Below are 288,358 nucleotides of genomic sequence, written 5' to 3'. Positions count from 1 at the left end.
TGGTAGTGTGGCGACCAGAATTGAACACTATACTCCAAGTGTGGCCTAACTAAGGTTCTATACAGCTGCAACATGACTTGCTAATTCTTATACTCAATGCCCCGGCCAATGAAGGCAAGCATGCCGTATGCCTTCTTGACTACCTTCTCCATCTGTGTTGCCCCTTTCAGTGACCTGTGGAACTGTACACCAAGATCTCTCTGACTGTCAATACTCTTGAGGGTTCTACCATTCACTGTATATTCCCTCCCTGCATTAGACCTTCCAAAATGCATTACCTCACATTTGTCCGGAATAACCATCATCTGCCATCTCTCCGCCCAAGTCTCCAAACAATCTAAATCCTGCTGTATCCTCTGACAGTCCTCATCGCTATCCGCAATTCCACCAACCTTTGTGTCATCTGCAAACTTACTAATCAGACCAGGTACATTTTCCTCCAAATCATTTATATATACTACAAACAGCAAAGGTCCCAGCACTGATCCCTGTGGAACACCACTGGTCCCAGCCCTCCAATTAGAAAAGCATCCTTCCATTGCTACTCTCTGCCTTCTATGACCTAGCCAGTTCTGTATCCACCTTGCCAGCTCACCCCTGATCCCGTGTGACTTCACCTTTTGTACTAGTCTACCATGAGGGACCTTGTCAAAGGCCTTACGAAAGTCCATATAGACAACATCCACTGCCCTACCTGCATCAATCATCTGAGTGACCTCCTCGAAAAACTCTATCAAGTTAGTGAGACACGACCTCCCCTTCACAAAACCATGCTGCCTCTCACTAATACGTCCATTTGCTTCCAAATGGGAGTAGATCCTGTCTCGAAGAATTCTCTCCAGTAATTTCCCTACCATTGAAGTAAGGCTCACCGGCCTGTAGTTCCCTGCATTATCCTTGCTACCCTTCTTAAACAGAGGAACAACATTGGCTATTCTCCAGTCCTCCGGGACATCACCTGAAGACAGCGAATATCAAAATATTTCTGTCAAGGCCTCAGCAATTTCCTCTCCAGCCTCCTTCAGTATTCTGGGGTAGATCCCATCAGGCCCTGGGGACTTATCTACCTTAATATTTTTTAAGACACCCAACACCAAGTCTTTTTGGATCTCAATGTGACCCAGGCTATCTACACACCATTATCCAGACTCAACATCTACCAATTCCTTCTCTTTGGTGAATACTGATGCAAAGTATTCATTTAGTACCTCGCCCATTTCCTCTGGCTCCACACATAGATTCCCTTGCCTATCCTTCAGTGGACCAACCCTTTCCCTGCCAACCCTCTTGCTTTTTATGTACGTGTAAAAAGCCTTGGGATTTTCCTTAACCCTATTTGCCAATGACTTTTCGTGACCCCTTCTAGCCCTCCTGACTCCTTGTTTAAGTTCCTTCCTACTTTCCTTATATTCCACACAGGCTTCGTCTGTTCCCAGCCTTTTAGCCCTAACAAATGCCTCCTTTTTCTTTTTGACAAGGCCTACAATATCTCTTGTTATCCAAGGTTCCTGAAAATTGCTGTATTTATCCTTCTTCCTCACAGGAACATGCCGGTCCTGAATTCCTTTCAACTGACACTTGAAAGCCTCCCACATGTCAGATGTTGATTTGCCCTCAAACATCCGCCCCCAATCTATGTTCTTCAGTTCCCGCCTAATATTGTTATAATTAGCCTTCCCCCAATTTTGCACATTCATCCTAGGACCAGGGTGGCACACCATTCATCACCCGGGTTAACGCTGTTCACTTGCATCGGCTGGTGGGCCCTGCTTGGGGACATCCAGTTCCTGTCAATGACCGCGACGCAGAAGGCTTCCCGGTCGTCGGTATCACCGGTCTGTACATCATCAGGGTATGACATTTAGGGCAGCACGGTAGCATTGTGGATAGCACAATTGCTTCACAGCTCCAGGGTCCCAGGTTCGATTCCGGCTTGGGTCACAGTCTGTGCGGAGTCTGCACATCCTCCCCGTGTGTGCGTGGGTTTCCTCCGGGTGCTCCGGTTTCCTCCCACAGTCCAAAGATGTGCAGGTTAGGTGGATTGGCCATGATAAATTGCCCTTCGTGTCCAAAATTGCCCTTAGTGTTGGGTGGGGTTACTGGGTTATGGGGATAGGGTGGAGGTGTTGACCTTGGGTAGGGTGCTCTTTCCAAGAGCCGGTGCAGACTCGATGGGCTGAATGGCCTCCTTCTGCACTGTAAATTCTATGACTCGGTGTATGGAGGCTGAATGGCCCGCACGTCCCTGCGAGGCTGGCGGAATTGGGGAGCGTTGCTCGACAGCATGCAGCGTAGTGGCCCATCTTGCCACAGCGGAGGCATTGTCGATTCTTTGCTGGACATTGACGCTTTAAATGTGCGGATCCACAGTTGCCGCACGTCGTGACGTCATGGCGTTCATTGCGCCATCGCGCATGCGCAGTTCGGTCCTGTGTAGAGCGCGCCTGCGCGTCGCGTCCCTCTGCGTCAACGTCTCTTTTGGTGCGTACAAGCACGGGAGGCCACGGAAAGCACGCGAAATGGCCGCCCTCGTCCGGGCCGCGGGCCGTGAGGAACTCAATCAGCTGGACCCGCTCGGCCTCGTACGACCCCGATTCGGCCGCCTGGAATTGGGAGTACCGGCTGGTCGTGTTTTCATGGAGGACGCAGGCTTCGATGGTGGTGGCTAAGGTGAGGCTCTTAATTTTGAGGAGCTGCTGGCGTAGGGTGCCCGGGGTGACCCCAAAAACTATCTGGTCCCGAATCATGGAATCGGAGGTGGCCTCATAACCGCAGGACTGCGCAAGGATACGGAGGTGTGTTAGGAAAGATTGAAAAGGCTCATCCTTACCCTGCAGGCGCTGCTGGAAGAGGTACCTCTCGAAGCTCTCGTTCACCTCGACGCTGAAGTGCTGCTCGAGTTTAAGAAGGACCGTCTTGTATTTCGTCTTGTCCTCACCGTCCGCGAACACCAGGGAGTTGTTGATGTTGCCCTGCCGTGGAGAGGAGGAGGGCAATTTTTCTGGTGTCTGAAGCATTCTCTCTTCTAGGAAGAACTGGAAGCGCTGTTGAAACAGCTTCCAGTTGACGCCGAGGTTTCCAGCGATTTGGAGTGGCCGCGGCGGGCTGAAGGTGTCCATGGCGCAGGATGGCAGATTCCTGAAGATGTGTAGGTAGGTCTCACAGTTGCTGGGTTCTAATCCTGGTACTATGTCGTGTTGGATGTTCTGCTATACAGACGAACCAACACGGTTGCAGATGGTACAACTTACTACTATCAATAACAACATCTGTAAACTTATGACTGTGGTTCGTTCTTTACCCTTTAACCTGTGGACCCAGCCCTTACACTATCTTAGAGAGGCACTCAGCACATGGTGTATGTCTGAGTGGCTTGCTGTGAGCTCTGTGCCCTGAGCTGTCTCCTGCTGGAATGAGCGGGAACTGTGGTGTTCCCCGTTTTATAGTGCGTGTGCTCTTGCTTGTGATGTTGCATGTGTGTTGATTGGTCCGTTGATCTGTCCATCAGTGTGTATGTGTGTTTGCACCATGATGTTTATCTGAATATCATGACAATTTGCTTCTTCGTGACTCGTTTAAATACTTCAAATAATGTGTTAACGTTTGCTTTGCAGGTTTCCAAATTAACTGCGATCGTTTTGCATATTAAAATTAATATCTACACAGCCATTGTTCAGTGAAGCCATTTCAGATTCATGTCCATTCAAAATAAAACTTTGCTCTCTTTGCAGCATTGGGAAAAAGGGAGCTTCCTGTCTAAATGTCCTGGGGGTAGGAAGTGGTTCAGGTAGGTCCTGCAGTGTCCATTTTTCTGTATCTAATGGTATGTCTATTGTATTCATGAGGCATGTATTTATCACCACTTATACAGGGTATTTAATCAAGTATCGATTGTCTCTGATAAATGAAAAGGATCAAGTAATGAATGTCAATAGATCACCTTTCATTCATTCAGCAGCAACCACAAGGATAATGCACACTGGGTTGCTTGAAGGGACAGAAACCCCAAGACCAGACAGTTGATTTCCGAATGGACATACAATTGCATTGCGGCTCCCAGAAATAGTCGTGGTGGTCGTGGTGATGTTGCCCACCTTCTACATCTGGCTGGTGGGAGGGGAGGCTCTCTGACCATGAAATTCTGCCCTGGATTTCCATTGTGTAGCAAAACAGAAATACTCGACAATCTCACCAGATCTGACAGCATCTGTGGAGAGAGAACAGAGCTAATGGCCGGGATTCTCCGAAACCGCGGTCAAGTGTTGCCGCCGGCATAAACACCGGAGTGTTTCACGCCGGCGTCAAGAGGCCTCTTTGGCCCAGTGATTCCGTGGCCAACAGGGGGCCAGCATGGCGCCGGAGTGCTCCACGCTACTCCAGCTGCCGATACGCAGCCCTGCCTGCTGGTCGTGGGTCCACATGCGTGGCGGCTGCTTCCGCGCTGGCCCTGCGCAACATGGCGGATCCACACAGCGGGCCGGTGCAGAATAAGGTAGGCCCTCCCCAGATCGCGCACGCCCACCGATCGGTGACCCCTGATCGCAGGCCTAGCAGCCGTGGAGGCCCCCCCCCAGAGACAGACCCCCCTACCCCCAGCAGGACGGCCACCGCAGCCGCGACGCCGAGCTCCCGCCGGGTGGAACCATATGTGAACCATGCCGGCGTGAACTCAGCCTGTCGACTGCGGAGAATCCCCATGGAGACCTCTTTTAATGGCCTCTGACCGGCGGCGCGTCAAACGCACGCGCGCGACTGGAGCCGATTCTCCGGTTGCCGGAGGTCGCGTCCCGGTGTCGGACCCGATCGCGGGTCTGACACCCCATTCTCCGCCCCTGCCCCGAGCGCGATTTCGGCGTGGAGGCTTGGAGAATCGCGGTCAATGTTTCCAGTCTAGCTGACTCTTTTTCAACACTAGTACACCATTGTGTAGTGTTGTTACAAGGGAATAAGCAGAAATGTACAAATGGAGCATAGGTTAAAGATTGTACTGGAAGAACTAGCATTGCCTAACCATTCATTTCAGACTCAAGGCTAACATATGATAATGGCCAGTCCTCTGTCAAAGGCAGGGTAATTATATAAGTTTATTGATGACACAAAACTTGGTGGGAATGTGAATGGTGAGGAGGATGTTGAGAGGCGCCAAAGTGCTGTGGACAAGTTGAGTGAGTGACTAAATAAGTGACAGATGCAATTAAATGTGGAGAAATGTTAAATTATCCACTTTGGATGGGGAAGCAGAATGACAGAGTATAATTTAAACAAACATAGAGTGCAGAAGGAGGCCATTCGGCCCATTGAGTATGCACCAACCCACTAAAGCCCTCTCTTCCACCCTATCCCCGTAACCCAATAACCCCTCCTAACCTTTTTGGTCACTAAGGGCAATTTATCAAGGCCAATCCACCTTACCTGCACGTCTTTGGACTGTGGGAGGAAACAGGAGCACCCGGAGGAAACCCACGCAGACACGGGGAGAATGGGCAGACTCCGCACAGATAGTGACCCAGCGGGGAATCGAACCTGGGATCCTGGCGCTGTGAAGCCACAGTGCTATCCACTTGTGCTACCATGCTGCTCAAAGATAGATTGGAAATGTTCACATATAAAGGGACCCAGCTGTCCTAGAACACCAGTCACTGAAAACAGCAAGCAGTTACGAAAGTGAATGGAACATCGTGGGCCGAAGGGCCTGTTCTGTGCTGTATTTTCTATGTTCTATGTTCAATGTATGTTGGCCTTCAGTGCAAGAGAACTTGAGTACAGGAGCAAGGATGTCTTATTGCAGCTGTACAGGGCCTTGGTGAGACCACACCTGGAGTTTTGGGTGCAGATTTGGTCACCTTGGGCTGGATTCTCCGTTTTTGGGACTATGACCCCACGCCGTCGGGAAAACTGTGGTCTTTTATGCCAGGAAAACTGGCATCAAAAGGCCACAGATTCCCTGGTTTGCTGGGGGCTAGCAGGAAGCCGTTGTACAGTTCGCAGCTCTAGCTGCCAACACGGCCCCCCGCACTTCTGGGTCAGCGGCCGCGCATGCGCACGGCAGCGGCCTTCAGCGGCAGCGCTGTGCTCCATGACTGATAGTGACCGCATCAGCCGCTCGCACACCCCGACCTCCCACACACATTGCCCCCAGCCCCAAATGAAGCCCCCACTGCCCGCCAATCGGCCCTCCCCCAACTGTGGCGGCACCGGACTGAGTCCGCAATGGATGGGGGGACCATGTGAGAACCACGCTGTTGGGAATTCGGCCGGTCGGGGACGGAGCATCGCGGTGCGGTCTTCAGGCAATGGCCTGAGGCGGTGGATACTGGCGCAGCGTATGCCATGAGTCAGGGGGGGCGGAGAATTGTGAAACCAGCATCGGTCCCGATTTCTTGCGCCAACACAGATTCTCCGCCCCGACGCTGAGAATCCAGCCCCTTATCCAAAAAAAAGACATACTTTCTGTGGAGACATTACATCTTCACCACACTGATTCTTGTGATGGCAGGATTATTGGATTGGATTGGATGGGATTTGTTTATTGTCACGTGTACCGAGGTACAGTGAAAAGTATTTTTCTGCGAGCAGCTCAACAGATCATTAAATACATGGGAAGAAAAGGGAATAAAAGAAAATACATAATAGGGCAACACAACATATACAATGTATAAGGAGAGATTTGGATCAACTGGGTCTGTATTCACTGGAATTTAGAATAATGTGAGAAGATTTAATTCACAAGTATAAAATCCTGACAGGGCTGGACAGACTGGATGCAGGGATGTTTATTCATCGGGTTGTGGGGGGGTCTAGAACAAGGGCTTGCAGTCTCAGGAGATGGAGTAGGCTATTTAGGACTGTGATGAGGAGAAATTTCTTCGCTCAAAAGTGTGATGAACATGTGGAATTCTCTACCACAGAAATCACAAGGAAGGCAAAGGATGGCAGGAAAACATGAGAAGACATGGACACGCTCCCCTTGTCCCCACTCTCCCCCACCAGACCTCAGGCCCCATGTTTCTCTGACTCTTCTCGGAGCACATGCTGTGGTGATGTGCATCAATGTAAATACATGTAGGCTAGCTAGACACTAGGGGAGCACCAGAGACATCACACACACACACTCAACCAATAGATCAGTTAGATAGGACACGACCAATGGACATTCACGATACACACAGAGGTGACACGACCACAGGAGGGCATTACACCAACCCATATATAAAGGACACCACACACATGATCTGCCTCTTTCCAGTGGAGACAGTCAGTGAGTAGAGACACAGGGTTGATTCAATATTACACCCACCATGTGGATTGCAGCAACTGGTTAGTCAGTCTGGGTAACTATAGTAGGATTAGCAGTAGTGTCGAACCTGAGTAATAGAAGTGTAAATAGTTTAATAAACGTGTTGAAGTTATCTCCACGTCTGAACGTTTCCTTTGTCAAGTGCACCACAAGGAAGCCGCTTATGTTACACCTAGAACATAACAAATCATGGTACCAGGACTGAACTGTTTCAATCCATGCAGCCATACCTCAGCATACAATGACAACCAACAACGATACCCAGGCAAGATGTTCGAGACCCTGGTTCCGCAGCAGCTCCAGTGCCACGGCGATCTCCGTGAAAACTGGCAGGTATTCCGGCAAATGTTTGAAATCTTCCTGGTAGCGGCCGACCTGGAAGACATGGCCGATGCTGAAAAGACAGAGCTTCTGCTCACCATCGCCGGTGACAGAGCAGAAGAAATCTTAAAAAAATTCAACTTCTCCAAAGGGCAAAACAGGAGCGACTTCCAGGCAGTCCTGGACAAATTCGGCAAATACTGCGAGGAAAACACACTCCAACCAGCAAGAAAAGGTAAGAGAAGTGCCAGTACTCATCACGAGGCCGAGATCCCGGAGCAGAGAACAATTTTGATCGGCGGTCGTCTTTCTAAAGGGATGCACTTGCGCAGTTGCGAGAAGCCGCGCATACGCATTCACGAAAACGGCCCCCGGTACAGGAACAGCGATTTGCACATGCGCAAACGCTTCCTACGTATGATGTCACATGCGTCATGACGGCAGATGCCCCGGACCACGCCCATTTAAAGGGGAAACGTCCCAAATCAAAGAAAAAATATTTAAAGCCGTAAAATAACCTTCCTTCACCTGGAATGACAGCACAATGCCTCAAATTGAACCAGGAAATGAAATTAACCTCCGAAGAACCCTGCACGAAGAAACCCCCACATATGCCCAAACTGATGATTGCGACCTTGAATACTTCGAAACCGACCTTTACATTTTCTCTGGACCTCGCGAGCCCAATGCCAGCTCCGAAGAAAACAGTGATGATATGGTCCTAGAAGACAACGACTCAGACAAACCTTTCACCTTGGGAGGCTACCCCAGTACCAAATCCGATCCGCAACTAGACGTGTTGCACATTGACGACCCAGATAACGAGTTCTTCGGATTTGAGGATCTTCAGCGAAGCAGATATGACATCCCGACTCCTGAGTGCAGGATTATGCTGCGGCCTGAAACCAAGAGACAGAGAGCGGGTCAAGCCCACAGAGAGCGGCCTACTGCCACACAGAGCGTGGTCCACGCACCGCTCAGGGTTCCCGACTCTATGAAAGAAGACATGCAAGACTCCACACCGCAGTCCTTGCATGAACAAGAAGTGACTCTAGTGTCACAAGCCTCCACAGCGAGCTCGTGGACAGACTCCACAATTGCAGAAACGCAAGACTCCAGAGCACAGTCCTTGCACGAACAAGAAGTGACTCCAGTTTCACAAGCCTCCACAGCGAGCTCGTGGACAGACTCAACGATAGAAGAAACGCAAAAATCCAGAGCGCAATCCTTGCACACACAAGACGTGACTCCAGTGTCACAAGCCTCCGCAGCGAGCTCGTGGACAGCCTCCACGATAGAAGCAACGCAAGACTCCGACGCGCAATCCTTGCAGGAACAGGACCATGAGGGTCTAGGAACCTCCTCTGACCAACTAGCAGCAGACGATGCAAGTCTGCCATGCTCAAGTACACAGCAAGAAGACTTTGACAGTCTACCATGCTCCAGTGCACAGCAGGACGCCATGACGGTCTATCAAGCTACAGTGAAGAACAAAGCGACGATGACAGTCCAAGCCCAAATGAAGGACAACAGCAAGACAATGACAGTCCACCCACATTGTTTGCCCCACCAGATGAAGACTCTGACAAGTTACCCAACCCAAATGAACAACAAGCAGCTACTGAGGATCTACCCACGGTATGAGACGAGTGACGACAGTATCCCACTTCCCATGCAAGATGTGCAAAGTGACAGACCTCAGCTAGTGTGTACAGAGGCACTCGACGATCACTGTGAGACCACTGGTGACTCCGGTGACACCACGATACTTCCACCCTCATTCGCTCAAACCTCTCCACAAGTCAATGCATTCCTGCATGTTCCGACTCCAGACGTGCAGCTTCAAGAAATCTCAGCTGACTCCAGTGAACCTGCTAACACTCCGGACGGGGAGCATCAACAAACCAACACTGACTCAGTTAAAACAGACCAGACTTCAGATGGGGAGCAACCAAACGCCGACTCTGATTCACGTAAGCCGGACTTTACTCCAGACAGTGAGTGCCGCAACCTCAGTGATGGCACACTCAGGGTGGCAGCAGATGCCACTACGACAGGAGATGGATCACTTAACAATTACACTGGGTCAGTGATAACAAGCAGAGGCTACAGTCCAAGGGGAATACATCAATACTCACCACAGCTATATCCACACATTTTTTCCACACCAGCTGTGCAGCCAATGACAGCTCATGCTGGACAAACCCAGTATTCAGGAATGCAGCAGCCAGCAGTCTATGCAGCATATTCTCAAACAGGCCAGCACTACAGATTGCCCACTAATGGAATCAAGACCGAAGGAGGACTACCGCAAGCACAATCTGCACTACAGACTGGATGCCTTAGTTATACCCCAGGATTTGCTGCACCCCAGCCTGGCCAGACGGCATATTCCTATCAGATGCAAGGTTCTAGTTTCATACCATCACCAAGTATATATGCGAGCAGCAATTCTGTTTCCAATTCGACAAGCTTCAACGGTTCTCAGCAGGATCACTCTTCCTGCACAGCATGTGGCCAGAACCAGTACGTACAGTCTTATCCAACTTCAACATATGGCACATCCATGACCTCGAATGAAACTGTTGACGGTACCTCTTCAATGTCAACGACTTATCAGCTACAAGATGCCATCCAACAGCACCATCACAAACATCAAAACAGAAAGGGACTCCAAATCAGACAGCAAAGTGATTTGACCACTTCTTGGTTCCTGTGGCACAGGGACATTGATGGTGTTCATAACCAAGAGAGACATTTGACTATGATGATTGATGGTTTTTGGACTCACACAAATGATTTGGACTTATTGTTTAATCACTGTTCCCATGACTTGTATATACCTTAACCTATCGACCTGTTTTTTGTTCAATTTTCTTAAAGTGTACAGAAAATATGTAACATATAAAAAAGGGGGGATGTGGTGATGTGTATCAATGTAAATACATGTAGGCTAGCTAGACACTAGAGGAGAACCAGAGACATCACACACACACACTCAACCAATAGATCAGTTAGATAGGACACGACCAATGGACATTCACGATACACACAGAGGTGACACGACCACAGGAGGGCATTACACCAACCCATATATAAAGGACACCACACACATGATCTGCCTCTTTCCAGTGGAGACAGTCAGTGAGTAGAGACACTGGGTTGATTCAATATTACACCCACCACGTGGATTGCAGCAACTGGTTAGTCAGTCTGGGTAGCTATGGTAGGATTAGCAGTAGTGCCGAACCCGAGTAATAGAAGTGTAAATAATTTAATAAACGTGTTGAAGTTATCTCCACGTCTGAACCTTCCTTTGTCAAGTGCACCACAAGGAAGCCGCTTATGTTACACCTAGAACATAACAAATCACATGCTAGAGGTGTTGAAGGACCGAATGGAAGTTCCCAGTGGATCTGAGGAAGAGTGAGAGTTTGTGCAGCAGCAGATGTGTGGGCCCACACATCTGGATGCAGTTCTGTAAGAGGTTTAATGATCCACTAAAAGCAACAAAGGTGATAACACTTTTAAATTTCTATCATCATTACCCGACTTCCCTAGAGTTCTCCTGCTCAGCACTCCTCAGGACAACAAACCTTGAGGCTTCATTCTCTCAAGACACCTCCTCGTATCCTCAAATTCATCCTTCATGGTCATCCTCCACAAATGTTTTCATTCCACCCTCTCTACACATCTCACTTCTCACATTCATATCTCTCTGGCTTCCCTCCTTGCAGGACAAGAGAGTTCACAACTCCATTGAGAGGCAGATCCCGGGTTGGTGCTGAGGCTGTTGCAGCAATGACTGCTGAGGAGGACCAGACTCTGGTCATCAGGGTGGCATTGTCCGTGGGCATAAGCAATGACGAGATGTTGGTAACTCACTGAACTGGTTCTAGAATTAGATATCGGCACCCATAACACCCACGATGGCTGAGCGGATCATCAACTCAAATGTCACGATATTGACCAAGGAGCATTTGAACCCTTTCCCATGTCAGCAATAAATTGTATTTTTTATTTCAGAACGAACTGGGCTTCTGATGTTTCATTGTCACGTGAACACCCTCCACCAGTGCAGATACACACATATCTCGGTGGGTCCTGCATTTGAGACATGCCAAGGGCAATTTTGAGACCGCACTAGCTACTAGGTTCCTTTTCCAATCAACTCTGGCCAGCTCCTCCCTCATGTCTTTGTAGTTACCCTTTTTTAATTGTAATACTGTTACATCTGATTGCAGCTTCATATTGTTGTTACACAAATCCCTGTAGCTCCAACGGGTGGAATCACTGTTCACTGGGCTTTGGTTTGGATCTTGTGTTTGCAACAAAGATGTTGGAAATGTACTCACATTGGAAGGTGAGTTCCTTTATTTACCATGATGTTGTTGGGGATTTCCTGCTACCTACCCTGCAACTCGTGAAGTTTCAATCTTACACTTGCCTAGTTCTCAAAAAGCATGTGTGACCAATGGTGATCCTGCGTGTGGGACATAGGCCCATTGAATTGTATAGTAATCTACTTGCTTGTCAAGAAAAGACTGGAATTGAGTCAACCATCTGTAGATTTAATATTGCCATGTTCCAGGGACCGTTGATGGAATTGGACCATCATCACAATTTTGCCATCTCAAATCTATCGTTTAATAACGTTGAATATATTTTATTCTAAATAACTGATGCGCTGTGTTGTTTTATGAATTTGCTAATACAACTTGAAATAAAACAAAAATAAATTATACTTTCTTCAAATTCTTATTTAACATAATTATTTTTAAATGTGTTCCACTTGATATTTCAAAATAAAATGACTAACTTTTATGCTTTGTATTGAAGCTTGTGTGATAAAGTATCAATCTGTTCTCTCTTGAATGTTTAAAATTAATTAAATCTTACTTGAGACTGAGTGTAAAAGGCAAGACATAGAGATTGCACAGCATTGCAGAAACAATTAATTAGCTCACTAATTAAGAATTGGATAATTAAATGTTGGCTATAAATGATTAAACTTACTGCTGAATGCTTCCTAATATAAACAGCAGATGAACTGTATCTCAACAGCATCAGCTTGTTAATTCACTCCAGTTCCATGTAGAATGATTCAAGAGGACAAATTAAATTTGGACAAGGTTTTAGAAGCTGTTGTGCAATGTTTTTCTGGAAAAGTGCAGACTGTAAATCATCAACGTCAAATTCAAGAAATACAGATGGAATTATGTTTGACTGCAGCAAAGAAATGTTGCAGATTTGTCCATCAGTTCCCATGTTCAAGAACTTCACTATAAATTTGAGAAAGATTGACCTGTTCAAAAAAGCAAAAGGATTTTGTTCAGATGTCAAATCACATAGGAACACACATGATATAAGTCACAGAAATGGACCAACTAGTCCATGCTGGGGTTTATATCCCACTCGATTATCTCTTAATCTAAATCCAATATGATGTCACTCTATTCCTTTCTCCCTCATGTCCATGTCTTGCCTTACATTTATGTATCCATGTTTTTCACATTATCACTTCCTATGGTAGCAAGTTTCACATTCTCACCACGCCTTGGGTAAAAATATACCTTTTGAATTCCTAATCTCTTTGTCTGCTCTTTTGATGTGCTCTCCGCTACTGTCTACATACTTTATGTACCTCTTTCCTAACCCTTCTGTCTTTATTTAGGCATAGTGGCCTAGACAATCTATGTTTATTTCTCTTACCTGCTTTGGTTTATTTCCCATTTCTGAGCCTAACAGTGAATCTTCCCTTAGTAATAACATTTCGAGTGGAATAAGCCTCTTCTTCACAATCTTTCCTTGTTGGGCTTTTTACATTTTGGGTTAGAAAGGAAACCTGATCACATTGCAGGAAAGACATTCGCTTATCATTTTTGCTATTATTATCGACCTATTAATATAGCAGTAGTTTTAAACCACCTATTATTCTATCTCAGACGTGTGATCTTATTTCAATGTATTCATTTTATTTTGTTCCCAAATAGTAGACTTGAGTTCTATTCACACAATTGACAGAAAATAAAATTAGTTAGCAATGCTGTTGGAAAAATAACATTGTTTGCAGTTCAGTAGAAATTGATTTGAAAGGTAAAGGAAAATTGAAATGATAAGTAAACAATTTAAAGGAAGTCATGAAATCCCAATAGTTTTAATGAAGTTAAATTATTTCATTTGTAGATTTTCTGCAATGAATTCATGGACAGAAGCATTCAGAAATGTTCTGTGTTCCCATTCAGGTCAAGTTGACTTTGAAATGCTTGGTAAAATTCAATCCCAACATCCAGGCCTTTATATTCACAATGAAGTAGTGGAGCTGAATCCACAACAAATCTCCAAATACAAAGGTAATGTTTTAAATTTAAGTATTCATGTACGGAAATATAGGAAACTATAATTTATAGGATCTTAACCTGTCGAACTACGCCAAGTTTGGGGGAAACTTAGTTGATGAATCAAGTCCTGGCGCAATACGACAAGTTGTAAGATTTGTACTATTTGTAGACTGTGTTAAGTTGTTTGATTCCTTGTATTATTCGACTGTGTAAAGTTGAAGGAATTTATATCATCTCTGCTATTCGGTTATCAGTAGCACTTTGCGAATACTGGAACTCAGCAGAAATTTGCAGTATAAACTCCTCAGGTGCCAAAAAGAATTGTTTTATTTGTAGTCGCTTGATTACAATTTGAAAGTCATTTAAAAGGCAATTCGTAGACAATTCGAAGCTTTCAGAGAATTACAGACATTATCTTTCTTTGCTTAGGCAGACAGCTCGAAAGTAACTTTTTAAAGGTCAAAGTCTGGCAATGAAACATGAAGAGAGAGAGAAAGCTAATCTTCAGCTAAACTCAAACTCAAAGTCAAAAGTGGACTAACATCACTGGCACAGACTGTTAAACTGACAACCCCCAAAAGACAGAAACTAAAATCTAAAACGAAACCAAACCTAAAATGGAGACTAGAATCAAAGGCAAAAACTGACTAAACTAACAGAAAGACAACACAGCACAACACACCCCCAAAGACAATAAAAACACAGACAACACACGAAAAACTAAACACTAAAACAAAACTTACAAAGACAATACTCACAAAGACATGAATTCTTTTTAGGTGAAAGTGGTATCTTTGATCTGTTTCTGGTCATGGATCATGTGTGGATATGGCTTAATTATTCTATTGGCTGATCACAAACCCATGTAAAGATGGCTGGTATCCATTTTCAGCAAAAGACTTCACATCAAAGAGATGTAAGTGCATTCCAAGCTCTAAATGCATTCCACTAACTCAAGTGTGTGATTTCACTGCACTTACCTCTCTTTGAAGTGGTCAATGTTTACAAACATTAGGGTTTCACCACTTAGCCACTGTAGCATGAAGGGATATGGATGGATAAAAGCTGCAAATGGTTTGTACAAGCTATTAATCACAGACAAACACTCGAAAGCTATGAATGGTTTGCAGCTAATGGATCAGTGGGAACAAGATGCAGGCTTGTTCTGGGGCCTGTTGTGGTCGCACACCCTAGTTTAGGACCTTCTTCTTGGTTTGGAACTTTCTGCCCGTCCCCTTCCCGTGTCCTGCTCCTTGAGATATCACCTTTGGTATGATGTTCCTCTTCGTGGTCACCTGACCTACTTTTTTGCACGTTTTCACTTTTCTTCTTGTTTTTCCCTTCTGAGCAGGCGCAGGGCTGGCTTCCCGATCTGAAGATGATAATAATAATAATCTTTATTATTGTCACAAGTAGGCTTACATTAACACTGCAATGAAGTTACTGTGAAAATCCCCTTATCGCTACATTCCGGCACCTGTTCGGGTACACGGGAGAATTTAGAATGTCCTAATTACCTAACAGCACGTCTTTCAGGACTTGTGGGAGGAAACCGGAGCACCCGGAGGAAACCCAAGCAGACACGGAGAGAACTTGCAGACTCTGCACAGACTGTGACCAAACCCTAAATTGAACCTGGGATCCTGGCGCTGTGAAGCCATAGTGCTAACCTCTATGCTACCGTGCTGCCCACGCTGAAGATGTAAAATAAAGAAATCTCCGTTAGAAAGAACGTTTTTTTAAAAATTGGGATCGTTAAGATCCGAAACTGGACCCCAACATCTGTTGAGATACTGGGCAAGAACCCCAAACACTTCAAACATTTTTTTAGAATTGTGAGGAAAGGATATTTCGCTCCTGGAGTGATTCCACTGACCAATAGGTATCTTTTATAACAAAATAAAGTTTATTTTCAACACAGTATTAAACACATTAACATCACAGAAAATAGCTTTTCAATTAACAGTTAAATATTTCTTCAAATAAAAGGTAACCCTTTTAACAACTGTTTATCCCTTCTCTATCTCCAACCCTCCACCTTAGCATCTGTATCAGTTATGGGACAACTTTTTCCACAGGCTCGACATCTGACTGGGACCCAGCTGTGTCCTGGGATGCAGCAGACCTCTCTGCCGTTTCACCTGGATGTTCCTGCCTCCTCCTGATGTGCATTAGCAACTGTGTGGTGCTCCCCAGATTGTGCTCAGGAAAATTATCCACTGATGTTGCCCGCCGAGGTGTATGCCTCTGTGCTGGTGGAAGGTGCGAGTGAGAAGTGTAACACCTCGCTGGTGGTTTCCTCGCAGCTCTCCTCTTAGGTGCTCTCTTGGCTGGCGGGTGGCGGGGTACGAATCCGGATGGCCCGCCCTCATCAGACGGTGATCCTGTGAGACAATGGACAGGTGGTCAGTGAGAGGGAAGGGTAATTTTGTCTGACATGAACAACCCACTTGAGACAGGGCATCTGGGTGAAGGGGCAGTGAATCTTCACCTCTCTGGCGCAGGTCAACTTCGCTGCCAGTGACTGCTCCCTCCTTGGGCAACCCTGCGAATTCCAGAACCCGACCCTTGTAGGGGATGAGAACTCAAATCTCTGGATTCTGCCCTGCCAGTACTGGCCCTTTCCTGTTTATTATGGGCTATCTTCTCCTGCAGGGACCAAGAGAGGGCATTGTGAACTGCATGCTGGATGGGTCAGGGAGAGTAATAGCAGGTGGTCAGGGGGGTTTCTAGCATGTGTGGGCACCGCACCTGGACATGAAGGCGTTATGTTAGTGGGTGCCAGGGAGCTCTGAGGATCAAACCTTCAGGCAGTGGATTGGGAGGGGGTCTTTTGGAAATTGGGGGTTGGCGTGTGGAACCAATGCCAGGAGAGAGGTGGTAATGTATCTTTGCAGCTCATTGGAGGTTGTTTGTCTTATTCCTACATTGGAAGGTGATTCTCCTTGTCATGCTGCCCACACTGACAGCTGCTGGTGCCTCCCAGGTGGCATTGCTTTCGCTGCTGCTTGTCCTCCAACCCTCTCGGACACATGTCCAGAGTGACTCTCCTACCTGCAGGGGGCTTGCAGGACCCCGGAGTGCTCCTCACTGCTCTGGCTGCGGGCACGGGCCCTGCCCTTCTGGTCGGGAGTCCGCGCATGCGCACGGTGGTGGCCTGCAGTGGCCGCCCCATGCGACATGGTGGACACACACCACGGACCATGATGAACAAAGTAGGTCCCCCCAGGATTGCGCATGCCCGTGGATCGGTGCTGCCCGATTGATTGCCTGGTCGTCTGTGAAGACGCCCCCCCCCCCCCCCCACCCCCACCCCCACCCCAAACCAGAGCGGCCACGGACTGAGTTGGAGAATCCAGCCCGGGATGCCTCCACAGACTCTTTAAAAATAAATTTAGAGTACCCAATTCATTTTTCCAATTAAGTGGCAATTTAGCGTGGCCAATCCACCTAACCTGTACATCTTTGGGGTGTGGGGGTGAAACACACCCGAACACGGGGAGAATGTGCAAACTCCACACGGACAGTGGCCCAGAGCCGGGATCGAACCTGAGACCTTGGCGCCATGAGGCAGCAGTGCTAACCACTGCACCCCCGTACTGCCCAAACTCCTCCACAGAATTGAGACGTCTTGTGAAGTCCGCATCCCCAAAGCGAGAAGCAGAGCTATGTGCTGCCGTGCTTGTATATTGACTGGAAGTGAGTGATGAGGAAGCATTTAAAAGCAGCTCCCTCTTTCCCTCTTGTTAGTGGTTGGCAGCTGAGTAATGGGTTGGGTGAATCAGACGGCAAGCGAGCCAGGTATGTCGAGATTCATGTGGAGGCTCATTTTTGGCACTAAGTGCAGTTGAATATGGGTTGCAATATTGCCAATTTGGCTGTTGCGAATCACTCCACCAAATGCTCCCAAAACCGGACTTTGACATTTTTCCATTGAATCGCACCCTTGATCTCAATTTTCCTGGGCTAACTCTAACATATCAATGTTCTCCATTAAAACCAGAAGGAAATGAAATGTGTGTCTATATATGAGATCCAGGAAACCGGACACAATAATATAACAAACAAACATTTATCAGTTAATTGACAATATACATTTCTGCTCTATCTCCCTGTGTTCCAGAGCTTGTGAAAGAAAAGGGTCAGGGTCTCAACATTTCCTTTGCTTGGAATCAGATGAGCTTGGAAGAATATGTAAAGCAAAACAAGGAGAGAAAGGAAAGCAAAAAGTTTGATTTCATTCACATGATTGAGGTAACTGCAGTTATGGTGAACTTTACAACCCGTAGATGGAGTAGACATTTACTGTCAGTGAGGGCTGAATGTGAAACCAATTCTAGCCAAATGTCAATTTGACCATGGGCACAATTCAGCTGCCTCGTCACGCCCGACTTAGTGTCGGGACGAGGCCGCTGAATTTTGCATGATTCGCGACGCTCGAAACGTGTTACGGGATTGAACAGGATCTCACGAGATATCACGATCTGGATCGCGCTCTCTCTGGTCGAGATCCAGACCTGAATATTTAAATGAGCGTTATTGCTCATTCAAAAACCCAGACGTTGGATTTACCTGACGCCCGGGACTCACTGGCCGTGTCTGTGAGGTCTTGCCAGGGAGCTGTTTGGTTTCTGGTCCACACAAACGTGGATCGGGCATAACGGCACATGGGGGAGTCTCCCAGTTCTTGGGGGTCCCCGGATGGTCAGGGACAGGGCAGGATGGCACCCTGGCATTTTTTAAACTAAGTGCTCCTGGATACGGGCCATGATCTTGCCATCTTGGCACTACCAGGCTTCCAGGTGGCACTGCCCATGTGTCAGGTTAGCACTGCCAGGGTATGGGCCTGGGGGTGCCTTGCAAAGTAGAGGGGGGTAATTGACGGTACCCTGGGCCTCCCCGCACAGTTGGACGGGGTCTCAAAAATGGTGGTGGGGGTGGGGGGGGGGGGTTGTGGGGGGGGAGGGGGGGAGAGAGAGAGAGAGAGAGAGAGAGAGACCTGAAAGGGGAGGGGGCGGAGAAGGTTGGGGCTGCCAACTAAAATGGTGCCTTGATTTGCAAGGAGCTTTTGCTCGGCAGCAGATAAACCCTCTAAGTGGGACCTCGGCAGCATTGATGTACAAAGAGTGATTGAATCGGTTAGGATTGTATTCACTGGTGTTCAGAAGATCTGAGAGAAACCTATGAAATTCTAACAGGACTGGACAGGGTAGATGCAGGAAGGATGTTCCTGATGGTGAGAGTGTCCAGAACCAGGGGTCACAGTCTGAGGATACCGGGTAGACCATTTAGGACAGAGATGAGGAGAAATTTATTCACATAGAGAATAGTGAGCCTGTGCAATTCATTCCCACAGGCAGTAGTTGAGTCCAAAACATTGTCTGAGGGGCGACCTGATATTGAGGTGTACAAGGTGATGAGGGACGTGGACAGGATAGATAGGGAACAGCAGTTCACCTCAGCTGGTTATGAGGGGACACAAGTTCAAGGTGAGGGTGGGAGGGTGGCGACGATCTGGAACGCACTGCTTGGGAGTGTGGTAGAGGCGGGTTGCCTCACATTCTTTCTAAAGTACCTGGATGAGCACTTGGCACGTCTTAAAATGTGAGTTTATGGGCCAAATTCTGGCAAATGGGATTAGGATTGGCAGATCAGGTGCCTTTCATGCCGCAGTGCATGAAGTGCCGAAGGGCCTTTTCTGCACTGTATTTCCCTGTGAATCCTTAAATTGTATGGTTTCAAGAAGCAGTTAGATATAGCACTTAGGGCGAAGGGGATCATGGGGAAAAGCGGGGTTAGGTTATTGAGTTGGATGATTAGCCTTGATCATAATGAATGGCAGAGCAGGCTCGAAGGACCGAATGGCTTCTCCTGCTCCTATTTCTTCTCTGTTTCTAAGAAATCGGTGATGATTCCTGTTCTTGGCAACAGCTGACTCTTTCAGGAAATTATCTGTTTATGAAAGATCACCGATTCACACAACCTTATCAGAAGAGGCCACCAATACAAAGGTGGTGAGAGAATTAGCTTTCACCATGATGGCATTTACACATAATCAGTGCCATTTATAGTTGATGTCAGATGAAAAATGCCCTTTTAGTTGTGGTGAATGGCAACCCCAATGGGCAGTAACCCAACAAACCTCAATGCCTTCAGATGAAAGAGGAGAAACTGAGACTCTGCTATTTACTAATGCTTTACCAATTAACAAATTGCTCTTCTTTTGTATTCCAACTCCCACAATATCATGTGCATTTGATGGTTCTAGAATATTTCAAAAACCTCTGAGAGGCACAGGTTGATTTGAACTATGGTTTGTATTAATATTTCATGTTTGATTTGATTCTTGTGGAATCAAATTTCTTCATTACAGAAGGTATCTTTCTTACTTTTAACATGAAATGTGAAATAATGCTGGGTGTAAAATGGAAAGTAATGGGATTGGGGACCATCCACCACACCTCTAGTTCTATTTATTTTCCTTAGGTTCTCTTGGGACCAGTCTGCATTGCCGCTGCTGTTTTAACCCACCACATGTAAAAGAGAGTGGGCGCGCAGGAATTGCTGAAACATCCCATTTCACTTCCTACATAGCTCCTAAAAACAATGGTGCAGATGTTCAGTTTTGCTGTAAAGACATACAGTATTGCAGTATTGATGGCCTCAGTGCCCAATCAATGCAATGATTTCAGCTCTGAAGTCATACGGACCCGAAAAGTTAACACTGATTCTCTTGCTACAGATGCTGCCAGACCTGTTGAATTTATCCAGCATTTTCTGTTTTTATTTCCGATTTCCAGCATCTGCAGCATTTTGCTTTTTATCATATTGACTTCAGATTGTACTTGGTAACTCTACCCAATATGCTCTTTATAAAGGAGACAGGGAAGCTCACCCCAGGACTCCGAGATTGCCAGAAATTTGAAAGCCCACAGAATTCCAAAACAATCTCGCTGGATATTCTTGGCCCGATTTTGATGTGTGCTGCTGAAGCATTCCCACTGGAGTCGTGCGTCTGTTCTGCATATTAGTATGATTGCTATACTTAGCATTACTGTCATTGTGATTGGTGACTGGGTCACTGCACTCAAGCTTAGGTTCTGCTCCATTACTCTTTCGCCAGTGTAGAATCTCTCCGGAATATTTGGGTTAGAATATTGTTCTGGCACCCTGGTCTAGTGCACGGTCAATTCCAGCCCCACGTGCCCTGAAGTCACAGCACAAGTGAATTCATAGAATCAGAGAATTTACAGTGCAGAAGGAGGCCATTTGGCCCATCGAGTCTGCACCAGCCCTTGGAAAGAGCACCCTACTTACCTCCACCCTATCCCCATAATACATTGACCCCACCTAACCTTTTGAACACCGAGGGACAATTAAGCCAATAATTCTTAGAAAAATACCCAAAGCTTTTGGCCCTTGGCTGCCCAGTAATTACAGTCACCGGGGGTGGGATTCTCTCAGCCCGCGCCGGTTGGGAGAATCCCTGCTCCCACCATGTTTTTGTGCGACGCCGGTCTGACGCCATTCCGCAGTTCTCCCAACAGGCCCAAACGCCGCGGTCGTGATCGGCGCCAAGCAGCCCGGAGAATTGGCGGAGGGGCTCCGTTTAGCAATTCTCCGGGGCCACACGATCCGGAAGCAGGAGGTGAGGGGGTTGGCGTGGCGGGACCTCCGTGTGGCGGGATGGATACGGGCATGACTGGGGGGCAAGGGGGTGAAGGCGGGAGGGCCTCCAGGTTCGGGGGGGGTGCATGGGGAGGACAGCCCTGCCGGCTGGGAACGGGCCGCTCAGGCTGCAGTGCCGCCCGACCGACAGGCGCAGGAGGAGGAGGACAACGACGGGGGTGAGGCACAGGATGAGGATACCGATGTGGATGGGGGGGGTGGAGGAGGAGGTGGAGGAGGAGGTGACACGGCGCCGGAGGCGGCTGATGGGGCCTCGTGTCTATCGGCGCCGCATGTCCTTCGAGGACCTGCCGGACAGGGCATGCAGGAGGAGACTCCGGATGAGCCGGGAGACCGTCGCCCATATCTGCCACCTGATGGCACACCTGGCACCGCGTGCAACCGGGGGAGGACATGCTATCCCAATGGCCATCAAGGTTATGGTGGCCTGAACTTCTACGCAACGGGGTCGTTCCAGTCGCCGAGCGGAGACCTGACCGGCTTCTCCCAGACATCGGTACACCTGTGCATCCGTGCAGTGACTGACGCCCTGTATGACATCGCGGCCCACTACATCCAGTTCCCCGTGGACCGGGCCCACCAGAATGCCCGGGCAGCGGGATTCGCAGCCGTGGCCATGAAACCCATGGTCCAAGGGGCGATCGATGGGGTGCACCTCGCCATGCGGCCACCAGCGGAGAACGGGGCCGTGTTCATGAACAGGAAGGGGACCTACTCCATGAACATTCAGGTGGTCTGCGACCACCAGATGACGATCCTGCACGTCTGTGCATGGTATCCGGGCAGTGTACATAATGCTTTTATCCTGGCACAATCGTTCATCCCCGCCATGTTCGTGGAACTCCCACCCCTCCCCCCGGCTGCGGGCCTGGTTGCTGGGCGACAGGGGTTACCAGTTGCAGTCATGGCTGATGACGCCTATACGAAGGCCACAGACCGACACGGAGACCCGCTACAATGAGGCCCATGCAACAACCAGGGGCGTGATCGAGTGGTGCTTTGGGCTGCTGAAGATGTGCTTCAGGTGCCTGGACTGCATGGAGGGCCCCTCCAGTACCCGTCGGAGCGGGTCGGCCGCATCGTTGTGGTCTGCTGCGTCCTCCATAATATAGCCCAGCAGAAGGGCGATGTGCTGGAGGAGGAGGAGGTTGAGGGGGCAGAGGGGGAGCCCGGGAAGGGCACGGCTCTCCAGATGAGGAGGATGGGCGGGGGGAATCGCCGGAACATGGGGGCTGGATATGGAAGGGAGGTTGCATGATGCCACCGGCTTGACCAGTGAGCACAGGAGGCGTTGATCACTGCACGTTTCACCAACTAGGTGGTAGGGGCTCGCTGACCCCACTGTACGGCACCTCACTACCCTGCACCCCCACCTCCCACAACACCCATGAGGTGCCCCATCCAAACCACCCACCACCCTTACCTCCCACACGACCTCATGCACCACACCCCTCCATACCACATCCACCTGCGGCACAACGGGCTGTGCTCACACGGTTGCTTGTGGAAGCGGGTGTGCTCGATGCGATGGAGGATGATGACAACCGGCTCTGCGATGAGTTGTGAGCTCGCAATCTGATGTCTGACTCATGGCCACGTTTACGCCTTCCACCTGGGTGGTCACTGTCTGCGTGCTCGACACTCCATCGCATGGCCCTGTCGAATCGCTGGGGGCGGGGTGGCGTGGATGTCTGAGGGGGGGTGCACACTGCACCCACCGGGGCTCAAGTTCGCTAACCCCTCGACCACAGTGACACTCAGTCCCCTACCCGACCTCGCAGGCATCGGGCATATCACAGAGGCAGCTTGCATTGGTGTAACAGTGAGTTTAATTAGAAAGGTAACATACACGTGCCCTAGCCCCTATAACTAAACCGTGCCCTGCACCCGTGCCAACTTACTAGGTGTCTAGCTTCCTGGCCTTACGGGCCCTACCACTACGTCTCTGTGCTTCCTCAGATGGTGCGGCAGGAGTGGAGGCGGACTGCTGGGACTTGGCTCCCCGTTGGTGCTCCTTTCCTGGGGCGGCCCGGCCTGGATGGACCAGGCTGCTCCTCGGGCGTCCTGGATGGCATGGTGCCACCCTGTTCTGGCCGCTGCCCACCAGATGCACCAGGGACGGAACGGGGGGAGTCCGAGGTGCTGCAATGTTCCGGGACCTCCCCTGCAGGGGTCACCGACACAGGTCACAGCCCCTCCTCTTCCCTCGGGGTGTCCGGTGGCCCCCGGGCCTCTCTATGGGATGGTGATGCGAGTGGAGACAAGCCCCGAGGCACCACCGACACCTGCATTGCCAGTCCTGGAGGCCTACTGTGGTATCGACCAGGGTCCTTACTGTCATGATATACACCAGTATATCACGGTGCAGATACACACATACTGATGGACACACAGCAAGACCAATCAACACACACAACACTGCAGCCAATCACCAGTTAGAGCACACTCACTATAAAGACAGGGGGCATCAGAGTTCCCGCTCATTCGGGATGCAGCCTCCTACAAGGACAGAGCTAACAGCTGACAGCACAGGTCCTCACCATGTGCTGACTGCATAGACTGTTTCGGACAGGCATAGGTCTTTAGTTTTATCTAACATCGTGTTAACCCACGGTGAAAGTATGTTCAACAGTTTCTAACTTAATAAAATAGTGTTGCACTGTTTTAATTGTTGGTGGCCTGTATGTGTTCCACGGATCCAGAACACCCAACACATCATGATACCAGGAGTTGAGGGATATTAGAACTTCTTAGACCTACCTGCAAGTGATCTGCCTTCCACCAGCAACAGTCATCCTGCAAAATGTCTGGGACCCTGCCGCCTGCCGCCGCCGCTCCGCATCACCGGTAACCTGGGGGCCAACTGGAAGATAGTCAAACAACTCTTCCAGCTCTACCTGGAAGCCACAGACCGGGAAGATGCCTCAGACACCAAGAAGATCGCTCTCTTCCTATCCACGGCCGGGGAACATGCCATCCACATTTTAAATTCTCTCACCTTTGCTGATGATGAAGATAAATCAAAATTCAAGACGGTCCTCCTCAAGTTTGACACTCACAGCAACATAGAGGTGAATGAAAGTTTTGAGCGCTATGTATTCCAACAGCGTTTACAGGGTAAGGATGAACTTTCCAGTCCTTTCTCACCCACCTCCGCATCCTTGCACAGTCCTGTAATTATGGGCCCACCTCAAGCTCCATAATACGCGACCAGATCGTTTTCGGTGTTCAGTCGGAACCCCTACGCCAGCAGCTCCTCAAGGTACAGCAGCTCACCCTAGCGACCGTTATCGAGACCTGTGTGCTACACGAACACGCCACTAGTCGGTATTCCCACATCCAAGCGGCTGAAAGGCACGGCAAGGTCCCCACGAGGCAGAACGGGTCCAAGCAATCGAGCAACTCCAGGGCCTCAGCCTGGATGATGGCAGCCATTTTGCGCGCTTTTCGCGGACTCCCGTGCTTGTGCGCACCGAACGAGGGGACGGCGACGTCGACAAACGTACTGCGCAGGCGCGGACTACGTACGGCCGCACCGTGCATGCGCGGTGGCACTGCGAACGTACTGACGCTACAATGTGCGGCAACTGTGGCTCCGCCCACTTAAAGCGGCAATGCCCCGCCAAATCCCGACAATGCCTGAGATGTGGCAAACTTGGCCACTATGCTGCTTTATGCAGGTCAGCTCAGCCTGCCAACTCTTGGCACTCCAGCCAGCCCTGCAGGAATGTCCGGGCCATTCAACCCACGGTCACCGAGTCCGATGCGGACCTACTACCCGATATTGACACCGAGGACCCGAAAGCACCTTTTCGAATCGGTATCGTTACAAAAAACAGGGTGTCGCCGAAGCAAAGAATCCAGCCTCTATCGGTATACAGCATCGATCCAGACGATGAGTGGTGTGCCACCCTTACGGTCAACCAGTCCCAAATACTATTCCGCCTGGACACTGGTGCCTCCGCCAATCTCATTGAGCGGTCTGACCTCCAAAGCCTTCGTGTCAAACCAGCCATCCTCCCATCAGCCTGCCAGATATTAGATTATAATGGCAATGCCATTGCTGCCAGCGGCTCATGTCAGCTCGAAGTGACGCACAAGTCACGCAAAGCCATCCTTCCCTTTGAAATCGTGGGCTCCTCGAAAGCCTCCCTGCTTGGCATGCAGGCATGCAAGCTGTTGAACCTAGTTTAGAGAGTTCACTCTCTCTCTCCTGCTGACGCGTCTGCCTTTCAGGACACCGACTCCAGGGCGCAACTCGACACCATTATCAACCAGTACCGCAAAATCTTCGAGGGCATGGGCACGCTCCCGTACACCTACAAGATTTTATTAAAACCGAATGCCACTCCTGTGGTGCACGCACCTCGCAGGTTCTCAGCACCCCTTGAGGACCGCCTCAAGCAGCAGCTGCAGGACCTCCAGAACCAAGGAGTGATTTCCAAAGTCACGGAACCGACTGACTGGGTCAGTTCCATAGTATGTGTAAAAAAGCCTTCCGGCGAATTGAGAATTTGCATTGATCGCAAGAATCTAAATCACAATATCATGAGGGAGCATTATCCAATTCCCAAGCGCGAAGAGCTCACATGTGAGATGGCTCGCGCCAAGCTCTTCACCAAACTCTACGCCTCAAAAGGATTCTGGCAAATCCAGCTCGATAAATCCAGCAGGAAGCTTTGCACATTTAATACCCCCTTTGGCAGGTATTGTTACAACAGGATGCCGTTCGGGATCATATCTGCATCAGACATGTTCCATAGGATTATGGAACAAATGATGGAAGGCATTGAAGGTGTTCGTGTCTATGTCGATGACATAATCGTTTGGTCCACCACCCTGCAGGAGCATGATAGTCGCCTCCAGCGCGTATTTAGACGTATACATGAGCATGGCCTCTGCCTCAACAGGGCCAAATGTTCTTTTGGTCAGACGGAACTCAAGTTCCTCGGGGACCACATCTCCCAATTGGGTGTGCAGCCGGATGCGGACAAGGTAGCTGCCATCACAGCTATGAAAACACCAGAGGACAAGAAGGCAGTCCTCCGATTTCTGGGCATGGTCAATTTTTTAGGGAAATTTATCACTAACCACGCCTCTCATACCATGGCTCTCAGGAACCTGGTCAGGAAGACGACAGACTTCCAATGGCTCCCTGCCCACGAGCGCGAATGGAGAGAACTCAAAGCAAAACTGACCACGGCCCCGGTCTTAGCTTTCTTTGATCCAGCAAAGGAGACCAACATTTCGACCGATGCCAGTCAATCCGGCATTGGGGCAGTGCTCCTTCAATGTGATGAGGCCTCATCATGGGCCCCCGTTGCATATGCGTCACGTGCAATGGCCCCCACGGAGCAGCGCTACATGCAGATAGAAAATGAGTGCCTGGGCCTTCTGACCGGTGTGGTTAAGTTTCACGATTATGTCTACGGACTTCCTCAATTCACCTTCGAGACTGACCATTGCCCGCTGGTCAATATAATAGAGAAAGACTTGAACGATATGACGCCTTGCCTTCAGCGTATTCTTCTCAAGCTCTGACGATATGACTTCCAGCTGGTATACACCCTAGGCAAAGACCTCATCATTGCTGATGCTCTCTCCAGGGCAGTCAACACTCCATGTGACCCAGCGGGATTTGTCTGCCAGGTTGACGGCTATGTGGCATTTGCGGCCTCCAATCTACCTGCCACGGATGAACGCCTCGTCCAAATTCGCCGTGAGATGGTGGCTGACCCCTTGCTACAGCGTGTCATGTGCCACCTAACGGACGGGTGGCTCAAGGGCCAATGCCTTCAGTTCTATAATATCAGAGATGATCCGGTGGTAGTAGACGGGGTTCTTCTAAAACTGGACCGCATTGTCATCCCGCATAACATGCGCCAACTTGTCCTAGAACAACTACACGAGGGCCACCTTGGCGTGGAAAAGTGCCGCCGACGGGCCCGTGAGGCAGTGTACTGGCCCGGCATTAATGAGGACATAGCCAACACAGTGCTCAACTGCCCCACTTGTCAGCGCTTCCAGCCGGCCCAACCACGTGAGACCCTGCAGCCCCATGAGTTGGTCACGTCACCATGGACCAAGGTGGGCATCAACCTGTTCCACGTGCTAGGTAGAGACTATGTCCTGATCGTGGACTACTTTTTGAATTACCCGGAGGTGATACGGTTGCACGACATCACCTTGTCTGCTGCCATTCGTGCATGTAAAGAAACCTTTGCTCGACACGGCATCCCGCTCACGGTAATGTCGGACAATGGCCCCTGCTTCGCCAGCCAAGAGTGGTCCAACTTTGCCAGGTGGTACAATTTTGCCCATGTGACATCCAGTCCCCTGTACCCCCAATCCAACGGCAAAGCGGAGAAGGGAGTACAAAGAGTCAAACGGCTCCGACGCAAGGTTGCCGAAGCTGGGTCCGATTTCCACCTTGCCTTGCTGGCCTATCGCTCCGCCCCGCTGTCCACTGGCCTGTCGCCAGCCCAGTTACTCATGGGTCGTACCCTGAGGATGACGGTGCCGTCCATCCAATTCCCAGACCTCAACCCCGTCCTGGTACTTCGCCGGATGCAGCTGTCTCATGCACAGCACAAGGCGGCTCATGACTCCTGTGCAGCTGATCTCCCTGCTCTGGCTCCAGATGACAACGTCCGCATCCATCTTCCAGATGGGGGCTGGTCTGCGACCGCTGTTGTTCTTCGGCAGGTGGCCCCCCCACTCATTCCTGGTTCGTCTGCCGGATGGCTCTATTCTGCACCGCAATTGACACGCCCTTCATCTCGTTCCACGCTCACCATGTGATCCTCCACTGTCGCCTCGCCCTCCTGCTGACCCTGCCCCGGACTATGCAGAGCTCCCTGTCACTCTGCCTCCCCCTGACTCTGACGCAGTCCAGCCCGCTCCTGAACCGGAGGCTCTCGACCCACCCTTGAGGCGGTCAACCAGAATTCGTCGCCCACCTCAGAGACTTAATTTATGAACTTTGCGGACTTATAGACTCTCTGAATTGTTTTGTTGCTTTGTTTGATCGTTTCCCTGGTTTGTATATAGTGTTGATCTCGTTACTCTTGTTGTATACTGCTTCTCTGCACCAGGCACCTTCCCATGTAAATAGCTTAGTTCTCATGTACGTCATCCTGTAAATATGTCTTCGCACCCCACACGTAGTTAGGAACATTCTCACCATACATTATTTATTGCCACACACATACATTCTTTTATAAAAGGGGGGATGTCATGGTATACACCAGTGTATCATGGTGCAGACACACACACACTGATGGACACACAGCAAGACCAATCAACACACACAACACCGCAGCCAATCACCAGTTAGAGCACATTCACGATAAAGACAGGGGGCATCAGAGTTCCCGCTCATTCGGGATGCAGCCTCCTACAAGGACAGAGCTTATAGCTTACAGCACAGGTCCTCACCATGTGCTGAGTGCATAGACTGGTTCGCACAGGCATAGGTCTTTAGTTTAATCTAACATCGTGTTAACCCACAGTGAAAGTATGTTCAACAGTTTCTAATTTAATAAAATAGTGTTGCACTGGTTTAAGTGTTGGTGGCCTGTATGTGTTCCATGGATCCAGAACACCCAACACATCACTTGCGTCAGCAGCGATGGAGCTCAAGGAATGGGCCACCCCTGTCTGGGACTGCGCCACTGCCCTCTGGGCTTGTGCGACGCCATCCAGCATCTGGGCAAGGCCGCCGATGCTCCCAGCGATGGCCTGCTGAGACTGGGCCAATGTCCTGCTGAGACTGAGCCATGGCCTGCTGAGACTCGGCCAGACTGCGGAGCGCACCTGCAATGTCCAGCTGGCTCTGGCACATGCTGCCTGTGAGAGGGCAGCCCTGTCCTGGGCCACAGATAATGCATGCACCTGTGCGGTGTCGGCCTTGGAGGCAGCCATGACCGGCACCACTCCCTGCTCCGGGACACGGATGGACTCCTCCACCTGTGTCTTCAGCTTCTGGAAGCCGGCCGTCATCCCGTTGTCTAGTCCCTGGGTGTCTAACTGCATCAGGTGTATGGGTGGGTCTGGTAGGTCCAGGAACCCGGGAACCATTTGGGCAGGAGCTGGTTGCTGGGGCTGGGCTGCCCTCCGACCGTCCGGCCCCCCCGGCTGCTCCTACGTCCACCTGCTGTACCAGTGCAGCTGTGTGGTGCGCACCAGTGAGTGTCCCAGAAGCCTCATCACTAAAGTGCCCAACCGAGGGGATAGTCTCTGCGATGGTGGAGGGTGCAGCAGACAGCAGTGCTGAGAAGTCAAGGTCGTCGTCAGAGCAAAGGTCCGGGGTCTCCTGCATCGACCCCTGGCCCGATGGGCCCTGAGTCGCCCCTGTCTGCGTGTCACTGTCCGTTCTGTCAGTCCTCTGGGTTGCCGTCCTCTGTGTGTCGGTCCTCTATGTGTCAGTGTCCTGGGTGTCAGTGTCCTCTGTGTGTCAGTGTCCTGGGTGTCAATGTCCTCTGTGTGTCAGTGTCCTTGGTGTCGTGTGCATCTGGGTCCTGGGTGTCCGTGTCCTGGCTTTCGGCGTCCTGGGTGTCCGTCCTCTGTGTCTCTGTCTCGTGAGTCTCCGTGTCAGTGGACGGGCTTCCATGGCATCTGGCCTGCCCATCATTGCCTGCGTCCCTGGGGGCTACTGGACCTGGCACAGGGCGTGGAACGGCAGACGGGTCGGGGCCACCAGCGGCTGGTCCTGTAAGATGTAAGGCAGCACGTATCATTATGCAGGCGGCCAGCGGGGAGGGGGCTGAAGTGGGCATTGGGTGACAGGGGTGCAGTGGACATGGGGTGACGGGGGTGCAGTGGGCATGGGGTGACTGCGTGCAGTGGGAAAGGGGTGACGGGGGTGCAGTGGGCATGGGGTGACGGGGATGCAGTGGACATGGGGTGAGGGGGTGCAGTGGGTAAGGGGTGACGGGGGTGCAGTGGGCATGGGGTGATGGGGGTGCAGTAGGCATGGGGAGAGGGGGTGCAGTGGGGCATGGGGGGTGGGGGGGGAGTCAGGCGGGGGGGTCTCAGTTGCTGGTTCGCCTCTGACCTGATACCTGATAGCTGGCAACATCCCTGTCCTCTGCTCCGCCTGCGAAGCCCAATGCCCTCTTCTCAAGGACGGTGAGTGGGTGCAGTATGGGTGGGCCCCCTCCGGATCGCTCCCGCTCCCTGTGGTTGTGGACAGTCGTCTCCTGGGCGGGGGGGGGGGGGGGGGCACACAAACATCAGTGTTAGGCGGTCCGACGCAGGCAACGCAGATGTTGGGTATATGATGGCATGGCAGCATAGGGCACCCAGCCAAAGCACCTGGCGTGGGTCGGTGCAGCATATGTGCATCAGGTAGGGAGTTGCGCCATCCCCCTGGGAGGTGGGGGGGGTGGTATTTCACCTGTGTGGGTGGTATGCGGCGGTGGGTGCCAGGGACACGTCACTGTGTACTCACCCTGCCTGCCCTCGTAAGGTCGTGCATCTTCTTCCGGCACTGGTCGCCGGTACGTGGGGTGTGCCCCACGGCGCTGACGGCATTGCCCACCTCCCTCCACAAACGCCAGACGGTGCTCCGCGAGAGGTGGTGTCCACGTCTGGGGCACAGGATCACCCTCCTCTCCTCGACCGTGTCCAGCAGCGTGTCCAGGTCGTGGTCCCTGAACCTCAGTGCAGCACGGTGGGCAGCGGCCATCTTGCGGTCTAGGGACTCTGCGCTGCTCGTGCACCTTTAGCAACGTGGGCCAGCGTCATTGACACATCGCGCCTATTCGGTGCCGGTCAGGGGCCACTCCCACCCTGCTTCTCGCTGCGCCCGTCCTAGCCCCTTTTGCTGGTTAGAATTTCTACTGACAGCGGCCCGTTCACGCCGCCGTAAAACTCTCTGGGTTTCACGACGGCATCAACACTTAGCCGCTGGATCGGAGAATCTCGCTCCAGGTGTGTAAATGTAAACACGATTACTGTTTATTTATATCAAGGACTGTCATGAAATATGCAGTAAATACAACTGGGTAACAACAAGCTAATACCAACTACCCACTTTAGCTGCCCCACCCTCTACCCACACACACAGGAAGGACCCTTACAGTATTGTCCCAGCAATTCCCATCTTGACCGAAGGCTGGACTATCAGAGTACTGTCACCTTTTTCCAGTGAAAGGGAACAGGCCTGAAAGGAAACACTGGAGAAGAAAGCTACAAATCTTCATCCTTTTCAGGAGATTTGGGACTTGGTGTGTGATTCCGCATGGGATTTGTTGCCTTGGATGTAAGATCTGGATCCAAATGCTACAAAGAACACAGCGTACTCTCTGCTGAGGCCTCACAAGGATATTTTTAATGTAATTCTCATGGCATGAAAAACTCACCCAGATGTAGATGTTTGGGAGAAGAGCAATTTTTTCCACATTTTCAATAATAGGACAGTGACAAAACACGGAAAGCAGCGTGCAATCCTGGGTGGAAGTGCTTCTGCCACATCTTACCATACTCCAATCAGAAGTCTGCAAGAGTTTCCCCTTGGTCCCAAACAGAATTTAAAGGCCATTGTCTCTCGACACTGAGGGCGGAATCACAATTAATTTTGAGATTATGGATGCAGATGATATGAGAATATGTTTACATTTTTTGGGTCTAGGTGTTGTATTTTGTGGAAAGTATTCATGATACCATCAAGTACTTTCACAGTCTTCTGGAAACGAATGGGAAGCTGTTAATAATCCACACTGCAGGTATGTAATTCTCCAGTGTTTCTGAAATTCTAGCACTCATGGTATCTGTGCAAACTGAAATTCTGTACTTGTTACGCTGGGTTAATGCGTGGTTAATTCCTGCCTGACATGCCCCGGAATCACAACGTAAGTGAATTAATAATAATAATAATCTTTATTAATGTCACAAGTAGGCTTACATCAACACTGCAATGAAGTTACTGTGAAAATGAACAAATAATTCTTATCAAAATTCCCAAAGTCTTTGGCCCTTGACTGACCAATAATTATAGTCACCATTTGTAAGTTGAAACACAATTCCTGCTTATTTGTACCAAGGACTGTCATGAAATAAATGTAACTAGATAACAACAAGCTAATACCTAACTCCCCCTTTAACTGTCTCGCTCTCTACCCACACCATGGTAGCACAAGTGGCTAGCACTGTGGCTTCGCAGCACCAGGGTCCCAGGCTCGATTCCTCGCTGGGTCACTGTCTGTGCGGAATCGGCCTGCACGTTCTCCCCGTGTCTGCGTGGGTTTCCTCCGGGTCCTCTGGTTTCCTCCCACAGTCCAAAGACGTGCAGGTTAGGTGGATTGGCCATGATAAATTGCCCTTCGTGTCCAGAAGGGGGTTAGGAGGGTTTATTGGGTTGCGGGGATAGGGTGGAAGTGAGGGCTTAAGTCAGTGCAGACTCGATGGGCCGAATGGCCTCCTTCTGCACTGTATGTTCTATGTTCACATACATCCACACAAGACAGACAAAACACACAGGGGCGGAAAGGGGCAAAAAATAATAAGGATGAAGGTCAAAAGTTTAGCTTTTGCTTCAAATGGTGGGTCTTTAGCATGCTTTTCTCAGCACTCTGGCTGATCAGCATCTCTGGTTTACAGCTGGTAATGGCCTTCCTTGCAGAGTCATTCATTCAGGTCCCCACAGGTTAGAATACATGATGCTTACAGAGAGAAGACTTTCTAGAGAAAAGATTTATTTCTGATCAAACTGGGCCTTCAGCTTGAGGTTCACATTCAGACCTATATCTTTTCTGGACAGGCGCTTTATTCAACATCAAACCTTGCTTTCAGCTCATGGTTTGACTTCAGGCTTTTGCAGTCTCAAGTGAATAACACCTAGAATTGGTGGAAAAAGAGTCAGTCCTCACAGTGGACTTCTGTAATCATTGAGAATCATTTAGGGCAGCACGGTAGCACAGTGGTTAGCACAGTTGCTTCACAGCTCCTGGGTCCCAGGTTCGATTCCTGACTTGGGTCACTGTCTGTGCGGAGTCTGCACGTTCTCACCGTGTCTGCGTGGGTTTCCTCTGGGTGCTCCGGTTTCTTCCCACAGCCCAAAGATGTGCAGGTTAGGTAGATTGGCCATGATAAATTGCCCTTAGTGTCCAAAAGGTTAGCTGGGGTTACTGGGTTATGGGGATAGGGTGGAGGTGTGGGCTTAAGCAGGACACTCTTTCCAAGAGCCGGTGCAGACTCGATGGGCCGGATGGCCTCCTTCTGCACTGTAAATTCTATGAAACTCATAGAATTTCTACAATGCAGAAATAGGACATTTAGTTAGATCTTTTCTGGAGAGAGTAAGTTAGATCACTCCATCTAGTCTGCAGAATCAAAAATGAAACCTAAATGGAATCTCGCTACTTTGAAAACATTCCAGTGGAATCGGATCAATCATCGCATGTTACCAGTCAGAGCACAGCCTTTTGGACCAATTCATCGGCTACCAGCCAAATCAACCCAGCCAGTCTCTGCCATTGGTGCAGGTCAGTCGACAGCTCAAGTTTGAACCAGCACAGAGATCTCTCCTGCTGCTGAAATCCTCTGCTCAAATTAAAGGCTCAGGCCACTTCCCTTAAAGACACGTGTCCATTAATCATCCATGAAACAACAATGCAATGGAAAAATTAAAAGAAAGGGCAAATAAGGAAATAAACATGAAGGACCCTTACACAGTGAACATGATGAACACATTTATTATATTTATAATTTATCTTCCTCCTGATGTTTCGTTCTATGAAGCCTGTTACTTGAAATGAATGAAAATCACTTATTGTCACAAGTAGGCTTCAATTAAGTTACTGTGAAAAGCCCCTAGTCGCCACATTCCGGCACCGGTTCGGGGAGGCTGGTACGGGAATCGAACCGTGCTGCTAGCCTGCCTTAAAAGCCAGTGATTTAGCCCAGTGTGCTAAACCAGCCCCTGTGTGAAACCATTGCAACTCTTGGAGCATCTCCTGGAACAAAGTAAATAATTTAATTGTATCTAATGAATTAACACGATCAGGGTTTCCCAAACGTTTCCAATCACAGAACATTTTTGACCTCCCAAGAGTACAAAGAACAAACAAAGAACAATACAGCACAGGAACAGGCCCTTCGGACCTCCAAACCTGTACCGGTCATGATACCACCCTTGGCTAAAACCCTCAGCACTTCCTTGTGCCGTGTCCCTCTATACCCATCCTATCCATGTATTTGTCAAGATGCCTTTTGAACGCCGTTAATGTATCTGCTTACACAACCTCCCCTGGCAACGCTTTCCAGGCACACTCTGTGTAAAAAACACCTGCCTCATACATCTCCTCTAAACTTTGCTCCACAGACCTTAAACCAATGCCCCCTGGTGACTGATCCATTCACCCTGGGAAAGAGTGCCTGCCATCCACTCTATTCATGCCCCTCATAATCTGTAGACCTCTGTTAGGTCACCCCTCAACCTCTGTCATTCTAATTGATTGATTGATTGATTGACTTACTGTCACATGTACTGAAGTCCAGTGAAAAGTGTTTTTCTGCGGCCAAGGGAATGTAGACAGTACGTACATAGTAGACAAAAAGAATAATCAACAGAGAACATTGACAAACAGTACATCGACAAATAGTGATTGTTTACAGTACGGAACAAGGGCCAAACAAAGCAAATACATGAGCAAGAGCAGCATAGGGTGTCGTGAATAGTGTTCTTACAGGGAACAGATCAGTCCGAGGGAGAGTCGTTGAGGAGTCTTGTAGCTGTGGGGAAGAAGCTGTTCCACACCCTCTCTCATCCCTCACCATCTCCTCCCCTCCTCTTCCCTCACCTCTCATATCCCGCCACTCTTGCTCCCTCCCCACACCCTCACCCCTTCCCCCCCCTCTTCCCCCTCCACTCCCCCATACATCCCAAGCCCCTCACTCCCTGATTGGAAGAACAGGGTGTTCAACCGCTGCGATTCTCCAATCCCCCACTGAAAGCCTCAGTGCACTATCCACTCACTGCCAATGTGAGGATGTAAAACACTGATTTGCATCCATTTCCATTTGATTAACCGGCACAAGTCCCTATCCACCCGTCTTAGAACATAGAACATAGAACGATACAGCGCAGTACAGGCCCTTCGGCCCACGATCTTGCACCAAAACAAATGCCATCTAACCTACACTATGCCATTAACATCCATATGCTTATCCAATAAACTTTTAAATGCCCTCAATGTTGGCGAGTTCACTACTGTTGCAGGTAGGGCATTCCACGGCCTCACCACTCTTTGCGTAAAGAACCTACCTCTGACCTCTGTCCTATATCTATTACCCCTCAGTTTAAAGCTATGTCCCCTCGTGCCAGCCATTTCCATCCGCGGGAGAAGGCTCTCACTGTCCACCCTATCTAACCCCCTGATCATTTTGTATGCCTCTATTAAGTCTCCTCTTAACCTTCTTCTCTCCAACGAAAACAACCTCAAGTCCATCAGCCTTTCCTCATAAGATTTTCCCTCCATACCAGGCAACATCCTTGTAAATCTCCTCTGCACCCGCTCCAAAGCCTCCACGTCCTTCCTATAATGCGGTGACCAGAACTGTACGCAATACTCCAAATGCGGCCGTACCAGAGTTTTGTACAGCTGCAACATGACCTCCTGACTCCGGAGCTCAATCCCTCTACCGATAAAGGCCAACACTCCATAGGCCTTCTTCACAACCCTATCAACCTGGATGGCAACTTTCTGGGATCTATGTACATGGACACCTAGATCCCTCTGCTCATCCACACTTCCAAGAACTTTACCATTAGCCAAATATTCCGCATTCCTGTTATTCCTTCTAAAGTGAATCACCTCACACTTCTCTACATTAAACTCCATTTGCCACCTCTCAGCCCAGCTCTGCAGCTTATCTATATCCCTCTGTAACCTGCTACATCCTTCCACACTGTCGACAACACCACTGACTTTAGTGTCGTCTGCAAATTTACTCACCCACCCTTCTGCGCCTTCCTCTAGGTCATGGATAAAAATGACAAACAGCAACGGCCCCAGAACAGATCCTTGTGGTACGCCACTTGTAACTGAACTCCATTCTGAACATTTCCCATCAACCACCACCCTCTGTCTTCTTTCAGCTAGCCAATTTCTGATCCACATCTCTAAATCACCCTCAATCCCCAGCCTCCATATTTTCTGCAATAGCCTACCGTGGGGAACCTTATCAAACGCTTTACTGAAATCCATATACACCACATCAACTGCTCTTCCCTCGTCTACCTGTTCAGTCACCTTCTCAAAGAACTCAATAAGGTTTGTGAGGCATGACCTACACTTCACAAAGCCATGCTGACTATCCCTGATCATATTATTCCTATCTAGATGATTATAAATCTTGTCTCTTATAATCCACTCCAAGACTTTACCCACTACAGACGTGAGGCTCACCGGTCTATAGTTGCCGGGGTTGTCTCTGCTCCCCTTTTTGAACAAAGGGACCACATTTGCTATCCTCCGGCCTCTGGCACTATTCCTGTAGCCAATGATGACATAAAAATCAAAGCCAAAGGTCCAGCAATCTCTTCCCTGGCCTCCCAGAGAATCCTAGGATAAATCCCATCAGGCCCCGGGGACTTATCTATTTTCAGCCTGTCCAGAATTGCCAAAACCTCTTCTCTACGTACCTCAATGCCATCTATTCTAATAGCCTGGGTCTCAGCATTCTCCTCCACAACATTATCTTTTTCCTGAGTGAATACTGACGAAAAATATTTATTTAGTATCTCGCCTATCTCTTCAGACTCCACACACAACTTCCCATCCCTGTCCTTGACTGGTCCTACTCTTACCCTAGTCATTCGCTTATTCCTGACATACCTACAGAAAGCTTTTGGGTTTTCCTTGATCCTACCTGCCAAATACTTCTCATGTCCCCTCCTTGCTCGTCTTAGCTCTCTCTTTAGATCCTTCCTCGCTACCTTGTAACTATCCATCGCCCCAACTGAAACTTCACACCTCATCTTCACATAGGCCTCCTTCTTCCTCTTAACAAGAGATTCCACTTCTTTGGTAAACCACGGTTCCCTCGCTCGACGCCTTCCTCCCTGTCTGACCGGTACGTACTTATCAAGAACACGCAGTAGCTGATCCTTGAACAAGCTCCACTTATCCAGTGTGCCCAACACTTGCAGCCTACTTCTCCAACCTATCCCCCCCAAGTCACGTCTAACGGCATCATAATTGCCCTTCCCCCAGCTATAACTCTTGCCCTGTGGTGTATACTTATCCCTTTCCATCACTCATGTAAACATCACCGAATTGTGGTCACTGTCCCCAAAGTGCGCTCCTACCTCCAAATCCAACACCTGGCCTGGTTCATTGCCCAAAACCAAATCCAACGTAGCCTCGCCTCTTGTTGGCCTGTCAACATATTGTGTCAGGAAACCCTCCTGCACACACTGTACAAAAAAATGACCCATCTAATGTACTCAAACTATATCTTTTCCAGTCAATATTTGGAAAGTTAAAGTCTCCCATAATAACTACCCTGTTACTTTCACTCTTATCCAGGATCATCCTCGCCATCCTTTCCTCTACATCCCTAGAACTATTTGGAGGCCTATAGAAAACTCCCAACAGGGTGACCTCTCCTTTCCTGTTTCTAACCTCAGCCCATACTACCTCGGAAGATGAGTCCCCATCTAGCATCCTCTCCGCCACCGTAATACTGCTCTTGACTAGCAGCGCCACACCTCCCCCTCTTTTGCCTCCTTCTCTGAGCTTACTAAAGCACCTAAACCCCGGAACCTGCAACATCCATTCCTGTCCCTGCTCTATCCATGTCTCCGAAATGGCCACAACATCGAAGTCCCAGGTACCAACCCATGCTGCCAGTTCCCCTACCTTATTTCGTATACTCCTGGCATTGAAGTATCCACACTTCAAACCACCTACCTGAACACTGGCCCCCTCCTGCGACGTCAAATCTGTGCTCCTGGCCTCTATACTCTCATTCTCCCGTACCCTAAAACTACAATCCAGGTTCCCATGCCCCTGCTGCATTAGTTTAAACCCCCCCAAAGAGCACTAACAAATCTCCCCCCCAGGATATTTGTGCCCCTCAGGTTCAGATGTAGACCATCCTGTCTGTAGAGGTCCCACCTTCCCCAGAAAGAGCCCTAGTTATCCAGAAATCTGAATCCCTCCCGCCTGCACCATCCCTGTAGCCACGTGCTTAATTGCTCTCTCTCCCTATTCCTCATCTCATTATCACGTGGCACGGGCAACAACCCAGAGATAACAACTCTCTTTGTTCTAGTTCTGAGCTTCCATCGTAGCTCCCTGAAAGCCTGCCTGACATCCTTGTCCCCTTTCCTACCTATGTCGTTAGTGCCAATGTGGACCACGACTTGGGGCTGCTCCCCCTCCCCCTTAAGGACCCGGAAAACACGATCCGAGACATCACGTACCCTTGCACCTGGGAGGCAACATACCAAATGTGAGTCTCTCACGCTCCCACAAAATCTCCTATCTGTGCCCCTGACTATCGAGTCCCCAATTACTAATGCTCTGCTCCTCTCCCCCCTTCCCTTCTGAGCAACAGGGACAGACTCCATGCCAGAGGCCCGTACCCCATGGCTTACCCCTGATAAGTCATCCCCTCCACTAGTATCCAAAGCGGTATACTTGTTTCTCAGGGGAATGACCGCAGGGGATCCCTGCACTGACTGCTTTTTCCCAGCCCCTCTTACAGTTACCCATCTATCTCCAATCTTTGGTGTAACTAATTCCCTGAAGCTGCTATCTATGACCCCCTCTGCCTCCCGAATGATCCGAAGTTCTTCCAACTCCAGCTCCAGTTCCCTAACTCGGTCTTGGAGGAGCTGGAGATGGCAGCACTTCCTGCAGGTAAAATCAGCAGGGACACTAACGGCATCCCTCACCTCAAACATCCTGCAGGAGGAACATTGCACTCCCTTCCCTGCCATCCCTCTAACTTTCAACCAAGATCTGGCTAACAACTAAATTTAAAAAAAAAAATAATAATAATAATACAATATGGTACTTACCTCACACCAATGGGTTTTATTATTAGGTTAGAGGAGGAGGGCGGGTGGGAGACACTACACGTGTAGTGTCTCGGGTTTCCTCTCCACTAGAATTTATTGGTGAGGGACTTCCCAGAAGTCCGCGGGTCGAACCTCCTGTTCCCGCCTTAAAAATAAAATACAACAGCAAAGAGGAACAGAAACGGGACTAGGTAAGTGTTTACTTAAATACTCACCCACCAGCAGCCCCCGCACTCCGCTCCCGCTGAAACTCCAAGAGATGGTCCTGCAAGGTAAGTTATTTTAAACTTCAATACTCACCCACCAGCAGCCCCTGCACTCCACTCCCGCTGAAACTCCAAGTGATTGCCCCTGCAAGGTAAGTTATTTTAAACCTAAATACTCACCTACCGGCAACCCCTGCACGCCGCTTCCCAGAAGTCCGCGGGTCGAACTTCCTGTTCCCTCCTTAAAAAATAATTTAAAAAAAAAATACAACAGCAAAGAGGAACAGAAACGGGACCAGGTAAGTGTTTACTTAAATACTCACCCACCAGCAGCCCCCGCACTCCGCTCCCGCTGAAACTCCAAGAGATGCTCCTGCAAGGTAAGTTATTTTAAACTTCAATACTCACCCACCAGCAGCCCCCGCACTCCACTCCCGCTGAAACTCCAAGTGATTGCCGGATTGCCACTGTCTTGTGGGAAACCCTCCTCGTGGGCTTTGGTGAAAATTTGCCCAAGCTTGGCTCAGATGTGGTGGAACGCAAGGTGGGCCAGCGGGTCAGTATATATCTGAGATGTCCCCAAAGTCCATCAGAAGGTCTCCTCACCCAAAACGCTAAATTTCACCCCCACCACTGACAAATAGGGGCATCCTTCTCCCCACCACAGGAATAATGGGTCACCCTCACCCTCACGCATGCATGAGAGTGGCTCGACCCCTCCAAACCCCCCTATCAGACCCCTATTAGACTCCTCCATCACGGACCCCTTACCGGAATCTCCCATTTGACAGCCCCATCGCAGATCTCCATTTGAGACCACCATCAGGCTCCCCATCAGACCCTGAGTTAGAGACCCCCATTAGAAACCCCCAATAGATACCTCTAGCAGTGACCCCCTCTCAGAAATGCCCATCAGAGATGTCCATCAGAGACCCACATACACCTCTGTCTGAAAGCTAAAGAGCTTTCACTTACCCTTTCCTAACATCTGCTGCCTCAGCCAAATGTGTTTAGCTGTTATAAGTGTCAGAGAATTCTTCAAAAGCCAAATACACTGCAAAGGGCTTCAAATCGCTTGACAGCCTTTGAAAGGCAAATCTTCCATCTTCACACGGCAATACATTGTGCCAGCCTGTGATTCACAGTTTTATTGGTCCAGACACAGATGGTTCAGAGGTTTGTTTACTTATCTTTCCATTCATGTTTGAATGCATCTCTATTACCCTGCTTTGATGCGACCCACAAGATTTATAACCACTCTTGCTATTAGTAACAGCTCCTCACCACATCAAAAGGAGGCCGGTACAGTCGCACAGTGGTTAGCATTGTTGCTTCACAGTGCCTGGGACCCGGGTTCGATTCCCGGCTTGGGTCACTGTCTGTGCAGAGTCTGCACGTTCTCCCTGTGTCTGCGTGGGTTTCCTCCGGGTGCTCCGGTTTCCATGTCCCGAAAGACGTGCTGTTAGGTGAATTGGACATTCTGAATTCTCACTCTGTGTATCCGAACAGGTGCCGGAATGTGATGACGAGGGACTTTTCACAGTAACTTCATTGCAGTGTTAATGTCAGCCTACTTGTGATGATAATAAAGATTATTTTATTTTTATTATTTCAAATGCTTTAATTTCCTCTTTTTCTCAGCAGAGTGTCTGCTGTGGGGGCAGGCGGGGGGGAGTGGTGCTGACTTGTTATTTCTATAATGGGGGGTGGGAGGTGGAGAATGCCCCTACTTGTCAGTTGAGGGGGGTTGGAGGGCCGCCGCCAGTCATTGGTATCGGGCTGCCATTACAACGGAACTGGCAAGCTCTCTCCCATGCATAAATTAGCATGGTCAAGGGGAGAGACTTGTGTTCTGTGCCCTGCTCCTAGCATTAGCGGTGATCAGTAGCGGTTCTCCACTGGCGGGAACATTTAGGCTCCAGAACGGAGAATCCAAGCCCTGATCTCTAATCAACCAGGTAGTGAGTTCAGTTGGTGGAGCTTCTACTACTTACTTCCCATGACCTTGCAACCTTCTTGTGAAGTCAGACATAATGCCAAGAAGGTCTGACTCAGACTTCCCCACCTGCGTGCAGGAATGAACAGGATAAAGTTGAGCATGGGGAGAAAAAGGTGATGGTTTGAATAGCTTATTTTCTCTGCTACAACTTCCTATGATTCTGCAATATTTGAGATTGGAAAAACAAAACAGCTGTGCCCTCCTTTTTAACTCAAAAGGAAAATCTAAATCAATGATATTCAAACAAACACCACTTGGCTAAAACTCTCCTAATGTATTATAACCATTATGCACTTAAGCTCTTCAGCTAACATGCGATACATTCGCTACACCAGGGGGTCTTTTCCAAAAAACATTTATAGTTTGTAAAATACTATCAAGGCATGAAGAAATAATTTACAGAGAAAAGCAATATTTTCATTAAGTAAGTATTTTTGACAAACATTGTTCAAATTTTATTAACAGATGACAGTGGATTTCATTCACTTTGGGAGAAAGTTATATCTCGGCTTCCAAACAATCATCTTTTTTCTGAAATCTACAAGACGCTTGAGGAAATGAGGATGAAGTATCAGATCTATAAACTTTCCTCTGACATGGATATCACAGAGTGTTTCATTGAAAGGAATGAAAATGGGGAGCGTTTGTTGGATTTCCTCACACAAATAGTGCATTTCAGTAAAACTGCCCCAGCAGATCTGAAGGATGAAGTTCTTCATTACCTACGCCAACTTCAGTGTTCAAGAGAGGAAAATGGGAAAATTATTTTCAACAATAATTTGCATGCAGTAATAGTTGAATGTTGATCTGATTTCTTTCAGTCAATCATTGAGCAAGTAACTTCACTGAAAGTTTTTTTAATGAACCTTGCTCCAGATTTATTGGTGTTAAGATCAAACAATTTTGCTTTGAATAACTCCGCTAAATTACTCGCAAATTCAGTAAATAATCCTTCATAAGGTTAAAAATTAAATTTCATGTATGGAGCACTGGAGCTTTTAAAAAAATATCACATTGGCATAAATCCTCTGGTCCCACTCTCCGTGGGAATTGTTGCGAGCGTGATGGATAATTTGACATTTGTTTGCTCTCATTTTACTTCTGGAATTTACACTTTATTACCAGTTTGATTTTAAGGTAGAGGTTAAATTACTCAGTGATACTTCTGATGAAAGCATCAATAATTGAAACAGGCACGGGGCACTTTGTGTAGGTTTTTTAAGTTGGTCGAGAATAAATTTGCTGGCAATCAAAATCTAGTTGTATCTAAGCTTGGAATGCACTTACTCTCTATGGAGAAAGAGAAGGGTGACAGGATTTGTGTTGCCGTTGTCCATGTACTCCATTGTTTGTGTGATCAACATACACTGAGTTAAAGCATCTTTTTGTTCTCCTGAGTAGGTGAAACAAGGGATATTGTAGAGGGGTTGAAAGAATGGGAAAGTCATCGACCAATTTCTAACATTCTGGCACATGTTGCTTGGTTGTTGTTTGTTTTAATAAGCAACTAAAGGGCTTAAGTAAACCATATAACCCTACTTACAGAATCATTGGGAGAGACTGAAGATGTCATAGAGCCATAGAGTCACAGCACGGAAACAAGCCCTATGGTCAATCATATCCACACCTGCCATCAAGCACCTATTAACTCTCGTCCCATTTACCAGCACTTGGCCCAGAGATTTGTATGCTGTGGCATTTCAAATGCTCTTCTAAATACTTCTTAAATGTTGTGAGGGTTCATGCCTCTAACACCCTTTCAGGCAGTGAGTTCCAGATTCTCACCGCCCTCTACGCGAAAAGGTTTTTCTTCACATCTCCTGTCAATCTCCTTAAATCTATTCCCCCTGGTTAGTGACCTCCCCACTATGGGGAAAAGTTCCTTCCTATCAATCTGATCTATGCCTCTCACAATTTTATATACCTCAATCAGGTCCACCCTCAGCCTTCTCTGTTCCAAGGAGAACAACCCCAGCTTATCCAGACTCTCTTTCAACTTCCCCTATATTGACTGGGGCTATATTGACCTAGATAACAAAGACACCGATGTCAGACTCTTATTTATCGACTACAGCTCAGCCCAGCAACATCCTCTAGTATAATTACTTCCTTCCTATGGTGTGGCAACCCGAACTGCACACTTAGAGCTTGGATTGGTACTTGGAACTATGATGTAGTTGCCATGACAGACACTTGGTTGAGGGAGGGACAGGATTGGCTGCTAAACATTCCAGGATTTAGATGTTTCAGGTGGGATAGAGGGGGATGTAAAAGGGGTGGGGGAGTTGCACTACTGGTGAGGGAGAATATTACAGCTGTACTGGTGGGTGATTTCAAATTCCCCTAAATTGACTGGGGCTAGATAACAAAGACACCTATGTCAGACTCTTATTTATCGACTACAGCTCAGCCTTTAACACCACCATTCCTACGAAACTTATCTCCAAACTCCGTGGGCTTGGCCACGGCTCCTCCCTCTGCGACTGGATCCTGAACTTTCTAACCCACAGACTACAATCAGTAAAGATAGGCAACAACACCTCCTCCATGATCATCCTCAACACCGGTGCCCCACAAGGCTGTCTCCTCAGCCACCTACTATACTCCTTATACACCAATGACTGTGTGGCCAAATTCCCCTCCAACTCAATTTTCAAATTTGCTGGTGGCACAGAGTACAGGAATGAGATAGAGAATTTGGTGAACTGGTGCGACGACAATAATCTCTCCCTCAATGTCAACAAAAAAAAGGAGATTGTCATCGACTTCAGGAAGCGCAGTGGAGAACATGCCCCTGTCTACATCAATGGGAACGAAGTAGAAAGGGTCGAGAGCTTCAAGTTTTTAGTGTCCAGATCACCAACAACAGTCTGTTCTGGTCCCCCCATGCCAACACTATAGTTAAGAAAGCCCACCAAAGACTCTAATTTCTCAGAAGACTAAGGAAATTTGGCATGTCAGCTATGATCCTCACCAGCTTCGACAGATGCACTATAGAAAGCATTCTTTCTGGTTGTATCACAGCTTGGAATGGAGCCTGCTCTGCCCAAGACCGCAGGAAACTACAAAAGGTTGCGAATGTAGCCCAGTCCATCACGCAAACCAGCCTCCCATCCATTGACTCTATCTATAATTCCCGCTGCCTCAGAAAGGCAGCCAGCATAATTAAGGACCCCACGCACCCCGGACATACTCTCTTACACCTTCTTCCGTCAGGAAAAAGATACCAAAGTTTGAGGTCACATACCAACCGACTCAAGAACAGGGGCGAAATTCTCCTACCCGCCCCGCCACATTTCTGCGCCGACCGGCCGGCGGGAGTCTCCGTAACACCGGCCAGTCAATGGGGTTTCCCATTGTGGGGCACCCCCACGCCGTCGGGAAACCCCCGGGTGCCGGCAGAACGGAGACTCCCGCCGGCGGAGAATGACGCCCCAGCTTCTTCCCTACTTCCATCAGACTTTTGAATGGACCTACCTCGTATTAAGTTAATCTTTTCTCTACACCTTGCTATAACTGTAACATTATATTCTGCAGTCTCACCTTCCTTCCCTATGTACGGTATGCATTGTTTGTATAGCATTCAACAAACAATATTTTTCACTGTATACTAATACATGTGACAATAATAAATCAAATCAACTCATTCCATGCTAGGGACTAGGATTGGGCAGAGGTTGTAAGGAACCTTCAGGGGGGTTTCTTGAAACAATATGTAGATAGTCTAACTGGGGAAGGGGCTGTACTGGATCTGGTATTGGGGAATGAGCCCGGCCAGGTGGTTGAAATTTCAGTAGGAAAGCATTTTGGGAACAGTGACCATAATTCAATAAGTTTTAAGGTACTTACAGAGATTATAACAATATTCGTCAGGAACTGAAGAACCTAGATTGGGGTCGGATGTTTCAGGGTAAATCAATATCTGGCATGTGGGAGGCTTTCAAATGTCAGTTGATAGGAATTCAGGACCAGCATGTTCCTGTGAGAAAGAAGGATAAGTATGGCTAGTTTTGGGAACCTTGGATAACGAGGGATATGTATTAGCAAGAGGCAGCAGTATTAGCGAGGGGCAGCACGGTTTTGTGAAGGGGATGTCGTGTCTCACTAACTTGATCGAGCTTTTCGAAGAGGTCACAAAGATGATTGTTGCAAGTAGGGCAGTGGATGTTGTCTATATGGATTTCAGTAAGGCCTTTGACAAGGTCCGTCATGGCAGACTGGTACAAAAGGTGAAGTCACACGGGATCGGGGTGAGCTGGCAAGATGGATACAGAACTGGCTCAGACATAGAAGGCAGAGAGTAGCAATGGAAGGGTGCTTTTCTAATTGCAGTGCTGTGACTAGTGGTGTTCTGCAGGGATCAGTGCTGGGACCTTTGCTGTTTGTAGTATATATAAATGATTTGGAGGAAAATGTAACTGGTCTGATTAGTAAGTTTGCAGACGACACAAAGATTGGTGGAATTGCGGATAGCGATGAGGACTATCAGAGGATACGCAGGATTTAGATTGTTTGGAGACTTGGGTGGAGAGATGGCAGATGGAGTTTAATCCGGACAAATGTGAGGTCATGCATTTGGGAAGGTCTAATGCAGAGAGGGAATACACAGTGAATGGTAGAACCCTCAAGAGTATTGAAAGTCAGAGAGATCTAGGTGTACAGGTCCACGTCACTGAAAGGTGCAACACAGGTGGAGAAGGTAGTCACGAAGGCATATGGCATGCTTGCCTTCATTGGCCGGGGCATTGAGTCTAAGAATTGGCAAGTCATGTTGCAGCTGTAAAGTACCTTAGTTAGGCCACACTTGGAGTATTCAATTCTCGACGCCGCACTACCAGAAGGATGTTGAGGCTTTAGAGAGGGTGCAGAAGAAATTTACCAGGATGTTATATGGTATGGAGGGCATTAGCTATGAGGAGTGGTTGAATAAACTCGGTTTGTTCTCACTGGAATGACGGAGGTTGAGGGGTGACCTGATAGAGGTCTACAAAATTATGAGGGGCATAGACAGAGTGGATAGTCAGAGGCATTTTTCCAGGGTAGAGGGGTCAATTACGAGGAGGCATAGGTTTAAGGTGAGAGGGGCAAGATTTAGAGGAGATTTACGAGGCAGGTTTTTTACACAGAGGGTAGTGGGTGCCTGGAACGCGCTGCTGGAGGAGGTGGTGGAAGCAGGGATGACAGTGACATTTAAGGGGCATCTTGACAAATACATGAATAGGATGGGAGTGGAGGGATACGGACGCAGGAAGTGTAGAAGATTTTAGTTTAGACGGGCAGCATGGTCGGCGTAGGCTTGGAGGGCCAAAGGGCCTGTTCCTGTGCTGTACTTTTCTTTGTTCTTTGTTCTTTGATATTGTAAGTCCAGTCCAAAAGAAAAAGGAAGCATTTGTATGGGCTAGAATGCTGGGAACAGATGAAGTCCATGAGGAATATAAGGGAAGTAGGAAGGAACCTAAGCAAGGAATCAGGAGGGCTAAAAGAGGTCACAAAAAGTCAAAGGCAAACAGGATTGAGCAAAATCGAAGGCTTTCACACATATAGAAAGAACAAGAGGGCAGCCAGAGAAAGGGTTGGTCCACTTAAAGACAGGGGAGAGAATCTATGCGTGGAACCAGATGAAATTGGTAAGATACTGAATGAATACTTTTCGTCAGTATTCACCAAAGAGAAGGACTTGGTGGATGAAGCGTCTGGGGAAGGGTGTGCAGGTAGTCTGGGTCACATTGAAATCAAAAAGGAGGAGGTGTTGGGCATCTTGAAAAATATTGAAGTAGATAGGTTCCCAGGGCCTGATGGGATCTCCCCCAGAATGCTGAGGGAGGCAAGGGAGAAAATTGCTGAGACGTTGACAGAAATCTTTATATCCTCACTGGCTACAGGTCAGGTCGCAGAAGACTGGAGAATAGCTCATGTTGTTCGTTTGTTCAAGAAGAGTAGCAAGATTAATCTAGGAAATTACAGGCAGGTGAGACTTACGTCAGTGGCAGGGAAATTATTGGAGAGGGTTCTTCGAGATAGGATTTACTCCCATTTGGAAGCAAAATGATGTATTAACGAGAGACAGCATGGTTTTGTGAAAGGGAGGTTGTGTCTCACTAACTTGATCGAGTTTTTCAAGAGAGTAACAAAGGTGATTAACGAAGGAAAGGCAGTGGATGTTGTCTACATGGACTTCAGTAAGGCCTTGGACAAGGTCCCTCATGGCAGACTGGTACAGAAGGTGAAGTCACATGGCACCTGAGGTGAGCTGGCAAAATGGATATCGACCTGCCTCAGTCATAGAAAATAGAGGGTAGCAGTGGAAGGATGCTTTTCTGAACAGCGGGCTATGACTAGTGGTGTTCCGCAGTGCTGGGACTTTTGCAGTTTGTAGTATATATAAATTATTTGGAACAAAATGAATCTGGTCCGCTTAGCAAGTTTGCGGATGACACAAAGGTTGGTGAAATTATTATTGGTGGGATTATTATTTAAACGGTTAGATGTTAAAACATGCTGCTGTGCAGAGGGACCTGGGTGTGCTGGTGCACGAGTCGCAAAAAGTTGGTGTGCAGGTGCAACAGGTGATTAAGAAGGCTAATCGAGTTTTGTCTTTCATTGCTAGATGGATGGAGTTCAAGACTAGTGAGGTTATGCTGCAATTGTATAGGGTGTTGGTGAGGCCGCATCTGGAGTATTGTGTTCAGTTTAGGTCTCCTTTCCTGAGAAAGGACATATTGGCACTGGAGAGAGTGCAGAGGAGATTCACTAGGTTGATCCCAGAGTTGAGGGGATCAGATTATGATGAGAGGTTGAGTAGACTGGGACTGTACTCATTGGAGTTTAGAAGGATGCGGAGGGATCTTATTGATACATATAAAATTATGAAGGGGATAGATGCGGGCAGGTTGTTTCCACTCGTCGGGGAAAGCAGAACTAGGGGGCATAGCCTCAAAATAAGGGGAGGTAGATTTAGGATGGAGTGTAGGAGGAACTTCTTCACCCAAAGGATTGTGAATCTCTGGAATTCCTTGCCCAGTGAAGCAGTTGAGGCTCCTTCTTTAAACGTTTTTAAGAAAAGGATAGATGCCTTCCTAAAGAATAAAGGGATTTGGGGTTATGGTGTACGGGCCGGAGAGTGGAGCTGAGTCCACAAAGATCAGCAATGATCTCATTAAATGGCGGAGCAGGCGCGAGGGGCCAGATGGCCTACTCCTGTCCCTAGTTCTTATGTTAATTGCGAATAATGATGAGGACTGTCGGAGGTTCCATAGGATATAAATCGGTTTGAGACTTGTGCGGAGAGATGGAAGATGGAGTTTAATCTGAACAAATGTGAGGTGATGCATTTTGGAAGGTTGAATACAGGTGAGAAATATACAGTAAACGGCAGAACCCTTGAGTGTATTGACAGGCAGAGGGACCTGGGTGTACAGGTCCACAGGTCACTGAAAGTGGCAACGCAGGTGGAGAAGGTAGCTAAGAAGGCATGTGACATACTTGCCCTCACGGCCGGAGAATTGAGTATAAAAATTGGCAAGTCATGCTGCAGCTGTATAGAACCTTGGTTAGGCCACACTTGGAATATAGTGTTCAATTCTTGTCGCCACGCTACCAGAAGGATGTGGAGGCTTTGAAGAGGATACAGAAGAAGTTTACCAAATTTTGCCTGGTATGGAGGGCATTAGCTGTGAAGAGCATTGGATAAACCTGGTTTGCTCTCACTGGAACGACGGAGGTTCAGAAGTCTACAAAATTATGAATCCCGCCCTGCTGCTCCGACGCCGGCTGCCTTCCCCCCAATCTAACACCTTCACCTGAGGACCACTCTTGTCCTTTTCCATAAGCAGCTTAAAACTTACAGAATTATAATCACTGTTCCCGAAATGATCTCCAACTGAAACTTTGAACATCCTGGTCGGGCTCATTTCCCAGTACCAGGTCGAATATACCCTGTATTATTCCTTGTGTCTGAATAAAGCTCATTGTCTTACAGTTGAAGTAGATGCTTTATTGTGAGTTTGTTCTCTCTCCAGCACTTATACTCTATGTTACATCTGAGCTGCCTGTCTGTGTCCTGCTCACTAGCTGCCGTTCCTGTGAAGAGTGCCTCTTGACTTCCTGCCTGTCTATTATATACATCACTGGTGCTCCCTCTAGTGGTTACTTAGTTGTAGTTTATTTACATTAACCCCTTGTGTATCTACAATGCTGCATATCACTACATCTCCCCTTTTTTCTTTTCACATATTTTCTGTACTTTGTTTCAGAAAATTGTGCAAAACAGTTAGATAAATGATGATATGTACAAGTTGTGATGATATTAATGATTATACAAAACCAATTAATATTTATAAGTCTAATCTTAATGAAAACATTTTTGAGTTCAAATTTATTTGGTTGAACTTTTTTTTTCTGTTGTTGACGTGGTGATGTTGATATTGTAATTTCTTTGTGAATGTTGTCAGTGTTCTTGTGTTTAAATAACCAACAAGTCATCACGAGGTGTTCGAATGGTCGAACCACTGATGTTGACTGACGTGAACTTTTCTGTGCTTGTGAAGTTCAGGCAATGTTGTGCCTTTTGAGGTTTAAATTTTTGGTTTTGTGCCTTTAAGAGCCTTGTTTGTGATTTTCGGGCATTTCCCATTTAAGTGGGCGTGCAATTTTCAATCGTGAGTTCCAGCATTAAACCTTTCTGTTTTGATAATTATTGTTTGAGTTTCGCATCACTCATCCCCTGTGCATTGAATGCATTGAATGCCTTAAAGCAGCATTGTTACTGGTGTTACAGTGATCTTCAAATTTTTTGAGTATTACTTCTAATTTGGTGTTGTCCTCACCTTTCAAGTAATTAAAGAAGTTATAGATTGCTCTAGCTTCATGTCCTGCTAGTAGCAGTGCTATTTTAGTTTCTTCTGAGGCCCTGCTCAAATCATTAGCTACGATATATAATTTGAACGTTTCTTTAAATATTTTCCATCAGCCGCGGTGGAGTTCCAATGTGTTTCATCAACTCAGCGAAGTATCCCCACGTCGAATGTCCGGTATGAGTTTTCTTCCGTTTTCGATCTTTCTTTGTCTGCATCTTGTGTAATCTTCTAGTAAGCGTTTTGAAGTCTCCTGGCACCATGTATTATTTCTTGTGTCTGAATAAAGCTCATAGTCTTACAGTTGAAGTAGATGCTTTATTGTGTGAGTTTGTTCTCTCTCCAGCACTTATACTATATGTTATATCTGAGCTGGCTGCCTGTGTCCTGCTCACTAGCTGCCATTCCTTTGAAGAGTTCCCCTTGACTTCCTGTTTGTCTAATATATACATCTCTGGTGCTCCCTCTAGTAGTTACTTAGTTGTAGTGTATTTACATTAACCCCTTGTTGTATACAGTGTTGCATGTCACTACATGCCCCTTCCCGAGTTGGGCTACTCATACATTGTCTCGAGAAACCCTCCTGGATGCTCCTTACAAATTCTGCTCCATCCATGCCTCTAGCAGTGTGTCCCTGTCAATATAGGGGAAGTTAAAATCACCTACCATAACAACCCTATTGTTTATGAATCTTTCCAAGATCTGTCTGCATACCTGCTCCTCTATCTCCCCCTGGCTGTTAGGGGGTATGTAGTAAACCCCCAATATTGTGACAGCACCCTTCCTATTCCTGAGCTCTACCCAGATTGCCTTGCTGCCTGAACCCTCCAAGGTGTCCTCCCTCAGCACAGCTGTGATATTCTCCTGAATCAATAATGCAGCTCCCCCACCCCTTTGCATCCCCCTCTATCCTGCCTGAAGCATCTAAATCCTGGAATGTTTGGTTGCCAATCCTGTCCCTCTTCCAACCAAGTTTCTGTAATAGCAACAACACCATAATTCCACGTACTAATCCAAGCTCTAAGTTCATCTGTCTTACCTGAAATGCCCCTCACATTGAAACAAATGCACTTCAGCCCACCAGCCCTGCTGCGTTGACCAACCACTCCCTGCCTGCTCTTCCTCTTAATCTTACTGGCCTTAGTCTGTAGCTCTCCCTCAGTTATTTCTCCCACTGACCTACTGGTCTGGGTCCCACCCCCCTGCCATACTAGGCAGCTCAATCTGTTTCTCTGCCTTCCACTTTTCTCCTTACTAGCTTTTGTTCCGATCCCCTCTTTACTACCCTTTGACTTCCTGCATTGGTTCCCACCCCCCCTGCCACGTTAGTTTAAATCCTCCTAACAGCGCAAGCAAACAACCCTCCTAGGACATCAGTTCCAGACCTGCCCAGGTGTAGACTGTCCAATTTGTAATGGTCCCACCTCTTCCAGAACTGGTTCCAATGTCCCAAAAATCTGAATCCCTCCCTCTTGCACCATCTCCCAAGCCAAACATTCATCCTGTCTATCCTGTTACTCCTACTCTGGCTAGCCAAAGTCCAGGGGGCCATTGATGGCACACATGTTCCTGTGCGAGCATTGGGACATCATTATTAACAGAAAGGGGTTCCACATCCCGCATGTAAAAATTGAGAGCGACCACCGCCTGAGAATGCTGCATTTGCATGCCCACTACTCTGCAAGTGTTCATGGCAGGTACATCCTGGGAGACCCTTGTATCTTTGAGGACCACCCCAGGGTGACTGTGGCTGTGGATAGGGGTGGAGGACACCAGAAGGATCCAGCCCATCACCAGCAGCTCTTGCAAGACACAAGTCAAGATGCATGATTAGACCGCAGGCTGGTTGGGGTGGTGTGAGGGTTGTGTGGTGCAGGGTGAGGGTGGTGTGGGCTGGTGTCAGGGTGGTGTGGTGGTGAGGGTGGCGTAGGGGCAATTGTGGTGTGGGGGTGAGGATGGTGTTGGAAGGGTTGACACACGTGTCACAGGGGACTGCAACTATGCGGCATCTCACTTTCTCGCCCAAAGCCGATCACCACCCCAGCAACTTCACTTTCCTCGGGTCCACCAACCACATCCAGGGCCTGCTGCTCTGCCACGGTGAGAGGCCGCAGGTCTGGCGGTCCCCCTTCAATTTTCTCCCGCTCCTGGCAGTTATGGGCAGCATTGTCCTGGGAGGGGTGTGGTGGGGACAGAAACGCAAATGTTTGACTATCCGACGCATGCAGCCCAGGTGGTGGGTAGCTGGTGGGTTCAGTGGCGGGTCACCCGGCCATAGCGGCTGGTATGGGTGCGGCATGTGGTGCACAGTTAGGGGTCTATCACTCTCCTGGTGGGCGGGCGGTAGGGTAATGGGTATGTGAGTGTAGCGCACATGACCCCTAATGCATACTGCCACAGTGAGACAGGGGTTTGTGTCAGGGGCACAGTGCTGTCTACTCACCCTGCCGCCCTGAGGAGGTTGTTTAGTTTCTTCCAGCACTGCAGGCCGGTCCGCATGGTGTTGGTGATGGTGCTGACGGCCACTGCCACTGTGCCCAGGCACTGCGAACGACGGTGGCTGGTAGCCACCTTCCCCGGCCGGGGTACATGGTCACCCGTCTCTACATGGCGTCCAAGAAGGTCTCGAGCTCGGCATCCGTAAATCTTGGGGCTGCTCTCCTTGCTGCCAACAGTTGCCTGGGTTGAGTGTGTGTGGGGAGTGAAGTGTGTATATGCGGCTGCAGTTTGCCAGCTTCCTGAGTGTCAATCGGGAACCCGACGAATCTGGCACCATTTCTCATTGGAATCGATTAGCCCTTTACCCTGTCGCTGAATCAGTCCAGTTGCGGCGTCGGTTTTGCTGTCAAGGAACTTTATGAATCCTGCCGCGGTATCAACACTTATGGCGGGATTCTCTGATTGCTGACGCTGAAATCGCATTCGGCGATTGGGTGAAGAATCCCTTTTGATGTTGAAATCGGGGACGGTGCCTGTTTTTGCATGCTCTGCCTCCTCCAAAACGGCATCATCGGTGATTACGCCGCATGCAGTTGGGATGGCCTCAGGACGTCACATAAAGGCCCTCCCCGATGCCCCGCCCCCGATGGGCCGACCTCCTGACAGCGGGGATCACTTGTGGTCTGAGGACATTGCCTGAGGCCCACCCCGAATCTCCGCCCCTGACCGGCCGAGTTCCCGACGGCGTCAGTCGTGTGTGGTCTCATCCGTTGGGAACACGTAGTGTGGCGGCTGCGGACTCAGTCCAGCGCTGTCAGAGTCGGGGGAGGGACAATCCGCGACCAGGGGAGGACTTCATCAAGGGCTGGGGACACTGTGGGGCAGTGGTCTGGGGGGCGCGAGCCAACTGAAGGGAGGGACTATTTCGTGGGCCGGGTCCGCAAGTGGCCGGCGCCATGTAGCATGGCACGACTGCTGCAGGCCGCTGCCGTGCACATGCGTGGCCACGGACCCACCAATCTTCCGGACCATATTGGCAGCTAGAGCTGGATGTTCTTCACTGCCGGCATGCTAGCCCCCAGCAAAACGGGAAATCGGTAGCCAATTTACGACATTTTTCCTGCCGTAAAACAGCACTGTTCCCACACCGGTGTTGGGACATAGCCCCAGAATCAGAGAATCCAGCCCATAATCTTACAAAAGGTAATAAAATATCTCCCTCCCAGCTATCAACACAATTCGAGCCCCTTTATTTGGAATTCAGTAAAACTATCATAAGAATGTACAACTTACAATCAACTGTAGCAGCCGTTGCTACAATGGGCCATTTGTGCCTCTGTGCTGACAAAATATGATATAGAGAAGGAATGTGGATGTGGTGCTGCTGTTTTTAAATTTGGTGTTGTAAATAAGTTCTTTATGTAGAAGCAGCAGAATGAGTGTAGTGTAGAATGTTTGGTTAGTAACCAACTGTCTTATATGAATTTAAGTTAAAATATTTTATATGAATCTAATTTTTAAAATGAAATAGCCATTAGTAGTGAATTGATTTAATGAATGTATGTAATAATGAATTAGGTGAGATTATGCAATGACTTTAGGACAGAGCAGAGTAGGAGCTTTACTGACCGAAGGGTGACCAAAACCAACAAGACAGACATGGGATCAATACTGTGATCCACCACACTTCACGTTCAGGATCAAGAGGACGGAATGTAGCCATCTAAAATGGGCACCTGCAAAGGACCATGGAAATTGTGGTCAACTTGGGGCACAGACAAGTACACAGCCTCTGTGTATTGTGCAAAGAAGCCAGACCTGACAGAAAGTTGCACCTATTAAAGTTTAAGCACCATTTCCCCAGGACAATAAAACTCGAATAAAGAGACGGCAACAGTAGCAGACGAACTGGCGCCCCTTCCCCTTATTTTGAAAGGCATACGTGCCTGGGACAATAACAGCTAGGACCAGCCCAGCCATCGAGGTATCCGCCCCCTAATTGGCCAGAATCAATGAGGGTGATTGAAACCCTATCGATCCATTGGATCTGGAGTTAGGACCACCCCAAAGGGCGCAGAAACCCAGGGGAATAAGAAGAACTACAAACCGAGAGATCGGCCTCTTTTGGACCGGCCTCTGTGCGACCAAGTGCAGCATATCAATCAGCCAAGTTCAAGGACCCGTGATCGCTACCTGAAGGACGAGCCCAGCCGAGACAAACCTGACGACTTCCAACCGACCCACGTGGACACAGATAAAAGCCTTATCTCCCACACAGAGCCGGTCACCCCGAACTTATGTAAAGGTCATCGTAGTTATTAGGTATAGTTTAGTGCATAGCCGCGTGTATCATTGCATACAGAGATAAGTCTTGTGTTTATTAATAAACTTTCTTTTGAACTAATATACTGGTTGTGTGGGCATTTGGTCAATATAAGAAACAGCTTGTGGTTCACATAGAAATAAAGAAGTCAACACTACCGTGATAAAAAAGATGCAACAGCTTCAAAGAAGAACAAAGAAAATTTACAGCGCAGGAACAGGCCCTTCGGCCCTCCAAGCCTGCGCCGATCCAGATCCTCTATTTAAAACTATTTTCTAAGGATCTGTATCCCTCTGCTCCCTGCCCATTCATGTATCTGTCTAGATACATCTTAAATGACGCTATCGTGCCCGCCTCTACCACCTCCGCCGGTAATGCATTCCAGGCACCTACCAACCTCTGCGTAAAGAACTTTCCACGCATATCTCCCTTAAACTTTTCCCCTCTCACCTTGAACTCGTGAATCCTAGTAATTGAGTCGCCCACTCTGGGAAAAAGCTTCTTGCTATCCACCCTGTCTATACCTCTCATGATTTTGTAGACCTGAATGAGGTCCCCTCTCAACCTCCGTCTTTCTAATGAAAATAATCCTAATCTACTCAACCTCTCTTCACAGCTAGCGCCTTCCATACCAGGCAACATCCTGGTGAACCTCCTCTGCAACATCTCCAAAGCATCCACATCCTTTTGGTAATGTGCCGACCAGAACTGTACGCAGTATTCCAAATGTGACCGAACCAAAGTCCTACACAACTGTAACATGACCTGCCAACTCTTGTACTCAATACGCCTTCCGATGAAGGAAAGCATGCCGTATGCCTTCTTGACCACTCTATCGACCTGCGCAGCCACCTTCAGGGTACAATGGACCTGAACACCCAGATCTCTCTGTACATCAATTTTTCCCAGGGCTTTTTCATTTACTGTATAGTTCGCTCTTGAATTGGATCTTCCAAAATGCATCACCACGCATTTGCCCGGATTGAACTCCATCTGCCATTTCTCTGCCCAACTCTCCAATCTATCTATATTCTGCTGTATTCTCTGACAGTCCCCTTCACTATCTGCTGCTCCACCAATCTTAGTGTCATCTGCAAACCTGCTAATCAGACCACCTATACCTTCCTCCAGATCATTTATGTATATCACAAACAACAGTGTTCCCAGCACGGATCCCTGTGGAACACCACTGGTCACAGTTCTCCATTTTGAGAAACTCCCTTCCACTACTACTCTCTGCCTCCTGTTGCCCAGCCAGTTCTTTATCCATCTAGCTAGTACACCCTGGACCCCATGAGACTTCACTTTCTCCATCAGCCTACCATGGGGAACCTTATCAAATGCCTTACTGAAGTCCATGTATATGACATTTACAGCCCTTCCCTCATCAATCAACTTTGTCACTTCCTCAAAGAATTCTATTAAATTGGTAAGACATCATGACCTTCCCTGCACAAAACCATGTTGCCTGTCACTGATAAGCCCATTTTCTTCCAAATGGGAATAGATCCTATCCCTCAGTATCTTCTCCAGAAGCTTCCCTACCACTGATGTCAGGCTCACCGGTCTATAATTATCTGAATTATCCCTGCTACCCTTCTGAAACAAGGGGGCAACATTAGCAATTCTCCAGTCCTCCGGTACCTCACCCGTGTTCAAGGATGCTGCAAAGATATCTGTTAAGGCCCCAGCTATTTCCATTCTCACTTCCCTCAGTAACCTGGGATAGATCCAATCCGGATCTGGGGACTTGTCCATCTTAATGCCTTTTAGAATACCCAACACATCCTCCCTCCTTATGCCGACTTGACCTAGAGTAATCAAACATCTATCCCTAACCTCAACATTTGTCATGCCCCTCTCCTCGGTGAATACCGATGCAAAGTACTCGTGAAGAATCTCACCCATTTTCTCTGACTCCACGTATAACTTTCCTCCTTTGTCCTTGAGTGGGCCAACCCTTTCTCTAGTTACCCTCTTGCTCCTTATATATGAATAAAAGGCTTTGGGATTTTCGTTAACCCTGTTTGCTGAAGATATTTCATGACCCCTTTTAGCCCTCTTAATTCCTTGTTTCAGATTGGTCCTGCATTCCCGATATTCTTCCAAAGCTTTGTCTGTCTTCAGTCGCCTCAACCTTATGTATGCTTCCTTTTTCCTCTTAGCTAGTCTCACAATTTCACCCGTCATCCATGGTTCCCTAATCTTGCCATTTCTATCCCTCATTTTCACAGGGACATGTCTGTCCTGCACTCTAATCAACCTCTCTTTAAAAGCCTCCCACATATCAAATGTGGATTTACCTTCAAACAGCTGCTCCCAATCCACATTCCCCAGTTCCTGCCGAATTTTGGTATAGTTGTCCTTCCCCCAATTTTGCACTCTTCCTTTAGGACCACTCTTGTCTTTGCCCATGAGAATTCTAAAACTTATGGAATTGTGATCACTATTCCCAAAGTAATACTTGACTGAAACTTCAACCACCTGATCGGGCTCATTTCCCAACACCAGGTCCAGTATGGCCCCTTCCCGAGTTGGACTATTTACATACTGCTCTAGAAAACCCTCCCGGATGCTCCTTACAAATTCTGCTCCATCTAGACCTCTGACACTAAGTGTATCCCAGTCAATGTTGGGAAAATTAAAATCTCCTACCACCACCCAGTTGCCCGGTTCTGTTTACCGCATTGTCTATTATTGAACGAACTCTTGAAAGACGTAGCGACTTGTTACGGTTAATGTGACCTTATTCTCCATGTATATTTGTAAATAGACTTAAAATTCCATATTTTGTTTATTTGTTATGTTCTACCTGATCTTTCCATAATCTGTTTACATATTTGTACCTCTATCTCACGCTCACTGTTGGGAGGTCTGTAGTACAGCCCCAACATTGTTACCGCACCCTTCCTATTGCTGAGCTCTGCCCATATCGCCTCACTGCTCGAGTCCTCCATAGTGCCCTTCTTCAGCACAGCTATGATATCCTCTCTGACCAGTAATGCAACTCCTCCACCCCTTTTACCTCCCTCTCTATCCCGCCTGAAGCATCGATATCCTGGGATATTTAGTTGCCAATCATGCCCTTCCCTCAACGAAGTCTCAGTAATAGCAATAACATCATACTCCCAGGTACTAATCAAAGCCCTAAGTTCATCTGTCTTACCTACTACACTTCTTGCATTAAAACAAATGCACCTCAGACCACCAGTTCCTTTGCGTTCATCATCTGCTCCCTGCCTACTCTTCCCCTTAGTCACGCTGACTTCATGATCTAGTTCCTTACAGGCTTTAGTTTCTACCTCCTTACTGTCCACTAACCTCCTCCTTTGCTTCGTGATGACCAGAAACATCACTATGACAAACATTCAACTGATCTGGACGTGCTATCTCCAGCAGACACCGTCAGAATCAAAATAACTGATGGCAGTTGGTCTGCTCCAGCTGTCATTATTCGAAAAGCCATACCCAGATCCTACGTGGTAAAAACAGTTGATGGCACCATCGTTGCAGAAATCGAAGGGCACTTCAGAAAATTACATGCCCACGACCAATCTCCCCTTCACTGCGTTTGCTGAAGCGATACCTCAACACACCACAACCCATAATTCCACTAGTCGTGATTCACACACAACTATCAAGCCACTGACGTCTCCACCACCACCTCTCAGAAGGTCATTGAGAACGAGACGGCGACCTCAAAGACTGGACTAAGGAACATTTTCTTTCTCATGTCTGCTGTGTATATAAGTCATACATATCATATTCTTACCTTTAGTATTGTCAACCAACTTTTCTTATTGCCACACAAGAGATGTAAAAGAAAGGGGGAGATTTAATGATATATAGACAGACATGTAACTAAGGGGTTAATCAGAACACCCAGCTATGGCAGAACCACGAGAGGGCATTACACGACCACTATAAAACCATAACTCACACAAGCTCTCGCTCTCACTCCCAGTAGAGGCTGGCGGAAGAACACCAGTGGAGCAGAGATCTCAGTCAAGGCACCACATGTGGCTTAGATACAGTTTATACAGCTAGTCAAGTTTACTGTGTTGCTAGAGTTAGATCAGCAGAGCGTCAAACCCATTTATTAGTTTTGTCATTGCTAAATTAATACTTTCAAATTACTTCGAGGACTGGAGTATTTTTCAACATCGTCTACAGTTAGTAGCTACTTATGTTACTCAAATAAGATAACATAACACGTCAAACTTTCCCAAGTCTTTAAAACCAGGATTTTTAAAACCATTACTGCAGCAGTCACATACAGACTGATGCAGTCACCTGATGCAGACTTTTAACCCTTACTGTATCCAATACATATAATATAATGGAGTGGATTCTCTGATTCTCAGGCTATGTCCTGACGCCGGCGTGGGAACGATGGCCTTTTACGACCGAAAATTCAGCGCAATGCGACCACCGATCCTTCATTTAGCTGGGCGTCAGCAGGAAGGCAGCGTAGAGCACCCGGCTCTAGCTGCCAATATAGCCTGGAGAATTGCCTGGTCCGTGGCCGCGCATGAACGCGACGACTGCCTGCAGCGACCGGGCCGTGCAACATGGCACTGGCCGCGTGCACACCCGGACCAGCCCCCAACCAGCCTCCAGCCCCTGCCAAAATCCCCCCTGCCCACGGATGAGCTCTCCTCCGACTGTGGCAGCGCTGGACTGAGTCCGCAGCTACCACGCCGAGTTCCTGACAGTTAATACCATGAGAGACCCACGCCGTCAGGAACTCGGTTGGTCAGGGGCGGAGGCATCGGGGGGAGAGGCTCAGGCAGCGTCCAGAGGCCGTCAATATATCGCGCGGCCTACTTGGAGAGTGCAACCCTTTTGGAGATGGCGGAGCATCACAAAAGCGCCCCCCCCCCCCGATTTCGTTAGAAACGGGGATTCTCCGGCCAATCATCGAACACGATTCCGGCGTCGCCAACCGGAGAATTCCGTCCATTATATCTGAAATTTATGCATTCATCACACTTCCGTCACATTTCCCTGAGTTTATGAATTAGTATTTATGCTGACCTGTTGCAAGCTGCAACACCATTGCCTGCCTCGGAAACAACCAACATTCCTGTTGGTGTTGCTGAGGTTCCCGAGATTCAAGCCCTGTGACTTGGGGCAGGCTGCTGCCCGAAACAGGTTGGTAACCCTGGCAGATGCCACTTATTTATCTGTCTCCCAGAATGTTGAGAATGACGTCCTGCTGTCTGCTCATGTTTACCTGCTTTTCCACCGAATGTTGGGCCTTCAGCTTGATCGACAGAATCCTGTTCTAAAAGCAAAACACTGTGGATGCTGCAAATCTGAAACATAAACACAAAATGCTGGCTAAACTCAGCCGGTCTGGCAGCATCTGTGGAGAGAGGAAAACACAGTTAACGCATCCAGTCCATGACGCTTCCACAGCAGTTCTATAGCAAGACCCAATACATTTAATGTTGTCCAACCAGATCTGAGAGGAGGTGGCTAAACCAGTTGTCTGCTTTTCAACTAATTTCCTTTCAAGTCTCCATCCCTTCGGTTTAAGGAAGTGGAAATGAATCACAGAATCATAAACAAGTTGAGACACAGAAAGAGACCATTCAGCTCATCATGTGTTGAATAGAGAGAAGCACCAGGGAGAGAGAGTATTATTGTATCATTTGGGACAAAGGCATCAAAAGTGGATGTGCGGGCATGGTTAAGCACATCAGTACCTTCAGAAATGTTGAGGTGGAAGGATGACAAAAGTTTTGACAGTTGGGATTTTGAAAGTAGTTGTAAATGAATGAGGAAATACCCTTGGCTGGATTCTTCCTTTCTGAGAGGAAGTGCTGATGCCGGCGTGGAAACAGTGGTGTTTTATGACGGGAGAAACGTCGAAACAGGTGCACCGATTCAGCAACTCTAATTGGGATGGCACCATCGCCACGTGGAACACAACCGGTTTCATGCGAAACGGCGCAGGATTTGCCGGGTCCACACACCCCATCCGAGCCAACAAGATGGCTGCAAGGAGAGGAGCACCACGGTTCAGGGACGCTGAGCTGAACACCCTCCTGGACGTCGTGGAGGAGAGAAGGATGACCCTATACCCCGGCCCGGGAGGAAGGTCACCAGGCACCGCCGTTCGCCTTGTCTGGGCGCAGGTGGCAGAGGCGGTCAGCACCATGGGCAATGTCGCCCGGACTGGTCAGCAATGCCGGGAGAGACAACACAACTTCCTCAGGGCAGCCAGGGTGAGTCGTCTACTCCGTTCCCCTGGCACTACCCACGCCCGCCCACACACCCGTTACTCAGCCCCCACACACCCCCAAGGGAACAACTGACCCCTCACCCCGCTCCACATGCCAGCCCCCATGCCAGCCGCAATGGCTGGGTGCCCTGGCTGCTGATGCCATCATGTACCCAATCCCTGTGCTGCATGCGCCGGACTGTCTAACACTGTCGTTGTTTGTGTTTCCGCTGCCATCCCGCCCAGGAGAAGGCCGCGCACAATCGCTGGGAGCAGGAGATGACCGGAAGGGGTCCACCATACTTACGGCCCCTCACCTTGCCCGAGCAGAGGGCACTGGACGTGGTCTTCGACCCGGAGGAAAGGGAAGTCATCGAGGTTAAGGTCGGCGGCCGGCGAGCTAGTGAGACCCTGCTTAGTTGAGGATCCCCATGACGCATCCTTAAGGCGAAGCATGGTGGATCACACACTCGGACCAATACCTGCCCTGCATCCCCAGTCACCTGTCCGTCAGGTAAGACCCAAACTCTACATGCACAACTCCTTAATACAGACCACACGAATAACAAAGACAAATATAAATATACATTCCATAACGGACATAATACGGTCAGGAAAATAGAAGTGTCCATCCTGTAAGATACAATTGGCAGTCTAATGCAGAGGTGGGACAATATCAAAAACCTGACACAGAAGTGAAGGAATACTGTCCGGTACAAACTACAGAACATACAGACGGTAGTGCAGATCAATACAAACAGGCTGGCCTTAAGAATTTACAGTTCCACAAAGGTCATATACAAGACAACCTGGATACTGAGTGCAAAACAGGTATGAGTCCCCAGCGATCACTGGTTTGGCTTTATTAAAGGGGCCCGTGCAGTAAACATGGATCCCATGTCCTGCTGATCTGTGATCTCTGCTGTCCACCTACTGAATTGGACCGTGAGGATTATGGGTAGATCAAGGTAATCAGGATCAGCATGATAGCCAGGTGGGAGCGGAGTCGAACAATGTGGTGTCACCGAAGGTCAGAGCCCCTATCCCAGGAATCATCCTACCAAGTTCTGGCTGTGCCTTCTGCATCTGTCAGGTGACATCTTGGGCCTGCTGTCTCCGGGCGTCCTGGGGGACCAAGCATAGTTTCTGTTATTATCGCACGCCTAATGTCTGCATTCATTCTATCATACTGTCACCATCCGTGACACCCCCTCCACGCTCCCTTTTTGCAGTTCATCTAAACATGTTCAAACCCAACACAGCCTTCTCTTGGCTGAGGCGTGGAGTGGTTTGAACTTGTATTCGACCACCCCCCTTCTTAACGCAACCATATACTGGTTGAGGTTTAGCTTAACCAGCCGAACTCTAGGGTGGCCAGCTGTATACAGTTTCGGCCCAGGGGCACAGAGGTCTGCCCTGAGGAGGGGCGGGGGCGAATTGTAGGGCAGCCCGACTCCTTCACAGCAGCAAGCACCATAGGGTTGCTAAATGTAAATCGCATGTGGTCTCGGTCCAAAGAGACCTCTGTAGAAGAGTGAAGAAGAGGATGAGATGTGACCTGAGTAACTAAATACATTTTTGTCCCACATCCAAACGGTGGGGTGTGGGGCAAAAGTTCTGGTCTGAGACCTGCCCAAATGTTTAGTACTGTAAGTAGCCATTCCAGACAGTGGAGATCGGAGGGAAGGAGGAGTTAGTGGTGAGAGAAGTGCGTATGGTCTGCGGCGGGCGAGGAGTTGTGGGGTACATGGGTAGGGTGGGGGAAATGCCGTTACTCCACTACCCAAGCGTTTTGAATGGTTCCGTGGGTCCCTGGGTAGAGCGGGGGAAATGCCCTGACTCCACTACCCGATTGTGTTGAAGAACAGGACGAGTGTGTATTCCTAGGAAGGGGATACTTCCTAGATCTGAATAGACCGGTGGGTTAGAACCGCCAAGTACGCAATGGCAATATGTTAAGTGTCCAAGGACTAGTGACAGGCCCTTTACTTTGTGTAATTGATGCACGATCAATTACACAAAGATGAGAGTTGAATGCAACTGAGGCTTTATTACACTAAGATGTGCGGCCTCCTACAGCAGCTGGTGAAATGGCTGCTGTATGGGGAGCACACATATTTATACACTGCCTACTGGGCGGAGCCAGCAGGCAGGGAACTACCCCCCGTACATGTAGTATAGGGCCTTACCACAAATCACCAAATATATACATCAGTGGTGACTACCACATTCACCCCCTGTTAAAATTGAGTCCGGTGGGGGTGGTGGAGAACTATATACAAGTACATGTTTTAACTACAGAGAAAAAATGGAGTCCCGATCAAGTTACAGGTTCAGTCAGTCCGGAGCCTTGATCTGCCATTGGGAGCACCACAGTGGTGGCGGCGATTCCGGTGTTGGTTGGGTCCTCGGTGACTCCGGGAGCATGCCGAAATTCTTGTCATGGGCAGAGGGTGGACGGACTGTCCTGGGGCGGGGACTGCGGTGGGTGGGCTGGGGAAGGGAGGGTGGTGCTGGGTCGGAGGGGTGTGTGTGTGTGGAACCAGGTCCCTGAGGGAGACAGTATCTTGGCGGCCATCGGGGTACGCTACGTAGGCGTACTGCTGTTTGGCGTGGAGTAGCTGTACCCTTTCAACCAACGGGTCCACCTTGTGGACTCATACGTGCTAACGGAGGAGTATGGGTCCTAGAGCTGCAAGCCAAGTCGGGAGCGACACCCCGGAGGTGGACTTCCTGGGGAAGGCAAAGAGACATTCATGGGGTGTGTCATTCGTCGCTGTGCATTGGAGCGACCGAATGGAGTGCAGTGCGTCAGGGAGGACCTCCTGCCAGCGGGCTGCCAGGGGATTTCTGGACCGTAGGGCCAGCTGGCCGGCCATCCAGACCGTCCCATTCTCCCTCTCCACCTGCCCGTTTCCCCGGGGGTTATAGCTGGTCGTCCTGCTCGAAGCAATACCCTTGTTGAGCAGGAACTGACGCAGTTCATCGCTCATGAATGAGGATCCCCTGTCGCTGTGGACGTAGGCGGGGAAGCCGAACAGAGCAAAGATGGTTTTGAGGGCTTTGATGACGGTGGCAGACGTCATATCAGGGCATGCGATGGCGAAGGGGAATCTGGAATACTCATCGACTACACTGAGGAAGTACGTGTTACGGTTGGTGGAGGGAAGGGGCCCTTTGAAATCCACGCTGAGGCGTTCAAAGGGGCGGGAGGCCATCACCAAGCGCGCGCGGTACGGCTGGTAGAAGTGCACTTTGCACTCCGCACAGACCTGGCAGTCTCTGGTGATTGTCCGCACTTCCTCGACGGAGTAGGGCAGATTGCGGGCCTTGATGAAGTGGTACAAACGTGTGACTCCCGGGTGAAAAAGGTTGTCGTGCAGAGTCCGGAGTCGGTCCACCTGTGAGCTGGCACATGTACCTCGGGATAGGGCACGGGGGGGCTCATTGAACTTACCGGGGCGATACAAAATCTCGTAGTTGTAGGTGGAGAGCTCGATCCTCCACCTCAAGATTTTATCGTTTTTGATCTTGCCCCGCTGTGTGTTGTTAAACATGAAAGCTACTGACCGTTGGTCATGGAGGAGAGTGAATCTCCTGCCGGCCAGGTATTGCCTCCCATGCCGCACAGCTTCAACGATGGCTTGGGCCTCTTTTTCGACGGAGGAGTGCCGAATTCCGGAGGCATGAAGGGTTCGTGAAAAGAATGCCACGGGCCTGCCTGCCTGGTTGAGGGTGGCGGCCAGAGCGACGTCTGATGCATCGCTCTCGACTTGGAAGGGGAGCATCTCATCGACGTGCATCGCGTGTAGTGTTGGGTGTTCTGATGTACAGATGAACCAACACGGTTGTATTTGGTACAACGCTGTTTTATTTCAACTTGTTATTTACAGTTCTGTCTTGATACTCTGCACGTGGTGACTCCCTGTGTGTGATGTTAATCGGGTCCTGTTCTTGTCCTGGTCTCCAGATCTACTGGCCACCAGGTGTCGTGTTTCTTCTCTTATACTGTCTCTGTCCTTGTCTGTGATTGGTTGTCGTGTTGTGTGTGCTGATTTGTCTGTTGGTGTGTCCATCATGATGTGTGTGTTTGAATATCATGACATCGCGGACTTGGCGATGTCGGCCTTAATACGGTTGAAGGCCTGGTGAGCCTCGGCTGTTAGGGGAAAAAGAGTGGATTGGATGAGTGGGCGGGCCTTGTCTGCATAATTTGGGACCCACTGGGCGTAGTAAGAAAAGAACCCCAGGCTACGTTTGAGGGCCTTGGGGCAGTGGGGGAGGGGGAGTTCCATAAGGGGGTGCATGCGGTCGGGATCGGGCCCCAGAATTCCGTTCTGGACCACATAAGCGAGGATGGTGAAGCGGTTCGTGCTGAACACACACTTCTCCTTGTTGTAAGTGAGGTTGAGGAGAGTGGCGGTGCGGAGAAATTTGGCACGGTTGGTGTCAAGGTCCTGCTAAACGTGGCCACAGGTGGTGACATTGTCAAGGTATGGGGAAGTGGCCCGCAGCCCGTACCGGTCTACCATTCGGTCCATTTCCCGTTGGAAAACCGAGATCCCGTTGGTGACGCCGAAAGGAACCCTGAGAAAGTGGTAAAGGCGGCCATCTGCCTCAAAGGCAGAGTATGGGCGGTCCGACTTACGGATGGGGAGCTGGTGGTAGGTGGATTTAAAGTCGATAGTTGAGAAGACCCGGTACTGTGCAATCTGATTGATCTTATCAGATATGCGTGGGAGGGGGTACGCGTCGAGCTGCGTGTACCTATTGATGGTCTGGCTGTAGTCCATGACCATTCTGTGTTTCTCCCCAGTTTTAACTACTACCACTTGGGCTCTCCAGGGGCTGTTGCTGGCCTCGATCATGCCTTCCCGAAGCAGTCGCTAGACTTCGGACCTGATGAAGGTCCTGTCCTGGGAGTTGTACCGTCTGCTCCTGGTGGCGACGGGTTTGCAATCTGGGGTTAAGTTTGCAAATAGGGAAGGTAGGTCGACCTTTAGGGTCGCGTGGCCGCACACAGTAAGGGGTGGTAGAGGCACGCCAAATTTCAATGTTAGGCTCTGGAGGTTGCTCTTGAAGTCCAGGCCGAGTAGTAAGGCAGCGCAGAGGTTGGGGAGGACGTAGAGGCGGAAGCCGGTAAACTTCACGCCCTGGACAGTGAGAGTGGCTATGCAGTACCCCCAGATCGCCACGGCGTGGGACCCGGAGGCCAGGGAGATTCTCTGATTGGCGGGGTGTACCGCAAGGGAGCAGCACCTTTCCGTATTGGGATGAATGAAGCTCTCGGTGCTCCCGGAGTCCAGCAGGCAGGAGATCTCGTGCCCATCGATTTTCACGTTTGTAGAGGCGGTTGCTAGGTTGCGTGGGCGAGACTGGTCAATCGTGACCGAGGCGAGACGCGGCTGATCGTCGATGGTGGCAGACGATGGGGTGCCCGTGGGTCCTGGGTCCTGGTAAGATGGTGGCGCCCACGGGTCGCACGTGCCGTGGGGGAGACAAGATGGCGGCGCTTGATGTTCCTGGGGAGGACAAGATGGCGGCGCCCACGGGCCGCAGGTGGTGGGGGTTGAACAAGATGGTAGCGCCCACGGGCCGCACGTGGTCCAAGGAGGGGAAGATGGTGTCGCCCACTGGCCGTGCGTGGTCCAAGGAGGGGAAGATGGCGGCGCCCACTAGCCGTACGGGGGGGGTCGGAACAATATCGGCGACTGAACGTGCCTGGCACACTGCCGCGAAGTGCCCATTCCTTTGCAGGCCTTGCAAAGGGCTCTCCGGGCCGGGCAGCGTTGTCGGGGGTGTTTTGGCTGCCCACAGAAGTAACATTTGGGGCCCCCGGGGTTGGTTGGCTGCCGTGCAAAGGCATGGGGTAGGCTGAGTGGGGTCCACGATGGGGCGGCCGTCTGCGGAGTCCACGATGCGTAGGAGGGGTGGGCCGCACGGCCGGGGGTGTAGGCCTGGATGTTGCACGAGGCGACCGTCAGCGAGCTTTTTGGTTGCCGCGAGGTCGAGCGTGGCCCCTTCTAAAAGGCGTTGGCGGATGTAATCTGACCCTCTCCCCGTAACAAAAGCATCCCTCATAAGCAAGTTTGAGTGTTCCGTGGCCGTGACGGCCTGACAGTTACAGTCTCTGGCTAGGGGAATTAGAGCACGCCAGAAGTCTTCTACTGACTCACCAGGGAGTTGACTGCGCGTGGAGAGGACATTAGGTGATGTATGGTAGGACCTGTACTACAGGTACGGCGGTAGTCCCTGCCCAGTAGGTGGAGTATAAGTATGTGTGTCCTCGGTGCAGCAGCCATTTTTGCCAGCTGCTGTGGGTGGCCACACATCTTAGAGCAATAAAGCCTCAGTTGTATTCAACTCTCATCTTTGTCCAATTGATCGTGCATCAATTTATTGCTCTAAGATTTTCAGAAAATGGACCTGCTTATCAAGCCGGATCGCCTGCAGCTTGATCCGCAATCAAGCGACGCCATAAAGGACTTTCAGCACTGGCTAGGATGTTACGAGGCGTACATCAGGTCTGCACCAGACCCTGTTCCGGATGCTCAGAAAATACAGATACTGTACTCGAGGTTGAGCTCCAACGTTATTCCGCTGATCCAGGACACGCCGATCTACGACAAAGTCATGACGCTACTTAAAGAAAATTGCGGCCATCGGACGAACACGCTCTTCACCAGACACATACTCGCCACTCGCTCTCAGCTCCCTGGTTAGTCCATAGAAGACTTCTGGCGGGCCCTAATCCCACTAGTCCGGGATTGTGACTGTCAGGCCGTTGCGGCCACTGAACATTCTAACCTCCTTATGCGGGACGCTTTTGTTACGGGGATTGGGTCGGAACTCATACACCAGCGACTTTTAGAAGGGGCCACGCTCGATCTCGCAGAGACAAAAAAGCTAGCGCTCTCTATGACAGCCACCTCGCGCAATATTCAGGCCTTTGCCCCCAGACGCGCGGCCCACCTCTCCTACGCCCCCATCTTCCCCTCCGCGCAACACGTGCGGACAATGGGCACCGCCATTTTGTTCAATCCCCGCCATGTGCGGCCCATGGGCACCGCCATTTTGTCCTCCCCAAGATCGTCAGGTGCCGCCATCTTGTCTCCCCCACGGCACATGGGCACCGCCAGCGTTCCAGGACCCGTGCCCCCATCATCCGACACCAGCGACGACCAACCACGACTTGCCTCAGTGACTATCGACCAGTCTCGTCCGCACAACCTGGCCACCGCATCGACCAGCGTTAAAATCGACGGACACAGGGCAGCACGGTGGAGCAGTGGGTTAGCACTGCGGCTTCACGGCGCCGAGGTCCCAGGTTCGATCCCGGCTCTGGGTCACTGTCTGTGTGGAGTTTGCACATTCTCCTCATGTTTGAGTGGGTTTCGCCCCCACAATCCAAAAGATGTGCAAGCTAGGTGGATTGGCCACACTAAATTGCCCCTAAATTGGAAGAAAATAAATATGAATTGGGTACTCAAAAAATTTTTTTTTTTAATTATTTTTTAAAAATCGACGGACACGTGAGCTGTTGCCTGCTGGACTCCGGGAGCACCAAAAGCTTCATCCACCCGGATATGGTAAGGCGCAGCTCCCTCGCAATACACCCCGCTAATCAACGAATCTCCCTGGCCTCCGGATCCCATTCCGTGGCGATCCAGGGGTACTGTGTGGTCACACTCACGGTCCAGGGCGTAGAATTTAGCGGTTTCCGCCTCTACGCCCTCCCTAACCTCTGTGCTGTCAAAGAACAAAGAACAAAGTACAGCACAGGAACAGGCCCTTCGACCCTCCAAGTCCATGCCGACCATGCTGCCCGACTAAACTACAATCGTCAACACTCCCTGGGTCCGTATCCCTCTATTCCCATCCTATTCATGTATTTGTCAAGATGTCCCTTAAATGTCACCATCGTCCCTGCTTCCACCACCACCTCCGGCAGCGAGTTCCAGGCACCCACTACCCTCTGTGTAAAAAACGTGCCTCGTATATCTACTCATAACCTTGCTCCTCGCACTTTAAACCCCCTAGTAATTGACCCCTCTACACTGGGGAAAGATCTCTGACTATCCACTGTCTATGCCCCTCATAATTTTGTAGACCTCTATCAGGTCGCCCCTCAACCTTCGTCGTTCCAGTGAGAACAAACCGAGTTTATTCAACCGCTCCTCATAGCTAATGCCCTCCATACCAGGCAACATCCTGGTAAATCTCTTCTGCACCCTCTCTAAAGCCTCCACATCCTTCTGGTAGTGTGGCGACCAGAATTGAACACTATACTCCAAGTGTGGCCTAACTAAGGTTCTATACAGCTGCAACATGACTTGCCAATTCTTATACTCAAATTCTTATGCCCTACTACTCAGCCTGGACTTCCAGTGTAACCTCCAGAGCCTAACCCTGAAATTCGACGGGCCCTTACCACCCCTCACTGTGTGTGGCCTCGCGACCCTAAAGGTCGATCCACCATCCCTCTTCGCAAATCTAACCCCGGATTGCAAACCCGTCGCCACCAGGAGCAGATGGTACAGCACCCAGGAAAGGACCTTTATCAGGTCCGAGGTCCAGCGGCTGCTTCGGGAAGGCATCATTGAGGCCAGCAACAGCCCCTGGAGAGCCCAAGTGGTAGTAGTTAAAACTGGGGGGAAACACAGAATGGTCGTGGACTACAGCCAGGCCATCAATCGGTACACGCAGCTCGACGCGTACCCCCTCCCACGCATATCTGATATGGTCAATCAGATTGCACAGTACCGGGTCTTCTCAACGGTAGACCTCAAATCCGCCTACCACCAGCTCCCCATCCGTAATGCGGACCGTCCATACACTGCCTTTGAGGCAGACGGCCGCCTCTATCACTTCCTCAGGCGTCACCAACGGGGTCTCGGTCTTCCAAAGGGAGATGGGCTGAATGGTCAACCGGTACGGTTTGTGGGCCACCTTCCCATACCTAGACAATGTCACCATCTGCGGCCACGATCAGCAGGACCGTGATGCCAACCTTGCCAAATTTCTCCACGCCACCACTCACCTAAACCTCACCTACAACAAGAAGTGCATGTTCCGCACGAACCGCTTAGCCATCCTCAGCTATGTGGTCCAGAACGGAGTTCTGGGGCCCGATCCCGACTGCATGCGCCCCCTCATGGAGCACCCCCTCCCCCATTGCCCCAAAGCCCTCAAACGCTGCCTTGGGTCCCAAACTATGCGGTCAAGGCCCGCCCACTCATACAGTCCACCCATTTTCCCCTGACGGCCGAGGCTCAACAGGCCTTCGCCCGTATCAGAGCTGATATCGCCAGGGCCGCGATGCACGCAGTAGACGAGATACATACCTTTCAAGTGGAGAGCGACGCATCAGACGTCTCCCTAGCCGCCACCCTCAATCAGGCAGGCAGGCCCGTGGCATTATTTTCCCGCATCCTTCAGGCCTCAGAAATTCGGCACTCATCCATCGAAAAAGAGGCCCAAGCTATCGTTGAAGCTGTGTGGCATTGGAGGCATTACCTGGCTGGCAGGAGATTCACTCTCCTCATTGGAGAAAATACGTGTGACCAACAGTCGGTCGCCTTCATGTTCAATAACACACAGCGGGGCAAGATCAAGAATGATAAGGTCTTGAGGTGGAGGATCGAGCTCTCCACCTACAATTACGAGATTTTGTATCGCCCCGGCAAGCTGAACGAGCCCCCAGACGCCCTATCCTGAGGTACAAGGGCCAGCGCACAGGTAGACCGACTCCGGGCCCGGCACGACATCCTTTGTCACCCGGGTGTCACACGGTTGTACCATTTCATAAAGGCCCGCAATCTGCCCTACGCCATCGAGGAAGTACGGACAATCACCAGGGACTGCCAGGTCTGTGCGGAGTGCAAACCGCACTTCTACCAGCCAGACGTGCGCGCCTGGTGAAGGCCACCCGCCCCTTTGAACGCCTCAGCGTGGATTTCAAAGGGCCCCTCCCCTCCACCGACTGTCACACGTATTTTCTCAGTGTGGTCGATGAGTACTCCAGATTCCCCTTCGCCATCCCATGCCCCGACATGACATCTGCCACCATCATCAAAGCCCTCAACACAATCTTCGCTCTGTTCGGTTTCCCCGCCTACATCCACAGTGACAGGGGATCCTCATTCATGAGTGATGAGCTGCGTCAGTTCCTTCTCAGCAGGGGTATCACCTCCAGCAGGACGACCAGCTATAACCCCCGGGGAAACGGACAGGTAGAGAGGGAGAACGGGACAGTCTGGAGGGCCGTCCAATTGGCCCTACGGTCCAGGAACCTCCCGGCCTCCCACTGACAGGAGGTCCTCCCTGATGCACTACACTCCATTCGGTTACTACTGTGCACTGCCACTAACAACACACCCCATGAACGTCTCTTTGCCTTCCCCAGGAAGTCCACATCTGGGGTGTCGCCCCCGGCTGCTCGGCCTACCCATCCCCTAGCCCTGGCAGGCCCTGGCAGCCCCCTCTCCCCCGCTGCAGCCAGCACGGCCGGTGTCCGGGCCGGCAGCCCACAGTCACTCCATGCCATTTTTTACCGCCGCTCTCTCGCTCAGCAGTCAGGATGCCAGGTTCACAATTTGTGAGAGCACCAGTGAACCGCACTGTCGGGAACTTGGCCCATCAGAGGCGGTGAATCGTGGAGGCCCCGCAGCATCGGATGTCAAGCCCGCTAATGATATGCCTACTGTGCTTTCAGCCTGCGCAGCGAGTGCTGCATTTATGCCATTTTCAGGGTGCCGGAGCATCTCGATTTGGTGTCAAACTGGCGTCTACCACAATTTCTGCGTCGGAAGCTATTCTCCACCCAATCGTGTTTCCTGATTTTGGCATCAGCTAATGGAGAATCCAGCCCTCTATTTCCAGGTGTCGTTACAGAAGAAGATAGATTTGGAACCTTGAACCATGATGTGGTGGACAATGTGACAAAGGACAAAGAAGTAATCATGGGTAGCCTTCCCTGCAATTGATGAAATGAGAGTAGTGCTATCGTCCACCAAGTGGTAATTTCTGTGCAAACTTAATCTCAAAGGCAAACTTGACAAGCTATCACAACTCTTTTTTTTGAGAAGATGTGTGCATTGAAGTCAGAAGCCAAAGATTCAAGTATCACTTTGAAATTGTTTAAATATTAAATTAAAACATTTATTAACAAAATAAATAAAAACATAACCACACAAATTACATTTACACAGTTAGTTAGTCTGACAGAAAATACATCAAAAAGATTTCTACTTGGTTAGACTCATAATTTAACATCCATTTAAGCAACAGTCTCACAAAAATCAAATAATATTACCTCAAGGCATCCACTGTTGCTGTCGAGAAGAGATGTCCCAGGGCTTCTCCACTGCTACTCTGCTGCGGAAAATACCAAAAACATTAAAACAAAACCCTACTTTCTGGAAAAAAAAGGACATTTATCTGGGTTGTCTGAAAATTGTTTCACTTTGCTTCATTTCACAACTCTCTCCCATCACAGAACACCCCTCACTCCCCATGAGGTCTGACATGGTCACCCAAAAACATCTACCAATCAGTCTTTAAGTATATTATTCTCTTTCACATTGTCCTATTTCTGAAATTCACCTTTCCTAGAAAATAAAAATCTTTTATATTCTCCTTATGGTCATCACTTTTGCATAAAATAATATTTTATAATATTACCTTATTTATTTATGATCTTTTCAATGTTGTAAACCCCTTTTTATTTCCCTTTCACATTTAACAACTGAACAAAGCAAGCCTTCTTTATCTCACAAGTCAAATTGTGACCCAAATATTAATTCCACATAAAACATCCAACTTGCTCCTATACACTTCAAATGCCTGCCTTTCACACCCAATAATACCGTTTTATTCACCGTAGCAAGGCAATATGAGATTCAAGTTCAAGGGGTGGACTTGAATATAGTTTGGGGAGTTTAGATGGAGGGAAAGATTAAGAGGGGCAATGAAAGACCATGATGCATTGAGGTTACAGGAGGCTATGGCCGAGGAATAGAATTGAGCAGAGCGTACAGGAGGGAGTTAATATTTTATGAGTGCAGATCCGACTGGAATGTTTCAAAGTTTCACAATCCAAGTCAAAGTCAAGTTCCAAACCTTTTAACCAAAAATTTCCTTTTGTTCATCAACAGGATTCCTGAGATGGAGGCACTTGTAAACTTTCTCTTTTCAGACTTTGGTCTGTAACTAAAGACGTTTGAAGTCTTCCTAGAACGCTCCACTGAACATCAGTGCACAAAAAAGTTAATTGATGAAAATCTGCCAGATTTTGTAGCCAGGTAAGGCATGTTTTGGTACAAGTTCAGACCTGAGGAATCTGAGATGACCCTGAGCTACATAATCTCTTACTTATTCAGTGGAATGTTTTGTTTTGAAACTTACAGATTGTTTTCCTTTATTTTCACATGGGTAAGCCATCGTTGCTAACATTCTTGTTTGAATTAGAACATGGCGCCAGATTCTCCATTTCAGAGACTAAGGGCAGGATTCTCTGTTTTCCGACGGCGACCCCATGAAACGCGATTGGGCGGAGAATAGCCTCCGACGCCCAACGCAGGAGGCGCCAGTTTGACACCAAATCGAGATGCTCCAGCACCCGAAAAATGTAGTAAATACGTCATAAAAGTACAGTCGGCATATCATTAACTGGCCTGACACTCTGGGCTGGAATCTCCGATTTTCAGACTAAGTGCTGATGCCGGCGTGGGAACAGTGGTGTTTTACGACAGAAGAAAACGGGGCAACACGTGTACCGATTCAGCAACTCCAAATGGGCTAGCACTGTCGCCACGTGGAACGCAACTGGTTCCAAGCAAAATGGCGGTGGTTTCGGCGGTCCATGATTGCTGCATATGAGACTCATACCCCGCAGCCGCACTTCACGATCCTTCCCCCCACACACACCATCCCAGTCAAGATGGTTGCAAGGAGAGCAGCGCCTGTTCAGGAGACCCTCCTGCGCGCCATAGAGGCGAGGCGGATGACCCTGTACCCCGGCCCGAGAGGAAGGCCACCAGGTGCCATCGTTCGCCGTGCCTGTGCGCAGGTGGCAGAGGCGGTCAGCATACGTGGGCAACGTCGTCCGGACTGGCCAGCAGTGGCAGGAGCGACTGCACGACCTCCTCAGGACAGCCAGAGTGATTCGGCTGCTCCGTGCCCCTGGCACTCACCCTGCCCATCCACACACCTGTAACCCTACCCCAACCTCCCAGAAGAAGTCCGCACACAACCGCTGGGAGCGGGAGATGACCGGAGGGGGACCACCTGACCTGTCGCCCCTCGCCATGCCCGAACAGAGGGCACTGGACTTGGTTGGCGGCCCGGAGGAAAGCGAGGTGGAGGTCGGGAGCGGGCGAGCAAGTGCGACCCCCTGCTTAGTTGCAAACCCTCATGACACATGTGTGCCCCCCCCAAACCCCACACCCTAACCCCCCCACCGCAACCCCCCCCACAGCCCATACCCTCCCGACCCCTGCTGTACCTTCTAAACCACAGTGTGTGACTATAACCCGTATACAGTGGACAAATTACCATAAGTTGCTCAATATGGTCATAGTTCATTACACGCACACTCAGTCAACACACACATACAAGTTGCACTCCAGGAATGACCCTAACTTCACGTCCAGTAAACTGGCAAGTACCGAGCACATGTGGCCTCATCTGGAATCTGTCGTCTGGCAGTGCTGGAGGTCTGTCGCTGGTCGTCTGTGTCCCCGTCTCTGGTCCCTCTGTGAATTGCGCGGATGTCCCTCTCCTTGGCTGGTGATAGTATCACCGCGGTTGCCATCGGTGGTCGAGAGAACAAATGGCAGAGCAGATTCAAGGGTCCGAATGGGCGCTCCTGCGTTCAACCGCCATGCCCCGAGGCACCATCTGGCCTGCAGCCTTTGAACATTTGCAAGCTGCAGTCCATCCGTGTCCATGTGGTGCCCAATGTCTTTGCGGGCGGCCATTTCAGAAGTCCACAGATCCCCCTCCTGATCCTTAAGGCGAAGCGTGGTGAATCACACACTCGGACCAACACATGCCCTGCATCCCCAGGCACCTGTCCGTCAGGTAAGAACTTAACTCTACATGCTCAACTCCCTAATACAGAATACAAATAACAAAGACAAATATAAACAGGCATTCCATAACGGACCTAATACGGTCAGGAAAATAGAAGTGTCCATCCTGTAAGATACAATTGGCAGTGTAATGCAGAGGTGGGACAATATCGAAAACCTGATACAGAAGTGAAGGAATACTGTCCGGTACAAACTGCAGAACATACAGACGGTAGTGCAGATCAATACAAACAGGCTGGCCTTAAGAATTTACAGTTCAATAAAGGTCATACACAAGACACCCTGAATACTCAGTGCAAAATAAGTATCAGTCCCTGGGGATCGTTGGTCTGGCTGGATTAAAGGGGCCCGTGAGAAAAAATGAGTCCCATGTCCTGGCGCTCCATGATCTCTGCTGTCCACCTACGGAATTGGACCTTGAGGATGAGTTACATCAAGGTAAACAGGATCAGTATGACAGCCAGGTGGGAGCGGAATCGAACAGTGGGTTGTCAACATAGAACATACAGTGCAGAAAGAGGCCATTCGGCCCATTGAGTCTGCACCAACCCACTTAAGCTCTCACTTCCACTCTATCCCCGAAACCCATAACCCTTCCGAACCTTTTTGGACACTAAGGGCACTTTATCATGGCCAATCCACCTAACCTGCACATCTTTGGACTGTGGGAGGAAACCGGAGCACCCGGAAGAAACCCACGCAGACACGGGAGAACCTGCAGACTCCGCACAGACAGCGACCCAGCGGGGAATTAAACCTGGGACCCTGCCGCTGTGAAGCCACAGTGCTATCCACTTGTGCTACCATGCTGCCCGACGCTGAAGATCCCAGGAATCATCCCAACAAGTTCTGGCCTGCGTTCTGCATCTCGGGTGACATCCTGGGCTTGCTGTCCCCGGGCGTCCTGGAGGGACCAAGTATAGTTTCTGTTATTATTGCACGCCTAATGTCTGCGTTCATTCTATCATACTGTCTCCATCCGTGATCCCCCCGCCCTTTCCACATTTCATCTCAACATGTTTGAACCCAACACAGCCTTCTCTTGGCTGAGGTTTGGAGTGAATCATAGAATCGTAGAATTTACAGTGCAGAAGGAGGCCATTCGGCCCATCGAGTCTGCACCAGCTCTTGGAAAGAGCACCCTACCCAAGGTCAACACCTCCACCCGATCCCCATAATCCAGTAACCCCACCCAACACTAAGGGCAATTTTGGACACTAAGGGCAATTTAGCATGGCCAATCCACCTAACCTGCACATCTTTGGACGATGGGAGGAAACCGGAGCACCCGGAGGAAACCCACGCACACACGGGGAGAACGTGCAGACTCCGCACAGACAGTGACCCAAGCCGGGAATTGAACCTGGGACCCTGGAGCTGTGAAGCAATTGTGCTAACCACAATGCTACCGTGCTGCCCACTGGTCGAGGCTTGTATTCGACCACCCCATTCTTAACGCAACCATATACTGGTTGAGGTCTGGCTTATCCAGCTGAACTCCAGGGCGGCCAGCTGCATACAGTTTTGGCCAGGAGCACCGAGGTCTGACCTGAGTGGGGGGGGGGATTGTAGGGCAGCCCGATTCCCTCACAGCAACAATCACCATTGGGTTGCAAGCGTAAATAGCATGTGGGGTGGGTCCATACCTGAGTCACTGACATTTTACATCCTGCAACCAGATGGTGGGGTGTGGGGCAACGGTTTTGCTCTGAGGCCTGCCCAAGTGTTTGGTACTGTAAGTAGACATTCCAGATAGTGGGGTTCGGAGGGAAGGAGGGGTTAGTGGTGAGAGAGGTGCGTATGGGCCGTGGCGGGTGGAGAATGTGTGGGGTACCCAGGTAAGGTGGGGAAATGCCCTGCCTCCACTACCCGACTGTGTTGAAGAACAAGCTGGATGTGTATTTCGAGGAAGCGGCTACTTCCTCGGTGTGAACAGACCAATAGGTAAGAACCGCCAGGAACGGGTTGGTGATACATTGGGTGTCCAAGGACAGATGACAGGATGATGGTGTGTGATTGGTGAGGGACCACCCCCAAATCTGGGGAAGGGTCCACGCGGACAGCGACATGTTTTGTACGGGACCGGAAATCGCCATTCAGGATCTGTCCTAGGGAATCGTTTGTGCGTTGGGACTGAGCTAGGTTGGCTGCGTAAGTCTGGGAGACGTCAATCGCATTCATCGGCTCACCTCCGAGTGGCTGCCAAAAATGTCCGTTATGGGCACTGGCCCTGGCTAAGGCATCGGCCTTGCAGTTGCTGGGTGGCATGTGCGGGGATGGCTCTTCACCTCAATGATGCTGTAGTTGCGGTCAGTGGCTACTTATAGTTCGGTGGATGATTCCCGTGCGCTTCGCTCACGTCCTCCCACCAAGTGTGCCCTACCGCCCCGGGGCCTGTCTCGGTGCCTGATAAAGTCTGACCACATGTGCCAACCTCTCCCTTTGATATATCCCCGTACTATCCTCTCCTATATGGGACACCTCTCAGCTCCTGTCTTCCATGCCTTCCTGTTGTCTGAGCTGGTATATTGACATTAAGGAACACGGGGGTAGAGGGTCGATTGGACAGTGGGTACGGCTTGTGGCTATGTTCCTGTCCTCATCACTCAGAAGCTGTGTGCAAATCTGCCAGGTTGACTCTATCCTCTTGTAGCCATCTGGGATGGCCACTTCTAGAATATAAAATGGATGTTTGCAAAGATTACAGGGAACTACAGACAATGCTAAGAAAACAAGCAGGCACAGAGCCTGTATGTGTATTGGGACCGCAGCTCCCAGACGAGACTGAAACTGTAGGTCCATGAGCATATTGATGGCCCATCTCCGGGAACAAAGGGGAGATACTCAAGTAACCGATCTGGCTCCAGACCTCACGGCGCCAGTTCCCCAAACCGAAAGCACAAACAAAGCCAGGACAACGGCTACCTCGGACACGCACAGCCATCAGGGCACCCACCCCTTTATTGGTCAAGATCAATACGAGTGATCAAGATACGGCCCAATTGATTGGGGCCAAGTTCAAGGCCCGCCCAAAAGCGCGCGAAGCCCTTTCAGGTATAAGAAGAAGGCCCCAGGAGAGAATAGCTCTCTTGGAATCGGCTCTCAAAGTGGAGAGACCCTTCCACCAGCTACACCAGAAGCAAGTAAGTCCAAGGTCAGCACTCGCTACCAGACGGACGACCTTAGCTGTTCTCTTGTACCACTTCGACCCCAGCAGCCCCAGATCCGAACAACGGCCATTGTTCCTCTGACTGAGTGGGCAACCGAAGCTAAGTATAGGCGTTAGCGTTAGAGATAGTTTAGTTTGTAGTATTTTGTGCATGAGTAGATATTGCTGTGTATGTAAATAAATAGTATTGACTTTGAACTAGCTAACTGGTGTATCGGCTCTTTGATCAGTATTCGGGTTTGAACCTTGTGGCGGTATCGAAAGATACCTGGCGACTCTAAAGCAAACATAATTAGGATTAAGGAAGGCGACCATATTGACCGCCATATTTAGAACCAAATAAAGAGAGCAACATTGACTGGCGACATCTGACGGAACTTGACCTAGAAGTGGCCTAGTCACTCCGAGAGAACCCAAATTTGAATTGGAATCCAATTGGAAACAGAAAAACCACAAGTGTAAGAACAATACTGATCAAACCTCCAAGATTCGGAAGTGTGTTATTGCATGCTTACTAACAGGGATATAAGGTAAACCTGAGAGATTTTGTTGCGTAAAACTGTCAGGAGTTTTGTCGGCCGGAAATTAGCGTAAGCCGTACCCGTGTTTACATCACCACTTTATCACCCCCTGTTCCAAATTCAGTAAAGACCACAGAGATAGAGAGAGAAATGGCAATGAAGGCAATGGAACGCCTTGTGAATCCCCAAGAATTCGAGGTCACAGCGACCAGTAGAGTAGGGCAGTGTCCCGTATGGGAAGAAGAGATCAGAAAATATCTCAAAGGGAAAGGATGGCCCCTTTGGAGTGAATTCTGTGCCAATGGTGAAACAGGTCCCGGAAGTATAGGGCATACTTGGTGGGAGAGCTTTGGGAAAGCTCGCAAGCCGATGGCAATCGTGTCCTGCTTGGCACAATTACGAGGCACAGAGGAGGTTGTGAGGACGCTCCATAGAGAGATTGAGGAGAGAGACAAGAATAGTGAAGGAGATGTGAGTGGATATAAGAGAGAGAACAGGGAACTGAGAGAGCAGTTAGCGGCGAGGGACAAGGAGGTGGCTGATGCCAAGCGGGCACACCAAACTTGCCTCGTTCATTTGAGTAGCTTTCAGTCCCAATATGACAAAGCCTACCAAGATACACAACGCGTGGTGTTGGTGAGACAGGAAACAGAACAACAGGTTGAGCAGTTGCAGAAACAGTGCAACGACGTAAAAGCAGCCCTACGAGCACTCCACACTTCCACAACAGAACAAAGGCAGAGCTCGGTGGATCACGCAAAGTGCCGGAAGCAAATTGCAGAATTGCAATCTCTGCTTTCTGTTCAGAATGGGTTTCAGAGCACATTTGGACCACGGTTAGACCAAGAAAATGGCCCCGATTGGCAGGAGTTAAATGAGACTGCCCACAAATATCAGGACAGACCCCAGAAATGAAAAGCACCCCAACCCCCGACTGCACAAGCAGAACAGACCCCCATGAACCCTGTAACCACACAGCGCAGGGCCACAACAGAAGGAGACCCAGGTTTCCTATACACCACCCCATTACCCGTCACTCAATTATGGGATGCGTGTGATAAGATTACACCGTTCCTACCCACATCGGACCCCCACCAGTTCTTTGCAAGGGTAAAACAGCAGGCGACTATGTATGCCCCGGATGAAAAGGCGCAAGTGAAGCTCACAGCTTTGAGCCTCGACCCTTCAGTCGTAGCAGCCCTTCCCGACCCACAGAATGTAGGAGGAGGCGCACTCCAAGAAATGCAGACAGCGATCCTAGATGCGATCGGCTATAACAAAGTAGACCCCGTGGAAGGCCTTAACAAGTGTAGGCAAATGAAGAAAGAGCACCCCACAGCATTTGCAGGACACTTGTGGATACATTTTACTGCAGTATTCGCAGCGTTAGCCCGCGCCCACTTGTCCCCAGATAATATGGCCAAATGTACTTGCAGCCTAGTCTCTCATGCAACAGAGGCAGGACAGAGAGCTTGCGCAAATTACGACCCCTCAGACGAGGCCCACAACGAGAAATGGGTTTTGAAGAGATTGACCTGCACTTGGGAGCAGTCCATCCAAGGCAAAACAGCATTTGTTAAAGCAGAGGAAGAGCAGGCAGACATGCATCCAGTTAGGACGCACCAAAACCCCGCATGGGTAAATGAGGGCAGGAACAGCCCACAGCAACCCAAATCCCAAGAGTGTTATAATTGCGGCCAATTAGGAGACTGCGCACGTGAATGTCAAGCCCCCCCAGAAACAGCAGAGAAACCAACTGCCAGGCACCCTAAATAAGAATAGGGCAAAGCCAATTCACAGTATTACCTCCTGTGCGGACAACACAGATATGAACGGCACCGACTGATGGTGTTCGGGCTCCCCAACTTGGGTCTGCGACACCCTTTGGGACAAGTCCGGTAGACCGGTAGATCAGTAGTGGCAGGCATAGTCTGGGGACACCCCGCCGAATTCCTTTGGGACACAGGAGGGTCCCGCACCACGCTCAATTCCTCCACGACGTTTCAGCGAGACACGTGGCCCACGACAGACACCATTACACTCAGCGGTTTTCCAGGGCATTTACAGCAGGGACACATCACAGCCCCTGTAGCAATCCAGATAGGGAACATTAAAACAAAACACCCCGTAGTTCTGGTCGATCTACCCCAGACAGCTGAACACATTTTAGGCATTGATTTTATGAGCTCCCACGACCTCTCATTTGATACAGTCAATAACTGTGTGTGGAGAATGGCAAAGGCCGCACGAGCCCCCGCCCGATCACGGTTGGAGAGTATGAAAATAGGATCAGCGCAGTAGGAGACTTCTGGTTCGATCCTAGAGCCATTAGTCAGGACAAACAAGTTAGGGCAGTCCTGCAGCAACACAAAGCAGCATTTGCACAGCACAAGCATGACTGTGGCAAGATCGCGGGCTTGGTGAATATTACAGGTCCCGACCCCAGACCCCAAAAGCAGTACGGTTTTCCCCAAGAAGCAGAGGGAGAAACCTCAAAAGTGATACAGAGTTTACTTGATCAAGGCGTACTCCGATCAGTAGCCTCCACGAATAATGCACCAATTTGGCCAGTCAGGAAACCCGATGGATCATGGCGACTGACCATTAATTACCGGGAACTGAACAAAGTAACCCCAGTAGCAGCCCCCACCACAGCCCGGGTCCCGAGACCATGCTCAAACAGGTACTACAGTCAAAAAGAAATTCGGTTTTGGACATTAGCAACGGCTTTTGGTCCATTCCATTGGATAAAGCGTGCCAATATAAATTCGCATTCACATTCCAGGGACAGCAATATACGTGGACGTGCCTTTCACAAGGCTTCCACAACTCCCCCTCCATTTTCCACCGACAGCTGGCAAATGGATTAGCAAAATTTTCCCAACCCGATTGTTTGGTCCAATATGTAGATGATCTGCTACTACAGACGGACACAAAGGGAGAGCACATTTCGCTTCTCGCCAAACTTTTAGGACTCCTACAACAAATTGGCTGTAAAGTAAACCCAGAAGGCCCAGATTTTGAAGGAAAAAGTGATTTACTTAGGTACAGTAATCACGCATGGCAAACGCGAGATCCAGCAGAAAATAATCGACTCGATCGTCAAATTACCCCTGCCCCATAATGTCTCAGCCCTCCGGTCATTTCTAGGACTGGTTGGCTACTGCAGAAACCATATTGACGGTTTCGCCACAAAAACAGCTCCTATCCGAACTTCTCAAGAAGCAGACACCTTGGGAATGGCTTCCACAGCACACGGATGCCACGGATGCATTAAAAAGAGCCCTCAGCACAGTACCCGCATTACAGGTCCCAGATCCACTTTCCCCGTACGCAATTGAGGTTGCAACTACCGACCAAACCCTTTCGGCTGTGCTCCTCCAAGAACGAAATGATCGATTAGGCCCCGTGGCATATGCCTCATGCGTATTAGATCCAGTTGAGCAAGGATTTTCTGCCTGCGAAAGGCACCTGCTCGCAGTTTTTTGGGCAGTACACTACTTCGCCTACATTACAGGACTCAACCCCATCACCATTCTCACTGAACACACCCCAACACAGCTCCTACTTGATGGTAGACTTAAGGATGGCACAGCCAGCCAGATCCGCGCAGCCCATTGGACCCTTCTTTTACAGGGATGGGACATCACAGTTAAGAGAACCAAGACCCACGCTTTCCTAGCCGATAATTTACAATATGCAGGCACCCCACATGAGTGTGAAATCATCTCCACTAAGCATAATACAGGACCCTTTGTACCAAAGTCAGCTCCCCAAAACCATGTATACACCCCAGAGACCCCAGCCCACAGACACGTGTGCACCCCTTAGAATCTATGTGGATGGCTCCTCCACAGTTCTAAACGGGAAAAGAATTACTGGTTGCGGTATTTATTTAGAGGACGCACAGGGACGCGCCCTAGAAGAGATTTCGTAAAAATTGCCAGGACATTTAGGCTCGCAGGCAGCAGAACTGGCAGCCATAGCTTATATTGTAGATCACCCCAACTCTTTTCCGACCCCAGCCGACATATATTCTGACAGTCTATATGTCTGCAACAGTTTAACCGAATTCCTACCCCTGTGGGAAATTAGAGGATTTGTTTCCGCAGACGGAAAGCCCCTACCCTCAGCCCCATTACTCCAACATATTCTGAAAATGGCCAAAGATAGAAAATGTGGAATCATCAAAGTTCGTAGTCATCATCGTTCCCCCCCCCCCCCCCCCCCTGGTAACGTTAAAGCAGACGCCCGAGCAAAGGCAGGTTCCAGACATGGTCACTTTTGGAACCCCCCCGAAAGTGCCCCAGTACACACGGTTCAGGTCTCACAACCAACATTCAAGATTTGGCAAAGGTTCAAAAGGAAGATGAGAAGCTCAGGGAAGTTTTAAAAGGCAACTTCCCAGCCCCTTATGATAAGTTTAAACACGTGTTTACCACACATGACGGTGTGATTTTAAAAGATGGCATTTATGTAGTCCACAGCCAGGACCGGAATCAAATTATTTGTCAGTTCCATCACAACCATGGACACCAGGGCATTGAACCCTCTCTTGCCCACCTCAGACCTCTCTGCTGGTGGCCTGATTTAAAAGCCAATGTCACACATTACATCGAAAATTGCTTAATCTGTGCCCAGAACAATCCGGACAGATATATAAGACAAGCTCAGCTTAGTCACACCCGCTCCATTAATGCCCCCTGGACAAATTTGCAAATCGACTAGATGGGACCCCTACCCCCCTGCAGAAACGGTTTTAAGTATGTGTTGATGGTCATCGACACCTTCACAAAATGGGTGGAAGCTTTTCCATCCAGAACAAACACTGCCAAAGCAACAGCTAAAATCCTCACTCAGCACATCTTTACAAGATGGGGACTCCCACGCAGTATAGAGACCGATCAAGGCTCCCATTTTACAGGACGAGTGATGAAAAACGTCCTTATAATTTTTGGCATAAAAAAAGTTCCATATTGCATACCACCCCCAATCGAGCGGCATAGTAGAAAGAATGAACAGAACTTTAAAAGTGACCCTCAGAAAAATGGTGCAACAACACAACAGCACCTGGGACACAGTTCCCCCATTTGCATTAATGTTTATTCGAAACACAGTATCCACGTCCACAGGATACACCCCCCACACCCTCATGACCGGACGCCCCATGAAAGGGACAGAATATTTATTAGGACTGGATTTAGCCAGCCCCGCAGTCACCGCCCTCACGCCTGAGAAAGCAGTACAACAGGTTATTGAAAATGTGAAAGCAGCCCAGCTTGCAGCAGCCGTTAGGCTTGGAACCCGCAAGAAACAAAGCAAAGTTTGCTTTGATAAAACAGTACACGCCACCGAGTTTGTAGTAGGGCAGCAAGTTATGCTATCCCTATACAACCTCAGTTCATTCGTTTCCGAAAAAATTTTCCGGACCGGACTCCATTTCTGATAAAGTCAGCCCCTCTGCATACAAAATCACCCATGCGAATGGTAAGTCTGCGTGCTTCCACATAAACCAGCTTAAGGCTTATGGCTTGCAGGACAACCATTCACGCCACATCTTGCTTGCAGCAGCAGATGAGCACGCCCCCCCCCCCCCCCCCACGAACGACATATTCCTACCCTCCCCCAACCTGTCCAGCCCGTCCTCAGACACGACTATCACTCCACCCCTGGCACGACTCCGCCTCTCCCTTTCCCCAACCGACAGCGGCAGCGATAGCGATAGCGATAACCCCAGCACACCACGCTACGATTACACCACTGCACCAGGCCCCACTCCCAGCGATTCCGAACATGATTCCAGTGACCCCTTCGAGATAACGTACATTAAAGCACTGACCCAGACCCACCACCCAACGATTATGGATTAGCCCCTAGCAGCTCCAACCTCGATACAAAACTCTGGCACCGAGTCAATTCGTTCAGGCTCATCCGGAATGATGAGATGGACCCCAATTCGCCCCAAGCAGCTTTAGCATGACTACTCCAATCAAGAGTATGGCAACCGGGAGAAGATGATGACTGAGAGTCTGACTCCCACCACACGAACCCCTTTGCAACTCTGTTCGCTTTAGAGCAATGAGGTATCCAGATGATGGTAAAAAGGAACCAATGAAGAGTTACGGTGTCCTTTCTGATGGAACCTGCACCATGTTTGTAATGTAAGTTTGTTATTGTGAATGTTAAATGTTGTTGGTCCACTTAAAGTTTTTCATGGCCCCACGCCACCACTCTTTTAATGCCCACTGGATGTTAATGGAACAAGTTTGTCCACAGACAAGCAATCATAACTGCTCTTCTGTTTTGAAGGTAGAAGTTAGCAATAAAGGCAACCCCCACGATGACCACAAATTATTGCCGGTCGCTCAGGCAGTGTAGAAACGGCACTGGTCCCCGCCCTGCCTGAGGACCCCCCTCTGGTCAGCAACGCTCGAGCAGAGCACATACGGCACTGATCACTGTCCTACCCGGGGATTCCACCCATTCTTACCTGTACGCACCCCATTTTGGCACTTTTAGTTCGAAACTCTTTTGTTTGTTTATGGCAACCCTTAGGTTGCTTCCAGATGCTATTTACATCCTCAAACACTGGGATGGTAGATCGCACAGGCTACAAGACGGCTCGCACTGTGTCAGTATTTTTCTCGGATGTCTTGTCCCAAATATTTCATTTAAAAAAAGAAAAAAATGAGGGAGTCACAGATGGTGAACAATTATAACGGGTAATTGGCAATAATAGGACAGACAGACAGACATAAGAGATCTTATACAAGATAATAGCAGAAATTATGCTTGTGTCCATAGAACTCCAGAACCACGGAAGCCTCAAGAGGAAGACAGAAAGAAGAAAAGATGAAGACAACCATCATGCGCGACAGTCGGATCTTAGCGGGATCGCTCCAGTTGCGCGTGGACGCTACCCCCCTGACCCCTACCACACAGGCCGTGAATGTTTCCCACCCCTGCCATACACTGTACCCTGAGATAGTTACCGATACACCAACCTGGTGTGACAAGTTAATAAATTGGTATTCCCTGTCCTACGTTGTGGAAGCACTGCTAGTAATTGCGATACTCTGCAGTGTTGTTCAAACCCTTAGACTCAGGAAATGGTGGAGGAAAGCCTCTTGTACCCCGGTATACACCTTCAGATCCCCTATTTCCGGACTTCAACAAACCCTCCAACCACTTTAAGTGAATTAAAGTACATCCGTTTTTTTTGTGTGTGTTTATTTCGCTATAATAAAGAAATGTAAAACTCTGTGCTTGACTGCCAAGCCAGAGAGACCTGTGTTGCTGCTATTGTACAGTTTAAAATGTTGTAAATTATTTTGATAGATTGAGGATAGTTTAGTTAAGGACAGTTAGAGGTTCCAGTTTTATTATTTTGTAATGCATGCCTGAATGTCACAGCACCTCATAGAATTTTATAATGCTGTATGTACATAAAATAATTTAGGTAAAAGTTTCAATTCATAGGACAAAGCAGTGTAGTGCCTGTCAGTGCTTATGGGTGCCTGACTTAGGAGGAGAATGAAGAAGATGCAGTAATTTGATCCTTCACGCTTCGCGTTGAGGATCACAAGGAGGGTGTGTAGCCATCTGGGATAGCCACTTCCAGAATACAAAATGGATGTTTGCAAAGATTGCAGGGAACTATAGACAATGCTAAGAAAACAAGCAGGCACAGAGCCTGTACGTGTATTGGGACCGCAGCTCCCAGACGAGACTGAAACTGTAGGCCCGTTAGCATATTGATGGCCCATCTCCGGGAACAAAGGGGAGATACTCAAGTAACCGATCTGGCTCCAGACCTCGCGGCGCCAGTTCCCCAAACCGAAAGCACAAACAAAGCCAGGACAACGGCCACCATAGGACACGCCCAGCCTACAGGGCACCCACCCCTTTATTGGTCAAGATCAATACGAGTGATCAAGATATGGGCCAATTGATTGGGGCCAAGTTCAAGGCCCGCCCAAAAGCACGCAAAGCCCTTTCAGGTATAAGAAGAAGGCCCCAGGAGAGAATAGCTCTCTTGGAATTGGCTCTCAAAGCGGAGAGACCCTTCCACCAGTTACACCAGAAGCAAGCACGGTAGCATTGTGGATAGCACAATTGCTTCACAGCTCCAGGGTCCCAGGTTCGATTCCGGCTTGGGTCACTGTCTGTGCGGAGTCTGCACATCCTCCCCGTGTATGCGTGGGTTTCCTCCGGGTGCTCCGGTTTCCTCCCACAGTCCAAAGATGTGCAAGTTAGGTGGATTGGCCATGATAAATTGCCCTTAGTGTCCAAAATTGCCCTTAGTATTGGGTGGGGTTACTGGGTTATGGGGACAGGGTGGAGGTGTTGACCTTGGGTAGGGAGCGCTTTCCAAGAGCTGGTGCAGACTCGATGGGCCGAATGGCCTCCTTCTGCACTGTAAATTCTATGATAAGTAAGTCCAAGGTCAATGCTCGCTACCAGACGGACGACCTTAGCTGTTCTCTTGTACCACTTCGACCCCAGCAGCCCCAGACCCGAACAACGGCCATTGTTCCTCTGACTGAGTGGGCACCCGAAGCTAAGTATAGGCGTTAACGTTAGAGATAGTTTAATTTGTAGTATTTTGTGCATGAGTAGATATTGCTGTGTATGTAAATAAATAATATTGACTTTGAACTAACTAACTGGTGTATCGGCTCTTTGATCAGTATTCGGGTTTGAACCTTCTGGCGGTATCGAAAGATACCTGGTGACTCTAAAGCAAACGTAATTAGGATTAAGGAAGGCGACCATATTGAGCGCCATATTTAGAACCAAATAAAGAGAGCAACACTCTCTTGTTAGATATGCATGCAGTTAGTACACACTTCCGAAATTCAGTGATTTGTCCAATATGGAGTTCACTCCTGTAGTTTATGTTTGATCTGTGAATAATTCTCAAGAATAGGGCCCTTTATATTCCCTTCGATGAACTTGGGATACTGGCCATTACGTGGGTCAGTTGCCTATCTAAACCGGGCCCAGGTGGAATCTGCAAGATTGTCCTGAGGCATCTTTCGGTGCAACAATTGTAACTCCAAGCTGAATAGCACCAGGGTCGTCAGATTTCTGTACCTTCTGAACCACAGTGTATCTCCAACCCGTATGTGATGGACAAATGACCACACAAACAAGCTGCATGCAATAACACTGGTTCAATACACACACAGAGTTAATATTAGTCAATCACATACACGTACAGCTTGGACTCCAATCTAACACACATGAAAGACCAACTTAATATCCAGACTGGCATGTGCAGAGTAGATATGGCCTCACCCGTAATCCATCACCTGGCAGTGTTGGATGTCTGTCGCTGGTTGGCTGTGTCCCCGGCTCTGGTCCATCTGTGGATGGTGTGGATGGTGCCCTCCTTGTCTGGTGCAGGTATCACCATTGCTGCCGTCGGTGGTCGGTTGAGCGGGTGGTGGACTGTACAGCATCTTTTATGCCTTGCAGGTTTCCTGTGCTTTTGGGCAGTCCCATGTGGCTGTCCAATAGATTGATCAGGCCTCGATCACGCTGATCGATCTCAACCAATTGGTGGTGGACACCTCGATGGTGGCGCGGGTCCCAGTTGGCCATGGCCATTAGTATCCGAGGCATGTAGGCCTTCCCAAATAAGGAAATCGACGGCACCAAGTCTGCCACATATTGTTACTTTCTACTTGGGGCCCATTGTCCCGGGATGGCCTTTAAAGTAAAAAACTCACCACTATTCTTAGAATTCCCCCTATACCAAAAAAGGGTCAAGATATTCTAAATGGTGAACAGGGATTCTCACTCTCTGACTCCTATGTAGACTTAGATGGGTGCTGTTCGGGTCAAACTAGTGTTTCAAGTTATCCCCCGGCATAACCCATATCTTCATAGAAGACTTTTGTCTACTTACCATTTAGTAGCATCGATGCTGGGTCCCGCATTGCTAAGTAAGTAAAGTAGGCTTTGTAATAACCACTTTAAGTGATTTTATTATTATTTATTCTTCTAAAAGATAAAATCACTGTCTTTACAGAAAAGTAAAAAGATCTTTCTTCTGAATTCTCCTGGTTGGCTGATCAGACCTTCCTGGGCCTCCTTGACAATCTCTCTTCTTTAGCTGTAGGTTTTCTCCCGGTTGTTTTGTGGTTCTGCTCGGTTTTCGTGTTCAGTCCTTCCCATGACCGAGATCACTCCGCAAGCTGAGAGTGAGAGTGAGTGCCTGGCTGAGAGCGATTCAGGATATATATCACCCTTCTAACAGCCTTGCTGATTACATGACATTATTTTAAAGTATTGTCTTCTGCTTCTTAACGCAATACTTTTTTGTCCATTTGATTCTACATCTAGTTTCTGTAATGTCTAACATGAGAATGCCTTCATGTTAACCTTGACCTTAGTTTGTCAGATCACTGGCAGGGAGGCTTCCTGCTAATTATTCTGTGGCATTCCAGCCTTTCACTCCCTTATCTTTTTTAAGCATTGTATTTTCTTGTATTCCTAAAAGTTTCAAGTTATATTCTTCCCTTTTTACAATTTTACAAAAAGGTGTTGACTGCTTTTTTGAAAAGAAGCAGTTAGCTGCGGTGAATTTTCCTGCATTAAAATCAACTGGTCTCTCCAGATTTCCACTTTTAACTGGTGTCATTAAGTTTCTATCATTCACAATTAAATTTTATTTCAAGTAATTCAAACTTAAGATTCTGGCAATTCCAATCAATTGCTTGCTGAACTAATTAACTTCTATTAAAGGGTAGAAAACTCATTCCCTTTATGTAACTTAAAACTTAATTCTATAAAAAATTCTCCGACTTGAACTAAAGGTATCAGGTTACAGCATGAGCTGCTTTGTTATCTCAAGGCCTGTGTGATAATGGCTGTCTGCATTCTAAAGAACCTTTGTCTGCAGTTAACCCTTCGAGGGCCTTCTGCTAAATCATTTTTTAGCATTTCATTACATTTACGTTTATAGGATCATTTCTGTTACTTTGCTTTTTCTCATGGTCCTTGAGTTTTATCATCAGACTTTCATGTTTCAAATGACATCTTTCACCTTTTTCTTAACACCCCCTCTTGGCATTTGAAACATAACCTAAATCCTCTTTAATTCTTTTACCCCTCCTAATCATTTCTTACTCTCTTATATCCCAGATCTGTATTGTCCATATTTTTATGTCCTGTTTAAAAATGATGTGCAAATTAATCCATTGCTCGTACCAGTGTCGACAGACATTTTATCCTTAATTCAATCACCGTGAACCATAGTGGCAGTTGTTCAGAAAGGTAACATAATAGCTATTTCCGCGTGTTCTACCACCTCCAAAACATTTGACCTCCTTGGGGTGGCAGCACCGTAGACGCTTCCTCGTGTCCCTTAGAAACATTACGCCACCCAGTCCATCAGAAACCAAAAAGGTCTTTTGTCTATCACTGGCAGTCTTGTGTCCCATTCTTTCTCCATCCAAATTGCTTTCCATTTTTCATTAGTATCGTGAATCACTATATCATGTACCACCCACTACTTCCCTTGCCTCATTACTTTAAAAGGTTCTATCGATCCTGCTTCTGGCCCTAACTTTCTCTCATTGACTTCTAACATTATTCTGAACCCTGTACGTCTGACACCCTTCGGACTACATGAGATGATAACTTTTTGCCATGTTTCCTTCAGATCCCTTTCTTCTGTTAACAATTCCCTTATAATATGAAGCGTATATTTGCCATGAAAACATTTGCTACATAACAAATCGAGAGTGGTTACAACACCGCCTCTATTACATATGCAGGTACATTTAATACATTCATCATTACGGGGTACAACGCAATCAAGTCCTCTCTTCATACTTCGAACCATCACCATGTCCTTTTCCAGACATATCTCGAATTCCCCCTGTTTTCAAATACAAAGCCAACAAAAAATAAGTCTCATCCTAACATATTGTTCATCTCTTAATTGCACGAGTAGCTCGCGTGTTATATCTTTAAACATTCTTAGCAATCATCACAATTTTAACAACAGTCAAAAATAATACAATAGTGACACACTCCTTTGTGGCTCTACTCGAGTGCTTTACAAAACTCCGCACTTGTTTAAAAAATATGCAAAATATCCATGGCGTGTTACATCATTGTTATTCGTGACATTGCGACCAGGTAAATTATTAACACACGCACTAAACTAACTATCAACATTATACTTTTATTTATTCATTGTTTACTCCCCTTTATTAAAATATTTACACAGTTTAGAAATATCCTTACCCCTTGTAATTACCAATCAATTTTTGGACCGTCGCACGCACCCTCATCAACATTCATACTGAAATTATCTGGCTGGTCCACATTATACTTGCCAACTGTCTGAAGCCTTATCCGACCCTGTCGGATTTTGTTTTGCTGCAATTGTCTAGAAACTTATCAACTTTTATTCACAGACCGCATGCTGTATTTATCATGACTTATAGCCTAACATCATTCAATTCTATTCAGACCCCAACCCAATTGCTTTCTGCATACTCATTTGTCATACCTTTTGATTAAGTTTAAATCAAACCTCCTCCATTGCCCCAATAATCTATATGGATCCAGCATTCCTCCCTAATCAATAAGACACCTCCCCAAGCCAAACTACTCTAGCTCCCTCTCGTTAGTAAGCAATAAACATAGTGATACTTTCCACCTTTCTCCCTGTCTACTATGTCACAGTCTTTAATAACATACATGACATTTCTTCCTTAACAGCAATTACAGCTCTTCAATGCAATATTGTTAGCTGCATTGGGTATAATATAAAAAGTTGGTTATAAAAAGAAAGTTTTGATACAAAGTTCCCGCTGTGCCATCAAGCTTCTATTGCTAAATTATTTATTTATTATTTTTATTTTTATTTATTTATTTTTTAAGCTATTTTCATCAAGCATGTGTGGGTTCCTCGTCAGTCGCCGCTATCCGCCGAGACCCTTAATAAATCCACTGTGTAGCATGTGTCCCGTGGAGACTGCAGATCATCCATCTGCTGACATCAAGGACACATGTCCAGTGATGTGTGACCGGATATTTCACTGCTAGGTGATCATTTGATATTTCGGTTTATCTCTAACCCGTAAAGTTTTCCTTCAGGCTTTGTCATTTAATTCTCTTAGATATGTAGCCAGTTTTATCTTTTTTATTTCTTTCTGCCGAGCGACTTTTTTGCAACATTTGCAACATAAGTTTTGACATAATTTTAAAATTCCCAATTTCCACAGCAATGCTGCGATAATTACTCCTCCTGCTATTGATACAAGCAAGTACCAATTGTTCAGAATCCAGACTAACATAGTCCAAAACCATTTTAATTGACTTGCTATAATTTTAATTGCTGTTTTAACTGTTTCCTTAATTTTTAAACCGACATCTACCAAATCGTTTCCCAAATTGCTCCAGCTGGGGTAGTATGGGAGGTGTTCTATCCCAGATACGCAAGTGTTAATTGTTTTATTTGGGCTTGTCCTATTCCAAGTTCCTCCCTTACACCATTTTTCTTCCTTGAAATCTTTCCATCGTTCCATTAACATTTAGTTGTCATCTACCTGACACACTATTCCTGACCCTAAGGCTCCATCCAAATACCAAGTGGCTATCCCATCTTCCTTTTTGCTCGACCCATATCTGGTTGTTAATTGTTTCATCAGATTTGGCCCTGTTTCAGGGTGTTTTTTTTTAAACATACTGGTTTTGTCTGACTACTGTCTTTCATCCTTATCATATCTCCCAATCTACATCGTTCAAATTCAATCTAAGAACAAAGAACAAGAACAAAGAAATGTACAGCACAGGAACAGGCCCTTGGGCCCTCCACGTCCGTGCCGACCATGCTGCCTGACTAAACTACAATCTTCTACACTTCCTGGGTCCGTATCCCTCTATTCCCATCCTATTCATGTATTTGTTAAGATGCCCCTTACATGTCACGATCGTCCTGGTTCCACCACCTCCTCCGGTAGTGAGTTCCAGGCACCCACTACCCTCTGAGTAAAATACTTGCCTCGTACATCTACTCGAAACCTTGCCCCTCTCACCTTAAAGCTATGCCCCCTAGTAATTGACCCCTCTACCCTGGGGAAAAGCCTCTGACTATCCACTCTGTCTATGCCCCTCATAATTTTGTAGACCTCTATCAGGTCGCCCCTCAACCTCCGTCGTTCCAGTGAGAACAAACCGAGTTTTTTCAACCGCTCCTCATAGCTAATGCCCTCCATACCAGGCAACATTCTGGTAAATCTCTTCTGCACCCTCTCTAAAGCCTCCACATCCTTCTGGTAGTATGGCAAACAGAATTGAACACTATACTACAAGTGTGGCCCAACTAAGGTTCGAATCAGCTGCAACATGTCTTGCGAATTCTTATACTCAATGCCCCGGCCAATGAAGGCAAGCATGCCGTATGCCTTCTTGACTACCTTCTCCACCTGTGTTGCCCCTTTCAGTGACCTGTGGACCTGTACTCCTCGATCTCTCTGACTTTCAATACTCTTGAGGGTTCTACCATTCACTGTATAATCCCTACCTGCATTAGACCTTCCAAAATGCATCACCTCACATTTGTCCGGATTAAACTCCGTCTGCCATCTCTCCGCCCAAGTCTCCAAACAATCTAAATCCTGCTGTATCCTCTGACAGTCCTCATCGCTATCCGCAGTTCCACTAACCTTTGTGTCGTCTGCAAACTTACTAATCAGACCAGTTACATTTTCCTCCAAATCATTTATATATACTACAAACAGCAAAGGTCCCAGCACTGATCCCTGCGGAACACCACTGTTCACAGCCCTCCAATTAGAAAAGCATCCTTCCATTGCTACTCTCTGCCTTCTATGACCTAGCCAGTTCTGTATCCACCTTGCCAGCTCACCCCTGATCCTGTGTGACGTCACCTTCTGTACTAGTCTACCATGAGGGACCTTGTCAAAGGCCTTACTGAAGTCCATATAGACAACATTCACTGCCCTACCTGCAGCAATCATCTTTGTGACCTCCTCGAAAAACTCTATCAAGTTAGTGAGACACGACCTCCCCTTCACAAAATCATGCTGCCTCTCACTAATACGTCCATTTGCTTCCAAATGGGAGTAGATCCTGTCTCGAAGAATTCTCTCCAGTAATTTCCCTACCACTGAAGTAAGGCTCACCGGCCTGTAGTTCCCTGGATTATCCTTGCTACCCTTCTTAAACAGAGGAACAACATTAGCTATTCTCCAGTCCTCCGGGACATCCCCTGAAGACAGTGAGGAGCCAAAGATTTCTGTCAAGGCCTCAGCAATTTCCTCTCCAGCCTCCTTCAGTATTCTGGGGTAGATCCCATCAGGCCCTGTGGACTTATCTACCTTAATATTTTTTAAGACGCCCGACACCTCGTCTTTTTGGATCTCAATGTGACCCAGGCTATCTACACACCCTTCTCCAGACTCAACATCTACCAATTCCTTCTCTTTGGTGATTACTGATGCAAAGTATTCATTTAGTACCTCGCCCATTTCCTCTGGCTCCACACATAGATTCCCTTGCCTATCCTTCAGTGGGCCAACCCTTTCCCTGGCTACCCTCTTGCTTTTTATGTACGTGTAAAAAGCCTTGGGATTTTCCGTAACCCTATTTGCCAATGACCTTTTGTGACCCCTTCTAGCCCTCCTGAGTCCATACTTAAGTTCCTTCCTACTTTCCTTATATTCCACACTGGCTTCGTCTGTTCCCAGCCTTTTAGCCCTGACAAATACCTCCTTTTTCTTTTTGACGAGGCCTACAATATCTCTCGTTATCCAAGGTTCCCGAAAATTGCCGTATTTATCCTACTTCCTCACAGGAACGTGCCGTTCCTGAATTCCTTTCAACTGACACTTGAAAGCCTCCCACATGTCAGATGTTGATTTGACCTCAAACATCTGCCCCCAATCTAGGTTCTTCAGTTCCCGCCTAATATAGTTGTAATTAGCCTTCCCCCAATATAGCACATTCACCCTAGGACCACTCTTATCCTTGTCCACCAGCACTTTAAAACTTACTGAATTGTGGTCACTGTTCCCGAAATGCTCCCCTACTGAAACTTCTACCACCTGGCTGGGCTCATTCCCCAATACCAGGTCCAGTACCACCCCTTCCCTAGTTGGACTGTCTACATATTGTTTTAAGAAGCCCTCCTGGATCCTCCTTACAAACTCTGCCCCGTCTAAGCCCCTGGCACTAAGTGAGTCCCAGTCAATATTGGGGAAGTTGAAGTCTCCCATCACCACAACCCTGTTGTTTTTACTCTTTTCCAAAATCTGTCTACCTATCTGCTCCTCTATCTCCCGCTGGCTGTTGGGAGGCCTGTAGTAAACCCCCAACATTGTGACTGCACCCTTCTTATTCCTAATCTCTACCCATATAGCCTCACTGCCCTCTGAGGTGTCCTCCCGTAGTACAGCAGTGATATCCTCCCTAACCAGTAGCGCAACTCCGTCACCCCTTTTACATACCCCTCTATCCCACCTGAAACATCTAAATCCTGGAACGTTTAGCTGCCAATCCTGCCCTTCCCTCAACCAGGTCTCTGTAATGGCAACAACATCATAGTTCCAAGTACTAATCCAAGCACTAAGTTCATCTGCCTTACCCGTAATACTTCTTGCATTAAAACATATGCACTTCAGGCCACCAGACCCGCTGTGTTCAGCAATTTCTCCCTGTCTGCTCTGCCTCAGAGCCACACTGTCCCTATTCCCAATTCTCCCTCAATGCTCTCATCTTCTGCCCCATTGCTCCCGTGCCCACCCCCCTGCCATACTAGTTTAAACCCCCCCGTGTGACACTAACAAACATCGCGGTCAGGATATTTATGCCTCTCCAGTTTAGATGCAACCCGTCCTTCTTATATAGGCCACACCTGCCCCGGAAGAGCTCCCAGTGGTCCAGATAACGGAAACCCTCCCTCCTACACCAGCTGTTTAGCCACGTGTTTAGCTGCTCTATCTTCCTATTTCTAGCCTCACTGGCATGTGGCACAGGGAGTATTCCCGAGATTACAACCATAGAGGTGCTGTCTTTTAACTTTCTGCCTAGCTCCCTGAACTCCTGCTGCAGGACCTCATGCCCCTTCCTGCCTATGTCGTTAGTACCAATATGTACAATGACCTCTGCCTGTTTGCCCTCCCCCTTCAGGATGCCCTCTACCCATTCGGAGACATCCTGGACCCTGGCACCAGGGAGGCAACATACCATCCTGGAGCCTCTTTCACGTCCACAGAAGTGCCTATCTGTGCCCCTGACTATAGAGTCCTCTATTACTATTGCTCTTCTGCGCTTTGATCCTCCCTTCTGAACATCAGAGCCAGCCCTGGTGTCACTGCTCTGGCTGCTGCTGTTTTCCCCTGATAGGCTATCCCCCCCCCGACAGTATCCAAAGGTATACCTGTTCGAGAGGGGGACAACCACAGGGGATTCCTGCACTGACTGTCTGCCCTTTCTGGTGGTCACCCATTTCTCTGCCTGCACCTTGGGTGTGACCACATTTATATAACTGCTATCTATGACACTTTCCGTCACCTGCATGCTCCTAAGTGCATCCAATTGCTGCTCCAACCGAACCATGTGGTCTGTGAGGAGCTCAGTTGGGTGCACTTTCTGCAGATGAAGCCATCCGGGATGCTGGAAGCTTCCCGGACCTGCCACATCTCACAGTCAGAGCACTGCACCCCTCTAACTGACATTGCGTCAATTAATTCGTAAATTAAAGTTAAAAGTTTTTTTTTAAATTTAAAAAGTTACTGTTAACTATCTGTTTCCTAGCACTAGATTTCTACTATAAATGTGAAAGCTAAATATAGTACTCTCCGATCTCTGGCTTAGATACCCCTCTAAATTATAATTAAGTAATTATGTTTAATTAGTTACCAATGCCTAATTTTTAAAATTTAGTGTAGATTCCCAACCAGCCACTCAGGTCACAGCTTTTCTGTGATGTCACTTCAGGCCTCAGGTGACTGCCAGATAACTGCCTCTCAGCAATTAGGGTGGGGGCAGCTTCAGCCAATCAGACACTAATCTACACTGCACTTTTAACTGAAAAACAACAGAATTAGATTTATCACTTATCTTTCCTGGTTACCTCCTGCACCAAATTACCAAGTTTCAAATTCTCACTCTGTCTGTGTCTCACTCGCTCAGGCTGTGTCTCTTTGACCTGCGCAATGCTTACTGAGTGCGCTTTCTGTCTGTCTTTCATACAGACTTTAGGATGACTTACACTACTTAAACTTCAAAGAGAAGAATACAATGTGTACCTTTGTGCCCCTAAACAGGCCTCAGGTGACGGCCAGATAACTGCCTCTCAGCAATTAGGGTGGGGGCAGCTTCAGCCAATCAGACACTAATCTACACTGCACTTTTAACTGAAAAACAACAGAATTAGATTTATCACTTTTCCTCGTTACCTCACTGCACTGAATTACCAAGTTTCAAATTCTCACTCTGTCTGTGTCTCAATCACTCAGGCTGTGTCTCTTTGACCTGCGCAACCTTCTTAGGTCCCCTCCATTTACTGAATCTTCCGACAAATTTATCTCCTTTTTTGGTTTTTACCCAAGGGATTGGAACAACAGCCCTATGTCCTGTGTCCACTACCCTTGATGCAATTTTAATTTCTCTGTTCCAGTGGCATCTCCCTCTTGATAGACTCCCTCTTAATGGTGTCGCTATTTTTCATGAATTTTTGATAAAGAAATCACCAAACCATTTTGCTAATATCAATGTATATTCAGGTGTCCATGTTGTTGGTTTTTCTAATATTTTATTCAGTTCTCCTTCAGTAAATCCAATAAATGTATAGGCTTTGCCTATACTTCCTTCATAGGCCTCAAGTTGACTAAATCCTCCTGCTACTCTTTGTCTCACTAGATACCTTTCCATTCTTCCTTCGTGTAACTGCTCAGTACAGTTGTATCTTCTTTCAGAAGCATCGCAAGTCGTTGCTCTTTCTGAGAGACTACCAGCGACACATTGTTCTTTACATGGACCTAATATCCATTCCCCTTCAGCATCTTCTGAGTGGGTGACCAAACCCTTCCATCCGTTAGTAACATTGTCTACCATGCCATAATTCCATTATTTTTCTCATCATGCCTTTTTCTATCTCCTTAACATTATCCATGTCCACGTTCCATCCTTCACTATAAAATATTCCTAATTTACTTACTTTTAGTTCCCCTCCTCTCATACCAATAATTCCTTCTATACTCGCTGTTTGCCCGGAAGTTTTTTGCTCCCAATCTATAGCTAACCCCCATTCCTCTCTATAATGTACCCATGGAAAGGAAGTGTTCAGTGCTCTTTTTACTTTGATCTTATCCTCTGGTCTGATTACCAGCCACACCGGTCCTCTTGTTAACATGGGAGTACAGGCGGTGCCATGTAATCCATTCCTCCACTTTAAATCTGTCCACCAGGTTTTCATCTGGTTATCTGAATTTTTATTATTATTATTATTGTTATTGTTATTATTAGGATTAGGACTATCCAAGCCAATGTGTGTTGTGACTTCCTCTTCGCTTATTGCTTCATCACATGTCCCTCTATCTATTAACGTTACATTCCTGGTTATAGTGACTTTGTTCCGGCCTTCTAATCTGTCCATTATTTCCTTCACCCAAATCTGCTCTGCACCTGTCTTTACTTTAGTTAACTCAATACTTCCTTCATTCACACATACATCACGAATGTGAGACTAGTTTTTAATTCACATAAAGTTCCTTTTATTGGTCGTTTCTGGCATTTCTTCCATCTATTTTGTTTCATTCTCCTACTTGACATTTTGTTTTGTAACATATTTCCTTTCTTAACTTACCCTTTCTCAGGGTCCCATTGAGTATCATTAGTTTTCCCCGAATACTGTCTAAAAATCTTTAATCTGTCTGATAGGTTTAGTATGTATCCCAGGCTGCTTGTAAGCGCTCCCCACATTCTACTGAACATGTTGTTACTGACACTGTTGCTTGATTCTAACATACTGCTGTTGAGCCCTATCTCTTGGATGTCTTGGAAATTAATGACTTTTTCCATTATATTTAAACATTTGTTTATTCTTATTTTTATATGATTGAATCTGGTGTCTATTTTTCCATACCCCATTACTTCGCTTGATTTTACTATGGTGATTAGCCATACTAATATCCCCAAACTAATTATTGTAACCCCCATTAATATTGTTGCCTCCCCATTTTAACCAATCAAGCCTGCTCCTAATCCTAGCTTGTTCCATTCCTTCTTCAAGCTTGATCTTTATTTTTCTCTTGGGTGTAGTCCTCTTTCTTCGTCCAAACAAATGAATCTGTATTATTTCTTCCATCTGCAAAATCAAACGAACAGGTCAAGGTTGGAGAGGGCTCTATTCTTTAATTTGTATCTTTCTATTCTTGTTTGGATATTCCAGAAGTGCCCTCTCCAGGACTTCCGGACTTCCTTTGCCCCCATTTCTTTCTTTATTCTTTTTTAACTGGTTTGTATTTCTGCTCATTTATTTACATCATACAATTAAGACATGTTAAGCCTCCTCCTTCTATCATTGCACCCCTGAGTGAGATTCAAAGAATCTCAAACTCTGCCTCTTTTGCTTTCTCAGTGGTCCAATCAGGCTGGAACTTACCCTGATACATTTTGGGTATTGCTACTGCTTTTCCTTCAATTTCTTTATTTCTGATTACGACAGGATTTTTATGAAAGGTAAGTTCTGAACATGACATTTTTACTTTATCATCTGTCCTATCTATGCTGCTGACAGGTTTCAATTCACTGACATCCCACTCTACTTCATCACATAACACTAGTAAGTGCAATAATCCCCTGACACTCATAACATAGAACATAGAACGATACAGCGCAGTACAGGCCCTTCGGCCCACGATGTTGCACCGAAACAAAAGCCATCTAACCTACACTATGCCATTATCATCCATATGTTTATCCAATAAACTTTTAAATGCCCTCAATGTTGGCGAGTTCACTACTGTTGCAGGTAGGGCATTCCACGGCCTCACTACTCTTTGCGTAAAGAACCTACCTCTGACCTCTGTCCTATATCTATTACCCCTCAGTTCAAAGCTATGTCCCCTCGTGCCAACCATTTCCATCAGCAGGAGAAGGCTCTCACTGTCCACCCTATCTAACCCCCTGATCATTTTGTATGCCTCTATTAAGTCTTCTCTTAACCTTCTTCTCTCAAACGAAAACAACCTCAAGTCCATCAGCCTTTCCTCATAAGATTTTCCCTCCATACCAGGCAAAATCCTGGTGAATCTCCTCTGCACCCGCTCCAAAGCCTCCACGTCCTTCCTATAATGCGGTGACCAGAACTGTACGCAATACACCAAATGCGGCCATACCAGAGTTTTGTACAGCTGCAACATGACCTCCTGACTCCGGAACTCAATCCCTCTACCAATAAAGGCCAACACTCCATAGGCCTTCTTCACAACCCTATCAACCTGGATGGCAACTTTCAGGGATCTATCTACATGGACACCTAGATCCCTCTGCTCATCCACACTTCCAAGAACTTTACCATTAGCCAAATATTCCGCATTCCTGTTATTCCTTCTAAAGTGAATCACCTCACACTTCTCTACATTAAACTCCATTTGCCACCTCTCAGCCCAGCTCTGCAGCTTATCTATGCCCCTCTGTAACCTGCTACATCCTTCCACACTGTCGACAACACCACTGACTTTAGTGTCATCTGCAAATTTACTCACCCACCCTTCTGCGCCTTCCTCTAGGTCATGGATAAAAATGACAAACAGCAACGGCCCCAGAACAGATCCTTGTGGTACGCCACTTGTAACTGAACTCCATTCTGAACATTTCCCATCAACCACCACCCTCTGTCTTCTTTCAGCTAGCCAATTTCTGATCCACATCTCTAAATCACCCTCAATCCCCAGCCTCCGTATTTTCTGCAATAGCCTACCATGGGGAACCTTATCAAACGCTTTGCTAAAATCCATATACACCACATCAACTGCTCTACCCTCGTCTACCTGTTCAGTCGCCTTCTCAAAGAACTCGATAAGGTTTGTGAGGCATGACCTACCCTTCACAAAGCCATGCTGACTATCCCTGATCATATTATTCCTATCTAGATGATTATAAATCTTGTCTCTTATAATCCCCTCCAAGACTTTACCCACTACAGACATGAGGCTCACCGGTCTATAGTTGCCGGGGTTGTCTCTGCTCCCCTTTTTGAACAAAGGGATCACATTTGCTATCCTCCAGTCCTCTGGCACTATTCCTGTAGCCAATGATGACATAAAAATCAAAGCCAAAGGTCCAGCAATCTCTTCCCTGGCCTCCCAGAGAATCCTAGGATAAATCCCATCAGGTCCCGGGGACTTATCTATTTTCAGCCTGTCCAGAATTGCCAACACCTCTTCCCTACATACCTCCATGCCATCTATTCTAATAGCCTGGGTCTCAGCATTCTCCTCCACAACATTATATTTTTCCTGAGTGAATACTGATGAAAAATATTCATTTAGTATCTCGCCTATCTCTTCAGACTCCACACACAACTTCCCATCCCTGTCCTTGACTGGTCCTACTCTTTCCCTAGTCATTCGCTTATTCCTGACATACCTATAGAAAGCATTTGGGTTTTCCTTGATCCTACCTGCCAAATACTTCTCATGTCCCCTCCTTGCTCGTCTTAGCTCTCTCTTTAGATCCTTCCTCGCTACCTTGTAACTATCCATCGCCCCAACTGAAACTTCACACCTCATCTTCACATAGGCCTCCTTCTTCCTCTTAACAAGAGATTCCACTTCTTTGGTAAACCACGGTTCCCTCGCTCTACGCCTTCCTCCCTCCCTGACCGGTACATACTTATCAAGAACACGCAGTAGCTGATCCTTGAACAAGCTCCACTTATCCAGTGTGCCCAACACTTGCATCCTACTTCTCCACCTTATCCCCCCCAAGTCACGTCTAATGGCATCATAATTGCCCTTCCCCCAGCTATAACTCTTGCCCTGCGGTGTATACTTATCCCTTTCCATCATTAACGTAAACGTCACCGAATTGTGGTCACTGTCCCCAAAGTGCTCTCCTACCTCCAAATCCAACACCTGGCCTGGTTCATTACCCAAAACCAAATCCAACGTGGCCTCGCCTCTTGTTGGCCTGTCAACATATTGTGTCAGGAAACCCTCCTGCACACACTGTACAAAAAACGACCCATCTAATGTACTTGAACTATATCCTTTCCAGTCAATATTTGGAAAGTTAAAGTCTCCCATAATAACTATCCTGTTACTTTTGCTCTTATCCAGGATCATCCTCGCCATCCTTTCCTCTACATCCCTAGAACTATTTGGAGGCCTATAGAAAACTCCCAACAGGGTGACCTCTCCTTTCCTGTTTCTAACCTCAGCCCATACTACCTCGGAAGATGAGTCCCCATCTAGCATCCTCTCCGCCACCGTAATACTGCTCTTGACTAGCAGCGCCACACCTCCCCCTCTTTTGCCTCCTTCTCTGAGCTTACTAAAACACCTAAACCCCGGAACCTGCAACATCCATTCCTGTCCCTGCTCTATCCATGTTTCCGAAATGGCCACAACATCGAAGTCCCAGGTACCAACCCATGCTGCCAGTTCCCCTACCTTATTTCGTATACTCCTGGCATTGAAGTAGACACACTTCAAACCACCTACCTGTACACTGGCCCCCTCCTGCGACGTCAAATCTGTGCTCCTGACCTCTATACTCTCATTCTCCCTTACCTAAAACTACAATCTAGGTTCCCATGCCCCTGCTGCATTAGTTTAAACCCCCCCAAAGAGCACTAACAAATCTCCCCCCCAGGATATTTGTGCCCCTCAGGTTCAGATGTAGACCATCCTGTCTGTAGAGGTCCCACCTTCCCCAGAAAGAGCCCCAGTTATCCAGAAATCTGAATCCCTCCCGCCTGCACCATCCCTGTAGCCACGTGTTTAATTGCTCTTTCTCCCTATTCCTCATCTCACTATCACGTGGCACGGGGAACAACCCAGAGATAACAACTCTGTTTGTTCTAGTTCTGAGCTTCCATCCTAGCTCCCTGAAAGCCTGCCTGACATCCTTGTCCCCTTTCCTACCTATGTCGTTAGTGCCAATGTGGACCACGACTTGGGGCTGCTCCCCCTCCCCTTAAGGACCCGGAAAACACGATCCGAGACATCACGTACCCTTGCAGCTGGGAGGTAACATACCAAACGTGAGTCTCTCACGCTACCACAAAATCTCCTATCTGTGCCCCTGACTATCGAGTCCCCAATTACTAATGCTCTGCTCCTCTCCCCCCTTCCCTTCTGAGCAACAGGGACAGACTCCGTGCCAGAGGCCCGTACCCCATGGCTTACCCCTGGTAAGTCGTCCCCCCCACAAGTATCCAAAGCGGTATACTTGTTTCTCAGGGGAACGACCGCAGGGGATCCCTGCACTGACTGCTTCTTCCCAGTCCCTCTTACAGTTACCCATCTATCTCCAATCTTTGGTGTAACTAATTCCCTGAAGCTGCTATCTATGACCCCCTCTGCCTCCCGAATGATCCGAAGTTCTTCCAACTCCAGCTCCAGTTCCCTAACTCGGTCTTGGAGGAGCTGGAGATGGCAGCACTTCCTGCAAGTAAAATCAGCAGGGACACTAACGGCATCCCTCACCTCAAACATCCTGCATAACCAAACATTCCTTTCCCTCTAAAGCCTCTCCATCGTCCAAGGTTTTTAATTTAGCCACAGAACCCCCTTCCCTTTCTCCAGGTCTATTTTGATTCATATATTTTCCAAATCCATATCCCGGGTCAATCATTAATTTAGTACAACATTCCTTTTTCCCTTGTCCGAGCGGTTTGGGGGTATGATCTATCCTGTGGCATGGCATCATTGCGGTGATGCAGTCTCTAAACACTGTTTGGCTAATTTTACGACCCCGGGTCATCCCAACATCGTTTAAACTATATTCTCCCTCACTAATTGGGACTATAAGTTTGTCACTTCTCCAGAATCCTGCACATCCTTTCACAATTATCTTGTTGTCAGCTAGGTTTTCTCTGCAGTCATTACAGTTTGTCATTATCATACCATCCCATACACAATTACATCTCCCAGGGTCAAAATCTATCTTGTGGTCACAAAGTTGAATCATTATTGTTGCCTGATATTTCACAAAACAATCGTGACAAAACTGAATTTCCCAAATTTCCCTGGGAACCGCAGCATTTCCCCATCGTTGTCGTTTTAAATGCAGTATCAAATCGCCTGAATACTCTGTATCTGCCATTCTCCTGGGCTTCATATGACTACTCCCTGTCCAAACTACTGGGCTACAAAACGTGCCACATCCCTGACAAGATGTTTCATTATGTGCACAATGAATCATTCTTCCATGGAGCAGGCAGAGAGGGGAGCGATTTTTTGGTAGGAAAGCTGAAGGTAAGCTGAATTTTTGTTTTTAACTAACTTTATTCGGAGTTGTTTTTCTTTCAGAGCAGCAGGAAACCGGAAGTCGGCCATGGGGAGTTCTGGGAAGGTTTGTAGTTTTCTTTAAAAGGCACTCACCTCCGAGGTTCAGACCTCATTCTTCCAGCGGAGCAGGCAGAGAGGAGAGCGATTTATTGGTAAGGAGAGCTGAAGGTAAGCTGAAGTTTTGTTTTTAACTTACTTTTTTCGGAGTTGATTTTGTTTCAGAGCAGCAAGAAACCGGAGGTAGGCCGTGAGGAGTTCTGGGAAGGTGTGTAGTTTTCTTTAAAAGGCATGTATGTGGTAGTCACCACTGTTGTATATATCACATATGAGATTTCATACGGTAAGGCTCCTGTACTACAGGTACGGGGGTAGATCCCTGCCTGCTGGCTCCACCCAGTAGGAAAAGTATAAATGTGTGTGCTCACCGAGCTGCAGCCATTTTGTCAGCAGCTGCTGGAGGCTACACATCTCTGCATAATAAAGCCTCGATTACATTCTACTCTTGTCTCGTCGTAATTGATAGCGCAAACTCACAAACGCGTCGACGACGGTAAAGGTTGATGGGCACAAGACATCATGCCTTCTTGACTCCGGGAGCACAGAGAGCTTCATCCACACCGATACGGTAAGGCGCTGCTTCCTCGCGGTACACCCCATTAATCAGAAAATCTCCCTGGCCTCCGGATCCCATTCCGTGGAGATCCGGGGGTACTGAAAATGAAATGAAATGAAATGAAAATCGCTTATTGTCACAAGTAGGCTTCAATGAAGTTACTATGAAAATCCCCTAGTCCCCACATTCCGGTGCCTGTTCGGGGAGGCTGGTAGGGGAATTGAACCGTGCTGCTGGCCTGCCTTGGTCTGCTTTCAAAGCCAGCGATATAGCCCTGTGCTAAATAGCGTGCACCACCACCCTCGCCATTCAGGGCATAGAGTTCAGCGACTTCCAGCTCTACGTCCTCCCCAACCTCTGCACTGCCTTGCTACTCGGCCTGGACTTCCAGTGCAACCTCCAAAGTCTAACTCTGAAACCAACGGTCGGTTGCCTTCATGTCAATAACACACAGCGGGGCAAGATCAAAAATGATAAAATCTTGAGGTGGAGGATCGAGGTCTCCACCTACAATTACGAGATTTTGTATCGCCCCGGTAAGCTCAACAACCCCCCCAATGCCCTATCCCGAGGTATATGTGCCAGCGCACAAGTGGACCGACTCTGGGCCCTACACGACGCTCTCTGTCAACAGGTGTCACCCGGTTCTTTCACTTCATAAAGGTCCGCAAACTGCCCTACTCCATTGAGGAGGTCAGGGCTATCACCAGAGACTGCCAGGTCTGCGCGGAGTGCAAACCGCACTTCTACCAGCCAGACCGCACGCATCTAGTGAAGGCCTCCCATCCCTTCGAACGCCTCAGCGTGGATTTCAAAGGGCCCCTCCCGTCCACCGACCGCAACACGTACTTCCTTAACGTGGTCGATGAATACTCCAGATTCCCCTTCGCCGTCCCATGCCCCGATATGACGTCTGCCACAGTCATCAAAGCACTCAACACCATCTTCGCCCTGTTCAGTTTCCCCGCCTACATCCACAGCGGCCGGTGATCCTCCTTTATGAGTGATGAGCTGCGTCAGTACCTGCTCAGCAAGGGCATTGCCTCGAGCAGGACGACCAGCTACAACCCGCGGGGAAACAGGCAGGTGGAGCGGGAGAATGGGACGGTCTGGAAGGCTGTCCAGCTGGCCCTACAGTCCAAAACTCTCCCGGTCTCCTGCTGGCAGGAGGTCCTCCCCGACACCCTTCACTCCATCCGATCGCTACTTTGCACTGCGACTAATGCAACCTCCCATGAATGTCTCCTTACCTTCCCCATATAGTCCACCTCTGGGGTTTCGCTCCCAATGTGGCTGGCAGCTCCAGGACCCATTCTCCTCCGCAAGCACGTGTGGCTCCACAAGGCGGTCCTGTTGGTCGAGAGGACGGCCGCCAAGACACAGTCTCCCTCTGGGACCTGGCACCAGATGGTTCCACTCCCCCCCCCCCCCCTCTGCCCCGGCGCCACCCTTCCTCCCCCCAGCGCGCCTCACCACAGCCTGCGCTCCAGGATGATCCGTCCTCCCCTTGGTCCCACCCGAGGATGAAGATAAGGTCCGCACGCTACCGGAGTCTCCGGCAGTGAGCCGACGCCTACATCGCCACCGGGACTGCAGTGCTCACAACGGAGGATCAAGGCACCCGATTGGCTGAATTTTCTGAACTTTCCCAAAATGTTAACCTTAAAATGCATGTAAATAGTTTTTCCACCACCCCCGCTGGACTCTTTTTTAACAGGGGGTGAATGTGGTAGTCACCACTGTTGTATATATCACATACGAGATATAATACTGTAAGGCTCCTATACTACAGGTACGATATAGATCCCTGCCTGCTGGCTCCGCCCAGTGGGCGGAGTATAAATATGTGTGCTCATCGAGCTGCAGCCATTTCGGCAGCAGCTGCAGGAGGCTACACAGCTCTGCTTAATAAAGCCTCGATTACATTCTACTCTTGTCTCGTCGTAATTGATAGTGCATCAAGGCACTCGCCTCTGAGGTTCAGACCTCATTCTTCCAGCAGAGCAGGCAGAGAGGGGAGCGATTTTTTGGTAGAGAGAGCTGAAGGTAAGCTGAATTTTTAACTTAAAGTGATAAACCACTGTATTGCATTGTGTTGCGTTGTTACATGCCTGGACTTGTCCTGGCTAGCTCCGCCTGTGCTCCTCCCCTCGGGCTCATGTATAAAGGTGGCTAGTCTCTGCCTCCAACCCAGTTCGGGTCCAGAGGCAGGAGGCTTGCTGTTTCGTGTATTAAAGCCTCAGTTACGTTCATCACTCGTCGTGTGTATATTGATGGTGTATCAATTTAATACACTAAACTTCTAAGATGAACTCATCACTCAAGCCTGATCGCCTGCAGCTGGACCCACAGGCAGCAGACGCCACAGAAACGTTCAAGCACTGGCTAAGCTGCTTCGAAGCGTACCTCGGATCATTCACCAAAGACTTCACAGACCTCCAGAAGAAGCAGATCCTCCACGCATGGGTGAGCCCGCAAGTCATTCTTCTCATCAGGGACGCCCCCTCGTATACGGAGGCAATAAGGCTGCTGAAGGGACAATATGTGAAGTCCATTAACGAGGTGTATGCTCGGCACCTCCTTGCCACAAGACGACAACGCCCTGGGGAATCACTCGCAGAATTCCTGCATGATTTGCGTGTACTCTGCCGGAACTGTGATTGCCGGGCGATATGGGCTACCCAGCACGCGGAGCTGCTGAACAGGGACGCTTATGTCGCAGGCATGAAATCAAACTATATCCGCCAGCGATTGCTAGAAGGGGGTACACTCTGCCTCCCAGAGACAGTGCAACTCTCCAACCCGCTGGAGGTGGGCTCCCAGAACATGGAGGCCTGTACCTCCGACCGCGCGGCACCCTCGTGCACCTCGTGGGCGCAGCCATCATCCGATCCGGGTGCGACACAAGCCTGCGCCGCGCAGCGGCACGCCAATGCCGGAGGCCCGAGGTGCTACTTTTGCGGCCAGGGTAATCGCCCCAGACAACGCTGCCCTGCACGGAACGCAACTTGCAATGGGTGTGGGAGGAAGGGCCACTTTGCAAAAGCCTGCCAGGCCCGATCTCCGCTTAAGAACTCTAGGCCCAGCAGCACTGCCTGCTGCCTGTCAGGGCCGCCCCCAGCTGTAGCGCCACCCGCAATGTGCGACCCATGGGCGCCGCCATCTTCATTTTCGGCCGCCACGTGCTACCCATGAGGGCCGCCATCTTTAACGCATCCTCACCCGCCACGTGCAACCCATGGGGGCCGCCAACTTGGACGCCATCGCCGATGCCTCCCACCATGCGCAACTCATGGGGTCCGCCATCTTTGGACCACTCCGCAGCCTCCCGGGAGCTACTGTATGCTGGCCGCCGCTACCTCCGACAGGCCTACCAACCGCCTTCCGAAGCTCGCCTCCATCACGCGCGCACCACCTCACGAAGTCCACGATGACCATCGGGATGAACGGGCACGAGACGGCCTGCCTTTTCGACTCCGGGAGCACAGACAGCTTCATTCACCCAGATACGGTAAGGCGCTCCTCCCTCCCAATCTTACCCGTGACCCAGAAAATCTCCCTGGCTTCCAGATCCCATGCAGTAGAAATCCGGGGGTACTGTGCCGCGACCCTTACGGTACAAGGCGTAGAGTACGCTAACTTCAAACTCTTCGTCCTTCCCCATCTCAGCGCTGCCCCAGTCAGACCATCAACCGGTACACGCAGCTCGATGCGTACCCCCTCCCCGCATATCTGACATGGTCAACCAGATTGCGCAGTATCGAGTCTTCTCCACAGTTGACTTGAAGTCCCGTACCACCAGCCCGGAGGACCACCAATACACTGCCTTCGAGGCAGATGGCCGCTTCTACCACTTCCTCAGGGTCCCCTTCGGTGTCACCAATGGGGTCTCGGTCTTCCAAAGAGAAATGGACCGAATGGTTGACCAGTACGGGCTGCGGGCCGCGTTCCCGTACTTAGACAATGTTACCATCTGCGGCCATGACCAGCAGGACAATGACGAGAACCTCCGGCACTTCCTAAACACTGCTAAACTCCTGAACATCACCTCTCATAAAGAAAAATGCGTTTTCCGCACAACCCGCCTAGCCATCCTCGGCTACATCGTGGAACATGGAGTCCTAGGGCTGAACCCGGCCGCATGCGACCCCTCCTGGAACTCCCCCTCCCCCACTGCCCCAATGCCCTGAAGAGATGCCTGGGGTTCTTCTTGTACTGTGCCCAGTGGGTCCCCAATTATGCGGACAAGGCCCGTCCACTTAGCAAATCCATCATTTCTCCCCTGACGGCTGAGGCCCGACTGGCCTTCAATCGCATCAAGGCAGATATTGCCAAAGCCACGATGCACGCAGTGGACGAGTCCATCCCATTCCAGGTAGAGTGCGATGCGTCGGACTTTGCCCTGGCCGCTACCCTCAACCAGGGGGCAGGCCCGTGGCTTTCTTCTCCCGTACCCGCCATGCCTCTGAAATTCAGCACTCCTCCGTCGAAAAGGAGGCCCAAGCGATCGTAGAAGCTGTGCGACATTGGAGGCATTACCTGGCCGGCAGGCGATTCACTCTCCTCACTGACCAACAGTCGGTTGCCTTCATGTTCAATAACACACAGCGGAGCAAGATCAAGAATGACAAGATTCTGGGGTGGAGGATCGAGCTCTCCACCTACAACTACATATCTTGTACCGACCGGGGAAACTCAATGAGCTCCCAGATGCTCTATCCCGCGGTACATGTGCCAGCGCACAAGTAGACCGACTCCGGGCCCTCCACAATGACCTCTGTCACCCGGGGGTCACCCGTTTTTTTCACTTCATCAAGGCTCGCAACCTGCCTTACTCCATCGAGGAGGTCAGGACCGTGACCAGGGACTGCCAGGTCTGCGCGGAGTGCAAGCCACACTTCTATCGGCCAGACAGAGTACACCTGGTAAAGGCCTCTCGCCCCTTTGAGCATCTCAGCAAGGATTTCAAAGGGCCCCTCCCCTCCACTGACAGTAACGTGTACTTCCTCAACATTGTTGACGAGTGCTCTAGATTCCCCTTCGCCATCCCGTGCCCTGAAATGACCTCTGCCACCGTCATCAAGGCCCTGCACAGTCTTTTCACTCTGTTTGGGTTCCCCGCCTACATCCATAGAGATCGGGAATCCTCCTTTATGAACGACGAGTTGCATCAGTTCCTGCTCAGCAAGAGCATCGCCTTCAGCAGGACGACCAGCTACAACCCTCGGGGAAACGGACAGGTGGAGAGGGAGAATGCGACGGTCTGGAAGGCCGTCCTCCTGGCCCTATGGTCTAGAAGTCTCCCAGTCTACCGTTGGCAGGAGGTCCTCTCTAACGCGCTCCACTCCATCTGGTCGCTCCTGTGCACAGCCACCAACGAGACTCCTCACGAACGCATGTTTACTTTCCCCAGGAAATCCACCTCCGGGGTCTCGCTCCCATCCTGGCTGACAGTCCCAGGGCCCGTCCTCCTCCGGAAGCATGCGAGGAGCTAGAAATCCGACTCCCTCGTCGAGAAGGTCCTGCTCCTCCATGCAAATCCACAATATGCCTACGTGACACATCATGACAGCCGACAGGACTCAGTCTCCCTTTGGGGTTTGGCACCTGCAGGTTCCCCAGCGACCATCACCAGCACCCCCGACCCTACACCGTCTTTCCCCCACCCCTGCCCACCTACCTCACGAACTAGCTCCCGCAGGCCCACCGGCGACAATCACCACCACCTCCGTCCATATACCGCCACCCCTTCACCGACTCAATAAGTGGGTGAAGAAGAGGACAACATGCTCCCAGGCGCGCTGGTCTTGGCACCAGTGCCCACACCACAGCCGGGACTGAGGCAATCATGGCAGAAGGTCAAGGCCCCCGACAGACTTGACCTTTAAGACCACTTGACCCGGCCGGACTCTTTTTTTGAAAAACAGGGGCTGAATGTGGTAAACCACTGTATTGCATTGTGTTGTGTTGTGTGTGTGGTACAGGCCTGGGCCTATCCCGGCTGGCTCTGCCTGTGGCTCCTCCCCTCGGGCTCATGTATAAAGGTGGCTTGTTTCCGCCTCTGACCTAGTTCGGGTCAGAGGCCAGGAGGCTTGCTGTTTAGTGTATTAAAGCCTCAGTTACGTTAATAACTCATCGTGTATTTATTGATGGCATATCACTTTCTTTTTTCGGAGTTGTTTTTCTTTCAGAGCAGCAGCAAACCAGAAGTCGGCTGTGGGGAGTTCTGGGAAGGTGTGTAGTTTTCTTTAAAAGACACTCACCTCCGAGGTTCAGACCTCATTCTTCCAGCGGAGCAGGCAGAGAGCGGAGCGATTTTTTTTTTTTTTGGTAAGGAGAGCTGAAGGTAAGCTGAATTTTTGTTTTTAACCTTACTTTTTTCGGAGTTGTTTTTTTTTCAGAGCAGCAGGAAACCGGAAGTCGGCCGTCGAGAGTTCTGGGAAGGTTTGTAGTACCTTTAAATAAGTTGGGCGGTTCCTAAACCCGAGACACTACACTTGTAGTGTGCCCCACCCTTCCACCTCCTCTAACCTAAGGGGTTGAGTGAATATCAGAGAAGCTCTTTCTTTCTTTCTTTTTCTTGTTTTAACCGCAGGTTATCTAGATGGGAAGGCAGGACAATGTTCCTCCTGCAGAATGTTTGAGGTGAGGGACACCGTCAGTGTCCCTGTTGATTTCATCTGTGGGAAGTGCACCCATCTCCAGCTCCTCAAAAACCGCGTTAGGGAACTGGAGCTGAAGCTGGATGAACTTCGGATCATTCGGGAGGCAGAGGGGGCCATAGATAGAAGCTTCAGGAATGTAATTATTCCGAAGAATGAAGATAGATGGGTGATGGTGAGAGGGGCTGGGATGAAGCAGTCAGTACAGGGATACCCTGAGGTCATTCCTCTTAGTAACAAGTATACAGATTTGGATACTGGTGGGGTGAGGGGTGGGGGTGGGGGGGGGGGGGGGGGACTTACCAGGGGTAAGCCATGGGGTACAGGTCTTTGGCACAGAGTCTGTCCCTGTTGCTCAGAAATGAAGGGGGGAGAGGAGTACAGCATTAGTCATTGGGGACTCCATAGTTAGGAGGACAGATAGGAGATTCTGTGAGAACGACAGAGACTCGCGGTTGGTGTGATGCCTCCCAGGTGCCAGGGTCCGTGATGTCTCGGATCGTTTTTTCGGGATCCTTAAGGGGGAGGGGGAGCAGCCCCAAGTCGTGGTCCACATAGGCACCAACGACATAGGTCGGAAAAGGGATGGGGATGTAATGCAGGTATTCACGGAGCTAGGGTGGAATCTAAGAGCTACAACAAACAGAATTATTATCTCTGGGTTGTTACCAATGCCACGTGCTAGCGAGACGAGGAAAGGGAGAGGGAGCAGTTGAACACATGGCTACAGGAATGGTGCAGGAGGGGGGATTCAAATACCTGGATAATTGGAGCTCATTCTGGTGTAGGTGGGACCTCTACAAACGGGATGGTCTACACCTAAACCAGAGAGGCACCAATATGCTGGGGGGGAAATTTGCTAATGCTCTTCGGGAGGGTTTAAACTAATTCTGCATGGGGTTGGGAACCTGAATTGTAGCTCCAGTATCCAGGAGGTTGAGAATAGTGAGGTCATGGAGTAAGGTTTCAAGTTCGCAGGAGTGTACCGGCAGGCAGGAAGGTGGTTTAAAGTGTGTCTACTTCAACGCCAGGAGCATCTGGAATAAGGTGGGTTGTTGCATGTTCCAGGGTTTTGGTGGTTCAGTAAGCTCAGGGAAGATGGTAAAAGAGGGGGAGGGGTGGCATTGTTAGTCAAGGACAGGATTACGGTGGCAGAAAGGACGTTTGATGAGGACCCGTCTACTGAGGTAATATCGGCTGAGGTTAGAAACAGGAAAGGAGAGGTCACCCTGTTGGGAGCTTTCTATGGGCCTCCGAAAAGTTCCAGAGATGTAGAGGAAAGGATTGCAAAGATGATTCTTGATAGGAGCGAAAGTAACAGGGTAGTTGTTATTAACTTTCCAAATATTGACTGGAAACGCTATAGTTCGAGCACTTTAGATGGGTCAGTTTTTGTCCAATGTGTGCAGGAGGGTTTCCTGACACAGTATGTAGGTAGGCCAACAAGAGGCGAGGCCATATTGGATTTGGTACTGGGTAATGAACCAGGCCAGGTGTTAGATTTGGAGGTAGGTGAGCACTTTGATGATAGTGACCACAATTCGGTTACGTTTACTTTAGCGATGGAAAGGGATAGGTATAAACCGCAGGGCAAGAGTTATAGCTGTGGGAAAGGCAATTATGATGCGATTAGGCAAGACTTAGGATGCATAGGAAGGGGAAGGAAATTGCAGGGGATGGGCACAATTGAAATGTGGAGCTTGTTCAAGGAACAGCTACTGTGTGTCCTTGATAAGTGTGTACCTGTCAGGCAGGGAGGAAGTGGTCGAGCGAGGGAACCGTGGTTTACTCAAGTAGTTGAATCACTTGTCAAGAGGAAGAAGGAGGCTTATGTAAAGATGAGACGTGAAGGTTCAGTTAGGGCGCTTGAGAGTTACAAGTTAGCCAGGAAGGACCTAAAGAGAGAGCTAAGAAGAGCCAGGAGGGGACATGAGAAGTCTTTGTAGGTGGGATAAAGGAAATCCTAAAGCTTTCTATAGGTATGCCAGGAATAAAAGAATGACTAGGGTAAGAGTAGAGCTAGTCAAGGACAGTAGTGGGAAGTTGTGTGTGGAGTCCGAGGAGATAGGAGAGGTGCTAAATGAATATTTTTCGTCAGTATTCACACAGGAAAAAGACAATGTTGTCGAGGAAAACACTGAGATACAGGCTACTAGACGAGACGGTATTGAAGTTCATAAGGAGGAGATGTTAGCAATTCTGGAAAGTGTGAAAGTAAATAAGCCACCTGGGCCAGATGGGATTTATCCAAGGATTCGCTGAGAAGCTAGGGAGGAGATTGCAGAGCCTTTGGCTTTGATCTTTATGTCGTCATTGTCTACAGGAATAGTGCCAGAAGACTGGAGGATAGCAAATGTTGTCCCCTTGTTCAAGAAGGGGAGTAGAGACAACCCCGATAACTATAGACCAGTGAGCCTTACTTCTGTTGTGGGCAAAGTTTTGGAAAGGATTATAAGAGATAGGATTTCTAATCATCCAGAAAGGAATAATTTGATTAGGGAGAGTCAACACGGTTTTGTGAAGGGTAGGTCGTGCTTCACAAACCTTATTGAGTTCTTTCAGAAGGTGACCAAACAGGTGGACGAGGGTAAAGCAGTTGATGTGGTGTATATGATTTCAGTAAAGCTTTTGATAAGGTTCCCCACGATAGGCTATTGCAGAAAATACAAAGGCATGGGATTGAGGGTGGTTTAGCCGTTTGAATCAGAAATTGGCTGGCTGTAAGAAGACAGAGGGTGGTGGTTGATGGGAAATGTTCAGCCTGGAGTTCAGTTACTAGTGGTGTACCACATGAATCTGTTTTGGGGCCACTGCTGTTTGTCATTTTTATAAATGACCTGGAGGAGGGCGTAGAAGGATGGGTGAGTAAATTTGCAGATGACACTAATGTCAGTGGAGTTGTGGACAGTACGGAAGGATGTTGCAAGTTACAGAGGGAAATAGATAAGCTGCAGAGCTGCCTGAGAGGTGGCCAATTGAGTTTAATGCAGAAAAGTGTGAGGTGATTCATTTTGGAATGAGTAACAGGAATGCAGAGTACTGGGCTAATGGTATGATTCTTGGTAGTGTGGATGAGCAGAGAGATCTCGGTGTCCATGTACATAGATCCCTGAACGTTGCCACCCAGGTTGATAGGGTTGTTAAGAAGGCGTACGGTGTGTTAGCTTTTATTGGTAGAGGGATTGAGTTTCGGAGCCATGAGGTCATGTTGCAACTGTACAAAACTCTGGTGCGGCCGCATTTGGAGTATTGCGTGCAGTTCTGGTCGCCGCATTATAGGAAGGATGTGGAAGCATTGGAGAGGGTGCAGAGGAGATTTACCAGGATGTTGCCTGGTGTGGAGGGAAGATCTTGTGTGGAAAGGCTGATGGACTTGAGGCTGTTTTCGTTAGAGAGAAGAATGTTCAGAGGTGACTTGTTAGAGGATCAGAGGATTAGATAGGGTGGACAGTGAGAGCCTTTTCCCTCGGATGGTGATGGCTAGCACGAGGGGACATAGCTTTAAATTGAGGGGAGATGGATATAGGACAGATGTCAGAGGTAGGTTCTTTACTCAGAGAGTAGTAAGAGCGTGGAATGCCCTGCCTGCAACAGTAGTGGACTCGTCAACATTAAGGGCATTTAAATAGTCATTGGATAAACATATGGATAATAATGGAATAGTGTAGATGGGCTTTAGATTGGTTTCACAGGTCAGCGCAACATCGAGGGCCTATGGGCCTGTACTGCGCTGTAATGTTCTATGTTCTATTTTAAACTGAGGTTCATTAATAACAGCCTTTGATCTATCATCCTATATTCTCAATTCCTTACTGATTATATTTCTTCGTTTGCTGCCGATAGGTTGCCTATGGATTTTAATATTCCCTCTGTTATTATTTAATTGGGTCAGATGTTTTAGTTCTGATACAATTTTTTTTGCTCCAGAAGCGATGCTTCTCTAATTCAACTGTACGTTCACCCAAATCTTGAACAATTGTGTCTTTACCTTTTGCAGCTTCACTGATTACTTTGCCTGTGGTTTTAGTTGGTAATTTCCCCCAAACCTTCTCTGTGTTATCAATTGTTTTTAATATCCAAATCTTTCCTGCTTCTAATTTTATTAAATCTTTCTTGCCATCAGATTCCTATTTCCTGATGCTGCAAGTAATTCTCCTAATCTAACTTCTGGTCTAACATCTTTATTCCCTAATGCTCCTTCTACAATGTATTTAACATTCTAAACATCATCTTTCTTGCTAGTGACAGCTTGTGAGTCATCGGGCACTAGGACCCCGGTGGAGCTATGCTGTGTCAATTTCAACGTGTTAGTTTCAAAGTAATTTCCTGCACCATTTCCGACTGCTCGCAAGTCAAACTTCTTTTTCTGTTTATGCTAAGACCAATTTAGTTCTGAACATACTAATTTACTACCTCATAATACTGATCACATTTCTACCTGTCGTTTATAACTTCTAATTGATGTGAAACATGTTTTTTTTTTAAATACAAAATTTTAAAAACTAGAAACACCAAAGGAAATTCACAAATCCTTATCAAACACACATACACTCATTCATCCACTGAAATCTCCACTCAAATGAAAGGAATTCAAAGCATTATATTTTCATTCATCCCAACAAACTGAACAATAGAAGTTTGAATTTGCAAAGTAAACTCAATATACTCAACTCAAATGGACAGTGGTCTCCATTCTTAAGTCTCCTAACCTAACTTCTATGGCCTGTGCTGACCGAAATTCGAGCAGCTGCTTGTTTCTGTTTGTCTCCTCTCACAATTAGTGGTATAGCTTGATTTTCATTTGCAAATTTACATAGTAGCTTAAGGATCCCGACTGGATCTCTTTGGTGCAGGACTTTAGGTACTTTAACAAAAGTTGAGACTCCTCCGTTCTGATAAGTTTCTCTTATCCAGGAGTTTTTCGCCTCTTTTAATCTTTTCCACTCTCGTCTCATTGTATCATTTCTCTCGGCTGTATTCCAGGGCAAGAGGATTACTCTAATTGCCATTTTTGGGATTTCTAACTTTATGTTCCTGGTTGTTCCTTTCAGGTGCACTCTGAAATTAAGGATAAGTACCCTTTCTGGGCCCCATCCAAGGGTACTGAGGCACTATCTTCCTGTTTTAGTTAAGGGTCGATTGGCTATTGGTCTCTAAAGGTTTCTAGGCGTCCCCATTTCTCTAGGCTTTCCCTCACAATCTGCCTCACTCTAAGGATGATTTATTTTTTGGCCTCCTTTTACCAAGACTTTTAGTGCTGTCACCAAGATGTCTTGCAAACTTTTACTCAGGGTCAGTATTTTCTAGTCGACTGATTTTCCCACCCAACCTGAGTTTCATGTCCCCCCCGATCCCAGAATATCCTTCCAAAAGTCAATCCCACATGACTTTCCGAACTAAACTCGGCAAGTAAAGTAGGCTTTGTAATAACCACTGTTTCAGGTTAAAACTTTAAGTTATTTTATTATTTTTTCTTTTAAAAGATAAAATCACTGTCTTTACAGAAAAGTAAAACGATCTTTCTTCTGAATTCTCCTGGTTGGCTCATCAGACCTTCCTGGGCCTCCTTGACAATCTCTTCTTTATCTGTTGATTTTCTCCCGGTTGTTTTGTGGTTCTGCTCGGTTTTTGTATTCAGTCCTTCCCATGACCGAGATCACTCCGCAAGCTGAGAGTGAGAGTGAGTGCCTGGCTGAGAGCGATTCAGGATATATATCACCCTTCTAACAGCCTTGCTGATTACATGACATTGTTTTAAAGTATTGTCTTCTGCTCCTTAACGCAATACTCAACTGGTCTCTCCAGATTTCCACTTTTAACTGGTGTCATTAAGTTTCCATCATTCACAAATAAATTGTAGTTCAAGTAATTCAAACTTAAGATTCTGGCAATTCCAATCAATTGCCTGCTAAATTAATTAACTTCTATTAAAGGGTAGAAAACTCATTCCCTTTTGTGGTGGTATGTATTAGGGGTCATGTGGGACTGTGAAGCCGTGATGCTATTGGCTGACAGATCCCGGGTCCTGGTTGGCTGCCGACTCCTGGCTCCGCCCTGAAGGCGGAGTATAAGAACCCGAGCTTCTCCCCGCAGCTTCATTCTGTTGCTGAGCTGCTGGGGACAAGTCTCGCTTAATAAAGCCTGAATTGACTTCATCACTTCTCGTCGCTCTCGTAAGTCATTGTGCGCTACACCTTTATGTAACTTAAAACTTAACTTTTATAAAAATGTCTCCGACTTGAACTAAAGATATCAGGTTACAGTATGATCTGCTTCGTTAGCTCAAGGCCTGTGTGATAATGGCTGTCTGCATCCCAAAGAACCTTTGTCTGCAGTTAACCCTTCGAGGGCCTTCTGCTAAATCATTTTTTAGCATTTCATTACATTTACGTTTGTAGGATCTTTTCTGTTAATTTGCTTTTTCTCATGTTCTTTGGGTTTTATCATCAGACCTTCATGTTTCAAATGACATCTTTCGCATTTTTCCTAACACATTTCAATGGCCTTTTCCCTGTGTCAGTTTCTGCAAGGTCCGGGCTGCAGCCCTTGTATATTTGCAAGCTGCAGCCTGTCTCTGTGCTGACCAATTTCCCATCGATCTGTGCGGGTGGCCATTTTGGATGCCCACACCCCTCATCCTCACCCCTCACCCCCCTCATCCTTAGCACCATCACCCCCTCACCCCCGGCCTGTTATCCGCCTGTGCCCCCGGTCATGGCACCCGTCCCTGCTGCCATGGGCACTATTGGCTGGCACTGCCCTCACTGGGAGCAGCTTTTGGTGTGGCCCTGGATGGTCCCCAGGTGGATGGCTGCCAGTCGAGCGGGGTGTTCGGTGCCGAGGGGGGGGGGGGGGATGCTGTTGGGGGGGGGGGGTGCAGGGATGGGCACACCCATACGGCAGGTGCCACTGTGTAGAACCAAGTGCCGGGGCAGGTCGTCAGCAAGATGGCGGTCGGTGCCTTCTCATTGCCCCGGTCGTCCCATGGGGTGGCATCCCAGTTGCTTGGCCCGCCCTCCCCTTCTCCCCTACCCCGGCCCTGGCTGCCACCCCACCGCAGCCAGCATGGCCGATATCCGAGCCGGCCACCCACAGTCACTCCATACCATTTTCTACCACCGCTCTCTCGCTCAGCATTCAGGAAGCCAGTTTCACAAATTTGTGAGAGCACAAGTGAACCACACCGTCGGGAACTCGGCCCATCGGAGGCGGTGAATCGTGGAGACCGCTGCATTTACACCATTTTCAGGGTGTTAGAGCATCTCGATTTGGCATCAAACCGACGCCTACCGCGATTTCCATGTCGGAAGCTATTCTCTGCCCAATCGCATTTCCCGATTTTGGCATCAGATAATCTAGCCCCTTATTTCCAGGTGTCGACACAGAACAAGGTAGATTTGTAATGATTTGGAACCTGGAACCATGATGTGGTGGACAATGAGACAAAGAAGTAATCATGGATGGCCTTCCCTGCAATTGATGAAATGGGAATAGTGCTGTCGTCCGCTAGGTGGTAATTTCTGTGCAAACTAAATCTCAAAGGGAAACTTGGCAAGCTATCACAACAATTTTTTATTCATATTGTATTTTGAGAAGATATGTGCATTGAAGGTCATGTGTCAAAGATTCAAGTATTACTTTGAAATTGTTTAAATATTAAATTAAAACATTTATTAACAAAATAAATGAAAACATAACCACACAAGATTACATTTACACAGTTAAAGTTAGTCTCACAGAAAATACCTCAAAAAGATTTCTACTTGATTGGACTCATAATTTAACATCCATTTAAGCAACAGTCTCACATAAATCGAATAATATTACCACAAAGCATCCACTGTTGCTGTCGGGAAGAAATGCCCAGGGCATCTCTACCTCTACTCTGCTGCGGAAAATACCCAAAACATTAAAACAAAACCCTACTTTCTGAAAAAAAAAGACATTTATCTGGGTTGTCTGAAAATTGCTTCACTTTGCTTCATTTCACAACTCTCTCCCATCACAGAACACCCCGCACCCCCCATGAGTTCTGACATGGTCACCCAAAAACATCTACCAATCAGTCTTTAAATATATTATTCTCTTTCACATTTTCCTATTTCTGAAATATACCTTTCCTAGAAAATAAAAATCTTTTATATTCTCCTTATGGCCATCACTTTTGCATAAAATAATATTTTATAATATTACCGTATTTATTTATGATCTTTTCCCCGTTATAAACCCCTTTTTATTTCCCTTTCACATTTAACAACTGAACAAAGCAAGCCTTCTTTATCTCACAAGTCAAAATTTGAACCAAATGTTAATTCTATATAAAACATCCAACTTGGCCCTATTCACTTCAAATGCCTGCCTTTCACACCCAATAATACCGTTTTATTCACCGTAGCAAGGCAATATGAGATTCAAGTTCAAGGGGTGGACATGAATATAGTTTGGGGAGTTTGGATGGAGGGAAAGACTAAGAGGGGCAATGAAAGACCACGATGCATTGAGGTTACAGGAGGCTATGGCCGAGGAATAGAATTGAGCAGAACATACAGGAGGGAGTTAATATTTTATGAGTGCAGATCCGACTGGAATGTTTCAAAGTTCCACAATCCAAGTCAAGGTCAAGTTCCAAACCTGCTCTTATACATATAAAAGCTCAGGGTGAATCAAAACTTTCCTTTTGTTGAACAACAGAAATCTGAGATGGAGGCACCTGTAAACCTCCTCTTCTCAGACTTTGGTCTGTATCTAAAGACGCTTGAAGTCTTCCTAGAACACTCCACTGAACATCAGTGCACAAAAAAGTTCATTGACGAGAACCTGCCAGATTTTGTAGCCAGGTAAGGCATGTTTTGGTACAAGTTCAGACCTGAGGAATCTGAGATGATCCTGAGCTACATAATCTCTTACTTATTCAGTGGAATGTTTTGTTTAGAAATTTACAGATTGTTTTCCATTATTTTCACATGGGTAAGCCATCGTTGCTAACATTCTTGTTTGAATTAGAACATGGGGCCAGATTCTCCATTTCAGAGACGAAGGGCAGGATTCTCTGTTTTCCGACGGCGACCCCATGAAATGCGATTGGGCGGAGAATAGCCTCCGATGCCCAACGCAGGAGGCGCCGGTTTGACACCAAATCAAGATGCTCCGGCACCCAAAAAATGGTGTAAATGCATCGCTCGCCGCGCAGGGTTAAAGTACAGTAGGCATATCATTAGCGGGCCTGACACCCTGGCCTGGATTCTCTGATTTTGAGACTAAGTACCGATGCCAGCGTGGGAACAGTGGTGTTTTACGAGAGGAAAAACGAGGCAACAGGTGTACCGATTCAGCAATCCAAATGGGCTCGCACCGTCGCCACGTGGAACGCAACTGGTTCCAAGCAAACCGGCGGCGGATTAGGCGGGTCCGTGATTGCCGCACATGAGGCTCATATGCCGCAGCCGCACGTCACGATCCTTCCCCCCCCCCCCCACACACCATCCCAGTCAAGATGGTTACAAGGAGAGCCGCATCTGTTCAGGGACACTGAGCTGGAGTCTCTCTTGGATGCCATGGAGGCGAGGCGGATGACTCGGTACCACGGCCCGGGAGGAAGGCCATCAGGCGCCGGTATTCACTGTGTCTGTGCGCAGGTGGCATGGGCGGTCAACGCCATGGGCAACGTCGTCCAGACTGGCCAGTAGTGCCAGGAGAGACTGCACGACCTCCTCATGGCAGCCAGAGCGATTTGGTTGCTCCATGGCCCTGGCACCATCCCCGCCTGTTCACACACCCGTAACCCTACGCCCCCCCCCGCCCCCCGCCCCCCGCCCCCAAGGAGAAAGCCATGCACAACTGTCAGGAGATGACGAGATGACCGGATGGGGACCACCAGCCCTGCGCTCCTCACCATGCCTGAGCAAAAGGCACTGGACATGATCGGCGGCCCGAAAGAAAGGGAGGTCACCGAGGTGGAGTTCGGGAGCGGGCGAACAAGTGAGACCCCCTGCTTAGTTGCGGAGCCCCATGACACATGAGTGCCCCCCCCAAACACCCCAAAGCAATCCCCCACAGCCGACACCCCCCGACCCCTGCTGTACCTTCTAAACCACAGTGTGTGTCTGTAACCCGTATACAGTGGACAAATAACCACACGTTGTTCAATATGGTCATAGTTTATTACACGCACACTCAGTCAACACACACATACAAGTTGCACTCCAGGAATGACCCTAACTTCAGGTCCAGTAAACTGGCAAGTACCGAGCACATGTGGCCTCATCTGGAATCTGTCGTCTGGCAGTGCTGGAGGTCTGTCGCTGGTCGTCTGTGTCCCCGGCTCTGGTCCCTCTGTGAATTGCGCGGATGTCCCTCTCTTTGGCTGGTGACGGTATCACCACGGTTGCCATCGGTGGTCGAGAGAACAAGTTGCACTCTAAACTAACACACAGGAACGACCCTAACTTCACGTCCGGTAAACTGGCAAGTACAGACCACATGTGGCTTCATCTGGAATCTGTCGTCTGGCAGTGCTGGAGGTCTGTCGCTGGTCGACTGTGTCCTCGAGTCTGGACCCTCTGTGGATTGCGTGGATGTCCCTCTCCTTGGCTGGTGACGGTATTGTGGTGATGTGCATCAATGTAAATACATGTAGGCTAGCTAGACACTAGAGGGAGAACCAGAAACATCACACACACACACTCGACCAATAGATCAGTTAGATAGGACATGACCAATGGACATTCATCATACACACAGAGGTGACACGACCACAAGAGGGCATTGCACCAACCCATATATAAAGGACACCACACACATGATCTGCCTCTTTCCAGTGGAGACAGTCAGTGAGTAGAGACACAGGGTTGATTCAATATTACACCCACCACGCAGATTGCAGCAACTGGTTAGTCAGTCTGGGTAGCTATAGTAGGATTAGCAGTAGTATCGAACCCGAGTAATAGAAGTGTAAATAGTTTAATAAACGTGTTGAAGTTATCTCCACGTCTGAACCTTCCTTTGTCAAGTGCACCACAAGGAAGCCGCTTATGTTACACCTACAACATAACAAATCATGGTACCAGGACTGAACTGTTTCAATCCATACAGCCATATCTCAGTGTACAGCAACAACCAGCAACGATACCCAGGCAAGATGTTCGAGATCCGGGTTCCGCAGTGGCTCCAGTGCCACGGCGATCTCCGCGAAAACTGGCGGACATTCCGGCAGATGTTTGAAATCTTCCTGGTAGCGGCCGACCTGGAAGACATGGCCGATGCTGAAAAGACAGAGCTTCTGCTCACCATCGCCGGTGACAGAGCAGAAGAAATCTTTTAAAAATTCAAGTTCTCCAAAGGGCAAAACAGGAGTGACTGCCAGGCAGTCCAGGTATCACCATTGTTGCCATCAGTAATCAAGAGAACAAATGCAGAGCAGACTCTAGGGTCCAAATGACACTCTCCTGCGTTCAACCGCCATGTCCCGAGGCACCATCTGCCTGCAGCCTTTGAATATTTGCAAATTGCAGTCCGCCCGTGTCCATGTGGTGCCCAATGTCTTTGCGGGCGGCCATTTTCAGAAGTCCACAGATCCCCCACCTGATCCTTAAGGCGAAGCTTGGTGAATCACACACTCGGAGCAATACATGCCCTGTATCCCCAGTCACCTGCCCGTCAGGTAAGACCCAAACTCTACATGCTCAACTCCCCCACCACACAATCTGTAACTCATGTTCTGGCATATCCCCCATCCTACCATTGCCACCAAGCCAGGGGTCAATGAAGAGTTCAGGGGCGCATGCCAGGAGCAGCACCAGGCTTGCCTAAAAATGACGTGTCAATCTGGTGAAGCTCCCACACAAGATTACTTGTGTGCCAAACAGCAAAAGCAGTAAGTGATGAGAGCTAATCAGGCCCACAACCAATGGATTGGATCTAAGCTCTACAGCCCTGCCACATCTAGCCATGAGTAGTGGTGGACAATTAAACAACTCACTGGCGGAGGAGGCTCCGCAAATATCCTCATCCTCAATGATGATGGAACCCAAAACACCAGTACAAAAGACTTGTGCTCCAGGACTTGCTGTACCCCGAACCAAGTTTTTCCAGTGCAGCTACAACACTGGCATCAGTGCAAAAGACAAGGTTGAGGCATTTGCTACAATCTCCAGCCAGAAGTGCCGAGTGGATGATCCATCTCGGTCTCCTCTGGAGGTCCCCAGCATCACAGCTGCCTGTCTTCAGCTAATACAATTCACTCCACATGGTATCAAGAAAGGGCTGAAGGTACTGGATACTGCAAAGGCAATGTGCCCTGACAATATTCTGGTAATAGGACTGAAGACTTGTGCTCCAAAACATGCTGTGCCCCTAACCAAGCTGTTCCAGTACAGCTACAGCACTAGCATCCACCGAGCAATGCATATAATTGCCCAGGTATGCCCTGCACGCCAAAAGCAGGTCAAATCCAACCTGGCAAATTATCACCCCATCAGTTTAGTCTTGATCGTCAGTAAATTGATAGAAGAAGTCATCAACAGTGCTAACAGGTAGGACTTGCTTAGCAATAACCTTCTCAGTGATTCTCTGTTTGGGTTTAATTTAGCATTAAAGGGGGTGGCACGGTGGCATAGTGGTTAGCAACAATTGTTTCACAGCTCTAGGGTCCCAGGTTCGATTCCCGGCTTGGGTCACTGTCTGTGCGGAGTCTAAACGTTCTCCCCGTGTCTGCGTGGGTTTTCTCCGGGTGCTCCGTTTTCCGCCCGCGGTCCAGGGATGTCCAGGTTGGGTGGATTGGCCATGTTAAATTGCCCTTAGTGTCCAAAAAGGTTAGATTAGGTTACTGGGTTACGGAATAGAGTGGAGGAGTGGGGTAGGTAGGGTGCCCTTTCCAAGGGCTGGTGCAGACTCGATGGGCCGAATGGCCTCCTTCTGCACTGTAATTTCTATGATTCTATGATTCTAATACAGAATACACGAATAAATAAACATGCATTCCATAATGGACCTAATACGGTCAGAGAAATGGAGTGCCTGTACTGTAAGATGCAATTGGCAGTCCAATGTAGAGGTGGGACAATATCGATAACTTGATACAAAAGTGAAGGAATACTGTCCGGTACAAACTGCAGAACATACAGACGGTAGTGCAGATCAATATAAATAGGCTGGCCTTAAGATTTTACAGTTCTACAAAGGTCATATACAAGACAACCTGGATGCTGAGTGCAAAACAAGCATCATTTGTCTGGCTGACTAAAAAGGGGCCCGTGCAGTAAACATGGGTCCCATGTCCTGGCACTCCATGATCTCTGCTGGCCACCTACGGAATTGGACCGGGAGGATTATGGGTAGAACAAGGTAAACAGGATCAGCATGACAGCCAGGTGGGAGCGGAGATCCCACCAAGTTCTGGCTGTGCCTTCTGCATCTGTCAGGTGACATCCTGGGCTTGCTGTCTGCGGGCACCCTGGGGACCAAGCATAGTTTCTGTTCTAACCGCACGCCTAATGACTGCGTTCATTCTATCATACTGTCACCATCCGTGACCCCCCTGCCTTTTCCACATTTCATCTAAACATCTTCGAAACCAACACAGCCTTCTCTTGGCTGAGGCGTGGAGTGGTGGGAACCTGTATTCGATCACCCCCTTCTTAACGCAAACGTATACTGGTTGAGGTCTGGCTTAACCAGCCGAACTTCAGGGCAGCCAGCTGTATACAGTTTCGGCCCAGGGGCACAGAGGTCTGGCCTGAGGAGGGGCGGGAGGGCGAATTGTAGGGCAGCCCGATTCCCTCACATCAGCATCACCATAGGGTTACTCAGTGTAAATAACATGTGGGGTCAGTCCAAAGGGACCTCTGAAGAAGGGGATGAGTTGTGTCCGGAATGACTGAATACATTTTTCGTCCCACAACCAAATGGTGGGGTGTGGGGCAACGCTTCTGCTCTGAGACCTGCCCAAGTGTTTGGTACTGTAAGTAGACATTCCAGATAGTGGGGATTGGAGGGAAGGAGGGGTTAGTGGTGAGAGTGGTGCGTATGGGCTGCGGCGGGTGAAGAATGTGTGGGTAGAACGGGGGAAATTCCCTGACACCACTACCCGAGTGTATTGAGGAACAGGCTGAGCGTGTACTCCTAGGAAGGGGCTACTTCCTAGGTCTGGATAGACTGGTGGGTTAGAACCGCCAGGAACGGGTTGGCGATATGTTGGTTATCCAAGGACAGATGACAGGACGAGGGTGTATGGTTGGTGAGGGACGACCCCCTATTCTGTAGAAGGTGGGGTAATCCCCATACACAGCGATGGTGAAGATCGGAGTCTGTTTGGGGGGGTGGGGGGGTGAGAAGATTGTCAGGGAGTGAATATAACAATTGCTGTGAGTAGTGGGGGTCGACCATGGAGTTATGTGGCAGGCACATACTGTAGTATGGGTTGGTCTGTTATCCGTGGGGGCGTGCAGTGATCTGTATATCTGCTGGTATATGGAGGGTTAACAACTGTATCATACTGCTAGACAACCACTAGATGGCAGCACCAGATCCATGTATATAAATTGAACTGAGAGGATCTTCCCGCCTCTTCTTATCAGGAGTGACTAAATAGCAGGGTTTTAGAGAGATATCTTAGTTGGCGCGTGTCGTTAAACATTATTTATACTTCTTCCGATTTAATTTATCATCAGTTATATTTGTAGAAGAGTGAACAAACTCATTAATATTTATATTCGGTATTCATTAAATGCTATTTGCTTAATTTAAAGACTGATCGTTTCATTGAACTACAACCATCAGACCATTCTGGGAGTAAGCAAAAGAGTAACGTTGTATTACAATCACGTAATATAACAGGGGAAAGACGGCTCAGTGTGAGCGCTGATGATCTGATGATGAAGGTGCTCTCAGAGTCTGATCAGTGAAAGGTGAGGGACTGTTCGAATTGCAAATAGCATGCAGGGAGGAGAGGAAGGGATGGGGAGATGAGGGTGAAACAATGCATAAACAAAGACGAGGTGCATGAGTGGAGCAGATGATGGGGCAGGTTCCATCAGAAATCGTGTACCATGTTTATAGGGGGGCGTCCAGTTGGGAGACGCCGAGTCAAGTTGGCTGGGACCCTCTGGCTGGGTCCGGGTACAGGCGCCCCTGCCTCTCCACGAGGCCGTCCAGGAGTGTCTCTATGTCGTGGTCCATGAACCGGGGTGCTGCTCGGCATGGCGCCATCTAGCTCTGTCAGCGGTCTCTGTGCTCGCATTGCCTTATGTGCGCCACGGCGTCGCGTCAATTGTGTGGTGCCGCATCTCTGACACTACTCTGCGTCCGCGCAACCGTGCCCCACGCTTCCCGTCACGTCCGTACTAGCCCCCGTGTGGACCGGAGAATGTGGCACTGAAACGGCCGTTGACGCCGGTGTGCAACACTCCCGTTTTGACGCTGGCGTTAACACTTAGCCTATGTATGGGAGAATCGCGCCCCATAATCCTCAAGCCACACGGGGAAAACAATTTACCATAGAATTTACCATAGAATTTACAGAGCAGAAGGAGGCCATTCAGCCCATCGAGTCTGCACCGGCTCTTGGAAAGAGCACCCTACCCAAGGTCAACACCGCCACCCTATCCCCATAACCCAGTAACCCCACCCAACACTAAGGGCAATTTTGGACACTAAGGGCAATTTATCATGGCCAATCCACCTCACCCGCACATCTTTGGACTGTGGGAGGAAACCGGAGCACCCGGAGGAAACCCACGCACACACGGGGAGGATGTGCAGACTCCGCACAGACAGTGACCCAAGCCAGAATCAAACCTGGGACCCTGGAGCTGTGAAGCAATTGTGCTATCCACAAGGCTACTGTACTGCCCCACGGTATTGGGTGCCCCAATTGCCCCAATTAAGCCAGCCCCGTGTGTTCCGTATAGGTTATTACAGTATTGAATGGTGGAGCGGCTCGAGGGACTGAATTACCTGTTCCTGGTCCTAGTTCTTGGGCTGGATTCTCCATCCCGCCGTGGCAAATTTCTGTTTCACGGCGGGATGCTCCGTTACGCCGGCTGGTCAATGGGGTTCCCCATTGTGGTGCAGCCCCACGCCGTCGGGAAACCACGGGGCTGCCGGCAAAATGGAGTATCCCGCCCGCGGAGAATCCAACCCTTTATGTTCCTGTTCTAACCCTGCATGGGACTCATCCAGCTGGGGATGATTGTTCCCTGGTACTGATTGGGTTATGAGTTTACCAGCATTAGGATAACAGGTCAGCTGCTGTAACAACTGACAGAAAGGAGTGAGGATACTGAGATGTGTAACTGGGTCCTGTATGAATACTGCTGTTATGCTGAATAAACGTCTTTCTTATGAACTATTCGGACTCCAAAAATTACCATTAATTTCATAAGGGCAATGAGAGGGAATGCTGACAGTTTCACCATCATCAGGACAGTGTAGATGCAGGAAGGATGTTCCCGATGGTGGGTGTGGCCAGAACCAGGGGTCACAGTCTGAGGATACCGGGTAACCCATTTAGGACAGAGATGAGGAAAAATGTCTTCACTCAGGGAGTGATCAGCCTGTGGAATTCTTTTTTTAATATAAATTTAGAGTACCCAATTCATTTTTTCCAATTAAGGGGCAATTTAGCATTGCCAATCCACCTAGCCTGCACATCTTTGGATTGTGGGGGTGCGCATCCCACTCAACATGGGGAGAATGTGCAAACTCCACACGGACAGTACGGACCCAGAGCCAGGATCGAACCTGGGACCTCGGCACCGTGAGGCAGCAGTGCTAACCTCTGTGCCACCGTGCTTACCAGCCTGTGGAATTCTTTATCACAGGAAGTAGTTGAGTCCATTGTATGGTTTCATGAAGTAGTTAGATATAGCACTTATAGCAAAGGGGATCAAAGGATATGGGGGAAAGCGGGATTCGGCTATTGAGTTGGATGATCAGCCATGATCATAATGAATGGCGGAATGGGCTTGAAGGGCCGAATGGCCTTCTGCTGCTCCTATTTTTTCTATGTTTCTATCAGCATTACTGTGAATTTCAGGTCACTTACTTATTCAATATTAGTTCAAACAATTTGATTGATTGATTGATTGATTGATTTGATTTATTGTCACATGTACTGAGATACAGTTAAAAGTATTGTTCTGCGTACCATCCAGAGTGTTCCGTACATGAAAAAACATAGGACATATGATAAATACACACACAATGTAAATACATAGACACAGACATCGGGTGAAGCATACAGAGTGTAGTACTACTCAGTAGAGAAGATGCGGGGGGAAATCAGTTCAGCCTTCAAAAGGGTAATTCAGAAGTCTGATAACACTGGGGAAGAAGCTGCGTTTGAATCCGTTAGTGCTTGTTCTCTGACTTTTGTATCTCCTGCCCGCTGAAAGAAGTTGGAAGAGAGAATAAGCCGTGTGGGAGGGGTCTTTTCATTTTGCTGCCCGCTTTCCCAAGGCAGTGGGGGGTGTAGACAGAGTCAATGGTTGGGAGGTGGATTTGCGTGATGATTCTAGTTTCTTTGCGGAGGTCGTACCTGGATTTATTGTATAGGTCAGGGTCGTTCATCTTGAATGCCTCAGACCTGGCCTTCAGTAGGGAGTGAATCTCCTGATTAAACCATGCTTTCCATTGGGGAACATATACTGCCTTCTTTGGCACACAGTCATCCATGCACTTGCTGACGATGGTGACATACTCGTTTAAGGTTGGCCACTGAGCTCTTGAATATGGACCTGTCTACTGACTCCAAGCAGTCGTGTAGGAGCTCTTCTGTTGCCTCAGACCAGCATTGCATGACCTTCTTAACTGGATTCTCCTGCTTAAATTTCTGCTTGTTTGCCGGGAGAAGGAGCATCTTATGGTCCGATTTTCTGAAGTGCAGTCGGAGGATGGATCGGTAGGGGTCCTTGATGTTTCTGTAGCAGTGGTCAAGGATGTTGGCGCCCTTGGTGGGACAGGAAATGTGTTGTTGGAATTTTGGTACCCTCTTGAGGTTGGCTTGGTTGAAGTCCTCGGCCACAATGAACAAGGCCTCCAGGTGTTCTGTTTCATTGTTATTTTTAGCGGTGTAAAACGGCTTCTTCACTTTCGCCTGGATTGGGATGTGGACGACCGTGATGATGGCAGAAGTGAACTTCCTTGGAAGGTAGTACGGACGGCATTTCACAGTCAGATATTCCAGATCTGAGAAACAGTAGTTTGCCAGGGTCGCCACGTCCGAACACCAGGAGAAGTTGATGAGGAGGCAAACCACTCCCCCACCCTTCGCTTTGCCCGATGATGCCGGACGGCCCGTCCGGTGTATTTAGAAGCCGTCAGGCTGTATGGCCCAGTCAGATGAGGCAGGAGTGAGCCATGTCTCTGTGAAACAGAGCACACAGCAGTCTCTAACTTCCCTCTGAGAGGTAAGTCTAGCGTTAAGCTCATCCAGCTTAACGATCGCTTGGAAATTTTCCAGGAGTACGCTGAGGAGAGGAAACATGACACCACGTTGCTTTAGTCTCATCTGCAGACCACCTTGTTTCCTTCGCATCCTCGGCTGGCGGTTGCTTCTGGATGGTCCCGGGATCCGGTGGGAGAAATCTGACCTGTGGAAGGTGAGTGGTTGCGTCTGGCGGCGTCCCAGGTGGTGGTTGCGATTTTGGGGTCACGTCTGGTGGGGTCCTGGGCGCTGGTTGTGATTTTGGGGTCGCGGGGGGGGGTGGGCGGGATCATGTTCGCGATCCGGTCGGGACCCAGGGTTCCGCGAGGATGAATCTGCCTTTCGGCACATTCGGGTCCTCGCGTGGGGTCTCTGCCGTGTTCGGCGATAAATTTTACTTTGCAGGTTTACAAATTAACTGCTATCGTTTTGCAGCTTATATTAAGATTTACACAGCCGTTGTTCAGTGAACCCTTTTGTTACAAATGTAATTTCAGATTGATTCATATCCTTTCAAAATAAAAGCTTTCGTTTTTTTTGCAGTATTGGGGAAAAGGGAGCTTTCTGTCTAAATGTCCTGGGAGTAGGAAGTGGTTCAGGTAGGTCCTGCCGTGTCCATTGTTCTGTAACTAATGGTGTATCTGTTGTATTTTATCATCCTACACAGGCTATTCAATCAAATCTCGATTTTCTTTGACATGTGAAAAAAAGGGTCAAGCATTAAATGTTGATGCCGATAATTTTTACATTAGAAAATACAAGAATAATGCACACTGTGTAACTTGAAAGCCCGGGAACAGACAATTAATTGTCAAATGGGCATGCAATTGCATGGAGGCTCCCAGAAATAGCCTTGGAGATGCTGCCCCCAGCATTCTGGATATTGGGAGGGGCCATCGCAGTGGCCATGAAATTCAGCCCTGGATTACCACAATGTGGAATAGAATAGAATAGAATAGAGCTTTACTGTCTATGCTAAAGTGTCATTGACTTTATCTCCAGAAAACATAAAATCAAACAATCATTTGTTAAAAACAGTGAATATGTCCTGTATTAGTGCATATATAACATACACCCATACCATGCAAACACAAATATTACACCCTGCCATGAAAGCACTTACTGCAATTCGGGGCTGGTTTAGCACAGGGCTAAATCGCTGGCTTTTGAAGCAGACCAAGGCAGGCCAGCAGCACGATTCAATTCCTGTAGCAGCCTCCCCAAACAGGCACCGGAATGTGGCGACTAGGGGCTTTTCACAGTAACTTCATTTTACTTGTGACAATAAGCAATTTTCATTTTCATTTCATTTCAATTAAAATTAATAAAATTTGCATTATTTTGTTTTGTAAACTCATGTCACTGGGAACAAAAGCCTCTTGAACAGATATTTCCTGGCAATACGCATTTTAAAGCATTGGGCCGAATGGAGTCTTTCAAATAATAATAATAATTTAATAATAATAATAATCGCTTATTGTCACAAATAGGCGTCAATGAAGTTACTGTGAAAAGCCCATTTTATAAAAATGGTATCATTATAAGGGAATAAGCAGAAAACACAAAAAGGGATAGGATAAAGATTATATTGGGAAAACTAACATTGTCTAACCATTAATTTAAGACTCAAATCAAACGTGTGATAATGACCTGGCCTCTGTCAAAGACATGGGCTGGATTCTTTGCATGGGACACTAAAGGGTGAATTCTCTGTCCCGGGAAGCCTGAAGCGCATTTCCCGATGGGACAGAGAATTTAAAAATCAGTATCGGCACTTGGCGCCGATCCAATCACGATGCTCCGACCACCCGCTGGCGGTGGGATAGAGGTTCACGCTCACGGCCCAACGGGAGGATGTAGATCCACTTAGCAAGCCTTCCATGATTATCTGGTCCCCTGTGCTGGGGCTCACATGGGTGGGGAATACAACACGTCTCACCAAGCATGAGCCTGATGTGGTGGTCCTCACAGTGGACCCTAAAGGGATTTACCCCCAAAGTCCAAGTGAGGGCCACCCTCCTCCCCCGACAATGTTCTCCGCTGGCATGATTCTCCATTATGCCGGCGCCCGGGAGTTTCCAGCGGCGTGGGGCTGCCCCACAGTGGGAAACCCCATTGACTGGCTGGCGTAATGGAGAATCCCGCCGGCCGGTCGGGGCAGAAATGTGGCACAGTGGAGCGGAGAATCCCACCCCACGTCTTTCGGGACTTGTGGGAGGAAACCGGAGCCCCCGGAGAAAACCCACGCAGACACAGAGAAAACGCGCTGACTCCGCACAGACAGTGGCCAAGACAGTCGGAGGGGGGAGGTGGTTCTGTGGTAGATATCTTTTGTCAGGGGGTACCTGTGGAGGGTCCCTCTGGTTAGGGGGGTCTCTGTAGGGACACCATTTAATGAGGGGATCTCTGTAGGTGCCCTTCAACTGCTCGGCCAAAGACTAAGAAACTACAGAGAGCTGTGAACACAGCCCAGTCCATCACACGAACCCACCTCCCATCCATTGACTCTGTTTACATCTCCTGCTGTCTTGGGAAAGCAGGCAACATAATCAAAGACCCCTCCCACCCAGCTTATTCACTGTTCCAACTTCTTCCATTGGGCAGGAGATGCAAGATTCTGAGACCACTGACTAGCAGTTTCAAAAATAGCTTCTTCCTCGCTGTTGTCAGACTCCTGAATAACCCTCGTACGGACCGATCTGATCTCTTCACACATCTTCTTTACTGAGTAATACTACGCTCCTGTATGCTTCACCTAATGCCTATATCTATGTATTTACATTATGCATTTATGTGTGGCCTATTTTTTTTCATGTATGGAACGATCTACCTGGACTGTACATAGAATAATAGTACTTTTCACTGTACCTCGGTACACGTGACAATAAAACAAATCCAATCTAGTTATGGGGTCTCTTTGGGGTGTCCTTTAGTTAGGGCATCTCTGTGGGTGGGGGCTCCTTTCCTTAGTGGTCCCTGGGGGTGTCTCCCTATTAAGCGGGTCCGGGGAGGCGGGTCCCCACATTAAGGGGATCCTGGGGTGAGTCTCCCTATTAAGGAGGTCGCTGGTGGTGTCCCCTATTAAGGGGGTCTCTTTGGCGATTCTCCCATTTTGGGGATTCTCCCATTTTGGGGATTTGGGTGGGGGTACATGGAAGGGGTCCAGTAAAGGAGGCAGATAATGCATTGTGATGGGGAGGATGACTCTCGACTAGACTTCGGGGGCAGCTGATGATTATGGTGGCCTGCTGTGTTCTCCACAACATCGCGCTTGAGAGGTGATGCGCTGGAGGCGGAGGCTGAACGCCAGGCCTCATCAAACGAGGAGGATACGGTAGATTCAAGGATGGTCAGGACCTGGGGCCCGGCCAGACACAGGAGACCACACAATGTGTGCGCCAGGGTGTGGTAATACCAGGTATTGCGGTACCAGAGAGAGGAATGACCATTGGCTAGACCGCGGGGTCTACCATTGGGCAATGTACATAGCCCCGCCCTGAGAGGCGGGTATAAGAACCAATGCCGTCCCAGCAGCCTTCACTTCTGTAACTCCGCTGCTGGGTACAGTTCTGCTGAATCGATATGACTCCACGTGGACTCAAGAGTATTGATTGTGTATCAATTTAATCAGATAAGTACTTTGAAGGATGGATCTCCGCATCAAGCCGGCGTGCCTTCAGCTCAGCCCTCACGCAGAAAACTCTGCCGTGATTTTTAAGCATTGGCTGGCATGCTTCCAGAGCTACCTCGATACGGCTGCCGACACCCCCACGGAAAGGCAGAAAATACATCTCCTACGCTCGCGGGTCAGCCCGGCGATCTACCGCCTGATCGAAGGGGCGGCGAACTATGATAAAGCCATGGAACTGCTGGAAGGACACTACATTCGTCCACTTAATCAGGTCTACGCCCGTCACCTGCTGGCAACAAGACGGCAGAGCCCAGATGAGACGCTAGTGGATTTCCACCGGGCACTGATCGTGCTGGGCCAAAACTGCGGCTGCCCAGCGGTGTCGGAGAACGAGCACTCCGAACTTTTAATTTGAGACGCTTTCGTGGCAGGTATGATCTCCCCCGACATTCGCCGAAGACTACTCGAAATGGACACGCTGGGAGTCACCGAGGCACGGGCCCTGGCAGGGTCCATGGACGTGGCGTACAAAAACGCCCTTGCGTACGCCCCCGCACGCACCGCGCCCCCCTGGGCTGCATGGCACCCCGCCGCGGCAGCCCCCCAGACTTGCCTGCTTAACCCCCAGACTTACCCGCTAACTCTGCAGGCCTGCGCGGCAAGGTGCCCCGCTACCGCCGCCGGCCAACGCTGCTTCTTCTGCGGCCAGGCGAATCACCCGCACGCGCGCTGCCCGGCCCGCACCGCCACCTGCAAAGGGTGCGGCAAGAAAGGACACTATGCTGCAGTCTGCCTCGCCCGCGCGGTGAACGCGGTATCCAATGACTACCCTCACCCGTTCTTCCAGCCGCCCACTGTGCAACCACAGCCGTTCTTCCAAGTCCCGACCGTCCCAGGCCCACCGCCATACTCCCTTTTCCCAGCCCCGCCGGCCCAACACGCACCGCAGCCTTTGCCCCGCCAAGCAGCGTCGCAGCCGCGGCCATCCTTCCCCCCGGTAACCATGCTGGAGGAGTGCGTGCAGCCATTTTGCCCCTCGCCGGTCCAATCGTCGGGGTCTCCGTCCCCGAACTCCATGGGCGATCCCTGGCCGGCGCCATCTTGGATGGGGCCTCAAGCCCCCAGCACGGCTGGCTACGCGCTGCCCGACCAAAACCCTTTGTTGCAGCTGGCCTCCGCCTCGCGGGAGCAGAGTGTGCCGCCATTTTGTCCCTCCCCACCGCCACCTTCGGAGTCCCCGGACTCCATGTGCGATCCATGGACGGCGCCATCTTGGATGGGGCCTCAAGCACCAACACGGCTGATGATGCGCTGCCCGATCTTCACTCCATGCTGCAGCTGGCCTCCATTACCCTGGACCAGAGTCGGCCCCGAACGCTAGCAAAGGCCACCACGATGATCGCCATCAACGGCCATGTGACATCATGCCTCATCGACTCCTGGAGCACGGAGAGCTTCGTCCACCCCGACACGGTAAGGCGCTGTTCTCTGGTCACCTATCCCACCCAACAAAGGATCTCCCTGGCCTTCGGGTCACACGCGGTGCAGATAAAAGGGTTCTGCCTCACGAACCTCACCATCCAAGGCAGGGAATTCCGCAATTTCCGCCTATACGTGCTGCCGCACCTCTGCGCAGCCACCCTTCTGGGACTGGATTTCCAGTGCCACCTACAAAGCCTTACTTTAAAATTCGGCGGCCCTATACCCCCCCTTACTGTTTGCGGTCTCGCGACCCTTAAGGTCGACCCGCCTTCCCTGTTTGCGAACCTCACCCCGGATTGCAAACCCGTCGCCACCAGGAGCAGATGGTACAGCGCCCAGGACCGGACCTTCATCAGGTCCGAGGTCCAAAGGCTGCTGAAGGAAGGGGTCATCAAAGCGAGCAACAGCCCCTGGAGGGCTCAAGTAGTGGTGGTAAAGACCGGGGAGAAGCATAGGATGGTCATCGACCAAGCCAGACCATCAACCGGTTTACGCAACTGGACGCGTACCCTCTCCCCCGTATTGCCAACCTGGTAAACAGGATTGCGCAATACAAGGTCTTCTCCACGGTGGATCTCAAGTCTGCCTACCCCCAGCTACCCCTCCGTAATAGCGACCGCCAGTACACAGATTCGAAGCAGATGGGCGGCTCTACCACTTTTTAAGGGTTCCCTTCGGTGTCACAAACGGGGTCTCGGTCTTCCAGCGTGAGATGGACCGAATGGTTGACTGGTACGGCTTACACGCAACGTTCCCGTATCTTGACAACGTCACCATCTGCGGCCATGACCAGCAGGACCACGACACCAACCTCCGTAAATTTCTCCAGACCGCGCACCTCCTGAATCTGACCTACAATAAGGAGACGTGTGTGTTTAGCACCGACCGTCTAGCCACCCTAGGTTACGTAGTGCGAAATGGAGTCATAGGCCCCGACCCCGAACGCATGCGCCCCCTCATGGAGTTCCCCCTCCCTCACTGCCCCAAGGCCCTAAAGCGCTGCCTCGGCTTCTTTAGCTACTATGCACAATGGGTCCCTAATTACGCCGACAAGGCTCGACCCCTAATCCAATCCACAACCTTCCCCCTGTCGACGGAGGCCCGCCATGCCTTCTGCCGCATCAAAGCGGACATCGCAAAAGCAACGATGCGCGCCATCGACGAGTCCCTCCCCTTCCAGGTCGAGAGCGACGTGCCTGACGTAGCTTTGGCCGCCACCCTCAACCAAGTGGGCAGGCCCGTGGCTTTCTTCTCCCGCACTCTCCATGCCTCCGAAATTCGCCACTCCTCGGTCGAAAAGGAGGCCCAGGCCATATTGGAAGCTGTGCGGCACTGGAGGCATTACCTGGCCGGCAGGAGATTCACTCTCCTCACGGACCAACGGTCGGTGGCCTTCATGTTCGATAATGCACAGCGGGGCAAGATTAAGAACGACAAGATCTTGTGGTGGAGGATCGAACTCTCCATCTTCAATTACGAGATCTTGTATGTCCCGGGAAGCTGAACGAGCCTCCTGATGTCCTATCCCGCGGCACTTGTGCCACCGCACAAGTAGACCGCCTCCGAGCCCTCCACGAGGACCTCTGCCACCCGGGAGTCACCCGGTTCTTCCATTTTGTTAAGTCCCGGAACCTGCCTTACTCCATCGAGGAGGTCAGGACAGTCACCAGGGACTGCCGAATCTGCGCGGAGTGCAAACTGCACTTCTACCGGCCAGAGAGGGCGCACCTGATAAAGGCTTCCCGTCCCTTTGAATGCCTCAGCATGGACTTCAAAGGCCCCCTCCCCTCCACCGACCGCAACACGTATTTCCTGAACGTGATTGATGAGTACTCCCGGTTCCCATTCGCCATCCCCTGCCCGGACATGACCACAACCACCGTCATCAAGGCCCTCCAAACTATTTTTACACTGTTCGGTTTTCCCGCATACATCCACAGTGATAGGGGGTCCTCCTTTATGAGCGACGAGCTGCGCCAGTCCCTGCTTAGCAAAGGCATCGCCTCGAGCAGGACGACCAGCTATAACCCCCGGGGAAACGGCCAGGTAGAGAGGGAGAACGGAACGGTCTGGAAGACCGTCCTGCTGGCCCTTCGGTCCAGGAATCTCCCAGTCTCCCGCTGGCAAGAAGTCCTCCCAGTGGCCCTTCACTCCATTCGGTCACTGCTATGTACTACCACGAACCAGACACCTCATGAATGTCTCCTTGTTTTCCCCAGGAAATCCTCCTCGGGGACCTCGCTCCCAACCTGGCTAGCAACACCCGGAACCGTCCTGCTGCGGAAACATGCGAGGGGGCACAAGTCGGACCTGCTGGTCGAAAGGGTCCACCTGCTGCATGCCAACCCCCAGTATGCCTACGTAGCGTTCCCCGATGGACGCCAAGATACAGTCTCCCTCCGGGACCTGGCACCCGCCGGAGCCCCACGCGCGCCCGAGCCACTGCCCCCCCCCCCCACCATACCTGACCGGAGGGTCAGTATTGCCGCCAGAACCCCGACCCAGAGCCGAGCAGGCACCGACGCCCCCTACAGGCACCCCTTCCTTCTGCCCATTTTCCGACCTTACAGCGCCGCCTGGGGGTGACGAAACTGCCTGGGAGAAAGACACCACGTTCCCGGAGTCACTACCGCCGGGGCCCTCACCAGGATCGCCGCCGAAACTTATACGCTCCAGTAGGACGACCAGGCCGCCCGATGATCCGATTGCAGCACCATGAAGAAAATTAACAACGCAAGAACTTTCTCCGCAACCCTCGATAGCATGGTACCTGCAATACCTGGTCCTACCATAAAGGGCGACAGTAATACTGGCCATCACCCCGCTGGCTCTTTTTAACAGGGGGTGAATGTGGTAATACCAGGTATTGCGGTACCAGAGAGGGGAATGACCATTGGCTAGACCGCGGAGTCTACCATTGGGCAATGTACATAGCCCCGCCTTGAGAGGCGGGGCATAAGAACCAATGCCGTCCCAGCAGCCTTCACTTCTGTATCTTCGCTGCTGGGTATAGTTCTATCTGATTAAAGCTGAATCGATATGACTCCACGTGGACTCAAGAGTATTGATTGTGTATCACAGGGCCGACGTGCACAGGATGCCCTGACCGCCTCCAGATTCACCGCCTCGGGGCCTGACCAGCGGCACAGGCATCCTGTCCCATGTCCAAACCACCCCCCCCCCCGCCGACCATCCCCTCCCATGAGCACCCTCCCTGGGCAACCCCTCCCCTTTCAACCCCCTCCATGGTTCATACCTGCCTCACTGTGGGGTGCGGGTCCTGGGTGTGCAGTAACAGCGGTTCGGGTCCATGGGATGGAGGGTGATGACAAACTGTTCTGCGATGCGCTCTGAAGCTCCGCATCATCTGACAACATCTGACTCCTGCCCATGGTAGCACTTTCCCACATCCACATGGGTTATCCATGCATTCAATCTGGCCATTCCATCCCACGGTCCCACCAAACCCTTACGTTGCGGAGGTGCGGATGGTGGGGGGGGGGAGGAGTCACTATTAGGTGAAGAGGGTTTGGGGTGGGACACTGGAATGTGAGCACCGGCTCAATTGGGGTCCTTGGGCGTGTCCACCAGCAACGTCTGCCCATCTCACCCCTGTCCTCTGCCTCTGCCACTGCTAACACAGAGTGACTCAGGCCTTGGACATCCTGACCCATGGCTGATACCTTTGGCCCTAAGGCTTCCACTACGGACACCACCCGTGCGGTGTTGGCCTGGATGACATGCATGGTTGGCTCCGCCTTTTGCCCCTGTAGGCGTTTGGACTTCTCCAACTCACCTGCAGGCACAGGTGGTTGCTGACAATCCCTCGTGCAGTCCCTGGCTCTTTGACTGCATTTCTACTATCGATGGGACCGCCCTTTCCAGAAGCCCGAAACCTGTCCAGATGGAAGCTAGTCCCTGAGGTTGGGCCGCTCTACGACCATCCGCCTCCTCGGGGGTTCCTACCTCCACCTGATGTACCGCAGCACATGTGTTGTTCGTACAGGAGCCGCCTTCACTATAATCCCCAACTGAGGTGAGTGTCTCTGGGATGTTGGGGGTGTTAGAGACAGCTGTGATGGAAAGTCAGTGTTGCCCCCAGGCTGGTGCGCCGTGGTGTCTCGGGCTCACCATTTAAGTGCTCCTGTCGCTGTCCGTATCCTCTTCCTCGCTGCTGTTCACCGGTGGGGGCTAGCAGCTGCGCAGTGTAAAGCCCCCGGCTTTACCTGCGGATCCGGCCTGCCAAAAGCCACCCCCCTGTAACCTGCCTCACCACCCCTGGACCGTCCCCCCAGCCCCCGCCTAAATCCCCCCCTGCCAGCGGAATAGTTCCCCCTCCTGACTGTGGCGGCGCTGGACCGAGTCCGCAGCCGCCACGCGAGGTCCCCGAACGATGTAAGCACACCTGTCCCACACCGTGGGGGACTCGCCCCATCGGGATGGAATATCGGGGGAGGGTATCAGGTGACGTCCTGAGGCCAATCTTACGGCGTGTGGTGTACTCCCGAGTACACCATTTTTGTGGGGGAGGAGCATCGCAAAGATGGGGCTGCTTCCGATTCTGGCGTAAACCTGGATTCTCCAGCGAATTGCCGAACTCGATTCCGGCGTCGGCGAACTCGGCGCTTTTCACAGTAACTTAATTTGAAGCCTGCTTGTGACAATAAGCGATTTTCATTTCATTTCATTTTCACAATCCATTTGGATCAGGGGCTTTGTCTTTTTTACGTTTGATTAAACTACTCAATTTTTATTTTCTTTTAATGCTTTTATATTGTAAATCCACTTATCTCGTTAAACGCATCCACCTGTTCTGTGTCCCTGTTAAATAACAAAGGAAAATAATTATTTCATGTTCCTGCCATCCCTGTTATTATTTGTGATATTACATCGTCTACCTCCAAATGATACTATTTCCATTCTAATTGAATGTGCCTTTCAAATATTTTACGATTTGTTTTATGTTGTTTGATAATTTTATTTCATACTGCCTCTTTGTCTTCTCTCCTAATCTCTTTGTACATTCCTCTGCTGTCCACACACTTACCATATGCCCCTTTCTCAACCCTCAACTGTTCCCTTATGTCTTTCTTCATGCATGGAAGTCCCCTAGAGTTTAGATGTTCTTTATTTCTAATTCAATACACTTTTACCTGCACTTTGTTGAACACCATTTTAAATATTTCCCATTTGTTCTACATCATTTGGCAATGATGTTGCCGGTTATTTTCCCAAAATCTATTCTCAGCTGCTAAAGATCAGCTTTTCGGCAACCTCATAACCTGGTTTTCATCATACTTAGAAATGTCTCTAGGCAGAAACGTGGCCCCGGGTCACTGTCCGTGCGGAGTTTGCACATTCACCTCGTGTCTGCGTGGGTCTCACACCCACAACCCAACAACATGCAAAGTAGGTGGATTGGCCACGTTAAATTGCCCCTTATTTTGAATTTAAAAAATATATATATTTTTTAAAAAAATTTCTTCTGGTCACTTTTTCACTTTTGCCTCGATGTTGTCCTACTCTTAATTTTCTTACCTGATTTTGTTCATTTCCCAGCTCTTAGTCCAAGGGTTTTTTCACAGTAACTTCATTACAGTGTTAATGTAAGCCTACTTGTGGCAATAAAGATTATTAATTAATTAATTGGGGGAATCCTCCCTTAATAATGTTTCAAATGAAATATGGTTCTTCTTCAGAATTGTTCCTTGTGCAGATTTTGCAACCGAGTTAGAAAGAAGCCCTATACACATGCATGAGCTCCATTCTCTGATAACTCTAGATACCTCTATTGTCCAATTAACATGGGGGTAATTTTAATCCCCCATGATTATTATTCTGCCTTATATGTGTGACCTTATTTCAATGTATTCATCATACTTCTTCATGTGGAAACGAATAATAGACTTGTGTTCTAATCACATAATTGAATGAAAATAAAATGTCGCATTACATTCATCCCCCACCATCTGCCCTGGGCTTGCGAAATCCTGCCAACTGTCCTGGCTTGAGACAATTCACACCTCTTTAACCTGGGGTTACCCCTATCTCTGGATCTGTAAAGACTTAATTACCTGCAAATGCTCGCATTCAAAGCATTGTCCTGCATCTTTGACTTTGTCTATATGTATGTTTCTGGAACATACCTCTTCATTCACCTGAGGAATGAGCAGCGCTCCGAAAGCTAGTGTTTGAAACAAACCTGTTGGGCTTTAACTTGGTGCTGTAAGACTTCTTACTGTGCTTACCCCAGTCCAACGCCAACATCTCCACATCAAAATAAAATTAGTCAGTAATGCTGTTGGAAAAATAGAATTGTTTGAAACTTAGTGGAAATTGATTTGAAAGGTCAAGCAAAATTGAATACACAATTTAAAAGCAGAAATGAAATCCGAACAGCTTTAATGAAGCTAAATTCTTGCAATCATAGATTTGCTGCGGCTAAGTCATGGAAAGAAGCATTAAGAATTGTTCTGCTTTTTCATTCAGGTGAAATGGACTTTGAAATTCTCAGCAAAATTCAATCCCAGCATCCAGGCCTTCCTATTCATAATGAAGTGGTGGAGCTTCTTCCTCAACAAATCTCAAAATACAAAGGTATTGTTTTCAACTTAAATATTCATGTACACCACTTGATTTCAGGTGAAAGCAGAATCTTTGATCTGTTTCTGGTGATGATCACGTGTGGACAAGGCATCATTATTTTTCTGATTGATCACAAAACCACTAAAGGTGGCTGATAACCATTTTCATGATTATCTTATTATTATTAGTGGGAGCTTGTTGGTTTAGATAAGATTTTATGTTCAGTGGTCTGAGAAATACAGCAAATTGTGTGGTGATATGCATGTGCACAGCAATGTATATAGTTATCTATTAGTGTATATAGTTATCGATACGACCTCTGACCAGCAGGTGGCAACAGGGATCCCCGATGTTACTCCAGAGATTGGACATTTGGTAGTAAGTCGTACTGGAGGACAGTCGCATTAGAAGTAGCTCCAGGAGAATGCACTTATTCTTTTCCGTTTGTAATATGGTTTGTTATTTATCTTTCCACGTGTTCATTTTGTTAATAAGCTATCTTACTAATCAAAGAACTAGATGTTCTTTGTGCATCTTTACCATGGCCACACACAGAACATATCAGATTAGGAGAGAACAATGTTGTGTGAGGAGCATTAAAACTCAGCTGAAAATGAAGGATCAAAATTCGTTCAGGCCCTGTTTCTGAGATAAACCTTGGTACAAAGTGGAGATTTCTGTGGCTACCTTAAGGAGGGAAGGAATTTTGTAATGGAAAGTCATGTCCGAGCAGTTTCCAATGTTTCCTGATTCAGGCAGCCCCTAGAAACAGGCTTGCAGATTGCTTCCGGTGGTGGTGATGTGCTGAACAGTTGCACGAAAGGTGGCTCTCACCTAGAAACTACAACTTCGGACCTTTTAACTTGAAAATCAGCCACAAAGCCAGCAAAAACCCCAGGCCCTTAACCAACTACCACACGAGGAAATGTCCTCAAATCACCAGGGAAGCCGAAAAGACAGCAAATGTAGCAAGAGCCAAGAGAGGAAAGCCCCAACCGCAGTCACGAGGAGTGAAGCGGAGCAGGGCATGACCGATCAAGGGTGAGTGCCGACACAGATGCCAGCCCATCCACCGATAGGACAGTGGATGAAGCTCCGAATGCAAGAGCTCCTGAAACATAAGTACACCATTAAGGAGGACCTCATGATAACCATGAAGGTGGCCAGAGTGATTACGTTGGACCCTTTCAAAGAGGCATTGGAGAGGACAGAACGGTGATTGGAGGCCCAAGAGATGATGGTCCTGGAACTGGAAAAAGCAGCTACCAACTAGAGTGCCTCATTTGGAACAGAAGTGGCAAGGTTGGTGGCAGCCCATGGAGTGCCCAAGCAGAAGGTAGAAGACCAAAAGAACATGTCTCGTCACCAGAATCTCAGGATTGTCGGGCTAGCAGAGGACACGGAGGGCAGAAGCGCAACAACGTACAAAGCATGGATGCTGCCAAAGCTTGTGTGCGGGGGGGGAGGAGAAACTTCCCCAAGCCCCCAGAAATAGACATTGCCCATAGGTCACTTACCAAAGGCCAAAAACAAGAGAACCACTGAGGGAGATCCTCGCTAAGCTCCACAGATTCCAGGATGAGGAGAGAATCCTGAACTAAGTGCTGACGCCGGGACTGAATAGGTGGACTCCTACGGAGGGTGACCAAACCCCTACCCTAAACCACATGCCAGCACCCATACATTGGCCGGGTGCACTGGCCACGGAGGTCACCAGCTACCCACCCCCTGTGCTGCATGCGTCCAACTGTCTAACACTGTGTTTTCTCTCCCTCTCTCCTCCCAGAAGAAGGTGGCCCACAACAGCTAGGAGAGGGCAAAGACTGCGAGGGGACCGCCAGACCTGCCCCCTGCCCCCCATCACAGTAGAATCTGATTGGTGGGCCCAGAGAGAGGCAGTCACCAAGGGGGAGGTCGGCATTGGGAGAACAAGTAAGACCCCGCTGAATTGCGGTTGCCCATGGCATGTGTGTCATCAAGGTGGGTGGGCAGCCCGACCCCAGGGAATGGCGGCCGGCCTTCTAGATATGAGGTCCCATGCAGTCGCAGAGTCCAGGGGTGTCGGCAACCATCCAGCACCTACAGGTGCAGTTGGATGAGTGCAACCGCCTACACCGCACATGGAGGCGAATGTTTCGGACACAGGTCAGGATGTCCAAGATCCAGGGCACTCTGTGTGTGCGGTGGTCAAGGCCCAGGACAGGGCTGCCCAATCACATGCAGCCATGTGTCAGGGCCACCTAGACATTTCAGTGGCATTCCAGAGTGTAGCCCAGTCACAGAGTGGGCCATGGCTGAGGACAGCGGCAGCATTTCCCAGGCTGACATGGCACGAACCCAGAGGGAGGTGGTGCATTCACTGGCTGATGTAGCACAGTCCCAGAGAGAGGTGGTCTGCTCCCTGTGCTTCATGGCTGCGAGTATCGAGACCCTCCTCAAGACCAGAGCAGGCCTGCAGAACTGGCAGTGCCAGACGGTGGGCGAGCCCCAAGGGTCAACTCTGCTAGCACCACCGTTCCTTAGAGTAGCCCGGGGGCGATCGGGCACCCTGAGGGAGGAGGAGGTGATGGGGTCCATGTTGGTAACTCTTTCAGTGAAGGTGCCGGAACACCACAGCGCTTCGGACTCCCCCTTCCTGTCCCTTGCACATCTGATGGGCAGTGGGCAGAACAGGTTGGCACCACTGCAGCCAGGCCCATCCAGACCCTGTCACCCCAGAAGATGACCGCCAAAGGGACCCAGGTCACAGGGCGGGAATTGCAGCAGGCCGCCTCCAATCCTGATGTACTGCCTGGGGATCCACCTATGTGTAAAGTTAGGGCCCGTAAGGTCAGAAATGAAGACACCAGTTAAGTTGGCGCGGGTGCAGCACACAGTAGGGCACAAACCTGAACATAAATGTTCACAACTGCACAATAAACACATGTTCACAATGTTTCATCCTGCCTCGGTGCTCTGTCAGAAGGCTTTGCGCTGGGAGAGGGGGGGGGAAGATGGGTGGACATTGGGGGTGGGCAAGGGCCAGGGACCCCAGTTTTGCAAACGATCACCGCTCTGGTGCCACACTCCTATCCCAGCCCACCCATCCCTCCCAACCGTCCCCACCGCTACCACCCCAGAGGTTTGCTGGGACCATATGATGAAATGACAAGCTTGCATGCAGGGATCACCCTGGTGAATGGGTGGCAGGAGTCAGATGTTGTCAAATAATGCAGAGCTGCTGAGCTGATCCCAGAATGGGTTGTATGAGAAACGGTTGAGGACTCTGGGTCTGTACTCATTGGAGTTTAGAAGGATGAGAGGGGATCTTATTGAAACTTACAGGATACTGCGAGGCCTGGATGGAGTGGTCGTGGAGAGGATGTTTCCATTTGTAGGAAAAACTGGAACCAGAGGACACAATCTCAGACTAAAGGGATGATCCTTTAAAACAGAGGTGAGGAGGAATTTCTTCAGCCACAGGGTGGTGAATCTGTGGAACTCTTTGCCGCAGAAGGCTGTGGAGGCCAAATCACTGAGTGTCTTTAAGAGAGAGATAGATAGGTTCTTGATTACTAAGGGATTCAGGGGGTAGGGGAGATGGCAGGAGAATTGGGATGAGAAAAGTATCAGCCATGATTGAATGGCGGAATGGAATTGATGGGCCGAGTGGCCTAATTCTGCTCCTATGTTTTATGGTCTTATGGTCATCATCCTCCATCCCCTGGTTCAGACCTGCTGTTACTGCCAACCCAGGGTCCACACAAATAATAATGCAGGTAGGAATCATGAAGGGGGTTGCGAGGAGGAGGGGAGGGCATTCAGCGAGGGTATACACGGGGAGTTGACTGGGGGGGGAATGGGATAGGTTGTCCATGCCGTCGGCCAGGCTCCCTGGAGGTTATTAGAGCATTCCATGCTCGTCGGCCCTGGTGCACACGTTGTATGGACTCCTGTGCCTGGAGGACCCCATTTCCTGCCCATCCTGGCCTTGTTCCGCAACATCCTTGTCAGACGAGGCGTGGCATTCATCCTCCTCCTCCAGTGTTTGCTGCACACTGTTATGGGGGACGCAGCAGGCCACCACGATGTGGCAGATGGTCCTAGCGCTATACTAGAGGGCTTCTCCCAAGTGGTCCAGGCACCTGAACCACATCTTCAGGATGCTGAAGCACAGCTCAATCATGCCCCAAGTCACGGCATGGGCGTCATTGTATACGGTCTCTGCGTCAGTTTGTGGCCTTGGATTGGTGTCATCAGCCACGGCCACAGCAGATAACCCATGTTGCCCAGTAGCCAACCCCTCCCCCGGGGGTACACCTCAAAGAGGTCAGGAGCTGTTGCATGTTCCAGGATGGAAGCACCGTGCACACTGCCCGGGTATCAGGTGCAGACGTGCACGATGTGCATCTCATGGTCGCACACAAGTTGCACGTTCATCAAGTGAAACTCCTTTTGGTTAGTGAAGACCGGCCTGTCATGCGCTGGTGCTCGTAGGGGGACATGTATCCCGACGATCACCCTCTGGACCTGGGGTATCTCGGCAATGATGCCTAATCCCGCTGCGTGGGCATCCTGGTGGACTTGGTTCATATTGAATTTGATGTATTGTGCCAGCTGGGCATATAGGTCGTCCGTCACCGAGGTCTGTGATAGTCCGGATATGTCTTCACTCGGCGCCTGGAAGGACCCTGTGGCATACAAGTTCAGGGCAACCATCACCTTGATGGTCACCAGGAGTGGGTGTCCTTCCCCATACCCCCACGGTGCCAGGTGCACCATGATCTGGCAGACAAATCACACTGTCCTCCTGCTCAGCCGGACTCTTCGACGGCATGCCCTGTCTGGCAGATCCTTGAATGACAGGCGCTGTCGGTACACCCGATGCCTCATGCGGCGCCTCCGTTGCATCTCCCTCTCCTCGGCCTGTTGGGTGGCCAACTCCCCATTCTCGCCAGTTGCCTCCTGCTGACGCCATTGTCAATGCACTGGAGCATGGCATTCTGGAGGGCGCCCGGCACATGCCACGATTTTGATTTCACAGCCGATTCTCTGCCCAATCTCCTTTCCTGATTTTGGCGACGGCCAATGGAGAATCAGCCAGAAGAAGCAGACAAATTCATCCAGAAAAACAGATTAGGAGTACAGCAGTGATTGATCCATACTACTACTACTAATAATAATCTTTATTAGTGTCATAAGTAAGCTTACATTAACACTGCAATGAAGTAAGTGTGAAAATCCCCTAGTCGCCACACTCTGGCACCTGTTCGGGTATGCTGAGGGAGAATTCTGAATGTCCAAATTCTCTAACAGCATGTCTTTCAGGACTTGTGGGAGGAAACCGGAGCACCCGGAGGAAACCCACGCAGACACGGTAGAACGTGCAGACTCCGCACAGACAGTGGCCCAAACCAAGCATCGAACCTGGGACCCTGACGCTGTGAAGCAACAGTGCTAACCACTGTGCTACCGTGCCGCAAAACGCCAATACAGACCACGAACAACATGTTCTTTTCTCTCCAGATGTTCTTTTTCTGTTTATTTTTCCCTTTTTTTTGTTATTTATCTCTTGCCCCTTTGTCGCGGACAGAGAGATACACCGAGCTGAGAAGGGGAGGGCGGGGAGAGTGAAACGGATGAAGGGTGAAAGGGGATGCTCCCCAGGGGCAGTCGCCATGCTACCGTACTGGTGAATATGCTGGTACATGGAAGTAAGAGGGGAGGGAGTGCCGCAGCTCCTGAAAGTGCCTGGCAGAAGGGTGCGATAGAACAAATAGCCAGGGGAGAGAGGGGCAAGGGGGGATGAGGCAAAGGGGGGAACATACAGAGAGGCACTGGGTGGGGGGGATAGTAAGGGAGGGTGGGTCTGGAGTGGAGGGGGGGAATAGGTGGGGGGAGGGGTGGGATTGTAGAATGCTGGTTACAACAGGTCGCACATGGAGGCGCCTGGAACAAAGAAGGCAACAGCGGCCATCTGTAATGGCCCCCAAACAAAGGGAAATCCCGGAGTGCATGGGCACATCCAGCAGGTGAGCATGGGTGACCCCACAAGGTGGGAGGGAAGCAAATGCCCGCCATTAGGATAATCACCTGGAACGTCAATGGCTTGGTGAAAAGATCCAGAGTCTTCGCCCATCTGAAAAGCCTGAGGGTTGACATAGTCTTTGTCCAAGAGACACATCTGAGGGAGAAGGACCGACTGAGGGTATGAAAAGGATTGATTGGACAGAACTACCATGCGTGCTACAAGGCAAGGGCTAGAGAGGTGGGCATACTGTTTAATAAAAGGACGGTCTTTATGGCGATGACTATGCAGACAGGTGATGGTATGTCATGGTCAATGGAGTCCTGAAAGAGCACCGGTGGTGCTTGTGAATGTGGATGCCCCAAACTGGGACGACATCGATTTTTTCAAAAAATCCATGGTGACATCCCTGACCTAGACACCCACCAACTCAACATGCGGGGTTGGATTTCAATTGTGTACAGGACCCACTGACGGACAAATCCATCTCCAAATCGAGGGAGCAATCAGCTATGGCAAGGGTACTAAAAGCCTTTGTGAAGCAGATGGGATGGGGGGTGGGGGGGGGGGGGGTGGACCATGGTCGTTTACACACCCGAGGGAGGAGTTCTCCTACTTCTCCCAAGTCCACAAGGGATATTCCTTGTTAGAGGTGAAAATATTCACACGAAGGCCTGAGTAGAAGTTTAAAAAATAGTTCATTATGTCAGAATTCTGGGAGACAAGGGGCGAGGCGGGGGGTCCCGGCGGGATGGAGTGGCGTGAACCACTCCGGCGTCGGGCCGCCCCAAAGGTGCGGATTTCTCCGTACCTTTAGTGGCCAAGCCCTCACCTTTAGGGGCTAGGCCCGCGCCGGAGTGGTTGCCGTCCCGCCGGCTGGCGTGGTAGGCCTTTGGCGGCACGCCAGCCGGGGCCGAAGGGACTCCACCAGCCGGCGGAAATCTGCGCATGCGCGGGAGCGTCAGCGGCTGCTGACATCATCCCCGCGCATGCGCAGGGGGGCTATGGCCGACACAGATGGGAAAGAGTACCCACACGGCACAGACCCGCCCGCGGATCGGTGGGCCCCGATCGCAGGCCAGGCCACCGTGGGGGCACCCACCGGGGCCAGATCGCTCCGTGGCCCCCACCCCCCCCAGGACCCCAGAGCCCACTCGCGCCGCCTGGTCCCGCCTGTAAGGGAGGTGGTTTAATTCACGCTGGCAGGATCGGCATTACAGCAGCGGGACTTTGGCCCATCGCGGGCCGGAGAATCGGCGGGGGGGCCCACCGACCAGCGCGGTGCGATTCCCCGCCCCCGCCAAATCTCTGGTGCATTCGAATTCGGCGGCCGGCGGGGGCAGGATTCATGCCGTCCCCCCGGCGAATCTCCGACCCGGCGGGGGGTCGGAGAATCCCGCCCAAGGTCTGAGGCTCCACAGCCTTTGACAGCACCTTTTCTCACTTGAATTAATACACTAATACACTCTCACACAGGTTAATATGCAGATTCAAGGGACGGAATTAGTTGTATCCTCATTTACATACAATTAATCAACTATATTCGCGTCACACTTACTACATGCAGTCAATCAATTTTCCTAGCATCTCAGTTATCACATATATGGTTAAAGTGGGTGTTGTCTTAACCGCCCCTAACTTCATACAATCGTCATTCAAAACTAACATAATGATGTGTCCTGTCTACAGCTGTAGTCATTGAGCTTTATCAAGGATACATTGCATGTCTTGTTCTGTGAAGCTGTTATCAGCGGCTGTTAGGGTGCTCCCTATACTTACCCACGGTTGGGTCTTATGAGACAATTTACAGGGAATGTGGCTTGTTCAGCCATTTTGTGTCTTTAACATCACAAACTAGCTAACAGCCATTTTGTGTCTTTTCTGATATTAACAGCATTGTGTATACACTATCTATTCCTACAAATTGCCTCTTCTATACAGGCATCCAAGCCAATGAGTACCTTTTGTTTCATCAGAACTATTCAAAAGTAATATAGGAGCACAAATGTAGTTACAGGGCCACCTATAATTTATATCATAGTCCAGTATCACAAAATACTCTCCAACATTCCTGTACTGACTTTGTTGATGGTAAATCGGTACTTCCAGGGGTAGTAGGAGTGGAATACACCACAATAGTAATCTCTGACCATGCTTCACACCATGTGGATGTGAGATTAGAAATGGACTGGGTCCACGCCCCCGCATGGAGGCTGGACACAGCCTTCCTTGCTAACAAGGCATTCTGCAATAGAATATCACAAGCCATTGACGGATATGTTTACTGCCACCAGAATGGGGAGGTCTCACCTTTCTCATACTGAGGGGCATTGAAAGTGGTGAGAAGGGGGGAAATAATAGTCTATAGGGCACACAGGGACAGAAAGGTGAGGGTGGACAGGCAAGAGTTGGTTGACTCCATGTTGGAGGTGGAGTGGCAGTACCCCACGTCCCCGACTGTGGAAGTACGGGAGAGGAAAAAAATTACAAATGGAATTTGACCTACTCTCCACTGGGAAAGTGGTACACCAGCTCCGCCAGTCCCAGAGGACCTTCTATGAACATGGAGCCAAGGCTGGATGCCTGCTACGTCACCAGCTGAAGAAGTGGCCAGCCACGGGGGAAATAGTGCAGATGAAAAATAAGAACGCAGAACTCACCTGTCTGCATCCTACACCCCACACTACACCAAACCCCAACATCTGTATTTTCCTCTTTGGCCAGGTGCCTTGCACACTCATGCCACCAGCTACAGACCCCCTGTAGAACCCGCCACCATGTCCTTTATGTGACCCCCCAGGACAAGGTGGCCCAGAAGCGGCTGAAAACCGGTAGGGGCAGACCAGACCTCAGGGTGCAAACTGTCCAAAACGCTGAGGAGGAGGTGCGAAGGAGGAAACCTTCGTACATATGTACCGTCGGAGTCTGGTCTTCGAGGAGCTGCCGGACAGCATGTGCCGTCGTTGACTTCGGCTAACCAGTGAGATTGTACGCACACCTGGCACCACAGGGGTTCGGAGGGGGACACCCACTCCTCGTGGCTGTCACGGTGCATGTGGTCCTGTACTTTTATGCCTCTGGGTCTTTCTGGGGGCCGAGCGGGGATCTGTCTGGGATCTCGCAGGTATCTGCACACAGGTGCAACCGCGCTGTCACGGATACTGTGTAGAACCTTCAGTCTGGACCAGGCACAACATTGTGCCTGGGCATCAGGATGTGCCGCCATCGCCAGTATGCCCCAAGTCCAGGGGGTGATTGGTGGCACACATCCCCCTATGAGCACCCACTCTTGACTATATGCATTGTTATGCACTGACCCCTAATTATCACATATGTGCTACACCCACAGCAAGCTAAGTGTCCAATGCCCGAATACTCCTTCTGGATGTCACCCCAGACAGCACATCATACGTAGAATCAGCCTGCTGCGTCTCTTGCTCTCTGACGTGAGCTGCCCCTCGTTCCCCCTTAGCAGCCACGGTGCAGGCCTCTCTTGTAAATACTTTCACCAATTCAAGGCTGCGTGCCTTCCACAAAGGAGAGACGGAGCGTAGCAGAATGGTGGAGCATACTGTGTTCAACCTGCCAATGATATTTAAATCCATGCAAATAACAGCGTTGGGTGCAAGCCTCGATTTTTCAATTTTGCATGATTCTCCGCCTGATCACGACTCGGGCTTCTGGCATCACAAAGCAGAGAATCCTGCCCAGGATGTATAAATAATGTGGCTACAAAAGCGCTTCATATGCTGGGAATTCTGCAAAAAATTACTCACCTCGACAAACTCTGTCCATGGTCGACAAGCTGCAAGTCAGGAGTGTGATTGAACACTCATCAAATGTTTGGATGAGCATAGCTCCAACAGTATTCATGAAGCTCAACACCAACAAGGACAAAGCAACCCAGTTACTTGGTCCCATCAACCACTTTCAACATACACTCAGTGCAGCTCTGATGCACAGTGGTAGTATTGTGTACCATATACAAGATGGACTGCAGAAACCCACCAAGCCTCCTTCAGCAGCACCTTCCTAACCTGCAACATCTACTAGCTGGAAAGGCAAGGAGAGCAGATGAGTAGGAACATCACCACCTGCGATTTCCCCTCTAAGCATCACACCATCCTGCTTTGGAATCACATTGCCATTCCTTCCCAGTGGCAGGATCAAAATCCTAGATTTCCCTTTGTAACGGCATTGTAGGAGCGCCTGCGCCAGGGTGACTGTTATGGTTCAGGAAGGCACCTCGGAACTCACTTCTGAAAGACAGATAGGGATAGTAAACAAATCCTACCCTTGCCCATGGCACCAACTTCCCATGAAAATATAAGGAAATGTCTCTGGTAATATTTTGGTTTACTTAAAATCTATTTATGAAATTAATGATGATTTCCAGCACTTGTTGCGAGATTTACTGATTAATGTTTACCAGATAACAAAATAATTAATGATTTTCAACAGAAAGTGTAACACATGGAAGTGCAATAAATTGATTCAGTGCTTAAATAAATGTGAATTCAGTTAACTCCGTCATACCTAAACCAGAAGATAATGAAATATGTGGCTATATTTGAGTTCCACAAAACTGGACGTTATGATATAAACAATAAATGTTGGGTGGGATTCTCCATTGGCCGACGCTGGAATCGCGAAAGGTGATTGGTCGATGCTGGAATCGGGAAAGGTGATTGGCCGACGCTGGAATTGGGAAAGGTGATTGGTCGACGTTGGAATCGGGAAAGGTGATTGGCCGACGCTGGAATCGGGAAAGGGGATTGGGGGAGAATGACGTGTGAGGTGAAAATCGTTGCCCGTGCCGGGTGCACGCCAGAATGCCATGCTCCGGTGCCTCGACAGCAGCATCAATGTGTTCCACTCCGCACGTTCGGTAAAGGCCATTGGCACATCATTAGCCGGCCTGGCCAGGTATTCCCTGGGGCCTCTTCGATGCTCCGCCTCTAACAGGAGGAATTACCGATGGGGAGTTTCACTTGTGGTTTCAAAAACCAGGAGACAGGCGCCGTGACTGCTGAGGGAGAGAAAGGGGGTACGCCACAGTGTGCTGAGCGTTGGGCCGCTGGCTGAGGGGCTTCTGCCAGGGCCGGGGTGGATGAGCACGGAACACCATTGCTGTATCCTGCAAGGCAGCCATGTGGCGGCGCATAACGCTGACTGCCCACTGTGAACACGGGTCATATGGGTGTCCCCCCAGGCCACCCCTCAAGGTATCCTCTGGCTCCTGCCAACCCATCAATGGGATGGGTGTGCTCATGCACAACCAGGGCCACCATGTTGGCTGGGATAGGTGTGTGGGGAGTGGAGTGCTAATATGCAGCTGCAGCTTGCCAGCCTCTCGCGTGCCAATCCCGACCCCAGCAAATCTGACACCATTTTTTATTGGAATCGCTCATGTTACAAGTGGCGCCAGTGCTAGCCCATTTACAGTTCTGGAATTGCTCCGGGACCGGTGCCAATTTTTCTGTCATAGAAGTCCACCAATTCAGACCCGGCCTCAACATTTAGGGCGGGATTCTCCGTTTCCCGACGCCAAAATCATATTCGGCGATCGGGCGGAGAATCCCTTTTGACGCCGAAATCGGGTACGGCGCCTGTTTTCGGATGCCCCGCCCCCTCCAAACGACATCATTGGTGAGTACGCCACACGGTCTCAGGACGGCCTCAGGGTGTCACCTGAAGGCACTCCCCCGATGCTCCACCCCCGCTGGGCCGACTTCCCGACGGCGTGGGACAAGTGTTCTCTGAGTTTTCCTCAACCTCGCGTGGCAGTTGCGGACTGGGTCCAGTGCCGCCACAGTCAGGAGTGTGAGGGGGGTGGGGGGGAGGCAGCTGTTCTGCTGGCAGGTGGAGCTTCAGCAGGGTCTGGGGGACTGGTGGGGGTTGATCCGGGGGTGATGAGGGGGGTTACAGGGAGCCGTTTTTGGGAGGCGCCCGGCGGCATGTTGTACGGCGTGGCTGCCGTAGGCCGCCGCCATCCACATGTGCCGCCACGGACTCGGCAATTCTGTGTCTGCATTGGCAGGTAAAGCCGGGGGCTTTGCGTAGCGTGGCTGCTAGCCGATGCCGGGCGGAGCATCGATGCAAGGGCGTCGCCGACCTTTTGGTCGTAAGACTAGATGGATCCTGCGGACATAGCCGCAGAATCAGAGAATCCAGCCCCTACTCTCTGAAACGGAGAATCATGCCTGTAGTTTCCAATCACTAAATTGACAAAGTAAATTTATCCTAATTCTCCCTCTGTTTCAGATCTTGTAAAAGAAAAGGGTCAAGGACTTAACATTTCCTTCACTTGGAACCAGTTGAGCTCAGAAGAATATGTAAAGCAAAACAAGGAGAGAAAGGAAAGCAAAAAGTTTGATTTCATTCACATGATCCAGGTAACTGCAGTTATGGTGAACCTTACAACTATTAGATAGGAGACATATTCAATCTATCAGTAAGCATGGAATGTGAACCCAATTCTAGCCAACTGTCATTTAGTATCAACTTACTGACAGCTGTAGGTACCATCGTCATTTTTGACATTTTTATATACGTCCTATATTCCTTCCAACTTATTTTTAGGTGCCCTTGACACCTCTGGTAGCAAATGGGTACATAGATAGATCATTGCTAGACTTCAGACAATGCCCATGAACTTCTGTTGTGTTGGAAATAACTACAACTCTTTTATATAAGTTTAGTCCAGTTAAAAGGTTAATAAGAAATTGCCCCACCCTGATAGCTGAGTGGCTGTTGTCAATCTCCTGAAGCCTGATTTGAAATGAAAGGAAATGAAATGAAAATTGCTTATTGTCACAAGTAGGCTTCAAATGAAGTTACTGTGAAAAGCCCCTAGTCGCCACATTCCGGCGCCTGTTCGGGGAGGCTGGTACGGGAAGTGAAGAGTGACGAGATTTGGAGTGAAGAGGTGTTAATTGCAGACTTTTGAAGTTTAACTGGTGTGTGAATCACCTGAGACACCTCAGCCCATCTCAGCTCTATCTAAGAAAAGAGCTCCAAAGCACAATCACAGAGATTTTCGGACTCACAGTGGGAGAGACCACATCCAAAGTGAGTACACAGCCAGAGTGAGTGTGGGCATCGGGAATTTGGAGCAGAGTGGGAATTCGGTGCGGAGCAGGAAGAGGTGCTTTTTTCTTTTTTCTTTTCCTTGCACCTTTTAAAATCTTCGGAGAGTAGACATTACATTGCTGTCGTGTTTCCCTCCTTCCCTCCTCCTCAAATCAAAAAGAGATACAGAGAGGCTGTTAGATAATCAGGTGTGGCTTTGGAACAGCAGAGCTGATTTCTGGTGGCGGAGATGTGCTGAGAGGGCACAGGAAATGTGGCTCTCTCTGTGTAAATTTGGAATTTGGTACATTTAGCCTGAAAATAGGCCACTAAGCGAGCAAAATCTCACCCCCCACCCCACCCCACCCTCCTCCAAGATCATCATAGATGGACAGAGATGTCCTCAAAACATCCAAGGCGCCGAAGAGACGGTAAAACTAGCAGAAGGGAGGAGAGGAAAGCCAGGGCGGCGGACACGCAGAGCGCGGTAGAGCTGGACATAGCTGACCGAGCCGGGTTGCTGACACTCACTTCAGACTACCCGCCAATAAGTCAGTGGATGGAGTTCCAAACGCATGACCTCCTGAAGCACATGGACGCAATCAAGCTGGAAATGATGGCGAGAGTAAAAGCGGCAGTTGCAGATGCCCTGGTCCCTTCAAGGAGTCACTAGAAAAGATGGAGTGGTGATTGGTGGCACAGGAAGAGACGGTACGGGAGCTCGAAACGGCGGCAACCGACCAGGGGGGACCGAAATCGCCTCATTAGAAGCAGAGGTGGCAAGGTTGATGGGAACACTCAAGGGAAAAGTGGAGGACCTGGCAAACTGATTGTGCCGCCAGAACCTCTGCATTGTAAGCCTGCCGGAGGGCATCGAGGGCAGAAACTCCACGGAGTACGTGGCTTAGATGATGGGCAAGCTGGTCGGGAGGGGGAGAGGGAGGGGGGGGGGGCCTCCCCAAGTCCCCTGAAATTGACGGGGCGGACAGGTCACCCTGGGCCGAGGCCAGAAACGGGAGCAACCTCAGGCCATCATTGCCAAGCTACACGGCTTCCAACGTAGTGAGCAGATCCTGAACTGGGTAAGACACTGCGGTCCTGCAACTGAGAAGGGCACGCGATCTGCATGGTGATGCGTAGGCATAGACTAGGAAAACAACAGCAACAACAATGAGAACAAACTTTCATGAAAAATCGCGTGGCATAAAATTGGTTTCAAACCAATGCAAAGCCCAGGAAGGAAGGAGAGAGAGCAAAAAGGTGCAGAAACGAGAAAGGGAAGAGGGGGGTGGGGAGGAAAGCATTGGGCAGGGTGAGGTGAAGAGTACTCCCGGAAAGGGGGGTGGGGTACGGCTCCACACTAGCGAACAGTCTAGCACAGGGAAGAATGGAGCGGGGGGTGGGGCGGGGCGGGGGGTTGGGGGGGGGGGGGGGAACGGCACAACTCGAAACAGGGAGGGAGTGCCTGGCTGAAGGGGGGGGGGGTGTAAAACCCTAGGCCGGGTGGAAGAATTGGGGGAACAGGAGGGAAGAGGATGGGGGGAGACCCACAGGGGCATGGGAAAGGGGAGACAAGAGGGGAAGACAGGCCCAGGGGGGAATCTGAAGTTGGGGGCAGGGGGTTAGGGGGGAACAGAACGTTGGTTACAGCAGGTCGTACATGGCGACAGCAGGAACAAGGGCATTGAAAATGGCCATCTTGGATGGCCCCCAAACAAAGGGAATCCCTGGAGTGCATTGGAGAAAAGAACTGCAAATCATAGAATCATAAAGTTACAGCACAGAAGGAGGACATTTGGCCCATCTTGTCCATTCCAGCCCGAGGACACCCAGGTGCCCTTTCTAATCCCACCTTCCTGCACCCGGTCCATAGCCCAGTAGCTTAGAGCCCTTAAGGTGCAGATCCAGGTACGTTTTAAAAGAGTTTAGGGTCTCTGCCTCCACCACCATCTCGGGCAGAGAATTCCAGACTCGCACTACCCTCTGGTAAAAAGGTTCTTCCTCATGTCCCCTTTTCATCTTCTGCCATTTATCTTGAATCTATGGCCTCTAGATCTAGAATTCTCCATCAAGGGACACAATTTTATCCTATGCATCCTATCTCTTCTCCTCATAATTTTGTCCACCTCAATTGTTGACACTCCTGTCCTTGGAAGACTGACTGGCTGGAATGTGGCCGGTGGCACAGAAATGATGCTGCGGTTTCGATTTGCAGCATTTTACATTGATACATAGAAGATAGGAGGAGGAGGAGACCTTTTGGCCCTTCGAGCCTGCTCCGCCATTTATCACAATCATGGCTGAGAATCCAACTCAATAGCCTAATTTGATTTCTCCCCATAGCCTTTGATCTCATTCGCCCCAAGTGCTATATCCAGCCGCCTCTTGAATATATTCGATGTTTTAGCATCAATTACTTCTTGTGGTAATGAATTCCACAGACTCACCACTCTTTGGGTGAAGAAATGTCTCCTCATCTCTGTCTGAAATGGTTTACCCTGAATTCTCAGGCTGTGACACCTGGTGCACTCGCTTCACTCCTTCGAGAGTAAGAACATTCATCCTCAGAAAAGGAGACCAAAACTGCACACAATATTCTAGGTGTGGCCTCACCAAGGCCCTGTGTAATTGCAACAACACATCCCTGTTTCTGTACTCGAAATCTTTCACAGTGAAAGCCAACATACCATTAGCCTTCTTTACCGCCTGCTGCACCTCCATGCTTACCTTCAGCGAATGGTGCACAAGGACACCCAGGTCCTGCTGCATCCTCCCCTCGCCCAATTTACAACCATTCAGGCAGTAATCTGCCATCCTGTTTTTGCTTCCAAAGTGAATAACCTCACTCTTATCCAAATTACACTGCATCTGCTATTGATTTGCCCACTCACCCAACCTGTCCAGATCCTGCTATCTGACCTCTGCATCCTCGTCACAGTTCACCTTCCCACCCAGCTTGGGAAACTTTGAGATGTTACCATTTTGTTCTCTCATCCAAATCATTAATATGTATTGTGAATAGCTGAGGTCCCAGCACCGATCCTCACTAGTTACTGCACACCAATTTGAAAAGGACCCATTAATCGCTACTCTTTGTTTCCTCTCTGCCAATCAATTTTCTATTTGTCTCAATACACTTCCCCCAATTCCATGAGCTTTAACCTTGCACAATAATCTCTTATGCGGGACTTTGTTAAACGCCTTCTGAAAGTCCAAATATACCACATCGACTGGCTCCCCTTGTCAACTGTATTGGTCACCTCTTCAAAGAAGTCCAACTGGTTTGTCAAGCATGATTTACCCCTTCATAAATCCATGCTGACTCTGACTGATCCTGCCACTGCTTTCTAAATGTTCCGCTATAAAGTCCTTGATAATAGTTTCAAGAATTTTCCCCATTACCAATGTTAGGCTTACTGGTCTATAATTCCCTGTTTTCTCTCTATCTCCCTTTTTGAATATTGGAGCGAGATTAGCTACCCTCCAATCTGCAGGGACAGTTCCAGAGTCAATAGAATCCCGGAAGATGACCACCAATGCATCCATTATTTACAAAGCCGCCTCCTTAAGCACTCTGGATACAGATTATCAGGCCTTGGGGCCACCTTCAATCCCATCAATTTTCCCAGCATCATTTCTCTACTAATACTGATCTCCCTCAGTTCTTCCCAATCACTAAACCTTTCATTCTCCAACATTTCCGGTATCTGATTTGTGTCCTCCTTTGTGAAGACAGAACCAAAGTATGTATTCAATTACTCAGCCATTTTTTTGTCCCTTATTATGCATTCACCTGTTTCTGTCTGTAGGGGGCCTACATTTGTCTTTACCGATCTCTTTCTCTTCACATATCTATAGAAACCCGTAGTGTCAGTCTTTATGTTCCCTGCAAGCTTACTTTCATATTGTATTTTCCCCTTCTTAATCAATCCCTCGGTCCTTCTTTGCTGAATTTTAAACTGCTCTCAATCCTCAGACCTATTATTTTTCTTGGCCAATCTGTATGCTTTTTCCTTGGATCAGATACTAATTCTAATTTCTTTTGTAAGCCATGGATTGGCCCTCTTACCAATTTTGCTTTTGTGCCAGACAGGAATGAACAGTTGCTGCAGTTTCCCCATGTGTTCCTTGAATGTTTGCCATTGCCTATCCACTGTCATCCCTTTAAGTAACTCTCCCCAATCTATCAAGGCCAACTTACGCCTCATATCTTCATAGTTTCCTTCATTAAGATTCAGCACCCTAGTCTTCGAATCAACTACTTCACTCTCCACCTTGATAAAATTCTATCATATTATGGTGCTGATCCTCAAGGGGTCTTGCACAGCTAGATTGGCAATGATTCCCTTCTCATTACACAGTACCCAGCCTAAGATGGCCTGCTCTCTATCTGTTTCCTCCACATTTTGATCAAGAAAACCATCCCGTGTACACTCCAAGAATTTGTCCAATCTTTGTGAAGATTAAAATCACCCATGATCACCGATATTCCCTTATTACATGCATCTCTAATGTTGTGTTTAATGCCATTCCCAACATCACCACTGCAGTTTGGGATCTTTATATGACACCCACTGATGTTTTTTGCCCCTTGGTATTTCTCAAATCCACCCATACAGATTCCACATTATCAGACCTAATATCCTTTCTCAGTATGGTGTTAATTTCCTTTTTAACCAGCAGTCCCACACCACCACCTTTTCTTTTATGTCTGTATTTCCGAAATACTAAATATTCTGGGACATTCAGTTCCAGTCCCTGGTCACCTTGCAGCCATGTCTCCGTAATCCCAATTATATCGTACCCATTTATATCTATCTGCGCTATTAGTTCATCCACTTTATTGCAAATGCCCTGTGCATTAAGGCACCGAGTCTTTATGTTTGTCTTTTTCACATTTTTGTCTTGCTCCCAATATTCTTCTCTTTTGCCCTGTTTGAATTTTGCAGAATGATTCCATTTGCCACATTTCTTGCATCATTTGCAACATGCCAAACATGCTGTTCTGTTCTGAGGGTGATGAAGCCACCGCAGTTGACGCAGGGCCTTTCCAGTACTGTGAAAACCTTTGGTTCCCACCTAATATCTTTACTGCCATTTTCAGACTGTTCGTTCAGCATGCAGATGCAAATGGCTACCTGTATGGTTAAACCTTTCTCTCGCAGCAGTTGCTTGCAGACAAGAGTGCTATGTACTCCACATTCTATTGGATCCCGGGCTAACTCATCGGTAAGGTTAAATACACATTTCTTTTCTAAGATTTTTAAGTTTGTCTTATAGGGTTGTATTGATTCATCTGCTCTTTGGTTTGTTGAGTAAAATGCATGCCTTTCAAGCACTATATCCTTCACTGGAAGGCAAATGTTTTCAAACTGTTTTAGGATTATTTTGGGGTCCTCTTACTCCTCCTCCAATTGAAAACAAACAATTGGAACTTTTCAACTGCCTCGGGGCCCCCTAGGGTGAGTAAGGTTTAACCTTTTACCTTTTTTGATTTGTCAGACAACCCGACATCGCAATAAATACGCCACTCATTTTCAAACTTTGCTCAACTGCCCACAGTGTTTTCATAGGCCATGAGCAGTTTTATGTGCAAAGTCCTTGTGCCCATACTGCCAACTCCTGACACCATTTACAAGTGCTGGTGTCGAAGGACTTGTAACAAACAATACTTTATTTACCACAGCTACTCCACGTTTGTGCTCTGCCCGCACTCCAGGGAGAACCCCCACGCTCCTGTCACATGACCCATTTAGTAGCCACATCATCATATGAACACTCGGGTCTACAAAGGCCATTAACTTGAGATACTCTAAGAGGTACATCATAATTTATTTTGAGATAAGGATGTTGATGATTTGAGAATATGTGTGTATTTCTCATAATGTTTTTTTCTTGTCTAGATGTTGTATTACGTGGAAAGTATTCATGACACCATCAAGTACTTCCATAGCCTTCTGGAAACGAATGGCAAGATGTTAATAATCTATAATCCAGGTACATAAGAACATAAGAACTAGGAGTAGGAGTTGGAAATCCAGGCCCTAGAGCCTGCTTCGCCATTCAATACAATTATGACTGATCTTTTCTCGGCCTCATTTCCACCTTCCTGCCCATTCTCCATAACCCCTCACCCCGCTACTAATGAAAAATATATCAATCTTCTGCGTAAATGTGTTTAGTATTCCGGCGTCCATTGCCCTCTGGGGTAGAAAATTCTACAGACTCACGACCTTTTGAGTGAAGTAACCCTCTGTTGGTCTTTAGAGGTTTCCCAATCCTCCAGCCTGCCTCTTACCTTTGCAATATGGTAGGTCTTAGATTTTGCCTTTCTGTTATCTTCAACCTCCTTGCACAGCCATAGATGCATTTTTCCCTCTTACAATCTTTTTTTCTCTCCAGAATATATTTTAGTTGGGAGGAATTGAATACCTCCTGAAACATATTCCACTGTTCAACTGTCCTACTTTTCTTCCCAGTCTACTCGGGACAAATCTGTCCTCAGGCCTATGTACCTTGGTTTAACCCCAGAACACTGGTGTGGGATTCAAGTTTATGGACTTGAAACTGAATTTGAAATTCAAGCAGGCAATGATCTCTCTTCCCTAAAGGATCCTCTACGACAAGATCATTAATTAATCTCACCTCATTACACATACTAAATCCAAAACAGCCTTCTCCCTGTTTATTGTTCCAAGAAACAATCTCTAATACACTCTCTGAAATCTCCCGTGAGGCTACATTTGCGAATTTGATTAATCCAATCTATATACAAATCCTATGTGATTGTCCAGTGTTTCTGACATTCTAGCATGCAGGATGTTCTTAGAAGCTGAAATTCTGCATGGAAAATGATAACAAAAAATGTATTATCCTTAACATCTTCCTCCTGATGTTTCGTTCTATACATCTTGTTGTTACTTGTGTAAGAAGATTGCAACTCTTGAAGCAGCTTTTGGAACAAAGTAAATAATTATATTGGATCAAATAAATTGCCTAGATATCTCAAAATGGAAGCTAGCTGTTTTTTTGATTATTCATTTACGGGATGTGGGTGTTGTCATGATATTCAGGTAAACATCATAGCACATACATACATACATACTGATGGACAGATCAACGGACCAATCAACACACACAACACGACAGCCGATCACAGGCAAGAGCATACACAGTACAAAACAGGGAACACAACACTTCCTGGGGACTCTAGCAGAAGACGGCTCAGGGCACAGAGCTCATTACAAGCCACTCAGACATCCACCATGTGCTGAGTGCCACTACAAGATAGAATTAGGAATAGGTCCACAGAATCAAGGGTCATGATCGAACCTCAGTAAACAGTTTACCAGTGTAAATAGATGTTTGAAATAGAACTGTGTTGTACCATTCGCAACCATGTTGGTTCGTCTGTGTAGCAGAATACCCAACACTTCATAGTACCAGGAGTGACTTTGGTACCTACCCACAAATCCTCCGGAATCTGCCATCCTGCGCCATGGACACCGTCAACACACCGCAGCCGCTGCAAGTCGCTGGAAATCTCGGCGTTAATTGGAAGCTGTTCAAACAGCGCTTCCAGCTCTTTCTGGAAGCCAACGAAAAGGAAAGAGCCTCGGACACCAGAAAGATCGCCATCCTCCTCACCACGGCAGATCAACACGCCATCCATGTCTACAACTCCCTGGTGTTCGCGGAAGGCGAGTACAAGACCAAATACAAGACGGTCCTTCTCAAGCTCGACCAACACTTCAGCATCGAGGTCAATGAGAGCTTCGAGAGGTGTCTCTTCCAGCAGCGCCTGCAGGGTAAGGATGAGCCCTTTCAGTCACTCCGTACTCATCTCCGTATCCTCGCGCAGTCCTGCAGTTGTGACACCACCTCCGATTCCATGATTCGGGACCAGATCGTTTTTGGGGTCACCTCGGGCACCCTACGCCAGCAGCTCTTAAAAATAAAAGGCCTCACCTTAGCCTCTGCAATCGAAGCCTGTGTCCATCACGAAAACGTGATTAGCCGCTATACCCAATTTCAGGTGGCCGAATCGGCGCGGCAGGGATCCTACGCGGCCGGATCGGCGAGGCAGGCGCCCTACAAGGCCGAACTGGTCCAGGCGATCGAGTTCCTCCCGGCAAGCGGCCCGGACGAGGGCGGCCATTTTGCGCGCTTTTCGAGGCCTCCCGCGCTTGTGCGCGCCAAAAACTATGACAACACTGAGGGACGTGATGCGCAGGCACGCTCGACGCAAGACCGAACTGCGCATGCGCAGTGGCGCAACGAACGCCATGACGTCACGACATGCGGCAACTGTGGAGCCGCACATTTAAAGCGGCAGTGTCCCGCAAGAACCCAACAATGCCTCTGCTGTGGCAAGGTGGCTCACTACGCTGCTTGCTGTCGAGCAGCTCAACCGGTAAATGTTCCCCAACTCCGACAACCTCGCAGGGACGTGCGGACCATTCAGCCTCCTTATTACGAGTCGTGCCCAGATGATGTCCAGACCAGTGACACAGATGACCGGGACGCCTTCCGTGTTGCGGTCATTGATGGGAGCCGAATGTCTCCAGCCAGGACCCACCAGCAGGTGCAAGTGAACACGATCAATCCGGGTGATGAATGGTGTGCCACCCTAACGGTCAACCCGAATTCGTCGCCCACCTACTAGATTGGACTTATGAGACTGCTTGTACATTGAACTCATAATACCACTGTGTTAATATGTTTCTGTTCTTATCGTTGCAGGAATTTGTTTTGTCATTCAACATTTCCCCGTTCTTTGTTTATGGTACAACCTCGTTGTTATGTCGCACCGACATCGCCCCTTGTATATAGTTTAAGAACAAAGAACAAAGAAATGTACAGAACATAGACATAGAACATACAGTGCAGAAGGAGGCCACTCGGCCCATCGAGTCTGCACCGACCCACATTAATCCCTCACTTCCACCTTATCCCTGCAACCCAATAACCCCTCCCAACCCTTATGGACACTACGGGTAATTTAGCATGGCCAATCCACCTAACCTGCACGTCTTTGGACTGTGGGAGGAAACCGGAGCACCCGGAGGAAACCCACGCGGACACGGGGAGAACGTGCAAACTCCGCACAGACAGTGACCCAGCGGGGAATCGAACCTGGGACCCTGGCGCTGTGAAGCCACAGTGCTAATCACTTGTGCTACCGTGCTGCCCCGAGGAACAGGAACAGGCCCTACGGCCCTCCAAGCCCGTGCCGACCATGCTGCCCGACTAAACTACAATCTTCTACACTTCCTGGGTCCGTATCCTTCTATTCCCATCCTATTCATATATTTGTCAAGATGCCCCTTAAATGTCCCTATCGTCCCTGCTTCCACTACCTCCTCCGGTAGCGAGTTCCAGGCACCCACTACCCTCTGCGTAAAAAACTTGCCTCGTACATCTACTCTATACCTTGCCCCTCTCACCTTAAACCTATGCCCCCTAGTAATTGACCCCTCTACCCTGGGGAAAAGCCTCTGACTATCCACTCTGTCTATGCCCCTCATAATTTTATATACCTCTATCAGGTCTCCCCTCAACCTCCTTCGTTCCAGTGAGAACAAACCGAGTTTATTCAATCGCTCCTCATAGCTAATGCCCTCCATACCAGGCAACATTCTGGTAAATCTCTTCTGCACCCTCTCTAAAGCCTCCATATCCTTCTGGTAGTGTGGCGACCAGAATTGAACACTATACTCCAAGTGTGGCCTAACTAAGGTTCTATACAGCTGCACATGACTTGCCAATTCTTATACTCAATGCCCCGGCCAATGAAGGCAAGCATGCCGTATGCCTTCTTGACTACCTTCTCCACCTGTGTTGCCCCTTTCAATGACCTGTGGACCTGTACTCCTAGATCTCTTTGACTTTCAATACTCTTGAGGGTTCTACCATTCACTGTATATTCCCTACCTGCATTAGACCTTCCAAAATGCATTACCTCACATTTGTCCGGATGAAACTCCATCTGCCATCTCTCCGCCCAAGTCTCCAGACAATCTAAATCCTGCTGTATCCTCCGACAGTCCTCATCGCTATCCGCAATTCCACCAACCTTTGTGTCGTCTGCAAACTCACTAATCAGACCAGTTACATTTTCCTCCAAATCATTTATATATACTACAAAGAGCAAAGGTCCCAGCACTGATCCCTGTGGAACACCACTGGTCTCAGCCCTCCAATTAGAAAAGCATCCCTCCATTGCTACTCTCTGCCTTCTATGGCCTAGCCAGTTCTGTATCCACCTTGCCAGCTCACCCCTGATCCCGTGTGACTTCACCTTTTGTACTAGTCTACCATGAGGGACCTTGTCAAAGGCCTTACTGAAGTCCATATAGACAACATCTACTGCCCTACCTGCATCAATCATCTTAGTGACCTCCTCGAAAAACTCTATCAAGTTAGTGAGACACGACCTCCCCTTCACAAAGCCGTGCTGCCTCTCACTAATATGTCCATTTGCTTCCAAATGGGAGTAGATCCTGTCTCGAAGAATTCTCTCCAGTAATTTCCCTACCACTGAAGTAAGGCTCACCGGCCTGTAGTTCCCGGGATTATCCGGGATTTAGCCCCATGTACATGCTGTAAATATTGCACACACACACACATTTAGCTACACTCAGTGCGCATCTCTATTTATGACCACGTAGACACAGGTTCTTGTAAAAAAGGGGGGTGTCATGATATTCAGGTAAACATCATAGCACATACATACATACATACATACATACTGATGGACAGATCAACGGACCAATCAACACATGCAACACGACAGCCAATCACAGGCAAGAGCACACACAATACAAAACAGGGAACACAATACTTCCTGGGGATTCGAGCAGGAGACGGCTCAGGGCACAGAGCTCATTACAAGCTACTCAGATATCCACCATGTGCTGAGTGCCACTACAAGATAGAATTAGGAATAGGTCCACAGAATCAAGGGTCATGATCGAACCTCGGTAAACAGTTTACCAGTGTAAATAGATGTTTGAAATAAAACTGCGTTGTACCATTCGCAACCGTGTTGGTTCATCTGTGTAGCAGAGTACCCAACACTTCATAGTACCAGGAGTGACTTTGGTACCTACCCACAAATCCTCCGGAATCTGCCATCCTGCACCATGGACACCGTCAACACACCGCAGCCGCTGCAAGTCGCTGCAAATCTCGGCGTTAATTGGAAGCTGTTCAAACAGCGCTTCCAGCTCTTTCTGGAAGCCAACGAAAAGGAAAGAGCCTCGGACACCAGAAAGATCGCCATCCTCCTCACCACGGCAGGTCAACACGCCATCCATGTCTACAACTCCCTGATGTTTGCGGAAGGCGAGGACAAGACCAAATACAAGACGGTCCTTCTCAAGCTCGACCAACACTTCAACGTCGAGGTCAACGAGAGATTCGAGAGGTATCTCTTCCATTAACGCCTGCAAGGTAAGGATGGGCACTTTCAGTCATTCTTTACGCATCTCCGCATCCTCGCGCAGTCCTGCGGTTACGATACCACCTCCGATTCCATGATTTGGGACCAGATCGTTTTTGGGGTCACCTCGGGCACCCTACGCCAGCAGCTCTTAAAAATAAAAAGCCTCGCCTTAGCCTCCACAATCGAAGCCTGTGTCCTGCACGAAAACGCGACTAGCCGCTATACCCAATTTCAGGTGGCCGAAACGGCGCGGCAGGGGTCCTACGCGGCTGGATCGGCGAGGCAGGCGCCCTACGAGGCCGAACTGGTCCAGGCGATCGAGTTCCTCCCGGCCCGCGGCCCGGGGGAGGGCAGCTTTTTGTGCGGTATTCGAGGCCTCCCATGCTTGTGCGCTCCAAAAACTACGGCAACACTGAGGGACGTGATTCGCAGGCGCGCTCGACGCAAGACTGAACTGCGCATGCGCAGTGGCGCAACGAACGCCATGACGTCACGACATGCGGCAACTGTGGAGCCGCACATTTAAAGCGGCAGTGTCCCGTAGGAACCCGATAATGCCTCCGCTGTGGCAAGGTGGGTCACTACGCTGCTTGCTGTCGAGCAGCTCAACCTGTCAATGTTCCCCAACTCCGACAACCTCGCAGGGACGTGCGGACCATTCAGCCTCCTTATTACGAGTTGTGCCCAGACGATATCCAGACCAGTGACACAGGCGACCAGGACACCTTCCGTTTTGTGGTCATTGATGGGAACCGAATGTCTCCAGCCAGGACCCATCAGCCGGTGCAAGTTAACATGATCAATCCAGGTGATGAATGGTGTGCCACCCTAACGGTCAACCCAAATTCGTCGCCCACCTACTAGACTGGACTTATGAGACTGCTTGTACATTGAACTCATACTACCACTGTGTTAATATGTTTCTGTTCTTATCGTTACAGGAATTAGTTTTGTCGTTCAACATTTCCCCGTTCTTTGTTTATGGTACCAGCTCGTTGTTATGTCGCACCCGACATCGCCCCTTGTATATAGTTTAGCCCCATGTGCATGCTGTAAATATTGCACACACACACATTTAGCTACACTCAGTACACATCTCTTATGACCACGTAGGCACATGTTCTTGTAAAAAAGGGGGGATGTCATGATATTCAGGTAAACAACATAGCACATACATACATACATACATACTGATGGACAGATCAACGGACCAATCATCACACACAACACGACAGCCAATCACAAGCAAGAGCATACACAGTACAAAACAGGAAACACGACACTTCCTGAGCACTCGAGCAGAAGACGGCTCAGGGTACAGAGCTCATTACAAGCCACTCAGACATCCACCATGTGCTGAGTGCCACTACAAGATAGAATTAGGAATAGGTCCACAGAATCAAGGGTCATGATCGAACCTCAGTAAACAGTTTACCAGTGTAAATAGATGTTTGAAATAGAACTGTGTTGTACCATTCGCAACCGTGTTGGTTCATCTGTGTAGCAGAGTACCCAACACTTCAGATGTCACTGGTTAGGCCAGCATTTATTGCCCATTTCTAGTTGCCCTTCAATAGGTGGTGGTGAGTTGCCTTCTTGAACCGCTGCAGTCCTTGAGGTACAGGAAGACCCTCTGGACTGTTAGGGAGGGAGTTCCACGCTGTTGCCCCAGTGAGAGTGAAGGAGAGGCAATATATTTCCAAATCAGGGTGGTGAGTGACTGGGAGGGGAACGTCCCGATGGTAGGGTTCCCAGATATCTGCTGCTCTTGTCCTACTAGATGGTAGTGGTCATGGGTTTGGAAGGTGTTGTCTGAGGAACCTTGGTGAGTTACTGCAGTGCATCTTGTAGATGGTACACATGGCTGCCACTGATTGTCGGTGGTGGAGTGTTTGAATATGTGTGGAAGGGGGAGCAATCAAGCTAGGTGCTTTGTTCTGAATGGTGTCGAGCTTCTTGAGTGTTGTTGGAGCTGCACTCATCCAGGCAAGTGGAGAGTATTCCATTTCACTCCTGACTTGTGCCTTGTAGATGGAGGACAGGCTTTGGGGGGGGTCAGGAGGTGAGTTACTCGCCGTAGGATTCTTAGCCTTTGACTTGCCCTAGTAGCCACAGTATTAATGTGGCTAGTCCATTTAAGTTTCTAATCAATGATAACCCCCCAAGATGTTGATTGTGGGGGATTCAGCAATGGTAATGCCATTGAATGTAAAGGGGCGGTGGTTAGATCCACTTTTGTAGGAGATGGTCATTGCCTGCCACTTGTGTGGCGCGAATGTAACTCGCCATTTGTTAACCCAAGCCTAGATATTATCCAGGTCTTGCTGCACTTGGACATGGACTGCTTTATTATCTGAGGAGACACAAATGGTGCTGAAGATTGTGCAGTCATCCGCAAACATCCCCACTTCTGACCTTATGATGGAAGGCAAGTTATTGATGAAGCAGCTGAAGATGGTTGGGCCTAGGACACTACCCTGAGGGACTCCTGCAGTGATGTACTGGTGTTAAGAAGATTGATCGTCAACCACCACAACCATCTTCCTTTGTGCCAGGTATGACACCAACCAGTGGAGAGTTTTCCCCCTGATTCCCATTAACTCCCATTTAGCTAGGGATCCTTGATGCTATACTCGGTCAAATGCTGCCTTGATTCAAGGGCAGTCACTCTCATCTTACCTCTGGAATTCAACTCTTGTGTTCATGTTTGAACCAAGGCTATAATGAGGTCAGGAGCTGAGTGACCCTGGCGGAACCCAAACTGAGTGCCCATGAGCAGGTTATTTCTCAGAACGTGCCGCTTGAGAGCACTGTTGATGACTCCTTCCATCACTTTGCTGATGATGGAGAGTAGACTGATTGGACGGTAATTGGCTGGGTTGGATTTGTACTGTTCCTTGTGTACAGGACACACCTGGGCAATTTTCCACATTGCCGGGTAGATGCCAGTGTTGGAGCTGTACTGGAACAGCTTGGCTAGGGGTGCAGCAAGTTCTGGAGCACAAGTCTTCAGTACTATTGCCGGGATATTGTCAGTACCCATAGTTGTTGCAGTATCCAGTGCCTTCAGCCATTTCTTGATATATAAAGGACAAAAAGAACAAAGAAATGTACAGCACAGGAACAGGCCCTTCGGCCCTCCAAGCCCTTGCCGATATAATGTGGAGTGAATCGTATTGGTTGAAGACTGACATCTGTGATGCTGGGGACCTCTGGAGGAGACCGAGATGGATCATCCACTCGGCACTTCTGGCTGAAGATTGTTGTGAATGCCTCGGCCTTGTCTTTTTCACAAATGTGCTGGGCTCTGCCATCATTGAGGATGGGGATATTTGTGTTTAATTGTCCACCACCATTCACGACTGGATGCAGCAGGACTACAGAGCTTAGATCTGATGCATTTGTTGTAGATTCGTTTAGCTCTGTCTATTACTTGTTGCTTATGCTGAGTGGCACATGAGTAGAACATAGAACATAGAACATAGAACAATACAGCGCAGTACAGGCCCTTCGGCCCACGATGTTGCACCGAAACAAAAGCCATCTAACCTACACTATGCCATTATCATCCATATGTTTATCCAATAAACTTTTAAATGCCCTCAATGTTGGCGAGTTCACTACTGTAGCAGGTAGGGCATTCCACGGCCTCACCACTCTTTGCGTAAAGAACCTACCTCTGACCTCTGTCCTCTATCTATTACCCCTCAGTTTAAAGTTATGTCCCCTCGTGCCAGCCATATCCATCCGCGGGAGAAGGCTCTCACTGTCCACCCTATCCAACCCCCTGATCATTTTGTATGCCTCTATTAAGTCTCCTCTTAACCTTCTTCTCTCCAACGAAAACAACCTCAAGTCCATCAGCCTTTCCTCATAAGATTTTCCCTCCATACCAGGCAACATCCTGGTAAATCTCCTCTGCACCCGCTCCAAAGCCTCCACGTCCTTCCTATAATGCGGTGACCAGAACTGTACGCAATACTCCAAATGCGGCCGTACCAGAGTTCTGTACAGCTGCAACATGACCTCCCGACTCCGGAACTCAATCCCTCTACCAATAAAGGCCAACACTCCATAGGTCTTCTTCACAACCCTATCAACCTGGGTGGCAACTTTCAGGGATCTATGTACATGGACACCTAGATCCCTCTGCTCATCCACACTTTCAAGAACTTTACCATTAGCCAAATATTCCGCATTCCTGTTATTCCTTCCAAAGTGAATCACCTCACACTTCTCTACATTAAACTCCATTTGCCACCTCTCAGCCCAGCTCTGCAGCTTATCTATATCCCTCTGTAACCTGCTACACCCTTCCACACTATCGACAACACCACCGACTTTAGTATCGTCTGCAAATTTACTCACCCACCCTTCTGCGCCTTCCTCTAGGTCATTGATAAAAATGACAAACAGCAACGGCCCCAGAACAGATCCTTGTGGTACTCCACTTGTGACTGTACTCCATTCTGAGCATTTCCCATCAACCACCACCCTCTGTCTTCTTTCAGCTAGCCAATTTCTGATCCACATCTCTAAATCACCCTCAATCCCCAGCCTCCGTATTTTTTGCAATAGCCTACCGTGGGGAACCTTATCAAACGCTTTGCTGAAATCCATATACACCACATCAACTGCTCTACCCTCGTCTACCTGTTCAGTCACCTTCTCAAAGAACTCAATAAGGTTTGTGAGGCATGACCTACCCTTCACAAAGCCATGCTGACTATCCCTGATCATATTATTCCTATCTAGATGATTATAAATCTTGTCTCTTATAATCCCCTCCAAGACTTTACCCATTACAGATGTGAGGCTCACCAGTCTATAGTTGCCGGGGTTGTCTCTGCTCCCCTTTTTGAACAAAGGGACCACATTTGCTGTCCTCCAGTCCTCTGGCACTATTCCTGTAGCCAATGATGACATAAAAATCAAAGCCAAAGGTCCAGCAAGCAATCTCTCCCCTGGCCTCCCAGAGAATCCTAGGATAAATCCCATCAGGTCCCGGGGACTTATCTATTTTCAGCCTGTCCAGAATTGCCAACACCTCTTCCCTACGTACCTCAATGCCATCTATTCTATTAGCCTGGGGCTCAGCATTCTCCTCCACAACATTATCTTTTTCCTGAGTGAATACTGACGAAAAATATTCATTTAGTATCTTGCCTATCTCTTCAGACTCCACACACAATTTCCCATCCCTGTCCTTGACTGGTCCTACTCTTTCCCTAGTCATTCGCTTATTCCTGACATACCTATAGAAAGCTTTTGGGTTTTCCTTGATCCTTCCTGCCAAATACTTCTCATGTCCCCTCCTTGCTCGTCTTAGCTCTCTCTTTAGATCCTTCCTCGCTACCTTGTATCTATCCATCGCCCCAACCGAAACTTCACACTTCATCTTTACATAGGCCTCCTTCTTCCTCTTAACAAGAGATTCCACTTCCTTGGTAAACCACGGTTCCCTCGCTTGACGCCTTCCTCCCTGTCTGACCGGTACATACTTATCAAGAACACGCAGTAGTTGATCCTTGAACAAGCCCCACTTATCCAGTGTCCCCAACACTTGCAGCCTACTTCTCCACCTTATCCCCCCCAAGTCACGTCTAATGGCATCATAATTGCCCTTCCCCCAGCTATAACTCTTGCCCTGCAGTGTATACTTATCCCTTTCCATCATTAACGTAAACGTCACCGAATTGTGGTCACTGTCCCCAAAGTGCTCTCCTACCTCCAAATCCAACACCTGGCCTGGTTCATTACCCAAAACCAAATCCAACGTGGCCTCGCCTCTTGTTGGCCTGTCAACATATTGTTTCAGGAAACCCTCCTGCACACACTGTACAAAAAATGACCCATCTATTGTACTCGAACTATATCTTTTCCAGTCAATATTTGGAAAGTTAAAGTCTCCCATAATAACTACCCTGTTACTTTCGCTCATATCCAGAATCATCTTCGCCATCCTTTCCTCTACATCCCTAGAACTATTAGGAGGCAGATAAAAAACTCCCAACAGGGTGACCTCTCCTTTCCTGTTTCTAACTTCAGCCCATACTACCTCGGAAGAAGAGTCCCCATCTAACATCCTCTCCGCCACCGTAATACTGCTCTTGACTAGCAGCGCCACACCTCCCCCTCTTTTGCCTCCTTCTCTGAGCTTACTAAAACACCTAAACCCCGGAACCTGCAACATCCATTCCTGTCCCTGCTCTATCCATGTCTCCGAAATGGCCACAACATCGAAGTCCCAGGTACCAACCCATGCTGCCAGTTCCCCTACCTTGTTTCGTATACTCCTGGCATTGAAGTAGACACACTTCAAACCACCTACCTGAACACTGGCCCCCTCCTGCGACGTCAAATCTGTGCTCCTGACCTCTATACTCTCATTCTCCCTTACCCTAAAACTACAATCCAGGTTCCCATGCCCCTGCTGCATTAGTTTAAACCCACCCAAAGAGCACTAACAAATCTCCCCCCCAGGATATTTGTGCCCCTCAGGTTCAGATGTAGACCATCCTGTCTGTAGAGGTCCCACCTTCCCCAGAAAGAGCCCCAGTTATCCAGAAATCTGAATCCCTCCCGCCTGCACCATCCCTGTAGCCACGTGTTTAAATGCTCTCTCTCCCTATTCCTCATCTCACTATCACGTGGCACGGGCAACAACCCAGAGATAACAACTCTGAGCTGGAGATGGCAGCACTTCCTGCAGGTAAAATCAGCAGGGACACTAACTGCATCCCTCACCTCAACCATCCTGCAGGAGGAACATTGCACTCCCTTCCCTGCCATTCCTCTAACTTTCTACCAAGATCTGATTAACAACTAAATTACATTTTTATAAAAAATAATAATAATATAATAAAAGATGGTACTTACCTCAGACCAATGGGTTTTATTATTAGGTGAGAGGAGGAGGGCGGGTGGGAGACACTACACGTGTAGTGTCTCGGGTTTCCTCTCCACCAGAATCTATTGGTGAGGGTCTTCCCAGACGTCCGCGGGTCGACTTCCTGTTCCCGCCTAAAAAACTAATTTAAAAAAAAGAAAAATTCTCAGCTCCTGCTGAAGTTGACTAACCAGCCAGCTCCACCCCCGCCGAAATCGACTGGCCTGCCCCTGCAAAGACAAGTGCTTTTAAAGGACAGACTTACCTCCCAGCAACCTCCTTCCGCAATGCTCCCGCTGAAACTGACTCACCAGCTGTTCTCACGCCGAAATCGACTCCTGTGTTGTAGTTTCACCAGGGTGACACCTAATTTTTCGGTATGATTGATGTTGCTCCTGGCATGACCTCCTGCACTCTTCATTGACCAGGGTTGATCCTCTGGTTTGGTGGTAATGGTAGAGTGGGGGAGATGCTGGGCCATAAAGGTTGTGGTTGAATACCATTCTGCTACTGCTGATGGCCCACAGCACCTCATGGATGCCCAGTCTTGAGTTGCTAGATCTGTTTGAAGTCTATCCCATTGAGCACGGTGGTAGTGATACACAAATGATGGAGGGTTTCTTCAATGTGAAGTCGAGACTTTGTCTCCACAAGGACTGTGCAGTGGTCACTTCTAATGACAGTGTCATGGACAAATGCATCTGCAGCAGGCAGATTGGTGAGGATGAGGACATGGATGTTTTTCCCTCCTGTTGGTTCCCTCACCACCTGCTGCAGTCTCAGTCTAGCAGCTATGTCTTTTAGGACCCAGCTAGGTCTGTGGTGGTGCTTTCAAGCCACTCTTGGTGATGGACATTGAAGTCGCCCACACAGAATTCTGTGCCCTTGCCACCCTCAGTGCTTCGTCCAAGTGGTGTTCAACATGGAGGAGTACTGATTCATCAGCTGATCATAGAATCATAGAATTTAAAGTGCAGAAGATGGCCATTCAGCCCATCAAGTCAGCACTGGCCCTTGGAAAGAGCAGTCTACCCAAGCCCACACCTTCACCCTATCCCCGTAACCCCTCCTAACACTTTTTGGACACTAAGGGCAATTTAGCTTAGCCAATCTACCTAACCTGCACATCTTTGGACTATGGGAGGAAACGGGAGCACCTGGGGGAAACCCACGTGGACACAGGGAGAACGTGCAGACTCCGCACAAACAGTGACCCAAGCCGTAAATTGAACCTGGGACCTTGGAGCTATGAAGCAACTGTGCTAACCACTGTGCTACCATGCTGCCCTGATGGTAGCCAGTACGTGGTAATCAGCAGGAGGTTTCCTTGCCCATGTTTAACCCGAAGCCATGAGACTTCATGGAGTTCATACTTGATGCTGAATACTCCCAGTGCAATTCCCTTCCGACTGTATACTACTGTGCCGCCACTGTGCTGGGTCTGCCCTGCCGGTGAGACAGGACATACCCAGGAATGATAATAGCGGTGTCTGTCAGGTATGGTTCTGTGAGTATGACTATGTCAGGCTATTGCTTGACTCATCTGTGAGACAGCTCTCCCAACTTTGGCACAAGCACCCAGATGTTAGTAAGGAGGACTTTGCAAGGTCGGCAGGGCTGGGTCTGCCATTGTCGTTTCCGGTTCGATGGCGGGTGGTCTGTCCGGTTTCATTCCTTGTTTGTCTTTTTGTAGCAGTTGAATACTGAGTGGCTTGCTGGGCCATTTCAAAGGGCATTTAAAAGTTAACCGCATTGCTATGGGTCTGGAGTCACATGTTGGATTGGATTGGATTTATTTATTGTCACGTGTACCGAGGTACAGTGAAAAGTATTTTTCTGCGAGCAGTTCAACAGATAATTAAGTACATGAGAAGAAAAGGGAATAAAAGAAAATACATAATAGGGCAACACAACATATACAATGTAACTACATAAGCACTGGCATCGGATGAAGCATACAGGGTGTAGTGTTAATGAGGTCAGTCCAGAAGAGGGTCATTTAGGAGTCTGGTGACAGTGGGGAAGAAGCTGTTTTTGAGTCTGTTCGTGTGTGTTCTCAGACTTCTGTATCGCCTGCCCGATGGAAGAAGTTGGAAGAGTGAGTAAGCCGGGTGGGAGGGATCTTTGATTATGCTGCCCGCTTTCCCCAGGCAGCGGGAGGTGTAGATGGAGTCCATGGATGGGAGGCAGGTTCGTGTGATGGACTGGGCGGTGTTCACGACTCTCTGAAGTTTCTTGCGGTCCTGGGCCGAGCAGTTGCCATACCAGGCTGTGATGCAGCCCGATAGGATGCTTTCTATGATGCATCTGTAAAAGTTGGTAAGGGTTAATGTGGACATGCCGAATTTCCTTAGTTTCCTGAGGAAGTATAGGCACTGTTGTGCTTTCTTGGTGGTAGCGTCGACGTGGGTGTACCAGGGCAGATTTTTGGAGATGTGCACCCCTAGGAATTTGAAACTGCTAACCATCTCCACCACGGCCCCATTAATGCTGACAGGGCTGTGTACAGTACTTTGCTTCCTAAAGTCAATTACCAACTCTTTAGTTTTGCTGGCATTGAGGGAGAGATTGTTGTCACTACACCACTCCACTAGGTTATCTATCTCCCTCCTGTATTCGGACTCGTCGTCATTCGAGATCCGGCACACTATTGTCGTATCGTCAGCAAACTTGTAGATGGAGTTGGAACCAAGTTTTGCCACGCAGTCGTGTGTGTACAGGGAGTAGAGTAGGGGGCTAAGTACGCAGCCTTGCGGGGCGCCGGTGTTGAGGACTATTGTGGAGGAGGTGTTGTTGTTCATTCTTACTGATTGTGGTCTGTTGGTCAGAAAATCGAGGATCCAGTTGCAGAGTGGGGAGCCAAGTCCTAGGTTTTGGAGCTTTGATATGAGCTTGGCTGGGATTATGGTGTTGAAGGCAGAGCTGTAGTCAATAAATAGGGGTCTAATGTAGGAGTTCTTGTTTTCAAGATGCTCTAGGGATGAGTGTAGGGCCAGGGAAATGGTGTCTGATGTGGACCGGTTGCAGCGGTATGCGAATTGCAGTGGATCAAGGCGTTCTGGGAGTACGGAGATGATGCACTTCATGATCAACCTCTCGAAGCACTTCATTATGACTGAAGTCAGGGCCACTGGTCGGTAGTCATTGAGGCACGTTTGCCGGTTCTTCTTTGGTACCGGTATGATGGTGGTCTTCTTGAAGGCCACATGTAGGCCACACCAGGTAAAGACGGCAGATTTCCTTCCCTAAAGGACATTACTGCACCAGATGGGATTTTACAACAATCGACAATGGTTTCTTGGTGAGCATTAGACTTTTTAATTCCAGATACTTACTGAGTTTAAATTCCATCGCCTGTCGTGGTGGGATTCGAACCCGGGACCCCAGATTATTATCCTGTCAATACTGAACATTGTAAATCAGCAATTATGATCCCAAGAGATTGGCCCCAATAATTGACCATTAATATATATTTATTATGTATTAAAAACAATATATGCATCTGAGTGTGGATTAGTGATGGGAAGGGCTTCCAGCTGTAAAAGCACCACCAAATTCAAAAATAATGTTTGACTTGAAGGATGATCAACCAACATTGTTTCACCTCATACAATATGGGAAAAGAATAAAGGGGAAGCAAGGAAGGAGGAATTGTATCAAGAGCCTAACTCTCCTGTCGTTGTAGATAGTGCTGAAAGTAACACTACATGAGTAAATAAGCATTAATGAGTAACATCAAAGGGTACATGAAAGTTTCTTTTACAGGTTCTGTCACGTCTTGCCGCACACATTCTCCAGTTTACTGATCTCCTGATTGCGGAAGATATCCTTTCTTTCAACTGGACCTTCCATAGACGATTGAGGGATCCTTGTGACTTCAGCAACACATGGGTGGAAAACTTCCTGATCCCCAGTGTCGCATTCAGAGGTCCCCTAGTTGGTTCCCATGTAAGGTTTACCCATCATTTACCCAGAAGTGTGAACTTCCTATGGACAAATACGGTGGGCTGGGCGGCAAACGACAGAATGATTTCAATTGCATTCTTCGGACGATTCTGCCAGTTTTACCCTCATAGTTACTCTGAAAGAGTGAGAGGAAATAAAATCACTTCTAACTCCAGAGTAATGATTTAGAAAACCCAGACCCTACCGTGCATGGGATACCTCCCGCACACATGACCCCCGTCCCCCCAGGGGACACACACCGACCTAATCTGAGCCCCTACACTCCCAGTCTGACCATCGCGCCCCCCCTCCCCCCCACCCCTCTGCCCCCCAAGCCCTCCTGAACTGACCACCCCCTCTGGCCCCACCTCACCCCGCTCCTCCTCCCAGGTCTATACCACTCACCCATACCTATCGGACTGACCCCCTCTTCCCTGGCCGGTCCCAACTCCGTTCCAACCCCCATTCCAGTTTGACCTGACCTGACTCCCCCCCCCTCACAATCTTACCCAGCCAGCCCCCCCTTTCCGATCCAACTCCCCCGTTCCCCGTCTGACCCGGACACCCAACCACCACTTCCTGCGCCTTTGTTCCGACTTACTTACCTTTGAAACTTACTTTCTCCCTCTAAATTGTCCCTTTAAACATCTCCTTTTTGGCAGCTAGTGTCTTTCTTCCCTGTATCCCAGTTACTCCACACTGTTATGTTCTAGTGCATGGGCAATGCTTGAGTCAATGCACTAAAGAACATCTAGTTCTAGACTAGTCAAATTTATTATTGTATAACAAAAACATGGGTTGGAAACAAATATTAACTGAAACAACAGGGCAGCATGGTGGCGCAGTGGTTAGCACTGCTGCCTCACGGTGCCGAGGTCCCAGATTCGATCCCGGCCCTGGGTCACTGTCCGTGTGCAGTTTGCACATTCTCCCCGTGTCTACATGGTTTCCCCCCCTACAACCCAAAGATGCGCAGGTTAGGTGGATTGGCCACGCTAAATTATCCCTTAATTGGAAAAAATGAATTGGGTACTCTAAATTTATATATTTTTTAAAAACTGAAACAGTCACAAAACACAACTAACAACGATGACTTCTTCTACAGACTTCCCCTAGGTTGCAGTGTCACATGGTATAACTTGCCTGCCACCGAGTGGTCGGAGGTCAAACATGTTTACATGTACAATTGCTTATGCATATCAATACACACACCAGTGCAGTTGGGGGCACGCGTCGCTGCTCCTGTCGCACTCAGCCTGAGTGAGAAAGGTTGTGTGAGACAGGGGTTTAGTCTGTTGAGAGTGAAAATCCACCGGAGATTCCCACTCTGAGGAAGTTACGAGCCCCAAGATTTCCTGTGTTGACCCACTTCCCACTACCTCACTAATGTAACCAAGCAAAAATAGTTCACAGAGAGCATGTGGAACTTGACCAAAAATCTAACTTCAATCACACTTGGGATAATAAGTGCAGTTTGGGGGCAATTCCAGGATGTCTATAATAACAATGGGCAAGAGATGGCGTATGTAACGTGAGTTTGGAACACACAGACTACTTGCAAAACAAGGATCGTTTATTCAACGAAGATGAATTCATGATGAATATTAATCAAAGAGTTCAAATGAGATGAACAGACTATTTGCAATGGATTATAATGGCTGATGCTCCAGATCCATAAGGATACTGCTGAGAACTTAACTCTGATCTTTAATCAGCTGAGTGGAGAGTTCAATTGGCCAAGGTCCTACTGTTCAGTTCCCATTACCATGTGACCAAGGGTAGCTTGCCCCCTGCACACATCAAAAAAAAAAAATTTTTAGTAAAAACCTTTCATTATAACAAAATAACATAATAATACAATATAAAATAGATGTTTCAAGTTACAATGTAAAAAGGGCACAATCAACAATCAAGAACACATCCAATCTTAAATCCCCAATATTAAACTAAAACCCCCTTAACAACTGGCGGTGACTAACTCTTTAAAAACTGAAAAGAATTTCTGCCATCTGAGGTAGAACCCTTTTACCGCTCCCCTCTAATGGTATACCTGACCTTCTCCAAATGAAGGAACCCTATTAGGTCATCCAACCAGGATGAGGCACTGGGCTGAGTAGGAGACCTCCCCCCGAAGCACAACCCGCCTCTGGTCTATTAATGAGGCAAAGGCAGGAACATCCACCTTCACCCTGTCTGCAGCACCGGCGGGCCCGATAGCCCAAAAAGGGCCACCAGCGGACAAGGCTCCAGCTCAACGCTAAGAATCTCTGATCTGGTGTTGAAGAAAGAGATCCAAAAGCTTAATAACTTGGGACACGGCCAGAACATACAAGCATGGTTAGCCGGCTCCACACCTGTCGCCCACCCCAAGAAAAAGGTCCTTTACCCTCATCTTGGTCAGGTGAGCCCTGCTCACCACCTTGAATTGGATCAAACTCAGTCGAGCACAGGAGGACGTGGAGTTGACCTTGTGAAGAACCTCGCTCCATACCTCCTCATCCAGAATTGGATCCAATTCACCATCCCATCGTAGCATTGTGGTTAGCACAGTGGCTTCACAGTGCCAGGGTCCTAGAATCGACCCCCAGCTGGGTCACTGTCTGTGCGGAGTCTGCACACTATAGCTTGGAATGCCATGAATGGTTGGATGTGGGTCTTTGCAGGAACAAACCGTGTGGCGGGTGATAGTTATAGGAGACTATAGTAAGGGGCACAGATAGGTGCTTCTGTGGAAGTGAAAGAGACTCGAGGATGGTATGTTGCCTCCCTGGTACCAGGGTCAAGGATGATTCTGAACAAACACAGGACATCCTGAAGGAGGAGGGTGAATAGTCAGAGATCAGAGTACTAACAGCATAGGCAGGAAGAGTGATGAGGTCCTGCAGTAGGTGTTCAGGGAGGTAGGCAGTAAGCTAAAAACCAGGACCCCAGGATTGTAATCTCAGGATTACTCCCTGTACCACGTGCCAGTGAGGCTAGAAATAGGAGGATAGTGCAGCTAATCACGTGGCTGAACTGGTGATGTAGGAGGGAAAGTTTCTGATTTCTGGACCATTGTGATATCTTCCGGGGCAAGTGGGACCTGTACAAGAAGGACAGGTTGCAACTAAACTGGAGGGGCACCAATATCCTGGCTGGGAGGTTTGCCAGAGTCACTAGGGAGGATTTAAACTAGTATGGCATGGGGGTGGGGACCAGAACGTTAGCTTAGAAGGTGGAAATAGAGAACAAAATAAAAGAACAACATCACCCTCAGGCAGAGCAAAAAAGGTGACAAGTGTGAGAAGGGAGGTGGTCAATGCAGGACTGAGGGTGTTGTACCTAAATTCATGCAGTATACGGAACAAGGTAAAAGAGCTTGTAGCGCACATTGAAATTGGCCGGTGCGATGTTGTGGGCATCACAGAGACGCGGTTGCAAGGGGATGAGGACTGGGATCTGAATATACAAGGATATGTGTCCTATCGAAACGACAGGCAGATGGGCAAAGGGGGTGGGATTGCGTTGTTAGTAAGGAATTAAGTGAAATTGATAGCAAGGAGCGATATAGGACCAGAAGGCATAGAATCTCTGTAGGTAGATTTGAGGAATCGCAAAGGTAAAAAGACCCTGATGGGAGTTATGTATAGGTCCCCAAGCAGTAGTCAGGATGTGGAGCATAAAATAAATCAGGAGATAGAAAAGGCATGCAAAAAAGGCAATATTACAATCATCATGGAATACTTCAATATGCAAGTGGACTGGGAAAATCAGGTTGGTAGTTGATCCCAAGAAAAGCAATTTGCAGTTTGAGAGGGAGAAGCTGGAATCAGATGTAACGGTATTATAATTAAATAAGGGTAACTACAAAGACACGAGGGAGGAGCTGGCCAGAGTTGATTGGAAAAGGAGCTTAGCAGGGAAGACAGTGGAACAGCAATGGCAGGTTTTATGGGGGTTATTCTGGAGGCAAAACAGAAATTCATCCCAAGGAGGAGGAAACATGCAGAGGGAAACAAGGCACCCATGGCTGACGAGGGAAGTCAAGGACAGCATAAAAGCAAAAGAAAAAGCATACAAAGTGGTGAAGATCAGTGGGAATCCAGAGGATTGGAAAGCCTTTAAAAGTGAGCAGAGGACAACTAAAAATGCAATAACGGGGGAGAAGATGAAATATGAGTGCAAGCTCGCTAGTAATATAAAAGAAAATAGGAAGAGTTATTTGCAATATATAAATGGTGAGAGAGTCAAAAATAGACATTTGACCACTGGAAAATGTGGCTGGAGAAGTAATAATAGGAAACCAGGAAATGGCAGATAAACTGAATAGTTACTTTGCATCAGTCTTCACGGTGGAAGACACCAGTGGGATGCCAGAGCTCCAGGAGGGTCAGGGGACAGAGGTGAATGCAGTGGCCATCACTAAGGAGAAGGTTCTGGGGAAACTGAAAGATCTGAAGGTGGATAAGTCACTTGGACCAGATGGACTAAACCCCAGGGTTCTAAAAGAGATAGCAGAGGAGATTATGGAGGCATTAATGGTGATCTTTCTGGAATCACTCGAGGCAGGAAGGGTCCCAGAGGACTGGAAAGTGGCTAATGTAACACCGCTGTTTAAGAAAGGAGGGAGGCAGAAGATGGGAAGTTATAGGCAGGTTTGCCTGACTTCGGCCATTGATTTTAGAGTCCATTATTAAAGATGAGATTGCGGAGTTCTGGGAAGTGCATGATGAAATAAGAATGAGTCAGCACGGCTTTGTCAAGGGGAGGTTATGTATGACAAAGCTGTTAGAGTTCTTTGAGGGGGTAACAAGGAAGTTAGGCAAGGGGGAAACAGCGGATGTGATTTATTTCGGTTTCAAGAAAGCCTTTGACAGGGTGCCGCAGAGGGCACTGTTGAATAAGTTAAGAACCCATGGTGTTCAGGGTAAGATCCTGGCATGGATAGAGGATTGGCTGACTGGCAGAAGGCAGAGAGTGAGGATAAAGGGGTCTTTTTAGGGTGGCAGTCAGTGACTAGTGGTGTGCCTCAGGGGTCTGTGTTGGGAGCACAACTTTTCACAATATACATTAATGATCTGCAAGAAGGAATTAAGGCATTGTTGCTAAGTTTGCAGATGATACAAAGATCTGTAGAGGGACAGGCGCTATTGAGGAAGCAGGGGGGCTGTAGAAGGACTTGGGCAGGCTAGGAGAGTGGGCAAAGAAGTGGCAGATGGCATACAATGTGGAAACGTGTAAGGTTACGCTCTTTGGAAGGAGGAATGGAGGCACTAAATGGGGAAAATGCTCAGGAAATCAGAAGCACAGAGGGGCTTGTGAGTTCTTTTTCATGATTCTCTTAAGGTTATCTTGCAGGTTCAGTCGACAGTTAGGAAGGCAAATGTCCTTGCAACTCCGCAATCTCATCTTTACTAATGGACTCTGAAATCTGACCGAAGTCAGGCGAACCGGCCTATAATTTCCTGTCTTCTGCCTCCCTCCCTTATTAAACAGCGGTGTTACATTAGCCACTTTCCAGTCCTCTGGGATCCTTCCTAGGGTTAGTAAGGCAAATGCAAGGGCAGCACGGTGGCGAAGTGGTTAGCATTGCTGCCTCATGGCACCGAGATCCCAGGTTCGATTCTGGGTCACTGTCTGTGTGGAGTTTGCACATTCTCCTCGCGTTCGCGTGGATTTCACCCCCACAACCCAAAGATGTGCAGGGTAGGTTAATTGGCCATGCTAAATTACCCCTTAATTGGAAAAAAGAATTGGGTACTCTAAAAAATTTTTTTTTTAAAAAAGGAAAGCAAAGGCAATGTTAGCATTCATGTCTAGAGGACGAGAATACAAGACCAGAGATGTACTTCTGAGGCTGTTTAAGGCTCTGGTTAGACAACATTTGAAGTATTGTGAGCGGTTTTGGGCCCCATATCCAAGGAAGAATCCAGAGGAGGTTCACAAGAATGAACCCTGGAACGAGGAGCTTGTCATATGAGGAACAGTTGAGGACTCTGGGTCTGTACTCGTTGGAGATTAGAAAGATGAGGCGGGATCTTATTGAAACGTACAGGATACTGCGAGGCCTGAATAGAGTGGAAGTGGAGAGGGTGTTTCCACTCGTAGGAAAAACTATAACCAGAGGTCACAATCTCAGACTAAAGGGACAATCCTTTAAAACTGAGATGAGGAGGAGTTCCTTCAGCCAGAGGGTGGTGAATCTATGGAACTCCTTGCCGCAGAAGGCTGTGGAGGCCAAATCGCTGAGTGTCTTTAAGACAGAGATCGATAGATTCTTGATTAAAAGGGGATCAGGGGTTATGGGGAGAAGGCAGGATCATGGGGATGAGAAAAATATCAGCCATGATTGAATGGCAGAGCAGACTCAATGGGCCGAGTGGCCTAATTCTGCGCCTCTGTCTTATGGTCTTATGGTCTTATGAGTGGAGTAAGTGATAATCACAGGTAATCGGGGTGTGTATTGTTAGGACATTTTGGAGGATTCTGCAATCCTGGGCAGTATGGTGGGGGTTGCATGTAATTTGACATGAAGCCGAGATCCCGGTTGAGGGTGTCCTCATGCATGTGGGACTTGGCTACCAGTTTCTGATCGGCGATTCTGTGTTGTGTGTCTTGAAAGCCGCCTTGGAGAATGTTTATCCAAAGATCGGAGGCTAAATGTCCATGGCTGCTGAAGTGTTCCCCGACTGGAAGGGAACTGGTGATTGTTGTGCGGTGCCCGTTCATCCATTGTCTCGCCGATGTACCATGCCTTGGGACATCCTTTTCTGCTGTGCATGAGGTCGGCCAGTACTTCCCTGGAGCAGAGAAACTACAACATCTAATTTGGAGCCTTCAACATGTCATCAATAATGATGGACATCTTGCCAAGGCCATCCCCATACTTGCCTTCAAAGAGCCACCTAACCTTAATCAGACCATTGTTCGCAGCAAACTACCCAGCCTTCAAGAGAACAGCGACCACGACACCACACAACCCTGCCACGGCAACCTCTGCAAGACATGCCGGATTATCGACACGGACAGTACCATCACGCGTGCGAACAACACCCACCAGGTACCCGGTACATACGACGTGGCCAATGTTGGTTACCTCATACACTGCAGGAAAGGATGTCCTGAGGCGTGGTACATTGGCGAGACCATGCAGCCGCTACGACAATGGATGAACTGACACCGCGCAACACTCGCCAGACAGGAGTGTTCTCTTCCAGCTGGGGAACACTTCAGCAGTCAAGGACATTCAACCTCCGACATTTGGGCAACATTCTCCAAGGCGGCTTTCAAGACACATGGCAATGCAGAATCAGCGAGCGGAAACTGGTAGTCATGTTTTACACGCATGAGGACGGCCTCAACCGGGCATGAGACCATTCACAGTTCGATTATCTGTGATTATCACTCACTCCACTCACACTGTTTGTTCCTGCAAAGATACACATTCCAAACATTTTTCACAATCCAATCTAGAATTATCTTGCAATTGTGTCTCCTATATATGCTGTGATTGTGAACCTGTCAGCACTTCACCTGATGAAGGAGCAGCGCTCTGAAAGCTTGTGATTTCAAATAAACCTGCTGGACTTTCACCTGGTGTTGTGAGACTTCTTACTGTGCCTAACCCAGTCCAGCGCTGGCATCTCCACATCATTCAAAAACACACCACTTGGAAAACAATTCCACTGTGGCACAGGGGAGGTGATGGCAGAATTATATGGTCGCTGGTCTAGTAATCCAGAGACCCAGCATAATGATCTGGGGTCCCGGGTTTGAAACCCACCACGGCAGATGAAGGACTCAATAAAATATCTGGAATTAATGATGACCATGAAACCATTGTCGATTGGCGGAAAAGCCCATCTGGTTCAGTAATGTCCATTAGGGAAGGAAATCTGTCTCCCCTACCCAGTTTGGCCTACATGTGACTCCAGACCCATAGTGGTTGACTCTTAACTTCCCCCGGAAAGATACTTAGGGTTGGGCAATAAATGATGGTACAGCCTACGACATCCATATCTCATGAACAAAAAAATACACTTCCCTAATGTATTCCAAACAGTGAAGATTGATATGCACTAACACCTTTTAGATAGCATGCCATACAGATGTTACACCAAAACAAAATAGATTTATAAAACACTATCATAACATAAACAAATAATTCACCAAGTAATTATACACTCTCCCAATTTCATTAAGTAAATAATTATTGACAAACACTGTTCAAATGTTGTTCTCAACAGATGACACCAGATTGCGTTCACTAAGCTCTCAACTTGCCGACAATCATTTTCTGCCTGATGTCCAAAAAGTGCTTGATGAATTGAGAATGAAGTATCAGATCTACAAACTTTCTTTTGACATGGATATCACAGAGTGTTTCATTGTTATGTGGCTGGTTTAGCTCAGTGGGTTAGACAGCTGGTTTGTGATGCAGAACTAAGGCCAGCAGCGCGGGTTCAATTCCCGAACAGGTGCCAGAATGTGGCGACTAGGGGCTTTTCACAGTAACTTCATACTTGTTAACTTGATAGAGTTTTTCGAGGAGGTCACTAAGATGATTGATGCAGGTAGGGCAGTAGATGTTGTCTATATGGACTTCAGTAAGGCCTTTGACAAGGTCCCTCATGGTAGACTAGTACAAAAGGTGAAGTCACACGGGATCAGGGGTGAACTGGCAAGGTGGATACAGAACTGGCTAGGCCATAGAAGGCAGAGGGTAGCAATGGAGGGATGCTTTTCTAATTGGAGGGCTGTGACCAGTGGTGTTCCACAGGGATCAGTGCTGGGACCTTTGCTGTTTGTAGTATATATAAATGATTTGGAGGAAAATGTAACTGGTCTGATTAGTAAGTTTGCAGACGACACAAAGGTTGGTGGAATTGCGGATAGCGATGAGGACTGTCTGAGGATACAGCAGGATTTAGATTGTCTGGAGACTTGGGCGGAGAGATGGCAGATGGAGTTTAACCTGGACAAATGTGAGGTAATGCATTTTGGAAGGGCTAATGCAGGTAGGGAATATACAGTGAATGGTAGAACCCTCAAGAGTATTGAAAGTCAAAGAGATCTAGGAGTACAGGTCCACAGATCACTGAAAGGGGCTACACAGGTGGAGAAGGTAGTCAAGAAGGCATACGGCATGCTTGCCTTCATTGGCCGGGGCATTGAGTATAAGAATTGGCAAGTCATGTTGCAGCTGTATAGAACCTTAGTTAGGCCACACTTGGAGTATAGTGTTCAATTCTGGTCGCCACACTACCAGAAGGATGTGGAGGCTTTAGAGAGGGTGCAGAAGAGATTTACCAGAATGTTGCCTGGTATGGAGGGCATAAGCTATGAGGAGCGATTGAATAAACTCGGTTTGTTCTCACTGGAACGAAGGAGGTTGAGGGGCGACCTGATAGAGGTATACAAAATTATGAGGGGCATAGACAGAGTGGATAGTCAGAGGCTTTTCCCCAGGGTAGAGGGGTCAATTACTAGGGGGCATAGGTTTAAGGTGAGAGGGGCAAAGTTTAGAGTAGATGTACGAGGCAAGTTTTTTACGCAGAGGGTAGTGGGTGCCTGGAACTCACTACCGGAGGAGGTGGTGGAGGCAGGGACGATAGGGACATTTAAGGGGCATCTTGACAAATATATGAATAGGATGGGAATAGAAGGATACGGACCCAGGAAGTGTAGAAGATTGTAGTTTAGTCGGGCAGTATGGTCGGCACGGGCTTGGAGGGCCGAAGGGCCTGTTCCTGTGCTGTACATTTCTTTGTTCTTTGTTCTTTGTTTGTTGAAGGGAATGGAAATGGGGAACGTCTGTTGGATTTCATCACACAAATAGCACATTTCAAGAAATCTGTCCCAGCAGATTGGAAGGATGAAGTTCTTCAACGCATTCGCATCAACAAACTTCAGTTAAAATCTTCTGAATGATTATATATCCTTGCTCCAGATTTATTGATGTTATGATAAAGTAGAATGCAGAGAATCCAACCCCCCCCCCCCCCCCATCCTATCCCCACAACATTGATCATGGTGAATCTTCCTAACCTGCCCATCTTTGGACTTGGGAGGAAATTAGAGCATCTGGAGGAAACCCACGGAATTGAATCCAGATTGCTGGTATTGTTAGGCAGCAGTGCTGAACACCACGCCCCCCCCCCCACCCCCCACCCCCCCTCTCCACCCTGTAATTATGCTTTGAATTAATCGACTAAATTGTCCTCAAACTTATAAAATATTTCTTTGTTAGATTCAAATTTAAAGTTTCCGGGTTAAGTACTGGAGCTTTGTAAATTCATCACGTAATTGAATGTGAATTGCTGAATCACACACGTGACCATTCCGTATCACATTTTCCCCCTGTGTCAAGGGTATAATTTCCTTGTGATTAATTTGATTAATCGAAGACCAGATAGCAGGGTTTGATATTGCCACAGAATAAATTTGCTCTCTTTTAACTTCTGGAATTTCTGCCACATTATCAGTTTGATTTTAAAATAAAGGTAACCTACTCAGTGGTACTTCTTATTGTCTTATGTTCTTATGATGCAGGGATCAAGGATTGGAATATATGTTTCTGCAGAATTGTTTTGTGAATTTGAATAGGTTTTATATGTAGGTAAGGCTACCAGAAGTAAGTTGTACTTTTTAACCACGCTTGCTAGGAGTTGGTTCAGCACATTGGGCTAAGACAGCTGGCTTGTCAATGCAGAACAAGACGAGCAGTGTGGGTTCAATTCCTGTACCAGCCTCCCCGAATAGGCACCAGAATGTGGTGACCAGGGGCTTTTCACAGTAACTTCATTGAAATCTACTTGTGACAATAAGCTGTTATTATTGATAAGTATTGGTTCTATTCTTGGACACTTCCATGCAATGTATTGGAGCTCACTAAACTTCAGTTAGTTTTGGTACATTTTCAGGAATCAGTTGGAACTGTCATTTACTTTACTTTGGCCTACCACTGTACATTTACGAGAGGATTTCTGGCTAGAAAGGGTTGTGCCCTAACCCCTATTATTAAACTGTGCCCTACACCATGCCAACTTAACTGATGTCTAACTTTCCGGCCTTACAAGCCGGAAGGTGAGGTGGCCTGCTGTGATTCCCGTCCTGCATCCCCTTTCGCAGACTTCTTAATATAGAACATAGAAAATACAGCACAGAACAGGCCCTTCGGCCCATGATGTTGTGCCGAACCTTTGTCCTAGATTAATCATAGATTATCATTGAATTTACAGTGCAGAAGGAGGCCATTCGGCCCTTTGAGTCTGCACCGGCTCCTGGAAAGAGCACCCTACCCAAACTCAACACCTCCACCCAACACCAAGGGCAATTTTGGACATTAAGGGCAATTTATCATTGGCCAATTCACCTAACCTGCACATCTCTGGACCGTGGGAGGAAACCGGATCACCCGGAGGAAACCCACGCAGACACAGGGAGGACGCGCAGACTCCACACAGACAGCGACCCAAGCCGGAATCGAACCTGGGACCCTGGAGCTGTGAAGCATTGTGCTATCCACAATGCTACCGTGCTGCCCTTAAGAACAAATAAATCTATACTATATCATTTTACCGTAATCCATGTACCTATCCAATAGCTGCTTGAAGGTCCCTAATGTTTCCGACTCAACTACTTCCACAGGCAGTGCATTCCATGCCCCCACTACTCTCTGGGTAAAGAACCTTCCTCTGATATCCCTCCTATATCTTCCACCTTTCACCTTAAATTTATGTCCCCTTGTAATGGTTTGTTCCACCCGGGGAAAAAGTCTCTGACTGTCTACTCTATCTATTCCCCTGATCATCTTATAAACCTCTATCAAGTCGCCACTCATCCTTCTCCGTTCTAATGAGAAAAGGCCTCGCACCCTCAACCTTTCCTCGTAAGACCTACTCTCCATTCCAGGCAACATCCTGGTAAATCTTCTTTGCACCTTTTCCAAAGCTTCCACATCCTTCCTAAAATGAGATGACCAGAACTGTACACAGTACTCCAAATGTGGCCTTGCCAAAGTTTTGTACAGCTGCATCATCACCTCACGGCTCTTAAATTCAAGCCCTCTGTTAATGAACGCGAGCACACCATAGGCCTTCTTCACAGCTCTATCCACTTGAGTGGCAACTTTCAAAGATGTATGAACATAGACCCCAAGATCTCTCTGCTCCTCCGCATTGCCAAGAACTCTACCGTTAACCCTGTATTCCGCATTCATATTTGTCCTTCCAAAATGGACAACCTCACACTTTTCAAGGTTAAACTCCATCTGCCACTTCTCAGCCCAGCTCTGCATCCTATCTATGTCTCTTTGCAGCCGACAACAGCCCTCCTCACTATCCACAACTCCACCAATCTTCGTATCGTCTGCAAATTTATTGACCCACCCTTCAACTCCCTCATCCAAGTCATTAATGAAAATCACAAACAGCAAAAGACCCAGAACTGATCCCTGCGGTACGCCACTGGTAACTGGGATCCAGGCTGAATATTTACCATCCACCACCACTCTCTGACTTCTATCGGTTAGCCAGTTCGTTATCCAACTGGCCAAATTTCCCACTATCCCATGCCTCCTTACTTTCTGCATAAGCCTACCATGGGGAACCTTATCAAATGCCTTACTAAAATCCATGTACACTACATCCACTGCTTTACCTTCATCCACATGCTTGGTCACCTCCTCAAATAATTCAATAAGACTTGTAAGGCAAGACCTACCCCTCACAAATCCGTGCTGACTATCCCTAATCAAGCAGTGTCTTTCCAGATGCTCAGAAATCCTATCCTTCAGTACCCTTTCCATTACTTTGCCTACCACCGAAGTAAGACTAACTGGCCTGTAATTCCCAGGGTTATCCCTAGTCCCTTTTTTGAACAGGGGCACGACATTCGCCACTCTCCAATCCCCTGGTACCACCCCTGTTGACAGTGAGGACGAAAAGATCATTGCCAACGGCTCTGCAATTTCATCTCTTGCTTCCATTAGAATCCTTGGATATATCCCGTCAGGCCCGGGGGACTTGTCTATCCTCAAGTTTTTCAAAATGCCCAACACATCTTCCTTCCTAACAAGTATTTCCTCGAGCTTACCAATCTGTTTCACACTGTCCTCTCCAACAATATCACCCCTCTCATTTGTAAATACAGAAGAATTCTTGTGTGGTTTGCGGGCCTGGATGACCATGGCTGCTGCTTGGGTGTCCCAGGTGGCTTGGTGCCACCCTGTTCTGCCCGCTGCCCACCAGATGCGTCACGGTCAGGAGGGGATGAGTCCGACATGCTGCGGTGTTCCCTTGCAGGAGTCACCGGCATGGACCCCATTATCTCCTCCTCCCTCAGAGTGCCAGGTGGCCCGAGGGCTACTCATGGGATGGGGGTGCGAGCTATTCCATGAGGCTCTTTCGCCACCTGGTGCTGCCAGTCCTGGAGGCCCTCTGCCATTTCGACCAGGATCTGCATGCTCACAGATATGGAGCACACGGAGTGGAACATCTCCGTCTGGGACTGCGTAACATTACGCTGCAACTGTGCCACCACCTTCTGAGTCTGTGCCACATCAGCCAGTGACTGTGTCATCTCCCACTGGGACTGGGCCACCTTCCTCTATATCTGTGCAATGTTGGCCAGCGCCTGGGCAATGCCGTCGACGCTCTCAGCGATCGCCTGCTGTGACTGGGCCACGCTCATGGGCACCGCTACAATGTCCAGGAGGCTCTGACATATGGGTGCCTGTGAGATGGAATGCTGTCCTTGGCTTCTGCCTGATCCATAACCAAAACCCTCACCCAAGGACTCCACCGTGGACTCCATGCGGTGTTCGCCTGGGTGGCACACATAGCTGACATCACCTCCTGCTCCTGCACGGGGTTGGACTCCTCAACCTTGCATGCAGGTGCTGGATGCTCGTCGACAATTCCTCATTTAGCCACTGGCTCTTCGACTGCAACTCCACAATTGATGGGACTGTCCACAAGGAAAGCAGTACACTAACTCCACCAGACACGGGGTACTTTCTACGAATGATGTTTCTACGAACATCGTGACGAAACCAGTCACTTGCTGGCTCACCAGCTGAGCAAGCAGGCCACCATCAGGGAAATAGCACAGATCAGAGACAACAATGGCAGACTAGTGGTCCAGCCAGAAAAAAATCAACGGAGTCTTTGAGACCTTCTACCGGGGGCTTTACATATCCAAGCCCCCGAGAGGGATTCAAGAATGAAACAATTTCTCGAAGGACTGGACATGCCGGCCATGGGGGAAGATAGGAAACAGGGCCTAGAATCACCATTAGAAGTGGGGGAGGTCATGGAAAGGCGCCAGGGCCAGATGGATTCCCGGCCGACTTCTGGAAAAAATTTGCAACATCACTTGCCGGAGATGTTCGCGGACTCACTGGTCAGGGTCTCATGCCACCAACACTAGCACAAGCCTCAACATCACTGATATCCAAAAAAGACAAAGACCTGACTGAGTACAGGTCCTACAGACCCATCTCGATGGCGGGGAGAGTGCAGACTATCAAAATGAACCTCCTGCCCAGGTTCCTCTTCCGGTTCAGATACCTGATGATCTACATCCCCAGGCCTTCATTAATATGGTGGACAAACTAATCATGCCGGATCGGAGAATCCCCGGGGTTGCGGCGTGAATCCCGCCCTGCCGCTCAGATGCTGGTTTTCAGGCGGGGGTGGGGTTTACACCGCGCCGGTCAGGTGCCGTTGGCAGCGGCCCCCCCCCGGCAATTCTCCGGGCCCCGATGGGCCGAGCGGCCGCCATTTCCTGGCCAGTCCCGCCAGCGTGAAAAGGACATAGTCCATCACGGCGGGACCTGGCTTGGAGGCCGGCTAGGTGAGTCCTCGGGGGGCACGGGGGGATCCGGCCCCGGGGGGGCCCCCACGGTGGACTGGCCCGCGATCGGGGCCCACCGATCTGCAGGTGGGACTGTGCCGTGGGGGCACTCTTTTCTTCGGAAAGAAAACACATAATAGGGCAACACAAAGTACACAATGTAACTACATAAACATCGGCATCGGATGAAGGTCAGTCCACAAGAGGATTGTTTAAGAGTCTGGTAACAGCGGGGAAGAAGCTGTTTTTGAGTCTGATCGTGCGTGTTCTCAGACTTCTGTATCTCCCGTTCAATGGAAGAATTTGGAAGAGTGAGTAAACCGGGTGGGAGGGGTCTTTGAATATGCTGCCCGCTTTCCCCAGGCAGCGGGAGGTGTAGATGGAGTCAGTGGATGGGAGGCATGTTCATGTGATGGACTGGGCTGTGTTCACGACTCTCTGAAGTTTCTTGCTGTCTTGGGCCGAGCAGTTGCCATACCAGGCTGTGATGCAGCCCGATAGGATGCTTTTTGTGGTACATCTGTAAAAGTTGGTAAGAATTAATGTGGACCCCCCTCCCTTCGTGCCCTTTTGCCATCTCCTCTGGCTTTCTGCCAATAATGCCTTGGGAGGGGGTCTCAGCACCCAATGGTCAAGATGATGACTGTTTGACAGGACATCTGAGCCCGCTCAAGTGTCCCATCACTGGTCATGTGGTCTGCACATAACCTGTTCCCATATAACGTAATAGCAGAAACTCTGGGTGCCCGAGAGTCTGGCTCGATCTGGGCTACTCACAATAGACCTGCTGCATATCAATAGGGTGCGATGATCTCCCAGTGGGTGATTGACAGGTGTGTTCCAGACGTGTTTCTGGCAGTTGGTTTGCGTATTTGATTTTAGTCACTACCATTCAACCCATCAAGTGTTTCACTCCACATTTAATTCCATTTTCTCTCATTCCCCATTACTTTTAATGTTTTCCTTTTTCAATCATTTATTTTCCATGGTTTGTGCAGAGAATTCCACATTCTACATAAATCAATTGTTTTTAATGTTTAAATTCAAGTGATTAACGTTATTATGTGGCCTCTTGTTTCCACTTCAAAAATGGAAACATATTGAGCGCGGTTTAACGGGCTGATTCAACACTTGCGCGAATCCTGTTACGTCCACAAACTCTCGCAAGAGGGCCATAAAATGATTTGCAACAGCAAGATCTCTGAATGAGATCTTCCCCATAACCCACCAGTGACGTGGTCAGATTTCTGGGCATGAGGCTTACTTCCATTAATCTAAATATATTTAAATATCAATAAAAGGCTTTATGCTGTACCTTCCAGCCCTGCCCTTCAACCCCAACCCCCAGCAGTGTGACATCAAGTCAGCGGGATTTACCAGTTGTGATGAGCATGCTGGGGGAACGGAGGTACCTGGAGGCCCCAGGGTTGAGGGCCAAGGTTGGGCATTGCCCCCGGAAGGCTGACAGAACTGAGAAGGGGTACTGAGGGGGGAAGTGCCAGCAGCCAAACTTTTCTCCATTGGGGAAGTTTTTTCCCCATATCTATGGTGGTGGTAGGGGGGGGGGTACAAACCGGAGAATGCGCATGCCAGTGGAGAGGGTGGGGGGTGAGTTCTCCCCATTTATACAGGGCCTTGGTGAGGCCACACCTTGTATTGTGTGCAGTTTTGGTCTCTTAGTTTGAGGAAGGACATTCTTGCTATTGAGGGTGTCCAGCGAAGGTTCACCAGACTAATTCCCGGGATGCCAGGACTGACATATGAAGAAAGACTGCATCGACTGGGCTTGTACTCACTGGAGTTTGGAAGAATGAGAGGGGCTCTCATAGAAACATATAAAATCCTGATGGGACTGGACAGGCTGGATGCGGGAAGAATGTTCCCGATGTTGGGGACGTCCAGAACTAGGAGTCACAGCCTAAGAATAAGGGGTAAGCCATTCAGGATTGATATGAGGAAGAACATCTTCTCTCAGAGAGATGTCAACCTATGGAATTCCCTACCACAAAAAGCTGTTGGGGCCAGCTTGTTGGATATGTTCAAGAGGGAGCTGGGCGTGGCCCTTGTGGCTAAATGGATCAAGGGGTATGGAGGGAAAGTGGGAGTGGGATATTGAATTTGCATGATCAGCCATGATCACATTGAATGGTGGTGCAGGCTCGAAGAGCTGAATGGTCAACTCCTGCACCTATTTTCTATGTTTGTATGATTAGGGGGTGATTGCCCCAAAGCTTGTGTGGAGATCCTCCATGGTGGTGAGAGGTGGGGACGTGCTATATTTTAAGAGCAGATCGGGGCACCCTTTAAAGATGACACTCCGATCTCTGTGTGGCCAGGCTTGCTGGCTTTATAAGTCTCTGGTCCATCAGGGGATATGGACAGAAAACCTGGCTGCATTTCTCGGCAAAAATACGCAATCAGAACCTGACACTCTGCCATTTTTTTGGACAATTCAGCCCATCCCTCTTATGCAATGTGGGAAATAAGGGACGCTTCCAGTGTCTGTGATGACCACCTGTGCAGGAAGTGTGTCCAGCTGCGGATACTGGCTAATCGCATTTCGGAGCTGGAGCTGCGGGTGGACTCACTGTGGAGCATTCGTGATGCTGAGAACGTCGTGGATAGCATGTTTAGCAAGGTGATCACACCACAGTTGAGGATTGCAAAGGCAGAAAGGGAGTGGGTGATCACCAGGCAAAGTAAATGGCTCAGGAAGAAAGTGTAGGAGTCCCTTGTGGTCATACTCCTCTCAAACAGATATATCGCTTTCAATCCCATTGGGGGTGATAGCCTCTCAGGGGAAAGCAGCATAATCAAGTTCAGGGCACTATGGGCAGCTCTGCTGGACTGAAGGGGAGGAAAATATCCCTGGATATGGAGTTCTGAGGCAGGAAGAGTGGGTAAAAAAAATGGTAGCACTGTGGTTAGCACTGTTGCTTGACAGCACCAGGCATCCGGGTTTGATTCCTGGCTGGGGTCACTGTCTGTGCAGAGTCTGCACGTTCTCCCCGTGTCCACGTGGGTTTCCTCCGGGTGCTCGGGTTTCCTCCCACAAGTCCCAAAGGCATGCTTGTTCGGTGAATTGGACGTTCTCAATTCTCCCTCAGTGTACCCAAACAGGCGCAGTAGTGTGACGACTAGGGGATTTTCACAGTAATTTCATTGCAGTGTTAATGTAAGCCGACTTGGTGACTCTAATAAAGATTATTATTATTAAAACTCGTTGGAGTTTACGATGAGGGGATCTTATTGAAACTTACAGGATACAGTGAGGCCTGGATAGAATGGACGTGGAGAGAATGTTTCCACTTGTGGGAAAAACTAGAACCAGAGGACACAATCTCAGACGAAAGGGATAATCCTTTAAAACAGAGGTGAGGTGGAATTTCTTCAGCCAGTGGGTGGTGAATCTGTGGAATTCTTTGCCTCAGAATGTTGTGGAGGCCAAATCACTGAGTGTCTTGAAGAGAGAGATAACCTTGATTAATAAGCAGATTAGGGGTTATGGGGAGAAGGCAGGAGAATGGGGATGAGAAAAATATCAGCCATAATTGAATGGCGGAGCAGACTCGATGGGCTGAGTGACCTTATTCTGCTCCTATGTTTTATGGTCTTATGGCCTAAAAGGAGGGTGGGAGCATTATGGTTGAAGAATAAATTGCATAAGACCATAAGACATTGGATGTTACCCACCCTGTGGATCTGGCCTTTAGCATACAAATGCTATATTAGCACATAGCATAATTCCCTTTTCTCTCCACTTTGATGTCACCTCTAATATATCACATTGCTCTTCCCCTGGTCACATAGGTAAACATTTGTTTTTCCCACTAGCATGCCAATTTCCATATCAAAAATATCCCTTCAGACAGCTGCACTTATCAGCCCACTTTCATTCCCTTTCCATTTTGTATCCCTATTTCATTTTTTAACCTTAATTTTCCTCGATTCTTAACACCTTTCCCTTTTTTCAAATGAAATATCATAACTTGAAAGATGGTTTCACTTCACAACCATTACTTATCAGTTTTACCTTATCTAAGATTTAAAAAAATTAAAAATATGCATTGACATAAATATGTCATACAAGGTTCACAATAATCTCTTTTACACTCGTGACAGTGCATCAACAATGATGTTTCCTCGCCCAGCCACCTGAATGGTTTTCAAATTAAACGATTGCAGTAACAAACTCTACTAAATAATGTGGTTTTCCAATTTTGGAACTCTTCCTGAAATTTGAGGGGATCATAGTCTGTACGTATGATTGGTTCTGTTGAATTCCTGGCAACATAAATTTCAAAATGTTATAATGCCAATGAAAAACTTTAATGCCCTTTTTCAGTGGTAAAATACTTCTGCTGGTGAGGGTTTCGTTTCCTTGAAAAATACCCCACAGGCTCTCAATTCTAAGTTTGTCTTCCTGTAACAACACAGCACCCACAACTTCACTAGCATCTACAGCCAGTTTAAACTGTTTGTCATAATTTAGTATGGCTAACACTGGAGCTGGTGTCAATGCAGTTTTCTATGTTGGAATGTAATTTGGCAGTCTTCCGTCCCGTTAAATTTCCTGTTCTTCTTCATGAATTCTGTTGGTGGTGCTAATACACTGCTAAAGTTCAACATGAAACCCACTCATTCCCAGATATCTTAGTCACTTCTCACGTTTTAGGTTTTGAAAAATCCCAGATGGTCTGTATTTTTGCATCTCGTGGAGCCATCTGACCATACCCCACAATATGTCCTAAATATGAAATTTGAGCTTCAGTAAAATCGCTTTTTGTCAAATTCATGAATAGATTGGTTTCTTTTTAGCATTCAAATTGTTATTTTCGGTGTTGCATATGTTATTCCCAATTTTGACTAAACATCACTAAATCGTCAATGTATACCTCACAGTGACTCAGTTGCTAAATAGCATTATTTGTCAGTCCCTGAAATGTTGCAAGTGCGTTCTTCATTCCAAAAGGCATAGTTTTGAATTGATAAAGTCCATTTGGTGTCATGAATACTGAAATTTAATTTGCCCTCTTGGCTAAAGGTACTTGTCAATATCCCTTCAGCAAGTCTATTTCTGGAGTAAATTAAGATTGTCCATCTCTTTCAATGCAATCCCTCAACTGTTGCATCGGAACTAAATTCCGCTTGGTGATGACATTCACTTTCCTGTAGTCCACAGTCCTGTAGTCCTGTAATCTCTGCCTTGTGTTCCGTTGGCCTTTGGCATCATTACAATAGGTAAACTCCAATCAATAGAACTCAATTCAACAGTGTCTTTTTGGAGCATTTTTAAAATTCCTTCTCTACTTGTGATAACTTTGCTGGATTTAACCTATATGGGTGTTGCTTTATTTAAACTGTTTCACCCACATCTACATCATGCATCGCTAATTCCGTTCTACCCAATTCATTCCCACAAATACATTTATAAGACTGCAATAATGCTTCCAATTCACCTCTTCTCTTATCTGGAAGATAACTTTTTTCATAAATTTAGAGTACCTAATTAATTTTTTCCAATTAAGGGACTATTTAGCATGGCCAATCCACCTACTCTGCACATCTGTGGGTTGTGGGGAGGGGGGGGGAACCCCTCAAACATGGGGAGAATGTGCAAACTCCACACGGACAGTGACCCAGAGCTGGGATCGAACCTGGGATCTCGGCGCCACAAGGCAGCAGTGCTAACCACAGCACCACCGTGCTGCCCCTATCTGGCCGGTTTAGCACACTGGGCTAAATCGCTGGCTTTTAAAGCAGGCCAGCAGCACGGTTCAATTCCCGTACCAGCCTCCCCGAACAGGCGCCGGAATGTGGCGACTGGGGGCTTTTCACAGTAACTTCATTTGAAACCTACTTGTGACAATAAGCGATTTTCATTTCATTTCATTTTCTGGAAGATAACTGAACCAGTTGTTTTAATTTCCTAGTATCTCCTCATTACCCAAATGAATTAGAGGAAAATTCAGAATTTAACCCTTCCTCTTCTCCTTGTTTCATTACTACCAAGATCTCATGCTTGTCCTCATCTCCTCTATTCCAATACCTCTTCAGCATGTTAATAGGACATACTCTGAGATTTATCTATCTGGAGTGCATACCAGCTAATTTAATTCACTCAGATTTTTGTCATCTCATATGGTCCACCAAATCTAGCTTTTCAATGTTTCATCCGACACACATAATAATACTAACACATTCTCCCCTGCTGCAAAACTACAAGTCTTTGCTCTCCTATCAGCCATTGCATTCATTCTTTGCTGTGCTATCTTTAAATGTTTCCTTGCCCCCTCACAAGTTTCATTCAGTCTTTCTCTGAGATGTGGTAGTCCAAAAGTGCCTGATATTCTTGCTTAATAACTTTTCTTGGATTAATGTTAGTAGTCTTCTAACTTCAAATCAAGAATCCAATTCAAAAGGACGAAACCGAATTGTGTCTCTTTTGGTAAGCCATATCTCGTAAACAACGTGGTTAATTTCTTGACCACTCTCTTGGTTCTAATATTTCTTAATGGGGTGGCTTCAGGAAATCTAATGACTATATCCATAATAGCAAGTAGCAATCCATAATCAGTCTCCTTTCATCACTTTTTTTTCTTTTCTTTATCCTAATTTAATTTCTTAATTTTAAATTTCCTCAATTCTTAAGTCCTAAGTGCTGAAGTTATTTTTGTGATCTTTACACTTGTAGTGATAATTGATGCCTCCTTGATTAAAACGATAGTGATGTCTTACCCACACCAAAAACAGGTCAAAGATTAGTTATCACCTCAAACATAACCCCCACTTTCAACTGGATTTAACCTATATGGGTGTTGCTTTATTTAAACTGTTTCACCCACATCTACATCATGCGGGAATCTCCGCCCCCCTGCCGGGTCGGAAAATCGCCAGGGGGGCGGCGTGAATCCCGCCCCGCCGCTCCGACGCTGGCTGCCGAATTCTCCGGTGCCGGACGTCCCTGTCTCAGCTATCTCCAATACCCTCCACCATCACCTCAGTTTGGCACATTAGTGAAGAGGCTCCTGGGATACTCTGGTTCGCACCACAAATCACATCCGGTACAGCAGGTGGAGGTAGGAGCAGCCGAGGGGCCGGACAGGCGGAGGGCAGGCTGGCCACAGGAACCAGCTGCTGTCCAGACGGGTCCTGGGCTCCTGGAACATCCAGTCCCAGCACCAGTGGAGATGCAATCGGAGACCCAGGGACTACAGGAGGGGATGACGGCCGGCTTCCAGCATCTACGGGCGCAGGTGGAGGAGCCATCAATGTGCAGGAGCACGGGGTGGTGCCAATCATGCATGCCCCCCAGACCGACACCGCACGGGTGCCCTCCGTCGTGGAGGCAATGGGTGCGACGGTGTCGGAAATGGGGCAGAGTGTACAAAGCCTGGGGTATTCTGTGCAGGTGGGGGCCGAGGCCCATACAAGTCTGCTCTCTCACAGGCAGCCATGTGCCAGAGCCACCTGGGCATTGCAGCGGCGTTCCTCAGCGAGGCACAGTCACAGAAGCCCATGGCTGAGAATGTCAGCGGCATTACCCAGGCGGGGTGGCCCACACCCAGAGGGACGTGGCCCAGACTCAGAGGGAGGTGGCCCAGACACTGGTTGAGGTGGCACAGACCCTCAAGGTGGTGGCACAGACCCAGACGGAGTTGGTGTGCTCCCTGTGCTCCAAGGCTATGAACGTGCAGATCCTGGTCGAGACCAGAGCCAGCCTCCAGGACTGGCAGCGCTAGGTGGCGGGGGGGCCTCAGGGAATAGCTCCGCTCGCACCCCCATCTCATGGAGTAGCCCGGGGCCATCAGGCACCCAGAGGGAGGAGGAGGTGCTGGGGCCTGGGCAGGTGATCCCCCCCAGGGGAGGTGCCGGAACAGCGCAGCACCTTGGGCACCACCCCTCCTGTCCCTGGCGCATCTGGTGGGCAGCGGGGCAGAACTGGGCAGCACCACGCCACCTGGGATGCCCGAGTAGTGGCCGGGCCCATCCAGGGCGGGTCGTCCCAGGAGACATGCGCCAAGGGGGACCCTGTCGCAGGGCAGGAGTCACAGCAGGCCACCTCCTCTCCTGCTGTACCATCTGGAGAACCACCTAGGAGTAGTATTAGGGCCTTCAAGACCAGAAAATTAGACACCAGTTAAGTTGGCACGGGTGCAGGGCACAGTTGAGTTATGGGGCTAGGGCACAGACTGTGTATATATTTCTCCACAATACACTCCTGCTGGCATTGTTGAAATCTGCCCTGAAGGTGACAGCAACATTAAATTTTTTTGCATCTTGGTCTTTCCAAGGATTAACGGGGGACCGTGTGTGGAATTTCTCAGTCGGCAACACATCACAGCATTCAGGAGGTGGTGAATACTCTTTACAGGAGGGCCCATCTTTATGTGAAATTTGCTCAGGACTAGGATAGCCAGGCTCAGAGAATCATGGGCTTCACAACTATCTCTGTGTTCCCATGAGTGCAGGAAGCAATAGACTGCACATTGTGGTGTTGGGTGCTCTGAGGTACAGACGAACCAACACGGTTGCGATTGGTACAACACAGTTTTATTCCAACTAGTTATTTACATATCTGACTTGGTACTCAGCACGTGGTGACTTTTTGAGTGTCTTGTTAATGAGGTCCTGGCCTTGTCCTGTCTCCCGATGGACTGGCCAGCAGGTGTCGTGTTTCTTGTCTTATACTGTGTCTGCTCTTGTCTGTGATTGGCTGTCGTATTATGTGTGCTAATTGGTCTGTTGGTCTGTCTATCATGATGTGTGTGTTGTGATGTGTGTTTGAATATCATGACATCCCCCCTTTTTTTACAAGATTATGTGCCTACGTGGTTATAAATAATGTGTCCTGAGTGCAGCTAAAGGTGTGTGTGCGTGATATTTACAGCATGTACATGTGGCGTAACTATATACAAGGGGCGATGTCAGGTGTGACATGCTAACGAGTTGTACCATAACAAAAGAAGAAGAACGTTGAAATTTGGACCGATCAAATGAGGCCTGGAACGATAAAACAGTGACATGTTACAATACAGTAGTTGCTAAAATGTGACGTGTGAACATTCTCATAAGTCCAGTCTAGAAGGTGGGCGACGTATTCGGGTTGACCGCCTCAAGGGTGGGTCGAGAACCACCGGCTGAGGTGCGAGCCTGGCCACGGGTGGCGACAGAAGGGGCATGGTATATGGCAGCTCCATGAAGTCGCTATCAGGAACCAGTGGAGGACACGGCGTCTGTGTATGGTTCCGTTGCGAGCGTGGAAGTAGGCGAAGGGCTCGGCGATTGCGCCTACGCACGGATCCATCCAGCATGCGTACCAGGAACGAGCGGGGAGCCACGCGTCGGAGAACTTCGGCAGGTGCTGACCAGCCACCGTCTGGTAGGTGAATGCGGACCTTGTCTCCAGGGGCCAGGGAGGGAAGATCAGTTGCCCTTGTGTCGTATGATCTCTTCTGGCGATTGCGCTGCAGTTGCATCCTATGCAGTACCGGAGCATGGTCTATTGTTGGTGCCAGGATGGAAGGCACAGTGGTTCTGAAGGCGCGACCCATCAGCAGCTGTGCTGGCGAGAGACCTGTAGCTAGTGGGGCCGAGCGATGGGCCAGCAGGGCGAGGTAGAAGTCCGATCCGGAAGCAGCCTTGCAGAGGAGCCGCTTGGCAATGTGAACGCCCTTCTCTGCCTTTCCATTGGACTGGGGATGCAGGGGGCTGGACGTCACGTGTGTGAAGCCATACGAGGCCGCAAAGGACGACCATTCATGGCTGGCAAAACAGGGCCCATTGTCCGACATGACAGTCATCGGAATGCCGTGGCGAGCAAAGGTGTCTTTGCAGGCCCTGATGACAGCAGACGACGTGAGATCGTGCAGGCGTATGACTTCTGGGTAATTGGAGATGTAATCCACTATGATAACATAGTCCATGCCAAGCACGTGAAATAGGTCGACACCCACCTTCGCCCAGGGGGACGTCACCAGCTCATGGGGCAGAAGCGGCTCAGGACGTTGCGCCGGCTGAAACCTTTGGCAGGTTGTACAGTTGATCACCATGTTGGCAATATCGGCACTGATGCCCGGCCAGTATACCGCCTCTCGGGCCCTCCATCTGCACTTCTCGACCCCCAAGTGGCCTTCATGTATTTGATCGAGAACCAGCTGGCGCATACTGTGCGGAATCACAATCCGGTCCAGCTTCCGAAGGATCCCATCAATGATGGCTAGGTCGTCTCGTACATTATAGAACTGCGGGCACTGCCCTTTGAGCCATCCTCCCGTCATGTGGCACATCACTCGCTGTAAAAGGGGGTCGGCCGCTGTCTCTCGGCAGATGCGGGCCAGACTGGAGTCGTCAGCCGGCAGATTTGACGCTGTCAAGGCCACCTGTGCCTCGACCTGACATACGAACCCCTCCGCATCTGGCGGCGTACTCACTGCTCTGGATAGGGCATCCACCACGATGAGGTCCTTCCCTGGAGTGTAGACTAGTTGGAAGTCGTACCTTCTGAGTTTAAGTAGGATGCGCTGGAGGCGAGGGGTCATCTCGTTCAGGTCCTTGTTTATTATGCTGACCAGGGGGCGGTGGTGAGTTTCGACCGTGAACCGTGGAAGACCATAGACTTAATCGTGGAACTTGTCTAAACCGGTTAGCAAGCCCAGGCATACTTTTTCGATTTGCGCGTAGCGCTGCTCTGTGGGGGTCATGGCCCGCGATGCATAGGCAACCGGGGCCCATGGCGGCATGTCATCCCTCTGCAGGAGCACTGCTCCAATGCCGGATTGGCTGGCATCAGTTGAGATTTTGGTGGGACGAGACGTGTCGAAGAACGACAACACTGGTGCCGTGGTGAGTTTGCGTTTGAGCTCCTCCCATTCCAGCTGGTGTGTGTGTTGCCACTGGAACTCTGTAGATTTTTTGACGAGGTGGCGCAGAGTCGTTGTGTGGGAGGCAAGGTTGGGAATGAATTTCCCTAGGAAGTTGACCATTCCAAGGAAGCGTAGGATAGCCTTCTTGTCGGCCGGCTGCGGCATGGCTGTGATGGCGCTCACCTTGTCTGCATCCGGACGGACCCCTGACCGGGAGATACGGTCACCCAGGAACTTCAATTCGGTCTGGCCAAAGGCTCTGAGGGTGCTCTGAGGTACAGATGAACCAACACGGTTGCAATTGGTACAACACAGTTTTATTCCAACTAGTTATTTACACATCTGACTTGGTACTCAGCACGTGGTGACGGTGTGAGTGTCTTGTTAATGAGGTCCTGGCCTTGTCCTGTCTCCCGATGGACTGGCCAGCAGGTGTCGTGTTTCTTGTCTTATACTGTGTCTGCTCTTGTCTGTGATTGGCTGTCGTGTTATGTGTGCTAATTGGTCTGTTGGTCTGTCTATCATGATGTGTGATTTGTGATGTGTGTTTGAATATCATGACACACATAGGTGTCTATACGGACTCCCAGGCAGGAGCCCATCATGTTCATCAAGGGCAAGGGCTTCCATTCCGTCAACATGTAGATGGTATGTGACCATCAAAAACAACCCCTGCACCTGCTTGCGTGGTTCCCAGAAACATCCTCAGCCACTCACAGAGGCCTGGGATCATTGAGGGGCCAGAAATCCGGCAGGGATGTTTGCTGGGGTATAAACACTGACTCATGACTCTGTTGCGTTGCCCTCAGATGCCAGCCAAGGAAAGGTTCAACGCTGTTCACTCCACCACAAGCACCATCATAGATCAGGCCCTTTGACTGCTGACAATCTGATGAGTGGATCAGTCGGGTGGCTCTCTGTAATATGCACCAGGAAGGATTTGCCAGATGATTGTAGTTTGCCATGGCTTCACAATCTGGCTATGCAGAGAGGTGAAGACCTGCCAGAAGGTGAACTGGAGGAGGTGTAGCTCTCCTCAGAATTTGAAGATGAGGAGGTGCAGCTGCCAGGGGGCTGCTGAGCGACATGAGTGTGTTGATGTCATGGAAGAGGGGAGACTGAGAAGACATCCAAGGGCCCCGGCCTCATAATGGACTCCTGTTCAGGAGCAGAAACACCCTCAGTGGTTTGTGCTGCTGGAGTTGGTGCCAGAACATCCAGAGGGGACTTTGAGATGTGCACACCCTTCTATTATCTTGAATGGAGGCTTCTGGGGGGGTCCAACGAATGCTCATTCTCCCAGTGGATGCCAGAGGGCCCTGACCTTACTCCTGAAGGAGGTGGGCATCGGAAGGAGATCAATGTGCCTCGTCCCCATTTGACCTACATCCTTACAGTGCCCAGCAGAGTGTGCTTGGAGTGCATGGCTGAGTGCAAATCCAGCAGGATCTACTGGACCAAAGTTTCCATGCTGTCTGTCATGGTGTTCAGAGGGGTGGAGCAGAGGCTGGGTAAAATGCATGTCCCCTGCATGTGGTGCACCCTACCCAGAAGGAACAGAGAATGGAGTGTGAGCAACACGACAGATAGGATGGTTACGCTTTGAAAGTATTATTGGTATGTGTCACCCATGACTGAATGTGTGAGATCCAGGAAGAGAGTAGTCATTTGAGTACATGATACCATGCTGAGAGTTTGCTCATGGAAGCAGCTAAGATTGGAATTACTCTGGCAGCAGAGTTGAGATCATATATCTGCTTCCTGCCCTTAATGGTACTTCGTAGGAAGGTTGCAGCCGTGCTGACCTCCTGGGCAATGGCCTCCCAGCTGGAGAGGTGAGGCTGATATGCTTCTTTGAGTCATCCCTGGGTAGAGCACATGCCAGTGGGCCTCAACTCCCTGAATGAGGGCCTCGAGGTCCCTGATATTGAAATCTGGTGCTCCTTCTTCTTGAGCCTGCTAGCCTTTTGCCTCTGGGACCTGGACATCCTGCATAGCCTGGTGAAGACAGGTGGTTAGGAGTGAGTGATATGAGTGTGCTGGTCTGGTATTTAAATATCTTGCCCGGACATCTGATGGTGTGCGGACGAATCAGCTGCCGGCCAGCCAGGTGTTTCAGAGGGGGAACACACCTGTGCAGAATTAATGAGATTCCAAGCGCAGAATCCGGTGTGGAATCCCGTCATTCTGCTGAGTGGGAAAGACGCTGCCGGAACTGCCCGACACCGCACATGTCTCAAAAATGGAGAATTCCTCCCAGAGTGTGGATAATGCCAAACCTGGAGAGCTAATTTGTTGTCACTCTCAGAGAAACTAAGAGCTGCAGAGCATTGTGTGGTAAAGTTACTGGCATTTTACACATTTATGAGGAAAAGTTATGAGGGTTGTTGCCATTTGAAGGGTGGTTTAACTGAGTTGTTGAAACCAAGATCTGGTCAGAAAGGTTTAAGAGGACCTGAGGACGGCCACACATCAGGCAAGGGAAAGTTTAAGAGGTGGACCTTCATGAATAACCTCAGCTGGTACGGGAATAGAGCTCACGTTGTTGGCCTTGGTCTGCATCATGAACCAACTGTCCAGCCAACTGGAGAAAATGCAGTACAGATTGGTCATTTGTAACTTTTGTCAAAATGACTGTTACTAGATAATATTTTTGAAGCTGCAATAGTTAACATAGTGGGCGGGATTCTCCGTCGGCAGACGCTGGAATTGCGAAATGCGATTCGACGGAAAATTGGTATTGGCGCCAAATTTGTGGCGAGTGCCGGGTTGAGGCCAAATCGCAATTCTCCAGTGCCTCGATAGTGGGGTCAATGCGTTCCACTCCGCACATAGAGGAAAAGGTGTTGGTACATCATTAGCGTGCCTGACTCGGTATTCTCCGGGGCCTCCATGGTTCTCTGCCTTCATGACGACAAGGTTCACTTGTGCTTTCAAAAATCATGAAACAGCTGCCATGGCTGATGAGGGGGAGAGGGAAGGAACGGAGAGGGTCCAATATCGCCATAGTGTGCTGATGGTTGTGCCGCTGACCCAGGGGCTTCTACCAAGGCCGGGGTGGGGTAGCGGTGGGTGGCCAGGAGGTGGGCTGCACAGGTACAGAACAACATTGCCGAAACCTGCCAGGCAGCTATGTGGCTGCGCACTCCGCTGACTGACCATTGTCAACTTTGTACCACATGTCGTATAACCCCCCCCCGGATACAACCCTCAGTACCTTCTGGCCCCAGCCACCCATCAATGGGATGGGTGCGCTCCAGCACAACCAGTGCCATCCCATTGGCTGGGATGAGTGTGTATGGGGAGTGGCGTGCTAATATGTGGCTGCAGCTTGACAACCTCTCGCGTGCCAACCGCGACCCAGGCGAATCTGACGCCGTTTTTCATTGGAATCCCTCATGTTCCACATGGCGTCGGTGCTAGCCCACTGACAGTCCAGGTGCAGAGCCAATTTCTGTCGTAGAACTCCATTAATCATGCCCCCGCGTCAACACTTAGTCCCAGGAACTGAGAATCCAGCCAAGGATTTTTAACTTTCAATCTGATGAAGAATATTTTAATAAATTTAAGAGCAGCATTTTTGAACCGATTTAAAACAATTATGCAAGAACAATGCGAGACTTACTTGATATTAATGTCAACAAATCTGAAGCAATAATATGTAAGTACTAACAAAATTCGAAGTGAAGTTAACCAGGTAATGGATGACACATTGAAATTCAGTTAATTGTCAACCACTATGAAATACAAATCATTGTTGAAAATAATTTTCTCATTTTCCACTCTTGAGCACGGAGGTTGACGTAGGTAACGAAGAACCTCAGCCTTCAGATCCGGAGGGGCAGTTTTCCCGAAGTCTGCTACATCTGTGATGAAATCCAACAGACGTTCCCCATTTTCATTCCCTTCAATGAAACACTCTGTGATATCCATGTCAGAGGGTAGCTCATAGATCTGATACTTCACTCTCATTTCATCAAGCACTTTTTGGACGCCAAGGAAACCACTTTTGGTCGGAAAATAGGATCCAGCTTTGTTCCAAAGTGAATGGCATCCTCCATCACCTGTTAACAGTAATATGTGAAATATAATTGTAAAACAAAATGAATTGAAAAGCAGATATGTGGAAATGAGAAGGTTTCAAGTTGATCAAGACAAGCTAAGTGAGGGGCTGGTTTAGCACAGTGGGCTAAGACAGCTGGCGTGTAATGCAGAACAAGACCAGCAGAGTGGGTTCAATTCCCATTCCAGCCTCTCCGAACAGGTGCCAGAATGTGACGAATAGGGGCTTTTCACAGTAACTTCATTGAAGCCTAATTGTGACAATAAGTGATTATTCCACGTGATAGTGAGATGAGGAATAGGGAGAGAGAGCATTTAAACACGTGGCTACAGGGATGGTGCAGGCGGGAGGGATTCAGATTTCTGGATAACTGGGGCTCTTTCTGGGGAAGGTGGGACCTCTACAGACAGGATGGTCTACATCTGAACCTGAGGGGCACAAATATCCTGGGGGGGAGATTTGTTAGTGCTCTTTGGGGGGGTTTAAACTAATGCAGCAGGGGCATGGGAACCTGGATTGTAGTTTTAGGGTAAGGGAGAATGAGAGTATAGAGGTCAGGAGCACAGATTTGACGTCGCAGGAGGGGGCCAGTGTTCAGGTAGGTAGTTTGAAGTGTGTCTACTTCAATGCCAGGAGTATACAAAACAAGGTAGGGGAACTGGCAGCATGGGTTGGTACCTGGGACTTCGATGTTGTGGCCATTTCGGAGACATGGATAGAGCAGGGACAGGAATGGATGTTGCAGGTTCTGGGGTTTAGGTGTTTTAGTAAGCTCAGAGAAGGAGGCAAAAGAGGGGGAGGTGTGGCGCTGCTAGTCAAGAGCAGTATTACGGTGGCGGAGAGGATGCTAGATGGGGACTCATCTTCCGAGGTAGTATGGGCTGAGGTTAGAAACAGGAAAGGAGAGGTCACCCTGTTGGGAGTTTTTTATAGGCCTCCTAATAGTTCTAGGGATGTAGAGGAAAGGATGGCGAAGATGATTCTGGATAAGAGCGAAAGTAACAGGGTAGTTATTATGGGAGACTTTAACTTTCCAAATATTGACTGGAAAAGATATAGTTCGAGTACAATAGATGGGTCGTTTTTTTGTCATTGTGTGCAGGAGGGTTTCCTGAAACAATATGTTGACAGGCCAACAAGAGGCGAGGCCACGTTGGATTTGGTTTTGGGTAATGAACCAGGCCAGGTGTTGGATTTGGAGGTAGGAGAGCACTTTGGGGACAGTGACCACAATTCGGTGACGTTTACGTTAATGATGGAAAGGGATAAGTATACACCACAGGGCAAGAGTTATAGCTGGGGGAAGGGCAATTATGATGCCATTAGACGTGACTTGGGGGGGATAAGGTGGAGAAGTAGGCTGCAAGTGTTGGGCACACTGGATAAGTGGAGCTTGTTCAAGGATCAGCTACTGCGTGTTCTTGATAAGTATGTACCGGTCAGACAGGGAGGAAGGCGTTGAGCGAGGGAACCGTGGTTTACCAAGGAAGTGGAATCTCTTGTTAAGAGGAAGAAGGAGGCCTATATGAAGATGAGGTGTAAAGTTTTGGTTGGGGCGATGGATAGTTACAAGGTAGCGAGGAAGGATCTAAAGAGAGAGCTAAGACGAGCAAGGAGGGGACATGAGAAGTATTTGGCAGGAAGGATCAAAGAAAACCCAAAAGCTTTCTATAGGTATGTCAGGAATAAGCGAATGACTAGGGAAAGAGTAGGACCAGTCAAAGTCAGGGATGGGAAATTGTGTGAGGAGTCTGAAGAGATAGGCGAGATACTAAATGAATATTTTTCGTCAGTATTCACTCAGGAAAAAGATAATGTTGTGGAGGAGAATGCTGAGCCCCAGGCTAATAGAATAGATGGCATTGAGGTACGTAGGGAAGAGGTGTTGGCAATTCTGGACAGGCTGAAAATAGATAAGTCCCCTGGACCTGATGGGATTTATCCTAGGATTCTCTGGGAGGCCAGGGAAGAGATTGCTGGACCTTTGGCTTTGATTTTTATGTCGTCATTGGCTACAGGAATAGTGCCAGAGGACTGGAGGACAGCAAATGTGGTCCCTTTGTTCAAAAAGGGGAGCAGAGACAACCCCGGCAACTATAGACCGGTGAGCCTCACGTCTGTAGTGGGTAAAGTCTTGGAGGGGATTATAAGAGACAAGATTTATAATCATCTAGATAGGAATAATATGATCAGGGATAGTCAGCATGGCTTTGTGAAGGGTAGGTCATGCCTCACAAACCTTATTGAGTTCTTTGAGAAGGTGACGGAACAGGTAGACGAGGGTAGAGCAGTTGATGTGGTGTATATGGATTTCAGCAAAGCATTTGATAAGGTTCCCCACGGTAGGCTATTGCAAACAATACGGAGGCTGGGGATTGAGGGTGATTTAGAGATGTGGATCAGAAATTGGCTAGCTGAAAGAAGACAGAGGGTGGTGGTTGATGGGAAATGTTCAGAATGGAGTACAGTCACAAGTGGAGTACCACAAGGATCTGTTCTGGGGCCGTTGCTGTTTGTCATTTTTATCAATGACCTAGAGGAAGGCGCAGAAGGGTGGGTGAGTAAATTTGCAGATGATACTAAAGTCGGTGGTGTTGTTGATAGTGTGGAAGGATGTAGCAGGTTACAGAGGGATATAGATAAGCTGCAGAGCTGGGCTGAGAGGTGGCAAATGGAGTTTAATGTAGAGAAGTGTGAGGTGATTCACTTTGGAAGGAATAACAGGAATGCGGAATATTTGGCTAATGGTAAAGTTCTTGAAAGTGTGGATGAGCAGAGGGATCTAGGTGTCCATATACATAGATCCCTGAAAGTTGCCACCCAGGTTGATAGGGTTGTGAAGAAGGCCTATGGAGTGTTGGCCTTTATTGGTAGAGGGATTGAGTTCCGGAGTCGGGAGGTCATGTTGCAGCTGTACAGAACTCTGGTACGGCCGCATTTGGAGTATTGCGTACAGTTCTGGTCACCGCATTATAGGAAGGACGTGGAGGCTTTGGAGCGGGTGCAGAGGAGATTTACCAGGATGTTGCCTGGTATGGAGGGAAAATCTTATGAGGAAAGGCTGATGGACTTGAGGTTGTTTTCGTTGGAGAGAAGAAGGTTAAGAGGAGACTTAATAGAGGCATACAAAATGATCAGGGGGTTGGATAGGGTGGACAGTGAGAGCCTTCTCCCGCGGATGGATATGGCTGGCACGAGGGGACATAACTTTAAACTGAGGGGTAATAGATATAGGACAGAGGTCAGAGGTAGGTTCTTTACACAAAGAGTGGTGAGGCCGTGGAATGCCCTACCTGCTACAGTAGTGAACTCGCCAACATTGAGGGCATTTAAAAGTTTATTGGATAAACATATGGATGATAATGGCATAGTGTAGGTTAGATGGCTTTTGTTTCGGTGCAACATCGTGGGCCGAAGGGCCTGTACTGCGCTGTATTGTTCTATGTTCTATGTTCTATGTTCTAAACACATGGCAGATGCAGTATAATGTGGCTAAATGTGAAGTTATACACTTTGGTGTGAAAAACAGAAAGGAAGAGTATTATTTAAATGATGACATATTGGGAAGTGTGGGTGCACGAAGGTACCTGGGTGTCCTTGTACACCAGTCAATGAAAGCGGAGAGGCAGGTGCAGCAACCAATTAGGAAGACAAATGGTATGTTGGTCTTCATTGCAAGAGGATTAGTGTTCAGAAGTAGGGATCTTACTGCAGTTATACAGGGTCTTGGTGAGACCACACCTGGTATGTTGGGTGTAGTTTTAGTCTCCCTACCTTAGAAATGATACACTTGCCATAGAGGGAGTGCAGCAGAGGTTCACTAAGCTGTTCCCGGGTTTGGTAGGACTGTCCTGTGAAGAGAGATTGGTTTGCATGGGCCTATATATTTACATAGATTTACATGGAGCATACAGTGCTGAAGACGGCCATTCGGCCCATTGAGTCTGCACCGACCCACTTAAGCTCTCACTTCCACCCTATTCCCGTAACCCAATAAACCCTCCTAACCTTTTTTTTGGTCACTAAGGTCAATTTAGAATGGTCAATTCACCTAACCCGCACGTCGTTGGACTGTCGGAGGAAATCAGCGCACCCGGGGGAAACCCACGCAGACACGGGGAGAACGTGCAGACTCCGCACAGATGGTGACCCAGCGGGGAATCGAACCTGGGACCCTGGCGCTGTGAAGCCACAGTGCTATCCACTTGTGCTACCGTGCTGCCCATATAGCCTAGAGTTTATAAAGATTTTTAAAAAAAATTTAGAGTACCCAATTCATTTTTTTTTCCAATTCAGGGGCAATTTTAGAGTGATCAATCCACCTACCCTACACATCTTTGGGTTGTGGGGGCGAAACCCACGAAAACATGGGGAGAATGTGCAAACTCCACACGGACAGTGACCCAGAATCGGGATCGAACCTGTGACTTCGGCATCGTGAGGCAGCAGTGCTACCCACTGCACCACAGTGCTGCCCAGAGTTTACAAAGATGAGAGGAGATGTTTTTGAGGCATAGAAATGTTGAACAGGGCTGGACAGACCAGATGCAGGGAGGATATTTTCCTTGGTTGAGGAGTTTAGATCCAGGGAACCGAGTCTCAGGATACAGGGTGGGCCATTTTGGACTGAAATGAGGAAAGTTCCTTCATTCAAAGTGCAGTGAACATGTGGACTTCTTTACACTGTTTCAACTGTCGTGTTCGGTGTTCTGGTTCACAAACAAGCCAACAATGCTGGAAGAGGTGTAACGCTATTTTATTAACTGTTCACCTACGTAACATACTGTAAACGTGGGTATAAGCAATACCAGTTTAACTGTGAACCCTTTCCTATCACTAGCTATGGTGAGGCACTCAGCGCATGGTGAATGTCTGTGATGCAGGCTGTGAGCTCTGTGCTCTGAGCTGGCCGCTGCTAGAATGAGCGGGAACTCTCCTGTCCCCTGTCTTTATAGTGCTTGTGCTCTCACTGGTGATTGGCTGCTGTGTTATGTATGCTGGTTGGTCCTACTGCATGTCCATCAGTGTGTGTATGTGATTGCACCATAATGTACTGATGTATATTATGACATCAACCAGGCTTTGTGCAGATAGTTTTACACTCTATATAAAGCAATTTTTCTCACCTTTAGACTTTTGTGACCATCTTAAATATGTGGACTCTTGTTACCATCTCACGAATTGAAACATTGTGTCACTAGTTATTCTATAATAACTGAAGACTTCTGTCAGACCATCATTTCACTTCTCCAGAGAAAAGAGTGCAAACTCTGGAGTCTCTTTTTAGCAAATGTAAACCTTCGTCACCTTTACGACTGGAGCAAATCTCAGCTGCAATTTTACATTGTTATTGATATCCTTCCCAACCCCCAAATTGCACACAACATCCAAAGCCTATCTTAATTAAAGTTATTAATCCATAAAACCATGAGACATAGGAGCAGGATTAGACCATTCAGCCCATCGAGTCTCTCTGCGATTCAATCATGACTAATATGTTTCTCATCCCTGTTTTCCTGCCTTTGCCTCATAACCCCTGATCCCCTTATTAATCAAGAACCTATCCATCTCTGTCTTAAAGGCACTCAGTTACTTGGATTCCACAACCTTCTGCGGCAATGCGTTCCACAGATTCACCACCCTCTGGCTGAAGAAATTCCTCCTCATCTCTGTTTTAAAGGATTGCCCCTTCAGTCTGAAGCTGTGGCCTTGAATTCTAGTGGAAACATTCTCTCCACGTTCACCCTATCTAGGCCTATCAGTATTCTGTAAGTTTCAATGAGATCCCCCCTCATCCTTCTGAACTCCATCGACTGTTAAATGGTTTCAAATAGGGGATAGATATATTTCTGATTTAAAAGAGAGGTTCAAGAGATATGGGGTATAGGTATGGAAGTGGATTTTTAGACCAGGAATAGATCAGTCATGATCTGATTGTTTAGCAGAGCAGGCTTGTTTGGCTGAATTACCTAATTCTGCTCCTAATTCCCATGTTCTTATGTTTACATGCATAGATACATAGAAGATAGGAGCAGGAGGGGCCTTTTGGCCCTTCGAGTCTGCTCCACCAGTCATCATGATCATGGCTGATCATCCAACTCAATCGCCTAATCCTGCTTTCTCCCCATAGCATTTGATCCCATTCTACCCAAGTGCTATATCTAGCCGCCTCGTGAATATATTCAATGTTTTAGCATCAACTACTTCCTGTGGCCATGAATTCCACAGGCTCACCACTCTTTGGATGAAGAAATGTCTCCTTATCTCTATCCAAAATGATTTACCCTGAATCCTCAAACTGTGACTCCTGGTTCTGGACCCACCCTTCATTGGTAACTTCCCTGCATCTTCCCTGTCTAGTCTTGTTAAAATGTTATAAGTCTCGATGAGATCCCCCCTCATTCTTCTGAACTCCAGTGAGAACAATCTCAAGCTCATCAATCTCTCCCCATATGACTGTTCCGCCATCCCTGGAATCAGCCTGGTAAACCTTCACTGCACTCCCTCGAGAGCAAGAACATCCTTCCTCAGAGAAGGAGACCAAAACTGCACACAATATTCCAAGTGTGGCCTCACCAAGGCCCTGTATGATTGCAGCAACACATCCCTGCATCGAGACTTGAAACCTCTTGCAATGAACATTAGCCTCTTTCACCGCCTGCTGCACCTGCATGCTTACTTTCAGCGACTGGTGCACAATGATACCCAATCCCACTGCACACACCCGTCTCCCAATTTACAACCATTCAGGTAGTAATCTGCCTTCCTGTTTTTACTTTCAAAGTGAATCACCTTACACTTATCCAAATTATACTGCATCTGCCATTGATGGTTTCTATGTCCCATGTTCCTATGAGTACAGACCCAGTGTCCTCAACCGGGCTCCTTCAAGTCACTCATTCCAGGCATCATACTTGTGAACCTCCTCTGTACTCTCTCCAAGGCCAGCACATCCTTCCTTAGATACGGGGCCCAAAACTGCTCACAATACTTCAAATGGGGTCTGAACTGAGCCTTATACAGCCTCAAAAGTACATCCCTGCTCTTGTATTCTCGCTCACACAACATGAATGCTAACATTGCACTTGCTTTCCTTACGGCCAATTAAACCTGCATGTTAACCTTAAGAGAATTCTGAACTAGGACTACTAGGTCACTTTGTGTTTCTGATTTCTGAAGCCTTTTGCCATTTAGGAAATAGTCTATGCCTCATTTTGTCCTACCAAAGTGCAGAACCTCACACTTTTCCACATTGTATTTCATCTGCCACTTCTTTGTCCAGCCTCCTAGCCTGTGCAGCCTCCCTGTTTCCTCAACACAACCTGTCCCCCAACATATCTTTCTATCATATGCAAACTGAGCAACAATGCCCTTAGTTCCTTCTTCCAGATCATTAACGTATATCGTATATTATTCAGGTTTCAGGTGGCCTTTGTGAACTGATTTTCACATGCTGACATTAGTTTGGCAGCATGACGAGGATCGAGCAAAGTTTGATGAAGGAAATCATGTGCTGCGAAAGACAAAACACTTTCTGATTCTGCTGTGGACATTCCTGTGGGGAGAAAGGACACCGATCTGGAATCAGACAGTCGGAGATTGCTCCAGCAACTCGGGATATGTGTGCGGCAAGAAGAGAAGAAGGTATTCAAGGGATTTCATGTAACCTTTGGTGCTACCCATTGGATTGCAATTATTTATGTAACGCTACATTTTCAGCACCATCTATAAGTCTTTAGACTGCATAAGTTCACAAGATATAGGAGCAGAATTAGACCATTTGGCCCATCGGGTCTGCTCCGCCATTCTACCATGACTGATAAGTTCCTCATCTGTTACCTACAATTCTACAGACCAAGAGCTGGATTGTGAAATCACCCAGAGCATCTCCTCCCTAGAACACATGATCTAGGAGCAGGAGTAGGCAACTTGCCCCCCAAGACTAAACACCTTCAATGTGATCATGGCTGATCCACTTATGGCCCCAACTCCACTTTCCAGCCCATTAACCATAACCCTTCAACCCATTACAAATCAAAAATCTGTCTACCCCTCCTTAAATTGACTCACTGTCCCTGCATCCTCCGCAATCTGGGGTAGTGCGGTAGGGCGGCACGGTAGCACAGTGGTTAGCACTGTTGCTTTACAGCACCAGGGTCCTGGGTTTGATTCCCACTTGGGTCACTGCCTGTGTGGAGTCTGCACGTTCACCCCATGTCTGCGTGGGTTTCCTCCGGGTGCTCCCATTTCCTCCCACAAGTCCCGAAAGATATGCTTGTTAGGTGAATTGAACATTCTGAATTCTCCCTCAGTGTACCCGAACAGGTGCCATAGTGTGGCGGCTCGGGGATTTTGACAGCAACTTTATTGCAGTTTTAACGTAAGCCTACTTGTGACACTAATAAAGATTATAGTGAATTCCACAGATTCACAACCCTTTGGGAGAAGTAGTTTGTCCTCAAATCTGTTTAAAATTTGCTACGTCTTTTTCTAAGATTATGGCGTCTCGTTTTAGAATGCCCCACAAGAGGAAGCATCTGCTCCATGCCTACTTTATCCATACCTTTTAACATCTTGCATACCTTCATTTTATCTTCCCTCATTCTTCTAAACTTTAGAGAGTATAGGCCTAAACTGTTCAATCTCCCGTCATACGCCAAACCCCTCATCTCTGGAAGCAATCTAGTGAACCTTCTCTTTATTGCCGCAAATAAGGGAACCAAAACTGCAAAATAAAACAGGTGCGGTCTTACACGTTCTCTGCACGTTCTCCCTGTGCATGCGTGGGTTTCCTCCGGGTGCTCTGGTTTCATTCCACAGTCCAAAGATGTTAGGTGGTTGGTCATGCTAAATTGTCCTTTGTGTCCAAAAAGGTTGGGTGGAGGTGTGGTCTTGGGTGGGGTGCTCTTTCCCAGGGCCGTGCAGACTCGATGGGATGAATGGCCTCGTTCTGTACTATAAATTCTACGATTCTATGATTATCAAATGCCTTCCGGAAATCCAGATATACTACATCTACAGGATTCCCATTATCCACTTTGGTTGTTTTATTTTCAAAGAACTGTCGCAAATTAGTCAAGCATGATTCAGCTTTCATGAAATCATGCTGACTCCGATGGATAGCGCTTTGACTTTCCAAATGCCCTGATGTTATGTCCTTGATAATTGATTCTAACAATTTTCCATCAACAGATGTTGAACTAGCTGGTCTGTAATTTCTCACATTTTGTTCAAGGAGTAGCTCTGATAGTTACAACATTTTTGCATAAATGCCAGATTGTATGGCATTAAATATCAGGAAAAAGATGATTAGCAATGATGTGACATTTGATTATCTTTTCCTCTGTCGAATTTCAATTTACATTGGCATGGCGGTGCCTCACATAAGAAAACTAGAATATCAGAAATATCAAACATCACTTACCAGAAGGCTGTATTATTAGAAGTTTGCCATTGATTTCCAGAAGGCTGTGGAAGTACTTGATGGTATCAGGCACACTTTGTACAAAGTACAACATCTAGACAAGGAAATGATAACACCAGAGAATGCAAATATATTCTCATATAAGATAAATCCTTTTCTCAAAAATAATTGTGGTACAGTGCTCAAAGTGTCTTGAGATTCTATTTGGGATCGAAGGGAAATCCTGGCACATTTCTGGCAGGAGGGCATTAACATGGGGCTGAACCTGCTTCTGCCAGGGTTTGAACCCTGTATTCTCTGGTTTCTCACTTTCCAGGGGTGAGTTTTGCAAACTGTGGAACTTTCACATCACATCCTGGAATTCGAACACATGAAATTTCCAGATATGAACCCCTGGGAGAATCAACTACTTGACACCAAAGCTTCTGAAGATTTATTCTGCTCTGGTTCCTTTCAGGACTTCTCCCTTTCCCTGGAGCATTGGAATAATGCTCTGATCGGCCAGTCTTCTGTAGCACTAGACATTTCTGGGACACCAGTCTTGCCCCAAATTTCTTGTTGCGATGCTGCACTGGTGAACAGTAAGTCTGCGATCAAAGGCCGAGGACAAATTATAAAAGTGCTGCCTTTGCCTATATTAACAGAGCAGAACCATCACGTCAGTAATGATGCTTCAGAAGCCCTCATCTTATTAGAGTCAGAAAATGTTAGGATGGATTATTTTGAGCTATTGTGGACTGTCCTCCTTTTGGTAAAGTCTGACCACTGGGTTGAACCCTGCTGACCCCTTTATAAAACTGCATTTGGGCAAAATTGCCAAGATGAATCTGAAATCATTGTGCTGAAGGAGTGCTGAGGCTACCTCACAAATTGGCCAAACTGAACCTCTCCCCTTACAGTTTTTTGAGAGGTATTGTGAATGAAAATGGAAGCTCCAGTAATCCCCGACTTTACCCTGCTTTTTAAGTGTGCTGCATTCGGTCAGCATTGTAGAGGGCAAACAATCCCCAGCAGGGGCTGAGGAAAATAACGTAGAAACTGTTAGGGTTGGGGATGCGATAGAAATTCTGCAAATCCCATTGTTTTCCATTCTCTACTCAGGAATATTTGAAAACTCAGGTGACGAATTAGCAATAATAGAATATTTGGTCCAATGATATCAATCTTATTAAGAAATGAGAAATTGATCTTTGAAATAAGACCAGAAGACCAGAGGACCAGAAGACATAGGAGCGGAAGTAAGGCCATTTGGCCCATTGAGTCCACTCCACCATTCAATCTAGGCTGATTTCAACTCCATTTACCCGCTCTCTCTCCATAGCCCTTAATTCCTCGAGAAATCAAGAATTTATCAACTTCTGGGTTAAAGACACTCAACGTCCCGGCCTCCACCGCCCTCTGTGGCAATGAATTCCACAGACCCACCACTCTCTGGCTGAAGAAATTTCTCCTCATCTCTGTTCTAAAGTGACTCCCTTTTATTCTAAGGCTGTGCCCCCGGGTCCTAGTCTCCCCTGCTAATGGAAACAACTTCCCGGACATCCACCCTATCTAAGCCATTCATTATCTTGTAAGTTTCTATTAGATCTCCCCTCAACCTCCTAAACTCCAATGAATATAATCCCAGGATCCTCAGACATTCATCGTATGTTAGGCCTACCATTCCTGGGATCATCCGTGTGAATCTCCGCTGGACCCGCTCCAGTGCCAGTATGTCCTTCCTGAGGTGTGGGGCCCAAAATTGCTCACAGTATTCTAAATGGGGCCTAACTAATGCTTTATAAAGCTTCAGAAGTACATCCCTGCTTTTATATTCCAAGCCTCTTGAGATAAATGACAACATTGCATTTGCTTTCTTAATTACGGACTCAACCTGCAAGTTTACCTTTAGAGAATCCTGGACTAGGACTCCCAAGTCCCTTTGCACTTCAGCATTATGAATTTTGTCACCGTTTAGAAAATAGTCCATGCCTCTAATCTTTTTTCCAAAGTGCAAGACCTCGCACTTGCCCACGTTGAATTTCATCAGCCATTTCTTGGACCACTCTCCTAAACTGTCTAAATCTTTCTGCAGCCTCCCCACCTCCTCCATACTACCTGCCCCTCCACCTATCTTTATATCATCGGCATACTTAGCCAGAATACCCCCATTCCCGTCATCTAGATCGTTAATATATAAAGAGAACAGCTGTGGCCCCAACACTGAACCCTGCGGGATACCACTCGTCACTGGTTGCCATTCCTAAAAAGAACCTTTTATCCCAACTCTCTGCCTTCTGCCTGACAGCCAATCATCAATCCATGTTAGTACCTTGCCTCGAATACCATGGGCCCTTATTTTACTCAGCAATCTCCCGTGAGGCACCTTATCAAAGGCCTTTTGGAAGTCAAGATAGATAACATCCATTGGCTCTCCTTGGTCTAACCTATTTGTTATCTCTTCAAAGAACTCTAACAGGCACGACCTACCCTTACTAAATCCATGCTGACTTGTCCTAATCTGACCCTGCACTTCCAAGAATTTAGAAATGTCATCCTTAACGATGGATTCTAGAATCTTGCCAACAACCGAGGTTAGGCTAATTGGCCTATAATTTTCCATATTTTTCCTTGTTCCCTTCTTGAACAGGGGGGTTACAACAGTGATTTTCCAATCCTCTGGGACTTTCCCTGCCTCCAGTGACTTTTGAAAGATCATAACTGACACCTCCACTATTTCTTCAGCTATCTCCTTTAGAACGCTAGGATGTAGCCCATCTGGGCCCGGAGATTTATCAATTTTTAGACCTCTTAGTTTCTCTAGCACTTTCTCCTTTGTGATGGCTACCATATTCAATTCTGCCCCCTGACTCTCCTGAATTGTTGGGATATTACTCATGTCTTCTACTGTGAAGACTGACGCAAAGTACTTATTTAGTTCCTCAGCTATTTCCTTGTCTCCCATTACTAGATTACCAGCGTCATTTTGGACCGGCCCAATGTCTACTTTTGCCTCCCGTTTGTTTTTAATGTATTTAAAGAAACTTTTACTATCATTCCTAATGTTACTGGCTAGCCTACCTTCATATTTGATCCTCTCTTTCCTTATTTCTCTCTTTGTTATCCTCTGTTTGTTTTTGTAACCTTCCCAATCTTCTGACTTCACACTACTCTTTGCCACATTATAGGCTTTCTCTTTTGCTTTGATGCATTCCCTGACTTCCTCTGTCAGCCATAGCTGCCTAATCCCCCCTCTGATAACCTTTCTTTTCTTTGGGATGAACCTCTGTACTGTGTCCTCAATTACTCCCAGAAACTCCTGCCATTGCTGTTCTACTGTCTTTCCCACTAGGCTCTGCTCCCAGTTGATTTTCATCAGTTCCTACCTCATGTCCCTGTAGTTACCTTTATTTAACTGTAACACCTTCACATCTGATTCTACCTTCTTTTTTCAAATTGCAGACTGAATTCTACCATATTATGATCATTGCCTCCTAAGTGTTCCCTTACTTTAAGATCTTTTATCAAGTCTGGCTCATTACATAACACTAAGTCCAGAATGGCCTGTTCCCTCGTGGGCTCCATCACAAGCTGTTGCAAACAGCCCTCCTGTAAACATTCAATGAATTTCCTTTCTTTGGGTCCACTGGCAACATTATTTACCCTGTCCACCTGCATATTGAAGTCCCCCATGATCACTGTGATCTTGCCTTTCTGACATGCCCTTTCTATTTTGTGGTGCATTTTGTGCCCCTGGTCCTGACCAATGTTAGGAGGCCTGTACATAACTCCCATTATGTTTTTTTGCCTTTGTGGTTCCTCAACTCTACCCACACAGACTCCACATCATCTGACCCTATGTCATTTAGTGCTATCAATTTAATTTCATTCCTAATTAACAAGGCAACCCCGCTCCCTCTGCCCACCTCTCTGTCTTTTCGATAGGTTCTGAATCCCTGGATGTTTAACTGCCAGTCCTGAACCCCCTGCAATCATGTCTCTGTGATGCCTACCACATCATGCCTGCCAGTCACAATCTGGGCCACAAGCTCATCTACCTTGTTCCGTACACTGCGCGCATTTAAATATAGCACCTTTAATTCTCTATTGACCGTCCCATTTTGTTTTCTTCGTGTGGTGGACCGTGGTTTACTGAGCCTTTCCATACACTGTGTCATATTTTGTGAGATGGAGACTATCGTAACCTCTCCTGAGTTCTGTCTTTTCGTGCTTTTTTATATTCCTAAGCAGCTATGCTTCCCACTGATTATTTCACCTCTTGGTTCCCTGACTTTCCCTTCCCTCCCAATCTCTAGTTTAAAGTCCTATTGACCACCCTATTTACTCTTTTCGCCAGATCACTGGTCCCAGCTCGGTTCAGGTGGAGACCATCCCAACGGTATAGGTCCCCCCTGTCCCAAAACTGATGCCAGTGTCCCATGAAAAGGAACCCCTCTTTCCCACACCACTGTTTCAGCAATGTGTTAACTTCCCTTATTCTTGCCTCCCTATGCCAATTTGCACGTGGCTCGGGCAGTAATCCGGAGATTATGACCCTTGAGGACCTGTTCTTTAATTTGAATCCTAGCTCTTTATAATCTCTAAACAGGTCCTCTTTCCTAGACTTGCTTATGTTGTTGGTACCGACATGGACCACAACAACTGGATCCTCCCCCTCCCTCTCCAGTATCCTTTCAAGCCGGGAAGAGATGTCCCGCACCCTAGCACCGGGCAGGCAACATACCATGTTGAGAAGGTGACCAAACAGGTGGATGAGGGTAAAGCAGTTGATGTGGTGTATGTGGATTTCAGTAAAGCGTTTGATAAGGTTCCCCATGGTAGGCTACTGCAGAAAATACGGAGGCATGGGATTCAGGGTGATTTAGCAGTTTGGATCAGAAATTGGCTAGCTGGAAGAAGACAAAAGGTGGTGGCTGATGGGACATGTTCAGACTGGAGTCCAGTTACTAGTGGTGTACCACAAGGATCTGGTTTGGGGCCACTGCTGTTTGTCATTTTTATAAATGACCTGGAGGAGGGTGTAGAAGGATGGGTGAGTAAATTTGCAGATGACACTAAAGTCGGTGGAGTTGTGGACAGTGCGGAAGGATGTTACAAGTTACAGAGGGACATCGATAAGCTGCGGCGCTGGGCTGAGAGGTGGCAAATGGAGTTTAATGCAGAAAAGTGTGAGGTGATTCATTTTGGAAGGAATAACAGGAAGACAGAGTACTGGGCTAATGGTAAGATACTTGGCAGTGTGGATGAGCAGAGAGATCTCGGTGTCCATGTACATAGATCCCTGAAAGTTGCCACCCAGGTTGAGAGTGTTGTTAAGAAGGTCTACGGTGTGTTAGCTTTTATTGGTAGAGGGACTGAGTTTCGGAGCCATGAGGTCATGTTGCAGCTATACAACACTCTGGTGCGGCCGCATTTGGAATATTGCGTGCAATTCTGGTCGCCGCATTATAGGAAGGATGTGGAAGCATTGGAAAGGGTGCAGAGGAGGTTTACCAGAATGTTGCCTGGTATGGAGGGAAGATCTTATGAGGAAAGGCTGAGGGACCTGAGGCTCTTTTCGTTAGAGAGAAGAAGGTTAAGAGGTGATTTAATTGAGGCATACAAGATGATCAGAGGATTGGATAGGGTGGACAGTAAGAGCCTTTTTCCTCGGATGGTGATGTCTAGCACGAGGGGACATAGCTTTAAATTGAGGGGAGATAGATATAAGACAGGTGTCAGAGGTAAGTTCATTACTCAGAGAGTATTAAGGGCGTGGAATGCCCTGCCTGCAACAGTAGTGTACTCGCCAACACTAAGGACATTCAAATGGTCATTGGATAGACATATGGACAATAAGGGAATAGTGTAGATGGGCTGTAGAGTGGTTTCACAGGTCGGCGCAACATAGAGGGCCGAAGGGCCTGTACTGCGCTGTAATGTTCTATGTTCTATGTGGGACTCTTTATCCTGCTCACAAAGGTTACTATCTATCCCCCTGATAATAGAATCCCCTACAACTACAACTTGCCTATTTACTCCCTCCCCTTGAATGGCCTGCTGAATCATGGTGCCTTGGTCAGCTGACTCATCCTTCCTGCAGCCCTGTTCGCCATCCACACAGGGAGCAAGTGCCTCGTACCTGTTGGACAGGGTCAAGGGCTGAGGCTGCTGAGTTCCTGACTGCTGGCTCCCTTTACCTGCCTGACATGCAGTCACACCCTGGCCACTGGCAGGATTTAAACTACTTACTCTGACAGGTGTGACTGCCTCCTGAAACACAGTGTCCAGGTAAGTCTCCCCCACCCGGATATGCCTCAGTGTTTGAAGCTCAGACTCCAGCTCATGAACTCTGAGCCGGAGCTCTTGGAGCAGCCAACACTTACTGCAGATGTGGTCACTGCAGCTCGCAATGGGATCTGCCAGCTCCCACATCAAGCAGCTCAAGCACATCACCTGACCAGCCATCTCTAATTAACCAATTAGTTTAATTTAAGTTTACGAGTTTAGCTGTGTTTTTTTTAAATTTGGGGCAGATTTGCTATAAACCAATCAGATCACAGCTTCCCTCTGACATCACTTTATAAAAAAAAAGTGGAAAACAGGAAGTTGCCGTTATGTTTTTATACTTATACAGAGACTGCTCCACCTCCTCCGAACGGCTCCCAAAACTAGGCCCGAAGAAAGAGAGAGAACAAAACAGTAGGGAAAAAGCACCTTCTCCCACTCTGCACCGAATTACCTCACTGCACCAAATTACCAAGTTTCAAATTCCCACTCTTGATGTGTCTTACTCACTCAGGCTGTGTCTCTTTGACCTGAGCAACGTTTATATATAGCAGTGTATAAACTTATTTTCGGGGGCAGCACGGTGATGCATGGTTAGCACTGCTGCCCTCACGATGCCAAAGATCCAGGTTTGATCCCGGCCCCGGGTCACTGTCCCAATACAGTTTGCACACTCTCCCCGTGTCTGAGTGGGTTTCACCCCTACAACCCAAAGCTGTTCAGGGTGGGTGGATTGGCCACACTAAATTGCCCCTTAATTGGAAAAAGAACAATGGGTACTTTAAATTTAAAAAATTGGTATATTCTTCCCAATTTTGTAACACTCAATCTAAACACATTGGTTTATGCTGTATTACAGTCTCATAGGGTTGACCGGCACCACAGCTAAACAGCGATATTTCCTCTGTGAGCATAAACAGTAAATGGCAATATGTTAATTTATAATGAACAAGTGCTCTCACAGCAAAACCTATTTCTCCTAGCACCTATTATGCACAAACAGGGAGTCATTTCCAATAGAAACTGCTTGATTGTTGCCAGGACTTCCTCCCTCCATAACCCATGGTTGTTTCAGCCAATTGTAATGACTCGAGCCTTATCCTAGCAGCTACCAGCAGACTCTGCGTTTGTCCTGCAATATGGGCGGGATTCTCCCATCGGGCGGCTAAGTACTGACGCCGGCGTAAAAACGGGAGTGTTTTACTCCGGCGTCGGCGCCCGTTCCGAGACCCGATTCTCCGGGCCACAGTGGGGTAGCACGGCGCTGGAGCAGCCCATGCCGCTCCAGCTGCTGAGCATGCGTGAACCCGGTGCCGCGGGGTCCGCGCATGCGCAGTTGGCCTGGCGGCAACTAACGCATGTGCAATGGCCTTCTTCCCTGCGCTGGCCCCGACGCAGGGCTACAGGAGCCGGCGCAGAGGAAAGGAGGCCCCCGACAGAGAGGCCGGCCAGCCAATCGGTGGGCCCCGATCGCGGACCAGGCCACTACGGAGGGCCCCCCGGGGTTGGACCCCCGTTCCCCCCACTGGCCGCCCCTGGAGCCTTCATCGCCGATGTCCCGCCGGCTCAAAGCATGTTAGAACGGCGCTGGCGGGACTTAGCTTTTTGTTGACGGCTGCTCGGCCCATCTGGGCCAGAGAAACCACGCTGGCCCCAATGGCGCTGACTCTCCGCTCTGCGGAGTATCGCATCCCGGCATCGGGTCGGTGTGGCGCTATTCGCGCAGCCCGCCGGCAATTCTCCGACCCGGTGGGGGCTCGGAGAATTCCGCCCTATATCTCTGGCTTCAGGAAAGGCTCCCCAAAATACGTATCACAAAAAACACTGATATACAGAGTCAATTTTCTCTGGAGTGTATCTGAACCCCAAAGTCTCAGAAATGTATCTAATAGAATGTGCTATTGAATTACCCGAAGATTACAGGTTTTAACAATCTTTGACTCATATTTTTTACAACTGCTATTTTCATCTGCCAATTTAATTTAAATCTGCATTCCATTGAAACATATAATCATAGAAACATACAGGAGTGAAGAAGACCAATTCAGACCATTATGTCTGTGCCAGCTCTTTGAAAGCACCATCAGTTCCTCACTCAAGAAACTTTATTGTTTTAATATCAAGTTCCTTTTCTGCTCACACGTTTGGATGAAAGGGACCCTTTAGCCTATTTCAGATCATACTTTCTGTTCACCAATCCTATCGCACTTTTCGCTTGTGAAATAACGGACGCGATTCAGCGACCCTGTTGCGCCCGCCGCAAATCCAGGCGCAATGGGTGAATCGCGCATGAGCCCAAAATTGGGCTATGTGGGCGGCGTGAAACCTTGAGCAAGTCACCTGACTCGCTCCGCTTGACGCGATCTGAATCTCTTTTATTTTTTTAAAATATATTTATTCACATTTTTCAACAAATTTTCTTCAAACTCCACCCGCCCCCCCAACAAAAAGAAAGAAACAAGAACACAACAATCAGAAATTGGACATTCGATTTCCCCCATATACAATAACCCCCCATATAATATTTAAAAACACAAATAGGGAAAAAAAAACACCTTCACCCAAACGCCACCCCAAAAGAACACCCCCCACCCCGCCCATGGGCTGCTGCTGCTGACCTCCTTCTAACGCTCCGCGAGATAGTCTAGGAATGGTTGCCACCGCCTGAGGAGCCCTTGCACAGACCCTCGCAAGGCAATCTTTATCCTCTCCAGCTTGATGAACCCTGCCATGTCATTGATCCAAGCTTCCACACTCGGGGGCTTTGCGTCTTTCCATAGTAGCAAAATTCTCCGCCTTGCTACCAGGGACGCAAAGGCCAGAATGCCGGCCTCTTTCGCCTCCTGCACTCCCGGCTCGTCCGATACCCCAAATAATGCTCATCCCCAGCTCGGCTTGACCCGGGCGTTCACCACCTTGGCCATAGTCCTCGCAAAACCCCTCCAAAACTCATCCAGCGACGGGCACGACCAGAACATATGGACGTGACTTGACGGGCTCCCGAGCACCTCCCACATCTGTCCTCCACCACAAAGAACCTACTCAACCTCGCCCCTGTCATATGCGCTCTGTGAGTAACTTTGAACTGTATTAGGCTGAAGAAGAATTAACCCTACTCAGGGCATCAGCCCACAGACCCTCATCTATCTCCTCCCCAAGCTCCTCCTGCCACTTGCCCTTTAACTCCTCCACCGTGGCCTCCTCCTCTTCCTTCAGCTCCTGGTAAATCGCCAAAACCTTGCCCTCTCCAACCCATACACCCGAAATCACCCTGTCCTGAATCCCACGTGCCGGAAGCAGCGGAAATTCCCTCACCTGCTGTCTCACAAACGTCCTCACTTGCATGTACCTGAAAGCGTTTCCCGGGGGTAGCCCAAACTTCTCCTCCAGCGCCCCTAGGCTCGCAAACGTCCCATCGATGAACAGGTCCCCCAGTCTTCTAATCCCTGCCCGATGCCAACTCCGAAACCCCCCATCCATCCTTCCCGGGACAAACCGATGGTTCTCGCAAGTCAGGGACCAAACCGAGGCCCCCACCTCACCCCTGTGTCGCCTCCACTGCCCCCAGATCTTCAGCGACGCCGCCACCACCGGACTCGTGGTGTACCTTGTCGGCGAGAGCGGCAGCGGTGCCGTCACCAGCGCCCTCAGGCTCGTGCCCACACAGGACGCCATCTCTAGCCTCTTCCACGCCGCCCCCTCTCCCTCCATTACCCACTTACGGATCATCGCCACATTGGCTGCCCAATAATAGCCACACAAATTCGGCAGCGCCAGCCCCCCCCCCCCCCCCCCCCCCCCCCCCCGTTCCTGCTACGCTCCAGAAACACTCTCTTCACCCTCGGGGTCTTATTCGCCCACACAAATCCCATGATGCTCCTTTGAAAAAGGCCTTGGGGATCATAATGGGAAGGCACTGGAACACAAAGAGAAACCTCGGGGGGACCGTCATTTTGACCGACTGCACCCTACCCGCTAGTGAGAGTGGCAGCATATCCCATATTTTAAAATCCTCCTCCATCTGCTCCACCAACCGTGTCTATCCCCCTTCCCTGATCCCCTGAATGCACCACAAAGAGCTCACTCTTCCCTACGTTGAGTTTATACCCCGAAAAGTCCCCAAACTCCCTCAGGATCCGCATGACCTCCGCCAGCCCCTCCACTGGATCCGCAACATAAAACAACAGGTCATCGGCATACAACGACACCCGGTGTTCCTCTCCCCCCCGGACCAGTCCCCTCCATTTCCTGGACTCCCTCAGTGCCATGGCCAGCGGCTCAATTGCCAGTGCAAACAACTACAGCCGAAAGTACTCCGACCTCCGTCGGTTCGTAGCCACACTCGCCACCGGGGCTCTAGATAGCAGCCTGACCCAACTGATGAACCCCTCCCCGAACCCAAACCTCCGCAACACTTCCCAAAGATACTCCCACTCCACCTGATCAAAGGCCTTCTCCGCGTCCATACGACCACCGCTTCCCACTCCACCGAGGGCATCATAATCACATTGAGGAGCCTCCGCACATTTGTATTTAACTGCCTACCCTTCACAAATCCCGTCTGGTCCTCATGAATCACCCCTGGGACACAGTCCTCAATTCTCGTAGCCAGCACCTTCGCCAGCAACTTAGTGTCAACATTGAGGAGCGAGATCGGTCTATACGACCCACATTGCAATGGACCCTTGTCCCGCTTCAAGATCAAAGAAATCAGCGCCCTGGACATTGTCGGGGGCAAGGCCCCCCCCCCTCCGTCGCCTTATTAAAAGCCCTCACTAGCAACGTGCCCAGCAGGTCCACGTATTTCCTGTAGAATTCAACCGGGAACCCATCTGGCCCTGGGGCCTTCCCCACCTGCATGCTCCCCAATCCTTTAACCAGCTCCTCCAGCCCAATCAGCACCCCCAAACCAGCCACCTCCTCCTCCTCCACCCTCAGGAACCTCAGCTGATCTAGGAATCATCGCATCCCCTCCTCCACCGCTGGGGGCTCAGACCTGTACAGATCCCCATAGAAGTCCCTAAATACCTCGTTTATTCTCACCACACTCAGCACCGTATTCCCCCCTCTATCCTTAACTCCACCAATCTCCCTCGCTGCCTCCCTCTTACGAAGCTGACGTGCCAGCATCCGACTCGCCTTCGCCCCATACTCATATGTCGCCCCCTGCGCTTTCCTCCACTGTGCCTCTGCTTTCCCCGTGGTCAACAGGTCGAGTTCCGTCTGAAGGTTCCGCCACTCCCTAAGTAGTCCCTCCTCGGGGGTCTCTGCATAACTCCTGTCCACGCTTAAAATCTCCCCCACCAACCTCTCCCTCTCGCTCCCGTCTCTCTTCTCCCTGTGGGCCCTAATGGAGATTAGATCTCCCCTGACTACCACCTTCAACGCCTCCCAGACTACCCCCACCTGCACCTACCCGTTGTCGTTGGCCTCCAAATAGCTTTCAATACACCCCTGCACTTGCCCGCACACCCCCTCATCCGCCAACAGTCCCACATTGAGGCACCACAGCGGGCGCTGGTCCCTCTCCTCCCCCAACTCCAGCTCCACACAATGCGGGGCATGGTCCGAGATGGCTATGGCCCAATATTCCGTTCCCTCCACTTTCGAGATTAGCGCCCTACTCAAAATGAAAAAATCTATCCGGGAGTAGGCTCTATGGGCGTGGGAAAAGAAGGAAAATTCCCTGGCCAGCGGCCTGGCAAACCTCCATGGATCCACTCCCCCCATCTGGTCCATAAACCCCCTGAGCACCTTGGCCGCAGCCGGCCTCTTATCCGTCCTGGACCTTGAACGGTCCAGTGCTGGATCCAGCACCGTGTTGAAGTCCCCCCCCCCCCCATTATCAAGCTTCCTACCTCCAGATCTGGAATCCGACCCAGCATGCGTTTCCTAAATCCGGCATCATCCCAATTCGGGGCAGAAACGTTCACCAGTACCACCCGCACCCTCTGCAACCTACCACTCACCACCACATATCGATCTCCATTATCCACTACAATATTCAGTGCCTCGAACGACACCCGCTTCCCCACCAGTGTTGCAACCCCTCTGTTCTTCGCATCCAGACCTGAATGAAAGACCTGCCCTACCCATCCCTTTCTCAGCCTAACCTGATCTGCCACCTTCAGCTGTGTCTCCTGGAGCAGAACCACGTCTGCCTTCAATCCCTTTAAGTGCGTGAACACCCGGGCCCTCGTGACTGGCCCGTTCAGGCCCCTCACATTCCAAGTTATCAGCCGGATCGGGGGGCTATTCGCCCCCCCTGCCGACTAGCCATCTCCTTTTCTAGGCCAGCCACGTACCCGCGACTCCCGCACCGTCCAGTCCCCCAGGTGGCGGACCCCCGCCCCGACTACCTCTCCTACTTCCAGCTCCCCTTTGGCCAATGCAGCAACAACCCAGTTCCCCCCTCCTTCCCCCCGCTAGATCCTCATCTAGCCATTGTGCACCCCCCCATGACACTCCCGTAAGTCAGCTGACTCCTGCTGACGCCGGCCTCTCCCGCCATTCCATCGACCCCCCAGTGTGAGAATTCCCCCATCCCTTGGCAGTCAGTGTGCGCTCCTCTCCAGCACCGCCCTTCCCCCCGGCCCCGCCCCCATCTTCCCTAAGGCGGGAAAAAGCCCGCACTTTCCTGAGCCGCCCCCGCCCCTGGCACAGCTCCTTTTTGTAGTAATACCCCAACTCCCCATCCCCGGGCCTCCACCCCCTCCTCTTCCTCCGTGGGGCACTGCCCCTCCAACACCGACGCCCACACTCTCCCACAGCCCCCACATCAAATCCATTCACCCATCCCCACCCAGCCCTCAAACAAAAAGAACATTCCCCAAACGCAGTAAACACAGTAAACATCCCCTCACGACAAACCCTCAGTTTGAGTCCAACTTTTCAGCCTGTATAAAGTTCCATGCCTCATCAGGCGTTTCAAAATAATGGTGCCGATCTTGGAACGTGACCCACAATCGCGCTGGCTGCAGCATCCCAAACTTCACCCCCTTCCGATGGAGCACCGCCTTAGCCTGGTTAAAACCAGCCCTCTTCTTAGCCACCTCCGCCCTCCAGTCCAGGTAAATTCGGATCTCCGTGTTCTCCCACCTGCTGCTCCGCTCTTTTTTGGCCCATCTCAGGACACACTCTTTATCCATAAAGCGGTGGAACCTCACCACTACAGCCCTTGGCGGCTCGTTGGCTTTGAGTCTCCTTGCCAGGACCCGATGAGCCCCATCCAGCCCCAGGGTCCTCGGGAAAGCTCCCGTGCCCATCAGCGAATTGAGCATCGTGCTCATATATGCCCCGGCATCGGGCCCCTCCACTCCTTCAGAGGAGACCCAGAATCCGAAGATTCTTCCTCCTCGGTCTATTCTCCAGGTCCTTGAATTTTTCCGCCCACCTCTTGTGCAGCGCCTCGTGCGCCTCCACCTTCATCGCCAGGCCCCAGATCTCGTCCTCTGGCTTTTTGTCGCACCTCCCGGATCGCCGCCCCTTGGGCCTTCTGGGTCTCAACAAGCTTCTCAATCGCCACCTTCATTGACGCCAGCATTTCTGTCCTCAGATCCTCAAAGCAGCATTTAAGAAACTCCTGCTGCTCCTGCGCCCACAGTGCTTGGTCTGCACCCGTCCCCATCTTGCTTTTCCTCCCTCGCACTTTTCACTCCACCAGGATCACTTTTTTAACCGCTCCACTCCTGGTCCAATCCATATAATGTCGGGGGGACCTTGCTGTCACCTTCCCACACTGGAAGCCGTTGAACAATTGCCGTTGGGGCCCCTCTGAAGAGCCCAAAAGTCCGTTCCCGGAGGGAGCTGCCGAACGTGCGACCTACCTCGGCATAGCCGCAACCGGAAGTTCGCGATCTGAATCTCTAAGTGCAGCCTCGGCGGGTAGAAACTCCCTGAGGCCAGAATAAATAGCAAAGTGCTGTTGAACTGCGAGATGTTTCTCAGCACTGCGGCCACCAAGAAACACCCTGCTAAACGTGCCGTTCAGCGGACTTTAACTTGAGTCTGCTGAATCACTCGAACCTCTTTATGCTGGCATTATCACACATTCCTTCCCCATGCAATTTCCAATCTAAACTGTGGTCAAATGGGAACACTATGATGATTTCTCGAACATGGAAGAACAATTATGAGAGATTCTGCTGAAATATATAATGGAAGATGTTCATGAACATTGTCTGAAGTCTGCAAACTAGTTACCCACTTACACCTTTTCTACCAGAAGTGTCAAGGGAAGGAAGCGTGAAGATTTGAAAAAAAAACGACCTAACAATAAGTAAAAATGAGTGTTACTTCTAAAAATGTCTATGGATCATACACCCATCAGTGCTTTGACACCAAGTGACAGATTTGGGTATTTGACTAGAATTGGGTTCACAATCAACCCTGACTGACAGATTGAATATCTGCTTCTTGGTTGTAAAGTTCATCTGAACAGCAGTTACCTGGATCATGTGAATGAAATCAAACTTTCTGCTTTCCTTCCTCTCCTTGTTTTGCTTTTCATATTCTTCTGAGCGCATCTGGTTCCAAGTGAAGGAAATGTTCAGTCCTTGAGCCTTTTCTTTCGCAAGATCTGGTGCAAAGGTAGATTTAGCAGGGAATTCTTTGTGTTAATAAAATAATTGGAAACACAATTGTTTTGTTTGCTATTTCATCGTACCCAGATTCCTGAAACTCATCTTTCAACACACATTTCACTGCTGATGCTTAGAAGTGGCCAGTTAGTGTCAAGCTGAGAGGAAATTGCACAGATTTAAACATTGTGCTTTTATTTTCACATTTCAGCATATCACACTTACTGACCAAAATTAATTGATTTGTCAAATTGTACACATCATCAATCAGTAAGTCTAATGGAAATTGCTGGAATCCTTCATTTGGTTATATTCTTTCCTGTGGATATAACCAGCAGGACCTACATTCGCTGCCCATCCCTACTTGTCCTTGAAACAGTGGTGGTGAACCACCTTCTTGAACCGCTGTGGTACAGGTACATCCAGGCTGCTGTTAAGGAGGCATTTTCCAGATGTTTGACCCAGCATCAACATTGGAACAACTGTCAAAAAAGCAAAGTTAGTTTTAAAGGATTCATATTTGCAGTGGTGGACATTAGAAATGAGGTATAATTTTAAATGGTGTTTGGAAAACAAAGGTAGTTTTAAGGGATTTATATCTGGGTTGGTAAACATTAGGAATATGGAATAGCATGGAATAGTGAAGTGAGTTTAACTTAATGTTTGTGTACCTGGAAAGGTAAAACCTACAGATAGGTTCATGCTGGACAAAGATATTTCTATGTGTGGGGGTTGGTTAAGTCTCAACTGTGTTTCTATTGCGCTTAGAGAGGGCTGTGCCATGAAGAATAAATGAAAGACATGCGGCGGGATTCTCCGCCAGTGGGATTCTCCGTTTTGCCGGCATCCAGGGGTTTCCCGATGGCGTGGGGCTACCCCACAATGGGAAACCCCATTGACCGGCCGGCGTAACAGAGAATCCCGTGGGGTCGAGGCAGAAATGTGGCACGGCGGAGGATCCAGCCCATGGAGTGTTATCTTGTAAGGTTGAGAAACTTTTAAGTTTTAGTTTATCTAATTTGCAGTTGAAGATAGGGAGTTTCAGAGAGGAGGAGCTCTCTTAGCTTGGATAGAAGTAGTTGGCTTCGAAGGCTAAAGCTTTGCCAGAAGAAAAGCCATATCATCGAGCAATGATGAAGAAAACACATGCATAAATCTGACAAGCAGCTAGTTAGTGAAACTAGAGAAATTAAGAGAAGATTCCAAGAAGTCTGAGTTTAAATATACTTGAACAGAGCACTGTTTAGTAAAGACAGACAGAGCTGAGAAGAAGGCCGAGATGCCTAAACGATATCTGCTTAAAAAGAACTTGATGTGTTAATGAGACCACTATATCTTAAGCTACACTTTGTAATCTGTATTATTCGGATTCGGATCAGAATTCCCGGATTCTGAGAAAGTATAGGCGCTGTTGTGCTTTCTTGGTCGTAGCGCCGACGTGGGTGGACCAAGACAGATTGTTGGTGATGTGCATATCTCGGAATTTGATGCTGTCAACCATCTTCACCTCGTCCTTTTTGATGCTGACAGGGCTGTGTACAGTACTTTGCTTACTAAAGTCATTGACCAGCTCTTTAGTATTGCTGACACTGAGGGAGAGAGAACATAGAACATAGAACATTACAGCGCAGTACAGGCCCTTCGGCCCTCGATGTTGCGCCGACCTGTGAAATCACTCTAATATCTATCTCCCCTCAATTTAAAGCTATGTCCCCTCGTGCTAGACATCACCATCCGAGGAAAAAGGCTATCCAATCCTCTGATCATCTTGTATGCCTCAATTAAGTCACCTCTTAACCTTCTCTCCAACGAAAACAGCCTCAAGTCCCTCAGCCTTTTCTCATAAGATCTTCCCTCCATACCAGACAACATTCTGGTAAATCTCCTCTGCACCCTTTCCAATGCTTCCACATCCTTCCTCTCATGCGGCGACCAGAATTGCATGCAATACTCCAAGTGCGGCCGCACCAGAGTTTTGTACAGCTGCAAACTTCTGCAATCGTGTCACTATAATGGTGTATTTTCAGTTATCAGACTTCACAAATAAAACTCATGGGACCCCATGTGCTGTTTATTTTTGAGTTGAAATGGTGTTGTTTAACTTAATGTTTGTGTACCTGGAAAGGTAAAACCTACAGATAGGTTCATGCTGGACAGAGATATTTCTATGTGTGGGGGTTGGTTAAGTCTCAACTGTGTTTCTATTGCGCTTAGAGAGGGCTGTGCCATGAAGAATAAATGAAAGACATGCGGCGGGATTCTCCGCCAGTGGGATTCTCCGTTTTGCCGGCATCCAGGGGATCCATACACCTGACACTCTCAATGTGGATCCCTCGCCAACTACACCTGACACTCTCAATGTGGATCCCTCACCAGCTGCACTTGACACTCTCAATGTGGATCCCTCGTCAGCTACACCTGACACTCTCAATGTGGATCTCTCATCAGCTACACCTGACACTCTCAATGCGGATCGCTTATGGCTCCGAAGCTCAATCCCTCTACCAAAAAAAGCTAACACACCGTACACCTTCTTAACAACACTCTCAACCTGGGTGGCAACTTTCAGGGATCTATGTATATGGACACCGAGATCTCTCTGCTCATCCACACTGCCAAGAATCTTACCTTAGCCCAGTACTCTGTGTTCCTGTTATTCCTTCCAAAATTTATCACCTCACACTTTTTGGCATTAAACTCCATTTGCCACCTCTCAGCCCAGCTCTGCAGCTTATCTATGTCCCGCTGTAACTTGTAACATCCTTCCGCACTGCCCACAACTCCACTGACTTTAGTGTCATCTGCAAATTTACTCATCCTTCCAAACCCTCCTCCAGGTCATTTATAAAATTGACAAACAGCAGTGGCCCCAAAACAGATCCTTGCGGTACACCACTAGTAACTGGACTCCAGGCTGAACATGTCCCATCGACCATCACCCTATGTCTTCATCCAGCTAGCCAATTTCTGATCCAAACAGTAAATCACCCTGAATCCCATGCCTCTATATTTTCTGCAGTAGCCTACCGTGGGGAACCTTATCAAACGCTTTACTGAAATCCATAAACACCACATCAACTGCTTTACCCTCATCCACCTGTTTGGTCACTTTCTCAAAGAACTCAATAAGGTTGTGAGTTACGACTTACCCTTCACAAAACCGTGTTGACTATCTCTAATGAAATTATTCCTTTCCAGATGATTATACATCCTATCTCCTATAAACCTTTCCAAGACTTTGCCCACAACAGTAGTAAGGCTCACTGGTCTATAGTTACCGGGGTTGTCTCTACTCCCCTTCTTAAACAAGGGGACAACATTTGCTATCCTCCAGTTTTCTGGCACTATTCCTGTGGACAAAGATGACTTAAAGATCAAAGCCAAAGGCTCAGCAATCTCCTCCCTAGCTTCCCAGAGAATCCTAGGATAAATCCCATCCGGCCCAGGTGACTTATCTATTTTCACATTTTCACACCACCCAGGGGCGTCCAATGGCCTAGCCCCCCGCTCCCAAGTGCCATTACGCCGGGGATACAAATAATCCATATCATAGAATCCTTACAGTGCAGAAGGAGGCCATTCATCCCATCGAGTCTGCATCGACCTTTGGAAAGAGCACCTTACCCAAGCCCACACTTCCACCCTATCTCCATAACCCAGTAACCCCACCTAACCTTTTGGACACTAAGGGGTAATTTCCCATGGCTAATCCATCTAACCTGCACATCTTTCGACTGTGGGAGGAAACTAGAGCACCTGGTAGAAACTCACGCAGACATGGGGAGAAAGTGCAAACTCCACACAGACAGTCGCCCGAGGTTAGAATTGAATCGGGGTCCCTGGAGCTGTTAAGCAGCAATGCTAATCACTGTGCCACCGTGGTGCCTGACACGTTTGTGGAAATCATGCTAAACGGTGCCACGGCAGGGTATCCAGCATGAGGCTATTCAGTCCCACACCTTGGGTAACTCCAGCGAAGACATATTCAAGCGAGACTAACTACTCACTTGAATATGCAAACCCATTGAGGACGGTCCCAGATCGCGAAGCCTCGCGAGATCTCATGAGGCATAACGGGTGTCATAAACCTTGCCAGAGTTTTAGCAGCCTTGTCGTGTCATTGGGTTGGGCGCGACAATGCCAGTTGTTCGCACCCATGGTCTTTTCAGTCAGAGTTCCATTCTGGGATCTTCCCATCCATACAACATCAACTGGGTTTGTAACAGTGGGTTTAATTTAATACTTCTATGGAAGGAAAGGTAAAACCTATAGTTAGATTCATGCTTGTTAGTATGTGTGGGGGTTGGTTTCAATTCTAAACATTTTCCTATTGTTTTTCGAGAGAGTTATGATTTGAAGAATAAATAACTAGCAGTGCTGGTTTCACACCTTGGGAGCATTGCAAGGCAGAAAATCTTTTGAATTCAGTTTTTAGATGAATTTATTTGCAATTAGAGACAGGTCACTGGGGAGGAATTGATCTCCCAACTCTTCCAGAAGAATGGTTAGACAGGACAAGAGCTGCAAAGAGACAGGCTTCCCAAAGAAGTAATCAATGGCCTGGTAACCAGGAAAATGGGACAGAAAGAATGTCTTAAGAAGGCTGAAGTTAAGACAACAGAGACCAAGGCATTGTTTGGGAGAATTCAAGCGAAAAGTAAACAAAATGTTCTGAATTAAAGAGACATTACAGTAACCAGATTAAAAGTGGGAAATCAGACTTCGGAGGTAAATCAAAAGATTGATACCATTTTACCTCAGTCTGGGAATCAAAAGTTAAAGAAAGAACAAAGAACAAAAAAAAGTACAGCACAGGTACAGCCCCTTTGGCCCCCCAAACCTGTGCGATTATGATGCCCTAACTAAAAAAAACCTACTGCTCTTACTCGGTTGGAATCTCTCTATTTCCTCCTGTTCATGTACCCATCCAGATACATCTTAAATGTTGCGAATGTGCCCCTTTGGCCCCCCAAACCTGTGCGATTATGATGCCCTAACTAAAAAAAACCTACTGCTCTTACTCGGTTGGAATCTCTCTATTTCCTCCTGTTCATGTACCCATCCAGATACATCTTAAATGTTGCGAATGTGCCTGCTTGCACCACATCATCTGGCAGCGCGTTCCAGGCACCCACCTCTCTGCATAAAAAACTTTCCCCACACATCTCCCTTAAAAGTTCCCCCCTCACCTTGAACCTGTGCCCCCTTGCAATTGATACTTCCACCGTTGGAAAAAGCCTCTGACTATCCACCTTGTCTATGCCTCTCATAATTTTGTAGACCTCCATCAAGTCTCCCCTCAGCCTCCGTCTTTACAGTGAAAACAATGCTTGTTTGTTTAACGTCAGCTCATAGCCACCACCCTCAAGACCGGGCAACATCCTGGTGAACCTTCTTTGCACTCTCTCCAAAGCTTCCACATCCTTCTGATAATATGGTGACCAGAACTGCACGCAATACTCGAAATGTGGCCAAACCAAGGTTTTATATAGCTGCAACATGATTTTCCAACACCAATTCTCAATGCCACGGTGGATGAAGGCAAGCATGCCATATGCCTTCTTAATCACCTTGGCCACCTGTGTTGCAACGTTTACGGAACTGTGGACCTGCACGCCCAGATCTCTCTGTATGTTAATGTTCCTAAGGGTTGTACCATTTACAGTATAATTCATAACTAGATTTGATCCTCCAAAATGCATCACCTCGCATTTCTCCGGATTAAACTCAATCTGCCATTTCTGTGCCCAAGTCTCCAATCTATCTATATCCTGTTGTGTCCTCTGACAATCCTCGGCACTATCAGCAACTCCGCCAATCTTCGAGTCATCTGGAAACTTACTGATCAAATCACCCACAGTTTCCTCCAGATCATTTATATAAACTATAAACAACAGGGGTCCCAGCATTGATCCCTGCGGAACACCACTAGTTACAGAAAAACACCCTTCCACAGCTACTCTCTGTCTTCTATAACCAAGCCAGTTCTGTATCCATCTAGCCAGCCCACCCCGAATCCTGTGTGATTTTAGTTTTTGTACCAGTCTGCCATGTGGGACCTTGTTAAACACCTTATTAAAGTCCACATAAATTACATCCACAGCCCTTTCCTCATCGATTTTCTTTGTCACCTCTTCAAAAAACTCAATCAAGTTGGTGAGACATGACCTTCCCCGTACAAAACCATGCTGCCTGTCGCTAACTAGTCCATTTTCCTCCAAATGTGCACAAATCCTGTCCCTCAGTATCTTTTCCAAAAGTTTCTCCACTGTCAGGCTCACCAGCTTATAATTTGCTGGATTATTCCTGCTTCCTATCTTAACAAGGGAACAACATTGGCTATTCTCCGGTCCTCTGGAACCTCACCTGTAGTCAAAGAGGATGTGAAGATATTTGTTAAGGCCCCAGACATTTCTCCCCTTTCCTCCCGCTGTAACCTGGGATAGATCCATCCGTCCCGGGGGACTTGTCTACCTTAATGCAATTTATGATACTCAACACTTCCTCCTTTGATATATTGACGTTCTCAAGAGAATTCACACACCTATCCCTGACCTCAACATCCATCATGTTCTTCTCTCTGGTGAATACCGATACAAAGTACTCATTAAGGATTTCACCCACTTCCTGTGGTTCCACGCATAACTTCCTTCCATTGTCCTTGAGTGGGCCTACTCTTTCTCTTGCTACCCTCTTGTTCCTAATATAAAAAGCCTTGGGATTCTCCTTGACTATGTTTACTGAAGACATTTCATGGCCGCTTTTAGCCCTCCTAATTGCATGTTTAAGTTCCTTCCTACTTTCACTGTAATCCTCAAGAGCTTTGTTAGACTTTAGGGGCGTCATTCTCCGACCCCCCGCCGGGTCGGAGAATGGCCGTTGGCCGCCGTGAATCCCGCCCCCGCCGATGTCTCCGGTACCGGAGATTGGGCGGGGTCGGGAATCAGGCCGCGCCGGTTGGCGGGACCCCCCGCTGGATTCTCCGGCCCAAATGGGCCGAAGTCCTGCCCAGAAATTGCCTGTCCCGCCGGCGTAAATCAAAGCTGGTATTTACCGGCTGGACCAGGCGGCGTGGGCGGGCTCCGGGGTCCTGGGGGGGGGGCGCGGGGCGATCTGACCCCGGGGGGTGCCCCCACGGTAGCCTGTGCCGTGGGGGCACTCTTTCCCTTCCGCCTCCGCCACGGCCTCCACCATGGCGGAGGCGGAAGAGACTCTCCCCACTGCGCATGCACGGGAAACTGACAGCGGCCGCTGACGCTCCCGCGCGTGCGCCGGGAAACTGACAGCGGCCGCTGACGCTCCTGCGCATGCGCCGCATTTCCGCGCCAGCTGGCGGGGCAACAAACGCCATTTCCGCCAGCTGCCGGGGCGGAAATCCCTCCGGCGCCGGCCTAGCCCCTCAATGTTGGGGCGAGGCCGCCAAAGATGCGGAGCATTCCGCAACTTTGGGCCGGCGAGATGCCCGTCTGATTGGCGCCGTCTTTGGCGCCATTCGGCGGACATCCCGTCGTTGGGGGAGAATTTCGCCCTAGATGCCGAGACTTATCATGTACTTCCTTTTTCCTTTTGACTAAGCTTACAATTTCCCTTGTCATCCATGGTTCCCGAATCCTGCCAATTCTAGCCTTCATTTTTGCAGGGACATGCTTGTCCTGCACTTCAATCAATTATTAACTTCTTGTAGAAATCCTACAGGGGATGGAGTAAAACATGGATTTTGGCTTTGTTGTTAAAAGTGGAGTGCAAGCTTCGTTTGTTTGTTTGTTGTCATGTGTACCGAGGTACAGTGAAAAGTATTTTTCTGTGAGCAGCTGAAACAGATCATTTAGTTAGTGAAAATAAAAGAAAAAGAAAAAGAAAATACATAATAGGGCAACACAAGATACACAATGTAAATACATAGACACCGGCATCGGGTGAAGCATACAGGAGTGTAGTGTTAATCAGGTCAGTCCATAAGAGGCTAGTTTCAGAGTCTGGTAACAGCGGGGAAGAAGTTGTTTTTGAATCTGTTTGTGCGTGTTCTCAAACCTTTGTATCTCCTGCTCGATGGAAGAAGTTGGAAGAGTGAGTAAGCTAGGTGGGAGCGGTCTTTGATTATGCTGCGAAAAGAGCCTTTTGAAAAATCCGGACGAGATTTTGGAATGCAACCCGCTAATTGAAAGTATTACTGTGAAAGAAAATTTTAAAGCATGTTTTTTTGGGAGTGGAGTTTGGAACTTCATTTGGTGGAACTCTGAAGAGAGAAATCCACAGACATTCACTTGAGGTTCAGAGTGGAGAGTGTATTTGACCACTGCCATCTGGTGTGTTTAAAGGGATCTTTGAAGCTGAAGACTTTGTAATCTGGGTTAATTTTAAAATCTGTGTGTATTTCTAAAATTAAGGGGAGAGTAACGGAATTTTGTATCATGATCTAATTTTTCCATGTTTAATAAATAGATTTTATTGTTAAATCTATTTAGCGGGCCTGTGACTCTATTCCTCCACATTTCATTCTTAAAATTAACAATCTTTTGAGCTTGGGTTCCATTCTGGGATTTTCCTCCAGTTATAACGTTGACTGAGACTGTAACAAAACAATATGGCTCCAAGTCAGATGAGGGACAATGTTGAGAAGGCGGGGCCTTCATGAATAACCTCTGCCATAATGGGAATTGAACTCATGCTGCTGGTCCCCAGGGTCGGTTTAGCTTGCTTAGCTATCCATCTGGTTTGTGATGCAGAGCAAGGCCAGCAATGCAGGTTCAATTCTTTTCAACCTTGTCTCTCGTCTGAAGTGTGATGATCCTTAGTCAGCTCTCCGCCTCGAAGGGGAATACAGCCTATGGTCATCTGGGACTATGGTGACTTTACTTCCATAACTTCCTGCATCAATGGTGAAGGGACTGAGTGCTAAATGTGATGGATAGGTTACTAATCTTTATTCTGGATGATGTTGAGCTTCTTGAGTTATATTCATCCGCAAGTGGAAAGCATTCAATTTCACTCCCGATTGGACCTTGGAGATAGAAACAATCTTTTGTGAGATAGGAGGTGAGTTAGCTGCCACTGAATTCCTAGCAACTAACCTTTTCCTGTAGCCACATTAGCTTTATTGCACATGTAATAGCATAATAGATTTTAAATAAACCAAAGTATTGAATCAGGCAGACATTGAGTATACAAATTCCCCACCATGGATTAATCACAGAATCACAGGAAAATACAGTGCAGAAAAGGCCCTTTGGCCCATTGAGTCTGCTCTGCCGCATGAAAGGCACCTGATCTGCCAATCCTAATCCCATTTGCCAGAACTTGGCCTATAGCCTCGAATGTTAAAACATGCCACGAGCTCATCCAGGTATTTTTTAAAGGATGTGAGGCAACACTCGCAGGCAGTGCGCTCCAGACTGTCACAACCCTCTGGGTAAAAAATATTTTCCTCAAATCCCCACTGAACCTTTCTCCCCTCACCTTGAACTTGTGCCCCCTCATAACCGACCATTCAACTAAGGGGAACAGCTGTTTCCTATCCACCCCATCCATACCCCTCATAATCTTGTACACGTCGATCAGGTTGCCCCTCAGTCCTCTCTGGCAGCACAGTAGCACAGTGGTTAGCACTGTTGCTTCACAGCTCCAGGTTCCAGATTCGATTCCCGTCTGTGCGGAGTCTGCATGTTCTCCCCGTGTCTGCGTGGATTTCCTCCGGGTGCTCCGGTTTCCTCCCACAGTCCAAAGACATGCAGGTTAGGTAGATTGGACATGCTAAATTGCCCTTAGAGTCTAAAAAGGTTAGGAGGGGTTATTGGGTTACGGGGATAGGGTGGAAGTGAGGGCTTAAGTGGGTCGGTGCAGACTCGATGGGCCAAATGGCCTCCTTCTGCACTGGATGTTCTATGTTCTATGGTCTCTGCTCCAGTGAAAGCAACCCAAGCCTATCCAACCTCTCTTCATAACTAAACTGTTCCTTCTCAGGCAACATTATGGTGAAACGCCTTTGTACCTGGTCCAGTGCAGTCACATCCTTCCTATAATTTAGCGACCAGAACTATACACAGTACTTCAGCTGTGGCCTCACCAATGTTCTATATAGCTCCAACATGACTTCCTTTCTTTTGTAATCTACGTCACAATTATCATAGAAGTTTACAGCATGGAAACAGGCCCTTCGGCCCAACCAGTCCATGCCGCCCAGTTTTTACCATTAAGCTAGTCCCAGTTGCCCGCACTTGGCCCATAACCCTCTATACAGGCAAATGTACCATTGCCTTTTTCGCAACTCTATTAACCTGCCCTTCTGCCTTCACAGAGCTATTTACAAACATGCCAAGGACGTTTTGTTCCTCAGGACTTCCCAGTGTGGCGCCATTCATTGAATATTTTGTTGTCAAATTGCTTCTTCCAAGTGTAACACCTCACACTTTTCATGATTAAATTCCATCTGCCACTTTTCTGCCCATTTGACCATCCTGTCTATATTTTCCTACAACCCAAGACTCTCAGCCTCATTGTTAACCACCCAGCCTATCTTTGTGTCATTAGTAAACCTACTGATCGTACCCCCCACATAGTCATTTTGGTCATTTATATAAATAACGAATAATAGGGGATCCAGCACAGATCCATGTGGTACGCCACTGGACACTGGCTTTCCAGTCACTAAAGTAGCTGTCTGTCATCACCCTCTGTTTCCTACAGCTCATCCAGCTTTGAATCCACCTTATCCAGTTCCCCTGTATCCCATGTGCATTTGACATCTTTATATGTCTCCCATGTGGGACCTTGTCAAATGTTTTGCTGAAATCCCTGTAAACTACATCAACTGCACTACCCTCATCTGCACACTTAGTCACGTACTCAAAAAATTCAATCAAATTTGTTAGGCATGACCTCCCTCTGACAAAGCCATGCTGACTATTCCTGATCAAACCTTGCCTCTCCGAGTGGAGAGAGATTCTCTCCTTCAGAATTTTATTCATTAGTTTCCCCACCAGTAATGTGAGACTCACTGGCCTTAGTTCCCCCCATATTCCTACAGCCTTTCTTAAATAGTGGGACAACATTCGCCATTCTCCAGTCCACTGTCACCTCTCACGTGGCCAGAGAAGAATTAAAAGTTTGGATCAGGGCCCCTGCAATCTCCTCCCTCAGGAACCAGGGACATAATTCGTCCGGACATGGAGATTTCTCCACTTTTAAGCCTGCCAACATGTCCAATACCTTGTCCCTTCCCATGACAACTTGCTTAATACCCTCACATAACCTCCCCGAGTTTCATATCTGCCTCCGCATTTTCTTGGGTGAAGAATGTTCATTTAACACCCTACCAATGTCCTCTGGCTCCACCTACAGATTCCCCCCTTGGTCCCTAATGGACCCTACTTTTTCCCTAGTTATCCTCTTCCCATTTATATACTTGTAGAATATCTTGTGATTTTCCCTACTTTTACAGATAGAGATTTCCTCTTTGCTCTCCTAATTGCTTTCTTCTGCTCCATCCAGCACTTTCTGTACTCCACTAATGCCTCTGTTGATTTGTTCCCTTTGTACTTATTAAGTGCCTTTCTCGTCCTTCTCATTGTATCCTGAATATCTCCCGTCATCTATGGTTCTCTGGGCTTGTTACACCTTCCTATTACCTCAGAGGGAAGCCTGTACCCTCCCCATTTCCTCTTTGAAGATCCCCCGCTGCTCTTTTGTTGATCTCCCCACCAGTAACTTGTTCCAATCTACCTTGGCCACATGCTGCCTTATTTTACTAAAGTCTGCTCTCCCCCAATCCAAGACCTTTTTCTGCAATGTGTCTCTTTCTTTGTCCATAACAAATTTAAATTGCCATGTTGTGGTCGCTATCACTAAAATGCTCTCCCACCATCACATCAACCAACCATCCGGCTTCTTTCCTCCGAATTAGGTCCAGCATTGCACCATCACTTGTTGGACCCTTGGGGTGTACATTTTATGAACTCTGCTCCCTCTAAGCCCTTAACACTATGACTATCCCAGTTAATGTTGGAAAAGTTGAAATCTCCCATGATAATTACCCTATTATTATTTTTACACACTTCTGCAAATTGCGCAAATATTTGCTCCTCAATTTCTTTCTGACTATCTGGGGGTCTATAATAAACTCTTAGCAATGTGGCTGTCCCTATTTTATTCCGAAGCTCTACCCAGAAAGCTTCATTTAATGCCACCCCCAAGATATCATCTCTGCTGACTGCAGTAATTGAGTACTTATCTAATAGTGCCCCTTTCCCTGTCCCTCCTGAAGATTCTGCATCCTGGAATGTTAAGTCGCCAATCCTGCCACTCCCTCAATCAGGTCTCCGTGATGGCTACTATATCATAATTCCACGTGTTCGGGCAGCACGGTAGTGCAGTGGGTTAGCCCTGCAGCCTCAAGGCGCCGAGATCCCAGGTTTGATCCCGACTCTGGGTCACTGACCATGTGAAGTTTGCACATTCTCACCGTGTTTGTGTGGGTTTCGCCCCCGCAACCCAAAAATATGCAGGCTAGATGGATTGGCCGCACTTAAATTGCCCCTTAATTGGAAAAAAAGGAGCTGGTTTAGCTCAGGACTAAATAGCTGGCTTTGAAAGCAGACCAAGGCAGGCCAGCAGGATGGTTCAATTCCCGTACCAGCCTCCCCGAACAGGTGCCGGAATATGGAGACCAGGGGCTTTTCACAGTAACTTCATTTGAAGCCTACTTGTGACAATAAGTGATTTTCATTTCATTTTCATTTTCAAAAATGAATTGGGTACACTAAATTTGTAAAAATAAATAAATAAATAAATAATTCCACGTGTCAACTCTCGCCCTTAACTCACCCGTCTTACCTGTAATATTCCAGGCATTAATGTAGAGGCCATTCAGCCTTGTCTTATTCTCTTGGAGTTGACCATTTCTCAGGTAAGAAACAGGGGCGGGATTCTCCAATAATGGGGCTACGTCCCCACGCCCGCGAGAAAACGCGCGCGAATCACTCTGGACTTACCTGGAAAAAGTCAGGGTGATTCCCCAATGAGCAGGGGCTAGCAGGGCCCCAGAGTGCTCCTCACAGCTCCAGCTGCCAATACGGGGCCCTGCACTTCCGGTCGGGGGTCTGCGCATGCGCACGGCGGCAGCCTACATCGGCCTCCCTGCGAGACATGGCGGACCCACACCGTGGACCGGCAACAAGAAGATAGGCCCCCCCCAGATCGCGCTTGCCCACAGATTGGTGGCCCCCGATCGGTAGCCTGGCCATCCTGGAGGTGCCACCCCATGAATTATCCCCCCCGCCCCCCAACAGGGTGGCCTTGCACTGAGTCCACAGCCGCCACGCTGAGTGGCCGCTGGGTGGAACTATTAGAGAAGCACGCCAGTGGGAACTCGGCCAGCTGCATATGGTGAATCGCCGTGGGGGCCTCTTTCAATGTCCCCCGACTGGCGCCACGCCGACCGCACACGCCTGATTGGCGCGGATTTCCCGGGGAGTGGCGTCGGACCCAATCTCGGGTTTGACGCCCATTCTCCGACCCCGTGCCGATCGCGATTTTGGAGCAGAGGCTGGCAGAATCCTGCCCCAGGTGCATGTTATGAAGATCTTGGAGAGAAACGCTTCTATATTCAGCTGGAGATATTTAGAATTAGAATTAGAACTGTAGGAGCTGACATGGATCCTCTATTATTTGTCCCCATCAGACTTCCTTTGCTGTTTCATGTGTCTATGGCATCTCCAAGTGAACAAAATGCACAATGCAATTTTCAATACACTACAGCTGGTAGTTAAAATCTCTATCATTATCTTAGGTACACACTGTCAGTATCTACCAGTATGACGATGCCAGCTATTTAAAAGAGTCACAATTAGCTTTATTACCCTGAGTTGGACTGCTTTAATTTTCTGATTTGCTTTCTTACTTTAAGTATCGGAGAACACATACATTAGTTGTCATGACTATAGAATCAGATGTATAGAATCAGGACAGCACGGTAGTCCAGTGGTTGGCACTGTTGTTTCACAGTGGCAGGGACCCGGGTTCGATTTACGGCTTGGGTCACTGTCTGTTGAAGCCTGCATGTTCTCCCCGTGTCTGCGTGGGTTTCCTCCTGCTGCTCCGATTTCCTGCCACAGTTCCAAAAGACGTGCTTGTTCGGTGAATTGGACATTCTGAATTCTCCTTCAGTGTACGGGAACATTAAGAGCTTAGGTGGCACACTTTACAATTTCAGCATGGCAAACGGTGATTAAAGCAGAGCACTGATATCAATTCTCTATTTCAATTGCTACATTCCATGTATACAAGCACAAAATAATACTATATTAATTAAAACATACAAAGTAGACTTTAGATAACATGGAGTCAAGAAGATTATGAATTCTGCAAAGTATTTCGATACCATGGTTATATTATTTACTTGAGCTCTTTAACCCTCGTTAATATAAAACGTGACTATACAATGTGTGCTAGAGATTTAAGCCAGGCCTTTAAATGACTTGTCCATCTCCCATGTCTGTATGGTTCTCACCCCCATACAGTGCAGAGGAGGTGGATTGACCACACTAAATTGTCCCATAATTGGAAACATTTTTCTAAAAATGACCTGCCAATTCTTTTAGACTCTTAACCTTACCTTCGGCCGACTTCACAAAAACGCCCAGTTCAGTCGAACTGAATGCTGCTTTAACTCATTGTGTTGATACCACAAACAATAAGTTACATGGACAATGCAAACCCACATTCACACATCCTGCTCTTTTTCCCTAATCCTACAATTTCTTTCCATCTTCAAGTGTATATCCAAATCCATTTTGGAAGTTTCTATTCAATTTGCATCAAATATCCGATCAGACAGTACTTTCCAGAACATCTCAGACACAAGGACATTCCTTTAAAACAGAGATGAGGAGAAAAATATCAGCCATGATTAAATGGTGGAGCAGAGTGGCCTAATTCTGCTCCAATTATTAAAAGTTGTTATGTGAAAAAAGGTTGCGAAGTGGATGCGTGGGGAGGACTACGTGAGCGTCCAAGCTGGCTGTTCCTGACTTTCAGTTACAAAATTCCTTCTTTCCTGCAGGAAGACACTGCTGCCGGCACTTCTCACCAACTCAGAAACAGGGAACTGATTTTGATCCTTAATTTTCTGTTCACAGTTTTAACGCTCCTCACAAATAACATTGTGCTCTCACCATGTGTTTTTTTGACGTCTTGTTACAATTGTTTAGCTCACTAGTTTAGCTCACTGGGCTAAGTCGCTGGCTTTGAAAGCAGACCAAAGCAGGCCAGCAGCACGGTTCAATTCCCGTACCAGCCTCCCCGAACTGGTGCCGGAATGTGGCAACTAGGGGCTTTTCACAGTAACTTCATTGAAGCCTACTCGTGACAATAAGCGATTTTCATTTTCATTTAATTTCAATTGATTAGACATGGTTTCAGCCCAGTAAGTGCAGTGGAAAACTCCATCTAAGACAATATTAACCTAATGATCATGAACATAATTGTAGAAGATTATAATTTATAAACGATTACTTATTTTTGCCAAAAGTTGTCAGCAGTCATTTCACATTGGGTACAACAAACTACTGGTTCAATGATCAGTCAAAAGATTACTTATATTTCAGCAACGCATGGGGCGGTATTCTGCCAACTGCTTGGTGGGTTTGGTGGCAGGTGGGTGCAAATAATGTGGCAAGGGCCAAAAAGGTGGAAAATTACATGAAATTCTCCCAATGGCACGGTAATGACAGATTAATCCTCCCACTGGCAAGTGGCGCAAACATTATTTGCATCTCATGAATACCCTATTATACAGCTGCCCACCAGTGTACTGTCAGGACTTCTGATCTTACGTCATGCCAGCGGGAAATTACATCAGCGTCAAACCCGATTGCTGAAGAGAGGCATGCACAAGGCAGTCCTCAATTTGCAAGAGACTTTGAGGTGAGTGCAACAAAACCCTTCTGCCATAGTGCTGCACTGCTCCTGCTCTGCCATTCACCACTCTGCCTGGGCAGACTGGTTCCTGCCCTTCATCTCCATGTGGAGTTGGTATACATGGACAGCACTGTGCTGTTTGCCCCATAGACAATGCTGTGGCGCTGTCTCAATTCAGTACTGCGCCTGGGGTTGCGGAGTACACGGGTATCTTTCATCCCGCCCCCCCTCCCGGCACCGCAGGCCAGTATCTATCTGGACAGCACTGTGCTGTGTGACTCATGCCGCCACTACAATAACAAACGTCCAAGGTTTGACCAGGGGCTGGTGTACGAGGTGAAGGGGGTGGGTGGAGGATTGGACATTGGTGACCAGAAGAACACAAGGGGGGCAATGTGGAAAGAGAGCTGTGCAAGAAACTTGCGGTGGGTAAGGAAAAGGCTCACAATGGCACGCTGAGGGGTAAGGAGGTTGATAAAAGACACAAACTGTTGGAGACAGAGGGAAGACCAAGGGGGGAAGATGAACCCCTACAGGCCTGCCTAAATAGCTCAAAAACAAGGGGGTCAAAAGAATACCACATTATTTACAGGAAGGAGATGGATGAAGGCTCCAAGGCAGTGGGTATAAATTCAGATGGGATATGGGCACCTCACAAGTAGTGCGATTGCAACAAAGGTGGTTGAATCAAGGAACAGACTTCTTCTATGTTGCTAGCCTTTCCTCCCTGGACATCCTGTATGGTCTGGTGAAGACAGGTGAGCTGGAGAGAATATTACGAGTGTGCTGGACTGGCGTTTAAATATGGCATCAGGACGTTTAAACCCATCAGCTAAGGTGGGTGGACTAATCAGCTATCATCCCACCGTGAGATTCCGAGGGGAACATTCCTGTGTATAATTAATGAGGTTCCAGGCACAGAATGTGGCCCCGGATCACATCATTCTGGTCAGCGGAAAAGGCATCGCTGGAGCTGCCCACCATCCCACTTAGACTCCGAAACAGAGAATTCCACCCCATGGTCATAACAGGAAACAGATAAAAGATGGGGTAATAGCTCAAACAAAACTGTTGTTTGTGGTGTTCATTGTGTTGATAATTTCAGGATGGTTGGCGCAGTGTTCACAAAGACCACAAATAGCTTTTAAATTGAACAAAGCTAAATATTTATTGACACTACTTAATTGGATTTGGCACTTACTCCTATATAATACACAGTTGATAATAAACATATAATCTACACTCATCTACTTAGGGGCTGGTTTGTACAGTGGGCTAAACAACTGGCTTGTAATGCAGAACAAGGCTAGCAGCATGGGTTCAGGTCCCGTACTGGCCTCCCTGAACAGGTGCTGGAATGTGACAGTGAGGGGCTTTTTACAGTAACTTCATTGAAGCCTACTTTTGGCAATAAGCAATTATTATACTTATTATTCTCTCTACACTGTTACATTCACAATGATCTGCTCTCACTCACACTATCTTTCCTTCAGTCTGTACTCTAACTTTCTCCTCAACTTCTCATCGCCAAGGCTTAGCATCAATGCCTCATATATCTGTACATCTCGCTCTCTCTCGTGGTTGATTTAGACATTACATTAACCCTTCCAGTTCCTTACATTTATGATAATGTCATATTGTTTTCACCTGAAAACACGTAGTGAATAGAAATATTGAAGCTTAATCAATACCTTTATATTTGGTGATTTGGTTTGGATTTGGCTCCACCACTTCATTGTGAATAGAAAGGCCAGGATGTTTGGATTGAATTTTGCCAAGAATTTCAAAGTCTATTTCACCTGAATGGAAAAAACACAATATTTCTGTCCATGAATTCATTACAGCACATTTTCAATGGAAGTAGATCAGCTGCATTGAATCTGATAGGATTCACTTGTTTTAAATTTCAAAAGTTCAGATCAATTCTAATCAATTTGCACTCATCTGACAGCAATGTACTTTTGCAAGAGCACAACAAGCTAAATGTATTTTTATTCACTCAAAGACTATTTCTGGTTTTCATTTAAGATCATACATATGAGGTGAATAATAATCACAGGAGATTAAAACTACTCTGATATTAATTGAACAGTGGAGATAGTTGAAGCGACAAGGGAATGGATTCCATACCATGTGCAGAGGGATCCTTTCTAACTTTACGTGTAAAAATCCCAAGAAGGAAAGATTTGCTACTGGAACGAAAAATGGGGATTTGATTTGATTTGACTTGATTTATTGTCACATGTACCGAAGTACAGTGAAAAGTATTTTTCTGCGGCCGAGGAACGTCCACAGGACGTACATAGGAGACACAATAATAATCAACAGAGAACATTGACAAATGGTACATCGACAAAACAGTGATTGGTTACAGTGCGGAACAAGGAGCCAAACAAAGCAAATACATGAGCAAGAGCAGCATAGGGCATCGTGAATAGTGTTCTTACAGGGAACTGATCAGTCCGAGGGGGAGTGGTTGAGGAGTCATGTAGCTGTGGGGAAGAAGCTGTTCCTATGTCTGGATGTGTGAGTCTTCAGACTTCTGTACCTTCTGCCTGATGGAAGGGTCTGGAAGAAGGCAATGTTTGGGTGGGAGAGGTCTCTGATAATGTGCCTGCCTTCCTGAGGCAGCGAGACATGTATACAGAATCAATGTGGGGGTGGCAAGTTTGTGTGATGCGTTGGGCTAAGCTCACCACAGTCTGAAGCTTCTTCCAATCTTGGGCCGAGCAGTTGCCATACCAAGCTGTGATGTAGCCGGATAGGATGCTCTCTATCCCATATCTGTAGAAGCTTGTGAGAGTCGATGCAGTCATGCCAAATTTCTTTAGCTTCCGTAGGAAGTAGAGATGTTGTTGGGCTTTCTTGACTGTTGCATCAACGTGAGTGGACCAGGACAGACTGTTGGAGATGGTGACCCCCAGGAACTTAAAGCTATCGACCACCTCCACTTGTACCAAAGCAGATAAGAATAGTGAAAGGAGGAGAACAACTAGGTAATACTGGCCTTACTATAAGATACTTCACGATCATGGGTTGGATTCTCCGTTTCTGAGATAGTGCTGGATTCTCCAATTCTGAGGCTATGTCTGGAGCATATGTCTAGTATTATGACATACCAACACCCCCCCCCCCCCCCCCCACCCCCTCCCAAGTGGGATCTAGCAGCCACTCCACATAAAACCCCTGGCTTTCCCTCCCAATACGGATGCAGAATTACCAGAGCCGTGGCAGATAGGACCTCCCTGTAATAGCCCTCGCCATCCCAGGGCAACCCCCCACCAGTCCCCCCAGGTCTCGCCAAAGCCCCTGCTGGTGTGCGGAGTGGCTCCCCACCTGACTATGACGGCACGGGATACAATCCGCAGCCGCCACGCGTGGTTGACGAAACCTCAGACCACAAGAGATCCATGGCGTTGGGAAGTCGGCCCACCGGGGGCAGAGCACGGGGGAGAGCCTTCGGTTGACGTTCTGAGGCCGTCCCAAAGGTGTGAGGCATACTCAGTGATGATGCCATTTTGGAGGGGCAGGAGCATCCGAAAACTGGCGCCGCCCCCAATTTCGACATCAAAACAGATTCTCCGGGCAATTGCCAAATACGATTTTGACGTCGGCAATCAGAGAATCCTGCCATAAGCATTGATGCCAACGCAGAATCCGTGGACTTTTGCGACAGAACAACCAGCGCAGCACCTAGACCAATTCCGCTACCGTTCAGGGGCTAGCACCAGTGCTGCGCAGAACACAATCGATTCTAATGAAAAATGGTGCGGGATTTGCTGGGTCCGTGATCGACACTCAGGAGGCTGACAAGCAGCAGTACAAATACCCATTACACTCTCCACATATGATGGCAAAAATGATGGTGCTGGTTGTGCTGGAGCGCACCCATACAGCTGATGGGTCAGCTGGGGCCAAATGGCACCCAGGGGCGTGCCCTGGGGGAACACCTATACGACCCATGGCACTAGGTTCAAAGTGGGCAGCTGCATGGCTGCCTTTCCAGCTGCGGCAATTGTGTCCCATGCCTGTCCACCCCAACCTCACAGCCCACCTTCTGGCCACCCCCCACTACTCCCCATGGCCATGGCAGAAGCCTCCAGGCTAGTGGCACAACTGTCAGCAAACTATGTTGGACACCTCCCTTTCCCCCTCTCTCTCCCTCAGCAGCCGCCACGCCGGTTATACGATTTTTAAAAGCACAAGTGAACCGCGCCATTTGGAACTCGGCCCATAGGAGGCGGAGAATCGCAGAGGCCCCGGAGAACACAGGGCGGGGCCCGCTAATAACATGCCAACGTGTCTACTGTATGTGCATTCTGGTACGCATTGACACCGCTGTCGAGGTGCTGGAGCATTTCGATTTGGCGTCAAATTGGCACCTGCCGTGATTTTGGCATCAAAACAGTGCTAACCACTGTGCTACCATGCCGTCACCTAGCACAGATGCCTGTGGCACCACACTAGTTACTGCCTGCCAATCAGAAAAAAAAACATTCCTCCCAACTTTTTGTATCCTGTCTGCTAACCAGCTTTTTATCTATCTCAAGACACGACCTGTATTCCCATGCGCTTTAACATTAGATATTAATCTGCTGTGTGAAACCTTGTCAGAAGACTTCTGAAAGTCTAAATAAACCACAACCACTGGTTTTCCCTGGTCAACTCTACTAGTTACATCTTCAAAGAATTCTATTGATTTGTCAAACATGATTTTCCTTTCGTAAATTCATACTGATTTTGTCTGATTACACCACTGCTTTCCAAATACTGTGTTCTGAAATCCTTGATAATGGACTCCAGCAACTTCACTACCACCAACGTGAGGCTCACGGGTCTATAGTTCCCTGTTTTTCTCAAGCTCTCTTTATAAATAACAGGGTTACATTCGCTGCCCTCCAATCTGTCGGAACCATTCCAGAGACCAAAGAAGTTTGTAAAATGACCACGAATGCATCTACTATTTCTCGGGCCACTTCCTTAAGTACTCTGGAATGAAGATTATCAAGCCCTGGAGATTTGCCAGCTTCAATCCGATTAATTTCCCCAAAATAATTTCTTTACTGACACTTATTTCCTTCAGCTCCTCACTGAAACTTGTGCTTCTCAGAACTTCCGGTACATTATTCATGTCTTTCTTTGTGAAGACAGAATCAAAGTACGAATTTAGTTCCTCAGCCATTTCTTTATTCCCTGTTATGAATTCCCTGTTTCTGACTGTAAGGGGCCTGCATTAGTTTTTATTAATCTTTTTCTCTTTGCATACCTGGAGAAACTTTTACAGTCAGTTTTTATGTTCCCCACTCGTTTACTTCCAAACTGTATTTTCCCCTTCTTAATCAATCCCATGGTCTGCCTTTGCTGAATTTATCTGTTCCCAATCCTCAGGTCGATTGCATTTTTTTGCTAATTTGTATGCCTCTTCTTTGAATCTAATACTATCTCGAATTTCCCTTCTAAGCCATGGTATAGCCATAATTCCCTTTCTACTCTTGCACCAAATAGGAATAACAACTTTTGAAGTTCACCTATTCGTTCCTTGAATGCCTGCCAGACACTTTTTACTCCTACCCTCTGCAGTAGAACCAACAGCTGTTTCTGTATCCTCTGTGAGGTCATTCCCCTCAACAGCATGGGAGCAGAGTGGTTAGCACAGTTGCTCCACAGCTCCAGGGTCCCGGGTTCGATTGCCGGCTTGGGTCACTGTCTGTGCGGAGTCTGCCCGTTCTCCCCGTGTGTGTGTGGGTTTCCTCCGGGTTCTCCGGTTTCCTCCCACAGTCCAAAGATGTGCAGGTTAGGTGGATTTGTCATGTTACATTGCCCTTAGGTTAGGTGGGGTTCTGGTTTACGGCGATAGGATGGAGGTGAGGGCTTAAGTGGGGTGCTCTTTCCAAGAGCTGGTACAGACCCGATGGGCCAAATGGCCTCCTTCTGCACTGTAAATTCTATGACCTATGAACAGTATCAAAAGCGGTATATCTGTTGTGCAGGGAAATGGCCACAGGAGATTCCTATGCATGAACTCATTCCCATCCAGTTCCAACGGGCTACACAGTGGATCTTGCCTGCACTACAGCCCACGCTCCCACAAGTCCTGAAAGATGTGCTTGTTAAGTGAATTGGACATTCTGAATTCTCCTAGTGTGGTGACTGGTGGATTTTCACAGTAACTTCATTGCAGTGTTAATGTAAGTCTACTTGTGGCAATAATAAAAATTATTATTAGTAGTAATACTAGGTATCCAGGGCAGAATTTCATGGTCAGAGTGCCTCCCCCTCCCACCGGCCAGATGTAGAGGGTGGGCAACATCAACATGGCCATTTCTGGGAGCCTCGATGCAATTGCATGTCCATTAGGAAGTCAACTGTCTGCTCTCAGGGTTTCTGTCGCTTCAAGCAGCCCTGTGTGCATTATCCTTGTGGTTGCTACTAAATGGACAATAGGGAACCCATTGACATTCATTACTTGATCCTTTTCATTTGTCATTGAAAATTGATTTTTAATTAAATACTCTGTATCAGGGGTGGTAAAATACAGACCTCATGAATACAACAGATACACCATTAGATACAGAACAATGGACATTGCAGGACCTACCTGAACCACTTCCTACTCCCAGGACATTTAGACTGGAAACTCCCTTTTTCCCGATGCTGTGAAGAAAATAAAATATTATTGTTATATTACAAATATGTCATTATTCTTTGCCTTTTGATCCAGAATGGTCTGATGAGTTGATGATAAAGAAACCACCAGTCTTTAGATTGAAGCAAAACAAATTTATTGAATAGCAATTAATTAAATAAAGTTTGCACACACTACTGAGCTATAACTATTAAAAAAGTAAGGTTTAAACAGTAATCTAGAATCTAGTATTAACTAACGATGAATCTAACTCAAATCTAAACTATTCCTCGTGCTGTGATCAATACTTCTCCTCTGCTAATCACCCAGCATTCCCTGAGGTCTGATATTTATACTGGGAACTTGTGGTGCCCTCTAGTGTTGGAATTACACCGAGATGTAATGATTAACCCTTCACTGGTGTACCTATATACATATCATTACAGTTATTTTTAAAAGACATGAACAAATCTGAAATGACATTTGTAACAAACGATTTCACTGAACAATGGCTACATAGATCTTAATTTTAATATGCAAAAAACTTAGAGTTAATCTGTAAACCTGCAAAGCAAAAGTTATCAAATTATTTGAACTATTTCAATTAGGCACAAAGAAGCAAATGACCTGAAATTTATAGTTGCAGTGATGGTGAAACTCAGCATTCCCTGTCATTACTCCCCTGAAACTTGTAATGATATGTATAATCTGGAGAGAGTAAAGGGCTAACAAGATGATGTTCATGTATATCAATGCTAGATGGCATCACTGAGTAGTCTTATGAAAGGCTGCAACTCTAAGCATTGTTTGAGAAGCTGTTGGGGAAGTTGATAAAGGAGGATAGTGTGAAGTTGAGTTAGAGTGTAGGTTGTATTAGTGAGAGATGATTAATTACTGTAACATAGATTCAATACTATTATTTTGTTAGCTGTTACTCAGTAGAATGTGCAAACCATTTCAAGTAGTGTAATATAAACTAGCTCTGGTTTAAACGTATAGCGTTATGGTCTTTGTAAACACGACGACTTTGGCAATCTTGGAGCATATCATGCTACCAGCAGTGGAAATCTAACAAAACTGACAGCGGCTTCTGAAGTCCACATATACAGTGAAGCACGGAAATCTTTGACAAAGGGTCATCTGGACTCGAAACGTTAGCTCTTTTCTCTCCCTATGGATGCTGCAAGACCTGCTGAGATTTTCCAGCATTTTCTCTCTGGTTTCAGATTCCAGCATCTGCAGTAATTTGCTTTTACCCAAACCCCTCTTCCCTATTCCCGTAACCCCATCGAACCTTCATATCATTGGACAATTGGGACAATTTACCATGGCCAATCCACCTAACCTGCACATCTTTGGACTGTGGGAGAAAACCGGAGTACCCGGAGGAAATGCACGCAGACACGGGGAGGATGTACAAACTCCACACAGACAGTCACCTGAGGACGGAATTGAAACCAGGACCATCATGATGTGAGGCAGTAGTGCTAACCACTGGGCCTGTCATAAAATCCCATGAATAAATTACACCTCATTTGATGAGGTGTGGCTGGATTTTTAACGATGTGCCATGTTTGTAATTAACTGCTAAGCAGCAACACAAACCCTGAAAATTCAATTTCAAATTTGTTGAATGTCAAATCTTTCCATTGTGATAAGAAATTGCACATATGTTAAAAAATTTTATAAGGTAATGATATTTTAGCTTCCACCTTAATCCCATGTGTATGCGCCCAATCATTTATTTTGTTATGTGTAAAATTGTAAAGTTAGAGGGTTTAGTGCTTTTTACTTTCTGGATTTCTCTCTGCCAGAATAAGGCAATGTAATGAGCTGCTCACTGGACTTGATGGCACCATTACTACTCAGAACCTCACAATCCCCTTGACTTGGCACCAGATTTAAACTAATATTGGCAAAAGGAAAACTCATGCCACAGAGATTACTATGTTGTGTCAATTCTAAACAATAAAGCAAGCGACTTTTAAGGTATTCAAGGTTTACGGGGGAAGACAGCAAAGTGCAGTTGAGGCCACAATTGGGTTAGCCATGATCTTATTGAGTGGTGGAGGAAGCTAACAGGCCAAATGACCTACCCCTACTCCGAGGGCGGATTTTCCTAAATCTTAGGTAAGCATCACTCTCGGAGCCAAAACCAGCGCGAGTCCTGCCAGCTCCGATGGTGCGATCCAGGTGGCAATTTGAGCCACTTTGACATTTTTTTTCCCCCCAAGTGGAAAATGCCCAGCATCTGATTCTCCTACTCTGTGTTCATATGAACCCTCCAGTCAAGGTGGCGCTGCATTTAAACAGCTGTACAGCACTTACTCTCATTCAAGCCAGGAGGATGGCAGCCAGGAAGCCAGCTCTACGATTCATGGAGGGGCACGAGCCACAATATTGGATGCCATGGAGGAGATAAGGGCAAGAGGTTGACAAGATACCCTCCAGAAAGATGATGAACCCCACCTGAGAGACGGTGGCAGCAGCACCACAAGAGGTCAAGGGTGCAATGCCGCAAGAAGATGTGCAACCTATTCTGTTCTGCCAGTGTAAGTGCGTCCTGTATCCTCTCTGCACTCCACCTTGCTGTCATCTCAAGGAATGTCACCTTGACTTCACAGGCTTCCAGCTAGCAGGGCCCCAGCTTCCCACAACTCCTCACAATGCTTCTCTGCTCATGTGTCATGCTCGCAAATGCCAGCTTTCATTGACATCTGACCTACCAGACAGCCAGCTAACATAATTTCCATTTCTGTTCCTGCAGGATAAACCTGTTCACAACAGCCATGAGTGAGCAAAAACGAGTGGTGGGATACTGGAGTTGAAGATCCTGACTCCATTTGAGGAGAGAAAGCCCTGGAGCTCACAAGAGGGGAGCAGTGGTGGGCCTGTGCGGAGAGCGAGCTGGGCCTGTGAGAGGAAAATAAGGAGCCTCTGCACGTTCATTCAAGTGGAGCATAGCCTGGGGACTTCGCCCCAGAAGAGTCTGGGATTGACCAGCCAAATTGAATCCCCCTTTACTGAGACCAGCGCAACCCGAGCACAGCGGGCTGAACAGGGTTACTCAACAACACCGGTGCTACCCGAATGTAGACGGGGCACTGGAATTCGCCACTCCAGAGGATGTCTGCTAAGGATATCTCAGGCAACAAGGTGTGGAAGGAAATTGGCTGCCCCCACCTCTGATGTGCATGGGGACACCTGAACATGGTGGGAGGGTACAGAAAGTATTGTGTGGGCACAGTGTGGGCACATTGTTACTTGTCACATTTTGATACGTCACTACATTAAATATTATTGTTATTCATTACTTCAAAACCTCAGGTTCTTAAACCAACCTCCCAGTGGCATGGCCTCCCCATCAGGATGCAGGTGACCTCACTGGGGCTCCATGCCCATCAGACAGTTACGCCCTCTCATTGGGAATGTTTCAGGACTCAGGTATGATTCCGTGAACCCTGGACCCTCATCCCTCAGCTCTCTCTCTCGAGCGCAATGGGTCAGAGGAATGTAGCGCAGAACCTCACTCAGACATGCGCCGGGGAGTCAGCATGCTGGCAGCAGACACACAGGAGTCAGACATAAACAGTAGCTGAGGAGAATCGCAGCCCATTCGACACTGCGAGTCATCGTTATCCTACTGCATCGACCATGCAGCAGTCACTCAAGGACACCCAGCACCCTGTTGATTGAGATCTCGGCTACCTTCACTCCTGTTTGCAAAGGGATCACGACAACCTGGGTGGGTGGGGGGGCATTCACAATACAAGCCAGCATGCCAGTCTTCAACCATGAATTGGGAGGTCATGAGGGCATTTATAGCTCTTCTGCCTGTTCACACCCTCACCCTCTGGGCTCCACTCTGAGGCTCTTCTTCGGCATCCTCCTCACCTGAGGACATATTCCGCTCCTCAAGATGGTCCTCAGGAAGCTCCTTGCCCCACAGCAGAGCCAAATTGCATCGGGCACAGCCGACCACAATAATGTAGGAGGCCCTCTGGGGGCTGTATTGAGATGCCCACCAGACCTGTCAAGGCAGCAGAATCACATCATAAACAGGCCAATGCACCGCTCATTAACAGATCGAGTCGCACTGTAAGCTCATTTTAATTGGTCTCCGCAGTGGTCTGTGACCTCTACACTGGTGTCATCAGCCATAGCCTGAGTGGATATCCATTGTCTCCAAGGAGTCATACCTGTCACCTGAGATGTCCTTTGAAAATCCCAGGGATCTGCTACTGGCCTAAGATGATGCTGTCATGCATGCCCCCTGGAAAACTGGCACCCCTGTGCATGACACACATCTAGCGTTCGCACACCAGCTAGATATGAGGGAGTGGAACCCCTTGTGTTGGTTAAGGTACTCTCTAGTGAGTACCTCAGGTGAAGGAGCAGGGCTCCGAAAGCTAGTGATTTGAAACAAACCTGTTGGACTTTAACCTGGTATTGGAAGATTTCTTACTGTGCTCACCCCAGTCCAACGCCGGCATTGCCACATCTTGGAAAATAGAACCTTACTCAAGCTCACACTTCCATCCTATCCCCGTAAGCCAGTAACCCCACCTAATCTTTTTGCACACTGAGAGTATTTTTTTTAGAATGGCCAATCCACCTAACCCGCACATCTTTGGGCTGTGGGAGGAAACCGGAGCACCCGGAAGAAACCCACTCAACCACAGGGAGAACATGCAGACTCCGCACAGGCAGTGACCCAGGCCTGGAATTGAACCACAGTGCTACCTTGCGCCCAGATGTCCTCACCTACATGGACTTGCATTTAGCCTTGAGTCTTTCCCATCAATTAAGCCTGAACCAACTGGGGGTTCTTTCAGGAGGGGAATGTGCTTGCTCATCGTGACTCACCGAAGTCAATTGGACAGTGATGTCTGCCTTGGTTGGTGGGTGGGCAGCTAATGGATCCTGACCAGCAGGCATTGGGATCCTGGAAGAGAAGCAAACTCTTTGCCTCTTGATCCCATGCTACCAAGGTTAGAGCCTGGAGACCTGAGGCTCAATCCCATTCCTTGACTTGGAACTTTTTTAAGTTGAATCAATTCAACAAAATCAAATAAACTGAGGGATGATGTAAAAGGGGCAATCCTTAAAGGGACATTGCACTAAACAAAAACAAAGAGAAAATGAAACTAAAAACATCAAATCAAAAGATGATTAAAAGGGTCGATAAAGCACAAAACATGAAGCCAAGGGCAGGAATTCCCCCACAGTTCTCTGAAGCATGTTCTCCTGCAGAAGGGGCAGCACACCATTGTTAGCCGGCTCCATCTTCTGTTCCCGCTGATGTCCACAGCGTTTTGTGGGACTTGCCTGTCCCGCCACCAAGGTGTCACCTTCAGCGGGGCCGGAAGATCTCGCCAGCAGGAAGGACCAGAAAATCCCACCCCAAGAGTCTCTTTGCTTTCTCAAGAGGACATGCAAAATCTAATTGTCTTAAAAGCATCTGGAGGTCACTCAGTGTCTTCGCCAATATTTATCCCTCAAAAAGATCACTAAAATAATATTAGGGTTGACATTGGTATGCGCTGTGTGTTTCTTAACGGAGTTAAGCAAGGATTTATTGTACAAATTTAGCAGTGTGATTGCCTGCACTCTGTCATGTTCTGTCGAATTGCCGGTATGAATGATGCGCTACGGGCAGCACGGTGGTGCAGTGGTTAGCATTGCTGTCTCACGGCACCTAGGTCCCACGTTTGATCCCGAATCTGGGTCACTGTCTGTGTGGAGTTTGCACATTCTCCCCGTGTTTGCGTGGGTTCACCCCCACAACCCATAGATGTGTAGGGTAGGTTAATTGGCCACATTAAATTGCCCATTAATTGGAAAAAATGAATTGGGTACTCTAAATTTTTAAAAAATAAATAAATGATGCACTGCAGAACAGAGAGTCATAGGGCGGGATTTTGTGATCCTGAGGCTAAGTGTTGACGCCATCAGAAACGTTGTCTCGTTTCCTGACGGCGTCAACATGGCCTCAGGATCAGCAATTCTGGCCCCTACAGGGGGCCAGCACAGCACTGGAGCGGTTCACGCTGCTCCAGCTTCTGATCCTGGCACGAAACGTACACCGCGGGGTCCGCGCATGCGCAGTGGCACCCGCGCCAATGCGCGCATGCGCAGTGGCTTCCTTCAACGCGGTGGCCCTGACGCAACATAGCGCAGGACTACAGGGGTTGGCGCGGAAGAAAAGAGGCCGCCAGCCAGTGGGCCCCGATCGCGGGCCAGGCCACATCGGAGGCCCCCCCCACACCCCCCCCCCCCCCCCACCCCCCGGGTTGGAACCCCCCATAGGCCGCGCCCCCCGACCCTTCCACGCCGAGTTCCCGCTGGCTGAGAGCAGGTGTGGATGGCGCCGGCAGGACTCGGGGTTTTTACGCCGGCCGGCCGCGTAGAGCGGCTCCTGACTGATGCCACGCTAACCACGCTGGCGCCAATGGCACCGATACTCCGCTCTGCGGAGAATCGCGTGCCGACGTCGGGGTGGCGTGGCGTGATTTGCGCCGGTTGCGGGCATTCTCCGGCCCGGCGCCGGGCTGAGAGAATCCCGCCTGTAGAGTCATCGAGGTTTACAGAATGAAAACAGGCCCTTTGGCCCAACTTGTCTCTGCCACCCAGTTTTCATCACTAAGCTAGTCCCAATTGCACACATTAGGCCCATTCCCTCTATACGCATCTTTCCCATATAACTGTCTAAATGCTTTTTAAAAGAGAAAATTGTACCCACCTCTACTACTGCCTCTGGCAACTCGTTCCAGACACTCACCACCCTCTGTGTGAAAAAATTGCCCTTCTGGACCTTTTTGTATCTCTCCCCTCTCACTTTAAACCTATGCCCTCTAGTTTTAGACTCCCCTACCTTTGGGAAAAGATGTTGACTATCTACCTGAACTATGTCCCTCATTATTTTATAGAACTCTATAAGTTCACCCCTAAGCTTCCTTCGCTGCAGGGAAAAAAGTTCCAGTCTATCCAGCCTTTTCTTCTTATAATAATAATAATAATCTTTATTATTGTCACAAGTCGGCTTACATTAACACTGGAATGAAGTTACTGTGAAAATCTCCAGCCGCCAAACTCCAGTGCCTGTTCGGGTACACAGAGGGAGAATTCAGAATGTCCAATTCACCTAACAGCATGTCTTTGGGGACTTGTGGAAGGAAACTGGAGCACCCAGAGGAAACCCACGCAGACACAGTATAAACCATCAAGTCTTGGTAGTATCCCAGTAATTCTTTTCTGCACTCTTTCTAGTTTAATAATATGCTTTGTATAATAGGGTAACCAGAACTGTACACAGTATTCTAAGTGTGGCCATACTAATAGAACATAGAACAATACAGCGCAGTACAGGCCCTTCGGCCCACGATGTTGCACCGAAACAAAAGCCATCTAACCTACACTATGCCATTATCATCCATATGTTTATCCAATAAACTTTTAAATGCCCTCAATGTTGGCGAGTTCACTACTGTAGCAGGTAGGGCATTCCACGGCCTCACTACTCTTTGCGTAAAGAACCTACCTCTGACCTCTGTCCTATATCTATTACCCCTCAGTTTAAAGTTATGTCCCCTCGTGCCAGCCATATCCATCCGCGGGAGAAGGCTCTCACTGTCCACCCTATCCAACCCCCTGATCATTTTGTATGCCTCTATTAAGTCTCCTCTTAACCTTCTTCTCTCCAACGAAAACAACCTCAAGTCCATCAGCCTTTCCTCATAAGATTTTCCCTCCATACCAGGCAACATCCTGGTAAATCTCCTCTGCACCCGCTCCAAAGCCTCCACGTCCTTCCTATAATGCGGTGACCAGAACTGTACGCAATACTCCAAATGCGGCCGTACCAGAGTTCTGTACAGCTGCAACATGACCTCCCGACTCCGGAACTCAATCCCTCTACCAATAAAGGCCAACACTCCATAGGCCTTCTTCACAACCCTATCAACCTGGGTGGCAACTTTCAGGGATCTATGTACATGGACACCTAGATCCCTCTGCTCATCCACACTTTCAAGAACTTTACCATTAGCCAAATATTCCGCATTCCTGTTATTCCTTCCAAAGTGAATCACCTCACACTTCTCTACATTAAACTCCATTTGCCACCTCTCAGCCCAGCTCTGCAGCTTATCTATATCCCTCTGTAACCTGCTACATCCTTCCACACTATCGACAACACCACCGACTTTAGTATCGTCTGCAAATTTACTCACCCACCCTTCTGCGCCTTCCTCTAGGTCATTGATAAAAATGACAAACAGCAACGGCCCCAGAACAGATCCTTGTGGTACTCCACTTGTGACTGTACTCCATTCTGAACATTTCCCATCAGCCACCACCCTCTGTCTTCTTTCAGCTAGCCAATTTCTGATCCACATCTCTAAATCACCCTCAATCTCCAGCCTCCGTATTTTTTGCAATAGCCTACCGTGGGGAACCTTATCAAACGCTTTGCTGAAATCCATATACACCACATCAACTGCTCTACCCTCGTCTACCTGTTCAGTCACCTTCTCAAAGAACTCAATAAGGTTTGTGAGGCATGACCTACCCTTCACAAAGCCATGCTGACTATCCCTGATCATATTATTCCTATCTAGATGATTATAAATCTTGTCTCTTATAATCCCCTCCAAGACTTTACCCACTACAGACGTGAGGCTCACTGGTCTATAGTTGCCGGGGTTGTCTCTGCTCCCCTTTTTGAACAAAGGGACCACATTTGCTGTCCTCCAGTTCTCTGGCACTATTCCTGTAGCCAATGATGACATAAAAATCAAAGCCAAAGGTCCAGCAATCTCTTCCCTGGCCTCCCATAGAATCCTAGGATTAATCCCATCAGGTCCCGGGGACTTATCTATTTTCAGCCTGTCCAGAATTGCCAACACCTCTTCCCTACGTACCTCAATGCCATCTATTCTATTAGCCTGGGGCTCAGCATTCTCCTCCACAACATTATCTTTTTCCTGAGTGAATACTGACGGAAAATATTCATTTAGTATCTCGCCTATCTCTTCAGACTCCACACACAATTTCCCATCCCTGTCCTTGACTGGTCCTACTCTTTCCCTAGTCATTCGCTTATTCCTGACAGACCTATAGAAAGCTTTTGGGTTTTCCTTGATCCTTCCTGCCAAATACTTCTCATGTCCCCTCCTTGCTCGTCTTAGCTCTCTCTTTAGATCCTTCCTCGCTACCTTGTAACTATCCATCGCCCCAACCAAAACTTCACACTTCATCTTCACATAGGCCTCCTTCTTCCTCTTAACAAGAGATTCCACTTCCTTGATAAACCACGGTTCCCTCGCTCGACGCCTTCCTCCCTGTCTGACCGGTACATACTTATCAAGAACACGCAGTAGCTGATCCTTGAACAAGCCCCACTTATCCAGTGTGCCCAACACTTGCAGCCTACTTCTCCACCTTATCCCCCCCAAGTCGCGTCTAATGGCATCATAATTGCCCTTCCCCCAGCTATAACTCTTGCCCTGCGGTGTATACTTATCCCTTTCCATCATTAACGTAAACGTCACCGAATTGTGGTCACTGTCCCCAAAGTGCTCTCCTACCTCCAAATCCAACACCTGGCCTGGTTCATTACCCAAAACCAAATCCAACGTGGCCTCGCCTCTTGTTGGCCTGTCAACATATTGTTTCAGGAAACCCTCCTGCACACACTGTGCAAAAAACGACCCATCTATTGTACTCGAACTATATCTTTTCCAGTCAATATTTGGAAAGTTAAAGTCTCCCATAATAACTACCCTGTTACTTTCGCTCATATCCAGAATCATCTTCGCCATCCTTTTCTCTACATCCCTAGAACTATTAGGAGGCCTATAAAAAACTCCCAACAGGGTGACCTCTCCTTTCCTGTTTCTAACTTCAGCCAATACTACCTCGGAAGAAGAGTCCCCATCTAGCATCCTCTCCGCCACCGTAATACTGCTCTTAACTAGCAGCGCCACACCTCCCCCTCTTTTGCCTCCTTCTCTGAGCTTACTAAAACACCTAAACCCCGGAACCTGCAACATCCATTCCTGTCCCTGCTCTATCCATGTCTCCGAAATGGCCACAACATCGAAGTCCCAGGTACCAACCCACGCTGCCAGTTCCCCTACCTTGTTTCGTATACTCCTGGCATTGAAGTAGACACACTTCAAACCACCTACCTGAACACTGGCCCCCTCCTGCGACGTCAAATCTGTGCTCCTGACCTCTATACTCTCATTCTCCCTTTCCCTAAAACTACAATCCAGGTTCCCATGTCCCTGCTGCATTAGATTAAACCCCCCCCAAAGAGCACTAACAAATCTCCCCCCCAGGATATTTGTGCCCCTCAGGTTCAGATGTAGACCATCCTGTCTGTAGAGGTCCCACCTTCCCCAGAAAGAGCCCCAGTTATCCAAAAATCTGAATCCCTCCCGCCTGCACCATCCCTGTAGCCACGTGTTTAAATGCTCTCTCTCCCTATTCCTCATCTCACTATCACGTGGCACGGGCAACAACCCAGAGATAACAACTCTGTTTGTTCTAGTTCTGAGCTTCCATCCTAGCTCCCTGAAAGCCTGCCTGACATCCTTGTCCCCTTTCCTACCTATGTCGTTGGTGCCAATGTGGACCACGACTTGGGGCTGCTCCCCCTCCCCCCTAAGGACCCGGAAAACACGATCCGAGACATCACGTACCCTTGCACCTGGGAGGCAACATACCAAACGTGAGTCTCTCACCCTCCCACAAAATCTCCTATCTGTGCCCCTGACTCTAGAGTCCCCAATTACTAATGCTCTGCTCCTCTCCCCCCTTCCCTTCTGAGCAACAGGGACAGACTCCGTGCCAGAGGCCCGTACCCCATGGCTTACCCCTGGTAAGTTGTCCCCCCCACAAGTATCCAAAGCGGTATACTTGTTTCTCAGGGGAACGACCGCAGGGGATCCCTGCACTGACTGTTTTTTCCCAGTCCCTCTTACAGTTACCCACCTATCTCCAATCTTTGGTGTAACTAATTCCCTGAAGCTGCTATCTATGACCCCTTCTGCCTCCCGAATGATCCGAAGTTCTTCCAACTCCAGCTCCAGTTCCCTAACTCGGTCTTGGAGGAGCTGGAGATGGCAGCACTTCCTGCAGGTAAAATCAGCAGGGACACTAACTGCATCCCTCACCTCAAACATCCTGCAGGAGGAACATTGCACTCCCTTCCCTGCCATTCCTCTAACTTTCTACCAAGATCTGGCTAACAACTAAATTAAATTTTTATTTAAAAAAATAATAATATAATAAAATATGGTACTTACCTCAGACCAATGGGTTTTATTATTAGGTTAGAGGAGGAGGGCGGTTGGGAGACACTACACGTGTAGTGTCTCGGGTTTCCTCTCCACCAGAATTTATTGGTGAGGGTCTTCCCAGACGTCCGCGGGTCGACTTCCTGATCCCGCCTAAAAAACTAATTTTTAAAAAAAAGAAAAGAAAGAAAAGAAAAAAGAAAAGAAAAATTCTCAGCTCCTGCTGAAATTGACTAACCAGCCAGCTGTTCTCACGCCGCCGAAATCGACTGGCCTGCCCCTGCAAAGACAAGTGCTTTTAAAGGTTGACTTACCTCCCAGCAACCTCCTTCCGCAATGCTCCCGCTGAAACTGACTCACCAGCTGTTCTCCCGCCGCCGAAATCGAAATGACTTCGACAACTTCAGCAATACTTCCCAACTTCGGTTTTCAATGTTCTCATCAATGAAACCAAGTACGTTGAATGTCTTCTTCACCATCCTGTCCAACAGTGACTCCACTTTTAAGGAGCTATAAACCTGTACTCCTCGATCTCTTTGTTCTATAAGTCTCCCCAACCCCCTACCATTTACTGAGTCGGACCTGCCCCGATTTGACCTACCAAAATGTATCACCTCACACTTGCCTAAATTGAACTCCATCTGCCATTCATCGGCCCACTGGCCCAATTGATCAAGATCCTGTTGCAATTCTAGATAACCTTCTTCATTGTCCACTATGCCACCAATCGTAGTGTCATCTGCAAACTTACTAACCATGCCTCCTAAATTCTCATTCAAATCATTGATATAATAATAAATAACAGTGGACCCTAGACTGATCCCTGAGGCACACTGCTGGTCACAGGCCTCCAGTTTGAAAAACACATCTCTACAACCACCCTTTGTCTTCTGTCATCAAGCTAATTTTGTATACGATTGGCTACCTCACCCTGAATCCTATGAGATTTAACTTTATGCAACAACCTACCATACGGTACTTTGTCAAAGGCCTTGCTAAAGTCCATATAGATAACGTCAACTGCACTGCGCGGACCAACTGCTGGGTGTGTTCACGGACATCTTCAACCTCTCCCAACTCTGTTCCAAAATTTCCAAGAAGACCACCATCATACTGGTGCTAAAGAATAACCAGGCAACATGCCTCAACAACTACCATCCGGTGGCCTTTACATCTATCATTGCGAAGTGCTTTGAGAGTTTGGTCATGTGTCATATCAACTCCATACTCCCAGATTGCCTTGATCCACGGCAATTTGCAATCCACCACAACTGGTCCACAGCCAATGCGATCTCCGTGGCCCTACACTCATCCCTGTAGCATCCCAACAACAAGGACTCCTACATCAGACTCCTATTCATTGACTCCAACTCCACCTTCAATACCATAATCCCTGCACTGCCCTCATCTGCCTTCTGGGTTACCCCTCCAAAAAACCCAATCCAATTCGTGAGACATGATTTTCACTCACAAAGCCGTGCTGACTGTCCCTAATCAGTCGTTGCCTCTCTAAACGCCTGTAGATCCTGTCTCTCAGAATACCTTCTGACAACCTACGCACCACAGACATTAGGCTCACCGGTCTGTAGTTCCCAGATTTTTCCCTGCAGTCCTTCTTAAATAAAGGCACAACATTTGCTACCCTCAAATTTTCAGGCACCTCACCTGTGGCTGTCGACGATTCAAATATCTCTGCAAGGGGATCCACAATTTCCTCACTAGCCTCCCACAACTTTGTGAGATACATTTAATCAGGCCCCGGGGAGTTATCTACCTTGATGCACTTCAAGAGTTCCAGCATCTCCTTCTCCGTAATATGTACACTCCTCAACACATCACTATTAATTTCCCCAAGTTCCCTGACATCCATGCCTTTCGCAACAGTAAATACTGGTGGGAAATATTCATTTAAGATCTCACCCATCTTTTATAGATCCACACATAGATGACCTTGTAAATCCTTAAGAGGCCTTACTCTCTCCCTCATTATCCTTTAGCCATTTATGTATTTGCAGAAGCCTTATCTGCCAAAGCAATCTCATGTCCCCTTTTTGCCCTCCTGATTTCTTTCTTAACTCTACTCCGACAACCTCTATGCTCTTCAAGGGATCCACTTGATCCCAGCTGCCAATGCATGTCATATGCCTCCTTCTTCTCTTTGACCAGGGTCTCAATTTCTCGCGTCATCCAGGGTTCCCTACTTCTACCAGCCTTGCCCTTCACTCTAAAAGGAATGTGCTTCCCCTGAACCCTGGTTAATACACTTTTGAAAGCTTCCCACTTACCAGCCGACCCTTTGCCTGCCAACAGACTCCCCCAACCAACCCCCAAAACCATCAAAATTGGTCTTGCCCCAATTTAAATTTTAACTTTTGGGCCAGACCTATCATTCTCCATAGCTATCTTAAAACTAATGCAATTGTGGTTACTGGTCCCAAAATGATCCCTCATTAAAACTTCTGTCACCTGCCCTTCCTTATTTCCCATTCCCCAAGAGGAGGTCAGATTTTGCCCCCTCTCCAGTCAGGCCATCTACATACTGAATGAGAAATTCCTGCTGAATACACACAACACATTTCTCTCCATCCAAGCCCCTAATGTTATGACTGTCCCAGTCAATGTTGGGAAAGTTAAAGTCCCTAACTATTACCACCCTATTTTTCTTGCAGCTATCTGCAATCTCCTTACATATTTGCTCCTCAATTTCCTGCTGACAGTTTGGTGGCCTATAGTACAGTCCTATCAAAGTGATCTCTCCCTTCTTATCTTTCAGTTCTACCCATATAGACTCAGTGGGTGAATCCTCGGTTATATCCCCTCTCAGTGCTGCTAATATTCTCCCTAATCAAAAATGCAACTCCTCCTCTCTTACCTTTCCTATAGCATCTGTACCCTGACACATTGAGCTGCCAGTCCTGCCCCTCCATTAGCCATGTTTCAGTAATAGCTATAATATTCCAGTCCTGTGTACCCATCCATGCCCCGAGTTCATCAGCCTTGCCCATCAGGCCACTTGTATTGAAATAAATGCAGTTTAATCTCGATTTCCCTTGCTTTTTGCCATGCTTTCTCAAACGATCTGTCCGGTCATGTTTTGTACACTCTCCCTAAGTACTCCACAGTCTCTGTACGCCGTACTGTATTAAAAAAACTGCCTTTTTTGAGTTTTGACTTGGTTTGTCTGCGTTTCACTTTTCCCCTTACTGCCTTTTGTTTCTGTCCCCACTTTAATTCCCTCTGACTTTGTGCATCGGTTTCCATCCCCCTACCACGTTAGTTTAAACCCTCCCCAACAGCACTAGCAAACACCCCCCCTAGGACATTGGTTCCAGACTTACCCAGGTGCACACTGTCTGGTTTGTACTGGTCCCACCGAGTTTAAATAATTTATGATGAAACAATAATTAACAAACTACTAACACTAACTATTATAGAGCTACTGCAAAATACTCTATCTACCAACACAACTTACTCACAACTCCTTGACGCACAGAGCCACATGTTGTACAAATTATATACAGAATTGCTTTACGCATAATATCACCTACTCATCCTGCATTGTCGAATTCATGTTTGGTGATGAGTCAGAGAATTCCCGATGGCGCTGAAATTGGGGGCGGTGCCGCTTTTGCAATGCTCTGCCCTCTGAAAAGTGGTGTACTTTGAGAGTACGCCGCACGCCGTATCTACGGCCTCCGAATGTTGGCGGAGGCGTGCCCCGTGATGCTCCGTACCCGACCGGCTGAGTACCTGACGGCGTGGGTCTCTCATGGTCTCATCCGTCGGGAACTCAGTCTGGCGGCTGCGGACTCAGTCCAGCACCGCCACAGTCGGGGGACGGCCAATCCACGGGCAGGAGAACACATACTTGGGGCTGGGGTCACTGTGGTGGGCCGGTTCAGGGCGTGCAAGCCGGCTGAAGAGGGGGGCTATTTTACATCCGCCATGAAGCACGGCGTGGCCGCTGCAGGCTGTCGCCATGCGCATGCGCGACCACGGATCCGGCAACTCTCCAGGTCGTATCGGCAGCTAGAGCTAGGAGCTCTATGCTGCATGGCTGCTAGCCCCCCCCGGAACAGGGAATCGGTGGCCGTTTTGTGCCAGTTGTCCTGGCGCAACCGTTTTCATGCCAGCGTGGGGACTTAGTCTCCAGAACGAGGAATCCAGCCAAAGATGTTTAAATATAAACATGGAAATCAAAAAAAAACTGTGTGACATTGAACAAAAGCATCATATCAGTTGCAACATCCTGAAAATCTGCTAACAGACAACTCAGCAGTGATCCCAATAACAAGTCAATGACTGGCACAACAAATAGTTACACAAGAATCATAATTTACATTGTAGATAACATTCTATCATTATTGTTAGTGGAGGAGGAGAAGGGGATCAGAATCAATTAAAAGTTCAAAGAGTAAAATGCCAATTTTAAAGGCAGAATATGGTACATTTCGAAGGGAAACAGCATTGTTCGAGATCTTACATTTAAGTTCAATTATTCTGGTTAATTTTATGCACCTTTGTACTTTATAATGAATTTGAACCTTAAAGAAAAGAAAATGGAAAACAATAAGTGCAGTTGCAAAACTTTGATAAGACCACCAAATCCCCAAAGTTGTGCACTTTGGTAAGAACAGGCGCCGGAATGTGGCAACTAGGGGCTTTTCACAGTAACTTCATTTGAAGCCTACTTGTGACAACAAGCGATTTTCGTTTCATTTTCTTCATTTCAAGTTGCTTCAACAATTACTCTCAAAGATTGAACATTCTGTCCTGGAACATTCCAGAATTTCATATGGAAAGCACTGGGGCATGAGGGAAAATCACTTGGGATTTATAGGCATAGACTGTGATAAATCTAGGAAGCAGGATTGGCAAAGGGAAATTTGATAACATTTTAGACAGAGAGGAACCATATTGTGCTTACATAAAGTGAAGGAAAGTTAAACAAACAGTTTATTGGGCCACAGTTAAAATATAACATCAGTTTTAGATTATCATATTGGGAAGGATTTTTAAAATTCTTAACAGCAAGAGCTTTTAAATATCTCTGAGTAAGCTGAGAGTGTAGTTTTCAGAATTTCCCAGTTTTTATACTGTTTCATAAGAGCATAAGACATAGGAGGAGATTTAAACCATTCAGCCCATTGAGTCTGCTTCACCATTCAATTAGATCATGACTGATCTGATGTGATAATTCTTAACTCCATTTTCCTGCCTTATCCCTATAATCTTTGATTCCCTTGCTGATTAAAAATCTTTCTCCATTTAAATAATAATCAGCTTCCTTATTCTTCTTACCAGAGTGCACAACTTCACACTTTCCTCTATTATGTTCCATCTATCAAGTTTTGCCCATCACTAGAAGTCAAGATATTCATTTTGTCTGCCCCAAACAGAGTCTATGTTATCAGTGGGGGGGAAGGGCAGGGGGATGGCAATATGATGCTGAGCATTACCTTTGTGGCACCTGTATTATTCCTTGTGTCTGAACAAATCTTGTTTTATTTGTATGAGTTTGTTCCCTCTCCAGTGCTTATACTATGTTACATCTGAGCTGCCTGTCTGTGTCCTACTCAGCAGCTGCCGTTCTTATGAAGAGTGCCTCTGACTTTCTGTCTGTCTGTATTTATACATCTCCCATGCTTCCTCTAGTGATTGCTTAGTTGTATTGTATTTACATTGTCCCCTTTTATATATACAGTGATGCATATCACCACCTCCCCCCTTTTTTCTTTTTACATATTTTCTGCATTGTGTTAAAGAAAATTGTACAAAACATGTAGATAAATGATATGTACAAGTTGTGATGATATTGATGATTATACAAAGCCAATTAATATTTATGAGTCCAATCTTAATAAAAGAAATTTATGAGTCCAAACTTTATGAATTTGTTCGGTTGATGGGTTTTTTTCTGTTGTTGACGTGGTGATATTGATATTGTAATTTCTTTGTGAATGTCGTCAGTGTTCTTGTTTTTAAGTAACTAACAAGTCATGATGAGGTGTTCAAATGGTCGAACCACTGATGTTGACTGATGTGGATTTTTTTGCTGTGCTTGTGATATCGATTTAGCATGTCACCTGCCTTGAAAGCTGGTGTGTTTGTTTGTTCCTGAGCAAATGTGAATTTGTGAGATTCGTTGTCATGCCATGGTGTGTTTGTAGTCTTGTCATTGTTTTGGAGTGTGCTGTTGCATTGTCCTTCATGTGCAGGGTTGTACCATGTTGTACAGGTCTTGTTTCATTGTTGTTGTTTCTGCCATTTCTGTATTTGTTGATTTCATTGTCGTACTTGTCATTGCTTTTGTCATGCTTGCTGTTTCTGTTTTTCTTGTTTTCGGTGTTGTTGTTGTTGTTGTGATTGTTGTTGCCATTGTTGTCTTTGTTATGCTTCTTGTTGTTGTTTTTGTTGTTGTTCTTGTAGATTTTGTTGTTGTGTTGTAGTTTGTGTTGTTGTTCTTGTTGTGCTCCTTGTTGTTCTTGTTGCTGCTGTTGTTGTTCTTGTGCTTCTTGTGGTTTTTGTTGTTCTTGTTGCGCTCAATGACTGTTCCGTGTGGATAATTTGAGTAATTCTCAAATTTATTGGTGTCAGTGTCCTTTGTGGTATCTGATGTTTCATTGAGCGTTTCTTCTTGAGGATTGTGAGACTGATCAGATGTTGCATTGATCTTGCTGACATCAGTCATTTGTGGTGGATTTGGTTCCTCTTCTTTGCTTCCTTGGTGCTCCTCATCTGGAGTAATTTCTGGTTCATTTGAATCATCTTTGCTTTCTTGGTGCTCCTCTACTGGAGTCAAAATCTTCAAGATTTCATTTTCTTGTGGGTAATTTAGAGTAGATGAGGTTTCAATTGATGAGGTCTCACTAGACTCATGTGGTTGTGGTTTGATTGTCAAGTTCTTTTTTACAGACGAGCTGAGATCTGTCAGTCTCGCTGTGATCTTGCACATCTTGTATGGGAATTGTGATTTCTTCGGCACTTGTCTCACATACAGTGGGTAAACTTACATTGTCTTCTTGGTGATTATGTGAGCTTGGTAGACTTTCATAGTCTGCTTCTGTTTTCTCAGATACGGTTGATAGATATTCATGGTCTTGTTCATGCATGGACTTCATTCTGGAGTCTTTAGTTGTCTCCATTTTGGAGTCTGTCAATGGGATCTCTGTGGAGGCTTGCATCGCTCTCTGTGTGGAGTCTTTCGTCGCTCTGTGTGTGGAGTCATGTCGTGTTCTCTCTGTGGAGTCGATCTGTGCTCTCTCAATGGAGTAGTTCAGTACTTGTTGTGTGGCGTCATTTTCTTCTTGGGCATTTGACAGGTTGCTGTCATCCAATGTATCGACGATCTGCCATTGCATCATGTAATTATAATCATCTACCATGAGTAGAGTCATGTTGAACTTTTCAACCATGTCGCTGATGCTATGATCAGCATGTCCGAATAACTCATCAATGTCTGAGTAGTATTTTTCGATAAACAAATCATCTTTTTTTGTTTCGGATTTGTTATTGTCCTCTTCATGTTCAATGAACAAATCATCTTCTTTGGTTTCGGATTTGTGATTATGCTCTTCACATTGGGTGGTGCAAACTGCATGTTGCGAAAGGTATGTTCAACTGCTGGTAGAGGTTCAGGCATTGTTGTGCCTTTTGAGGTTAAATTTGTTGGTTTTGTGCCTTTAAGAGTCTTGTTTGTGATTTCCGGGCATTTCCCCTTTTAGTGGACGTGGTTTGAGTTGTCCGACATCATGGCGCTCATGTCGTAAAGCGTAGGAATCGATTGCACATGTGCAAATCGATTTTTCTTTACTGTGCGCTTTTTTAGAAACTGTGCATGTGCGGCTTGCGCATGCGCAGATCCGTCGGCGAACGTTGTGCGACCTTCTTTTGGCTGCGCATGCACGGCATGCGTTATGCGCAGAATGATCTGCGCATGCGCAGAATGATCTGCACCCAAAACGGCTGTTTCCAACTGCACATGCACGCCTGTGGTTTCCTGCGCATGCACAGACCCAGATTTGCGTCTTTTGTTCCCCGGGCAGTTTAAAATGTGCTCAGACGCCAGTTTAATGTCTGCAGACCCGCGGAAAAGAAATTTGTTGGCGTTTTTTCGAGTTAAAAACTTAAAAGTTAGTTTTTTTGTGAACTGCACTTGTCAATCGCGATTTCCAGCGTTAAACCTTTCTGTTCTGATAATGATTGTTTGAGTTTCCCATAACTCATTCCCTGTGCAATTTTGTCTCCAAGCATTGAATGTCTTAAAGCAGCATTGTTACTGGTGTTACAGTAATCTTCACTTTTTTTAAGTATTACTTCTAATTTGGTGTTGTCTTCACCTTTCAAGGAATTAAAGCAATTATCAATTTCTCTCGCTGCATGTCTTGCTCGTAGAAGTGCTATTTTCATTTCTTCTGAGGCCGTGCTCAACTCATTAGCTACGATATATAGTTTGTACGTTCGTTGAAACATTTTCCATCTATGGCTTAAATTACCGGTAGTTTTCAGCTGCAGTGGAGTTCCCACGTATGAGTTTTCTTCTGTTTTCGATCTTGCTTTGTCTGCATCTTATGTAATCTTCTAGTAAGCGTTCTGAAGTCTCCTGGTACCATATATTATTCCTTGTGTCTGAATAAAGCTCAGTTGAAGTAGATGCTTTATTTATGTGAGTTTGTTCTCTCTCCAACACTTATACTATGTGATATCTGAGCTGCCTGTCTGTGTCCTGCTCACCAGCTGCCGTTCCTGTGAAGAATGTCTCTGACTTCCTGTCTGTCTGTATTTATACATCTCCCGTGCTCCCTCCAGTGATTGCTTTGTTGTATTGCATTTACATTGTCCCCTTGTATATATACAGTGATGCAATCACTACAGCATCCTCTCAGAAACTATGAAAACTGACTGAGATCTGTTTGGCAGCAGCAAGGTGCCAATCAAACTGCCCCCTTTTCTGTTAAATGACCTGTCTTACGCGCACTGATTGGATCCACTAAAAACATCTCCTGGGCTGGTGCTGCAGATCAGTTAACAGCTAACTGGAGCTATTTTTCCTTCTGGTCCCGCCTGGCATTCTTGGTGCCTGCAACATCTACAGAAATGTGGCAAGTGAAACTCATAGACAGGGTAGAATTTAACAGTCCCGATATGGCAGGGCTGTGCCGTAAAATGTGGCAAACCATTGAAAATTCCTTTCTCCTCGTCGGGAGTGGAAACTCCTGCCAACGGGAGTGGCTGTGAAGTTCCACCCACAGAGATGTCACTGGCATCCATTTCCTGGCCATTGGGATATTAGAGAAAATGAGGAATGCCCTGCAAATTTATTATTTAATTAAAAATTGAACTCATTTGTTGCAGGGTTTTCTATCAATCTTTATGAATTTAAAAAAAACATGGGCACAATACAACTAATTGGGAACAAAGTCCCACAATATGTGCATTTAGTCACATGTTTCCCTGCTCTCCTGTTGTTTAAGGGGCCTCAGCGGGGAACGCGCAGCCCGAGCCCACGCATAGCCTCATTTTGTACAGTGAGGTGCTCTGCCTGCCAGAACTGTGCAGCAAGAGATCGGGGTGCCCCGATCTGCGAGGCCCTCAAAATGACCCCTGACCACACCCAGCTGACCACACTATGGGAGCTTTTCCAGCCCCCCAAAACACCATACAGTGCACCACCGGACTGATAACGCTTGTGCAAAAAATGCCAGCTTGGCAACATGGTAGTGCCCATACCAGCTGGTAGTGCCACTTGGGCACAATGGCAGTGCCAGGCTGGCACTTACAGGATGCCCAGGTGGCACCAGCAGCATCAAGGCACTACCCTGGCCAAAGGGCCTCCATTCTCCTGGGAGACCCCCAAGAGTCCCAATCCCTCTGCTCCCCGTTTGTGGAGACCAGTGTTGAACAGTACTTACCCGAGGTCTCCAAGACAAAGGGGATGAATCCCAAAGCCACAGGTACCTCGGGATTCTGCACATTAGAGTGAGACTATCTGTCTTGCTCTAATATGCAGATTTACCAAAAAGTGATGCCGACCACAATGGGGGGTATTTACATCACAACTCCTCGCAAGATCGCTTTGGATCTCACAAGGCATTGTGAGCCGAGTAGACCCCAGGAATGGGGTCACCCGGTATATATCACCCACGTTGCACTGCGGTGCACTGTGTTTCGTGCGCAGCATGGCCATTTGACCGCGCTAATTTTTATTGAATGGAACTAGTTGGAAAGTTTTTTTTCTTCAATTAAGTAAGGGTTATTTTGTGCACCAAAATTTATATTAATTTCTTCTCCTTTATTCTTGCTTCGCCAGGTTAATGCTATACCTTCAAAACATTTCATGCTCATGAAATCTTAGCAAATAGTTTGATTATGTGATGCTCCTGGGCTGAATTCTCCACTCCCCGACACCGGAAGCAGAAATCGTGATCGGGCAGAGAATGGCTCGAAATGGAAACATTCTGTTATGCGGCAAGCTCCAATTCCGAACAAATGCTCAGCCCTCTTGTTAACAACGATATCGAAGTTTCCATCCTGTGCCGGAGGATACTTGCAAAACCGTCATTTGCATGTATTTTAATATCATTCGCGGCTTGAGCACTTCATGTTCCACCCTTCTGCGATGCTCCATCCCTCTTAGGTGGAAGTTTCACTGGGCGAATTGGTGCAAGTATTTACAAGCAGGGCCTGGGTGCCATGACTGTGGAGGGAGAGAGCGAGCTGAACAAAACTCTGAAAAAAACTAAAATATTATCGGGCTTGCTGGGGAGTTGCTGCCTGGGTCAGGCGCAGTAGCTAGATATAACTTCGAGCTAAGTCCATGGACTCGGGGTGTCCCCCTTAGGATCAGGGTTGCCTGGTTCAGACCATCATTGCTGAAATATGTGTTTTAAATGCAGCTCTCTGATCCTACTTACAGGCTCCAGGCTACTCTCACTGCTGGGTGCTGCCTGTGTGCTTTGAATGCCATGCATATAGGAGCCCACCCTTTGGACACCCTGGTGCCCGAGCTGTTTTATCAACTGGCTGGATATGGCTAAGCTCAATCAGGTGCCCAGCAGGTCTTCGCACTCCTCAGAAGTGCTGCCACACTGCAGAGGAAACAGGGGATCAGCAGAGCTCATCCCACCCAAAGGACACCTGTACCTTGGCCTTTGGAACACACGCTGGTTCTCTGCCCCTCTTGGGGCAGAGGCCTCACCAGTGACCAGCACCCATCCGAATCACCAGTTGTCTCCTCCTAGTGAGGCTGGCAGTGCTGACTGCTGCTGCCACCACCTCCCAAGTGTGTTCAGGAGGGTAGGTTTGAGTCTGCGACCCACCCCGGGGGCGAGGGTATCCCTCCTCTCCTTGCTGACTTGGAGCTGTGGGTCAAATTCTCAAACTCGGAGGGCAGATCTTCTGTGAGCCAGCTTCCTGGCAGCAGTGAGTGTGCGGCCAGTGGAGCACTTAAAACAGCTCCAGCTGTCAGGCTCTTTGATGCTAACTCAGGCATCATTGGTCAGAACGCTCACTGGGTCAGGGGTTGTTCGCAATTCTAGCCAGCAGAGTGCCAGCCTAGTAGCATGCCCTGACTCACTTACCGAATAGTGTCCCCAATGGAAGTGAAATCCGCATGTAATCCGCATGTAAACTGGCCTCCCAAACGGAGATTTCAAGCCCCTATCCCCATTAGCCATCTCCTTTGGGAACAGAGGGGACAAATTTCCAGATATTGACGTAGCTCGAAAATGTTACATGAAACTTAAAATTGAACTCACTCCTCTCTCCTCATTACCCTCATCCCCAATGCCTGAGGTACCATTTTCAGGTGAGTACATTTCCAACCCGTATTCACCTTTTCCAGTGGCTGGCGATTTTAAGGTCTGGCTTTACTGCAAGATGAACTAATCTGTATGAGGAGAAGTCGAACAGGTCCACAACCCTGTACAATGCTTTGTTTTTTCTTTCCCAATATAGTCAGTTAGATCCCCCAAAAAGCTGTATATCTGAAATTTTCAACCATCAGTAAGAATGTTACCCACTGTTGCAAACCATTGTGTAAATAGAAGAAAACATTTAGAGGTAACTTAACACAGATTTAAAGAAAGATTTCCACTGAATAAGTAAGAGACTATCTAGCTCATAGTCTATTCTGAATCCCCAGTTTTGAACATGACCTTAAACAAGCCTTACCTGGTCACTACATCTGGCAGATTCTCGTCAATGAACTTTTCCATGCACTGATGTTCAGTGGAACGTTCTATGAAGAGATTAAATGATTTAAAATACAGACCAAAGTCTGAGGAGAGGGCTTTCATAGATGACTCCATCTTTCGTTCCCTGCTGTTCAGAAAAGGTAAAGTTCGGTTCAGTCTGAATTTTATAATCAGGTCATGACTTTTGCCTTGACTAGACCTTGATTACAAAATTTGGAATATTCCATTGCTGCCTGCTTTTGGTAAATATTAACTGCCACAGTGAATGCTCAGCTCAATTATCTTGGTAACCTTTAGCCCCTATCTTCGTTTGTATCCCAACTCATCATGAACTCGCACTGCCCTCTTGTCCCGGCGTTAATATCTCCTTTGATGCAAACTCTCTCATCCATATTCACAGCTACCCCTTGACCTTGTTGTGGCATTATTTCAAATGTTCAGAATGCAAAGGGTTAATATCATATCAGAGTTATCCACTCGATAGACTCTCGGCGGTTGTGGCAAGGACTAAACAACATAGCGGGCTACAAAGCAAAGCCGAACAGTATCTCTGGCAGCAGCACACCCCTCACCGATGAACTCAATGCATTCTATCCTCGGTTTGAGCAGCTAACCAACAATCTGCTGTCGAGTGCCCCAGCAGCCCATAATTCACCCATACCCACCATCACAGCTTCCAAAGTCAGATTGGCCTTCCTGAAAGTGAACACACGGAAGGCGACGGGCCCGGTCGGGATCCCTGGTCGTGCACTCAGAGCCTGCGCAGACCAGCTGGCAGAGGTATTCGCGGACATCTTTAACCTGTCCCTACTCCACTCCGAGGTCCCCACCTGCTTCAAGAAGACCACCATCATACCAGTACCAAAGAAGAACCAGGCAACGTGCCTCAATGACGACCGACCAGTGGCCCTGACTCCAGCCATAATGAAGTGCTTCGAGAGGTTGATCATGAAGCGCATCACCTCCATACTCCCAGAACACCTTGATCCACTGCAATTCGCATACCGCTGCAACCGGTCCACATCAGATACCATTTCCCTGGCCCTACACTCATCCCTAGAGCATCTCGAAAACAAGACTCCTACATCAGACTCCTATTTATTGACTACAGCTCCGCCTTCAACACCATAATCCCAGCCAAGCTCTATCAAAGCTCCAAAACCTAGGACTTGGCTCCCCACTCTGCAACTGGATCCTCGATTTTCTGACCAACAGACCACAATCAGTAAGAATGAACAACAACACCTCCTCCATAATAGTCCTCAACACCGGCGCCCCGCAAGGCTGCGTACTTAGCCCCCTACTCTACTCCCTGTACACACACGACTGCGTGGCAAAACTTGGTTCGAACTCCATCTACAAGTTTGCTGACGATACAACGGTAGTGGGCCGGATCTCGAATAACGACGAGTCCGAATACAGGAGGGAGATAGAGAATCTAGTGGAGTGGTGTAGCGACAACAATCTCTCCCTCAATGCCAGCAAAACTAAAGAGCTGGTCATTGACTTAAGGAAGCAAAGTACTGTACACACCCCTGTCAGCATCAACGGGGCCGAGGTGGAGATGGTTAGCAGTTTCAAATTCCTAGGGATGCACAGCTCCAAAAATCTGTCCTGGTCCACCCACGTCGACGCTACCACCAAGAAAGCATAACAGCACCTATACTTCCTCAGGAAACTAAGGAAATTTGGCATGTCCACATTAACCCTTACCAACTTTTACAGATGCACCATAGAAAGCATCCTATCGGGCTGCATCACAGCCTGGTATGACAACTGCTCGGCCCAGGACCGCAAGAAAATTCAGAGAGTCATGAACACCGCCCAGTCCATCACACGAACCTGCCTCCCATCCATTGACTCCATCTACACCTCCCGCTGCCTGGGGAAAGCGGGCAGCATAATCAAAGATCCCTCCCACCCGGCTTACTCACTCTTCCACCTTCTTCCATCGGGCAGGAGATACAGAAGTCTGAGAACACGCACGAACAGACTCAAAAACAGCTTCTTCCCCACTGTCACCAGACTCCTAAATGACCCTCTTATGGACTGACCTCATTAACACTACACCCTGTATGCTTCATCCGATGCCAGTGCTTATATGGTTACATTGTATATGTTGTGATGCCCTATTATGTATTTTCTTTTATTCCCCTTTCTTCTCATGTACTTACTGATCTACTGAGCTGCTCGCAGAAAAATACTTTTCGCTGTACCTCGGTACACGTGACAATAAACAAATCCACTCCAATCCAATCCAATGGAGACAGATGCAGGACGATATAAAGCACTGACTCACAGATGTCTGGGAGAAGACTGGAGAGGAGCACTGAGAGAGTGTAAAGTACAGTTATAGACAGAGTATAGAGACTAGTATCAGTAGAGTGTAGATTGCAGATTACTAGATTATTGTTTTCTATAGGATTAAGTCCATACTCCAACTCAATCTATAAGTTTGCGGATGATATGACTGTGGTCGCCGTACCTCAAACAACGACGAATCAGACTACAGGAGGGAGATAAATCACTTGGCTGCATGGTGTACCGAAAACAACCTCTCTCGAAATGTCGGAAAGACCAAGGAACTGATCATCGACTTCAGGAAGCATAGCACGACACATACTCCCGTCTGCATCAATGGCTCCGAACTGGAAATGGTCAATAGCTTGAAGTCCCTGGGGGTCATCATCACCAACAGTCTGTCCTGGTCCACTCACATTGATGCAAAAGTCAAGAAAGCCCAACAACGTCTCTACTTCGTACGGAAGTTAAAGAAATTTGGCATGTCTGCATCGACTCTCACAAACTTCTACAGATGTGCGATAGAGAGCATCCGATCCGGTTTGCTCACAGCCTGGTATGGCAACTGCTCGGTCCAAGATCACAAGAAACTGCAGAGTGTGGTGAACTCAGTCCAACGCATCACACAAACTTGCCACCCCTACATTGATTCTGTATACACCTCCCGCTGCCTCAGGAAGGCAGACAGCATTATCATAGACTCCTCCCACCCAGGCATCACCTTCTTCCAGACCCTTCCATCAGGCAGAAGGTACAGAAGTCTGAAGACCCGCACATCCAGACATAGAAATAGCTTCCTCCCCACAGCTACAAGACTCCTCAATGGCTCCCCCTCGGACTGACCTTTTCCCTGTAAGAACACTATTCACGACTTCCTATGCTGCTCTTGCTCATGTATTTGATTTGTTTGGCCCCTTGTTCCGCACTGTAACCAATCACTGTTTGTCGATGTACCATTTGTCAGTGTTCTCTGTTGATTATTCTTTTTGTCTACTAAGTACGTATTGTGTAAGTTCCCTCGGCCGCATTTGATACGCCTTCAATAAGCACATGAGGAGTGATGAATGTAAATGAGGCTTTAATACACTAAACACCAAGTCTCCTGCCTCTGGACCCGAACTGGTTCGGAGGCGGAGACTTTCCACCTTTGTACATAAGCCCGAGTAGAGGAGCCACAGGCGGAGCCAGCCTGGACAAGCCCAGGCATGTACAGCAGAACACAGTGCAATACAATGCAATACCGTGCTTCACTACATTCACCTCCTGTTTAAAATAGAGTCCGGCAGGGGTGAAGTGGTCTTAAAGGTCAAGTCTGTCGGGGACCTTGACCTTCCGCCGTGATCGCCTCAGGCCCGGCTGTGGTGTGGGCACCGGTGTCGAGACCTGCGCATCCGGGAGCGTGTCGTCTTCTTCTTCTTCACCCAGATGTTGAGTCGGAGAAGGGGGGGGCGGTGTATCGGCGGGGGTGGTGGTGCTTGTCGCCGGTGGGCCTGCGGGTCCTAGTTCATGAGGTAGGTGGGCAGAGGTGGTGGGAAGATGGTGTAGGGTCGGGGGTGGTGGTGATGGTCGCTGGGGAACCTGCAGGTGCCAAACCCCAAAGGGGGACTGTGTCCTGCCGCCCGTCCTGGTGTGCCACGTAGGCATATTGTGGGTTTGCATGGAGGAGCAGGACCTTCTCAATGAGGGGGGTCAGTTTTATGGCTCCTCGCATGCTTCCGGAGAAGGACGGGCCCTGGGACTGCCAGCCAGGATGGGAGCAAGACCCCGGAGGTGGACTTCCTAGGGAAGGCAAACATATGTTCATGAGGAGTATCATTGGTGGCTGTACACAGGAGCGACCGGATGGAGTGGAGCGCGTCAGAGAAGATCTCTTGCCAGCGGGAGACTGGGAGACTTCTAGACCGTTGGGCCAGAAGGACAGCCTTCCAGACCGTCGCATTCTCCCTCTCCACCTGCCTGTGTCCCCGGGGGTTATAGCTGGTCGTCCTGCTGGAGGCTATGCACTTGCTGAGCAGGAACTGACGCAACCTGTCGCTCATAAAGGAGGAACCACGAACAGTGTGGATGTAGGCGGGAAACCCGAACAGGGTGAAAAGACTGTGCAGGGCCTTGATGACGGAGGCAGAGGTCATGTCAGGGCACGGGATGGCACAGGGGAATTTTGAGTACTCATCAACGATGTTGAGGAAGAACACGTTACGGTCAGTGGAGGGGAGGGGCCATTTGAAGTCGATGCTGAGGCACTCAAAGGGGCGGAAGGCCTTTACCAGGTGTGTTCTGTCGGGCCGATAGAAGTGCGATTTGCACTCCGTGCAGACCTGGCAGTCACTGGTCACGGTCCTGACCTCCTCGATGGAGTAAGGCAGGTTGCGAGATTTGATGAAGTGAAAGAGACGTGTGACCCCCGGGTGACAGAGGTTATTGTGGAGGGCTCGGAGTCGGTCTACTTGTGCGCTGGCACATGTACCGCGGGATAGGGCATCTGGGGGCTCATTGAGCTTCCCGGGTCGATATAAGAGATCATAACTGTAGGTGGAGAGCTCGATCCACCACCTCAGAATCTTGTCATTCTTGATTTTGCCCCGCTGTGTATTGTTAAACATGAAGGCAACCGACCATTGGTCAGTGAGGAGAGTGAATCGCCTGCCGGCCAGGTAATGCCTCCAATGTCGCACAGCTTCTACGATGGTGTGGGCTTCCTTTTCGATGGAGGAGTGTTGAATTTCGGAGGCATTGAGGGTACGGGAGAAGAAAGCCACGGGGCTGCCCGCCTGGTTGAGGGTAACGGCCAGAGCAAAGTCCGGCGCAACGCTCTCCACTTGGAATGGGATGGACTCGTCCACAGCGTGCACCACGGCTTTGGCAATATCTGCCTTGATGCGATTGAAGGCCAGGGGAAAAACGAAGGATTTGATAAGTGGGCAGGCCTTGTCCGCATAATTGGGAACCAACTGAGCATTGTACGAGAAGAACCCCAGGCATCTCTCCAGGGCTTTGGGGCAGTGGAGGAGGGGGTGTTCCATGAGGGGGCGCATGCGGTCGGGGTCGGGCCCTAGCACCCCGTGTTCCACAACGTAGCCGAGGATGGCTAGGCGGGTTGTGCGGAAAACGCATTTTTCTTTATTATAGGTGAGATTCAGGAGTTTCGCATTGTGGAGGAAGTGCCGGAGGTTTTCGTCATGGTCCTGCTGGTCATGGCCGCAGATGGTGACATTGATTAAGTACGGGAAAGTGACCCGCAGCCCGTACTGGTCAATCATTCGGTCCATTTCTCTTTGGAAGACCGAGACCCCATTGGTGACGCCAAATGTGACCCTGAGGAAGTGATAGTTGCGGCCATCTGCCTCGAAGGCAGTGTATTGGCGGTCCTCCGGGCAGTTAGGGAATTGGTGGTACGCGGACTTCAAGTCAACTGTAGAGAAGACTCGATACTGCGCAATCTGATTGACCATGTCAGATATGCGGGGAAGGGGGTACGCATCGAACTGCGTGTACCGGTTGATGGTCTGACTGTAGTCAACGACCATCCGGTGCTTCCCCCCAGTCTTGACAACCACCACTTGGGCTCTCTAGGGGCTGGTACTAGCCTCAAGGATCACCTCTCGCAGGAATCGCTGGACCTCCGACCTGATAAAGGCCCTGTCCCGGGCACTGTAGTGTCTGCTCCTGGTAGCGACAGGCTTACAGTCCGTTGTGAGATTCGCGAAGAGGGGGGGGGGGGGTGGGGCGACCTTAAGGGTCACAAGGCTACAGGCGGTGAGGGGGGGCAGGGATCCGCCGAACTTTAAGGTGAGGCTTTGGAGGTGGCACTGGAAGTCGAGCCCCAGTAATAGGTTAGCGCGGAGATGGGGGAGGACGTAGAGTTTGAAGTTAGCGCACTCTACGCCTTGTACAGTAAGGGCCGCAACACAGTACACCCGGATTTCTACTGCGTGGGATCCGGAAGCCAGGGAGATTTTCTGGGTCGCGGGTAGGATTGGGAGGGAGCAGCGCCTTACCATATCCGGGTGTATGAAGCTGTCTGTGCTCCCGGAGTCAAAAAGGCAGGCCGTCTCGTGCCCGTTGATCCGTACGGTCATCGTAGACTTCGCGAAGTGGTGCGGCCGGGACTGGTCAAGCGTGATGGAGGCGAGCTTCGGAAGGTGGTGGGTAGGCCGGTCGGAGGTAGCGGCAGCCAGCGTACAGTCGGGTGAGCTGGGCTCCCGGGAGGCTGCGGAGTTGTCCCAAGATGGCCGCCCCCATAAGTCGTGCGTGGTGGGTGGCACGTCGATGGCGTCCAAGATGGCGGCCCCCATGGGTCGCGTGTGATTGATGGTAGCAGCGATGGCATCCAAGATGGCGGCGGGAGGATGCTTTCAAGATGGCGTCCCCCATGGGTGGCACGTGGCGGCCGAAATTGAAGATGACGGTGAAGATGGCGACGCCCACGGGTCGCACATGGCAGGCGGTGCGGCAGCTGGGGGCGGCCCCGAAAGACAGCAGGCAGCGCTGCTGGGCCTAGACGTTTTAGAGGGAGATTGGGCCTGGCAGGCTTTTGCAAAGAGGCCCTTCTTCCCACAGCTGTTGCAAGTTGCGTTCCGTGCGTTGTCTGGGGTGATTACAAAAGTAGCACCTCGGGACTCCGGCGGTGGCGGGCCGCTGCGCGGCACAGGCTTGCGTTGCACCCGGGTCGGTTGATGGCTGCGCCCACGAGGGTGCCGCGCCGTCAGAGGTGTAGGCCCCCATGTTCTGGGAGGCCATCTCCAGCGAGTTGGAGAGTTGCACTGTCTCTGGGAGCCCGAGTGTCCCCCCTTCTAGTAATCGCTGGCGGATATAGTTCGAGTGCATGCCCGCGACATAAGCATCCCTGATCAGCAGCTCCGCGCGCTGGGTAGCCGATATCGCCCGGCAGTCAGAGTTCCGGCAGAGTATACGCAAGGCACGTAGGGATTCTGTGAATGATTCCCCAGGGTGTTGCCGTCTTGTGGCGAAGAGATGCCTATGCCTAGCATACACCTCGTTAATGGACTTTGAGTATTGTCCATTCAGTGACATTATTGCGTCCGCATACGAGGGCATGCCCCTGATGAGAAGAAAGACTCTTGGGCTCACCCGTGCGTGGAGGATCTGCTTCTTCTGGAGGTCTATGAAGTCTTTGGTGAAGGATGCGAGGTACGCTTCGAAGCAGCTTAGCCAGTGCTCAAAAGTTTCTGTCGGGTTGGCTGCTTGTGGGTCCAGCTCCAGGCGATTCATAATAAAGTTTAGTGTATTAGATTGATACGCCTTCAATAAGCACACAACAAGTGATGAATGTAACTGAGGCTTTAATACACTAAACAGCAAGCCTCCTGCTTCTGGACCCGAACTGGGTCGGAGGTGGAGACTTGCCACCGTTATATATAAGCCCGAGGGGAGGAGCCACTGGCAGAGCCACCTGGACAAGTCCAAGTATGTACATCACAACACAATGCAATACAATGCAATACCGTGGTTTACCACATCACTGTACTTCAGCCCATGTGACAATAAACCAAATCAAATCAAATCAAATCAATGTCGTCGAGCTTTAATAAGAAGTGTAAATAAAAGTTAGCTTTGTTAATGAACGTAACTTCTGTGGTCTTTCTCTACACTTCATCCTGATAACAGAATCACAAAGAACACCACAAGGTACCAGGAGTGTGTTTCTAGACGTAAGCAGTCAGTTTACAAAATGACTTTAGCTTCTGGGAAGAAAAAAAGATCAATCACGCTGCTGCACAGATCTTGAAGACAGCACCAAGATACTGATCGCAGGATAGAAGATCTGAAAAAGCCAGAACACTTCAGGATGACTGGTAAATTAAGTCTAAACTGGGAAAATTTCGAACAGCAATTTGAAGTTTTTTAAAGATTTGCACTCCTGGTAGCATGTGATGTTCTTGTTTTCAGGATGGATGTTGTAGTGCTCACAAAGACCACAGAAGCTAAGTTCATTTCCAAAGATATCGGCCGGGATTCTCCGATCCCGCTGGCAAGTTCTGATGCCGGCGTCAAAAGAGGAGCGAGCCACTCCGGCGTCAACGGGCCTCTTGGCCAGCTATTCACCCATTCCCAGGGGGCTAGTACGGCACAGGAGTGGTATACGCTGTTCCGGCCGGCGTGCCACGGCCGGCATGAGTTCGCGCATGCACGCCACGGCCGGCACAGGTTCGCACATGTACGTGGGTTCCCGTTTCCGTGCTGGCCCCTGGGCAATATGGCGGAGCCCGACAGGGGCCCGGCGCGGAGGAACAGAGATCCCGCCCGCCAATCGGTAGGCCCTGATCGCGGGGCCAGGCCACCGTGGAGGCCCCGCGCAGAGTCGGATCCCCCCGCCCCCCCACCAGGACGACCTCCGCAGCCAGAAATCCGATGTCCCGCCGGGTAGGACCATACGTAACCTACGCCGGCGGGACTCGGCTGAAGTCAGCGGGCTCACGCCCCTGACTGGCACGATGGCAATCCCGTGGGCGCCGGAGAATCCGCGCCGGAGAATCGGTGGGCCGGCGTCGGAGTGGCGTAGCACAATTCTCGCGCCCCCCCGGCGGTTTTCCGACCCGGCGGGGGTCAGAGAATCCTGGCAACGGGTATTTACACTACTTGTTGAAGCTAGATCACTTATTCCTCAAGTAAACAATAATCCAGTAATCTACAATTTACACTTAACTAACATTAGTCTCTACATTCTATCTATAACTGTACTCTGATCTCTCTCACTACTCCACTACTCTCCTCTCCAGCCTTCTCTCAGAAGTCTGTGAGTCACTGCTTTATATAATTCTGCATCTAGCTACATCTAGTGGTGAATTATGATATGGCATTAATCCTTTGTATTCTGAACATTTCCCACAATGTCACAACTGCCAGGAACCCTGAGTCACAGACCCCTTTCCCAGAAACCTAAAGTTTTAGTTTCCATCAATTACGGACTGCCTCAAACATTGCAGGCTTTGAAATGAAAGTCAGTACAGGTAACAGAGGTGGGATTGTCTTCCTCTGTCGTTGGCAAGCTCATGCAGGTAGTGAAGATGAGCATTTTGCTGCGGTTTTTGTTTTCATTTCAGAACCTGTCGGCCTTCATGCCCAAGGCGTTTTTCAAGGGTGTGAATAGGCTGACTTCTACGTTCATTTGGGAGGGGAAGCTGGCCAGGATAAGGAAGGTGGTACTTCAGAGGGGCGGCAGTCAAGGGGTTAGGCCTCCCGAGTGTGATGTATTACCACTGGGTGATGTATGCGAAAAAGATACAGGATTGGAACAGGGTGGCAGAGGCTTTGTGGATAAGGATGGAGGCGGGTTTGTGTAAGGAGTCGGGATTGCGGACGCTGACAATTGCGCTGCTCCCATTGGCTCCAGGGAAGTATTCGGGAAGTCCAGTACTTGTGGCCACGGTGAAGATTTGGAGGTGATTCCGGCAGCACTTTAGGTTAGGAGCATGGTCGAGGGTGATGCCAATCAGGGGGAATCACAGATTCGAGATGAAAGCGAAATTCCAGGGATAGGAGGAGAGCGGGTTTAGGGAGATGAAAGATCTGTTCCTGGGAAGGCGGTTTGCGAGCTTGGAGGAGTTGAATGAGACGTTGGGTAGCACGGTAGCACAAATGGCTAGCACTGTGGCTTCACAGCACCAGGCTCCCATGTTCGATTACTCGCTGGGACACTGTCTGTGTGGAGTCTGCACGCTCTCCCCGTGTCTGCGTGGGTTTCCTCCGGGTGCTCCGGTTTCCTCCCACAGTCCAAAGACATGCAGGTTAGGTGGATTGGTCATGCTAAATTGCCCTTAGTGTCCAAAAAAGGTTAGGGTGGGGTTATTGGGTCTCGGGGATAGGGAGGAAGTGAGCTCTTAAGTGGGTGGGTGCAGGCATGATGGGCCAAATGGCCTCCTTCTGCACTGTATGTTTTATGTTCTATGTTTGCACAGGCTGGGAGGAGAGTTTTCAGTACATGCAGGTGCAGGACTTTACAAAACAAGTTTTTCTGACCTTTCTGATAGCTCCTCCTGCTTGTTGAAAGAGGTGCTGTCAGTGGGGGGGTGCTGGGAAGGGGAGTCATTACAGCAATTTATGGGAGGATTCTGGAGGAGCATAAGGTGTTTATGGAGGTGAATTATGCCAACACAGGGGCTGGTTTAGCACAGTGCTAAATAGCTGGCTTTTAAAGCGGACCAAGGCAGGCCAGCAGCACGGTTCAATACCCGTACCAGCCACCCCGAACAGGCGCCG

General features: G+C 48.4%; 4 protein-coding genes across 18 annotated transcripts in view; 2 read left to right on the top strand and 2 right to left on the bottom strand.

Moving 5' to 3' along the window:
- LOC140388271 (histamine N-methyltransferase-like) overlaps window positions 1–51,045 on the top strand; it is a 69,253-nt gene extending 18,208 nt beyond the window's left edge. The window contains exons 2-7 of one of the 3 annotated variants that reach the window (XM_072472150.1): window positions 3,732–3,787; window positions 11,645–11,715; window positions 13,864–13,971; window positions 18,083–18,213; window positions 32,282–32,375; window positions 42,350–51,045. In XM_072472150.1, the coding sequence (XP_072328251.1) occupies window positions 3,732–3,787; window positions 11,645–11,715; window positions 13,864–13,971; window positions 18,083–18,213; window positions 32,282–32,375; window positions 42,350–42,690 (801 nt within the window). In that variant the 3' untranslated portion in view covers window positions 42,691–51,045. Of the gene's footprint in view, window positions 1–3,731; window positions 3,788–11,644; window positions 11,716–13,804; window positions 13,972–18,082; window positions 18,214–32,281; window positions 32,376–42,349 lie in introns of all 3 variants that reach the window. The other 2 variants (XM_072472141.1, XM_072472160.1) reach the window with 2 other exon arrangements.
- On the bottom strand, window positions 14,728–90,577 carry LOC140388240 (uncharacterized). Of its 10 annotated transcripts, XM_072472106.1 has the most exons (6): window positions 89,424–90,577; window positions 73,042–73,103; window positions 62,789–62,852; window positions 60,735–60,816; window positions 43,172–43,277; window positions 14,728–15,331 (listed from the first exon to the last, which is right to left on the bottom strand). In XM_072472106.1, the coding sequence occupies exons 1-6, from the start codon at window positions 89,424–89,426 to the stop codon at window positions 15,073–15,075; spliced, it is 576 nt and encodes a 191-aa protein (XP_072328207.1). In that variant the 5' UTR covers window positions 89,427–90,577; the 3' UTR covers window positions 14,728–15,072. The 10 variants fall into 10 exon arrangements, 4 of the variants coding, with proteins under 4 accessions (XP_072328207.1, XP_072328197.1, XP_072328190.1 ...); XR_011934130.1 differs by lacking the exons at window positions 43,172–43,277; window positions 62,789–62,852; window positions 73,042–73,103 and adding an exon at window positions 41,880–41,950 and having other exon boundaries at window positions 60,735–60,866; XM_072472096.1 differs by lacking the exons at window positions 43,172–43,277; window positions 62,789–62,852; window positions 73,042–73,103 and adding an exon at window positions 16,101–16,343 and having other exon boundaries at window positions 60,735–60,866.
- A 30,395-nt stretch (window positions 90,578–120,972) lies between these two features.
- Window positions 120,973–216,839, top strand: LOC140388225 (histamine N-methyltransferase-like). 4 transcript variants are annotated; one of them, XM_072472065.1, is made up of 6 exons: window positions 120,973–121,130; window positions 131,258–131,313; window positions 142,317–142,424; window positions 154,684–154,814; window positions 161,394–161,487; window positions 214,952–216,839. In XM_072472065.1, exons 1-6 carry the CDS (start codon window positions 120,994–120,996, stop codon window positions 214,969–214,971), a joined length of 546 nt encoding a protein of 181 aa, XP_072328166.1. In that variant the 5' UTR covers window positions 120,973–120,993; the 3' UTR covers window positions 214,972–216,839. The 4 variants fall into 4 exon arrangements, with proteins under 4 accessions (XP_072328166.1, XP_072328147.1, XP_072328138.1 ...); XM_072472046.1 differs by lacking the exon at window positions 214,952–216,839 and adding an exon at window positions 187,543–188,269; XM_072472037.1 differs by lacking the exon at window positions 214,952–216,839 and adding an exon at window positions 185,996–186,326.
- On the bottom strand, window positions 206,997–278,005 carry LOC140388219 (histamine N-methyltransferase-like). The gene is made up of 6 exons (XM_072472024.1): window positions 277,815–278,005; window positions 254,314–254,369; window positions 249,407–249,514; window positions 231,672–231,802; window positions 216,958–217,051; window positions 206,997–207,534 (listed from the first exon to the last, which is right to left on the bottom strand). Exons 1-6 carry the CDS (start codon window positions 277,949–277,951, stop codon window positions 207,194–207,196), a joined length of 867 nt encoding a protein of 288 aa, XP_072328125.1. The 5' UTR covers window positions 277,952–278,005; the 3' UTR covers window positions 206,997–207,193.
- Window positions 278,006–288,358: the final 10,353 nt, after the last annotated feature.

The sequence above is a fragment of the Scyliorhinus torazame genome, chromosome 2 (assembly GCF_047496885.1).
Source record: "Scyliorhinus torazame isolate Kashiwa2021f chromosome 2, sScyTor2.1, whole genome shotgun sequence".
Lineage (NCBI taxonomy): Eukaryota > Metazoa > Chordata > Chondrichthyes > Carcharhiniformes > Scyliorhinidae > Scyliorhinus > Scyliorhinus torazame.
This window is presented reverse-complemented; position numbering and strand designations above follow the sequence as displayed.

Coding starts and splice junctions, on each gene's coding strand:
- LOC140388240 (XM_072472079.1), bottom strand. CDS start 62,458: ATGTTCTGTAGTTTGTACCGGACAGTATTCCTTCACTTCTGTGTCAGG. Junction 16,344..60,734: donor AACATTCGGTGGAAAAGCAG/GTAAACATGAGC, acceptor ATTGTCTCACAG/GATCACCGTCTGATGAGGGC. Junction 15,332..16,100: donor GAGGAGGCAGGAACATCCAG/GTGAAACGGCAG, acceptor TATCATCTTCAG/ATCGGGAAGCCAGCCCTGCG.
- LOC140388225 (XM_072472037.1), top strand. CDS start 120,994: ATGGAGGCACCTGTAAACCTCCTCTTCTCAGACTTTGGTCTGTATCTA. Junction 154,815..161,393: donor ATTTCATTCACATGATCCAG/GTAACTGCAGTT, acceptor TTTCTTGTCTAG/ATGTTGTATTACGTGGAAAG. Junction 161,488..185,995: donor GTTAATAATCTATAATCCAG/GTACATAAGAAC, acceptor TGTTCTCAACAG/ATGACACCAGATTGCGTTCA.
- LOC140388219 (XM_072472024.1), bottom strand. CDS start 277,951: ATGGAGTCATCTATGAAAGCCCTCTCCTCAGACTTTGGTCTGTATTTT. Junction 249,515..254,313: donor GGGAGTAGGAAGTGGTTCAG/GTAGGTCCTGCA, acceptor TTTTCCATTCAG/GTGAAATAGACTTTGAAATT. Junction 231,803..249,406: donor CCAAATCACCAAATATAAAG/GTATTGATTAAG, acceptor CCTTTGCACCAG/ATCTTGCGAAAGAAAAGGCT.